We start from the raw sequence: 237,035 nt of genomic DNA on the forward strand, positions 1-237,035 counted from the left end.
GAGTCTGTAGTAGATTGAGCACAGCACCAGGATCAATGGAGGGGGGGCGGAGAGTAACATTGCCCATCATGGCAGCATAGGGAGTCTGTAGTAGATTGAGCACAGCACCAGGATTAATGGAGGGGAGCGGAGAGTAACATTGCCCAGCGTGGCAGCATTGGGAGTCTGCTGTAGATTGAGCACAGCACCAGGATCAATGGAGGGGGGAGCGGAGAGTAACATTGCCCATCATGGCAGCATAGGGAGTCTGTAGTAGATTGAGCACAGCACCAGGATTAATGGAGGGAGGGGAGAGTAACATTGCCCAGCATGGCAGCATAGGGAGTCTGCAGTAGATTGAGCACAGCACCAGGATCAATGAAGGGCGGGCGGAGAGTAACATTGCCCAGCGTGGCAGCATAGGGAGTCTGCAGTAGATTGAGCACAGCACCAGGATCAATAGAGGGGGGGGTGGAGAGTAACATTGCCCAGCATGGCAGCATAGGGAGTCTGCAGTAGATTGAGCACAGCGCCATGATCAATGGAGGGGGGGGGTGGAGAGTAACATTGCCCAGCATGGCAGCATAGGGAGTCTGCAGTAGATTGAGCACAGCACCAGGATCAATAGAGGGGGGGCAGAGAGTAACATTGCCCAGCATGGCAGCATAGGGAGTCTGCAGTAGATTGAGCACAGCACCAGGATCAATGGAGGGGGGGCGGAGAGTAACATTGTCCAGCATGGCAGCCTAGGGAGTCTGCAGTAGATTGAGCACAGCACCAGGATCAATAGAGGGGGGGCGGAGAGTAACATTGCCCAGCATGGCAGCATAGGGAGTCTGCAGTAGATTGAGCACAGCACCAGGATCAATAGAGGGGGGGGCGGAGAGTAACATTGCCCAGCATGGCAGCATAGGGAGTCTGCAGTAGATTGAGCACAGCGCCAGGATCAATGGAGGGGGGCGGAGAGTCACATTGCCCAGCATGGCAGCATAGGGAGTCTGCAGTAGATTGAGCACAGCGCCATGATCAATGGAGGGGGGGGTGGAGAGTAACATTGCCCAGCATGGCAGCATAGGGAGTCTGCAGTAGATTGAGCACAGCACCAGGATCAATAGAGGGGGGGCAGAGAGTAACATTGCCCAGCATGGCAGCATAGGGAGTCTGCAGTAGATTGAGCACAGCGCCATGATCAATGGAGGGGGGGGGGTGGAGAGTAACATTGCCCAGCATGGCAGCATAGGGAGTCTGCAGTAGATTGAGCACAGCACCAGGATCAATGGAGGGGGGGGCGGAGAGTAACATTGCCCAGCATGGCAGCCTAGGGAGTCTGCAGTAGATTGAGCACAGCACCAGGATCAATAGAGGGGGGGCGGAGAGTAACATTGCCCAGCATGGCAGCATAGGGAGTCTGCAGTAGATTGAGCACAGCACCAGGATCAATGGAGGGGTGAAGAGTAACATTGCCCAGCATGGCAGCATAGGGAGTCTGCAGTAGATTGAGCACAGCGCCAGGATCAATGGAGGGGGGCGGAGAGTCACATTGCCCAGCATGGCAGCATAGGGAGTCTGCAGTAGATTGAGCACAGCACCAGGATCAATGGAGGGGGGGTGGAGAGTAACATTGCCCAGCATGGCAGCATAGGGAGTCTGCAGTAGATTGAGCACAGCACCAGGATCAATGGAGGGAGGGGTGGAGAGTAACATTGCCCAGCATGGCAGCATAGGGAGTCTGCAGTAGATTGAGCACAGCACCATGATCAATGGAGGGGGGGGTGGAGAGTAACATTGCCCAGCATGGCAGCATAGGGAGTCTGCAGTAGATTGAGCACAGCACCAGGATCAATAGAGGGGGGGTGGAGAGTAACATTGCCCAGCATGGCAGCATAGGGAGTCTGCCGTAGATTGAGCACAGCACCAAATTTTGCGATTCCTTAAATGCAATGTATGAAGCTAAAAAAAATTGCAAATTGTCCCTAAGGAATCGCAAATTACCACAAACTTCAAGTTGGTGGTAATTTGCGAATTCCTTGAAAAATGCCCATTTTTGCATTTTTCAAAGTGCAATGTGACACACATACATGCCCTTAGGGCATGTATGTGCACCACATGTGCACCCATGCTTATTTCAGGGGAGCAACAGGGTGTCCTTTGGACACCCATGCCCCCTTGAAATAATTCTCAATTTGCGAAGCGCAAATTGCGAAGCGCAAATTGAGAATACATTCCCATTCCTTCCTATGGGCCTCCTGGCCCATAGAAATGAATGGGAAAGTATTCTTTAATTGCGAATTCGCAATTTGCGAATTCGCAATTGAGGAATATTAAGAAATTGCTAAAAAATTGTGATTTTTTTGATACATACTGTCGCAGGGATTTCTGCTCATATACAGAACTGTGCACAGAGGCTAGGAACCTTAGTGAATTAGGGTGTACCAAAACTCACCTTAGTGTCCAAAATCCCCTACCAGACTAGCAATCAGTGTCTCATTGGTTCTTACACCCCCCCCCAATGTTGAGACAACCCAGAGCATGGACTTAGAAACCCTCAAGTAACGTGGAACACATGAGCACTCTTTCGTCATACTATCATACTAGTCCAAAACAGTGAGTAAATGAGGACACGTGAGCGTTTGAAATGTTTATTTCTAATGCAGTGTTCTCAAGCACAGTATCTTAAATAATAAGAGCAAGCATATTATAAGCAACAAGATTATCAGCATAGTTACTATTCCATAGAATACAAACAGAGCAAGCATGTTAAATGCTAAAATGGGAATCAGGCTAAATAACACATTAGACCTACCCTCCCTTGCTAGGATAATATATTATATCTAAGAAGGTTTTTTTGGGTTTAGAAGGGCGGGCCCATACCTTTTCCCTCAGTAGAAATAGATCACATTGTTTTCTACACAAGTTCTCAGCATGCAAGATGTTCTTCGAATGTGTGTGCATGCTCTGTGCAGCGCATTATTAAACGTGAGGAAAAGAGAAGCGGGCACAGCTGCATGTATGTTATGGCTAGAACGTGAGCTGATCTACTAAATACCAGCTCCTGGGCTTAAGATAACCTTGAAGGCTTCGGCACTCACTGTGCAGACATAGCTGACTAAGCAAAGCTGATAATCTAGCAAGAACATGTTATTATTGTGTGAAGCAGAAACATTCTCGTAAACCACGAATAATTGTAATAACATGGGCCATGTGCAGAAGCAGCAAAAGGGAAAAATGGCGTTTAAACTCGTAATAAGCTCATGCTAACTTAACACAGTGTGCGGACCACAAGTACCCATATATCAATACCAATTTGCGATTCTGAAATAGCGATTTCTTTAAAATCGCTATTTCAGAATCGCAAATTGGTACCTTGATACATATGGCCCTAAGGGTATAGCCATTAAAGGATTACATTACCAGCTAGGACTACAAAACGAAGTGAGAGAGCTTTCTAAATAAACAAGATCATCCCACTTACAGAGTCATCAAGGTCCAAGGTAAGTCATCGGGCTATCAGGCAAGCCTTCCCCCACTACATGCTCCTCTCCTTACCAAAGTTAGAGCCAAGGCGGGTGACCCTGCCTGCCTCTTCCTGATGCTGATGGGTGCAGGCATTGTCCAGGCACAGCTGCGCATGTCCCGCACAATGGGGGGAGAGTTTAGGCTATATGCACGAAGGTCCGGCCTCCCCCTGAGAGCAGCTGCAAACGATTTGCACCCTGGGACTGGGAGTTGCACCAGGGTGATTTAGGACCAAACAGAAATTCGCCAGCCAGCCTCCAACCAACACAGCATCCCAAGCAGCATGGGGAGAGGCAGCGCTTATGCATGATGGTGACGCCTCCCCCTGAGAGCAGCTTTGAAAGATTTGGGGCATATTGCACCCTAGGACAGGGAGTCCCAGCAGGGTGATTTAGGGCCAAACAGGAGTCTGCCAGGCAGTCCTCGAACAACACAGCTCACTGAGTCAATTCTCTGACTGTATGACTTCAACCCCTTCCTGGAGTCCCACAACGCACAGGTTATTTCACATCGCTGTGCACCCTTCTCTAATTCTTCCAGGTTCTTTGTTGTGTTCATCAGCTGGGGTACCTTTGATTACAGTCTTGAGATACATCCATCTGCCTCACTCGCTCTATTTACTGCATTCCTGAGGGCTTGGCACAGGAAACTAATATCTAGGCCACCTTTCATAACCCTGGTCCTAAGAGTGGTATGTGAGGACTAAACGGCTTGTAAAATATCTTTTGTGGATGTTGAGGGTTTGTAATCATCCACACTAACACTTGTCTGGCTTGAGGTTCTCCTGGAAAGTCCAGGAGGGACATCATCGCCTTTAGTGAATATGTCTGTTTTGATCTGACGGAATGTGTGCCCCATTTATCCTTTTGCAGAATGTCTTTCACGCTTTCCATAATGTTTTCCAGATCTGATTTTTCAAGCTGTCCCATCAAAGAACTTGGGGGCATATCAGCAACATCCAGTGATAATTATCATTATGCGCACTTAGCATGAGCATAAAGCGGGTTTATATCTCAGAGAGCATTATCAACAATACTTATCTCCAATGCGATATAAATTCAAGCGATGGCGGCGAAATGTGCGATTATCGCTGGAAATCCAGCGATAGGCAATACTTTGCTGATAGGGCTGGGTGCCCCCTCACTTATATTGAACACACACATAAACGTGCATGCAGACACACATGCATGCACACAAATACATGCATGCACACACTCACACACACATGCAGGCACCCTCACATACACACACACACACATATACACAGGCACATACCTATTGGATGCACTACTGACAGCTGGATGGCAAGAATCCCTTCCACACCAGTCAGACATGGGACTGGCTGCAGCAATGGATGACACACACACACACACTCACTCACACACACACATGCACAGACACACACACATATATATATATACACACACCAGATAGGAACTATACTGTCTGTGCATACCTCTGCATGCACTCAGAACAAACGCAGCACTGACACCACCCCTGGTCCCTGTCCTGAAATACAGAACCAGTACAGCAAACTTATGAGCACTTCAAGCTCGTCTCACACATGAACAGATCTATCATACACTGAGGGCAATACACATGTGCCTCACACACATGCAGGTTAGATCTCAGTAGTGCAAGCTTCTCCCATACACAACTGATACCGCATAGATAACAGAGCACACTTACATCTAACCAGAACAAGTATAGGACGTCCCCCTCAAGCATTATCTCGCAGCTGTGAGGGAAAAAGGAGATACCCTAGACAAAATACTCTGGAGCAAGGGTGCCTGCGTTGGAGGAAGAATGTTTTTGTGCAGAAAGGGGCTTCTTTCTGAACACAAAAAAATAAATGGAATAATTGTTCTCCTTCTTTATGTGCTGCATGATGCAGCACATATGGAAAGAGTAAAAAAAAGGAGGAGACATAAAGTTAATTCTCCTCGTTGTGCCTCCCTGGGGAGGTGTAGGCGTTTCACACACTCCCCGGTTTGCAAGTCAGTGTAAATCTGGGAATGCATCAAAATCCATGGGTATTGCGTGAGAACACCCACCACAACTCCCATGAAACACATCTTTGATGCACAGTAAGGCAACGCAGCAACTTGTGCTGCTTTGCCTTACTCCATAACTACAAGTAATCTACCCTCTGAGTCCCCGATCGTGTGTATGGCCTTGTAGATATCGGTCTGCACTTAGCACCACTGATGCGTAAAATAAAAGTGATGCAAAGCCAGTGCAATGGGCCTGTAAATAAGCCCATCTGACGTCATGCATCTCCAAAGTACAGTCGTGGATGGAGATCACCACATTGAATCTCAACGCACAAAAAAACTGGATTTGTCACTCCCTCACCCCAAGCTATGAGCATCCCATGCCATAGAACTATCACCTGAACATCACTGGTATCTCTGCATAAAAGTCCCTGACTGTGTGTTTGTCCGCCACAGTCTAGTCACGCATCATGCGGGCTGTAAGTAGGCCCCTGGTGGGATTTTCAGGTCCACCAGCGGTGGGACTGGAGAGTAGGGGCACAGCTGGGCCAGCCCTAGCGAACTGTGCCCAACATTGTTGTGAGATTTGCAGTAGTGAGGATATTGGTCCTCTAGTGGGGCATGCTCCCATCACGAGCCGCAGTAGCCATCCACAATCAGGGTCTTCACCAGAGGGCCCCAGTTCCACTCTGTAGCTGTCCTCCAGCCAGCTGTTCAGCCATGGTGTGTGTTTGCTGCTCTGTGGCACAGCTCATGGTGATTGACCTGCAGTCCACCTTCCAGTGTCGGTGCTGAATAGTGTGCAGCTATGCCCGGAAATAATGCCACCCCATATTGATTACCACAGCAAGGTGTCTAGAGAACAAAACCAAGACCAGGGTTTCCGGGGCGGGATTTGCAAAATAATAAAGCAGTCTGGGCAGGATCATCATGTTTGTAAGTGATACTCATGCCATCAAAAGTGAGCCTCAGTGTGCGTCAGAATACCACCCTCGCTCGTCGGGATCTGAGCGCACCTCCAGGATTACCCTCCCGCTGTGCGTGTCCTTAAAGAAAACTCAGAACCCGACATCAGGGAACGTTCAGGGCTCCCACAATATCTTATTACGTGGATCCCCTAGGTGGAACTGTGGTAATCTCATGCATCCCCGGGTGGGGCTGCGGTGATCTATTTTATCCCCCAGGGTGGAACTATGGTGATCTCATGGAACCCCTCGGGTGGTACTGTAGTGATCTCATGGATCCCCTCATATGGGGCTGCAGTGATCTAATTGATCCCTCTGTGTGGGACTGCAGTGATCTCCTGGATCCCCATGGGTGGGACTGTGGATCCCCATTGTGGGACTGTGGTGATCTCATGGATCCCCTTGGGTGGGACTGTAGTGATCTCATGGATTCCCTCGTATGGGGCTGTAGTGATCTCATGGATCCCCCTGTGTGGGACTGCAGTGATCTCATGGATCCCCATGGATGGGACTGTGGATCCTCATGGTGGGACTGTGGTGATCTTGTGGATCCCAGCAAGTGGGACTGGGGTGATCTCATGGATCCCTCGTGTGGAGCTGCAGTGATCTTGTGGATCCCCTCAGGTAGTACTGGGGAGATCTTGTGGATGCCTGTGGGTGGGACTGTGGTGATCTTGTGGATCCCCTGGGGTGGGACTGCAGTGATCTATTGGATCCCCATGGGTGGGACTGTGGATCCTCATGGTGGGACTGTGGTGATCTTGTGGATCCCTGCAAGTGGGACTGTGGCGATCTCATGGATCCCTCGTGTGGGGCTGCAGTGATTTCATGGATCCCCGGGTGGGGCTGTGGTGATCTTGTGGATCCCTGCAGGTCGGACTGCAGTGATCTTGTGGATCCCTGCAGGTGGGACTGCGGTGAGCTCGTGGATCCCTGCAGGTGGGACTGCGGTGATTGAGTGGATCCCCACAGGTAAGACTGTGGTGATCTCATGGATCCCCGCAGGTGGGACTGTGGTGCTCTCCCTAACTAGGAAGACGCAGGACTTCTCCCAGCTGGTACATAAGCCCGCCGCTTCTCCCAGACATTTGGGCATCGAGACCCGTCAGGGCACCCACTTGGGCAGAGATGCAGAAGAATAGAATCATGTCGTCCATGTATAGCGAGATGTCATGTACCCTGTCATGAAGAATAGGAGCATGTTGCCCATGTATAGCGAGATGTCATGTTCCCCCTCATGAAGAATAGGAGCATGTCGCCCATGTATAGCGAGATGTCATGTTCCCCCTCATGAAGAATAGGAGCATGTCGCCCATGTATAGCGAGATGTCATGTTCCACATCATGAAGCCATATACATAGGCCCCTCCCCTGCTGCCAAACTGCGCCAGCAAACAGCTCTACGGCCAATGACAACAGCAGGATCTGGGCTATAGTGTCTCCATGTCCTGTCTGAGGTAGCAATCTTGCAAAGTTAATCCACTGATAGACCCACTGCCTTTGGGGCTGTATCTCCTGCAACACCCTGGACAGGCGCTGGATGTTCAGAGCGGTGTTGCAAAGCAGAATAAAGCCATTCTGATCCTCGTGGATCAAGATGTATATATGGGGTTGTAGGCGGGTAGCCAGGACTTTCCTAAGGATTTTGTAATCTAATGTGAGCATTGACAGGGGGCAATATGAAGAGGTGTCCACTGGGTCTTTCTCTGGCTTCAACAAAGCAATCAACAGTGCTTCTCAACAGGTTGGTGTTAGGGCACCCGTCTCCCACACCCCATTATATAGAGTCGCCTGTTGGGGTACCAGCGGTGAGCAGAACAAAAAGTAAAATTCCCCAGGCAGCCCATCCACCCCAGGGGACTTCCCTAATGCTAAATACTTAATTACTCCCCTGATCTCAGGCTCCGAAGTCAATTGGCCAAGGTCCCACTGGGCTGCATCTGAGAGGTGAGGCAGGGTCACCCCGGCCAGGATCCCCTTAATAATATTGTCCATGGCAAGGCCCGGGACCCACACAAGGTTGTGTAGTACAAAACAACCTCCCAGTTAATGTGGATTGAGTGTGTAGCAACATATCGTATGCTGTCCGGAGTGTGTATGTGACTGCTAACTAGTGCTCTGTAGAGATGTGACATGACAACATCCTCCCAAACATACCTTCCCCACATGTGATCTAGCTACATGTTCTTTGTAGAAGAAAATGTCCAGATGACATATTGTTGTCCTAATGAGATGCAACGAGTGAGACTCTCCCCCTTCCTCGCAGATCCCAAACCCACCACCTGCGGAGTGCCCCAGGGATCCTTCCTTAGCTCCACGCAGTTCAACATCTACATAGCCCTGCTAATCACCATCTGCAGAAGCTACGGAATAAACATCATCTCCAATGCCGACGACACCCAACTCATCCTCTCCCTCGCCAATGAACCCGACAAGGCCAGACACAACTTCCACGAAGGCATGAAAGCAGTCGCCGACTGGGTGAGAGACAGCTGCCTTCAACTCAACACAGACAAGACAGAAGTACTCATCATTGGTCCTCAACCAAACGCATGGAGCAACTCCTGGAAGCCTCCCACCCTCGGAAACCCACCTACCTCCGCCAACCAAGCCCGCAACCATGGAATCATCCTGGACCCCGACTTCAGAATGAACCATCAGATCAACTTAGTCACCTCCACCTGCTTCCGCACCCTCTGCCTCCTACGCAAGACCTTCAAATGGCTATCCCTCGAACATGGAAAGACCAACATACACGCCATCATCTCCATCAGACTGGACTATGGCAACACACTCTACACCGGAATCAACATAAAACTCACCAGCAAATTGCAAAACATCCAGAACACCACCGCCAGACTGATCCTCAACCTCCTATCACACTGCCATGTTTTGCAAAACTTGCATACACTGCACTGGCTCCCCACAGAGAAAAGAATCACTTTCAAGATCCTCACCAATGCACACAAAGTCCTCCACAACACCGGACCAGCCTATCTGAACCAGCAACTAAACCACCACGTACCCCACAGGGCCCTACAGTCAGCCCAGCTCTCTCTCTCGCAGAAGTACCCCGCATCAGGAAAACCAGAACAGGAGGACGCTCCTTCTCCTACCTCGCAGCCAAGGCTAGGAATACCCTACCCTTCCACATCAGACAAAGCACCTCTCTCCTCATCTTTACGAAGGAACCGAAGACTTGGCTTTTTTAATCCACCTCACCGTCACACGCTACACCCCCCCACGGCCCCCCCCCCACTGCACCCTGAGACCCCAACGGGAGAGTAGCTGCACTTCATAAACGTTGTTTGCTTGATTGATGCTCAAACTGAGGAGTTCTGGAAGACAGGTGGAGTCTAGCAGAGATGCAACCTCGTGGGCACGCATCCTCGTCTCTAGGTTATTAAACTCAGACTCTAGATTTTTGCACAACCCAGGTTGTATGGCCATACACCGGCCCCTAATCACCACCTTAAAGGCCTCCCCGAAGACTGCTATCAGCACTGAGTCCTGATTATGAGGGAAATAATTACTAATCACTTCCCATAGGGAGCCATGAAATACTGCGTCAGACCGAAATTTCGGTCAGAGTTGCCATGTAGGGATCAGGTCTGCCACCTCCCCAGTGCAAGCACAACATGAGCGGGTTATATATAAGTACGGCCCAGATATTCTGGCTGCGTAGCCTGGTCTGTGACTGCTGGAGATGCTGAGATCCCATCCAGTTGCGCATAGAAGGCATGCACTGGTGAGTGAAACAAATGCACCAGCTTCAGGCCATGGTGGAGCCACCAAACGTTCATGGACGGTGGCGGCTAGTTTCCAGATGGAGAAAAGGAAGAATTGGAAAAAGGAGGAATAGATAACAAAATATTAAGCAAATAGGGGCCTACAGATTCTCCTGTCTCCGTGGCCTTAGTCCACTAATCTAATACTGTCAATTTTAGTAACCATCACTACTCAAAGAGGGCGTGATTACATATTTTACTTACTGTAATCACAAACGGTTCTTTTCCGTAGGTTCTTTTCTTTTTTTATCAAATTTATACACTATACACCATTATACATACATATGTACACAAATATATCCAACAATATGAACACAAAACAAAACATCAATTTGTACAAAAAACAAATCACAAATAATTTCTTCTTCACCCAACAAAAATACTGCTTGGTGTCTTCCTCTAAAATCTAGAAGGTACACATAGAGGTAGTCAGACACAAGTGGTTCCAAGAGTAATTACACAGAACCTGAAAAAAATGTGTCAAATGGTCATAAATTCCAAAACATTTTAACATAAAGACTCCTCTGTAGGGAAAGTGTCGACGTGGTCGCGTTTCGGCCTTCCAACAAATCTGGCCTCCTCAGGACAGGGTGATAAAGGACCTAAAAGAATATATATAACACCATATATACTACATGTAAAATCAACTGTCAAGTTCTCTGTACCCCATACCACCTAAATCCAAATCCGTCACCATCCAAACCACACGTGCGTTTACCAGAACCAAAGCATATGTCAAGACCAATATCCAACAACTAGAAGAAGAAAAACACCCAAAGGATTTATCCCCAGACTATATAAAGGCAATAACGAGAAACAAGTAGTCATAGTCCCATCACCTCCACAATTACTGCATGCTTGGCAAGCCCAAGTGAAAAAGAAATAAAAAATCACATTTATTAGATCCACAGGAAACCCAAGCACTCCGTGAAAATATCATCACCCGGCAGTCAAACCGGCCAAAGTGAGGGAAATAATCAATTCACGTTCAAACACTTACTCCTGGAGCCAATCCAATGACACCCTACGCGGGGACTCACAGTAGTCAGAAACTCTGTCATAGACAAGGACACTCAGTAAGGACGGCAAGCTATTATTACGACAAGGCACATATACCACAAGTCACCCCACACTGCAGACCCTTATCCCCAAGTGCCATACCTTAACGAGAAACTATCTCCGTTTAGTTCCAAGTACGAAGCGGCCGGCGGGCGGAAAGGGAGGAGGGGGGCCCTCGCGCAAGAAATCACTGTCCACACTTCTTCAAGGAGCAAGAAAGGCCACTTTATTTTAAGACAGGTGCATAATACATTTCCTGAACACATTCATTATTTATTTATTTCATAAAATTCCAATCTACACATTATGCCTAAACATCCCTACCTAACAGAACCCGAAACTAACTCTTGACTAATACCCCCAGGATTACCCAACGAGCTACCCTTCAGGATGGCCAACCCGCTCCAGGCTGCCCACCCCACAAGCAAAAACCACCTCCTAAAAGAACAAAGACACCTGTCCTAACAGTGGCAAGGCCCGAAGACCAGAGCAGCGCCTAGAGCACCGCAAAGTAAAAACCGAACTAAAGGAATAAAGGGAGGGTGGGTGGGGCAAAAAGAACCTCCCTTCCCTTGCCTCCCGCTACGCACTACCCAACCGCCAGCCTGACTTCCCCTTAAGAACCCCCTAATCAACCCCACCTGCTCCCAGATTGCTCGCGCGAACGCACCAAGGGAAAGACCAGCTCGCGCCTGGCTCTCCCTGGGTCCCCCCTTGCGGGAATCCTGCTCCGCAGTCACAATATCCCTCAATCACCGGTTCTAAACAGAGGGACACACAAACACTGCTCAGTTCCAAGAATATATATGCACACACGAGATGCGAATAGAACTAAATACAGCGCGTGCATGGCACACATCCTAATTTAAAGACCACGTATTACCAAAACGCTGCCTCACCTTCACTCAATGTAGGTACAGTTCCTTGACCAAAACGGATAAATCAATTACCGGCTGCCCACTAGCTCTCCGATAAGATAGGCGGAGGCATCCCACGTGACCACAACGCACAACGTAAGGACACAGACAACAAAAGACTTATATATCACTATGGCCAACTCAAGCAACATTGCCAGAATAACCATATGCGCCAAAAAAACAATCAGATACCCGTCTAAAGGACACGAAAAGTGCAAAGCAACCATAAATCAACATACCTACTACACAGTGCTCATAGTCTATCAAACCTATAGGTGATGACCAGAAGAGGATTCGGGGATACAAAGGGGGCACAGAGATAGACGTACAATCTCAAGACAAATTACACAGTGTACATAGATAAACCCTACATTACAATACTCACAACATTATATTGAACAAAAAAATATCTGTACAACAAGTATATGCACATTCAAGTATATTCAACTACATTCACAGAATCACATAACATACTGTGTGGGGGAGACAAGGAGGGTTCAGCAATTCAAAACATCAAGTCTTAGTTGACACTGAGTTTATTACCTCATAAGCGCCCAGATTTCGTCCCGATCATTCAAGCCAGACCTCGCAGTTTCATATTTTTCAATCATACGTGCCTCAAGTTTATTCAGTGCCATTTGTACATTTACCTTACTTTGAGCTTTTACCACCAGCAGGAGTGACCGCTTGATGTCATTTTCATTGTGGTCACATTCCAAAAATGATGCACCAATGGAGCACCCTGTGTTTTGCATCTAATTCTTGACTGGTTTTGGATGATTCGCGTTTGAACATTCTGAGAAGTTTGTCCTATGTACGATTTATCGCACGGACTTGTGAGGCAATACACCACGTTTTTGGTGTTACAGTTTGAAAATCCAATTGGGTGTGTATGTGGCCATTTATTGTCACAGATTTCGAGTTGGTAGTCAGCGCACATACCACACATCCATTGCATTTAAAATGTCCCACTACTGGAGGCAGGCTCAACATACTTCTCAGATCCCCCTTCTCCGGGGGCATCCTAGTTGCTGTGACCAGATGTTGTCTGATATTTTTGCCTTTACGAAACGCGAACAAAGGTTGGGGGATATCAAACTGTTGGATCAATCTCCAGTTTTTTAGGATGATCTGCTTGATCTTATTGGCCTTAGGGTTGTATGTAAGGGCACACGTCAATCTATCCGTGTCTTGTTTTTCTTTAGGGCTCAACAGGGTCTCGCGTGGGGTAATCCACGCTCTTTTAAGCGCTGCTCTCACCAGCTTTTTATGGTACCCCCTATTACACAACTTGGTTTGGAATTTCTCGGCATTATCAACGTAGTCGGTTTTGTTGGTGCAGTTACGCCTAACCCTCAAGAACTGCCCATAGGGCAAGTTCTCCTTGAGGGCCCTGGGGTGTCCACTATCAAAATGAAGTAATGTATCTCGATCTGTGGGCTTAGAATAAAGGCACACCTCTAATTTCTCTTCTTTGGGAGCCACACAGAGATCAAGAAAGTTGATTGAAGAATTGCTATGGGTAATGGAGAATTTCCAATCGGCAGAACGTACATTAAGCCAATTGTGAAACAATAAAAGTTGTTCCTCAGTTCCCGACCATATCATAAAAATATCGTCGATGAATCGACTCCAACGCGCTATGTGAGATTTAAAGGGGGGCCACTCTCGGTGTGCTGTTTCCTGGGAAGGACGACGGGTGATTCCAGCGCTTTTCCAGCGCTTTGCTAGCGCTTTGTTAGACTCTGTGAGGGCTGCAAGGGGTGTGCTGAGGGGAAAAGGACTTTGATTACACCAGACGCCGAAGGACTGCAAGGACCAGCAGGTTCTCTGCTCCCCAGCTGCTGCCTCTTCCCTCGGCGTTCCCGCCCCCCCGCCTGGACATTATTAATACTTATCGCGGCCCCCGCTCCGTGGGTGCCACTCTCGGTGTGCTGTTTCCTGGGAAGGACGACGGGGGATTCCAGCGCTTTTCCAGCGCTTTGTTAGACTCTGTGAGGGCTGCGAGGGGTGTGCTGAGGGGAAAAGGACTTTGATTACACCAGACGCCGAGGGACTGCGAGGACCAGCAGGCTCTCTGCTCCCCAGCTGCTGCCTCTTCCCTCGGAGTTCCCGCCCCCCCGCCTGGACATTATTAATACTTATCGCGGCCCCCGCTCCGCTGGTGCCACTCTCGGTGTGCTGTTTCCTGGGAAGGACGACGGGGGATTACAGCGCTTTTCCAGCGCTTTGTTAGACTCTGTGAGGGCTGTGAGGGGTGTGCTGAGGGGAAAAGGACTTTGATTACACCAGACGCCGAGGGACTGCGAGGACCAGCAGGCTCTCTGCTCCCCAGCTGCTTCCTCTTCCCTCTGCGTTCCCGCCCCCCCCGCCTGAAAGGTTTAAATCTCGCCTCTAATACCGCGACGCGGGACGCGCGCGGGACATAGCCCGGGCAAAGGGCGGGCCCTCTAAGGCCCTCATAGGACCGAGGAGGACGGGACGGGCCACCCCCCTTGGCACCGCAACCAGAGGAAGTACATCGTCTGAACTATTCCCATATTACTTCCTGGTCAGTGTTTCTGTTTTCCTGAAAGCGATCCTATTGTTATTATATTACCAGGTTGCACTATGTCACGTAAGGGGATCAATAAGAAATCTTCTCAAATACTTGACCCAGGCCAGGGGACCCTGAACTTTACTGTGACCAATCGATCACTGCCCACTCTTCGTGAAGATGTGAACGAGTCGCGAGAATTGATAGACACCAGGCAATCTCCCCCATTGAACCCTGTTAGCTCACAGAATTTATCTTTTTGGGAGGAAATAAATTCTTTATGCGGCACTAAGTATGCCCCAGTGGCATCCCCTTTCCATGTAAAAGGCATTAGCATTTCTTCCCCAATTAGGAAACCATGTGATTTACTCCTACCATCTTTAATAGACAATACCCAAGGTGTTGCCTTGTTTCAGGGCCCTAATGACAAAAAGAAGCATGACGAGATTATTGAAAGTGGGAATCATCTAAACACACCAAAATCGTGCGATGGTCCTATATCGCCAGGCACCAACCCCCCCTTAATTACGGCGGAAGACGGGACTTATGTAGACCAAGCACTTTTACTGTCTCAGATAGAGTTATTACTTAATTCTATCGTATCACCTCTGATAGGTAAAATCAACGCCCTGGGTGATAGAATAACGGGCATTGAGAGAATTATTTTAGCCAATCTCAAATCACCTAATAATGACCCATCTAACGGGGGAAGACCCCTTCCGGCTATCTCCATAACAAAAGAGATAAATACTACAATTAATTCTCCATCCACCCTTAAGAAGGCAATACCCAATGGTTCTGATTTATCCACTATCACAAAAGTCCCCTTGCCTACTAACCTAAGTAAACACTCCCAAACTTCGCCACAGCTTCCTAAAAAAACCTGTTATACCCAAAGCTGCTCCTAAACCTGGGTTTAATAGGCATATTGCTGTCAGAGAGTATCCAAGTCCAAGTAGCGTAGCATCTATACACTTGCCCCCTGAAGCCGCCCCATTTGTTCTTGTTTTATCAGGAATACCGGCACCCTGCCGTGGGAAATTTGAAAGCCGTCAGGAACTTTTAAATAAGGTCATATTCTGGCTTTCCAAAAACAGACCACTCGCACACGATCAAGACGGAGGTATCATGAGTGTTAGAAGGGTAGGCTGGCTAGGGTCTCTAACTAAAGATATTAGTGGGGACCTGGTCCTAGTAAAATTTAGAAATAGGAACATTGTCCCCCTTCTACGATCCTACCCACCCCAAAAAGGAGACGGCCCTATATCCGTCTGGGATTTACACGACTTCTACCCAAAGTAAACTATCCATAAATGTTTCTTTTGTTGCCCTGTTGATAAATCAACTTTGCACTTTATATCCTTTCCATATATACGATTAAGGTTATTTCTAATGTATTGTAAATTTTAAATATGCAAATATGTATATTGTGGTTTTATGACAATTTATGTATTTTATATTAGTGTATACTTTTATGACTCCTTTATGGAATCGAATAAAGTTATTTGAAAAAAAAAAAGGGGGTGGTCCCCAGGAAGATGTAATTTTTCTCAAACATATTCATGACGAAATTCGCGATTTCTGGGGCAAAACAACAGCCCATGGCTACTCCTTTTATTTGCATAAATAACTCATTCTTAAATGCAAAAAAATTGTTCTTCAAACAAATTTTAGCCAGGGTTGCAATAAACTGTGTGGGTACTGCATGCGGTCTCGGTCTCCCATCCAACACTGTATCTAGAACAAAGAGGGCTTCCTCCTGCGGAATATTTGTATATAAGCTTTCAATATCGAAAGTGACCAACAACTGGTGGTCACAATCAAATATTGAATCTTCAATTTTGGCAATGAAATCCATAGAGTCCCTAATATAAGCTTCTGTGAGTGGAACAAAAGGTTTTAGGAACACGTCAATATATTTAGCAAGGGGTTCCAATAAGGAACCACAGGCTGCAATGATCGGGCGTCCAGGAGGGTGACTGGTGTCCTTATAGACTTTGGGTAAAACATAAATGTTTGGGAGCCTTTATGTCGTTGAATTTAAGTATTCGTATTTCTTCTTGCAGATATATCCCTCACTCAAGGCTTGAGTGGTTACGTGCAAGATTTGGACCTTCAGTCTAGGTGTAGGGTCTTCACTAATGGGACGATGTTCTCTATTTTGGGTTTGTTTTAAAATCACATTGTCATACTCATCTGTGTCCCATAGAGCAATGCCTCCCCCCTTATCCGCAGGTTTTATTACAGTAAGGGGGTTATTGGACAAGTCTCTTAGCGCTACCATTTCTTGTCTAGAGAAATTTGATTTGAAGAATGTTTTCCTACGACTGAAGTCATCAATTTCTTTCAATATTTGTTCTTCAAAATAAAGAATTTCATCCGGCATAGTCGCACTATCCAGGCAAAAGGTGGATTTTTTATGTCATCCACTGTTATTCAATTCAGTCACATCCTCTGCACCAGAAACAAATATTTTCAGTCTGATTTTCCGCAAAAATTGTAAGACTTCCGTCTTGGTATTCACCGGATCCTGTGCAACCAAAGGGAGAAAAAGGATAGACCCTTAAGCAGCACTCGTTCTTCCATACTAGTCAAGGGATGTTTAGAAAGATTGTAAATTGGGATCAATTCGTGACCGTCAAAAACAAGGTTGGTGGAGGGTCTAAGGGGAAAATTATTTAAAGACCAAAAGACAAACAAACCCTTTATTCACAGTATAACAACACAAAAGGACTGTCAATGGTCTGTACAACTTATGGGGGCAAAGAAAAATGTGACAGACTCTGTGTCTACCTGTAAAGTGTGTACAACAAAAAGGAAATGAATCCCATCAGCCCACCCATATGGCAGAGCTTCATCATCTGGGATAGAACCAAAGATGGTCCGGTTAGGGAGCAACACACCTGTTGGAATTATGTGCTTCTCCAAACCCAAGGAACCACCAGTGATGGATCATACCAAAAATCAAATCAGTTTGGAATGGTGTGGGATGTTAAATTGCAGTGAGAAAAAATGTGTGCAAAAAGAATCAAAAAGTGAGATGTAAAGTTGGCTAACATGATTTAAGGAAAACTTTATTAGGGAAAATCATGGTGTCAAAATTAAAATGAGTATGAGACAGTTTGACACAATAACTGTCTATTAAGGATGGTATTTGGTCAACATGTTTCAGCCATTGTAGGAAAGGTAAGCCTACCGGGCTTTCGTCAGGACCTCTTGAATACTACTGCAATTAAGCTTAACCTAAGCTTAGTGAAAAAAGCAAAACTTAACACAAATAAATGATACCAAACATCCTACCGTACATTGGATTTTCCAGACGCGGGATGTCTGTTTCATAAAATATTTAGGATTCTTTCCTAAAAAAGGAAGATACACAACAAGGGACAACAAATAGGTAGAACACAGACACACATTTTTTTATGTTTTTGCGCCAAATGTTTCTTTATGCCAATCGGTCATTCTCAAAAACGATAGAGATATGTTTTTTTATTTATTTTTACTCACCCAAAATTTTTTGGGAGAAAGCCTCACCTCTTCCTGGCCTCTGCTCAGGGTTGGAGGCCCCGCTCTAATTCGTGAAATAAAATAGTGGGTGTCTGGTTAGATCACATCCATACTAATGATTCACTGGCACAAAGTGCTAAAAACCTAGGCATTGTTTCTGAGTACATGACAGACAGCAACTACAAGGGCTGCCGTGAGAGTGAGACACAGTTAGTAACAGATCTCTGATTCTAACAATATATCAATGTAAGAGCAGTGAAAAAGGCTCTTCAAGGCTGGCTGATAGCGAACCTAGTTCATTTAGTAACAAGAATACATAAGGAGCTCATTAAACTCTGCTTTGTAATTGTAATCCAACAGTCTGTATGCTGATATCCAGAGCGCTCTCCTAAGAATGAAAATAGAGAAACGCTTCACTGTGTAAAGGTGGAAAATGAGCGCTCTCCTAAGTATGAAGTAGGAAACCGCTTCGCTTTAGAGAGCTGCATGAGCTTGGCTGGTATCGCTTCCTCACCTGTCCGTCGGTACCCCTGGACTGATCCTGAGCCGAGGGGGAGGTACCGACTGGATCAGGGAGGAAGTTAATATATGTTACATTGGCCAATGGGGATGCTCCATAGCTGTAAGGACCAGCGTTGAAACTGTGTTGTCAGCCAATGAAATCGTTTTTACTTGACTGGAACAGGGAGGAAGTTAATAAGTGTTAATAAGTGTTACATGGGCCAATGAGGATGCTCCATAGTTGTAGGACCAGAGTGGAAACTGCAGTATCAGCCAATGGAATCGTTTTTACTAAAACAGGAAATGGCAACTGCATTATCAGCCAATGGAATTGTTTTTACTTGCCTGGAAAAGGGAGGAAGTTAATATGTGTTCCATGGGCCAATGAGGATGCTCCACAGCTGTAGGACCAGAGTGGAAACTGCAGTATCAGCCAATGGAATCGTTTTTACTAGAACAGGAAGTGCCTGCTTCTCAAAGGAAGTGTGCCACGGTACTTGGACCAGCCCACACACAGGGTAGCTGTAGGACCACAATTCTGTATATTATTGTGGTTACCATTTATCTGTTGTATGTTCTATGTCTGTGTTAGACCCGGGACCCCGGCTGGCCAAGGCTCACGCCAAAGTCAGTCAGAGACCACCAGGTCTAAGGTCTGGGCAAGGGAGTTACACACCAAGATAACCCCTGCTCACCCTCTAGGTAACGTGGCGCGAGCAGCAAGGCTAATCTCCGAGGCGATGTGTAAAGTGTTTGCGCGCGCACCCAGCAACAACACCCAAGGCCCACCACAAAGGAAACCCCACACAAGGTTATATATAAAAATAGCCTTTGTATTATAGTAAAAACACATTAGATAACACACCCACTCTACAATGTGCCAACAGGCACGGGCAGAATTTACAAGGGATTATGTACAGGACAGGGCCACATGGACCACTGTCAGGGGTAGGCACTTGTTAGAAATAATAGTTGTAGGTATAACACTTAGCACATAAACATATAATGACTGTAGCGCTAAAATAGTAAATGTAGCACACAACCAGTAATTACTGGTAAAGGGAAAATACCTCCTACACAACCCTAAACACTGTAGGAAAATCATGCAGGGAACTAGGACCTTAATATCAGGACCTAAAGAAGGAAAACCATGACCTAAGCAGGTCACTTTTAGCAAAGGGAAGGAAACCTAAACAATCACCTAAGCAGGTCACATTTAGCAAAGGTAATAACATAAACAATCCTCTAAGCAGGTCACTTTTAGCAAAGGGGATAAAACATAAACACATTGCACATGAGGCATTAAAACACATTCAGAGGTGCAGGTAGAACATTTGCGCAGGAATCAAATAAACAAGTAAATCACAATGCGCAGGGTGCATGTAGCACAACACTACAATTGTCCCTCAGGCCAACTGGCCTCGCAAGGGCTGAAATGCCCTGAGTCCAAATTGTCAGGGAAGGCTGCGCAGGCAGCCAAGAACACAAATCCTAAACGTAGCAACTGTCCACTAAGTGCTGGACAGTTGTAAATCACAGATGGCCAACGTTGGAGCCTCGTGGGCTCAAGAACAATGGTGAGGGAACACAGCGTGGGAGCCACGGGGTTCTGACCAACTAACTGCCTGTGTCCCCCCAGAGCCTCTCTGGCTTACAAAACAAATATGGGCTGGGAGCCTCGTGGGCTCTAAGAACAAATGTGCGGCCGTGGAGCCTCCTGGGCTTAAAGAACAATGAGGCCGGGTCTGAGCCTCGCAGACTCGTAAATCAAATGTGGGTACTCGAGAGCTTCAGCGCTCTACAACATAAGGTGGGGCCTGGAGCTTGTAGGGCTCAAAAACAAATGTAAGCCGCCTGAGCCTCGTGGTCTCTGAATAGCGAAAAATGCCCTGGCTCCTTTGGACGGGCAGCGACAATCTGCCCCGATATGCCCCCTCTCCCTCCTGGCACTAGAGAGACTCGCAAAACAAGGTGGGCGCCTCGAGCCTCACTGGGCTCTAAACAAACAATGGCATCTCGAGCCTTGCAGGCTCGGGAATGATGAGGCCTCTGGAACCCTCGTGGCTCCAAGCAAGAAATGCCTCGTCGCTCGTTGGAGCGGCCCTCTGCCAACCGGGGCCGCTCTAAATATGAACAAAGGACCCTGTCCCCGTACTCACCGGGTCTGGGTCAGGCGGCGGCTCTGCTACTCCGGGGCTCTCCTCTTACTCTGGAGCCTCGGCAAGACGCGGCAGGCTGCTTCCTGTTTCCCCGGCCTGGCCCCGTCACGCTGCAATCCGCTTGACTTCCTCTGGGGCCGCCAATGGCAGCGCGGCCCTGGGGGTATGGAGGCGGGACTTCCGGGTCGCACTAGGCAGCGGCCCGGCAGCGGTTTCAATGCCCCTGGGCTGCGGCGATGATGCGGGGCTGAAGAGGGGTGGGTTCCCTCGATAAAATGTGAATATGCGGCGTGGGCAGCCGCGAAAGGAGAATAAAAGTGCTACCAAGCGCTATAAGCAAAGTCAAGCGCTCCCAGGCGCCGGGGGACAGAATAAAGCGCTCACAGCGCTATGGGCCAAATAAAGCGCTCTCAGGCGCTGGGCAAGGAATCACAGCGCTCCCCAGCGCTGCAGTACAAGAAAACAGCGCTCTCAGCGCTATAGGCACAGCAAAAGCTCCAGCAGGGTCTGGAGGCAGGCAGGGGGGCAAGGCTGGGCCCAGAGCCAGCTCACTGGGTCTCCAGGCAGGGAGACAGTCCAAGTGGCAGTACTCCTGGCCCCAGCAACAGCAGCAGCCCCCTCTGGCAGGATCCTGGAAGAGAACAAATTGTATGGGGACACGGCCCCTTCTTATACAGTAAATTCCTTTGTCTGTAGGAGCAGGGTGGGGGGAAACCAGTCGCAGCTGGTTTTGAAGTACCCTTGATAGCTCAACCACCCATTTCATTCACTGGCAGGGCTAGGGTCATCAGTCGCACTACAGGGGGTGGAGCCAGCAATGTGTGGGGAAAGTCCAGCCCCATCAGGGACCAGGTGCACTCCTCCCCAGCCATCAACATGCTAATCTCACACTCACCACCGGGCAGACCCATCCAGCCTTCCTGGAGCCAGGCTCACCAGCCAGCTCCAGCCAATCACACGCCAGGCATATTTTACATTAATATACCAAGTCCTAGAAGTGGCATTTCTACACAAGATACACTCATGCCACATACATCATTGCGAAGCATTCATTCTCATGAGTTCGCACATACCAAATTCGAGCTTGCACTCCCCACGCAATCGGAACTACCAGGGACACCGACATTCCCTATGCATTCCTATGGGAGGGCAGGCCAGCCTAACTACATGCACGCACTTTTCTCTGGGACACAGGGAAAAAGTGCGCAGAGACCAGAAAATCATCCCCACAGATCACAGATTAAAAGCAAAAAGATTAGGGGTGAACCTGCCAGAAGGGCCAAGTCCAACAGTCTGGTTCTGAAAACTCCTTGGTCTGGCACTGGTGGCAGTGGCGCCCTCCATTCTCCTCTGTAACCCCTCCCCCGGTGCCCTCTGCCTAAAAAGGAAGGGATCTTGGGTATTGGAAGTAGGTCTGGTATGGCTGGTATTTCCAGCTGTTTCCAGATGGGGCAGTCTATTAGTGGAGGGATGATCTGTTTATTGGTATGCATGCCACACAATTGAAATCACATTCCAGTATCCTTGAAGCTGGCAAGGATCTGCTTAAGTGCGGTGCCAAGGATTCCAGGAATGCGCTCTGATTGATACTGGGGGGCATAGATGCTGCCCAGATCCAAAGGTCTCTGCAGGGTTGCCAGCCAGCAGTACGCATGGCCCTTCATCGTCAGTGACCTGGGACTCGCAGTGGAAGTGGACCCCCGCAGAGATCCATATGAGTATCTCCCTGCGATAGAGTTTCCTGGAGGAATGCGATGTCCACCACCCTCGGCACCAAGTAATAATGCATCAGGGCCCATGTACGGCCAAGTGCATCCCATGACATTCCAGGTGAGGATCATGTCACAGAGGGTGTGCGTGGACATATGGTGTGTCTCCTGGGCATTTTAGTATCACCCAGCAGAAAGCCATGGGCCACAAACACGTTGAAGCGAGGCCCAAAATTATGCCAACTACATCTCTTCAAGTTTATGAGCCGGCGACACAATCCATGGGTGGGTGCACAGGAATGGCCATGGACCATTCGGTCTAAGCTTCCCTAAAGCAGAGCAATGCAAGGCAGAGTATTGGCCGGAATTACTTTTGGTTACAAACCAAAACAAATCACCATTTGAATTGGTTTGTGAAGACCAACCTGGATTTTGCTTCAGGTCTATGTTAGATGAGTGATGCAAACTCGATGCAAAATCTTTCTGGATCTGGGCGATAGCGTCTCCATGTCCTGTCTGAGATAGCAGGCTTGAAAAGTTAAAAATTTAACCAAATGCAAGGGAACCGTTTCCTGCTAGAGAAGAGGAACTGACTATGATGGTGACATAAACCCACAGAGAAGTTTTTCTTAGAAGAGTGACCAACTCTAACCACAGACCCGGGAGTCACAGCTGGTGAGAGGGGAGGAGGCATCCCTGCAGCAGAGAGCTGGAGGAGACTGGATAGAGGCCACGAGCAGGCACTCTCACTGCACACAGGAAAGGATCAGATTGTGGAAGGCTCAGGAGTCCTGTCTCTGCAGACAAGAGAGTACACAGCGTGAGAGAGACACTCTAAATGCACACTGGATTGTGAAAGGATCGTATTGAGAAAGACTCAGGAGTCCTCTGTCGAGACAAGGGAGTACACAGGGTGAGAGAGACACTCTTACTGAACACAGGAAAGGATCGGATTGTGAAAATCTCAGCAGTCCTGTCTCTGCAGACAGGAGAGTGAGAACACACGGCGGGTTCTGCACACTCAAGTCTTCTTGCAGCTCAAGTGTGAGCTCAGCTCGTGGTGTTTGAAGCACAATGGTGATTTCCCTGAAGAGCTGGAGGCCGGGTGGACGAGTTCATGGCGGCTGGGGCTGGATCCACACAGGTGAGGCAAAGGACAGGTGAGACACTATGACCGGTGCCTGCAGTTACGCAACACACAGGAGATCCCCAGGGTCACACATTGTGTCATTTAGAGACAGAGGACACTGACCTCATATCATTACTAATTAATTGCATTTTCGGTAGCTTCAGCATCTAAGATTGTGGAAAGCCATGTCTCCCATGAATGACGTAAGCATGACGTAGGCAGGGAGATAAAGAGGCAGGCGTGTTTCTGAATTGTTCGTTAATATGCTCTTTCATTGTTTGTTTAATGCACTTAAAATACCTTGAGAAGTCTTCCAAAAACGTAGTTGTGAATAAAAGAGGTGACGGAGTAACACCGGGTGAGTGTTCCTACAGTTAGAGCACCACAGTTACAAGATGTGCACTATTTGTGTTCACTATTGTTCCTAATTGTGAACTATTCGTGAGCGATTGTTATAAGGTGATCTAATGCCTCCTAATCTCCAGGGTGAGAGTTGTTTACTGTCCATGACCTCCATCCGGGGCCACGTGCCCTGGTATCTGGGAGACATTCATCTCTTTGCATGACCTTCATGCGACCTTGATCCACAAGGAGATGAACCGGGAGAAGGTGAAGAGTAGGGAGCCTGAAAGGTGGACAGAGCCCTCTACAGAAAAGGACCACCTTGTGGGACAGTGGTGGGTGGTCTTTGCGACCACCATGCTGCACTGAGGATTTCCCCCCACCATCCTAATTTGGCAGGCAGGGCCCGCCACCGCACGGCTGGCTGTAGCGGGCCTTCCGCCATCGTAATGACCCCCTATATTTTGACAAATGATATTAAACACTTCTATATTTTTTTTAATCAATATTACTTACCTAAAATAGATATTCTTGACCACCAGGATTTTTCTGTTGATATTCCTACCAACGATATTTTTCCCACGATATTTGAGCAATTCGATATTTCTTCCTCAATATTGTTTCTCTGCACCAGAACTCACACTCTTTCACATAGTCAACAGATTCTTGAAACTCTTGGCCAGCACTTAGGCCATAACTTCACCACATATTTGATAAGATTCACCAGAGAAACCTTCGGCCTCTGGTTCCTCTGTCTATCGGTCCTTGATGCAACTTCGATGATCTCCGCCTGGATGCCCTCATCGAGGACAGGAATCGCTTTATAAATCTACTGATTGATTAATTGATTGATTTATCTACCAAACGCCCCCCTTATCTTTTGGCCAACCTTCAGAATTCTTACTTTTGAAGGTATTCCTGAACGTGAGCCATGCCTTGCTATGATCTCTCTGACGTGTAAAGGGCCTGGTGAAATTGGAGAACCCCGCTTGTTCTCTTGTGTGGTTAGTATTTCTCACATTTGTGTCTTGAAAGTGTGTTTGCCATCTCTCTCATCGTCAGTTGTGCTGCTGAGAACCATCCTTTTTTCTCCTCCTCTTGTTTGATGCTCTTTTGATTGCAAGGTCCTAAATTACAGAATTCCCTTCCTTTTCACATACAAAGCTCCAGCGAGCAGTGGGCGTCCTTCCTTCAGATGTTTCTGCTGCGATTCTCACAGGAAGGGATTGAAAGTATTTGGACTGAACTCTACAACCAATGAGAATCCATGGATCAATAACATTTGGTGATAAACTCTCTACTGTAGCGGGAATTCCGTTCTCCTACAGAACTGTGCATAGAGACCTGGAACCTCGGTGAATTAGGACGCCCAAAACTCACCTCAGTACCCAAAATCCCCTTACCGAGCTAGCTACAGTGTCTCATTGGTCATAACAAACTCCCAATGCTTAGACAGACCAGAACATGAACTTAGAATACCTCAGGTATCGTGGAACACATGAACACTCTTTCGCTCTATAATCATTTCAAACCAGAACTTGGAGTAAAAGAGGACACGTGCATATTTGAACTATTTATTTACTAATGCTGAGTTCTCAAATTCAGTATCTTATATAATACAAGCAAACATATTATAAGAAACAAAGTTATCAGCATAGTTACTAGTCCATAGAAAGCGAACGGTGACAGCATACTAAAATGCTGTATTGAATAGGAATTAACAACAACTATTTCTCACCCTCCCTAACTAGCATAGGATATTATATCTATAAAGGTCTCTTTTGGGTTTTAGCAGGGCGGGCCCATACCTCAAAATCTCAGTGGCAGAGGATCACATCATCTTCCACCAGCTCTCTGCATGCGAAGCACCATCAAGTGTAATACATGTGTTTTCAGCAAAGCAATATATAACCCGCCTAGAGCCAGATTTTGGCAGCAGCATATGTGTTATGTCTATAGAGGTGCGAAGTTCAGACCTCACAACAACACTGTGTCGAGTTATCCTCGGAGCCTTCAGCACTCGCTGTGCAGACAGAGTTTCGAACAAACTGATATCAGAGCAATAACATATTATTTCTCAAGTAGATCACAAAGCTCTTCTGGGTTGAAAGCTAAAGCAACAATTATGTGTTGTGTGCAAAATGAAGCAGAAAGGTAAAATGGCGTTTAAACATTTATTAAGCTCATGCTAACTTAACACAGTATATAGAAAAGGATTAGCTATATGACACTACTTAAAACAGGTTAGTAGCAGTCATCCTCAAGCTAGCCTCAGAACCACGTTCATCAAAAGGGGTTGGCCACACTGTGATAGGTCTCGTTCTCGTCCAATGGGCAACAAGCCTGCGTAACCGGCATGTCCCCTCCTCCAATGAGAAGTACAAGCTGTGGGTGGGCGGAGAGATGATTTACTGTTCAATGCTCTTCACTTCTCCTTAAGTAACTAAGCTTTGATGGTCATGAAAGGTGACACAAGGACAACGCAAAGTCAACAGTAAGATTTGCAAAGCCACGCAAGGGAGATTTGTGGCACGTCACACAGCTTTGTAAAGAAATGCAACACAATGAAGGTACACGTGCTGCGTTTCACTGCATTTCTACTTGGGGGCATTATATGGGTGGAGTCTTGCCATGCGTCCACCCATGGATGATGGTACATTCCCAAATTTACAACGACGAGTAAACCAGGGAATGTGTGAACACTGGAGTGTATCGAGGAGAAGCATCTTTATTTCTCCTCATTATTTTCTCTTTCCACAGGAGCCGCATTCTGCAGCGCACATAGAAAGAGAACATGTCTCGATGCCTTCATTTTGTGCAGGAAGTTATAATTTCCTGCACAAAACCAATCATGTTTGTACTGCAGGCGCTATTGTGCAGCATGGGGCCTGCGTTGGCGCTAGGCAGCACACCGGGCACCAGTGCAAGGAGAGAGCTGGAATGATCCATGTTTTTGTAAATAGTGTGTATTTCTGCTCCCCCCCTTTCTTGCGGCGCAGAAACGTTACTTTCATCCCGGCAGCGCTTGAAAGTTTAGTGCCCTACATGTGATGAAAACCCACAGGCAGGTCACTCTGTTCTAGAGATCTTCAGATCTCCAAACCCTCAGATTTATTGATCCAGTCCCGTGTGGTGGCTTCGAGGAGGGAATTGATGAGATGCAGATCCCTGTTATTGCAAATATCTGCCATCAGGGCAGGTGGGGGAAGTGACGCGCCTTTCATAGTTAGGGTGACCAACCGTCCGTAAATTTCACGGACCGTCCGTAAATTGGACCTCAGGTCCGTTGTCCATGAGGATCCTTTTTACGGACGCCTTTTGTCCGTAATTTTGGCCTTGCAGGGAACAGAGCTGTTCCCTGTGAGCGGCCTCTGCTCCCCGATGGGGCGCCTCGCACTCCACCTCGGAGCACAAGAGCAGCCCCAACCCCAATTGTTATTCTGTATGAGGGTGATTGCCACATACCGAATGACAATGGGCCGTCTGAGGTGTTACTGCATGGTGGGCCTCCTCCTGCCTTGGTCTAGGGCAGCGTATTTTGTTAGATGATAGGAATGTGCAAACACGCAAATGTGGCTACAGAATCCAGTTCATTCAAAGAAGCTGGTGAAACAATTTAAAAGAAGAGGCTCGGGCTAGAGTGCTTTCAGTCTCATCATTTTCGAAAAGTACAGTTTAAATATTATTTTCAACAAAGCCATGGTTGCAGCATTTTTATTTTATGCATCTAACAGCCATTGACAAAGCCAATAGTTCTGGCTTGTTGTAGGTGAAACATTACTTGTTATTTATCTGGATACAATGACAGAAGAGGCAAAATACCAGTCTGGCGGCACACTATGCTAAACAAAGATTTTTAGCTGAGGTGTTTTAAGCCCGCTCTTAATTGTATAGAACACCCCCTTTTGAGAGACCCTCCCCCTTTTTTCATCCCACTTAAAGCCCTGGAAACAACACCATGTCACAGTCACCTCACGTCCTAGCACTGTACATCATGCATGACTCATGACTTCCACTTTTTCAGGTACCTATGTGCAGGGGCATAGTGAACCCTCCCCCACCCCACTCCACCCCTTGCTTTAGGAACTACAGGGAGGGTGACATTCTTGATGGGCCTCTTCTGTCTGGAACTCTGCAGACAAAGGCTCAGCTCATAATGAATATGAAAACGTGGGCGAGTGAGTAAGTGAAAGGATGGCTGGATGGATTGCTGAATGGATGATTGAAAGGGTGAATAGATGGATAATTAGCGAAAGGATGGATAGATGAGTGAAAGGGTGGATGATCGGTGAGTGAATGGGTGGATGGATGAGTGAAAGGTTGGATGAGTGATAGGGTCAATGGATGGATTCATGAGTGGATAAGTAGAAGGATGGGTGGATGGATGGATGGAAGAATGGATGGCTAAGTGAAAGGGTCAATGGAGAGAGAAAGGGAGGATGGGTGGATAGCTGAAAAGGTGAATGGGTGGAAGGATGAGTGCCTGGATGAGTGAATGAAAGGATAGCTGGATGGGTGAAAGGATAAATGGCTGGATGGAAGAGTGGATGGATTAGTGTACGGATGGATAGGGTGAAAAGGTGGGTGAATGGATGAGTGAAAGTGTGGATGGAGGGATGGATGAGTGAAATGATGGCTGGAAGGATACACAATGGATAGGTTTGCAAATGTATGAATATGTTAGGATATAAATGGGATTACTTATATACTATGTGTGACCTCCTTTGATGTGTCTGTAAAACCTACCTTTTGTCCCGAAATTTTGTCCTGAATTTTGACCCCCTGTCCTGAATTTTTGTCCTGAATTTTGACCCTTTGTCCTGAATTTTTACACTCACTGTCCTGAATTTGCACCCATGACAGTTGGCCACCCTATTCATAGTAGGTGTGGCCACCTCGGTGACCCTACAGCTGACTCCAGAGTCTCCCCCTTGTGTCTGTCCAGAAGTAAAGGTTGATCGGGTTAAACTCCTGAAGCCTTTGTAATGGACATTAGGGGTCGCGGGTCAGTGATGCTGCCAAGGTTTGTGGAGACTGGTCAAGGTTACTGAGTTAACAGTGAGTAGGGTAAAGAGACAAGAGCCTTGTTTACACCACACTCTGTAGACTGGTCAAGGTTACTGAGTTAACAGTGAGTAGGGTAAAGAGACAAGACCCTTGTTTACACCACACTCTTTGTGGGAGCAGGACATAGGCTGAGTTTACAGGAGCTTGACTAGATTTAGTATTATACGGTAACCCGGGAATAGGATTATGGAATTAACTGGGGGAATAATTATGTATATTTTCTCGAATGAATTGTGATAATTGCGTATTTATTTAAAACTAGCAGCCCGTCCCGACCTTGTCCGGGAGCAATCCCCGACCCCCGCCCGCCCCGACATTGTGCAGCAGCCCGGCCCCCCGCCAGCCCCGACAATGTCAAGCCGCCCGGGCCCCCGCCCGTCCCGTCCCCCACCTGCCCCGACTCCCGCCTGCCCGGAGCCTTAACTCACCCGCCGCTCCTCCCCCGCGCTCCTCATTTCACCGCACATTGTGCAGCAGCCCGGCCCCCCGCCCGCCCTGACATTGTCAAGCAGCCCGGGCCCCCGCCCGTCCCGTCCGCCGTCTGCCCCGACCCCCGCCTGCCCCGACCCCCGTCGCCCGGAGCCTTACCTCAGCCGCTGCTCCTCCCCGCGCTCCTCATTTCACCGCTCCGCTGCTCCTCGCCGCTTACCGCTCCTCCCGCCTGTCCGCCGGTCCTCACCACCATTCCGCCGTTCGTCACCGCTCCTCCCCCGCACCATGTCCGCCGCTCCTCCTCGCGTTCCATTACGCCGCTCCTCCCCGCGCTCCTGATGTCAGCACGCAGGTCGCGGCAGGCGCTACTTCGAAGGGACTACTTTTTTTTAATGTTAATTTTTTAAATAAAGCATATTTTTATACTTTATATAGCCTATGTCCATCTGCACACCCTGACAATTACAATGATGTATCGGGTGTGTGGATTGGCGCTGTGGTTCCCGAGTTTACCCGCCTCAAAGGTGCAAAGTTCTTCCTTTATAATAGTAGTATAGATAGATTTTGACATTTTTAAACTTGATAGCACTGTCTGTGCATTAGTTGTACCTTATTACTACCAGTTTAACACCCAAATATAGCAATAAGTTATAGATAGGTGACCAGTCAATGTTTGCGAAGGTCTTTCCACCGCGCGGCAACATGTCGCTGTGTTTTTTCTAACTTTTCAACTGAGCTAGAAACTTTTTTTGTTAAACTCTGCAGATTATGAGGCAGATGATGGATGGATTATGTGGCAAATGCGGCAAATATACAATTATGCGAAAAGCCCTGCAGCCCCACAGTCACATAACTCCAGTGGGCCTTCCTATAATTCATGAAAGGCAAAGGGGTGTAAGAAGGGGACTGCTCAGTGACCCAGATTCCCAGAGAGCGAGGCCACCTTGAATCTCCACACTGCTTTGCAGATTGCAACGACCTGCACTGTAGCATGCTTCTGATAAATGTGCGCACACTACTGTGGGTGCCTGGAGATTAATGTTGTCTGTTTGTGTGAGAGAAAACAATTGCATAATTTCAGTGACGCATCCCTTTTACGGGTAAAAAGCAATTCACAGCGGTCTCCAGCTGGCATGTCCTTGACCCTCCCTGAACATCCCAGCAGAGCCACAGAGGGATTATCTTTCTGCCATCTTTGGAGGGGGCGGGAAACGTGCGCCTTAAAAGGCAGATGTGGGCAGAGAGCGAGGAACAGGAGACCTTTTCTTTAGCTTTTACTTTATTTCACTTCTGAATTTAGACCCGGGCTCCGGACCGTGTGTCATCACATTCACGCACAAATTCTCCTTTAATAATGCTAATGCAGAGATTTCTCCAATCAAAGCTCGGCCGCTCTGATACCTGACGCCAGCGTGCCTGCTAATGTAGCAAATCCAGAGAGATTGAGTCGGACGCTGAGAGTAGCCCTGTCGATCTTGCTCGTCTCCCCTCCCTCCCTCTCTCCCGGTCTCCCTCTAGACCGCAGTGGTTCCCAAACTTTTTCGACCTGCGGCTCCCTTGACCTAATTGCCCATTGGCCACGGCTCCCCATCATATCACTTTTTCTTTTAAAGGTGCAGGGATGTAAGCCCTACCTTGGGAGTACTTCCAGTTTTCTCCCTGACATTGTGATGAAGCTGATGAAGGTATTATACATATATTTATAACAAAATAAAAATATTACAGTCATTTAATAAAAAACTTTTAATTGCCTGAGTATGTATGTGTGCTTGTCTGTGTGTGCACACACACCTATGCATTTGTGTGTGTGTGTGCATGAACATTTGATGTAAGTTCTCTTTCATTCTCTTCTGGGGATGACATAACCTCAGTGTCTCAAAGGTTGAACTAATATGGCAGAACCCCTGCAAATGAGTGATTTAGTTTAGAAACTGAAGGGCCCCACGTTGAAAGAGGAGAGCATGTGCTGAGCAAATTAGTGACTCGTCATCACTGTTCATGGCATACTCTTTTACAGAGTCTGAGGGTCACTGCATGGGTCAAATGGACATCAAAAGTCAAGATAACTATCCCATTTTTCCCCCCCGTCACGCGCAAGGCAGAGACTGATAACATTTACCACTGTAAGTTCCCAGTGCAAACAGCAAACAATTCTTAAAGTCTAAGGGTGAGCAGCGGGTCGGGCTTGTGCAGCGATGCCAGTAAGTGCCAAAGAAAGGCAAGCCAAGTGCTCCACCCGGCATTTTAATTTACATGTCATTGAGGAAGCGGCAGTGATTAGGGCTGGCTGCTCGGCTCTGGTGGATGACAGCTCTAAGAAGTAGTTTACGGCCTAACCCTCTTCTTAGAGCTGTTATCTGTCAGAACCGAGCAGCTGGCCCTAATCACTACCTACGGCAGTCTTCCTCAAACACATGTAAATTAAAATGCGGGCTGCAACACTTGACTTTCCTGGCTTTGGCACTTACAGGTCTCGCTGCACAGGCCCGGCCCACTGCTCGCCCTAAACATGCTTATGCAGCACGGCCAGCAAGAAAGTGCCAAAGCCAGGAAAGTCAAGTGTTGCTGCCCGCATTCTATTGTACAAGTCATTCATATTTTTCATTTCTACTGCTGACGAAGCGCATGGCTGACATACTTGTTTGTAAAGAAGAGGGTCTCGAGTTGCGGAGGAACCCAGGCAGCAATAGCGCTTGGCATCTCTGAATGTGCGTCGTAGTATGCCTGGCCCGCCTCAACTATGTGAAGCACGGATGTGGGTATGGCTGTTGTACTGTTTGGGCTAAAGCACGATTCCTGATTTTACAGGTGGCACTTTCAACTCCCCTATATGCTGCGCTGCAGCTGTGCCAAATCAAGCTGTCTGACGGTACCGGTAGAGCTTTTAATTCCCCCTGTAAATATTACATACTCGGTGCGATAAAATACATGATTTTTTTTTGGTTCACATTAACAACAGCAGATATTTTCCCTACATTTCAAAGACGTGCGCGGCGCCCCTCGCTGGTCCTAATGGCGCACCGGGGTGCCGCGGTTCACAGTTTGGGAACCGCGGCGAGGGAAGTCATATCAGGGATCATTAGCTGCGAGCATCCCAGCTGGGATCAGGGCTGAGAGCAATGTGTGGGGAAGGGGAGGCGGCACTCGGGGATGGAGCGCGCGGCGAGGAGATGGACGCGCTCGCAGCTCAGGCAGACTACCAGGTTAATGAAAGCATGAGGTGGCTTTTAGGCAGCAGCTGGCGGAAATGTGGACATGCTGGCAGGGGCACGAACGAGTGGTTCACCAGCGAGCCGGGCCTGCCGCTTCTGGAAACACAACGGCAGGTCACTCACGTTCCTGGACACCGCTCCTGACGTCAGCACGCAGGTGTAGCTCACGGTTAGCACTACGTCGCGGCCGGCGCTTGTTTTAGGGGACTACTTTGTTTTAAAACTTAAATTTTTTAATTTACGTTTTTTTTAATATTTTATACAGCCTATGTCCATCTACACACCCTGAGGATTACAACAATATATTGGGTGTGTGGATTGGCGCTGTGGTTCCCGAGTTTACCTTGCCAAAAGGTGTCTGTTCTCTCTTTATAATAGTAGTATAGATAAGTTGCATAGGACTTCAAGTGTAGAAGTTGTAGCTCTGCGCTGATATTGTGATGCTTTTGTGTAATCCATTCATCTAGTTACATTCGCCTTTGTCTCTCCGCACCCACTGGCATCCGTTGTTTTTGGGGTTCAGTCACAGCGCCTCTAATGTCGTTTCTCTTCTGTGTTTTCTTTCAGCCTGGGTGACGTCAGTCTGGGTGACATCATTGTTCCAGCGCACAGCGGCGCAGCTGTCAATCACTCCAGATGTGGTGACCGCGGCGGTGGGAGACACCGTCACCCTGTCTGTGCGGTACGAGGGGCCTTTACTGTACTGTAACTGGTACAGGAGAGAAGGTGGACATAGAGATTACTTCATCCTTGGTCTCTTTCGCACCAATGATCCGTCCTATGGTCCTGGCTCCACCGGCCGAGAGTCTCTGCTCCCGGACGGGTCTCTGCGGATCACAGATGTGCAGACGGATCACACCGGAAACTACACTGTGCTAATGTACATGGACCCGGGGGGGCGACAGGACGCCACAGCACAGCTCAGAGTGCACGGTAAGGTCGGCCACACCTGTCCTAGCACTGCCACCCAGGCCTGGTTCTAGGGTGGTGCGATGGGTGCCACCGCACCGGGCGCTGACTTGGGGTCGGGGCATCAATTTCCCAAGTATATTATCATTTTAAAAGCACCTACTGCTGCGGCGTTTCTGACCTCCAGCAATTTTAAGGCATTAATTAAAATGTCAAGGGAACTCCGGTGAAGTGTTGTCTCATCCTAAGGTAGTACAGAGGGTTAACATGCCTGCTGCTAAGAACATGTGCGATGCAAATAACAAAGTGCATATAATGTAAATAGGTCAGTGGGTTCCTGCTTTTTCAAGAGAGCTCCTTTTGTTACTTGTCTTTTATAAGTCAAAATTCTAATATAGAACATTGAGCTATTAACTGTCATCAAAGAGCTGCAAACTGCGAGGTATATGTTAGAGCCATATGCTTTTTTTGCCCAGTCTTTCATCATCCTAATCTTGCCCAAATGCTTCATTTGATTAGAAAACAATTCTTATTATTAAAGAGAACCCCTAACCATGATGTTATGTTTTACATTCTGAATTAGCGCCTTACCAGAATAAGGACTCTTAAACTCTATTGCCTACCAGTATCGATGTCATGCCACTCCTACACCACTCCTTGGGGTCCTGTCTGATGTAACATTTCCTATACACTGATTTACACACATATCATTGTCTCTGTGCAATGTGTGTGTGATGTAAAGTGCTCTGACACCTTACACTGGTATGAGAGGTGCTATAAATCGAAATGAATCTGAGAGTCAGTGATTACGGAGACTTGAGGGGGCACCGTTAAAGGGTGCTCGTGAAGGAATCCATGGCAGAGGTGCTCATTGGGGGGGTGCCAACAGACATTGACGCACAGGCCGCCACCAGTGTTAAGGCCGGCCCTGCTGCCACCTGTACACACTTGTCTTACTCCAGGAGTGCAGGTCTTGTGTGATCCTCGGACACTTGTCTCACTCCAGGTGCTCGGGGTCTTGTGTGACCCTCGGACACTTGTCTCACTCCAGGAGCTCGGGGTCTTGTGTGACTCTCGGACACTTGTCTTACTCCAGGAGCTCGGGGTCTTGTGTGATCCTCGGACACTTGTCTTACTCCAGGAGCTCGGGGTCTTGTGTGAACCTCGGACACTTGTCTTACTCCAGGAGCTCGTGGTCTTGTGTGACCCTCGGACACTTGTCTTACTCCAGGAGCTTGGGGTCTTGTGTGACCCTCGGACACTTGTCTTACTCCAAGAGCTCGGGGTCTTGTGTGACCCTCGGACACTTGTCTTACTCCAGGAGCTCAGGGTCTTGTGTGACCCTTGAACACTTGTCTTACTCCAGGAGCTCGGGGTCTTGTGTGACCCTCGGACACTTGTCTTACTCCAGGAGCTCGGGGTCTTGTGTGACCCTCGGACACTTGTCTTACTCCATGAGCTCGGGGTCTTGTGTGAACCTCAGACACTTGTCTTACTCCTGGAGCTCGGGGTCTTGTGTGACCCTCGGACACTTGTCTCACTCCTGGAGCTCGGGGTCTTGTGTGACCCATGGACACTTGTCTTACTCCAAGCGCTCGGGGTCTTGCGTGACCCTCGGACACTTGTCTCACTCCTGGAGCTCGGGGTCTTGTGTGACCCTCGGACACTTGTCTTACTCCAGGAGCTCGGGGTCTTGTGTGACCCTCGGACACTTGTCTTACTCCAGGAGCTTGGGGACTTGTGTGACCATTGGACACTTGACTTACTCCAGCAGCTCAGGGTCTTGTTTGACCCTCGGACACTTGTCTTACTCCAGGAGGTCGGGTCTTGTGTGATCCTCGGACACTTGTCTTACTCCAGGAGCTCAGGGTCTTGTGTGACCCTCGGACACTTGTCTTACTCCAGGAGCTCGGGGTCTTGTGTGTGACCCTCGGACACTTGCACTTCTCAGTCCACAGTGATTGTGTGCAGGGCCGGCCCTTGGGTGGTGCGGTTGGTGCCACTGCTCCAGGCGCTGACGTTTGAGGTGGGGGCATGTTTTCATGTGCAATACGTTTCACAAGCACCTGCTGCGACATCCCTGGCCTCCAGCAACTTTATGGCAACCATAAAAGTGTCCAGACGTCTCTGGCGATCGATGGACCTGCTGCAGAGATCGTTGTTTTGTTTAGTGCAAGTTGTGACTCCTCATAAAGTACCACAGAGGGTTAATGTACCTGCTGCAAAGCACGTGTGCCCTACGGATCACAAAGAGCATATAATGGAAATAGATCAGTGCGTTCCTCAGAACTGGTCACTCAACCCGCCTCGTGCCTGTCCCTCGATTGCTGCCCGCTGCCCGCTGTGCTTCTGGTGTGCCCCTGAGCTGCTGAGGTCGCCAAGGATCTGGTCGTGTACATCACTTTGTTTTACTTTTCGCCCTGTATTTGAATTGTTGTGCCTGTTTCGTTTTTGCCTTGCATCAATATTGTTGTGCCCCCTGATTGCGTCCGACACCACTGCCCGCTGCATTAATATTGTTGTGCCCCCTGATTGCTGCCGCCACCGCTGCCCGCTGTGCCTCCCTGGTTTCGTTTTCGGTTCTGGACTCCATTTGTTGTGCCTTGTGCCCCACCACCCCGCTCCCTGCCGCTGCTCAGCCCAATCCCCGCTCCTTCCCTCCCCACTCGCCACCCCGCTCCCGCCTCCCAGCTGCTCCTCCCTCCCACTAGCTGATTAGGTCTGCAAGCCACGAGACGGGGAGCTGTGACTCAACCTGACCTGGTCAGAGCCGGTCACTCCACCCGCCTCGTGTCTGTCCCTGGATTGCTGCCCGCTGCCCGCTGTGCTTCTGGTGTGCCCCTGAGCTGCTGAGGTCGCCAAGGATCTGGTCGTGTACATCACTTTGTTTTACTTTTCGCCCTGTATTTGAATTGTTGTGCCTGTTTCGTTTTTGCCCTGCATCAATATTGTTGTGCCCCCTGATTGCGTCCGACACTGCTGCCCGCTGCATTAATATTGTTGTGCCCCCTGATTGCTGCCGCCACCGCTGCCCGCTGTGCCTCCCTGGTTTCGTTTTCGGTTCTGGACTCCATTTGTTGTGCAGTGTGCCCCTCCACCCCGCTCCCTGCCGCTGCTCAGCCCAATCACTGCTCCTTCCCTCCCCACTCGCCACCCCGCTCCCGCCTCCCAGCTGCTCCTCCCTCGCTCCGCCCCCCCTCCACTCTCCACTTATGTCAGAGTGGCAAACGCGCAGCATTCGCGCGCAGCGGGCGCGCCAAAGGTAAGCCCGTCTGCGCCCGTCCGCGCCTGGACCGCACCCAGCGCCAGACCCCCTGGCCCCCGCAAAGGCCATCCCTCCCGCCGAACTTACGACGCCGCAACCCTCACTGCACTCAACACCGGCCGCCTCCACGACTGCCACCTAGCCGCCCCAGGACTTACTCATGGACCCTTCACCTGCCAATCCTGCAAGTTCTGCTGCATTAGGACCCACACTAGTACCACAAACGCCAAACAAAGCCCCAAGAACAACCACCTGAAATGCATCCTGATCAACACCCGCTCGGTCCACAGACATGCCATTGAACTATGGAACCTACTCGACACCACGTCGCCGTACGTCGCATTCCTCACGGAAACCTGGATGAACGCCTCTTCAGCACCCAACATCGCATTAGCCATCCCGGTCGGATACAAGATCATCCGAAGGGACCGCACCAACCAAAAAGGAGGAGGCATCGCCATCGTCCACAAGAACACCATCCGCATCTCGACCAACTCCGATGACACCCTCATAGCCCCCGAACACCTCCACTTCCAGATTCACACCGACCCCAGGACCACACTAAGAGGCACCCTCATTTACAGACCCCCAGGACCCCGCACACAATTCAGCGGAGACATTGCTGACTTTGTTAGCCCACACGCCCTCCCCTCCGATGACTACATTCTCCTAGGAGACCTCAACTTCCACCTGGAGAATAACAACGACAACAACACCACCACCCTGCTGGATAACCTCGCCAATCCTGGACTCAAACAACTGGTGAACACCCCCACCAACTACGCCAGTCACACACTCGACCCAATCTTCTCCTCCAGCAAACACATCTCCTTCAATCACACCACAGGACTCCACTGGACGGACCACAGCTGTGTCCACTTCAGCTTCAAAAAGACCACGACCCACCACCACCCGCAACAAGTTCCCCGCAGAAGCTGGAACAAAATTACCTCCGACCAGCTCACCAAATCTCTGAACCGAAACCCCCCCGCCTTATCAACGGACCCAAATCAAGCAGCCATCAACCTCGAACAGTGGATCACCCACTGCGCTAACGAACTAGCACCCTTGAAAATCAATCCCAACAAACCTGGAAGCAAAAAAGCCTCCTGGTGCAACGACGACCTCAAGAACTCCAAAAAGAACTGCCGCACCCTCGAGAGGCGAACCTTCTCCATTTTTCTATGAGACGCCGTCTTCATTCTTTGAAGTAAGGATCTACCGCTCTGTATAAACGCTTACAGCAGACCATGCCCGTCCTTTTAACTGACTGTAAAAGAACATGCCCGTCCCACATCCAACCCGATTCCCTTGCTTTTTCAGAAACTACTAGTCCCAGATGATTCGGCCCCCCTGGCAACCGACAACCCACAGCTCAGCTTCCTTACATCCCTCTGGAGGTAAGCCCATATCATGAAGGGGGTTCGGTGGTGTTAGATTCAAGAAGAAAATGACAGAAAGGGTGTTATACATGTAGCCACTAACCCAGGATGTTGTCTGTGATTTATTTTAATAGAATTACACGCTCCCTGAGATTTGACTGAAGCCATTGTCTAGAACAAGGTAGGGGGCTATTCTGTTTGGCGGGACGCCATCATAGTTTATTTGAATAATTACGTGTGATGTTAAGGATGTTGTTTGTATCCTCTTTCAGGTTATCTTCTGGTCCTGATGAGAACCGGACAAAAGGGTCCGGTTTGAAACGCGTCGACCTTGTCTTGTTTTGGTTTGACCTACGTTATAAGTCAGCTGTATTTTGTATAATTTTGGTGATAAAGATATAATTCAAATGTTTAGGGGCAGGTCAATATTGTTATTCATTTTTCAGGCTGCCACCTATCAAGCCTTTAATGTATAATGTAACAATTGTGCTAATACAATCATGTAGGTCCCATCACATTACAAATCTTTCCTTTGCACCACCAAGTGTGTTATTTGTGTATGTATGTAAGTTTGTGTGAAGAGGATTCAGTTTTGAGTGAGGGAGTGAATGTGAAAGAGGGTGTGTGTAGTGATTTTTATAGCACTGTGATCTGTTCATTCACGTCTGTTTTTGTTATATTCTTCATGTCTAATTGCACATATTTATAAATATTTTGTATGTTCTCTGGTCTAAAAAATTGAAAAATAAAAAGCAATTTTGATGGATTAACTCAATCACAAGACTAAAAATTTAAGTTTCTAGTCTGTTGTTCAATTGATTTAGTGTATCAGGTCTCAGTACTGGCACTTGTTTTGGTTGATTAGCACCCTCGAGAAAGCATGGCGAAGAAACCCAACCACAGACAACATGACCGCCCTCAAGAACGCCACCCGCAAACACCACCAGCTGATCCGCACCACCAAGAAATCAGCATTCAAGGATCGACTAGACAACAATGCCCACAACACTTCAGCATTGTCAAAAAGCTCACCAATCCCAGCGCCGGCAACAACGACATCACTCCCTCTCAAGACCTCTGTGACTCTCTAGCCTCGTTCTTCCACAGCAAAATTGCAGATATACACAACAGCTTTGGCGACCAGCCCGCTCCCCTTACCACTGAACCGAAGCCCCCCCACCACCACCCTCCGCGCCTGGACCCCAATCAGCACAGATGACACCATTCGCTTGATGAACTCCATCCACTCCGGATCGCCAACCGACCCATGCCCCCATCACATCTTCAACAAGGCCTACTCCATCATCGCTCCCCAACTCCGGGACATCATCAACTGCTCCTTCAACACAGCTACTTTCCCAGAAAGCTGGAAACATGCCGAGCTCAGCGCCCTCCTGAAAAAACCTACAGCAGACCCCACCGAACTTAAGAACTACCGCCCCATCTCGCTCCTCCCTTTCCCCGCCAAAGTCATAGAGAAGACCGTCAACAGTTAGCTCGCCGCCTTCCTTGAGTCTAACAGTTCCCTCGACCCCTCGCAGTCCGGCTTCCGAGCCAACCACAGCACCGAAACTGCCCTCATCGCTGCCACAGACGACATCCGGACACTGCTCGACAACGGGGAAACTGCGGCCCTCATCCTCCGGGACCTCTCCGCAGCGTTTGACACGGTCTGCCACCGCACACTGGTACAACACCTCAGGAACATCGGGATACAAGATAAGGCACTGGAGTGGATCATCACGTTCCTCGCAGGAAGAACCCAGAGAGTCCGCCTCCCCCTTTCAGATCAGAGGCCACCAAAGTCATCTGCAGCGTACCACAAGGATCATCGCTCAGCCCCACCCTCTTCAATGTCTACATGAGTCCCCTCGCATCCATCGCACGCCAACAGAACCTCAACATCATCTCCTACGCAGACGACACCCAGCTGATCCTCTCCCTCACCAAAGACCCAACCAACGCCAAAACAAACCTACACGAAGGGATGAAAGACGTAGCCGAATGGATGAAGAATAGCCGCCTAAAACTGAACTCTCCAGAAAAAGGGGGTGAAAAAGGGGGTGGTGGTGATGAACAGAGTGTCTGAATTAAGCAGACCTCACCACCCCTTGTTGTAAATATTTTTGTCCACCCTAAGCGTGGAAGGGTATTCTCAGATGTAAGACCCTTGCTCATTGCACCATCAGGATTCAAGCAAACCGGGCCGAAGACGGCTGTAATGCCAGAAACCGGTCCCCGGGAGCTTGTTTCCTTCCCAGTGTAAGAATTGGCTTCTGTAGTTTGGTTTGCCCTGTTCCCATCATGCACTGGGACAGGAACAGACTAATTTGCATACAGCCAGGTTCTGAAACTGGGATGGTGCAGTGAGCTAAAAAACGGTGTTGGATCTAGCCCTGATCTCTTGACTGGGTGAGAGCTTTCTGCTTAATTCAGAGACTCTGTCCCTCACCACCCCTTGTTGTAAATAAAACTGAACTCTGACAAGACGGAAGTACTCGTCCTAGGATCATCCCCCTCTGCCTGGGATGATTCATGGTGGCCCCCGGCCCTAGGCAGTGCACCCAAACCAATGGACCATGCTCGCAACTTGGGATTCATCCTAGACTCCTCCCTCTCGATGACCAGACAAGTCAACGCCGTCTCATCATCTTGCTTTAACATCCTACGCATGCTCCGAAAGATCTTTCGATGGATCCCCACCGAAACAAGGAAGACGGTCACCCAAGCACTTGTCACCAGCCGAATGGACTACGGAAACATCCTCTACGCCAGAACCACAGCCAAATTGCAGGAAAGACTTCAACGCATACAAAACGCATCCGCTCGACTCATCCTAAACATACCTCGCCACAACCACATATCCGGTCACCTAAGAGACCTGCACTGGCTCCCCGTCAACAAGAGAATCACGTTCCGTCTCCTCACCCACGCACACAAGGCCCTCCACGACCTAGGACCCAGATACCTCAACACTCGCCTGACCTTTTACACCCCCACCGCCAACTACGCTCGTCCAACCAAGCACTCACCGCGATTCCGCGCATCCGAAAAGTCACCACGGGAGGAAGATCCTTCTCCTACCTGGCAGCCAAGACCTGGAACTCCCTCCCCACCCACCTCCGTCTCACGCAGAACCACCTCTCCTTCAGAAAGCAACTGAAAACCTGGCTGTTTGATCAGTAACTAACCCTTCTCCCTTAAGCGCCTTGAGACCCTCTGGGTGAGTAGCGCGCTATACAAATTTCTGACTTGACTTGACTTGTGTCACAAATCCTTCGGGATCCGGCAGGAGCCTTGGAAATGCAGACCGGCAAGATGCTTCTTTGGTGCCTGTTTGAACAGGGGAGTCACTCCTTGACCCCAAGGGAGATCCTTCCGTCTTGTAGACGAAATAGAATGTCAAAGTTCCAGGATATATGTTGCAGAGTTTCGTCCAGGGTAATCTAAAGTCCTAGGGACTGGGTTCCTATATTTATACTAATGCAAAAACAACAATTGATGGACAGAATGCAGAACAATGTCATACATTCACCCCAGTACAGAGATCTGGGCCTAAAACCATCGTTTTTTTGCACTCCACACCACCCCAGTTCAGACATGGCCATATGCAAATCAGCCTTGACCCTGTGCCTCATGGGAACAGTCCAGCCCGAACTGCCAAGCCATGTCTTTCCTGGACCGGAATCAAGCATCCTAGGACCGGTTTCTGGCTATCAGCGGTCTTCAGCCAGGATAGCTTGACTCCACTAGTGTGGAGAGCATGGGACTCACGTCTGAGCATACCCATCCCACTCGGGGTGACAAATGCAAAAACAACAATTGATGGACAGAATGCAGAACAATGTCATACAGTCACCCCAGTACAGAGATCTGGGCCTAAATCCATCGATTTTTTGCACTCCACACCACCCCAGTTCAGACATGGCCATATTAAATCAGCCTTGACCCTGTGTCTCATGTTAACAGTCCAGCCCGAACTGCCAAGCCATGTCTTTCCTGGACCGGAATCAAGCATCCTAGGACCGGTTTCTGGCTATCAGCCGTCTTCAGCCAGGATAGCTTAACTCCAGTGGTGTGGAGAGCATGGGACTCACGTCTGAGCATACCCATCCCACTCGGGGTGACAAATGCAAAAACAACAATTGATGGACAGAATGCAGAACAATGTCATACATTCACCCCAGTACAGAGATCTGGGCCTAAATACATTGTTTCTTTGCACTCCACACCACCCCAGTTCAGACATGGCCATATGCAAATCAGCCTTGACCCTGTGCCTCATGGGAACAGTACAGCCCGAACTGCCAAGCCATGTCTTTCCTGGACCAGAATCATGCATCCTAGGACCGGTTTCTGGCTATCAGCCGTCTTCAGCCAGGATAGCTTGACTCCAGTGGTGTGGAGAGCATGGGACTCACGTCTGAGCATACCCATCCCACTCGGGGTGACAAATGCAAAAACAACAATTGATGGACAGAATGCAGAACAATGTCATACATTCACCCCAGTACAGAAATCTGGGCCTAAATCCATCGTTTTTTTGCACTCCACATCACCCCAGTTCAGACATGGCCATATGCAAATCAGCCTTGACCCTGTGCCTCATGGGAACAGTCCAGCCCGCCCATCTCCACCCCCTTTTGCACCACTTTTTTGCCATAAGTTGGCAGGGTATGCTCAGCCGTGAGTCCCTTGCTCAATTTGCCACTGGATTCAAGCAAGCCGGGCTGAAGACAGCTGAAATGCCAGAAACCGGTCCTCGGAAGCTTGTTTCCGGTCCAGGGAAGGCATGGCTTGGCAGTTCGGGCTGGACTGTTCCCATGAGGCACAGGGTCAGACTGATTTACATATGGCCATGTCTGAACTGGGGTGGCAGGGTAGGCTAAAGAAGGTGATGGATTAAACCCAGATCTGTTGACTGGGTGTGAGTGTTTGATTGGTTCAGATGCTCCGTCCATCACCACCCCCTTTTGCACCCCTATATTTATACTAAACTTAGGGGTTGGACTAATTCTAAGGTCCCACCTATGGGAGGACCTGGGGAGGGGTTGGTTACACCCCTTCCCCTTTGTGTAGTTTTGCGCCAGAGCTGGGGCTGAGTGCCCCAGCAACCGGTTTGAACTAGGGTATGCACAGGGACACCTTGTGTGCCCCAGGCACTGTCTGAAAAGCACTCACTGAAAGCACCCACCCTGCCCCAATACACTGAAGTCTATCTCGGGAGATGGTTACACCTCCCTGGACAGGAAACCTATTCTCCAGGCCCCCTCTGATGGACCTTCGTCCAGCAGCAGGAGGTCAGACTCGTGTCTGTGGCAGCAGCATCCATTTTGTGATGCTTGGGCTCTTTTAAACTATTACCGGTCAGGTAAGTGTGTACATGTCTATTTATAGAAGGGTGGAATTCTACCCTCGCTGCCAGGACTGGTGGGGTGGGGGGGAAGTAGGATTCCAAAGCGTTTAACACCAAACACAACATGTTTTGATGCAGCAGGTTATAATGCACTTAAGAGTATATGGTATAGCTGTATGACAGAACAGCTATAAGGAAGTGATTCCGAAAGCTGCAGAGGGGCTCAGCTTATGCTTGGGCACCCTCTCACACAAAACCAAGCACTCTGCCTTCAGGATTGTCAAGGCCTGCCATAGGAGTGAATTATAGGTTTATATGTGTCTGTATGTAAAGGTTGATATAGGTAACCTACATCTTAGTAAGGGGTACAAGCACCACCTTACACAGGCTGCAGTAGCAGACCTGTGGTGCCATTTTGGAAGGCTTCCCAGGGGTGGCATAATACATGCTTCAGCCCCTGGTAGGCCTCTGGGGTACCTATGCCTTTGGTACCTAAGGTACCATATACTAGGGACTCATAAGGGTAACCCAGTAACTAATCTGAAGTGTACCTAATGTACATTCAATCAATTTAAAGAGGAAGCAGCTAGGCTGGGGTCCTGGTTAGCAGGGCCCCAGCCAGACTAAAGTCGATAAATCAGTGAAGCACAGCAAAAAGTGGGGATGACCATAGTAAGCAGACCCTACTCTCCTACACAACCACCCCAAACACAGGGACATTAAACTAACCTTGAACAGTTGAGTCTTCGTGTTCTAAGTGGGAATATCTGGAGAGTCCATCTGCATTGGCATGGTTACTCCCAGGTCTATGTTCCACTGTATAGTCCATCCCCTGTAGGGAAATGGACCACCTCAAAGGTTTGGGGTTTTCAACCTTCATTGGTTTTAGCCATAAGAGTGGCTTATGGTCAGCCTGAACAGTGAAGTGAGTGCCAAACATGTATGGCCTCAGCTTCTTCAGAGCCCAAACCACAGCAAAGGCCTCCATCTCAATAGCTGACCAAGGTTTCTCTCTAGGGGTCAGCCTTCTGTTAATAAAAGCTACTGGCTAGTCCTGACCTTCATCATTCAATTGTGACAGCGCAGCACCTACCCCCAACTCATATGCATCTGTTTGGACAATGAATTCTCTGGAGTAGTTAGGACTTTGCAGAACTGGTGCAGTGCATATGGCCTGCTTAAGGTAATCAAATGCCCTCTGACAGCTGACTGTCCACGGAACTTTCTTAGGCATTCTTTTAGAAGTTAAGTCATTCAGGCGTGTCACAATGGATTGATACCCCTTGACAAATCTTCTATAGTACTCAGTCAGGCCCAAGAAAGCTCTGACCTGAGTCTGGGTAGTGGGAGCAACCCAGTCTTTGATGGTCTGGATTTTGCTCTGCAATGGTTGAACTTGGCCTCCACCTACAAGGTGGTCCAAGTACACAACCTGACTCTGCCCAATCTGGCACTTAGTGGCCTTGATAGTTAGCCCTGCCTTTTGCAGGGCCTCCAAAACATTTCTCAGGTGGACAAGGTGATCCTCCCAGGTGGAGCTAAAGACAGCAATACCATCTAGATGTGCTGCACTATATTCTTCCAGGCCTGTTTAAGACTTTGTTCACCAACCTTTTAAATGTGGCAGGTGCATTCTTCAGACCAAAGGGCATTACCACAAATTGATAATGTCAACAAGGGGTTGAGAATGCTATTTTTGGCTTTGCATCATCAGCTAGTCTGATCTGCCAGTAGCCAGCTGTTAGATCAAATGTACTCAGAAATTTGGCTAAGGCTAACATATCTATGAGTTTATCTACTCTGGGAATTGGATGGCATCATTCCTAGTGACTGCATTGAGACCCCTGTAGTCTACACATAATCTCATCTCTCGCTTACCACCCTGGGTGTGAGGTTTTGGTACCAAGACTACTGGACTAGACCAAGAGCTTCAGTCCTGATACAGTCCCTTACATGATCAGGTTGCCTGTAAATCTTATTTTTAACAGGCAGACTGTCCCCAGTGTCCACTTCATGAGTGTCACAGGTAGTCTGACTTGGAGTCAGAGAAAACATATTACTAAACTGATTTAGAACTTGTCTGCAATCAGCTTGCTGCTGGTCAGTGAGGCTGCCAGCAAGGCTACTCCATCTACTGATCCATCATCAGGGTTCTGAGAGAGCAGGTCTGGGAGAGGGTCACTCTCTTCCTCCTGTCTTTCATCAGTAGCCATGAGCAAGCCCATGTCTTCCCTGTCAACAAATAGTTTCAATCTGTTGACATGAAGCACCCTTCGGGGGCTCCTGGGAGTTCCAAGATCTACCAAATAGGTAACCTCTCTGTTCTGTTCAACAATAGTGATGGGTCCACTCCACTTGTCTTGGAGAGCTGCTGGGGCCACAGGCTCCAACACCCACACTTTCTGTCCTGCCTGATAAACAGTCAGTACAGCCTTTTGGTCATGCCAGGCTTTCTGTAATTCCTGGCTAGCTTCAAGGTTTTTAGTTACCTTTTTTCATGTACTCAGCAATCCTGGAGCGGAGACCAAGTACATAGTCCACAATATCCTGTTTAGGGGGTTTGAGCGGTAACTCCCATCCATCCTTCACCAGACATAATGGTCCTCTGACAGGGTGTCCAAACAGAATTTCAAATGGGCTGTAGCCAACCCCCTTCTGAGAAACCTTCCTGGTTGCAGACAAAAGGCAGGGTAGCAGGATATCCCATCTCCACCAGAGCTTTTCTAGGAGACCCTTAATCATAACCTTTAAGGTGTTGTTGAATCTTTCAACTAAACCACTGTACTGTGGGTGATAGGGTGTGGTGAATTTATAGTTCACTCCACACTCCTTCCACATTGCCATCAAGTAGCTGGCCATAAAGTTTGCATCTCTGTCAAATACTACCTCCTTAGGGAACCCTGCTCTTGAGAACACCCCCAAGAGGGCTCTTGCTACAAAAGGTGCTGTAGTGGTCCTAAGGGGAATAGCTTCTGGGTACCTAGTGGCATGGTCCACCACCACTAGGATAAAGCTATGCCAAGATGCTGTCTGACGATCCATTGGTCCAACAATGTCAATCCCCACTCTTTCAAAGGGAACCCCCCACCACAGGTAGTGGTATAAGGGGGGCCTATATAGTGCCACCTGCCTTACCACTGACTTGACAGGTTACACAGGAGCAACAAAACTCCTTTGTGTCTTCAGACGTGTGGGCCCAGTGAAAGTGAGGAACAATTCTGTCCCAAGTCTTGTTCTGGCCCAGGGGTCCTGCTAAAGGAATATCATGGGCTTGACCCTTCCAGGTAGGTCGCGCCCCCCTCCGCACAGCACCGCCTGTGCCTCCCTGCCCAGCTGCAGCTGCTGAGGAAGTTCGAGGCCCCCCTCCACCCGCAGGCTACCACCTGCGCCTCATCCCTGGTGGCCACTGGTAGGCCGTAGGTTTGCTCATCCTCCATTGTATTGCCTGTATTTTCTTTCATTGCTCCTGTTGTAGTGACTGCATTTTCATTGTTGTGTCTGTGACTGCTGTTGTCTGTCTCCCTCGCTGCCTGTACATGGTCTGTGCCTGTTCTCTCCCTCTGTTCCCCTTGCTGCCCCTGTGTCTCTCTGCCTGGTTTCCTTTCTGCTCCCCTCATTGCCCGGTTTTTCCTTCTGCTCCTCCTGTGGCCCCCGTGTCTCTCCACCCATTTTTGCCTTCTGTGGTTTAGCTGCCCCTGCATTTCTGTGACCTTTCGGTCTTCTGTGCCACTCGTTTCCCCCCGTTTTTTGGGACCTTTCTGCCCTTCTTGTGAGTTTTTTGCCTTCTGTGCCACTCGTTTCCCTCTATATTCTTGTGACCTTTTTGCCCTTTATGTAACCTTTCTGCCCTCTGTGCCACTCATTTCCCCCTCAATTGTTGTGCCCTTTTGCCTTCTGTTTCCTTCTTCGCCCCTCAATGCCCCCGCTGCTGTGTCCCCTGCGGCTCCGCCCCCCTGACTGCTCATTCGCTACCCTCGCCTCCCGCCTCCAAGCTGCTCCTCACTCCCACCTCCCCATACATGCCGGCTGCTGCGCGGTCACACCACTGGTGCGCGGCAAGCCCATCTGCATCCGTCCACACCTGTACCGCGCCTAGCGCCAGAACACCTGGCCCCTGCACCCGTCACGACGACCGCCGTCACTACGACGCCAGCACTCTGCACGCTCTCAACCCCGGACGGACCCACAACTGCTTCAAGGCCGCCCCGAAACGCACACACGGTCCCTTCACCTGCCTGAACTGCAGCTACAAAAGCCACAGAGCCTACGAACCACCCGCCAAGAAAGACCTCAACCACCTCCGATGCATACTACTCAACACCCGCTCCGCACGCAAACACGCTGTCGAGCTCTGGGACCTGCTCATGCTCAACACAACCTCCCCGGACGTCGCCTTCCTGACAGAGACCTGGTTGAACAACTCCTCCGCCCCGACATCGCCATAGCCATCCCAGACGGCTACAAAATCACCCGCAGAGACCACACCAACGGAGTCGCAGGAGGAATTGCCATCGTCCACAGGAACAGCATCACGGTCTCGACTAGCACCTATGACACGCTCAGCACCGCCGAACACATGCATTTCCAGATCCACACAGACCCCAGCTCCACCCTCAGAGGTACCCTCATCTACCGCCCCCCCGGACCCCTCTCCCAGTTCAGCGACTCCATCGCCGACTTCATCAGCACGCATGCCCTGACCTCCACCGATTACATCCTCCTCGGAGACCTGAACTCTCACCTTGAGAACAACAACGACTACAACTCCACACCCCTGATGGATAACCTCGCCAACCTCGGACTGAAACAACTCGTCACAACACCCACCCACTCTGCCGGCCACACGCTCGACCCCGTCTTCTCTTCAAGACCACACGTCTTTGTCAGCCACACCACCGAACTCCTCTGGACCGACCACCGCTGCATCCACTTCACCTTCCAGAAACCCACCACACATCACTGCACCCATTAGATCCCCGCCACCGCTGGAGCAAAATCACCGAAGACCAACTACATGCAAACCTCATTCTCAGCCCACCCACCGAACCCTCCAACACTGACGTCGCTGCCCACAACCTCAGATGCTGGATCGAGGACTGCGCCAACACACTCGCCACGCTGAAGAAACCCCCCCACAGAGGCACCAGTAAGAGGGCCAGCTGGTTCCCCTCAGAACTTCTAGATTCCAAGCAAGCCTGCCGTAAACTAGAGAAGAAATGGTACAGTTAACAAACTCCGGACAGCCACGCAGCACACAAGGACGCCGTCTGCAACCACCACCACCTCATCAGGGCTGCCAAGAAGACCTCCTTCAAAGACCGCCTCGACAAAAACGCAGGTGACAGGGAGGAGCTCTGGTCCAACACCAACGACATCCCGCCGCCGCAAGCCCTGTGCGGCTCCCTCGCCACCTTCTTCCACCGCAAGATAGCAGACATCCACGACAGCTTCAACACCCAGACAGCCCCAACAGACAGCAACACAACAGACCCTCTGCACACCATCGACCACGTCCCCTTGCTAGCCTGGACCAGCATGAGCGTCGATGACACCATCAAGACCAGGAGCACAATCCACTCCGGCTCTCCGTCAGACCCATTCCCGCACCACGTCTTCAACAAAGCAAGCAGCGCCATCACACTCCACCTACGCAATGTCATCAATCTCTCCCTTGAGACCGCGACCTTCCCAGAGAGCTGGAAACATGCTGAGATCAACTCCCTACTCAAAAAACCCAAGGCAGACCCAAGAGTCCTCAAGTTCTTCCAACCAATCTGTCTGCTCCCCTTCCCGGCCAAGGTCATCATGAAAATCGTTAACAGACAGCTAACCTGATACCTCAAAGAGAACAGAATCCTGGACCCTTCGCAGTCAGGGTTCCGCAGCAACCACAGCACTGAGACCGCCCTCATTGCCGCCACCGACGACATCACAACGGGGAGACTGCAGCACTCATCCTCCTAGACCTCTCTGCCGCCTTCGACACCGTCTGCCACCACACTCTACGTGCACGCCTCCACGCCGCAGGGATCCAAGACAAGGCTCTGGAATGGACCACCTACTTCCTCTCCGGCAGAACCTAGAGCTTCCGCCTTCCCCCGTTCCGTTGCCTCCAAGATCATCTGCGGCGTACCCAAGGATCTTCCCTCAGCCCAACACTGTTCAACATTTACATGGCCCCGCTCGCACATGTCGCCCGACAACATGACCTCAACATTATCTCCTATGCCGTTGACACTCATCTGATCCTCTCCCTCACCAAAGAACCCATCACCGCCAAAGCCAACCTCCATAAAGGAATGAAGGCCATCTCCGACTGGATGAAGATCAGCTTATCTGAAGCTGAACTCGGACAAGACGGTGGTCCTCATCCTCGGCTCCAACCCTTAACTTCAGAGGTATAACCAACCTCCTGCTGTACCGGGCTTAGGGTCTCTACTCTCTGAGTACAGGAGTCCATCATTCCAATAAATCCTATGGGTGCCACTAGCATTCCCATCAGCCTCAGCAGCAGCTTGCTGTCTGAGTGGTTCAAGAGAAGGGTAGCTCAGCTGCTCATGACTCAGATCTGCCCTGGAAGGGCCCCCTGTCCCCAAGAACTCGATCTGATCAGGCTCAAGCTCCTCTGGGACAGTTCCTTCTTCAGGCTCACAATCATCTCCCTCAAGAGACTGATCATCACTCCTTTTTTAGGAAGGCACCTGGTCCATTATTCCATAATCCAGGGCCTGTCCAGTGGTAGACTTTTTGACCCCTGACCTAGTCACTGCAAGGACATGTGCTGAGATTCCTAACATTTCTGCATGTGTCCTAAACTCCACTTCAGACCAGGCTGCAGTCTCTAGGTCATTTCCATCGAAGCATTCAACAGGGAGGTCTGTACTTACCACAACCTTCTCGAGGCCAGTTACCCCTCCCCAGGAGACATTAACAACTGCCAGGGCATGGGTGGTCCTGACATTACTGGCATTGATTACTTGGTAAGTCTCACCAAGTATGACTTGTCCAGGGTCCACACAGTTTGGAGTCACCATGTTGACACTTGCCCCGGTGTCCCTATAGGCTTCTGCCTCTTTCTCATTTACCAAAGGCCGTTTTATGTACTTCCCCAGGTTACTGGGACTCACAGAGGAGGACATATCCATGCCTCCATCACAGACTAACACAGCCTGAGTTGGAACTCTGACTAGGCCAGAGCCCATCTCAGATCCCAGGGTCAACCCTACTACACCCTTTTGCTGAGAACCACCAATTGAAGCTGAACTAGGGGGAACAGTTGCCTTAGGGGCACTGGTGGCTGGAGCTGCATCCTTCTTGGTGCAGTCACTTGTCCAATGGCTACACTGCTTACAGATTTTGCACCATGGTTTCTTTTGGCCTTTGTTTTTCTTGGAAGATTGGGGATTCCCACCATTAGAAGCTTTTTGGGGAACTTGTGAAGACTTCTGGTCTTTACCCTTCTCCCCACCTTTTTGATCTTGCTTCTTTTGGTCACCACCTTGGTACTGTACCTTCTTCTTCACCCTGGTTCTGACCCATTTGTCTGCCTTCTTTCCCAATTGTTGGGGAGAGGTCAGATCAGAGTTTACCAGGTGCTGATGCGACAGCTGATTTTGACAGTTATTAAGGATCTGCTCCCTCATAAATCATTATCAGATTATACAATCCTGCATAGTCACACACTTTACTGCCCAATAACCAGCCCTCCAGATCCTTAGTAGCACAATCAACAAAGTCAACCCAGTCCTGAGTCTGTGTTGTTTGAGTATCTCTGAGCTGTATTCTATACTGCTCAGTGGTTAGGCCAAGCCCATCTATTAGAGCACTCTTCAGGACTTTGTAATCATCAGCATCCTCTTCTCTGACAGTGAGGAGATTGTCTCTACCTTTATCTGCAAAGTAGAGCAACAATATTGCTTCCCACTGCTCCTGGGCAACCTTCTGTACTTTGCAGGCCCTCTCCAGTGCAGTTATCCATTTGTGGATGTCATCCCCATTCTGATAGGAAGGGACAATCTTGTTAAGGTTTCTATGGTCATAAGACCTTTCCCTACCACTGGGGAAGGTGCTACCACCATGGGGCTCTAGCCCCATCTTTTTACTAACTTTTTAAAGCTCTAGGGACTCCCTTTCTAAGGCTACTTTCTGTCTCCTTATTCTCAGTTGAGCTTCTTCAAGCCTCAGCTACCTCTCTCTCTTCTCTGAGGAGGTGTCCCTCCTGTGAGAAGAGACAGAAGCCCTGATTGATGTACCAGAATGATCAGATTCCACTGATTGGATTTGAGCTGTCCCACGTCGATGTCGACTGCTGCAAAGTCAGTATCCGGATTGGACCCAACAAGCCTTGGCAACAGCAACCCACGCAGAAAGCAAATATTGGCTTTGGAACAGACCAGCAAGGTCTGAGGGACTCACCCTTTGGAGGGGAGTCAGGGCACATCTGGAGCAACCAGGGAAGCCCAAGAAACAAAAGAGTTGCCTTTGGAGGGACCCACCAGTCGATTGACCAGGGATTGCAAAGCGGCCTCAAGCAGAAATGCTAGAAGCAGGCCCACTGAACACTTGTGGAGTGTAGGCCCACAATCTTCGGTGCAGATGGTGCTCAGGGCTTGGACTACGAGTAGCCCAATGCACAACTTCGGGAAATCTCGGAAAATAGGTGCACTCACAAATATGCATTGTGCCTAGGAGTTTCAGTCCCACGTCTCTTGTGACGGCTGCGTGTCTCAGCTTTGCTGTGATCTCGTGTCGGCCTCAGAGATGTCTGGTAGTCCATGTTCTGTGTCGCAAATCCTTCAGGATCTGGCAGGAGCCTTGGAAATGCAGACCGGCAAGTTGCTTCTTTGGTGCCTGTTTGAACAGGGGAATCACTCCTCGACCCCAAGGGAGATCCTTCCATCTTCTAGTCAAAATGGAATGTCGAAGTTCCAGGATATATGGTGCAGAGTTTCGACCAGGGTAATCTAAAGTCCTAGGGACTGGGTTCCCATACTTATACTAAGTTTAGGGGTTGGACTAACTCTAACGTCCCACCAATGGGAGGACCTGGGGAGGGGGTGGTTAAGCCACTTCTCCTTTTTCCAGTTCCGCAACTGGTTTGAACTGGGGTATGCACAGGGACACCTTGTGTGCCCCGGGCACTGTCTGAAAAGCATTCACTGAGTGCACTCACCCTGCCCCAATACACTAAAGCCTGTCTGGGGTGGTGGTTACACCTCCCTGGACAGTAAACCTATTTTCCAGGCCTACCCTGCCGGAGTTTCGTCCAGGAGCAGGAGGTCAGACTCGTGTCTGTGGCAGTAGCATCCATTTTGTGATGCTGGGGCTCTTTTAAACTATTACCGGTCAGGTATGTGTGTAAGTGTCTTCTCCCTCTAGAAGTGTGGAATTCAACCCCCGCCGCCAGGACTGGCGGGGGGTAGGATTCAAAAGGGTTTGACACCAAACACGACATGTTTTCATTCAGCCATTCCAAAGTTAGCATTTACTGCGAGGTTATAATGCACTTAAGAGAATATGGGACGGCTGTATCACAGAACAGCTATAAGGAAGTGATTCAAAAAGTGGCAGAGGGGCTCAGCTTATGCTAGGGCACCCTCTCACACAAAACCAAGCACTCTGCCTTCAGGATTGTCAAGGACTGCTATAGGAGTGACTTATAGGTTAATATGTGTCTGTATTTAAAGGTAGATATAGGTAACCTATATCTTAGTAAGGGGTGCAAGCACCACCTTACCCAGGCTGCAGTAGAAGACCTGTGGTGCCATTTTGGAAGGTTTCCCAGGGGTGGCATAATACATGCTTCAGCCCCTGGTAGGCCTCTGGGGTACCTATGCCCTTGGTACCTAAGGTACCATATAGTAGAGACTCACAAGGGCAATCCAGTAACCAATCTGGAGTGTACATAATGTACATGCAATCAATTTAGAGAGGAAGCAGCTAGGCTGGGGTCCTGGCTAGCAGGGCCCCAGCCAGACTAAAGTCGATAAATAAGTGAAGCACAGCAAAAAGAGGGGGAAACTGTAGTGTAGTTCCTAGTTTCCCACTAGGCCCTGCGCATTGGAATAACATAAACAGTAGTATCGACGTGGAACTGCAGATATTCCAGGCCTCCACTGAATATGCTAAACTTAATTGGGTTGTGTTACCAACTAGCTCAGAGGTCACTGGAAACTTTCTTCTCTGCATAGGGAGTGATCAGCTTCCTTGGCACAGACAAGAAGGGATTCAGTTTTCCAACAACCGTGCAACATGACAACTTTGCTCCTCAGATCAAGAGTCGATCTCTAGGGTCGTGTGAAACAATAGACATGTATTTCACTCAGTCAGTCTAGTGCAGTTTACTTTCACGAGATGTAGAGAATAGAGAGACGGGCGTTTGTCAATAAAGGGTTAACATTTATTGAACAGTCTTTCTTCTCATACAAGAGAAATGTATTGCCACAATTGCAATAACTGTTATTATAAAAAGTACGTACAGTAAGATAAGTATTGCGAAATAGAACTGTAAAAGCATTGATATGGTTTCTTAGCCATACAATGGTTAAAAGTAATAAAACATATATACAGTCATATATACATTAGGCTAACATACTCAACTGGTGCTTCTAACTAAGCCTACCCCAGTGTGCCTGACCTAAGCCTAACACGTGAAAAGGGGAGTAAGTGAGTAGCTTAAGTTAAGTTGGTTTTGCCAAGGTTTGTTTCAAGAATTCTCGTCTAAGGGTTTAGTCAACACCATACCTCTGAATAGAATGATGGAGGATTGGTATCTCCTTCAGGGGTCTCTCTCGATATCCCAGTCACCCGCGAGGGTAAACCGGAAGCGCCGGGACTGGATTTCTCTGCACGAGAAAGGCAGCGGCTCTCTTCAGCGCGTCGAGGAAGGAGGGGGGACAGCGTCCGCGGGCAGCTGGAATCGGCTGGATGTCTTCACAGAGGACGGCTGTTCAGCTCCTTAAGCGTACTGCACCATAGTTCGCGCTGTAGCGGCGATAATGGTAATCAACAGCTTCACCACCACAGGATAGCAGGCTGCAGCGACAGAGTGCTAGATTTACCAACACAGGGTCATGCAGGCAGCCAGCATCAGCAACAGTAGCTTGTAGCTCACAGCTCACAGCTCACATTGCTTAAGGCAACGTTGGTAATATTTATACCTGACAGGTGCCGGGTTTGACGCAAGTTTGCTGGACATAAGACGTCAATTAAAGATGTCACTAGGAAGTGACAGTTATCAGTTGCTCATTAGAGTTCCATTACTAATCAAAACATAGCAAGCGGGGATTTCCAGGTTTGCTAAGTTTTTATCTTGTTGAAGAACTCGGAGTGTTATCTAGGAATATCAGATAGAGACTGCTGCTCTGTCATTGCACTAATTGGTCGCAAAGGAAGTAGCAGAGAGTCATGCTGGAATGTGGCTCTGTTCGTGTGAGGCCAGAGATGACTTTTCAGAAAATCGCACTTGAACGGTTATGCCAATATAGGGAATGAATGGATTTATAGCCGAATAGGGGCATAAGGTCACAGTATCGATCAGGAACCTAGATAAGCACGCAACACCCACTCCACGGGTTAATGTCCATCAAAATTACTAAAACTAAGCAATTAGATGCATGTGTAACATTGCCCACCCCAAAATACATAAATGCATTCGAAATAGGCGTACTTGTAATACATGGAATTTAAGGTACTGTACGTTTTTTTAAAGCATAGTAATCATTCAAAATATTATTGCATATGAAATCAATGAACGATTATGCATAGAGAATTACACATGAAGTATCTCTGACAGAAGAAATGCGAGATAAATCATCACATAAAAATGCATTGTAATAACATGTGTGCTAGAGGCTGGTGTTATGTTGTTATGTCTCTAGATGTGTTTAGAAATAGAAGTGTGAAGCTTCTTTTCTCTAAGAATAGTTTTTACGTTAAGCAAAGAATTGTTCGTGCCAAAAAAGGTCAATATTAGAAAAATTGTCCAATTCAAAAAAAAAATAGATTACCAAAGCTCCTGGCAGTTTTTGTTGATCAAAACTGAAGGCCGAATTCAGAGTTCATGGGAACGCTGTGTGTCGGAAAGCTTCTAAAAGTTATTGTTTCTCTGTGGGTGAGAACATCGTATCAGACAGGCTCGCAAAGAATTGGTCTACAAATTCAGGTGATAGTTCAACCAAATTAGATAGCGCTGTAACTTGGCAGGTGTGAGAATGATTGCTGTCATCGAAGGCAGGACCAGCAATGCTCACAGCACGTTGTACCTGGATGATGTTGCTTTTGTCACTCGCTCCACTGTTACCACTTGGCTGTAGTACAGGAGTCTCCACAAATGCCGTCATCAGGATTGGTAGCCGCTGGGGACAACACAATGCGTGAGCCGTTATTGGACTGAGCAAAGTATCGACGTCCATTGGTACTGCTGATGGAAGTGAAAGACAGATGTCCAACACGCATTCATCGCCGCAAAGCATACACCGCAGCACAGGTAAAATGCAATTTTGCCATATCGGTCTGAATGAAAGGAACCAGGTCATGTTTAGATCTCTCAGCCTGACCAATCCGAGGACGTCAGTTATCCTGTCCCTGTAGCGCATTGCTAGGATTGTCTCTTCCATTCCCATGGGAGCTATGTCTGAGCCGAGGCTTGCCATAACGTAGCAGGAGGGTCAAAAATAGAATCCCTGCAACGAGTCCCAAAAATAGTGGTATGCCGCCAAAAATGGAGTGCACAAAATTAGGAAAGATTCCCAAAATTGCCCGGAAGGGTGTTAGCAGTCCCGTAAAGACTGTCTTAAATATGCCTGGGATGCTTGTTGCACTAGACATGTTAAGGAGTTGGCTGAACATTTCTACGAAATGCACGGGGCAATTTGTTGATAAAAGGTCATGGACTTCAGTAGCCGTCCTTGCGACTAGAAGATCATACGTCTCTTTAGATGACGTTATAGGCACTGTTGTCTGTAAAAGCACAGATTTCATTTTGCTTAATGTATCAATTCATATAGAATAGAGATTCAGACGAGGCCAGAGGGGAGTCACTATGTCTGGAGGCCCGCTCGGGAACAATGCTTGCATACAGCATTTGACCATGGACGTAACTTGTACTAGATAACTTGTCCCTGGCGCGAGGCCACAACACCTGTGATCCATTCTAAGAATGTAACTCCCGTTTGCGAGTTGCATAAAGAAGGGCTCTATCTGAGTTGCAGGTGTGACTAGCTGGTGGCATGAAAGGTTGTTTGAATTCCCATCACATGCTCCGTGTAAATTAATACCCTGACACAAAAGTATACCGCTTAGTGAATGTTTACAGTTCTCACCACTAAGAAATACATTTTTGTCTCTGTCACTATAGCAAGAATGAGTGTATGGTAATTTCCATTCGGATTTTACATATCCTTTACCCAATTGTTCATACTGGCCAGCAGGTATGTACTCAAGGCACTTTTTAAATCGGAAAGTTGTTATCGGAATTGTGATAATTCCGTGTATTATCCATTCAATGACAGGACTCTCTGACATTGTCAATGGTAATCTCTCGAGTCTTTCGATGCTCAGGATTGTATAGTCTGCTCCTTTCTGTGCCAAACTGATCTGTTTATCAGTAAGGTTAAAACTGGAAAATAATGACGTTGTGTTGATTAAACGCCAAGGCACATAGCCTGAACGAAGGTTTTGCAGCGTCCAGCCTAGTTCTATAATAGAGCGTAATTGAGACTGGCCATGTTGTAACATTAGCAAATCTCTGTCTATCACATCAAAGGCAGAGGATACAATATTGTCCAACGAATATATTCTGGAAGACAGAGTCGTTAACCCATTGTCTACCACAGAAAGTGATTTCTCCAAATTAATACGATCAATTTCTCGTATTTTTTCAGCAGTTTCAATTTGCTTTACTTTCCAAGCCTCGTTGTAAGCAGCATAGATACTGGTCGCTATGAAACGCTTTTGACGCTGTTTGCGTGGTCCAAGAATGAAGTCGCGCAAATCAGCACCATCTTTTAGTAAAGACAAGTGTTGCTTAATTTCAGCCAGTGTGGATGAAGTTAGCCATTCTAGGCAGAGTTTCCCTACACTGTATGTTGTTATAATCCCTGGATGTTGTCTCTGGGAGTATCTAGGGTCTAATCTGGTCATTTTTAAACCCTGTGTTTTATTCAGGAATCTATTTTGACAGCTATTTGTGTCTGTAGGCCAGATTAACCACTTTTTCCAATCAGGATGTGTTCTGTTGAAATGTAAAATTTGTGACACGTCTAATTCAATATCTGCGGTTACATTTTCAGGTATTGGCTTTGGTATAGACGGTGTTTTAAGGTCTTTGTTCTTAGCTAGGCCAAGACAAGATGTTTGGTGTATTGTGTCATTTAAAAACAACATTTGTTCTGGTAGCATGCAGGTTCTAAATAGTGCTTCTATGCCTTGCACCTGCCAATCTTTTGTACCCCAAATTGTTTTCGTTTCAATATTATTTTTCCAATAATCAAAACCAAATGTCATCATTTTGTCATAAAATGCTTCTGAATATATCAATTTAGAATTTGTCAGCATTGTTTTCATTCCTGTTTTATCTAACAGTTTATAATAAAACGTTTCTGCATCACTTGTATTAAACCCTGAAAAATATTTGAATTTCTCAAAAAATGCTTTAGAACTGCTTTTAGGTGGTGTAGAACAATGTTCCCATTGATTATACATAAAAACATTTCTAGGCTGTGCAGATTTATGCAAGTAATGATCCCCATAGTGGGTGTAACAGAATAATTGCTCATAACTAGATGAACCTTGTAAATAATCATGATCTGTGAATCTAGCTGACATTACTAAATCAGACATCATGTCATTAATACTGTTAAAGTCCCAATCATCAGAGAATGTACTAGGAGTCACAAAGTCACTTAAGGAAACCTTTAGTTGATGAGGATACTTCAGGATTTCGACCGGACCATAGATCTCATAGTCTGTTTTCTCCCATACTACCCCACCAGGTATTGGAATTGCTGTGACATTTACTGTTGACAGTTCTCTTTTCTTCACGTGGGATGATCTGTGTGGTTTCAGGACTAGGTTGATGTTCTGACTTGCTGTGTCCATTCAATTGTAATGAACTTTCCTAAAATTAAAACTAAAATTAGGCATAGTAGGAGTATGAATACCCCTGAGATAATCCAATGCTCAATCAACGGTGAATCCAGATATAGTTCTTTGATTTGTTGAAGGAGTCCTGTTGAATTTTCTTTAGAATACTTTTTTGTTTCTGGCATCACTTCGGGGTCGTTTAAATCTTCAGAGAAGTTGTTGAAGTTGATGAAATAACCAGAGGCAGTTCTGTCAATTGATGGGATTGTTCTTTCAATCTGTCTCTCGGTAGCACTTTCTGATGCCACATCATTGTAGACTGGTGCTGTTTCTTGACGAACTGTTTCAATCTGTGTTTCAAGAGGCACGAGTTCCATGGCATTATTGCATAGTCCTTCATTGTGCACTGCAGGCTGATCGAATGTGATGAGTCTTTCAGTTTGAACCTCTTGGATTGTTGCAAGTTTGGGTATTCTGTTGTTTCTTGGGAGTCCACTGGGCCTACTGTTGATTATAGGCCACATGCTTGTGGTTTTACCAGATCGATAGACACAACTCTGTTCTCCTTTTTACCAGGAAGGGGTGGTAGCACAACTGATCTTGTTCCGGTGACTGCTAAGACAGGTACTGCTTTTCTGTAAGAAGGCCCAAATTCCTTCTTAACCGCGATCTTTTCTCTGACTAGATCCCCAATCTTTGGAATCCAGACAGGCCTTGCTGGGGCTGTTGCGGGTGGTGCCTCGTCAGTGGTACTTGGCTGTTGCTTTAACTTTATGTTGCTTAATGATTTTCTTGTTTCATTCAGTTCCTGTAAAACAGCCAAACGATCATTTACATCAAAGTGCTTTGTTTCTTCTTGTACCACTGACATCTGACTATCGAGGTCCTGAACGCGCATTCTAATTCCGAACAATAGTTCGTATGGGCTGAAACCTTTTAGAGAATTTCTTGGCATGTTGTTAAGACTAGTCTGGACACTTATTAAATGTTTGACTCACCCAGCGCCTGAACCTAATACCTTCGCTGTTATAGATTGCTTTATGTCACGGTTTTTTCTTTCTACCACACTATTCCCTTCGGGATGCGACGGACAAGAATACCGCAACCCAATTCCCATGCTGGCCATGGCCTCCTTATAAGCTCGAGAGCTGAAAGCAGGACCCTGGTCAGAATGGAACGTGGTAATTGCGTATGTGCCGATAAAGACTCGCAAATCTTTTATAACAGTTCTAGGCGTCAGCCGAGTGCTGGAGGACTCATTTTTAAAGTGCTTTTCGTCTTAACTAATTAATAGGACGCAGGTTGGGGTGCAGGCAGCGTTACGCTTTTTCTGACTGGTAGCCGGTAGCAAGGTTCGCTACTGCGATCCCTATTGCAGTTTTCACAGTTGTTTGCATATATTTGGTGTTCTACACTTATTCCCGGCCACCAGAAAACTGATTGCAATTCAGTCAGTAACTCCTTAATTGTTTGGTGTCTCAGACCCAAACCCATATGTGCGTCTGCTATTAAAAATATTCTCCTGTTCATGTTTGGAATTACTCTATCCCCCACTCCAGGGATTCGAGCAAAAGGAACGGAGTTTGCATCGATTATGTATGCATAATTGAGTGGATAGTTTACGGGTAGTGCTGCACAGTCGCCTTTTACGGTCGTTTTTACTGCCAGCATGGTTTCCCCGTCTATGTATTTATCTGTACGCTTTTTTGTGGCTACGGAAGCCGGTTTAGTTGCTTCCGCGGTGGCTGTTTTAGCCAATGAATTCCCTGCAACGTGAACGCCATCACGTTGAAGACTCTGTGCGTGAATCACGTGAGTCTTTTGTAGTTCTTTGTATAAAAGAGCTACCTCGTTCCAGAGCTTTTTATGCTTTATTGTGGCACCTGTGTCATCTTTGTAGTCGTTTTCGATCCAACTCTGCAGTTTGTTATTGTAAGAATTGACGCAAAAATGAGAATCGCACACTATAAGTGTGGAGAATTCGCGTTCTGCATTTTCTAGCGCCATCTTAAATGCTACTAATTCAGCTCGTTGAGCCGAGCAATCTCCTAGAGATTGTGTTTTAGTGACCAATGGTCTAAATTTTCCTTTGTGCCAGCGACCTTTAACAATCGCGCACGCAGCACTGTAAGCTTGCTTACCCCCAACTGCGGGTTGTGCTGATCCGTCAGTATATATAATACTTCCGTATTCTTCGAGAGGCAGGATTTCAATTGGCAGAGGACATTCGTATTCATATTGTAAAAATTCCTGTGTTTTTAAGTTAGGATCAAATTCGTAAACTACGTCTGTTGCAGCAAGAGAATTAACCCACTGAATCCATCTCGGATGCAAAGCTTTAGCATTAGGAATGCTTGCTTTAGTTACCGCTTCTAAAGCCGGTATGGGTGTTACGATTATTATTCGTTTACCTTGTGCTAGGGGCCTTTCTTTCGCTACAGCAGTCTGAACCGCAGTTAGAATTTTCTCCGTTGAACTGAATTTTATTTCAGCCTTTGTGTACCAATGTGATTTGTAAGCTATTGGTACCTTTTCTCCCTCATTAGAGGTTAGGTATGTGAATCCGCATCTTCCTGGGATGACTGGGATTACAAGATCGATCGTGTTGTCACGTGTATCTAATTTTGTTTTTGCTAACATGTCTGTTTGCAGTGATCTCAAAATTTCTGTGTGTTTTTGAGTCCAATTGATTTGTTTAAAATCAGGTTTAATTAGTTCGTAGAGAGGTTTAACCCTCTCTGCGTAATTTAGGATGTAAGTTCTTCCGAAATTCAGAAAACCTAGAATGGATTGTAAATTCTTCAGCGTTTTTGGAGCTTGGAGTACAGCGCACTTCTCTAAGAAGTTGTCCGCTAGGCTTTTCCCTTCACTTGATAATTCGTACCCCAAAAATAGTACTGTCAGATGGGCAATTCGGGACTTTTTAAAGTTGAATTTGTAACCCTCTGCTGCGAACCCAAGTATAATGGTGTTCACTCTTTTCAAGTGAGTATCCAAGTCGTCATCTGTGAGATAAATATCATCTACGTAAGATAATGCTTCATCATCATAGATTTGTAGTAACTCTGTTACCCTAGCTGAGAATAGTCCTGGGCTGTTCTTGAACCCCTGTGGGAGTCGACAGAATTTTTTCTGCGACCCAAATGCGGAGAAAGCGGTCAAATATCTGCTTTCTGGTGCAATGTTTTGACAAAAGAAACCGTTAGATATGTCTAATGTCGTTTTATATTTTTTCCTAACTATGTTATTCATTAGGGCTGCACTATGCGAGTTTTGTACTGCAAAAGTTTTGCAACATGTATTTAGATGTCTGTAGTCCAAAACTAGACGATATGAATTGTCTGGTTTGGAGACAGGAAACAAAGGATTGTTCATTTGAGAGGTGCATGTTTCAATCACCCCCTGGTATTCAAGTTGATCTAAGATCTCCCTGACTTGTTTTTTAGCTTCTTGCTTTATGGGATACTGCCGTTGGGCAGTTGGTTCACTTTTTAGTTGGATTTTGTGAGGAGGAGAGTCCTCATCCCATCCTACATGATTTTTATATAATGCAGGTGCCTGGGCTACTGCCCATTTCCGTGCATATGTATATTTTTTATGAATCGGTATGTGATTCGAGAAGGCAGGCATAATTACTTCTTCGCCACGAGGGCACTCCCTGACAAACTCCGGGGGCCAATCTTTTTCAGCTAACAGAATATCATAGCCTTTTGAGAGCTTATCCCAAAACAGACCCTTAATTTTCCTAGTCTTATCACCCTCCATACGCAATGTTATTTCGTATATTTTATGGGGCTCGCTAAGTCTGGTGTCGGCAGTTTCAACCTGAATGTATTCATTCGTGTCCACTGTCTCCAGATGACTCATCAAGTTCTTGCGCGCTATACTGATTTCTGCTGCACTGTCCAACATTGTCAATGCCCACTCCCCGTTTTTCAACTGTGTCCTCAGTATTCTCGGCATGGTTGATTACTCTAATACTGGCTACCTTCTTTTTAGGAAATTGAGATTTCTTATTTTGAGCAGGTTCCTTGTCTTTGGACTTGGTGTGCTCTCCTGGGTCTGACCGTCCTCTTCTTTCCGAATTCTGTGGAAAAGATCGAGAGGGACGTGTATCAATACTTTGATATCTATCAGGTTTTTTCAGATTATCCCTATTTCTAAGGTTATATCTTTTCTCAGAGGGCTCCCTCTGGGGAGACTGGCGTTCTCGAGTCGGAGTTCTTTCCCTCCGTCGAGGAGACCTTCCTCTGGTCTGGAAAACTTTTTCCTTGGGAGTGGATTGTTTATTTCCATCCCAGCTCTTTTTAGGAGTGTTTAAATTATTTTTAATAAATAATTTTTCAGGATTTTCGAGCAGTTGGGGCTTAACTGGTTTTCCACCCAAGCTGTCTCTACCTAATTCTTCATAGCATTTTTCTATGATTTTTGCAAGCTCAACAGGATCTTTTATATCTGTTTCCCTCAACTTCTGGCGAATCGCCACAGATGCTGCTTCTCCCTTTATGTTGGCTAATAATATAGCCGTGACCTGCTTGAAGTCTTTCAGTAATTTCATACCTAGATTTAAAGCGGGCACTGGACCGAATTCATTTTGAATCTGTTTTAGCACTTCTGGTATTACCGCCATAGACGGCACACCGTGTGTTTTTGTGTAAATGGAAGCAAAGACTGTACCCCAAGTGTGGTGCGATTCCCATCGGAAGGCAGATGGTCAAGATTCTGTGTTTCTCTATAGGAGTAGTATCAGGAAATACTGCCTCTATTTGAGTGATTTTCTGTGCTAACCAGAAAGGAATTTGTTCCCGTTTTACGGGTGTTTTACCAAGACATGACTGTATGTTCTGTGGTGTAATTTTATTTGTGTTTCCCTGATGAGGGGTCAGCTGGTGTGAATTAACAGCTGGCTGGACTGTTGCAGTCCGCATTACATATTGGACTAATTGCCTATGTCTTTTTATTAATGTGTTTAGCTGTACTAACAGCTCTTCTCTTGACATTCTTGCAATGTCAGGATGTGGTGTGTAGCTGGCTAGAACCGGCCACGTTGCTCCTGGTCTACCTAGAGGACCGAGCCTAGTTATGTGATTATTGTGTTTTAGGGCGCCATTAAACCAGAGCAGGTGCTCTTGAAATTTAAGTGGGATTTCAATCTCCTCGAAAGGAGCGTACTCTCCCGGAGGTTCCTCTATTTTGTAATAGTGAAACTCTTGTGTTGCAGCGTTTGCCGCTGGAAAGTTTATCCATGAATAGAATACCTCTGTCTGCCGATACTCGTGAGCCTCTATCACGAAAATTACTGTACCACCCTGAGGTGTCAGTCCGTTTTCTATAAGTTTTAACGTTATAGATCTTCTTAAGTGAACCGGGATGATAATAGCATCCGGGTCTGCTTGTTCGGGACCTTGCTGAGTCGCATCTACTGCGGCCCCAGAGGTTCCGTTTTCTACTGACATTTTAAAAAATGCAGGTTTGCAGAGTAGGTCTCCAAGGAGACAAAGATTAGGTGCACAATATTTTGGAACACTGTATCCTTCAACGTTGAATAAACCGGAGCTTTACATAGGAATCTCTTCCTACTAAGGTCGGGCGGATTTTAACCTTTCACCCACTCCAGACGTCTATTGGAGTATTTACGGGAGAAAGGGGTCTGTGAAATATGCACGACTGAGTTACTCTATAAGTCTTACGTTAGTTTATCGCCTTACCAAACGTTGGGCGCCATGTAGTGTAGTTCCTAGTTTCCCACTAGGCCCTGCACATTGGAATAACATAAACAGTAGTATCGACGTGGAACTGCAGATATTCCAGGCCTCCACTGACTATGCTAAACTTAATTGGGTTGTGTTACCAACTAGCTCAGAGGTCACTGGAAACTTTCTTCTCTGCATAGGGAGTGATCAGCTTCCTTGGCACAGACAAGAAGGGATTCAGTTTTCCAACAACCGTGCAACATGACAACTTTGCTCCTCAGATCAAGAGTCGATCTCTAGGGTCGTGTGAAACAATAGACATGTATTTCACTCAGTCAGTCTAGTGCAGTTTACTTTCACGAGATGTAGAGAATAGAGAGACGGGCGTATGTCAATATGGGTTAACATTTATTGAACAGTCTTTCTTCTCATACAAGAGAAATGTATTGCCACAATTGCAATAACTGTTATTATAAAAAGTACGTACAGTAAGATAAGTATTGCGAAATAGAACTGTAAAAGCATTGATATGGTTTCTTAGCCATACAATGGTTAAAAGTAATAAAACATATATACAGTCATATATACATTAGGCTAACATACTCAACTGGTGCTTCTAACTAAGCCTACCCCAGTGTGCCTGACCTAAGCCTAACACGTGTAAAGGGGAGTAAGTGAGTAGCTTAAGTTAAGTTGGTTTTGCCAAGGTTTGTTTCAAGAATTCTCGTCTAAGGGTTTAGTCAACACCATACCTCTGAATAGAATGATGGAGGATTGGTATCTCCTTCAGGGGTCTCTCTCGATATCCCAGTCACCCGCGAGGGTAAACCGGAAGCGCCGGGACTGGATTTCTCTGCACGAGAAAGGCAGCGGCTCTCTTCAGCGCGTCGAGGAAGGAGGGGGGACAGCGTCCGCGGGCAGCTGGAATCGGCTGGATGTCTTCGCAGAGGACGGCTGTTCAGCTCCTTAAGCGTACTGCACCATAGTTCGCGCTGTAGCGGCGATAATGGTAATCAGCAGCTTCACCACCACAGGATAGCAGGCTGCAGCGACAGAGTGCTAGATTTACCAACACAGGGTCATGCAGGCAGCCAGCATCAGCAACAGTAGCTTGTAGCTCACAGCTCACAGCTCACAGCTCACATTGCTTAAGGCAACGTTGGTAATATTTATACCTGACAGGTGCCGGGTTTGACGCAAGTTTGCTGGACATAAGACGTCAATTAAAGATGTCACTAGGAAGTGACAGTTATCAGTTGCTCATTAGAGTTCCATTACTAATCAAAACATAGCAAGCGGGGATTTCCAGGTTTGCTAAGTTTTTATCTTGTTGAAGAACTCGGAGTGTTATCTAGGAATATCAGATAGTGACTGCTGCTCTGTCATTGCACTAATTGGTCGCAAAGGAAGTAGCAGAGAGTCATGCTGGAATGTGGCTCTGTTCGTGTGAGGCCAGAGATGACTTTTCAGAAAATCGCACTTGAACGGTTATGCCAATATAGGGAATAAATGGATTTATAGCCTAATAGGGGCATAAGGTCACAGTATCGATCAGGAACCTAGATAAGCACGCAACAAAACCATAGTAAGCAGATCCTACTCTCCTACAGAATGTATAGTGCCTGTCCTACACTACACTGCGTAAAGGGCCAGAAGAGAAGAGTTTTTTCCAGTGACCATGTGTGTTTGTAACTTTGCCACCACGCCGAAAGGCACCGGGGCCCCTTGAGTGAGCTGTCCATCATAGTGTGTAAAAGGCAGGAAGATGTTTATTTTTATTTATTTATTTATTTGCATGTTTTTATGGCGCTGCGAATCGACTCCCGAAGGAGTATCTCCGCGCCTTTGGCAGCAACTAAAGAGCAGCAACTCGTCATGATCTAATTCAGAGCCCTAAACCAGCTAATGATTGAAAAAGGAAAGTTTTGAGTTTCTTCCTAAAAGGGAGATGTTCCCTGCATACCCTGATTTCCTTAGGGAGTTGGTTCCACAACTTCGGGCCGGCTACAGAAAGGGCCCTACCCCCCTTTCTAGCTTTCATGGCCCTAGGAACACATAACAATTCCTGATCTCCTGATCTCAAAGATCTGGATGGAACATAAGGGATGAATTTTTCCGCGAGGTAGCCAGGACCATTACCCATAAGGCATTTATGGATGACACAGCAGATCTTAAACATCACCCTCTGCCTTACCGGAAGCCAATGCAGTTTGGCCAACAATGGTTTTGAGGGAGTACGAGGCGGGGCGTTTAAAACTAGTCGCGCAGCAGTGTTTTGCACAACTTGTAATCTATCCAAAATACCCTCATTAGCACCCAGCAACAGACCATTGCAGTAGTCCAGCCTACTTAACACTAGTGACTGGACCAACGTTCTCCTGGTGAAATCTGGTAGCAGAGGGAATACTTTCCTGAGAAGACCAATTACATGAAAACATGAACCCACTACTTGATTGGTTTGTTGTGTTAGGGTGAGCTCATGATCCAGTTTCACTCCTAGATCTTTAACCACCGTTTTCGGCTCAGGGACGGGGCCAAGATCTTGAGGCCACCAGTCAGGAGTCCAAAGACGTTTGGCCTCTCCGAAGAGCATCACCTTGGTCTTGGAGACATTGCACTGCAAAAAGTTGGCTGCCATCCAGCGTGCTACCTCCTTCATCCCCCGGGCAAAGGAGTCACGCACCTCGGGAGTCATGATTTTAAAAGGGAAGAGGAGTTGTGTATCATCTGCGTATGATACTGGAATGAACCCGTGGGATCTCATGATGTTAGCTAGGGGTGCCACGTAGATATTAAATAACGTAGGGCTCAAACACGAGCCCTGTGGCACCCCCTTTGAGATCACCACCTCCTCTGATTGGTATGGTCCCAAAATGACTCTCTGGGTGCGTTCACTGAGGAAACTCCTTAGCCAGGCCAGAGCCTTGCCTTCCAGACCGATGTCAACTAGTCTGGAGGTCATGATTTCATGTGACACAGTGTCAAACGCTGCTGACAAATCCAGAAGCACCAGGACGACGGAGTAACCCTTGTCCTGTAACATCTGGAGATTGTCAGCGACGGACAGCAAGGCGGTCTCCGTACTGTGCCTTGGCCTGAAACCCGACTGAGAGGGGTCGAGTCCACCCGTTTGTTCAATAAATTTTGACAAATACTGATTCACATATCTCTCAGCAAGCTTCCCTATAAAAGGGAGAAGAGAGATCGGCCTCAGATTTGACAAATCCGACCAGGGGATTGAATTATTTTTACGGAGAGGTCTGACCTGAGCCTGTTTCCAGGCTGAAGGGACTTCCCCCGTACACAAAGATAAATTGACTATATGTCGCATTCCAACCCCCAGATCATCAAACAGAAGTGGCATAACACGTGCTGGAATGATATCTGTTGGGCACCCACTTTTTGTTTGCCTAACAAGAGCAGTCAGCTCTTCAATGGAGATGGGTGGGAAAACGGCAAGCTTTTTGGCCTCATTATCTGTGGTCATAGTGTGCAGCCGGACTCCACAGTCCGTTGCAACTGGATAGTTGGAAATGGAATTGGACGCAAGTATTTTATTATATATGGCGTCAATTTTCCTGACAAAGAACTGTGAAATATTGTCACAAAGTTCTTGGGATTCAATCCCCTCAGTGTCACAGGCAGTAGGTTTAGTGAACGTCTGTAGGATGTTATACAGGGTTTTTGCGTTAGAACCCGCAGCAGATAATTGAACTGCTATATGTTGTTTCCTAGCAGCGCGGATTGCTTTATGGTAGATTTTAGATGACCTCATAAAGTCCTGCTTATCATCTGCATTGTTGCAAAGCGCTAGTATGTGTGCGGCGGGGCTTCGATGTGAGTTCACAATAAGTCTCCTATTGCGGGCGTCTCGCCCTGTGCCCCGTACAAGCTTGCAACACATGTGGCGGCAGTCAACGTGCAAGTCACCCCCATCAGGCTCTGAGGTAGCAAGCACAATGGATGCGGAAACAGTCCATGGAGGAGTATTGAATAGGTGCAGTAAAGAGAGCAATCTGTGGCTGCCATAGTGCACGTATGTGTTTCAACAGAGGTTCTTTACACTTTCACCAAATCCACCAAAGGCCTCATCAATGTAATCCAGGAGTGGGCCTAGGATCCCGTCTCCAGAGGTGGTGGCTGGTTCAGCACCAGCTTGCGAGACCAGCTGCCACAATGCAGATGAGGCTTCAAAGTCACGCGTGGTTATCGCCCACAGCCAGCTTGTCCAGTGCCGTGCCTCCAAGAAGGCCCAGCGGTGTCACTGCCAGCAGCGTCAGGAGGCTGCTCCCACTCTCTGCTGCATGTTTGTGGACACTGCAGCCAGGCGGAACAGCCACTCCAGATGACATCTCCAAGTTGCGCCGCTCCATGAATCACGGTCTTCTCTGTCCCCACCACACCACAGGGTTAGGGTCTCAGCAAAGATCTCTTCAAAGCATGCAATGTAATTTTCTCTGTATGTAGCTTGGATAGGCGGATGTAGAGGGCTGCAACTGGCTCTCCACCCTAATGTAGTCAGATTTGTCGGGTGTGGTGTTGGAGCCCCCTCAGAGTGCGTCTGCTATGTTTGGCCATTAGCCACCCCCTCACAACTGGAGTATAATTAAGAATGTTTCACATTATTACAACATTTTTCTCCAATTTGAATAAACAACAGTCTGTATTTTGTCAATATATTTACCATGTAACAGCTTTGAATTATTTGGCACTGTAGTTTGCGGTGATGAATTTTCCTGCTCCTGAAAATGGTGAATATTCACATGCCTTTTGTTTAAGGTTAGAGACTGATCAGAGCAGCAAATGAGGAGAAAGAACCTGCTGGACATAGGAACCTCACAGGGATTGCGCTCAAGAAATTCATGGATGCAAAGACCTCCATCAAGCATCACAGCTAATGTATGATGGTAGAGATGGGGAGAAAGCACACCTGCCCAGCCTCGACCGAGCTCACAATTTTTTGGGGCTGATTAATGCGTTACCGAATTTGAGCTTTATCTCTGGCATATGTTTACAGAGCTTGCATACCTGTAATCCCTCGACATGCGATTCCAGTAGCCCCCCCTGTCCCTGCATGGTGTCAGGGCTTGTCCAAGCAATAGAAGCTGCCACTTGGAGTAATGTATTCTCTGTATATGGGCACGGTCCATGGCCCCTGGACCCGGCCGGGCACGGATGGATGCAGACGGGCTTGCCTTTGGCACGCCAGCGGCACGTCTGCTGTGAGCCCACTTTACAGCTGACATTTGAGGCGTCAGAGTTCTGAACACTCGACCCCTGACCTCTGGCGCCACACACAACTCTATGGGAGAGTTGGTTAACGCTACCTCTCTACCACGCTTTCTAATAATGCTCAATGATTTCCAGGCAGTTTGGCTAGGGCGCGGAGCTTACTGCGGGAATTGGTCTCCTCCCAGGTACATGCCACAAAACAATAAGTAGGATCCCCCCCAAACACAATAAGGCACGAAAATTTAAATTAATTACATGATTATGCAAGGGCACTTACAATGTCTAAGAATGGACTTAGATACTGTAGGGGTACAGGGCTCTTGCACCTGTACCCTCACTACTGGTATAGTGCACCGAGCTAGATGGGTGACTGATCTATGCCAGGGCAGTGGGTTGTAGGCATGGCACACAGGGATGTGTGTCATGTCGACTCTTCACTTTGCTCTGCACCAAAACACACAGTCTGCAAAGGCAGTGTGTGAGTGTAAAGGTAACAGGCCTCTAAGGGTGGCACAATTAATGCTGCAGCCCTATGGGCCTTCCCTGGCCACAGTGCCCTGGGTACCTGTGGTAGCATTTACCAGGGACTGACCTGGGGCCAGAAAGTGCGAATTGGGTTTGGTCTTCAAAGCAGTTTTAGGGAAAGAACATAGGCCCTGGGCAACTGATTGGCAGGAGCCCAGGGCACACTTAGTAAAGTACATGAGCAGTTCAGCAAAAAGTGGGGGGAACCGTACAGAAAGAGGGCACTTTCTCACACAATCCCCCCAAATGAAAGAGGATGAGACTGTGAGAACTGGGGTCACCAATTCCACAGGGGTAGCTTGGCGCAGGCACCCGAAATCTAGGTGTAAAGTAGTATTGCAGCACACACTCACACACTCACACTGAGACAGGGAACGCACACAATAACCTCTTTTCCTCTCTCTCCTTCTCCATCTTAGCAAGCTCCCATCTCAATTGCCTCTCCTCCCTCCTGTCCTTATACTCCTCTGGCGATGCACTCCTCCTAGACATACTACTGCCTGCCCCGGAACGTCTTCCTGTCAACACATTCTCACTAACATCAATGTTCAGTAGGTCTAGCTCTTCTGGGGCGCCTGCCTCCTCTTGCGTGCCCAGCTCCTCCTGTCCCCTATACAATCTCTCCTCCGGGTGGGCCATTACCCAAGCCCTCAAGGCTTTCCGAACCTCCTCTCTCTTGGCGCTTCGCCCGACAGACACCCCCATCCTGACAGAAGTCCCTCAGCTGTGCCACCGTATACACTTCAAGGTTGGCCAGTTCAAACTCCATTTTGACAGGTGAGGAGCCAGACAATTTAAAGGAAAGACACTAGAACGTAGGGAACATGTTAAACAGGAATCTGCGCAATCACTTAGACAGAGGAGGTCAATTCATTAGGCTTGCATACACAACAGGTTTCCAATTGCGGCGCACACTGAATCATTGGAGGGTGCTGCACAACTACAGGTCCTTATGCATGGGGGGTACGCACCGTACCCGGGGGGGGCCGTTCCGTACCTGTTTCGGCGCGAACTCTGCTTTTACGGCTGTTTTCAGCTCACGTAGAAAAATGATCATACGGTGCGTCCCCAACACGTATCGTACTTGCTGGGTCGTAAAAACCAGCCGCGAACCGTACAGATGTCGCGTACAGCGGGTTCCGAGGGAGAATCGTACGGAGATTAGAGTCGTACAGTCTCTGTACAACTCGTACGGAGTACGGCTCCTGGTATGAATCTTCTTTCAATAACCATATGCAATAATACTCTTTTAGAAATTAATCAACATTTTATTAGAGAAGCAGACATAAAACCATTCCTTCAGGGCACAGGCTATACGTCAGTACAGAAGAACAAGTACGTAATTCACTCCTTCAGAACTCAGTTAACATTTCATTATGCAGGCTTCAATATCAACGTGGGACCTCAGCAGGATCAATAAAGCAGTGTTTCAGGACCATTAGGCATAAGAACCTCTGCTGGCATGGCACACCGATATTATGAACTCAGCTCCTGCTTAAAGGCAGTCTATACAGAACAGCCCCCTAGCCAGGTGTTAACTTTTTGCACAACACCAGGTGCTCAGTTCGGGCTGTCACCCAGTTCAGAAAGTCTCATTAGTGCAACTAGGAGCAACTAGGACCAATGGGGCCCAACTACAGTTTCCAAAAGGGGAGGGGCAGTCACGGGCCCTCCGCCCTCCCCCCAGGGGTATTACCTTTGTCTTCGGCCCTCCAGGGGCCCTTGCGGCGTGCGGCGAAGTCTGGGCCCGCAGGGGGGGCTCACGCGCTCCGGGAAGCCCCCTGAGGTAGTGCGGCCCCGTCCGGTCTGTTACGGGCTCTCCCACTCCAGGGAGCCGCCTTCCGCCTCTCTCCGGTCTCGGGCCTTCTTAGGCTTCCGGGGCCCAGGATCAATCCGGCAATGCTCAGGTCAGGGCGCTCCCGCGGCAGCCAATTGGAGTGCGACCTGCGGGGGCGCGGTTGTGGGGCACCAATGGGAGCGCATCTGGCAGGGGGGCACGGCTGGTGACGTAGCCGGCTCCCCGGCCACGTGACGCCTCCCTCGCCAGCTTCCAAGGCCTAGCGCGGCCTTTCTCGATATCACGGCAGCCCTCCCCAGGCTCCGGGGGCCGCTGCGGGAACTCCTTACTCCGGAGGCCGATTGGCGGCGGTGATCTCAGCCCACAGGCGCACTCCAGGCCAGCGCCTCTGTGGGGATTGGACTCCGGGTCCGCAGCAGTGATTTGGCAAAGAGCGTTCCCGGGCACGGAGCTCGGGGGCACGGGCGCCGAGATAACGCCGAAGGCAGGCGGTTCTTTACAGGGCCCACAGGGGAGCCCCAGGCTGTAGCGGTGAGTCGGGGAATGCAGCGCGATTCGGCCACAGCGCCTAGTCTAGCACAACGTGGGGGCACAGCAGCAGTTCTGGCAATAGCGCTTAGTGAACACAGCGGTTCAGGTCAACAACAGTCTCTAGAGCAACAGCGCTCTGAGGGGCACAGCGGGAGAGCGCTTTGGGGGAATAGCAGGTCAGACAGTTCAGCAAGATAGATGAGGCAGGACAGCACAGGGGGAGGCACAGGTCGAGCAGGGGTTGCTTGGATGATGCAGCACTGGTACATGGTTGATCCCCCATCAGTCCTCTCTGTAGGCAGGTGTTCTCTTGCGGCGCTGGGTGGTTCTTGCGCCCTTCCTAGGCAGTTTCCTGGGGATAGGTAGTATGGGGGGTTGAGTTGGTGGGCCAGAGTCAGGATGGTTCCCTTAGCTCACTGTAGGTGGTTCCCCCATGCTGGGCCAGATCCGTGGGTTTGGTAGAGTCCCTCACTCAACTTAGAGGGCAGTGCCTAGGCCCAGTCACTTCCAGTGGTGTAGGTTCCTCCCCTAGGCCCTACCACCTAAACTCCTGCAGAGGTTCCCGCAGGTTCAGTGATGCCCCAACCGACAAACAAGTTTCCCTCCTTTACCTAAATACCCCTAGATCAGGTGACCACTCTCTAAGGTGGCAAAGTAAAACCCCTCCCCTATTATGGATGGTTCCAGGAGCTTCCACAGTCTGGGCTATGGGCAGAAACGGTGGGATGGCATTACTACTGTATCTTAATGTCCCAGCCAGCTCCTGGCTACTAGTATGGGTTTAAAAAGCCACTCTGCAGTAGCAGGGGCCTGTGGCAGACATGTTGGTAGCAGAGAGCACCTGCACCTTAGCACTGATTGGCAGTGGTAAGGCGCCCAAAGACCTAAGTCCAACTAAAAAGATGGTGGAAAAAACAAGGCACGGGTGAAAAAAAACAGGGTAAGACCACCCTAGGGCTGACAGGTCTAACATGCGCTCCCCTTAGCCAAAAATGGGGAGAGCTACCCAGCCTCTAGGGAGTTCTCGTCACTAAGGCAGAAAAACCGGGAGAGACCATCAGCATTTGCATGGTCAACTCCGGGCCGATGTTCCACCCGAAAGTCCGTACCCCGGAGGGAAATCGACCACCTTAGCAACTTTGGATTTTTGCCTCTCATTTGCATGAGCCAGCGAAGAGGTCAGCGGTTGGTCTGAATGAGGAAGTGAGAACCAAATAGGTATGGCCTCAACTTCTTCAGGGCCCAGACCACAGCGAAGGCTTCCCGCTCTATTGTACTCCACCGTTGTTCCCTGGGGAGTAGCCTTCGGGAAATAAAGGCCGCAGGTTGGTCTTGGCCGTCGTTGTTCAATTGAGAGAGCACAGCTCCTATGCCAAGCTCAGAGGAGTCTGTCTGCATGATGAACTTCTTTGAGAAATCTGGTGTTGCAAGCACTGGAGCGGTGCACATCGCGTGCTTCAAGGTGTCAAAGGCCTCTTGACAGGCAGCCGTCCAGATGACTTTTCGTGGTTGCTTTTTGGACGTCAATTCAGTCAGGGGAGCTACGATGGTACCATACCCCTTGACAAACCGGCGGTAATTTCCAGTGAGGCTGAGGAAAGCTCAGACCTCTTTTTGGGCTATGGGGGCTCCCAGGCCATGATGGTCTCAATTTTGGCCTGGAGGGGTTACACCTTACCCCCGCCCACCAGGTGTGCAAATTAACAACAATGACAAAATCTTTGCAACTCACAGATTCCTTACATTGGACACAACAACAGCACACTAACTGTAATTCTACCCATGTAGTCTACATGATATGGTGCCCCTGCGAAAAAAAGTATACAGGGATGACTTGCAGAAAAAAAAACGAGAATTGGAGTACACAAAAGCAACATCAAACTAAAGAAAAACACCACGAAATTGTGTTCCCATTTCATTGAATATGGTCACAAAGTTGAAGACCTAAGATGGACAGTAATAGAAATGCTCCATGACAAAACTACCAATGTTGAAAAGGTACTGTTCGAAAAGGAGCAAAGATGGGTGAATCGGCTACGCACACTCTTGACAGGATTAAATGATAACATACCATGGCATCAGTTTGCGTAGGATACACTGTGTCCTTAAAGCATGTAAGTGGTTTTCTGACTTACTATGAGTGTCCTCACGTGAACATAGGAATGAGAAACCTGTGAGATAATGTACAAACTCTGGAAATCTGAGAGAATCTGTATTGGGACCTAACTATGTACGTATATATAGTTTTTGAGCACTATGCACTGACATCCACCTTGTATAATAGTGCATCTCTGAGTGTAACATGTGTCGTAGATGTAAAAGGCGATTAACATTTTCCCTTTAATTTGATTTTCACACTACACAAACAATTTCACAGTATAGCACATTAGAGAATAATGGCACTGCCGCCCGTGTAGGACTCTAAGACTTGCTCATAATCAACACAATGTGCAGGGTTTAGATTATAATTAACATCAATAACGCTGAGAAATGATGAATACTACAATTTAGCGTGAAATAAAGTTAAACTCCAAAAAAACACTCGTAGTCCCCTTTCTATCACCACCATTAGAAAAGGAACAGGAAACGGGTCCCCGACATCCAGGGGCAGAGCCAGCACAAGATGTGGAGACTTTCCGACATGCGGGTGAGAATGGCGGCAGTAGTTATGAGAAAACGATCTTTGGCTCCATATGAGCGGTAAGATAAATGCTGACACCTTTTCTTTTTCTAGCTTAGGACCTGAGAGTCCTGACGCTCCCTGTTGATGTCCGCTGAATTCTGACTAAAGGTAAACTGTACGCTTTTCCATTAGTCTTTCGCAAGCGTCTAGAATGTAGTGAATATAACTATGTTAAGCGATGGCTGTGCTAAGCACATTAGTTCTGTGCTAGGAACAAATTAAAAACCTGACAAGCGATTGAAAAGCTGTGTACAAAATGTGCCAACATCAATACGAGAGTACTCATAGAGGGTCGCAATATCAATCACCCTTAGCCGCCATAAATTTTGCGAATACCGCCAACACAGCTACATTCAAATACACTGTGATATTAATCATTATTGATACCACGCCTTGAAGTCGCAGCACATAGAGAATTGTTGGATAATAATATCAAATCTAACTATAAGACGTTTCATTACAATATTCTTATCGCCCCAAAGTGTAGCTAAACACGGTGGTATCCACTGGGACTGCTCTGATGAATGAAGTGCACATTATTAGCACATTTTTCTTAAGATATCTCAAATTGAGACCTATATAAAGTGCTGAATCTGTACCCTCATATTTGTATATTTGTTTCTTTCATTTCAGGTAACTTGACCTATTTAGAAACAGAGTGTTAAGAATTAACACCACTGAGTACTTCACAAGTCGTGTAAGTAACGGATTTGATTTTATATTGTTTGCCCTGACGAATGCTCAGTAGACCCGGCTGGGCGAAATGGGGCAGAAACATGTCAACTCGAGCTAAAGTGATATAAAGAGATCCAGTAACACGATCTGCAATTATACCCACTCATTTGTTTTAATAACAAAACCTCACCATACGTCAATTAAAGTCTTTTGAGGCGAAGTCTTGTTTTTTAGATACAATCCTCCCTCTCTTTTTTGGGGTGCCCATATATCTCTGGACACTACTACCTGTACCAGAGGTTGGCATATAGCACAAATTTGGACACCCAATGATAATATCATAACGCATATGTGGGGCGGAGAAACAATATACACCGCACAGTTAACATAGCGTTTATGAGGGTGATTCAATTTAACCTATGGTTACGTAGTAACAAGTGTCCATTCTCTCACTTGGTTATGTGTCCCAGGTAAACGACAGATCCCTGTCCAATCTGGCACTTGCTTGCCTTGATGGTGAGGCCAGCATGTTGCAGAGCCTGTTGCACCTCCTGGAGATGCTGCAGATGGTCCTCCCAGCTGCTGCTGAAGACAGCTATGCCGTCCAGGTAGGCAGCTGAGAAGGACTCTAGGCCAGAAAACACCTGGTTAACCAACCACTGGAAAGTGGCTGGAGCATTCTTGAACCTGAAGGGCATCCCCCGAAATTGAAAGTGGCCCTCAGGGTGGAGAACGCTGTTTTCTCTTTCGCTCCGTCCGCCATGGCAATCTGCCAGCATCCTGACGTCAAATCGATGGTACTGAGATACCGGGCTGCTCCCAGCCGGTCAATCAGATCATCTGCTGAGGGATCGGGTGAGCATTCGTTTTGGTCACAGATTTCAGACCATGGTAATCCACACAGAACTGAAGTTCTGGTGTGATGCCCGGTGAGGCCGCTTTCGGCACCAACACTACCGGACTAGCCCAAGGGCTGCTGGAAGGCTCAATCACCCCAGCTCCAACATTTTGGCCACCTCACCCTGGATGCTGCTCTTGATATTGTCGGACAGCCGGTAAGACTTGGTTTCCATGGGTGGGCTATCCCCTTTGTCCACGTCATGGGTACACAGATGCGTGATTCCAGGCGTGAGGGAGAACAACGAGGCATACTGCTCCAACACCTGGCGGCAGTCCCTCTGTTGCTCCGGGGTCAAGGACGGGGAGAGGACCACTCCCTCCACTGATCCATCCTTCTCTTGGGCTGCCAGAAGGTTGGGAAGAGGCTTCCTCTCTTCCTCCTCTCTCCTATCCGTCACCATGAGGAGAGCATGCTCAGATCGCTCATGGTGTAGCTTCAGGTGGTTGATGTGGAACACCAGATGGGGTTGTTGGGGGTCTTCAGATGGACAACATAGGTGGTCTGGCCTCGTCTCTCCACGATCTCGTAGGGCCCACTCCACCGCTCCTGGAGGGCGCTAAGCTCTCCGGGCTCCATGACCCACACCTTTAGTCCAGCATCCAACTACACCGTCCGAGCGTTGCGGTCGTACTACTCCTTCATGACGGCTTGACTAGCCTCCAGGTTGTCTGAGGCTTCCTTCCACAGCTTGGCCATCTGGCTGCGGAATGCCAGCATGTAGCTGACCACGTCACGGGAAAGCTTCTTCAAAGTCTTCTTCCACCCCTCCTTCACAAGGCTGAGGGGCCCCCTAACAGGGTGGCCATATAGTAGCTCAAAGGGGCTGAACTCGACTCCCTTCTGCGGCACCTCGCGGTATGAAAATAGCAGGCAAGGGAGGAGGACGTCTCACTTCCGCCTCAAGTCCTCTGGCAGGCTCCAGATCATCCCCTTCAGGGTCTTGTTAAAGCGCTCTATGAGCCCGTTAGTCTGGGGGTGGTAAGGAGTGGAGAACCGGTAGGTCACTCCGCACTCCTTCCACATGGCCTGCATGTAGGCCGACATGAAATTCGTGCCCCTATCTGACATCACGACCTTGGGGAATCCCACACGGGTAAAAATCCCCATCAAGGCCCGCGCCACCACAGGTGCAGTGGTGGTCTTCAGAGGTATAGCCTCTGGGTACCGGGAGGCATTGTCCACCAACACCAAAATTAACCGGTGTCCCGAAGAAGTCAGAGGGTCCATTGGCCCAACGATATCAATCCCGACCCGCTCAAAAGGGGTCCCGATAACCGGGAGAGGTTCCAAAGGAACCTTCAGCTTAGTCCCAGTCTTGCCACTTGCCTGGCAAGTCTTACAGGTCTTGCAAAAGGTGTCAGACGCAACTCACATCCTGGGCCAATAGAAATGCGGGACCAACCGTGCAAAAGTTTTGTCCTGACCCAGGTGTCCAGCTAGCCAGCTAGATCCCCCTTGTAGTGTCCAACCTCCCCACACTCGTAGCACCGGACAGTTCTTGGCTGCTGACTCTTGTCAGGGTAAGTGGGCTTTGGGAATCCAGATTGAGGTGGGGAACCTACTCCTTTCCCAGGCTGTCTATTTTATGGGCCTCAAGAGAACTCCTTTCATCTATCTCCCCCTCTCACTTCTAGGAAAAACCCTGTGCCCCTTTCGGGCCATCGCCCCCGGGTCCCTTGTGGGACACCCAAGTGCTAACCTAGGTATCCGACTCGTCCTCAAGTTCGCGAGGATCGGTCATCTTGCGGTCCACCAGATGTTGGCGCAGCTCCAGAAAACATTTATCTAGAAGGTGCTCTCTTAAAAACAAGTTGTACAGCCCTTCATAGTCGTTCACTTCGCTGCCAGGCACCCAACCATCTAAAGCCTTCCGGGCATATTCAAAGAAAACAACCCTGTTCTGTGTATGCAGGTTATGGCTGCTGCGGAACCTCTGGTGATACCTATCTGGGGTGAGGCCAAATTTCTTAAGTACAGCCTCCTTCATGACAGGGTAGTTGACTTGGTCCGCTTTCTTTAGCGGACCAACTCCGCTAAAGTGTGTCAGCGGAGTGTGTCCCTTACTACGGGAGGTATGTATCGATACAGGCCACCCCCCAGTAGCTCTCAGACACCCCATGGGCTACCAAGGACACCTCATACGCCTCCAACCACTTGTCAATGTCATCCCACACACAGTAACTGGCTATCACCTCCTTTGGTAGATAGAACTTAGGCTCTCGGGGAACCTCTGGTACACTGCCACCATTCAGATTACCTTGCGCACCTATCTGCATTGCTCGCAGCTCCAACTCTTTTAAGCTAAGCTTGTGCGCAAGCCTTCTCTCCTCCATAGCTAACCTCGTTTCCTCTCTCTCCGTCTCCATCTTAGCAAGCTCCCATCTGAACTGCCTCTCCCCTCCTCCTGTCCTTATACTCCTCTGGCGATGCACTCCTACTAGACACACTACTGCCTGCCCCGAAATGTCTTCCTGGCAACACATTCTCACTAACATCAATGTTCAGTAGGTCTAGCTCTTCTGGTGCGCCCGCCTCCTCTTGTGTGCCCAGCTCCTCCTGTCCTCCATACCCTCTCCCCTCCGGGTGGGCCATTACCCAAGCCCTCAAGGCTTTCTGAATCTCCTCTCTCTTGGCGCTTCGCCCAACAGACACCTCCATCCCCTGACAGAAGTCCCTCAGCTGTGCCACCGTATACACTTCAAGGTTGGCCAGCTCAAACTCCATTTTGACAGGTGGGGAGCCAGACAATTTAAAGGAAAGACACTAGAACGTAGGTAACAGGTAAAACAGGAATCTGCACAATCACTTAGACAGTGGGGGTCAATTCATTAGGCTTGCATACACAACAGGTGTCCAATTGCGGCGCACACTGAATCATTGGAGGGTGCTGCACAACTACAGGTCCTTATCCCACCGCTGCCACAAATGTGAGAACTGGGGTCATCAATTCCACAGGGGTAGCTTGGCGCGAGCGGGCAGACACCCGAAAGCTAGGTGTAAAGTAGCAGTGCAGCACACAGTCACACTGAGACAGGGAACACACACAACAAATGACACCACACCAGCTAGTCTTTTAAAATCAATAGGCTTTTGTCTAGATTGAACTCATTGTTGGTAGGTAATTCATTGCAATCAAGTTAGCATAACCTCATCAGGCAACATTTCATTGTATAGGCATCAGTAAAATCACTTCTTTGAAACTCAGGTAATACTTCTTTCAATAACCATATGAAATTAATCAATATTTCATTAGAGAAGCAGACATAAAACCATTCCTTCAGGGCACAGGCTATACCTCAGTACAAAAGAACAGGTATGTAATTCACTCCTTCCGAACTCAGTTAACATTTCATTATGCAGGCTTCAATATCAACGTGGGACCTCAGCAGGATCAATAAAGCAGTGTTTCAGAACTATTAGGCATAAGAACCTCTGCTGGCATGGCACATCAATAATATGAAGTCAGCTCCTGTTTAAAGGCAGTCTATATAGAACAGCCCCCTAGCCAGGGGTTAACTTTTTGCACAACCAGGTGCTCAATTCGGGCTGTCGCCCACTTCAGAAAGTCTCATTAGTGCAACTGGGTCAACGGGGCCCAACTACAGTTTCCTAAAGGGGAGGGGTGGTCACGGGCCCGCCGCCCTCCCCCCAGGGGTATTACCTTTGTCTTCGGCCCTCCAGGGGCCCTTGCAGCGTGCGGCGAAGTCTGGGCCCACGGGGGGTGGGGGGGCTCACGCGCTCCAGGGATCCCCCTTCCGCCTCTCTCCGGTCTCGGACCCGGGCCTCCTTAGGCTTCCGGGGCCCAGGACCAATCCGGCGAGGCTCGGGTCAGGGCACGCCCGCGGCCACCAATTGCCGGGCGGCCTGTGAAGACGCGGTTGAGAGGCGCCAATGGGAGCGTGTCTGGCAGGGCGGTGCCGCTTGTGACGTAGCCGGCTCCCCGGCCACGTGATGACTCCCTTGCCGGCTTCCAAGTCCTAGCGTGGCCTTGGTCGATATCGCGGAGGCCCTCCCCAGGCTCTGGGTGCCGCTGTGGGAACTCCTTACTCTGGATGCCAGGCGGCGGCGGTGATCTCGGATCACAGGCGCACTCCAGGCCAGCGCCTCTGTGGGGATTGGACGCCGTGTCCACAGAGGTGATTTGGCAGAGAGCGCTCCCAGGCACGGAGCTCGGGGGCACGGGGGCCGCGATAACGCGGAAGGCAGGCGGTTCTTGACAGGGCCACAGAGGAGCCCAGGGCTACAGCGGTGAGTCAGGGAATGCAGGGCCCTTCGGCCACAGCACCTAGTCTAGCACAACGTGGGGGCACAGCAGCAGTTCTGGCAATAGCGCTTTGTGAATACAGTGCTTCGGGGGCAACAACAGTCTCTAGAGCAGGGGTCTCCAAACCGGTCCTGGAGGGCCGGATCCATTCCAGATTTTTTGGATATCCCCATTGAGATACATGTAGTAATTTTAAAAATCTGGCATGGATCCGGCCCTCCAGGACTGGTTTGGAGACCACTGCTCTAGAGGCACAGCGCTCGGAGGGACACAGCGGGAGAGCGCTTTGGGGGAATAGCAGTTCAGACAGTTCAGCAAGATAGATTATGCAGGACAGCACAGGGGGAGGCACAGGTCGAGCAGGGGCGCTTGGATGATGCAACGCTGGTACCTGGTTGATCCCCCAGCAGTCCTCTCTGTTGGCAGGTGTTCTCTTGCGGCGCAGGGTGGTTCTTGCACCCTTCCTAGGCAGTTTCCTGGGGGTAGGTAGTAAGGGGGGTTGAGTTTTGAGCCAGAGTCAGGATGTGTCCCTTAGCTCACTGTAGGTGGTTCCCTGGGTTCCCCCCACGCTGGGCCAGATCAGTGGGTTTGGTATAGTCCCTCACTCAACTTAGAAGGCAGTGCCTAAGCCCAGTCACTTCCAGTGGTGTAGGTTCCTCCCCTAGGCCTAAACTCCTGCAGAGGTTTCCCCAGGTCCAGTGATGCCCCAACTGGCAAACAGGTTTCTCCCCTTTCCCTAAATACCCCTCGGTCAGGTGACCACTCTCCAAGGCGGCAAAGTCTAACCCCTCCCCTATTCTGGAAGGTTCCATGAGTTTCCACAGTCTGGGCTATGGGCAGAAAAGACGGGATGGCATTGCTACTGTATCTTAATCTCCCAGCAAGCTACTGGCTACTAGTATGGGTTTAAAAAGGCCACTCCGCAGTAGAAGGGCCTGTGGCAGCCATGTTGGTAGGAGAGAGCGCCTGCACCTTAGCACTGATTGGCAGTGGTAAGGCGCCCAGAGACCTAGGTCCAACGAAAAAGATGGTGGAAAAAACAAGGCAAGGGCAAAAAAAAACGGGGTAAGACCACCCTAGGGCTGACAGGTCTAACAGAGACTAACCTTTCCATAGAAAGTCTTCATTTTCTAAGTGAATGAACATGGAAAGTACCTCTGCATTGGCATGGGCAGTCTGGTCTGTGTTCCACTCCAAAGTCCATTTCCTGTGGGGAGATGGACCACGTCTACAGTTTAGGATTTTCACCTTTCATCTGCAGTAGTCATTTGAGAGGTCTGCATTAGCTAGTTGAAAGATCTGTGATCAGTTTGAACTAGGAAGTGAGTACCAAACGAATATGGCCTCAACTTCTTCAGGGACCAAACCACAGCAAATGCTTCCCTTTCAATGGCACTCCAACGCTGCTCCCTGGGGAGAAGCCTTCTGATTTTATGAGCAACAGGTTGATCTTGGTCTTCATCATTGGACTGGGATAGGACCGCTCCTACCCCTAGCTCAAAGGCATCAGTCTGCACTATGAACTGCTTTGTATAGTCTGGAGGTTTGAGAGTTGGTGCTTAGCTTTTTGACAGCTAACTGTCCAGTTTACTTGTTGGGCATCTTCTTGGAGGTATGTTTGGGGACTAGAACCACTGGGCTGGCCATGGGGCTCTCAGAAAGTTCAATAATCCCTAACTCCAGCATCTTGCCGACTTCAGCTCTGATGCTTTCCTTGACTTGATCAGACTGACGATAGATTTGGTTTTTGACAGGTGAACTGTCACCAGTGTCCACATCATGGGTACACCAGTTTGTCTGACCAGAGGTCAAGGAAAAGAGCTTAGCATACTGCTGCAAGGCTTGCTTGCAATCAGTCTGCTGTTGGGAAGTGAGGGTGTCTGAGAAGACAACTCCATCCACTAACCCATCTTTTATCTGCAGGTGGGAATTTAACCCAAGAATAGAACACCTCTGTTCTATATTCTTCGTGTGCCTCTACCACAAAGGTAACATCCCCACCATCTAGTGTGAGACCATTTTGTAGAAGCTTCTGAGTGACTGTATATCTGCATATCTGCAGTTATCAGGGATGTTTTGTGCCATGTATGCAAAAATAAAGCACAGATAAGGCCATCACAGTGGGAATTAGATCCTTTCAAGCTTGAATTACCAACAGTCAATACATAGGATATACCTACTCAGCTAAGGAGGATATTCCCTACCACCACGGACATCTCTGGTTAGAAGGAGTGTAGGGATCTCTGAGAAGGCACAAGTGAACTACTCAGATGATCCATACAAAATAAGGACCCCACCAACATTGGCAGCACCATGTCATGTAGGTTTCATTAATCAGTAGGAACTCCGAATTTGTGGACGACATGAATTTTGGGATGGTGAAAGACTGATTCTGTGCCCCTGAAGGATATGCTGTCCCATAGATCAGCAAGCTCACAGCGTCACCATAAGCCTTCCTAACCAAGACAGAGAGTGAACAGTTCTGGCAACTACTGAACATGACAACTCTGTTCCATCAGGAACTGTGTTGAAAAATCTAGAACCTTTCTCTCACATACTCGTGCTCTCTTGTGCTCAGAGAAATATGCAACAAATACATAGAGATGCATTTTCAATGTTTATTGAATCAACTTGATTCGTATATAGAATATCTGTCAATCAATCAATCGATCAATCCATCAATAAATCAGTATTTGTTTATCATGACTACACACCACTAGGGTCTCAAGGCGCTGGGAGATTCAGGTCTTGAGGGCTCTCCTGAACTAGGTCAGCGACGGGTGTAGGCTGAGGTAGAGAGGCAGTGTTTCTAGGTCTTGGCGGTGAGGTAGGAGTAGGATCTTTATCTGGTCCTGGCTTTGTGGATCTGAGGGATGGTGGTCAGGGCCAGTTCGGTGGAGTGAAGGTGTCCAGCGGGTACGTAGAATGAGAGGCAGTGGTTCAGGTATGCTGGTCTTGCGTCATGGAGGGCCTTGAAGGCAGGCCTGTGTGAAGAGCTTGAACCTGATGTTTTTGTTGGCTGGGAGCCAATGGTGTTCTCTCAAGTGTTCAAAGATGTGGCTGCGGTAGGGGATGTGGAGGACCAGTCTGGCTGCGGTGTTCTGAAAGTTCTGTAGTTTCCTGAGGGGTTTCTGGGGGACGCCAGTGTAGAGTGTTTTGCTTTAGTCTAGTCTACTTCTGATGAGTGTGTAGGTGACCATTGTTTTGACTTCGGTGGGCAACCATCTGAAGGTCTTTAGAAGTAGGCAAATAGAGTGGAACCATGATCAGGAGACAGTGCAGATCTGGTGGTTCATCGTGAGTGAGGAGTCCAATATGATGCTTAGGTTACGTGCGCGATCCGTGGGTTTGGGGGCTATTCCTAATGCAGCGGGCCAGCAGGAGTCTTCCCACGCAGAGGTGTTGGGCCCCAGGATGAGGACTTCATTCTTGTTCGAGTTGATCTTGAGGCAGCTGTCTCTCATCCATTTAGTGACAGCCTTCATCCTATCGCGGAAGTTTTTCTGGTGATTGTGGGCTTGTTGGTGAGGGGGTGGATCATCTAGATGCTGTCAGCATAGGAGACAATGTTGAGTCCGTGGTTCCTAGCTATGGCTGCGAGCGGGCCATATAAATGTTGAAGAGGCCCGGGGAGACCCTACAGCCAATGTCTGTGAGTTCTGATAGGAACGGTGGTATTGCGACTCGCTGTGTTCCTCGGGTGAGTGAGAAGCAGATCCAGCTCAGAGCTTTGTCATGGATGCCGGCGTCATGAAGTCTCGTGCTTAGGGTGCGGTGGGAGACTGTGTCAAAGGCAGCTGAGAGATCGAGGAGGATGAGGACTGCTGTCTTTTCCCGGTCGAGGAGGGAGCGGATGTCATTGGTGGCAGCGAGTTATTGCAGCAACGAGTGCTGCAATGATCAATAGACAGAAGCAGATGAAAGTTATAAGAAGTATCAGGACAGTGAACAATACAAAAAGTCCCACTATCATACTGAAACAACGTATATATGCAGGCATGTGTAATATTATAACATTCTGGCATACTCCTACAATGCAAACCCTAACCTATGTGTCTAGGGTGTATGTGCCAAGAATCCATTTACTGGATAATCCAACCCCATTACTAGGTGGGCAAGAATGTAGGACCCATCTTGGTCACAAGCTGGACACCCCTCACAGAGATGCTAGCTAGCTGCTGTGCAAAAACATCAGCCTGTAGAGACCTCTAGATGTCAGAAGAAGTGTCTCCTCTGACTATAATCGGAAACAGAACTTTTTTTAAATAAAAAAAGGCATCTGTGCCTTGGGCTGAGAGTGTGATCAGGCTGCCATTGTTTATGTGCTACAGATAGTTTTGTCGCCATATGGATGAACATAGCAAAACACATTTGTAAAACTTATGAGTAGGCCTCGTATATAGTGCCAAGGTGACTCGTCTAAGCAAGGGTGATGTTTCCAGGAAACTAACCCAAAGTGTTGCAAATGTGTGCCAAAAGTCAATGTGACAAGTGAAGTCCTTTTAGGTGGCACACTGTCATTGTTCCTTCTGGCAGCTTCTTTGCCTCTATTCCGAGGTCTATAATGTGGCACAGGTGCAGATGCACAGGGATTCTCTCATTTGCATGTGGGCACCCTCAGGTGATAGTGCGATATATGTGCCAGCGCTATCCGTATTACAGAAAGGGCTGTACAAGCGTATGCGCCCCTTTTTGTAATACCAAAGAGCTCCGCGGAGTGCAAAGCAGGTGAACATGCCTGTTGGGCTCCCAGTATGACTACAGTTATTCACTATCATGTTTGAGAAGTCGAGAGTGCTGGTTCCACGACTGATGAGTGACAATGTCTTTCAGTTTAAACATGTCACTATCTTGACTCGTGGAAGTGACGATTTGTTCCAATGAAATGGCAGCTGGTGTGCTCGATTTCACAATGAAATGTATGTAGGCTTCAGTTGTTTTGAGAAATAGTCAGTTGGTTTTTGATCTTTTCCTGGACAATGCACCATTGTGTAGTTGTACTGTTGTAATCTTAGACCTCAATGTTCAATGCAAGGAGGCATCTTTGCTTTTGGGTTACCAAAGATGGGCACAGTGTCCTGCAGGCCTCAGTCAGACCCACTAGTGCAAGGGGTTCGCCCTTCTCTTCATGAAGTCCTCAGACCAATTGAAAGAAGTTGGCACAGAAACTGGAAATAGAAAACGTAACATTTATTACACCTCATGAGGTGGTGCTACAGTTCAAACAGTACCCTTCGGCATTGTAAGAAGTAGCACCATAAGCTAAGAATGCATGGTTTATTTATACCCGCACAGGGGCTCAAAAGAAGGTGGTACAAAGCACAAGAGCACATTTTATGTACATATAAGGTAATATCGAGAGGCACAATCGATCAGTGGGAGGAGCTAACAGTCTTGGAGGCTTGACAAACACATTCCAATCTAGAGCTAATCACTACCAGATGTGAACCCTAACGGTCAGCGGCAAAGTAGGGGAGGCTGATAATACCCTGTTGCTGGGCAGATTCAAACACCATGAACAGGAAGAAAGGACAAAGCACATGGTCGACATGAGGCAGCATGTAGCTGACAAAATGGCTGCCGTAAATACAAAATGGAGTCCGCTAAATGTCAAGATAACGGCTACAACTAAGATGTCTTTCGCTAATGCTCAATCTAATCGCTGTTAAATTACAACAGATGACCCTTTTAGCATTAGCTAAAGACATATGCTCTTTTGGGATAATCTAAACATTCATCCTGTATATCTATTCGCATCATATCAGCTACCTCTTTATCTAACATATGTTGTGCTTTCACAGTATTTTTCTTGGATGGTATACAAGCAGTTATGCACATAGAACATAGCATTGGGCCACAATGGATACACATACAGGTGAAACTCACTGCAATTGCAATACAGAGAATAGTCAGTAATTTCCAACCCCAAGCAGAAACTAGAGCCCAAAACCATCCAGCAAAAGTCCAGGTGTCGTTCTTAGTATGAATATCTGTAGCTTTCTTATGTAGTTTAAAAATTGCATCATACACTGAGGGCGAATTATCAGGAATGAAAACACAACAACTACTACTGATAACTTTGCATGTACCACCTCTATCGGCTAACATAACATCTAAGACCATCCTATTCTGGAGCGCTACAATTCTGGCAACTTGTAACTCTTCAGTAATATTTCCAAGAGCTATAGCAGTTTCATTAGTGACAGCTTCCACAACTCTAGTCAATCGTCGCACTTTCCTGCTATTTAATGCAGCGCCCACAAAAGAAAACAGGCCCAAATTAAAATCAACATATTGCTGCAGACTAGTGTCTGTTTGGTCCACATCATCAATTCTTATTGTCCTCTTATCCCCTTATCTCCCCTAAACATCCTCTTAGTTGTGGGGTTCCGCAGGGCTCCTCCCTGAGCCCCACTCTTTTTAATGCCTATATGGAGCCCCTAGAGAGGATAGTCCATCCCTTCGGTGTGCGTATTGTTACCTATGCAGATGACACCCAACTGGTGGTCTCCCTTGACCACTCAGCGGGATCATCTTCCACCTTAGGTCCCTGTCTGGTGGCTGTTGCTAGATGGATGCAATCCTCATACCTCAAGCTTAATGGGGAGAAAACAGATATTATGCTGTTGGGCAACCCCTCACCATCTGCCCTAGCATCCATCTGGCCTCCATCTCTTGGCCCGCCTCCTCCTCCCAAACCCCAGATTAAGAGCCTGGGAATCTGGCTGGACAAAGCGCTTGATTTTTCAGCCCAAGCCACTAAAACCGCCTCCACTTGCATCGGGATGATGAAAATGCTCCGTAAGGTACTTCCCCTGCTCCCATTCCAGGCCAGGAGGATCATGGTCCAGGCCCTGATCGTCTCTCGCCTGGATTATGGGAATGCCCTTTATATGGGAGCTCCAGCAGCAGTGACCCATAAGCTTCAAGTCACACAAATCTGTGCTGCCCTTCTATTGTACAACCTCCCCCGCTGGCAGTCAGCTAAGAAAGCTCTGAAAGAGCTTCATTGGCTCCCAGTAGTGGCCAGAGTGCAGTTCAAGGCCATGTGCATTGTGCACAAATCTTTCTACCGCACTGGCCCGGCAATTCTGCACCCTATAGCTGCACCCTATGCACCGTCCAGAGCCTTACGCTCTAGCTCTCTGCAACTTGTAACCGCCACCAAAATTAACAAAGCCCGTTGGGGTGGTCGTTCCTTTTCTCATACCGCAGCCAGGCTTTGGAACTCCCTCCCCCTCTCCCTTCGAGAAACCAATAACCACATGTCCTTCAGAAAGGCTTTAAAAATGCACTTGTTTGCAAAAATGTGCTGATCTACCCTGAGCTCGCCACCAGCATTCAGTCTAAAGCGCTGCGAGGCCTCCGGGTAGTTACGCGCTATATAAGTGTAATTTTAATTTAATTTCATTTCATTTCTTATAACGATTTATTGAAATATTCCTAAACAGTTTAAAATCTCGGTGGTATGAAGCAGGTGCTAAGAAAACAGGAGGCAATAAAAAAGAAACATAACATGCACCTGACCACCCAACTGGTAGTCGATGATATCCATGACTTCCACACACTAGATATGTGTTATGCGAAGCCAAAAACAAACTATTATTTATTCCATCTATATTTAATACAGTAACACAATCACTAATTCCAACTGGGATTCGTCCAGTACTTTATTATTAACGAATTTTATATAGCGCCTGGTTACCCTTGGGCATCCCCGCGCTGATCCAGAAGGAAACACTGCCACTATAGACACCAGACCTAAACAATGAATAGATAAGTTTTTAAAAGTTTACGGAACCGAAGAAGGCTCGTTTCCGAGCGTAAGTGCAACGGGAGAGAATTCCACAGGGTGGCCACATTTATGGAGAATCTTCTGCCCCCGGTTCTTGCCTTCCTCACCCTCACGACCTGCAGCAGGTGTTGATGGTCAGACCGAAGGGAGCGGGAGGCCTTGTAGGGCTGAACCATATCCCCTAGGATAGGTGGGCCTTTCCCCTGCAGAATTTTGTGGGCCATGCAAAGTGACTTAAATTTCACCCTCTCTCTGACAGGGAGCCAGTGTAGCGCCCTCAACGCAGGGCGGGCAGATTGAGGCCTAGGGAGGCCCGTCAGGAGCCTGGCGGCCGCATTCTGCACTTGTTGCAGTTTGTTCAGGGTGGATTCTGGAGCACCCAGGAACAACGCGTTGCTGAAGTCCAGCCGCGAGATGATAAGCCCCTGAATGAGTAACCTCCTGGAGGCCACTGGAAGGAGAGGTAAGATCTTCCGGGCTGATCGAAGCAGGCCAAAACACACGCCAGCGGTCTTTTTTGCGTGTGTTTTAAAGGAGAGGTCCTGCTCGAGCCACACCCCCAGGCTCTTGATCTCCTGCTCGGGGGTGGGTACTGGTCCCAGGCAATTGGGCCAGCTGCTGGGAGATAAAGATGGAGAGGAGTTCCCCAGCAGCATCAGTTCCGTTTTGGAGCCGTTAAGCTTGAGAGCTGAGCTGCACATCCACGTGAAGATCTTATCCAGACACGTGTGCAGCCGGTCGGGATGGTGAGCCGACTGGGAAAGGCCTACTACCAGGTGGGTATTATCATCACATAAGTCTGCTTTAGTCCTTGTAACAGTAATTACAGATTGGTTGCTTGTGGTAAAGTCTCTCGTGTGGGTGCAAACATATGGCGTAGAAGCATTGTCCGGTCGGTATTCTGCCCATTCCCATATAGTTCCATTTGCTTGAGGATACCCATGTTTGTCCTGATAACACTCCTTATTCAAACGGAAAAGAAGTCCACCTACTGTAGGTTTTCCAGTTGCAAACAAAAGAGTGTACCAGGCTCGGCAAGAAACATTATGCGAGAAAGGAAGTGGAATAAAAGGTGTTCCTCCTTTCTTTTGATGCGCTGGAAGCATACCTCATATCCAACAATTAGTGGTGTTCGTTGCATTATGTGTATGGTGAAGCATCTGGACAAATGTGTTATTAAGATAAGATTCTCGATGCTTCTGCTCATGATATGGAAGAGTGAAATGCTGGTGTTCTTCTGGGACTGGAGTAGTAGTAACCACAAAAAACTCATGAGCAGGAACCAACATTTCAACAGACCAGGTGATTACTGCTATAATTGTCAGAACAGCAAAAACACCTATAACTCATAATATCTTTTTCTTATTTTTCATCATAGCAACAAAATCAACTTTCTCTAAAAACAGAACAAAACACAATCGTAGGAGCTCTTCTCCCATGGGTAGACGTTGTTTTCTTCACCGCAGATCAAGAAAGGTGTCACTAAACCACGCAGGGTTGATCCCCCTACCTTGTCATATCGGCATTCCGTTTCCACTACCCAGGGCGGTTGCTCAACCTGTCTCTCTCAAAACTGTACTCTTTCCTTGGTCTCAAGTTGTATCGCCCTGCTCCAGGAATCGTCTGGTCCGGGAAGAACTCCGCAGATTCGTCAGGTGATACAGCAGGGCTTTTCTCCGTGGTCAAGATCTCTCGATGATCAGTCAGCACAGCAGGTTCCACCAAGGTCGACGATACCTTCTGACAATGGATACTATGCACCCAGTTTTTCTTGTAGGTGACTCGAACCGCTGTTCTTGTGGCAAGGAGCACCTGTTCTGGTCCACGCCATCTCGGCTCCAAGCTGCTTGACCTCTCGAACGCTTTAATCATCACAAGGTCGCAAGGACGGAGTTCATGGCCTTCACCTGTAGATCTGTCAGGAAGTGCTTCTCGAACCTGTTGATGAATAGAAACCAAACTGTTGGTTAACTGTGCCAAATAGTAATTCATCAAGACACAAGGTACATCATACACAGAACTCAGTTTTGGAACTCCCCAAATATTCATGGGTCGTCCAATACCACTTCATATGGGGTAAGACCCGTTCTAGAATGTGGTACTGATCTGAAGGACAACAATGCCAATGGCAACGCATCTGGTCAGGTCAAGTGTGTAGAAGCTTGAATTTTCGTAATTTTCATCTTCAGAGTAGCATTATACCTTTCCACCAATCCTGCTGATTTTGGATGGAACACTGTATGGAACTTCTGTTTAATTCCTAATCCCTTCAAGACATACTTGATAACTTCCCCAACAAAATGAGGTCCGTTATCATTCCATAGGAATCTGCAAACACCAAACCTCGGGATGAATTCCTTCAATAGCACCTTAGCAGTAGTAATAGCAGTATTGTCCTTTGTGGGGTACGCCTCAATCCATTTACTGAAGGCACAGACCACCATTAGGACATACTTTAAATTATTACAACGCTCAAGCTGGATGTAATCCATTTGCAAGACTTCAAAATGTGCAGTTGGTGTAGCAAAACCTCCAGATGGAACTTGCGTTCCTTTTGAAGGATTATATTGCAAACAGATCAAGCAAGACTGTACTACTCTCTTAGCTGTGCTAGCAATTTCTGGATGCTCCCAAACTTGCTGTAGGAAGGTGGCTACCTGACTATGGTTACCCCAGATTTTTTGCCTTGTGTTTAGCTGGTTTTCGACTTAGTTGGCCTGGTTCCCTGCTAATCAGGGCCCCAGGCTATCTGCTCTCTCTGTAAAATGGATTCCATGTACCCTAGGTGCATAACTAGATTGGCTTGGGTCACCTTATCAGCCCCTGTACAGAGCACTATAGGTGCCCAGGGCATAGGTGCATCCAAGGCCTACCAGGGGCTGCAGCATATCTTTTGCCACCCCTGGCTGGCTATCTAAAATTGACACAACTGGCTGATCACTCAGCTGGGGCAAGGTGGTGTAATCACCCCTTGCTTAGATATAGTATGCCTATATCTAAACCTATCTGGACACATATAGACCTGTGAGCCACTCCTATGGCAGGCCTTAACAATCCTGAAGGCAGAGTGCGTGGTTTAATGTGAGATGGTGCTCTAGCATGAGCTAAGCCTGTCTGCAGCTGTCGGGACCAATTCCCTTAGCTGTTCCAGGATAATGCCAAACCATATACTATTAAGTGCATTATAATCCTCGCGGTTATATGTTAACTTTGGTTTGGCTTTATCAAAACATGTCGTGTAAGGTGTCATACGAATTGGAATACTACCCCCTCGCCAGTCCTGGTGACGGGGGTAGCATTCCACCCCTCTAGAGGGGACGACATGTTACTTTTGCTAAAACGCGGTTGATTTTTAAAAGAGCCTCAGATCCACAAAATGGATGCTTCTGCCACAGACACATGTCTGACCTCCTGCTGCTGACCGAAACTCAGCAGAGGAGGCCTGGACAAAGGCTTTCCTGTCACAGGGAGGTGTGACACCACCCCAGACAGGAGATAGTGGATTGTAGCAGGGAGGTTTGAAAGAAACCAGACAGTGCCTGGGGAGCACAAGTCTTCCCCTTGCATAATCCGGTCAAACCGGTTCTGGGGCAGCCCAGCCCCAGCTCCAGTGAGACCTGGACAAAGGAAAGGGGGTGTAACCACCCCCCTTCCTGGTCCCACCCATAGGGGCGGGACCTAGCAGGAGATCCACCCCTCAGATTGGAATAAGAGTGGGAGCAGTGCCAATGCAACTCAGATCATCCTGAAATCAACTTTAAACTAAGAAGACGACTGGACTTCGACTTTCTGATGAATAGAAGACTGAAGAGCATCTCCCTTGTGGCCTAGGAAGGGCCACCCTGTGAACACAGGCACCACCCAGCACCTCGACGTCTGCTTTGCCGCCGCCTCCCGCCGGAGCCCGAGTGCAGAGCCTGACAAGACCCAGCTTCCCAGACTTCTCCCAGCCCGATCCACAGTCCCTGCAAAGAAGGGACCCGTGGAGGCACCGAGAGACGTGGGAGCGGCCATCTTGTAAGACCCCCGAGACGCTGACTGCGCAGCACCCGAGGCACCCTCGACTATGTGCTTTAGGGTTTGAGAAGCCCCACAACCGAGCACCATTTGCACCAAAGATCAGCCCTCCAGCATCTCCACGATCTGCGTGGGGTCCTTTTGTTTTGTGCCACTCGACTCGCCATCCCGTCCGCTTGTCACGTGGTCAGCGGCCATCTTGGCGACGAAACCTACAATTTACACTGTGGGTCTGGTTGCTCCAGACCTGCCCTCGCTCCTGTAGAAAGGAGTACCCGCTCTGACCTTGCTGGTCCGAGTAATAAGCCTTTTTTACTTTCCCCGTGGCTTGCATTAGCCAAGGCTTGTTTGCTTCAATCAAGTTGCCGACACCGCCATCAGCTAGAGCCTTCGAGGGTCAGCTTGTGATCGACTCCTGGACGTCCTTGACCTCTTCGTGTCCACGTGGCTGCAGAGAGAAGCAACCCCTGATCACCTGTTTGCACCCGACTTTGCCTGGTTCCAATCTGGTTCCACGGTGGTCACTGGTCAGTGACTTTGAACATTGTCCCCTCTGCTTTCAGGTCTTCACCACTTCAGATCCACCCTTGGATCGCACCGGACACTTCTGCTTCACATCGCCTGCAGCTGCAACAGCTTCAAGCACCAAGAGCCTGCGTGTCAAAACCCGACGCCACTTCGAACCTGTGCACCCACCGCCTGTGGGTGAGGTAACATTGCAACGCCGGTGTTCCCACACTGGTACACACCTCTAGGGTCTGTGTCTAACTCTAAAGTTTTGTTCCTCTAGGTTCAGCGGAAGTATCTTTTAATTCACTTTATCTAACTTTTACGCACCATTGACATTGCATTGGTGCGAGCCGCACTTTCCGTGCTGCACCCGTCTCCTGTGGGCTACTCCCGACTTCAGCATTGCTAGTCCTGACTGCTCCCAGTGAATCTCTAGGCCCTAGGCCTAACCACTGTTCGATTGGTATCTCTTATACCACTTTTTTAGTATATGGTTTAAGTGGCCTCCGGCCCTTATCCAAAATTGTGCAACTTTGTATGCTATACTGTGCTTTTGATTTAACGCTTGTGCCCCTTTCCTCATAAAGAGTACTGGGGAGTAATTTAGAAATAAATACATATATTTTTATAATATATACTTGTGTGGTGTCCTTTCATTTGATTACAGGATTGTATGTGGTAAAACAGCTCGCTTAACACGACCTCTTAAGTTAAGCCTTTAAGGCTGCTTAGTCCATGCTACCACTAGGATAGCTTGTCTCACAAGGTTGACTTACAACCTGACATCTTTGGGGTTTGTTTGGACTGATACCAAGTGGTTCCAGAATTGGAAACACTACATATCAGGCCAACTTCTCACATTGGTGTGCAGCGGTGCGGATTTGAGCTTGCTGTTTGTTTTACCATTGCAATCTTTACATCAAATTGAAAGATCACATCAAGTACCTCTAGGTACATATAAATCAAAAGCTTAGCATATTAAGTTCTACTGAACTTAGTAGTTGTAGATTAAAGGGATTAGCACACCCTGATTACAACTCACTAGCAAGGTACAGTAGGAAAACACTTAGTGTAGGTAAGTGCATCATTTACACCTCACTAGCAGTCATGTCTGATACAGGTAGAGCCTCAGGCTCTGCTCCTGTAATAGTTGATCCTATAGGGACAACATCCAGATATGACAACCTTAGCCACAAAGACCTGAGTGCCTTGTGCACAGCCAGGGGGCTAAAAAAGGGCAGAGGCCCTACCATTCCTTCCCTAGTAGCTCTCCTAGAAAAGGATGACTTAGATAAGGTGAGTCAGGCTCCCTTAGAATCAGGTGAAGGGATACACTCCCCTGAGAATGAGAATCTTCCAGAAGATGAAGAAGAGGAGGAGGAAGAGGAAGAGGAAGGCTCAGATGTAGAAGAGCCTGAAGATCAGGACCAGAGGGTGACCCAGGTACAGGTTGCCAGGCTTAACCAGGCCAACCTAGACCTACATGAGAATGGAGGGGGCCAGCACCTCCCCAGATCTCATAACTTAATTCTCCCAGGCAACAGAAGGGTGAGATCCCCATCAGGGGACTCTCATGTTTCTAGTGCCTCAAGAGAATCTCAAAGAGGGATGACTCCCTCCCAGAGGAAAGAGCATAGGGCCAGAATGAGGGCTGTCCAACTCCAGATAGAGAGGGAAGAGGTAGCCTTGGCTCAAGCTAAACTTGCTTTAGCAAGAGAAAGAAAATTGTGTGGCTTAGATGCCACTGGTGGCAGCAAAATTCCTAAAGAGAAACCCAGGTCCTATGATAGTAGAAACCTGACAAAGATTGTGCCCCCCTACAAGGAAGGGGATGACATCCACAAATGGATGACTGCTCTGGAGAGAGCCTGCATGGTACAGCAGGTTCCTGAGGAACAGTGGGCAGCAATCTTATGGTACTCCTTTTCAGAGAAAGGGAGAGATAGGCTCCTCACTGTCAGACATGAGGATGCCAGCAATTACAAAGTCCTGAAGAGTGTTCTAATAGATGGGTTTGGCTTAACCACTGAACAGTACAGGTTAAAGTTCAGAGATACCCAGAAGACACAGACTCAGGACTGGACTGATTTTGTTGATTGTGCAACTAAGGCTCTGGAGGGTTGGCTAAATGGCAGCAAAGTACATGACTTCACAGGATTGTATAATTTGATTATGAGGGAGCAGATCCTTAGTAATTGTCAGAACCAGCTCTTACACCAGCACCTGGTGGACTCAGATTTGACCTCTCCCCAAGAATTGGGAAAGAGGGCAGATAAATGGGTCAGAACCAGGATCAGGCCTAAGAATCAGGACAATAACCAGAAGAAGGAGTCTACCAAGCCTCAAGATAAGGGTGGGTATAAAAGTAAAGAAAACACTTCCCCCACGCCCCAAAACTCCAAGAATGGGGGTGGGTCCCAAGACACTTCTTCAACAGAGAAAAAGCCTTATTGTCATGCCTGTAAACAGGTTGGGCATTACAAAACAGACAACTGTTGTCCCAAGAATGGCAATAAAGAGAACATACCTCCAAAGCCAGCTCCAACACCTCCTGTTACTGTCAGCAGTAATCCCCCAGGAAGTGGGAGCACACCCAGGAATCTGGGTGGGTTTACTTTTGGAGCCCAGGGGGACCCTGGCCTATCCCGGTCCCCATCCCCAAATGATCTTGTTTATGAGACTGGCATGGGGTTTGCCAACTTCTCTGTTTGCCCAAATACCTTGAGCAAATATAGACAAGAACCCATCATCAATGGTTTGAAAGTTGAAGCCTTTAGAGTCACAGGGGCTAGCATCACCATGGTGGCTGACTGTATAGTCCCCTCTAAGCAACTTTTACCAGGTGCCACATACCAGGTAACAAACATTGATGGTATCCAAACAAATCATCCCATGGCAGTAGTAAGTCTCAGCTGGGGAGGTGTCACTGGCCCAAAGAGAGTGGCAGTGTCACCAAACTTGCCTGTAGACTGCCTACTGGGCAATGATTTAGAAATCTCAGCCTGGGCTGAGGTTGAAGAGGAAATCCATTCTAGAATGATAAACTCTAATGGAAAGGTTAGTGGGGCTGTACTTGCTATAGCCCCAATCCAAGATGTCCTTCCTGAAAAGGTTGGTAGGGCTGAGCAACTCTCTGCCCCATCTTTAACAGAAGCTCTTCCCAAACAGAATAGCAAAGCTGTTATGATAACAGCAGAAACCCAAACTGAGTCTCCTCCTGAAAAGGTTGGTGGGGCTGTGATGGCCACAGCCCAAACTCAAACAGATATGTGTGTTGTGAAGCCTGAAATGATGGATCACTCCACCCAAACTGAGAGCATGGAGGAGGAAGAGAAATCTCCCCCTCACCAGACATTTGGACAGGATCAGCCTCCTCAGGGAACTGATCTTACCCCTGATGAAGGAACTGCCCCAGAGGTTGTTAGGCCTGGCCTGACAGAGCCTCTGATGGCAGTGGACCCTTCTCAGGTGGGACCCAGTCTGGAGCAGGTAACCTGCCCCTCTCTACCTTGCCTTAGTCAGCCCAGGGCTGCAGAGGACAAGAAGGACAGTGCGACCCAGAGGGCCCCCTGTCAAATAAAGCACCCCCATCAACAGATTAGGGGCACCAAAACTAGTAGCCCTAGTAAGGTGAAAACTTTAAAAACTCCTGAGGGAGCCCCCTTAAAAACAGTTAGGGACCTCCCACAGATGGATTCTGTTGGGCACAGCCAAACCTGGGACCCAAAGGGCCCAAACCTGAACTGTCCCTCCAGCAAGCCACACAGAGGGACCCAGCCTCCAGCTTTAGGTAGCCAGAGGTTGACCCTGAGAGCTCAGTGCAACTCAGTTGAAGAAAGAAAGGCACACATGGTGGAAGATAATTGGAGGAAGTTGAGCCCAAAATTAGTGGGGCCTCACTTCAATGCTCCATATCCAAACCAGCCTTTAACTTTGCATAAACACACCCAAGGTAGTGATTCCCTATGGTGGAGACCCTCTAATACCCCTAGGGTGAGGGACTGCTTAGTGGACCATGAGACAGGGGGTACCCATGCCAGTGCAGGTACTTCCTTATATGGCCACTCAGGCAATATAGGCTTACCTGGCCAAGGATAGCCTTATCTCCTTTCGTTTGGGGGGGGGGGGGGTTATGTAGGAAGGTGGCTACCTGACTATGGTTACCCCAGATTTTTTGCCTTGTGTTTAGCTGGTTTTCGACTTAGTTGGCCTGGTTCCCTGCTAATCAGGGCCCCAGGCTATCTGCTCTCTCTGTAAAATGGATTCCATGTACCCTAGGTGCATAACTAGATTGGCTTGGGTCACCTTATCAGCCCCTGTACAGAGCACTATAGGTGCCCAGGGCATAGGTGCATCCAAGGCCTACCAGGGGCTGCAGCATATCTTTTGCCACCCCTGGCTGGCTATCTAAAATTGACACAACTGGCTGATCACTCAGCTGGGGCAAGGTGGTGTAATCACCCCTTGCTTAGATATAGTATGCCTATATCTAAACCTATCTGGACACATATAGACCTGTGAGCCACTCCTATGGCAGGCCTTAACAATCCTGAAGGCAGAGTGTGTGGTTTAATGTGAGATGGTGCTCTAGCATGAGCTAAGCCTGTCTGCAGCTGTCGGGACCAATTCCCTTAGCTGTTCCAGGATAATGCCAAACCATATACTATTAAGTGCATTATAATCCTCGCGGTTATATGTTAACTTTGGTTTGGCTTTATCAAAACATGTCGTGTAAGGTGTCATACGAATTGGAATACTACCCCCTCGCCAGTCCTGGCGACGGGGGTAGCATTCCACCCCTCTAGAGGGGACGACATGTTACTTTTGCTAAAACGCGGTTGATTTTTAAAAGAGCCTCAGATCCACAAAATGGATGCTTCTGCCACAGACACATGTCTGACCTCCTGCTGCTGACCGAAACTCAGCAGAGGAGGCCTGGACAAAGGCTTTCCTGTCACAGGGAGGTGTGACACCACCCCAGACAGGAGATAGTGGATTGTAGCAGGGAGGTTTGAAAGAAACCAGACAGTGCCTGGGGAGCACAAGGCTTCCCCTTGCATAATCCGGTCAAACCGGTTCTGGGGCAGCCCAGCCCCAGCTCCAGTGAGACCTGGACAATGGAAAGGGGGTGTAACCACCCCCCTTCCTGGTCCCACCCATAGGGGAGGGACCTAGCAGGAGATCCACCCCTCAGATTGGAATAAGAGTGGGAGCAGTGCCAATGCAACTCAGATCATCCTGAAATCAACTTTAAACTAAGAAGACGACTGGACTTCGACTTTCTGATGAATAGAAGACTGAAGAGCATCTCCCTTGTGGCCTAGGAAGGGCCACCCTGTGAACACAGGCACCACCCAGCACCTCAACGTCTGCTTTGCCACCGCCTCCCGCCGGAGCCCGAGTGCAGAGCCTGACAAGACCCAGCTTCCCAGACTTCTCTCAGCCCGATCCACAGTCCCTGCAAAGAAGGGACCCGTGGAGGCACCGAGAGACGTGGGAGCGGCCATCTTGAAAGACCCCCGAGACGCTGACTGCGCAGCACCCGAGGCACCCTCGACTATGTGCTTTGGGGTTTGAGAAGCCTCACAACCGAGCAGCATTTGCACCAAAGATCAGCCCTCCAGCATCTCCACGATCTGCGTGGGGTCCTTTTGTTTTGTGCCACTCGACTCGCCATTCCGTCCGCTTGTCACGTGGTCAGCGGCCATGTTGGCGACGAAACCTACGATTTACACTGTGGGTCTGGTTGCTCCAGACCTGCCCTCACTCCTGTAGAAAGGAGTACCCGCTCTGACCTTGCTGGTCCGAGTAATAAGCCTTTTTCACTTTCCCCGTGACTTGCATTAGCCAAGGCTTGTTTGCTTCAATCAAGTTGCCGACACCGCCATCAGCTAGAGCCTTTGAGGGTCAGCTTGTGATCGACTCCTGGACATCCTTGACCTCTTCGTGTCCACGTGGCTGCAGAGAGAAGCAACCCCTGATCACCTGTTTGCACCCGACTTTGCCTGGTTCCAATCTGGTTCCACGGTGGTCACTGGTCAGTGACTTTGAACATTGTCCCCTCTGCTTTCAGGTCTTCACCACTTCAGATCCACCCTTGGATCGCACCGGACACTTCTGCTTCACATCGCCTGCAGCTGCAACAGCTTCAAGCACCAAGAGCCTGCGTGTCAAAACCCGACGCCACTTCGACCCTGTGCACCCACCGCCTGTGGGTGAGGTAACATTGCAACGCCGGTGTTCCCACACTGGTACACACCTCTAGGGTCTGTGTCTAACTCTAAAGTTTTGTTCCTCTAGGTTCAGCGGAAGTATCTTTTAATTCACTTTATCTAACTTTTACGCACCATTGACATTGCATTGGTGCGAGCCGCACTTTCCGTGCTGCACCCGTCTCCTGTGGGCTACTCCCGACTTCAGCATTGCTAGTCCTGACTGCTCCCAGTGAATCTCTAGGCCCTAGGCCTAACCACTGTTCGATTGGTATCTCTTATACCACTTTTTTAGTATATGGTTTAAGTGGCCACCGGCCCTTATCCAAAATTGTGCAACTTTGTATGCTATACTGTGCTTTTGATTTAACGCTTGTGCCCCTTTCCTCATAAAGAGTACTGGGGAGTAATTTAGAAATAAATACATATATTTTTATAATATATACTTGTGTGGTGTCCTTTCATTTGATTACAGGATTGTATGTGGTAAAACAGCTCGCTTAACACGACCTCTTAAGTTAAGCCTTTAAGGCTGCTTAGTCCATGCTACCAATAGGATAGCTTGTCTCACAAGGTTGACTTACAACCTGACATCTTTGGGGTTTGTTTGGACTGATACCAAGTGGTTCCAGAATTGGAAACACTACATATCAGGCCAACTTCTCACACTTGCGCAAGCATTTTCGTTATTGCTGAAGCTCCAACATGTGCTAGCCCATGTGCCATCTGAACCATAGGTTGTACAAAAGCTATAGGAAGCTTCCATCTATCCATCTGCCTATTCCGCCAACATCCTTCATCATCTAACTCTCCTTCTTTAGACCATTGTTCACGTTCTTTGTCAGAGGCTATCCTCTGTATCTCTCGTACTTCTTGCCTAGCATCATGCCATCTCTCAGCTTGTGACTTCACTACATACATGGGAGTAGTACTTCTTTGCATTGCAGTTTCACGTGCCACGTGATCTGCAAAGGCATTACCTTGTCCAATCTTATCTGTCACTTTCTTGTGCGCACTACACTTCACTATGGCTACTTTCTTTGGGCATGTCAATGCAATCAAAAGATTATGCACTACTTCTCCGTACATTATTTGCATTCTGTGAGATGTAAGAAAGCCTCCTTCCTTCCAGAGTAGGCCAAAATCATGCGCTAATCCAAAAGCATAGCGGCGATCTGTGTAAATGTTCACACACAAATCAGTATTAAGCTCACATGCTCGTATCAAAGCTATCAATTCAGCTGCTTGAGCGGATTTCTGTGGTATGCGAGCTGTCTCCACTATTGTTTCAAGCGTTGGGATTGCATATGCAGCTGAGGTGGTACCATCTGGTAATTTCCAACAAGACCTGTCAACCCACAATTCACCATCCACATCTGGAAGGGGCGTATCTTGCAAATCAATGCGACCCTTTATCTGTTCCTCAGTCAGGAATATACAATCATGCGTTTCTTGTGAATGAGGTTGAGTCACTGGATACGGCAACAAAGTAGCTGAGTTCAAAGTTGCACATCTCTTCAATGTAATGTGAGGAGCTAGCAATGTCAGTTCATATCCTGTCAGACAAGCACTAGTTAAGTGCTGCGTCTTTGTTTGATTCAAAAGGGCCTCAACCGCATGAGGTACCAACACTAACATCTTACGTGACAAAACTATTCGCTCACTCTGTCGAATTTACACAGCTGTAGCTGCAACTGAGTGAAAACACCCACGTAATGCTCTAGCAACAGGATCAAGAACTGCTGAAAAATAAGGACGTTGCTTATCGCCATGTAACTGGACTAAAACTGACAATGCACATCCATCTTTCTCGTGCACGTAAAGTGCAAAAAGCTTCGTATAATCTGGTGTACCTAACACTGGTGCTGAACAAAGGGCTTGTCGTAACTGTCGAAAAGCATTTTCACATTCATATGTCCATGGAAGGGGTACAGGAGTGTCTTTCATCAAAAGTGCTCACAAAGGCTTAACAATATGTGAAAACCCCAAAATCCATTGCCTGCAAAAGGAAGTAAGACCAAGAAATGCACATACTCCTTTCTGTGTAGTAGGTACTGCTGTGTCTAAAATTGCTTGTATACGATCTGATGTCAATGCACGTCCCTCCTTAGACAAAGGTGACCTAATTAGGGTACCTTTGGTCTACAATATTGCAGCTTCTTTCTCGACACTTTATGGTGATGGGAAGCAAGAAAAGAAAGCAAAGACAGAGTACACTTTTCCCATTGCTCTGGGGTGTCGGCTGCCAGCAAGATGTCATCGACATATTGTATGAGAGCCACACCTTCGGGCAACACGAAATAATCAAGTTCTCTTTTTTTAATGCTTGACTGTAAATACTCGGACTCTCAGTATAGCCTTGAGGAACTCTACAAAATCTATATGATCGAATATTCAAAGTGAAACCGAACAAGTATCGGCTGTCAGGATGAATAGGGATCGAAAAGAAAGCATTCTTCAAGTCTATTACAGAAAACATAGTAGCAGTCGGGGGAACCAAAGTAAGAAGTGTTGTGATGTCAGAAACCACAGGGTACAGCGGTACAACAATCTTATTTACCTCCCTCAAGTCTATGATGAATCTGTAAACTCGAGTGTCAGTGTCTCTTTTCAGAATGAAAAGAATCGGGCTGTTGCAAACATTAAATGGGACTTCCTCAACAACCCCAACGTGAATAAGATCATGTACAATTCGTATGAGTGCTTCTACACCCGCCTGTGAAATCCTATATTGAGGCAAGCGAGGTAACACAGCTCCCTCCTTGACACTAATATGTACTGGTGGGATAACCATTTGAGCCACATCAGTGTCTGAGGTAGCCCACAAAGCTTTAGGAAGTGAAGCCAATGCAATATCCTCTTTAACAAGACAAACTCTTTCAGGCTTGGAATGATTATCATTCAAAATGACACGCACTCCTTCAGGAGAACATCGTATTGTGGCTCTGAAATACTTCAGCATATCAAGACCCACAATATTATCTGGTGTGTTTGGGGAAAGCAAAAACCGACATGGAGTACTAAATTTATCGACATTGAATGCAAGTGGTTGTGGTAATGGGCTAAGGGAAGGTGTTCCATCGAAACCTATCGAAGTAAAAGTTACGCCAGACAGGGAGGCCCTCGGAACCAATTGTTTAGACAAAGCGCTACAAGTAGCTCCTGTATTAACCAGAAACCGATCATTAGAACCCAAAACATGTGCTGTAACATAAGGACCCGTCTGATCTACTGGAACGTCAACTGATTCCTTACCCCATCCTAGGCAATCCTATGCATGAGTAGAATCGTAAAGGTCAGGCTGGACATAATCAGACATTTGATATTGATTTCGTCTATCAAAAGCATTTGGTCCATTTTGTGCTCGTACATTATATCAAATCGAGCACGATCATTCGTATTTCCCCTAGGCCCTGAAAACCCTGAACGATTTCTCATTTGTCCCCACCCTCGTGAATTCTGTTGGGCACACAACACTGGGCAATCAGCCATCCAATGACCAAACTGCTTACAATACGAACATTGATTGATAGACAGATTCATACGAGTATAGGGGGTATTGAAAGATCCACGTCCGCCTCTATCATAACCTCTATCATAGCCTCTATCATAGCCTCTAGAGGGCGGACCATATACTTGGGCTAACATGACTTTCGTTTTCAGATCTTTAGATTTCTTTTCTTCGTTACCTTTTGCTTCTAATTCTTGACGCTCATAATATTGAGCTATCGTCAAAACAGATGCTGGAGAAGATGTAGTCCAGGAACTTTCGCTGGCTTTTAAACGGCTAGCTATCCCTGCCAACAGATTCGTAACATATTTATCGACAAACAGATGTCTGCCTGTATCATCCGTCAAAGACTGACCGCTGAAATCATGAAAAGTTTCCTCAAAACGTGTAAAGAAATCAGAAACCGATTTGTCTACCTTTTGTTTACACAATGCTAAAACAGTCCAATCTATCTTTTTAGGGGGAATAACTGTTTTAAGCTTAGTTAAAATTGCTGCGGGGAGATCTAGTATTAACCAATGTGGCTTTTTAGCGGGCTCCCTATCCACATCCAATTGTTCTAAATCCTTCCATTCGGCACCAAGAATAGCCCGATCATCGATTTTACGAACATTCCGCCACATATCCGGCGGTAAGATTGAGCCGAAAAATAAATCTATATCACATAGGGTCATAGTACAAGAATTTATAGCGCCTTCAACTTCCTCATAGAAAGCGGCTGGATTTTTACGCGGATCGGGTAATGCTACTTTAAGCGCCATTACATCTGCTCTATTCCAAGGAGTGTACACCCAATTATAAACAAAATATCCTTTAGCATTAACAGAATTTTTATCATCATCGTCACCCGTTCCTTTAAGGGGAACATACAAGGGAGCGGCTTCCCGCATAGGCCTCATATCGACTGGTATTATCTTAACTGTTCCGAAGATAGGAGACTGCGACACTCCGGACGGATTGGACTGCGCAGCTGCGTCTGCAAGCCTTTTCTGCTCCTTCAAGTGAACCGCATCAGTTCGTAACTTAACCAACCGTCTAATCGTGTCAGGCACCTGAGAGAAAAGAAAAAGACCATCACGCATGGATTTACAATCAGCTGCTACATCATCAGGTTCTAGTATTGGAGAGAATTTTCGAAAAAATTCTAGAACTTCTGCAGCAAATGTCACAGTAAAATATATCTGCTCCTTTTCCGACCATCCCTGTATACTTGCTAAAAGATCGGAAGCAGGATCAGTACTACGTAATGCTTTACGAGCAGCTTGTCTGACCTCGGACGCACGCTCAGCAGACAACATAGATCGAGTGTCCCGCGCTTTTTGTTGCTCTGTGTCAGAATCCTCGTCGCCTTCGACCGGAGCGGACGGAATGGCATACGGAGGTGGAGGTCGATCTAATAACAAAAAATCATCTTGCGGTTTATTAAGGACAGGATAGAGAGGCTGTCAGACAGGATATTGGCCAGATACCTGCAACCTGTGTTCTTTCTCCTCTCTCTCTTTCAACTCTTTCACTTCTTTCTTTCTCAACTCCAGCGCTTTCTCATACACATTCTTTCGCTGTTCTTTCTCAATCAACGCTTGCTCATTCTTCTCTTGTTGACGTACTTCTTTCTCCTACATACGCACGCATTCAAACATATCACGTCTAGACCTTCGCTCAAACATACATCGCTCCACATACTCAACCTTCCGTGCATCAAATGACCCTTTCAGTGGCCATCGTAATTCAGGATCCTTTTTGGTATATTTATGCCAAAACATGCTGTACATTATGGCAGAAACACCAAATTTTACATACATATCTCTATTAGGCGTCCCCTCTGGGGGAGCCGGCTGCGATTCCTCAAGTCGTAGACTGGTACCATTACAAAAGCAACACAACTTTTGAAGTGCGCTAAAAACAGGCATGCCAGAAATAATGCAAAATATGCAGTATTATACACAAAGTAGCACTTAAAGTACCTTTAGTACGTTGCGCCGTTCAAATTCAAATAATTGAAGAAAAATCTTCACATTGCCTGCCTATATGGGTTGCAACACATATATATACCAAATTCCAAATACAAATTAGACTAGTCTTTTCCAAATACAAATATGCCACAGTAAGTGTTCTTAAAACTACCTTACCATACAAGGGCATTCAAAACCCATAGTAGGTGCCGCAAAACGGCTCTTACCAATCATAGGGTGTCCAGATTCCAACTGCCAAGTTCTAAATTCGACCAAACGGTCACTGCACGGCGAACCAACAGAAGAGATCTCAGTCGAAGACAGGCGCCGCCTGGATGGTCGGATCGGAAAGAAGGGAAGAAACGCCTTGGGTGCCAAGACTCGGTTCTCTTCTGGCACCGATCGCGTCCTAAGCGAGGTTCCAAACCTTCGTCACGACCAATCCTTTGGGCATCCAAGTCGTCGATGAGCCCCACGTGTCGGGCGCCAATTTGTCGTGCAGGCCTCAGCCAGACACGCTAGTGCAAGGGGTTCGCCCTTCTCTGCACGAAGTCCTCAGACCAATTGAAAGAAGTTGGCACAGAAACTGGAAATAAAAAACGTAACATTTATTACACCTCATGAGGTGGTGCTACGGTTCAAACAGTACCCTTCGGCATTGCAAGAAGTAGCACCACGAGCTAAGAATGCATGGTTTATTTATACCCGCACAGGGGCTCAAAAGAGGGCGGTACAAAGCACAAGAGCACATTTTATGTACATATAAGGCAATATCGAGAGGCACAATCGATCAGTGGGAGGAGCTAACAGTCTTGGGGGCTTGACAAACACATTCCATTCTAGAGCTAATCACTACCAGATGTGAACCCTAACGGTCAGCGGCAAAGTAGGGGACGCTAATAATAGCCTGTTGCTGGGCAGATTCAAAAGCCATGAACAGGAAGATAGGACAAAGCACATGGTCGACACGAGGCAGCATGTAGCAGACAAAATGTTTGCCGTGAATACAAAATGGAGTCCACTAAATGTCAAGATAACGGCTAGAACTAAGATGTCTTTCGCTAATGCTCAATCTAATCGCTGTTAAATTACAACAACAGATGTGAAAGGATTTCCATATAGGAATATGTTGAAATGTTCGCAAGACCACACACTACTAAACTTTCTTTCTCAGGTTGTGAATAGGTAGGTTCAGTTTGGGACAAACCTATGCTTGAATATGCTACACTATGCCTTCAAGCATGTTGCTGACTGCTTTGCTGTGCAAAGATGGCACCTAACCCAACTGTGCTAGAGTCAATAGCCTCTGTTTAAAGCTTTGCATCAAAGTATGCAATTTCAGTGCCGTTCTCTATTCCTTGTTTGAATTTCTTCGCTCACATTCTCATTACCAATGAAATGAAACACTCTTTTTCGTCAAGTCTCTTAAGGGAGCCCTTACAGTGGCAAGTGGCCATGCCAAGGTATGAATGTAAAATGAAAATGTGTTGTAGGGAACTGGCAGTTGACAGTGCTTGCAGTCTAGCTGGATCGCCCCCATCGGAAAGGATATGGCCAAAGAATTTTAACTTGTTTTACGGCACTCACATTTATCGGCATTCAAAGATAAACCTGCATCAGCTAGTAAACGACATACTTGCGTGAGAGTTTTGTCACGTTCCTTATGTGTAGCTCCGAAAACCAATATGTCATCACTATAATTGAAAGCATTCATGACAGGATGTATGATACATGGCTTGGTTCACTGACATAATTTAGATTGGACATAATAGCGACACCAAAATATTGAAGTACAAAATATCGTCTCCCTATCAACAACAGGTAAGTATAAAAATATTGAAGACAAAATATAGTTTGTGAAAATATAGAATGTAAAAATATCGAATTTGTAAAATATGTTAAAAGCAACATTAACTTAATTAAATTATCAATATAATTGAGTAAAACATACTTAAAATTATTTAAAAGATGGTAAAAATAATAAATATTATAAGTAACCTCTTAAAAAAATGTACATCACTGTTGGATAGAGGGAGGGTAAAATTTACTATTCCCTCGCTAGCGAGTGGAACAGTAGAGAGAGCGTTAGATAGCGGGATGGTAAAAATTACTATTCCCACTCCAGAGAGTGCGTGTCTGAACCTCAAATGATGTGCAAACAGTTATGGGTACTTGGTCACAAAAAAGCTCTAGCCAGAAGAAGAAAAGATGGGCAAGAGGCAGCAGCTGGTCGGTCCTACAACATTCCCGGAATTCCAAGATGGTCGCCGATCTGGCGAAACAAGGTCGCGGTCTAGTTGTTGCCCCCTTTTCAGCGCACCGGTGTCCTGAGGTGATTAGAAGTGCGCGCTGAGTAAACATTGCGCACTTCACCAGAGATTTTCAGCCGAGTGCACCGGTATTTTGAAGCTCCGTTTTCAAGTGGCAAAAAAACCTTAGTTTTTGCATCGGGTCTGCCCGGTACTTCGTCCGCAACTCCCGTCGGGAGTAGGACTTCCTTAGTAAATACTTACCGCATCAGAAATTGAAGACGTCCTGTTGCCGCGTTTCTTGAGCCCGTTGAACCAGGAGGAGTAAGGAGTATTCCTCGGAGGAGGAGCCAGAAAATTCAGCAGTTCCTGAAAAGAGAAGAGAACACAGAGCTAAGTGCCATAGTTTAAAAGTAGCTATTGGTTCTTAATACTTAGTTCATTAGTTCTTCGACATACTTACCTTGACTGAGAATATTCGAGTATTGTGGGTACTAGTAGGAAGAAAGAGAGAAAGATATTAGTTACTCAATAAGACTGTGAGGAGACACTGTACATAGACGTTGAAAGATAACAAAGAGAAAGAAGAAAAAACTAAAGAAGGAGAGTTACGAGAGAGTGAATCAGTAAGAGAAGTAAGTAGTCCTTCCTTCAATAGTAATATACAGAGAGAGTAGGGGAAAAGTGCAGAGAGTCATATAAATGTTGTTTTGTAAGTTTAGTATCTACTGAGTCACGCAGAAAAGGCAGAGAAGAAGAATTAGAACAAGCAACAGAAGAGGAGCTACGTTCCTGGGCACAAGGGGTATGTAAGGTAGAATTGGAAATCAGAGTAGAGATAGAACAGAGTAGGACAGGAGTTAAACATATTGTGTTTTTTCTATTATAGGTTCTCATATAAAAGGTAGTCCTCAGGTCGGACAGAAGTTAACCGAGAATAGAAAAACGAGAGAACCAGCTGCAGAACCAGTCTCTTCTTGTTTATTATTTTATCCATTTTCCCCCTTCCCCCTGGGAGGTGTTCTATGGTCCGGGTTAATTTAAGTTGTCTGGATCCCTGGGGTATCTTTCGGAGGGAGTCGCAACCTAGCGTCTCTGTTCCTGTGCAAGTTCTAAGGTGAGCCCTGACAGAGTGAAGTGCCCACGTTGTGTGCTTGCACCCGAGCAGAAATGGCTGAAGGAATAAACCTGCAGACCTTAGGAACGGTTCTAGATACAATTCAGAAAGAGTTAGTAGCAGTTAGGGAAGAAAATCAAAGTCTTAGACAGGAGGTAGTAAACTCCCGAAAAGAAACCGCAGAGTTAGCCCAGAGGTTGCGACAACCGTTTAGTCCAGATAGAGAGACCTTAGACTCCTCAATGGAAAGTACTAATTATTATTATTATTATTATTAAAATTTTGTATAGCGCGCAGTTACCCTTGGGCATCCCAGCGCTTATCCAGACACCATCAGATAATAAAAACGGCCAGTTTAGTGCAATAGGATGACGACACAAGTAATTCATTCCTTGTCACCTGTTATTCCGTTAGTGCCCCCAGAGCGATTTGGTGAAGACCCACAAAAGGCACAAATCTTTATTAACCAGTGCTCCCTACACTTTAAGTGTCGCCCTTCAATTTTTCCAGATGCGCAGTCAAAAGTAGCCTTTGTCCTGTCACACTTGAACGGTGATGCAGCGTCGTGGTCCATGCCTTTGGTCACCAGAGATGATCCTTTATTACATAATTATGAAGAGTTTAAACAAGAATTTCTGAGAACATTTGACCGAAGAAGAATCTCGTAGGCAGTTGATAACGAACTGCTGAATTTACGACAGGGAAACAGAGACCTAGTGGCATATCTAGCCCAGTTCAACAAGTTAGTTCTGGAGACGGATTGGCCGGAGAGCAAGAGGGCAGCGGTCTTTTATCGTGGCTTAAGAGAAGAACTTAAGGATGTACTAGCTCAGATACCAAATCGGCCTACGGAAATTTCAGCATTGGGGGATTTGGTGTTACAGATCGATTTCCGCCAAGGTGAAAGGAAAGGCGAGAAAAGGGAGGAATTTAAACCAATCGTCCCCAGATTTGACAGAGTTCGATCTGAAGGCAGTAAAAGCACAGAAGGACAACCCAACCCTGAAACCATGCAGATAGGAATGATAAGAGGTCCTTTAATAAGAGAAGAAAAAGAGAAAAGGAGAACCGGTAACTTATGCATGTATTGTGGTTCGAGTGGACATTTTGTTAGATGTTGTCCGAAAAAACCAAAGACCTCATTCAAACCGAAGGAAAACTCACAGCACCACCTGTAGAGGGAATTGAACGGGTGGATGCAGATCAAAAATCAACTCCAACCGAGCATCAAGTAGCCAATACCCTACAGTCATCAGCCCCACATTTAATATTGTCAATAGTTGTAAAATTCAGGGATATAACACTGACTGAATTTTCCGTAATGATAGACTCAAAGGCTACTGGGAAATTTTGTGATTTACGATTCACAGCTAAAGTGGGTTTACATGCAATTAAAAAGTCCAAAAAAGAATCAGTTAGGGCAGTGGATGGAACAAATCTTTCCTCCGGACCCATCGTGAGCCACACAGAACTATTGCAACTAAACTCTAACGATGGGCACGAAGAAGTACTCCAATTCAACTTAATTGATGCACCCCAGTTTCAACTAATATTAGGTTTACCATGGCTTACAGAGCACAACCCAACCATTGATTGGAGTTCCAGAACGATCGTAATGAATTCTGACTACTGTAAACAGAACTGTTTTGGATCAAGAGAAAAGAACCCGGTGTGTAATACAGCTCATTCTTTATGCACAACTGGAATATCGGTGTGTATGATCCATTCTCAAGAAATACCCGAAGAGTATCAAGATTTTGAAGATGTTTTTAATGAAACCGAGGCTGAACAACTTCCTCCACATCGAGTATATGATTGTAAAATTGACCTAGAACCTGGATCTAATTTACCTTGCAGTAAAGTATACGCCTTAACTGATTCACCGGAAGTAATTGCGACAGTAGGAACTGGAAGACCTATTGCCGGGTGATGATATCACAGAAATTTTTGACAAGTCTATGATGGAGGATTACGTTTCTACTCCTCTAGTGCAATTTTGCCATCAACAGGAAGAATTAATGTTGCATCCCTGTTGTATGTAAATTGAAACCGCCTTTTAATAATTTGAACACAGAAGTTATTGTGAGCACACGAAAAATAAATGTGATTCCTCCGCTCAGAATTTTAAGTACAGACTTTTGACGCTCACTGAATTGTTTTGTCCTGATGATGACCGAAACCTCTGACTGCGGTTGAAACGCCGTCGACGTATATGTGGCTTATAAATTTTAGAGGACACATAACCACTGTATATGTTGTACACCTTCCTTTGTAACGTAATTATTGTTTGCCACTTGTTTGGTTTTCTTTTGTATGTTATGTATTGTTTTATAAACCAGCAATTATCTTTTTGAGCGCACTATTTATAATAAATTTGTGATATTTTTCTAAATTATTTGTTGCAAGTTTTGATTTATATCTCCCTTTTCCTGACCCCTTTTCCTTCTCTCTTTTTCCTTTCTTCCTTTTGCAAAAGTAGAATTTGATTGCAATTGATTTTTCTTAATTGTGATTTGTTATTTGTCTCCTGAACTGTTGTTTGGAATACTTATTAACTGAGAAAGAACATCGTCACCTGAGGGAATATCTAGACAAGTACTTGGCCAATGGCTTCATTCGGCCCTCACAATCTCCGGTATGTTCGCCCTTATTTTTCGTGCCAAAGAAAGAGGGAGAATTCAGACTCTACATCGACTATCGCACAATTAACAGGGTCAGTAAGAAAAATCGCTACCCACTACCTCTCATTTCGGTTCTGTTGGATCAAGTGAAGGGAGCGCAGATTTATACGAAACTAGACCTGAGGGGAGCCTACCATCTAGTTCGGATGCAAGAGGGCGATGAGTGGAAGACTGCCTTTAGGACCAAGTTTGGATTATTCGAGTATCAATTTATGCCATATGGTCTGTGCAATGCTCCAGCTGCTTTCCAGCATTTTATTAACGACATCCTCAGTGAATACATCTCCGTGAATACATAGACCAATGTGCGATTGTGTACATTGATGACATTTTGATTTACTCATCTGACACAAGTAAACATCAAGAACAAGTAAGAGGAGTTCTGCAAAAATTAAGAGAGAACAAATTGTTTGTGAAATTGGACAAATGTGCTTTCAGTGTTTCTCAGTTGGAGTTTTTGGGATTTGTACCTTCCCCAACTGGAATTAACATGGACGAGGAGCGAAAAATGAAGGCTGTAGTCGATTGGACATCCCCTACAAGTGTTAAGGAGGTTCAAAGCTTTATCGGATTCGCAAACTTCTATAGAAGGTTCATAAGTGAATTCTCACAGAAGATTCTTCCACTTACCCGGTTGCTAAGGAAGGGAATTCATTTTGAATGGTCCAAGGAATCTGAAGAGGCTTTTGAATCATTGAAGTGAGATTTTACCACCGCACCAATCCTTCTGCATGCAGATCCTACGGAACCCTTTTACGTAGAGACAGATGCGTCAGATCAGGCAGTGGGGGGAGTGTTGTTCCAACGACATAAGTTAACCGGTCAACTGCATCCAGTAGCCTACAGGTCGAGGAAGCTAACGCCTGCAGAAATAAACTACAGGATAACAGAAACAGAATTGTTGGCGATAAAGGAGGATGCCTTTAAGGAATGGCAGCATCATCTCATGGAAGCTCGACACCAATTAACAGTTTTCACCAATCATCGAAATTTAAAATTCTTGAAATCTGCTAGGACCTTAACACTGAGACAACTTTGATGGTCCCTGTATTTCTCTGATTACGACTTTGTAATTACTCATCCACCAGGAGCACAAAATGGAAAAGCAGACGCTTTATCTAGAATTGGCACTGAAGGTCAGAAGAATAAAATGGACGGTCAGACTATAATTCCAAGTGAAAAAATTGTTAGTGCCACAACTTCGACTAGCCTAAAAGAACAAATAATCGAAAGTATGAGTCTAGAAACGATGCAAGAGTGGTTCCAGGAAGAAACCGACAGAGAACTCAGGTATCAATTGCCTTACCACAAGGGGGCTTTGTATTTGCCAACCCCAGAACTACGAGTTCAGGCTATGTTCGAGTGCCACGATCACATGTTAACTGGACACAAAGGAGAAGCTAAAACAGAAGAACTAGTCAAAAGGCAATATTGGTGGCCCCACATGACTGGGGATATTGAGAAGTATGTCAAGACTTGCGAAATCTGCGCTCAGGGAGAATCGGAACGGCAAGCTCCCAAGGGGTTGTTACAGCCATTATCCACACCACCCTACCCATGGCACACAGTCACACTAGATCTCATCGTAGATTTGCCTCTTAGTCAGGGTTTCAACACAATCTTAGTGGTAGTGGATTCATTTTCCAAGATGGCACATTTTCTAGCTCTAAAAGGGGTTCCCACTGCTAAACAATTAGCTGCTCACTTTAGTACGCAAATAGTGAGGTTACATGGAGTCCCAAAGATTGTGATCTCAGACCGAGGGTCGCAATTTGTATCTCACTTTTGGAAGGCCTTCATGAAAGGGTTGGGAATTGAAGCCAAATGTTCAACTAGCTATCACCCAGAAACAGATGGGCAGACAGAAAGGGTAAATCAGGAACTAGAGCAGTACTTGAGATTGTTCATCCTAAAACAGGATTGGGAGTGGTCGGATTACTTGTGGGCGGCAGAATTTGCATATAATAATGACGAAAATGTCTCCACAGGCTATTCGCCATTCTATCTAAACTATGGTCGACATCCGAACACAACCTTGAATCTGGTGGATTGTTCAGTCCCAGCTGTCAAGGATGTAGTTACTCACTTAGACCAGGTTCACCAAGTAGCTATTAAGAATTTGGAATTAGCTAAAAAGAAGTACAAGGTTTACGTAGATAGAAAGAGACGAGAGGGTCCTCTTTTGGAGATTGGAGATAAGGTTTGGCTAAGTACAAAGAATCTTAGGCTGAAGGGTAACAGAAAATTTCAACCTAGATTTATAGGGCCATACCTAATTGAAGAAAAAAGATCTCCAGTTACTTATTGATTGAAATTACCCTCTGCATTGAAAATTCCCCCAGTCTTTCACATCTTATTGTTAAAGAAAGCATCACTAGATTTGCGAAAGTACTCTCCCCCGAAGCCAGTTCACTTAGAGTCTGGAATTGAATTTGAAGTCAAGGAAATTTTGGATTCAAAAAGAGTAAAAGGAAAGTTGTATTACTTGATAGACTGGAAAGGGTATGGTCCTGAAGAGCGGTCTTGGGAGCTAGAGTTGGATGTCCATGCTCCAAGATTGATTAAGTCCTTTCATCAACGATTCCCTACAAGGCCAAGATTGAGAGGACCTCCTTTGTTGGGGGGTACTGTCAGAACCTCAAATGATGTGCAAACAGTTATGGGTACTTGGTCACAAAGAAGCTCTAGCCAGAAGAAGAATAGGTGGGCAAGAGGTAGCAGCTTGTGGGTCCTACAGCAATCCTGGAATTCCAAGATGGCCGCCGATCTCGAAAACGAGGTCGCGGTCTAGTTGGTGCCCCTTTTTCAGCGCACCGGTGTCCTGAGGTGATTAGAAGCATGCGCTGAGTAAACGCTGCGCACTTCACCAGAGATTTTCAGCCGAGTGCAACCGTATTTTGAAGCTCCGTTTTCAAGTGGCAAAAAAACCTTAGTTTTTGCGTCGGGTCCGCCCGGTACTTCGTCCGCAACTCCCGTCGGGAATAGGACTTCCTTAGTAAATACTTTCCGCGTCAGAAATTGAAGACGTCCTGTTGCCGCGTTTCTTGAGCCCGTTAAACCAGGAGGAGTAAGGAGTATTCCTCGGAGGAGGAGCCCAAAAATTCACCAGTTCCTGAAAAGAGAAGAGAACACAGAGCTAACTGGCATAGTTTAAAAGTGGCTATGGGTTCTTAATACTTAGCCCATTTGTTCTTGGACATACTTACCTTGACTGAGAATGTTTGAGTATTGTGGGTACTAGTAGGAAGAAAGAGAGAAAGATATTAGTTACTCAATAAGACTGTGAGGAGACACTGTACATAGACGTTGAAAGATAACAAGGAGAAATAAGAAACAACTAAAGAAGGAGAGTTATAAGAGAGTGAATCAGTAAGAGAAGTGAGTAGTCCTTCCTTCAATAGTAGTATACAGAGAGAGTAATATAAATGTTGTTTTGTAGGTCTAGTATCTACTGAGTCACGCAGAAAAGGGAGAGAAGAAGAATTAGAACAAGCAATAGAAGAGGAGCTAAGTTCTTGGACACAAGGGGTATGTAAGGTAGAATCGGAAATCAGAGTAGAGATAGAACAGAGTAGGACAGGAGTTAAACATATTGGGGCCGATTCCGATTCAGGAAAAACCGCTCCGAATAGCCGTTCAGAGCATTTTTCCCATACGAATCGTACCCTGCAATGACCCCCGTACATTCGGCGAAGTAAGAATTCGTACCAGGAGCCGTACTCCGTACGAGTCCTACAGAGACCATACGACTCTAATCTCTGTACGATTCTCCCTCGGAACCCGCTGTACGCGACATCTGTATGGTTCGCGGCTGGTTTTTACGACCCAGCAAGTACGATACGTGTTGTGTACGCACCGTACGATCATTTTCCTACATGAGCTGAAAACAGCCGTAAAAGCAGAGTTTGTGCCGAAACAGGTATGGAACGGCCCCCCCGGGTATGGAGCGTACCCCCCATGATCGCAGGGGTACGCACCGTACCCCTGCGATCATGGGGTGTACGAGCCGTACCCCACGTACGATGGGTCTATGAGCCGTACCCCATATACGATGGGTGTACGAGCCGTACCCCATGTCCGATGGATGTACGAGCCGTACCCCATGTACGATGGGTGTACGAGCCGTACCCCATGTACGATGGGTGTACGAGCCGTACCCCATGTACGATGGGTGTACGAGCCATACCCCATGTACGATGGGTGTACAAGCCGTACCCCATGTACGATGGGTACACCCATCATACATGGGGTACAGCTTGTACACCCATCGTACATGGGGTACAGCTCATACACCCATCGTACATGAGGTACGGCTCCTACACCCATCGTACATGGGGTACGGCTCCTAAACCCCATGATTGCAGGGGTACGGTGCGTACCCCTGCGATCATGGGGGGTACGGACCGCACGGTGTGTATGTGTTTGTGTGCTTTTCCGTAAGACTCGCCCTTACCTGACGTGGACCGTACGAATCGCGTCCTCATACCCCAGTCCAGATCATACTCGTCGGGTCGCACGGCATAAGTACAAGTTGTACAGCATGTGTACGAGTCATACGGTTCACTGTTTCAGCCTTGCAATACGTACGGATCGCGACGATTCGGACGGATTCACGGAATACGGATCATACTACGCGACTCGGACGGACGGGTACGATTCGTACGGAGAGGGCTCCGGATACAAATCATACGGACGTTTTTTTTCCCGAATGGGAATCGACCCCATTGTGTTTTTTCTATTATAGGTTCTCATAGAAACGGTAGTCTGCAGGTCGGACAGAAGTTAACCGAGAATAGAAAAAGTAGAGAACCAGCTCCAGGACCAGTCTCTTCTTGTTTATTATTTTATCCATTTTCCCCCTTTCCCCTGGGAGGTGTTATAGGGTCCGGGTTAATTTAAGTTGTCCGGATCCCTGGGGTATCTTTCGGAGGGAGTCGGAACCTAGCGTCTCTGTTCCTGTGCAAGTTCTAAGGTGAGCCCTGACAGTGCGACAGTAGGAAAAGTGTTGGATAGTGTAGGGGTAAAAATTACTATTGTGACTCCAGTGAGTGCAATAGTAGGGAAACCGTTGGGTAGCGTAGGGGTAAAAATTACTATTCCCACTCCAGTGAGTGCAACTGTAGGGAAAGTGTTGGATAGCGGGAGGGTAAAAATTACTATTCCCTCTCCAGTTAGTGCAATAGTGGGGAAAGCGTTGGATAGCACAGGGGTATAAATTACTATTCCCACTCCAGTGAGAGCAACAGTAGGGCAAGCGTTGGATAGCGCAGAGGTAAAAATTACTATTCCCACTCCAGAGCGTGCAACAGTAGGGAAAGCGTTGGATAGCGTACGGGTAAAAATTACTATTCAAACTCCAGTGAGTGCAATTGTAGGGAAAGTAATGATTTAATATTTCAATAAAAATAAATTAATAATCAATACCAATAACACATTATTTTAAATTAATTACAAAATATTTAATAATTAATTATTATGAATACCAAAAAATATTATGTATTACCTATTAATAATTAATTAACAACCAATTAATTTTCAATACCAAACATGTAATAAGTAATAAAAAATTACCAATTAATAATTAACAATAAATTAATTATCAAGACCCAAAAATAATTTCAATAATTACTTCATTACAATTCAATTACTTCCCACCCAATTTACCCTATAGACCCACAACCCACTGAGAATAATACATTAATAAAATTAACATAATTATCAATTAATACAAAATAATTACTAATTAATAAAAATGTAATACCAATTAATAATTAATTAGCAATACATGAATTATCGATTCCAATAAATAAAAATAAATATTTAATTTATAACAATCATAAAACTTCCCACCCTATTGCCCTATAAACCCACAATCCACTCCAAATAATACATTAATATAATTATCATAATTATCAATTATTCAATGAACAACAATTAATTACCAATTATCAAAAAATAATTACCAATTAATAATTAATTATCAATACATTAATTATCAATACCAATAAATAAAAATACATATTTACCTAAATACAATTAAATTACTTCCCACCCTATTCCCCTATAAACCCACAACCCGCTACAGAACTAAAGCGCAAAATTAAATTATAAATAATTAATCATTCTTAAAAATTTATATTTAATGTACTATAATTAAATTACTTTCCACCCTAATCCCCTATAAACCCACAACCCACTAGGGAAGTAAAATACTCAAAAATTATTTTACATACATTTCTTAACTTTAAAAAATAATTAAACATACATTACAAAAATAATATACACTTTTAACACATATACTAACATACAAAACAATTAAAAATGTATATTATTAAAAATTTGATATATTTAATGCCTATATTATGTACTTCGATATTTTGACTGTCGATATTACTTACCTGCATGTCAATATTATAAACCACTATATTATGTCCATTCGATATTATGTCCATTCTATGTTTTGATTCGATATTCTGTCCATTAAATAAAAACAAATTCGATATTGTATCTAGTTACCACATCGAATGACGTCTTGGAAGAGCTCTGCAGCAGATGACACCAAAATGTAGTCTTTTATATCAGAACAGACCGATATGTGTAGAAAAGTTTGTAATGTATTTGCAATTCTCCTTGCGTTCCAGCTGATGATATCCCTTATTTAAATCAGGCTAGTTAAGACCGTCACACCATTTAATTGTGTTATTGTGTCAGCGATGTGCTGACCTGGATTACCTACCTTTAAGTTAAAGCGACAAGGAGGAGCCCAGTTTGCATTCCTGGCCCCTAAGTTATGGAATTCTATCCCTCTAGAAACTAGGTCCTGCACTGATCTTTTGAAATTCAGGAAATTGCTTAAAACCTGGCTGTACAGACAGGCGTACAATTGACCTGTTTAACGTTCCGGCTCCTTCTAGATTTAGCGCCAAGAAACCAATCGGTGAACGAGCGCTTTACAAAATATTATTAACATAACATAACATAACGTTGCCTTAATCATTAAATACGTCAAGGCAGATCCCTACAGCTCCTTCACTGTCTCTTTTGGGCTTTACCGTTATGAGAGAAACCCATGGCGTCGGACCAGTGGAATACTCAATGATATCATGTATGAGTATTGACTCAAGTTCTTTTTTCAACTGCCTTCTGCAAATGAAATGCAATCGTCTGTGTCCCTGAGCAATAGGACAGTAAGCCTCCTCTATATGTAACTGAACTTTCATAGTCTTGTGTTTTCCTAACCAATTATATAACAAAGGGAACCAACTGATATACTATTTCTTGATGAGCATTCATGGAAGTACATGAATGGGAGCCTGCACTTGTGTATTCTTGTGTTTTGTCATAGTTTCAAATTAACCTTAACTTTCCTGGGGTGTTGATGCAGCCATGCATATATTTTAGTTTTCAATTGCATAAGCTGGGGAAATGAAGCTAATTCATTGTATTTGTCCTTAGGCATAATGTTTATCCATGCCACTGTCGATGATGAAAGGTATCAAACATCCATTTATCTTTAGAGTGATCTTTGGACAATGTTTGAAAGACTTGGGTGCTTTTTCATGTCGACTTTGATTTGTACGTTTCTTGAAATGTGACTAGTACCACACCTGCATTTTTCTCTGAGGTAAACATTAACATCACACAGCCATCATCTTCACTGTGACTTGATAGTGATATTGAAGAACTTTTCAACAATGATTTAGATGACAATCAACTTCGTTTGGTGTTAATTTTCCTCAGCGGGTGTGCTGCTTGGCTTTGTGGATGTGCTTCGAATGTCATTTGTGGAACGTTCGGGTGGCCATTTTGTATTTACACCATGCTGCTCAAATATGAATTTACCTTGAAAAAACTAAAGAGAAGAGGTGTTTGGCAAACCAGGAACAGTTGGTTTAATTAAGCATTTCGACCAGGAGCACAGTTACTGAAGCGGTCTGCGGATTGTTCCAAAGTACAATCAATCTGAGCTCGTCTGTATACCATTATTGGGTATCATAGAAATGCTTCTGGTGATCCTTGTTTGTTAAAAGATTGCGGGCCTTGTCTGTGGAGTCATAAATAAGTCCTCTTATAACAAATGTAGGTGGACTTCAACCTGCATGGACACAATGTGGGCCAGTAGGTAATATGTCCTGATGTTCGGCATATGGGGCACTTCATCACTGCTTGTACTGTGTATGCTGTGTCCTGATTTGCTTCGTATTCCTAACTTCATGTGGCATCTACCTTTATGGTGTTTTGGGAATGTGTGCACCCTTCTTGCCATGTGTGCTTTATTGGGGCTAATTTCCCTGGACACTTTGGTGTTGCTGCGCTTATCTGGATGAGGGACCTGAGTTTCCTGTTCGCATGTTTGTCTGCCTGCAAAATGCCACCCCTCCTGTGACCTGTTAATTAGCAACCTCAGGCCTATTTTGCAGAGCATGCCCAACCACGTATTTGTGAGTCGGGGTTGATGGAGAGTTGGTAATAGGTGAATTTGATATTAGTGATGAGATTTTGTTTGCTTATGAAAGTGTACCATTATACTATTATCATTGAGTTCCAGTTTGGCTTTGTTCTTGGGGGCCTCTTGTTTCCTATGGGATGTGGCTCAGATAATATACCCCTTACAGTTGCCTTTCTAGCGGCCCAAAGTTTATTAGGGGAGTCAAATGACTCTTTATTATGTTCCAAAAAGACCTTGAGTTGGGAGCGTAGTTGAGTGCTGTCGTCAGGCAATTTGCAGTGAGACAGGCTCCTTCTCCATTGACTTGGAGGTGGTCTCAATACACCCAGATCAAGCTAGATCTGATTGTGATTGTGATCTGAAACCCCGTTGGTATGGCGGTGCCAAGTACCTGAGCTACAAGGGTGGGGATAATAGGAAGTGGAAATATAATCCCAATGTGTGTGCTGGAATAATCTCCAGGGGTCCACCATGGAGATATCTGATATCATATCCCCAAGTAGCCCCCTTTGCGAGCCATTCTGAGAACAAGGATGGAAAGACATCTTCATGGAAGGATTCTGGACTAAGTTCGAGTCACCTCCCAGTAGTGCTTTCGTTTTTGGTTACAGAATAACCACCAGCCCACCATTGCTTGGAGGCCCTTTCTCCTTCATGCCCGGCTTAATAAAACCCACCTTCACACTATTTATCCGCCCGCCAGTCAAATATCACATCATCTTTCTGTAAATAAGCTGCAGCATGAACATAATGAATTATCTTCATTAGAAAGTTACTTGACTATTTTTTGTCCCGAATAAGGCTTGATCTTAATTGGTAAATTAATCAGTTAACACATTGTTTAGAGTTTGACGGCCATTTAACATCACCTCTAATGCATTTAAATATATAACTTCCCACTAAGCTAATAAAGGGGTTTAAAACCATAGCTGTATTTCAGTGACCTTCCAAAACTCAAAAAAGAAAAGTGACTCTATCAGTTTGTTAAATTTATTTATTTATTTATTTTGAAAGTTTTATAGAGCGTGAACAAGATCCTTACGGATATCAGAGCGCTTTACAAACAGAGTGTGAAAATGCATACAAATGAATAATAATTAAACAAAAGCATTTGAGAAAAGGTGTAGATGGTTACAAAATAAAGAAAAAACAATGTAAGGTGGCAAGGATGCAAGGCAGTGAATATACATACAAAAAAACAACAATATAAATAGTGTCAGGAGGAAAAGTATTGAGTTACCATATTACAATAGTCAAAGTTCAGGTAAATTTGGCTAAAAGGAGAGCTTTTACTTCTTTTTTGAAGGATGCCGTGGATGAGATAAGTCTGAGTTCTGGAGGGAGGGCATTCCATATCCTGGGCGCCATTCCTGAGAAGGAGCGTTTATACGTTTTTTTCTTGTGGAATCTCCTAGGTTTCAAGAGAAGATTGACTGCGCTTCTTGTCTCTCTTAATCCACCAGAGATTGTCAGTTTCTGCGCGAGATAACTGGGTGAATTGTGGTGTAAAGCTTTGTGGGTCATACAGGCGATTTTCAGATATATTCTGGCTTCGTAGGGCAGCCATTTTAAAGCTTTTAGATCGGGAGTGATGTGTGACCTTTTTTTAGAGCCTGTGATAAGTCTGGCTGCAGCATTGATAGAGGCTTTTAATGGTGCGATTGTTGATAGAGGGAGACCACAGAGGGCAGCACTTCCATATTCCACCCGTGGGATGACCAAGGCTTGGACTGCAGTTTTGAAGTCCTTGGGAGGGAGGAAAGGTTTCAATTTCCACAATGTGTTGATGTGAAAATTAGCTCCCTCCGTTGCATTGCTGATGTGATGATGCATGTTGAGATTGCCGTCGAGGGTTATGCCTAAAGATTTCGCAGAGTCCACAATAGTAGGTTGAATGTTGAGAGCAGTGAGATGGTTAAGCCAGGCCTGAGTGATGGGGATTTTGGTGGGAGGAGCTATTAGGAGGAATTCTGTTTTTAGCGCGTTAAGTTTGAGGTGATTCTCTGCTAGCCAGGTCTGTGTGTTTCTAAGCGTTGTGTTGAGTATTTTGATGTCATCGAGGGTGTGTATTTTGAGGTAGAGTTGGGTGTCATCAGCATACATGTGGAATTGAACATTAGATGCTTGGAGTAGTGCGGTAAGTGGTTCCATGACTAGATTGAACAGAGTAGGGGAGAGGGAGGATCCTTGAGGGACACCAAGTGTTACAGGGACTGGAGTGGAAAAAGTATTGTTGATCTTGAATTTTTGGGTCCTGTTGTGCAGAAAGGAGGTGAACCAATTGAGAACTGACCCAGAAATACCCATTCTGAGATTCAACAGATCAAGTAAATTCTCATGTTTGACCGTATCGAAGGCTGAGGAGAGATCGAGTAGTATGAGGAGGCAGGAACCATTCTGATCAAGAATTTGAAGTGCATCATCAATAATGTGGGTCATGGCAGATTCAGTACTGTGGCCTGCTCGGAAACCTGATTGAAATGGGTTGAGGAGGTGAAAGTGGTCGATGTGATTAGTCAGTTGAAGGTGTACGCATTTTTCTAGAAGTTTGGCTAGAGTAGGGATATTGGTGATAGGGCGATAGTTGTTAAGTTCGGAGGGGTCAGGTGTGGGTTTCTTTAAAATGGGAGAAACCTGTCCCACTTTGAGGGAGTCCGGGATGCATCCTTGTTGGAGTGAGCTATTAATGATTTTGGTCCATAGGGGGAGAAGTAATGGGATAAAGTCCTGTACGGCGTTTGCGGATAGAGGGTCAGTGAGGTGATTGGAAGGCTTCAGTGTGCTAAGAATCTTGGCAATTTTTTCTTCCGAGTACATTTCAAAGGATGACCACGAAGCATTGTTTTTTAATTCAGTGGGCGTTTTACTGTGAGGGTTAGAGTAGAGATTTAGATCAGTGAGGAGGTCATTCCTGATGTTTTCTGTCTTTAAGTTAAAGAAGGAAGAGAATTCTTCACAGGATGGCAGTGCATTAGAGGTGTTTGAGAGGGATTGAGGGACATCTCTGGATTGAGTTTTTATTAACTCGAACAGTTTTTTTGGTCGGTTTTTTGCTTGATCAAGATGGAGGCTAAAGTAAGTAGTTTTCGAACGTTTGATTTTTCTGAAGTACGCGTTTCTTTTTTTCTTAAGTATTTTGAGGTGCAAAGCTGACGGAACAGATCTCCAGTTACGTTCTGCCAGTCTCATCGCACGTCTATCATCATTAAGAGTCCTGTCAAACCATTGTTTAGAGATTTTTGAGGAGACATTCTTTAATTGAAGGGGGGCAGCTGTGTTGATAATTGAGGACATTGAGTTGAGGTAGTGGTCGGTAAGAGCCTGTACGTCAACAACGCCAATGGGGGGTAAGAGAAGATTGTGGTTGAGAGAGGGTAGTGAGTTGGGGTTGAGTTTCCTCATATCTCTCTTCCAGACCTTAGGTCTGGTGGCTTGAGCGGGAATGAGCTTCATTTTTTCGATAATGAAGAAAGTGATAATGAAGTGGTCAGACCAGTCACAGGGTAGGATTGACTCGAGTTGGAAAGAGTCAGCTTTGGAGATGATAAGATCCAGGATAGAGCATTTTTCGTGGGTGGGGCTGTTGCAAATTTGTGTGAGGTCCAGGTCGATGAGGAAGTTTTTGAGACAGTTGACCACAGAATCGTTGTGGTCGTTCCAATGAAGGTTGAAATCCCCAAGGAAGATCTGTGTATGTTGACATCCATTGTTTGTTGTGATCAGATCCATGAGGTGTTCAGTAAAGGTGAGGTTGTCTCCTGGAGGGTGGTAGATAATATGTAGGGAGCAAGCAGGGTTAGCTTTGCTGAGGATATCAAGACAAAGGTGTTCACAGGAGGAGAATACAGCTGAACTGGCTCTACTGATTGCAAGATTGCTGCAGTGAATACATGCAAGTCCACCCCCAGTTTTGCCACCCCTGTCTAGCCTAATGATGTGGTAATTAGGGGGAACTAGAATGTCAATGAGTGGTGACGAGGAGTCTGTTAACCAGGTTTCGGTGAGTATGATCAAGTCTAGGTCATGTGCGATAATGAGGTCTGCAATGTCTGAGGCATGTCTGGGGGCCGATCTACAGTTCAGGAGAGAGCATTTAAGCTGAGGAGTGAGGAGAGAGGAAGAGGGTTCGGTGTTGAGTGTGACTATTTTTAGATTATCATCAACAATACCTCTATTGTTCAGTTTGGAGGACTTGTGGGGATTAAGAGGAATAGTAGGGATGGAAAGATGTGTGGGGTCTGTGTGGGTCAAGGGTGAGAGATCATATGAGTGTAGGAGAGAGCGAATGTCGTACGCTGAGAATGGGTTGACGCTGCGAAGAGGACGGGTGGTAGAATTACGTGAGGGGATGGATGTCCAATAAGGAGGATTCTGTTTGCAAGGAATTCGAGGTTGGGTGAAGTGCTTGTACGGTAAGGGGTTACTAGGGGGTAAAGGATGCGTGGGTTGTTTCGAGAATAAATCTTTGAGGGAATGGAGATCGTCTTTGATCTGAAGGAGAGTTGTCATAATCTTATCCAAGGTGAAGATTGGAACAGTAGAGGTGTTGGAGTTGGAGTGAGAAATGGGTTGGGGGGTAGGACTCGGTTAGGATAGAGATCAGGTGAATGCAAAGGGGGGGAAGGGGGGTGGGTTATGCATGGAATGTAGTGCACAGTGAAGGCGAAGGTGAAGGGGATGTGGGAATGGTTAATGAAGGGAGGTGAGGTCTGATGGTAGGAAAATTGGGAAGAGAATGGTCACAACTTGGAGTAAGTGGTGGAACAACTACTGAGATGGATGCGTGTGGGGATACAGAGGGAGGGGAATGGTTTCTGTTTGGAGCTAGAGGGGGAACGACTACTGTGCAGGGTTCTTGGGGGGGTTCAATGGGTGGGGAATGGTCTCGGTTTTGAGCCAGAGGAGGGACGTCTACTGTACAGGGAGCGTGAGGGGATGCAGTATAGGGTAGAGGGAGGACTAAGGTGTTGTTATGGGATGGGGAGGCGGTAGGGGGAGGGATGATGGAGGGGGAAGAGGGACAGGGAGTGTAGGGGACTGTGGGCATAGTGGGAAGGCTGAGAGATTGTGCTGGAGGTGAATTAGTAGATAAGGTAGAGCAGGTTGGAGGCGTGAGAGGGTTAGGGGGAGAGTATGGAGGGGTGCTGGAGGGTGAGAAAGAGAGGTTGAGGGAAGAGTAAGAACTGGCGCTCAAGGATGGCAGGGGTGTAGGGGATAGGAGGGGGGTAGGGGATGTGAGAGTGTCAAGGAGGGTAGGAGTAGTGGTGACCGGGTGCTGGGCATGAGGGGAAAATGAGTAAGTTGGGTAAATTGGGAGGGGGTGGGAGGGTTTGAAACATAATCTTTTATAGTGGAGAAGATGTTATCAAATAGATTTAGACTGTGTTCTGTGGATTGAATGAGAATAGTTCCGTTGTTGTAGATTGTGAAGGTGGCTGTGGCGTGGAAGAATTGTGATGGAGCAGTGTAGATCATAAGACCGTGTGCGGATTTCCTCGTCGAGGAGATCGAGAATAAGGCTAGGAAAGCTTTCCTCCATTGGGCTCTACGTCTAGTGAAGAAAAATATGTCAGTGGTTGTGATTTCATTATGTGGTGTGAAGTAAGGGTCAGCAAAGGGCGTTTCTGGGTGAGATTTAAGAAAGTTGTGTTTAAAACGTTTGGCCGATTTTTTGTTGAGTTTGGAAGGGTAGATGATTTTGTAGGTGTGAGTGCCTGTAGGTTCCATAATGAGGGCAGAGATCCCGGGAAAGCGGGGAAAAGACCTGAGTAATAGGGCTGAGTAGAGCAGTGGACGTGCTGAGAGAGAGGGGAGGCCTAAATCAGAATTTGAAGAGTAAGGGAGAGAGGTAAGAGATATAGTAAATAGAGGGGAAAGGGTACCAGGAGCAAGAATGGACGAATCCTAAGTAAGAAAACACAAAGGCCTATATGTAGTCTTAATAGAGTGTCAGCATAAAACAGGTGGGTCACAGAATAGTCCAAATTCTATGAGCAGGATCGAAGAGGGATTGAGGTCAGGATATATAATTACGATAACGCATATGAAAAACAGAAAAATCCTATCTCAGGATAAATGTGAGTGCAGTCCTTTTTCAGTGCCCATAGACCAAGAGAGCATGAGACCAAGTTAGTGCAGTCCCTTTTCTGGGTTCATAGGTCATGAGAGCACCAGAATAGTCCTGTTTCTATGAGCATGTCCTAAAGAGGGATTTTGGGATTGTGGTCCTACTTCAATTGCAACATATTGGTAGGAAGGTCCTCTTTCTATTATTATAGGGCAGTCCTGATTCTGTGGAGATTAGACAACAGAGGAAATTGTGGAAAAGAGATCGTAATTCAGTAGGTTGTAAATTAATAATCTCTGAAAGAGAAGATCTGTTGCAGGGGATGGCTTTCTTCGTTTAGATAAATACCAACAAGCGGCTATTTTGTAGAATAGGACGATGAAGAGAGAAGAGTAGCCCAAAAAAGAAAACAAAAACGTAATGAAGTGAGGCAGCAATGCAGAAAATAAGATAATAAATAAATGAGTTAAAAATGCCAGTAGACCAGCATATGAGTCACCGTGGATTTAGAGAGTAGACATCAGAGTGTAGACATCAAAGAGATAGACCCAGGGGCTGGCGCTCCAGCGCGAGATAGACCCCACAGCCCCCAAGAGCTACCTTCGCCACTCACCCGGGTCTTGATCGTGGAAGCAGAAGTTGTAATGATGAGATGCAGGAGCCTCCACGGTCTTAGGCGCAGCGCGGCATTTGGAAGAACAACACGTCTCCCCAGGAGACTCCGATGCTTCATACAACGTGTTGCAGGAGCCAACAGGGGCTTTAAACACCACACGCCGCTAGGATGTAAGGCACGTTTCCCTAGCAACCCCCGGTGCCTCCTTCGGTGCAAAGCAGGAGTTTCCGAGGACTTTGACACTGTGTGTCGCCAGGACGTATTGCACGTGTCCCTCAGCAGCCTCAATTCCTTTCCTCGACGCTCCAGGGCAGGCAAGAGTCACTCATGCAGGAGGATCCCCACTATCCATTATAGAAACCCAGCCAAGTAATTAAAGTGCCTTTGTGCAATCCCTTCGAACAAGCTGTACTAGATACGGACGCATATCATATTTAATAATTATCAGCCTGATTGGGCCGTTTTGCGAGGCTCAAATAGCGAATCATAAGAAATCGCTATTTGAGACTCGCAAAACGGTATTCATGTAGGAATCGCAATAGTAATTGCGATTCCCACTGATTCCTTATTTGCGATTAGCTAATTGCTAATCGCAAATAAGGAATAACTCCCCATGCATTCCTATGGGCCAAAAGGCCCATAGGAATGCATGGGGAGTCATTCCTCATTTGCGATTAGCAATTAGCTAATCGCAAATGAGATTGCGAGTACAAGGGTGCCAGGGGTGTCAAAAGGACACCCTGTAGCACCCCTGCATGGAAATGAACACAGGTGTTGCACACACACATGTCCAAAGGACATGTGTGTGTGTAACGTGCAACTCAGAAAAATGCATTTAAATGCATTTTTCTGAGTTTTCGCAATATAATGCGAGGTTTGACCTCGCGGTAAATTGCGGCCCGAAATTGCGATTTCTCAAATGTAAAATGGATGATGAATTACATTTAAGGAATCTCAAATAGAGATTCCTTAAATGTAAATCCTCGCAAATATGCGAATTAGCAAATAGCGATTTTTGCATTTGGGATGTTGAATCCCAAATGCAAAAATCGCATACGCAACTGGCCAGATTCTCAGAATCTGGCCCTTTGCGAGCCGATTCGGCCTTGATGAATAAGGCTGTTAATCTATAAAGTGCCTCTGTGTCTCTACTCAACATTTAACAGCGTTTTATTATGATCTTATGCAAGGAAACCTATGTTTCAGAACAAATTTCTGAAACTATCCACAGGAGGAATCGTTGCTAAATTCAAATAAATATCAGTAAAAAGTTTCAAATGTCTACGTGCCTGCGTTCTTACAAATGTTTTATTTTTTTTAAAGGAGCAAGTTAAGATTATAATTATTTGACTAATTTTGGGATGATCGGCCATCTTTAATATCTAGTTGTAATGCGCTTCACTAATTACAAACAGTAAGCTTTTACTTTAACTAACACCCATCTTACAACGATGCCATAGCAATACAACAACAACGTTAATAATATAACCCTTTATTATTCCTGTATCCTAGGCAAAACATCAACCTGGGTCAGTTTCTTCTCAGCTATAAGGATGAACTTAACAAAATGGGTTGTTAAAGCGGTGGTATGCCCTCAGAGGCACAATGTAATTGCTTGGCGGTACTTTCTCACTCATATTTCCTTACTAATGAGTTTTAACAGTGTTTGCCTCTCTTGTCTCAATCTAGGGTAAATACTTACAATATAGCCTTATAGCCCGCCGTAGAGAGCTATACGGCTATTAAAGGCCCTCTCCAGCGTTAAAGGCCCCGAGCCGAAGGCGAGGGCCTTTAACAAGGGAGAGGGACTTTAATAGCGGTATAGCCCATCTACGAAGGGCTATAAGGCTATTAGAACATTCTGTCACTAGAGGGCAGAATGTTCTAACAAAAAAACAAAGCCTTTTGGAAGCGTGAGGGGATTGGAATACCCTCAGGCTCCCTGAAGCCTTTGTTCAGCCAGAGCTGTGAACAAAGAAACATTGGAATGTTGGAGCTCCGGGCTTATACCAGCCATTATAAGCCCAGAGCACTCCATTGTTTTCAATGGAGCTCCAACATTCCAATGTTCTAATATGCAATATTGTTTCATTGACAAACACGTAATCTGGAAGTCTGTGTTTGTCTATTTTGTACCCATCTCGGAGTCCCATCCTTTGTTGGACAGCGACCAAATCTTAACATAAGATATCTATCCGTTAAAACCGGTTTTAAATGGGAGGTTAAATAGGGTTGGGGCTCGGTTTTATGATACCAGTAAATAACCGACCAAACATGCTTTTTTTTAAATCACCTCCTTATCGAATAAAAGCAGTAAAAAATAGTTGACCGATTTAGCATCTGCTTCAAAACAATGTTGTTTATATCCAAGTGTTCCAAAGACTGGAACTTAAAAGTGTTCAGTCTCTCCGTTAAATAGGATCTCCAACCACTAGCATAGTCTTTATTTATTATTTCGTGCCAGCACAAGTAGACAAGAGAGTCGGATTCTGATAGATAAAAAACGAAAATAGACATGTTACGAATGTGGATTGTCTCACCAGAGTTTGGCTTATTAGGCCAACCTCTAATCTGTCATTGAGATTGTTTGAGGGAGGAGAGCAGTAAGTTGAAACCTAAAGTCACTCGGCAACAATCCAGGACAAGTTTTCTTATGATGAAAGTTTGCCTTGGGGACAATTTGAACAAGTGGATGAACAAGTATGTTTAAAAAACAACATTCATTTCCCAGGTGAGCAGATAATTACATCTTCTTGCGGAAGCTGGTGCTGCCACAATAGATGATTTGTGATGAGACCCATTGTGACCCCCTTGTGTGCCAAACCATACACCTGAACTGTGAAGACTCCTTATGTATGATTACTTGTCAATAAAGGTCTTCAGTATGTCATTGACACAACTGCTGCAGATGTTAATCAGATGTTAGTTATCCACTGCAGTTTGCTTAGCGCCATGATGCTCCCTTGGGAGCGAACGTATGCGCTTTATAAATACACATAAATAGCAAATATCAAATATAGACTAGAACCTTTAGTTGGGCCAAAATGACTGATGAAGGTATGTTTTTTGTGCAACAGGGACATTGCTTCCAAGGATAAGAAATTAGAGGACCTGGTGATGCACTTCACAATTAAGTGCTCAAAGGATTAATAGATTGAATTTCTGATTGCTTTGTAGCGCCTGAAGCTGGTGGAAATAACATCCGGACCTCCAGCCCAATGATCGTCTCAATTCCCGAGAGAGGTAGGTCAAAGTGTAGTTTGGTGTGAATTTCTTGTGTAACAAGGGTTGTGTGTTGCAGATTATAGGTGATTATCATGGGTGGAGCATGAACTTCATGTCTCCTTTGGGAATTTACAAGCACTGAGCTGGACCTGCTAGTATGGGGAGCAGCACCCCAACCCCCAAAATGTAGGCTCTCTGGAATTCAGATCACCCCAAATTTTACCTTTAGCGGTTCCGCTTCAATCCTCGATCTATCAATAAAGAACCCCATCCTCATTATCAGACCTAACATTAGTTCAGCTGAGTATAAACAATTAACTAGGAGTTCTAGATTAGGAATAAGTCATGGGTATTATTAAAAAGTCTCAAAATCAAGGGGTACAGAGTATTGCAAAATTTCTGACTAGTCTGACTTTGACCCTGCTAATCAGGACCACTGTCCATGTGCTATCTCTAGGTTCCGCCTACAATTGGATTACGTCCTTTCTTTAAGGTCAAACCCAAGCAGTTCGACTTGCCCCTTTTACTGCTCCTAAGATCGCGACCACGTGCGGGGTCCCACAGGCTCATCCCTATCTCCACACTTGTTTAATCTTTACCTCCTGCCCCTGATCCACTCTCTAAAAGACGGGAAGGTGACTACCTTCAACTACGCTGACGATCTTTAGCTTGTCTTCACCTTGGATAACTCTCCAGACTCTGTCCATGATTTTCAAGCCACCATGCTCCACGTCCAGCGCTGGATGGACACTGACCATCTTAAACTTAACCCAGCAAGACTGAACTTGTCTTGCCAGGGAAGAGCGATATTTCCTGGGGCCCACACTACTGGCCAGTGGAATTAGGCCCCCCCTCCCCCACTCCCTCCCCCTCCGTGAAAAGCCTTGGAGTCACCATAAATGCAGATCTGTCGCTTAGAGGACAATTAGGGGCAGTGGTCTCTACCTGTTTTTTCCAACTGCGCAAAATCAGGAAGATTGCCCACCTGCTGACCCACTCGGCCCTCAAACAGTTTGTGATAGCCCTGGTACTCGCTCGTCTCGACTTCTCCAATTTTATCTACCTCGGCCTACCACTGTTTTTACTCAATCGCACCCAAATGGTACAGAGCCAGGCTGCAAGACTAATCCATAAAAAACCTTGCTATCCAAACTTCACTAGCTACCTACTGCTCAATGCGCAGCTTTCAAGACGGGGTGCACAATTTTCAAGGCCATGCACGGCAGGAGCCCCAAATTCATCAGCTGCATGATGGTAAGGCATGTCCCACTCCGCAATTTGTGGTCAGCTCATCTTCAGCTACTTACTACCCCTGCCTTTAATCTCAAATGCCAGGGAGGGTGCAGGTTCTCCTGTCTTGCCCCTAAATTCTGGAACGCCCTACCACTAGTGATCCGGATGTGTGACAACCTGTTGGGGTTCAGAAAGGCGCTTAATACCTGGCTGTTTAAACAAGCCCACGCATAATCCGCTTCCGTCTTGACACTGCCCAAGATCAGCGCCATGAATCCTTCTGGTGACTGTGCGCTTTAGACATTTCTGCTAACACAACATAACATCTCCCCTAAATTAGTTATGGTGAGTACTTAGGTACATCCCAGATTGGTCACTGGTGTGTCCTCATAAGTTCCTAGTATATGGTACCGACGTACGCAGGGCATAGGTACCCCAGGGGTCCCCATGGGCTGAAACATGTATTATACCACCCATGAGAGACCACTCAAACTGTGACTACAGGCCTGCCATTGCAGCCTGTGTAAGCTGGTGCTAGCACCACTTACGGCAGATATAGTTTTCCCTATATCTAAGGTCACTGCACTTAAAACCTATAAATCTTCCCTAAAGCAGGCGTTTCAAGCCTGAAGGTAGGGTGCTCGGTTCTAAGTATGAGGATGCCCCTGCATGAGCGCAACACCACTACAACCTTCGGAGTCCATTCTTCCGGGTTGTAAGTGCATCAGCTATTACGATATATAAAGGGGCAATGCGTCATTACGTGATGACCATCTCTAAACTGGCTGTAATGAACCTTGTCATGTTTGGTATCAAACATGTTGGAATCATACCTCCCACACCGTTAACAGTGTAGGAGGTATGATTCCATGCACTGTAAAGCTCCTCCGTGAGGCCCTCAGTGATCCTGGTACCAGTCTTCTAGACCCAGACAGCGACTGGAGACATGTTTCTGCCCTTCTGCTGCTGAGCCAAGCTTGAGCAGGGGAAGGCAGAACAATAGATATCCTGTCACATGGAGGTGTGACCACCTCCCAGATGGGGTTTAGTGTATTGGGGCTGGATGGTGAAGCTTGCCAGCACCACAGAGACTGCTCAAAGAGCACACTTGGTGCCCTCCTTGCATACTCCAGTTCAAACCAGTTCAGTGAGCCGTTGGCTCCCACTCTGGCATGAAACTGGACAAAGGGCATGGGAGTACCCTCCCCACTGTCCAGCCCCTTCTCTGGGAGGGACGCCTGAATCATCCCAAACATTTCCTTAGGGTACTTAAGGGCTTACCTGTAGGTGGGTCCCTAGATTTGTCATGGGACAAGATTCAGATCTGACACCACTTTTGCTTCAACCGTCTGGGCACTCTGGACATCCATGGACTTTGCTCTGGACACCAAGACGGCAACTGGGAGGACTACTGCTGCTCCTGGCCTCATAGTCCTGCTCGTCTGCTGCAAAGTCTGTGCCTGTGATTCAAACAGGATCCTCCCAAGGCCTTTGGACATCCAAGACACCTGAAGGAATCTCCCATGAAGTGAAGGAGTCACTTCCCTGCATCTGCAGGCACGGAAACAGAGCTGACCAGTCTGCTGATTCTGGGCTCCCACAGACTCTGACAGGCTCAGCAACACAGGTAGTAGTTCTTTCACTCCCTTGAGGCCTGCACTATCTTCTCACTGAGTTTGAGGTCAATATCCCTCGTCGTAACCTCAGGAACCGATCCCATGTGCACCACGTCAACTTGCCATTGCAAAAGCAAGTTGGCTCTCTTCCTCAGAGATCTTCGGGCTCCAAGTAACCTCAACCTCAATCATCTCCAGTGACCAAGATATTACTCCTCACCACATTTCTTGCACTGTGGACCTGCATCTTTGGCAAACTGATTGAGGTCTTCTTTCAACTCCAGTGCCTCGAGCCTGCGGGTCCTCTTGAGGGTCTTCTTTGACTTCAGTGGGATCACCTGATTGCTCCGAGCCTACTCTGACTCCCCTGGTTGTGGTGAGTTACTTGGACCTTGCTGATCCTGAAACTGCACCCTTTTTGCTTGCCACATTGTTTGCAGTTGGCGCTCCAGACGGACACTGACCCCTCAACTTTTGACATATGACGGGGGTCAGCTTGTGAACAGCTCCTGGTCTTCCACAGCATTGCCTGGTCCACAAAGTTGCAGCTCCATGGTCACCATCAAATCTCCTGCAACACCTGACATCGGTGGGCATTTGACTTTCATACCTGCTGGTCACTACTGAGTGGCATAGACTTAATCGCCTCTGCTTGCAGGTACGGCTCATCTCAATTCCACCTTTGGGTTCCACCGGACACTTTCACCATCTTCGCCAGCTGCATCTTCCTGAAGTCCTCTATTGAGTTCGACACCAGTTTCTGACACCATTTCACACCTATGCAGCCGGCTTCCCTGGTGTAGATATACTGGCTCCTAGGGTATCCACTGGTGGGGTGGCTCTACAATCTTCTGTCTTCCACAGGGTTTCATCAAGGTCCACTGGGAAAGGTCCTTCTTCTTTGAAAATGCAACTGCGACTTACCCATTTACTTGAATTGAGCACGCAGTTGTGTTCCCATTCTGCACATGGCCTCTGTGGGGTTCCTGGTTACTTACCTTGGGTGGTTCTTGGGTCCCCAGCACTTATATGTCTTCTGAGTATAGTCTTTACTTGAGTCGTGGATCGCATCCCACTATTTTAGTATATGGTTTGGTCTCCCTCTGGCAACCACTGTGTATTCATGCTACTAACATGTTTTATTTGCACAGTATTGTGTACATTGTAAATATCTCTTAGACTTGCGGGCTGCCTTCGATTTGGTCCCAAGGAGCAAGCTTTGGGCAGTTTTGAACGGGATAGGGGTCCCACCTGAGTTGCTCACTCTGATAATGCGACTCCATGAGTGTAACTTTGCCAAAGTCCAATGGGGGCTGAACGGGGAATCCACTGTTGACTTTCCGGTCGAGCGGGGAGTACGGCAGGGATGTGCAATGGCACCCCTGCTCTTCTCCCTATTCATCATTGGAATTGTGGATAGAATGTTGGACGCAAGTGTGGATGCACCTTCGCTAGCTGGCATCAGGGTCCCGATCCTGATGTTCGCTGACGACACCCTAATTGTGTCCAAAACCCCAGCTGGACTGCAGCGTGCTCTAAATATATTCGACACTTTTTGTAGGGAGCATGGCCTTGAAGTTAATGCTGGCAAAACTAAGCTGATGGTTTTCTCCCAAAGGCGTAGACCCCAACCAAGGGTATCTCTGAACAACATCGAGCTCGAGGTAGTAAAGGTTTTTACCTATCTTGGGGTTGAGATATCGAGTAAGCCAGGTTGGTCTCGCCATATAGAAAAGGCGGTATTGAGACACCAGCAGATTGCAGGGGCGCTTCGGTTAGAGCAAGTAAAATCAAAAACTAGGCCTATAAAACCGGTCCTTTCGGTCTATGATGCCAAAGCTCTAGGGTCAGCCCTGTATGGGGCAGAAGTATGGGGTTTTGAGAGGTTCCCTACTTTACAAATATCAGAAAATAGGTTTATGAGGGGAATTACGGGTCTCCCCCAGAGCGTGCCATTAATCCCGCTTGGACTTGATCTAGGGAGGAGATCGGTTATTGACAAAGCTCGATTAAGGCCTATCCTTTATTGGAGACGGCTTTTGACAACCCCAGAGATCCGACACTATGCTGATGGGTTTTTAGCCTTAATTAAATCAGATACTTTCCATAAAATATCATGGTTGAAGACACTCAGGGTTGTTCTTGGTGAACTTGGTCTCCCTAATCTTTGGGACAATCCCTCTGGGGAAGTATTCCCAAGCAAAAACCATTTACTGGGATTATATAGAAGAAAGACTCTGGAGGAGTGCACAAGCCGAAACAATGGGGGGTAGATTTCTGGAAATTAAAACGAGACCTGTATTAGAACAATACTGGGACAGTATTACTGTCCCGATAGACAGGAAGTTATTTTTCCACTTAAGGTCGGGCTCCCTCCCCTTGAGATCATTGACGGGTAGATGGAGGAGTTCGAATACCACATGCTGCCCGGTGTGTGGTGCATTTAACGAAAGCATAGCCCACTTTTTATTTTTGTGTGAAGCCTATGCAATCCCAAGGAGAGTATGGCTGGCCCGAGTTTGTAGAAATCTTGGGGTATCTAGCGGTGTTGAGGGGTTAAGAATTATTTGTACCTCCACTGACATGCCCATTGTGCTGGGAACAGCAAAGTACTTGGGGTGGGCATGGTCCATTAGGCGGAAGGCTTTATCCCCCAACATGAATTGAAATTTTTATAGCAGTTTTTATTACTTTTCTTGTTAAAGCTTGCACAACTGTTCAAAATGTATTTTTATGTATGAAATATGGATTTTTACTATTATGTATTTTTAAATGTATGTCTGTGCTTTTATGAGTCTATAACTTGAATAAAGCTTTACAACAACGAATATCTCCGGGTAGGAGATATTTGTATGGGCTAGAGAATGTCTTATAATAAATACCAATTATTATAAATACACTTTGTTGTTCTTTTCCATTTAATACACACAAATAAGATTATGTTCTAGTAAAACAAGCCACTTCACACTCCTTCTGGATTATGCCTGTAGGCTGCTCTCCACAACTACCACTTAGAGAGCTTTCAAGGTTGTCTAAGACCACTAACATCACCAAGAGTGTTGTCTTAATTTTACATAAGTGAGCACCATATACTAAGCCAGCCTCCTACAATGCCAAATTTGAGCCCTTTTCTTCCATCATCCTAAGGAGTCTAAAGGTACCCAGGGTTTATAGATTCCCCTGGAGGGGACTGAAAAATTAGGCAAAACACAGCTACGTTTTTTTTGTGGGAAAAAGTGCTGCAGAAGACAGCATCCGTTATTTTTTTCTAGCAAAGGCTTTGTGTTGCTGAAATCACCATCTTTCCATTATAGATAATGGGGTAACCCAAAAAGTCAACACTGACCTGGGTGCAATACGGGAATGAAAAAATGGTCTGTGACCGATTTATCTTGAATTGAATTCAATTATACACAGTCTGTGTTGTGTAGAGCACTACAACACTCAATATCCCAATGAACTTTCTCACGCATGCACTCAATTCCTATATATGAATATATGTATAGAGAAACCACACAAGAAATAGCGCCAAAACAGATCAAATTACTTCAAACAAAAACATTTATTAGTTGACTCGGCAAAGAATTTCTATTCAACAAATATAGGTTGCGCGCAAGAAGGGAGAAAAAGTAAGGGAGTGGTGTTGGTGGGTGGTGAGAGTGCAAATTACAGGAATCAGGATAGATACAATTAGATGATTTTAGAATCACTGGTAATCAAAACCAGACAATGAAGACCTGTAGAATGTATAATGTTCATTTACATGCAATCTGTAAATTTACAATGTGCAATTAATGCATCTTTCAAAGGAATGTCGGATAGGAAGCAGGTACAGGTCTTGTCAAGTTGAGGTCGTCGACTTTTCGACTCGGCTGATGCAAGTAGGGAGATTTAAGCCTCAGCTGCGAGTCTTCTTCAGGACTGGATATGGCAACCTATTCCCAGTGCCAGGCCTGGCTGCTCAGGTATGTAGTCCAACAACAAACACAATGGCCCAATTACGCCAAGGGTACAGGAATCAAGGGTGCGCAGAAACTAAAGCACCATATTTTGCATCCGTTAATGATGAGTGTGATGTCAATCACTTCCCTTAATTTTGGGAGACCTCCAGACAATCCATGTTGCTCCTAGCATACGCGGGCAAGGCAGCAGGAATAGGCAGCATTTTGTACACAGTTGGCATTTTACCTTTACCTCTTTGTCATAATTTTTGTGCTTTCAACCTCTTTCCAGTTAGTGGTAGAAATGGGTGTAAAACCAATAATGGATCCTGGAAAGATATACATTTCTGAAAAGAAGACACAATTTTGAATTTAGCAGGGGGTTATTTGTGAAGTCCTTCAAGGTTTTCCCATAGAAGGTAACAGTTGAAATAAAAAATATTGAAATTGAGTTGAAAAAAACATCCCTTTGAGCCTACATTTTCACCTGTTACTTCTTCTAACTTTGCAATGTTTGTGAAAGCACTATACTGTTACGTCTGCAGTACCCTTCTGGTTGTGGGGATATATCGGGCTTGTAGGTTCACCGAGAACCTGAGGTACTCAGAGCTGATAACTGTGCTTCACCTTGAAATGGTTTTTCATTGTGTACCTGGTATAGAGCAATTCATTTGAAAAAATATAAAGAGTAAAAAATATATATCAAGGAAACCTATGAATTTCCGGAATGGGAACAACATATGGAGTTTAGAAGCAGTGGTTATTTGCACATCTCTGAATTTGTGGGTAGCCATATTAGCATGTGAATTAGAGGGTATTTTTCAAAATGTCTTCTTTTTACACGCTGTCTTACCTCTGGAAGGCAGCAATGCATAGAAAGACAACTGGTAAAAACAATTGTTCTACTATGCTGTATTCCCCTAAGTCACCTTATAAAAGCAGTACCTCACTTGTGTGGGTAGGCCAAGTGCCCACAACAGGAAATGGGTCAAAACGCAACATGGACACATCAGATTTTTCCACTGTAAACTGATCCTTTTTTTGAAATGTGCCTAGCTGTGGATTTTGAGCCTTACCTCAGCCGGCACCTGGAGAAGACTACAAAACCTGTAAAAAAATTTAACGAGACACCCAGGGGAATCCAGGATGGGGTGACGTATGTGGCTTTTAACAGGTTCTGGTACCCTGAATCTCTTGCAAACCTCAAACTTTGTAAAAAAAACAACACATTTGCCTCACATTTCTGTGATGGAAAGTTCTGGAATCTGCGTGGATCCACAAACCCCCATGCACCCAGTATTTCCAAAGTCTTCTGATAAAAATGGTACCTCAATTTTGTGGGTAGACCTAGTGCTCGTGACAGGAAACAGCCCAAAACGCCATGTTGACACATCACATTTTCACACAGAAAACTGACCCTTTTTTGCAAAGTACCTAGCTTTGAATTTTGAACCCTAGCTCTGTTGCCACCTGAGGAAACTTAGCAGACATGTGCATTTTTAAAAACTAGGCACCCAGTGGAATCCAGTTTAGGGTGACTTGTTCAGCTTTCACCCGGTTCTTTCACCCAGAATCCCTTGCATACATCAAACTTTGTGAAAAAAACACATTTTCCTCATATTTCTGTGATGAAAAGTTATGGATTCTGCAAGGATTCATAGACTCACACACACTCAGCATTCCTCCAAGCCTTTTGATAATGTTGGGCGGTGGGGCTAATAGCCAATCTGTGCTGCAGAGAGGGCAGAAAGACTGTGCCAAAATTTGAGAGGGGTGGGGGCATTATAATGCTCATTTAGGGCAGCCCCCACCCTCAAGTCTGCAAACAAAAAAAACCCTGGTGCCTAGTGAGCTTTCTGCCTCCCCCTGGGGGGCATATCTGGGGCTGTTGCCCACATTTTCACACAGAGGGGTAGAAAGACTGCAATATTTTGGATTGGAGGGGGAATTATACTGCCCATTTAGGGCAGCCGCTTCCCCTACATTTGCACAGAAAAAAATCTCTTGTCTAGTGTGCTTTCTGGCCCTCCGGGTGGGCAGATTGGGGGCTATTGTCCCACCTGCACCCCAGGGGGGCAAAACACTGTGTCAATAATTGTGAGGGGTATGGGGCATTATAATGCCAATTTAGGGCCGCTCCCACCCTAAATTTGCTTGCCAAAAAAAATCCCTAGTGTCTACTGTGCTTTCTGTCCCCCCAACAGGGCCTATTATGAGCTATTACTCCCATCTCTGCTCCTTGGGGGGGGGGGGGCAGAAATATTGTGCCAATATTTCAGAGGGGTGTTGGCATTATAATAGACATTCAGGGCAGCCCCCATCTCTAACTATGCACACCAAAAAACCATGGGGGGCAGAAAGACAGATCATTGCCAAATTTAAATGAGATGAGCAAATGCCCTTGCCCAAGGGGCTGCTTTTCCGCCTCTGGTGTCTAGTGGGTGGATCCCTGCCTGGGGATTGCCAAGAGGGGATCTACTAGGGAAGGGTACCATTGGAAATGGGAGATTGTCCCCTTTCCAATGCACCTCTACCACCTGCCTAGGTGCTTGGGGGCCGAGAAAGCCCCAGGAGCACGTAGGCAGGTAAAGTGATATGAGTCGATCGGCTCATTTCACTTGCAGTTTCAGTATAATGACGTAGGTGCACCTTGCACGACGATTGTCACTTCACTGAAACAAACAAAATGCCTCAGGCAGCTGGGGAAGTTCTTCCCCAACTCCCAAGACTGCTGTGCCGAGTACGTAATGGTTATGTACTTGGCACAGCAGCACTGCAGCCGAGGTCATAACCAGCAGAGGACGTAACCATTATGTCCTCAGCATGCTAGGGGTTAATAACCAAAGTCTGAAAATTCAGCCTGGATAGCTAGAGATAACTCATTTTAGGCAAATCAGAACACAGTAAGTAATAATACACTACATAGCACTAACCTAATTTTAATAAATCCTGCAGCCGCTTCTACGCTGTTGCTGTCTGGAAATAGACTCCACAATGTGAAACTTTATTTGAACAATGATCCATACACCAGAGAATTTATGCCAGGCCATATTGGAAATACAGCTGGGTACTTGATACAAGTATCTCTAACCCATCCCCTGGATTGAGGTCGTAGCACTATATAGTCTATGTTTCATCTATTGCCACATTCACCTGACGGGAGACAGATTCCAGCATAACAGTCAGACTTTTGCAGCAATCTAAGATGATGATAATTTGATGGATGGAATGCTGAATAAATCAAACATTTGCCCAAGTCAAGAGATCTGAGTTAAAGCCATCATTCTTTTGCTCACCATGCCACCCCAGTTTAGACCCAGCCAATGCAAAACAGTCTTGACCGTGCTCCTCATGGGACCAGTCCAGCCTGAACTGCAAAGCCGGGTTTTCTCTGGACCGGAAACAAAAAATCCTCTGAACGATTTTGGGGTATTATCATTCATCAGGCAGTCTAGCGTAAATCCAGTATCAAGACTGATTTTCATTTGGCTGTGTTTAAACTAGAATGGCACGGGAAGCAAAAAGACAATGGATTTAGACCCATATTTCTATGCTGAGGTGAATGTCTGACATAGTTCAACATTCTGTCCATCAATTGTTCTTTTGCCTTTGTCACCCCGAGTGGGACGGGGATGACCGGACGTGGGTCCTGTGCTCTCCATGCCAATCTTTAACAAGGATTTAACACACAACTGTGACTGGGGTGAATGTTTGATTTGTTCAGCATTCGGTCCATCATCAGTTTTTTTGCGTTTGTGCTCTAAGTGAGAAGGGTATGACCATACGTGGGTCCAATGTGCGCTACACCTCTGGATTCAAACTAGCCTGGCTGATGACGGGTGATATTCTTAAAGCTGTGCAAGGATGCTTGCTTCTGGTCCAGCGAAGGAACTTGCCTGGCAGTTTAGGCTTGTCTGTTACCATGAAGAGTAGGGGCAAGATGATTTGCATATGACTGGATCCAAACTGGAACGGCGCTGTGCACAAAAAAATGATGGATTTAACCTAGATCCGTGATTGGGATGAATGTATGATTTGTTCAGCATTCCGTCTGTCTGCTGTTCTTTCTGCATTTGTCACCCTAACTGGAAAGGGTATTGCCAAGCGTGGATCCGGTGCTCTTTATGCCACTGGATTCAAGCTAGCCTGGCTGATGGTTCCTCAAAACCGTTCCAGGATTTTTGATGCTAGCCCAGGTAGGACCTGGCCGGGCAGTTCGGGCTGTACTGTTCCCATGGGTAACAGGGTCAAGACTGATTTGCAAATCGCTGGGTCCAAACTGAAATGGTGTGTTCAGCAAATAAATTATGGATTTAATCCAGATCTGTAACTGGGGGTGAATTTTTTTTTTTTTTTTGCAGAGTTTTATACAGCGGGAACCAGACCCGAACCGAATCTGGTATCAGAGCGCTTTACATAGCACCAGTTACGTTACATGAGGACACACATTCATTTTTATGCACGGGGAGATTACGTGATTTGCCCAGAATTACAGGAGGTTTTGGTGTCGTTACTGACACTCGAACCCAGATCCCGAGGTCCGAGGTCGAGCGCCCTAGCCGTTGAGATTGAGGATTGAGGTCATGGAACTTGATAGTCTATGTTTCTTCATATCAGTAAGCCCAGGCTGCAAACTCTGCTCCACCAGCGGAGTTTGAAAAGTTTTGCCAACTCTACACTCTGTTGGATATGCAGAGTTCAGGCAAAACTCTGACTCCGTGTCAGTGCAGAGTTAGCCCCTGTGCCATGGCACAAACCAAAAAAAAAAAATTTGCCTGCTCACTGGCATCTCCGGGCTGCCCTCCTATTTCCCGTGGTCTCTCCTTCTCACTGCAAACCCCTACGTTGAATGTCTTTTGTGAATTGCGTATTCGCAAGACCGGCAATGAGGATGGCGGAATGGAGGAGGGACATTGGCGAGGAGGAAGGCAGGCCGAGATGCCAGAGAGCAAGTGTTTTTTTTTCCTTTTTTCAAATTGGGAGTGGGATTTGGGAAGGTGGAGCAGAGCAGAGTGCTACAGAGCTTTTTTTAACTCCGTGGAATTCCGCAGAGTGCCAATCCATTTACTCCGCCCATCCTTACATATCAGCCAGACTTTTTTTTTTTTAAAAACAAACCTTTATTGCGAAAAGAATGGTACAATACGTTCGGCAATTGGTCAGCGTGCTCTTCTTAGTGTAATCAGACCAACAAGTAATAAGCCAAGTCAAACCCTTCCTCCCCTTCAACTCCCTGCCCTCCCGCCTACCCCAGAACATCCCCCCTTCCCTCTCAGCACACTCATGAGAACAAAGTTTGTCAGATTGGCCGTGCTTACAATCAATGTTCAGTAGTCCACCCGTCAAGCGAGCCCAAGTCTCGGAGTACTCGGCTATAAGTTTGGTATGTTGCTTTACAGCATATCAACCCTTCCATTTTCCCTACTGCCGCGTCCCCTCCTTCCACCCTCCCACATCCCTATGTCTATGTATTGTTTTTTTTTAAAGCGCCTATCTCACCCGTAGGTCTCATACCATGCGCGGAACACACTGCATTCAGTCCCTCTGCATGCCACTCTCAGTCTCTTCCTCACCACTCTCCTGCCTTAGTAAGTAAGCAGTCAGTGGGCCCCATAGGTCCCGTGGTCGAGACTTCATCGGTAATTGCTCCGCATACACATGTAAGTATTCCTGCCAAGTGGACATGTCGCAAAGCCAGTCTTTAAACTTAGGAGCTCTTCCCCTGCCCCATCTGCAAGCCACCTGTCGTCGTGCAAGAAGGATTCCTATGGCGAGGAATTGTTTGTGTGGTGTTTGCATGTTCCCCGTCAAACCCAATAGGGCACTCAGAGGAGTCAGTGCAAGTGGTTTGGCCAACATGCTAGATAACCCCTTGAATACCTCCTCCCAGAAGGAAGCTACTTGGGGGCATCGCCAGGCTAAATGCGTGAAGTCTGCTCTCTCCAGTCCGCATCGGAGGCATCTGTCATCTTACCTAAGGTGAATCCTATACAGCCGTGCCGGGGTACGATAAAGTCTGTGCAGGAACTTATAGTGCACTAATCGGAGTCTACAGCTGCTGGATAAGGCTTCCGTCTGGAGACAGGCCTCCTCTCACTGCTCATCAGTCAAAGGGCTGTCTAGGTCCGCATCCCACTCCCGGCGGACACGAACAGGGAGAGTGAGGGGCGCGCTGCGCACTCTTTTATACAACAGGGAAGTGACATGTGTTGGGGCCGCAGTCTGCAACATTAAATGTAATGAAGTAAATGTCTCCGGTTCCTGCGGGAACTCCGGAGTAAGAGCTCTGACGCTCTGTCTCAGGTGTGTGTATAGGAACATATCCCTGAAGGAATGCGTATGTTCACCGAAGAATTGCTCTTTCGTGCGAAATTTCCCTCCCACATACAGGTCCCACCATGTTTCCAACTTTAGTCTTTGTAGCATACGTTGGCAAATCTTTTCACCTGGCACCGGTAGCAGTGGCTCAGGGGCACTCTAGGAGAATACATTAGGTGGGATTGGTGTCAGTACAACGCGTTATTTTACAACGTATTCCGTTACAACGCGATTTTTACAACGCAAAAACCATTACAATGCATGCCATTACAACGCATGGCATTACATAGCAGATACTTTTACAACGCATGCCATTACATCGTAAGTATAGGTAAGTATATCTTTTTTTTAAAAAATGTAATAAAGTTAATTAAATTAATTTAAATTAATAAAAATAATATAACATTTTTAAAACAGTAATTAATTTAATTATAGTAATTTAATTAATATTAAAATTGATATTAATTTAATGTATTTAAAATAATATAATTAATGAAATATAAAAAATTTATAAATAGTAAATAATATAATGTAATTAATTACAATAAATATAATTATAATTTAATTAAATTATAAATAATACATAATATAATTATATTTAATATAATTAAAAGAATTTAATTAATTAAACATTTTTAAATAATATAATTTAATTATAATCGTTTATTAATACAATTAAATTAATAATTGTAAATATTGTTATTAATTTAATTAAATTAAATAAAATTAATTTAATTAATTTAATTTATATAAAGTCGTAATACCCCTGTACCCCAAAAAACAAACCCAGCCCTAAAACCTAAAAACACCCCTGTACCCCAAAACCCAAACCCTGCCCTAAAACCTAAAAACACCCCTGTACCCCAAAACCCAAACCCTGCCCTAAAACCTAAAAACACCCCTGTACCCCAAAACCCAAACCCTACCCTAAAACCTAAAAACACCCCTGTACCCCAAAACCCAAACCCTGCCCTAAAACCTAAAAACACCCCTGTACCCCAAAACCCAAACACTGCCCTAAAACCTAAAAACACCCCTGTACCCCAAAACCCAAACCCTGCCCTAAAACCTAAAAACACCCCTGTACCCCAAAACCCAAACACTGCCCTAAAACCTAAAAACACCCCTGTACCCCAAAACCCAAACCCTGCCCTAAAACCTAAAAACACCCCTGTACCCCAAAACCCAAACCCTGCCCTAAAACCTAAAAACACCCCTGTACCCCAAAACCCAAACCCTGCCCTAAAACCTAAAAACACCCCTGTACCCCAAAACCCAAACACTGCCCTAAAACCTAAAAACACCCCTGTACCCCAAAACCCAAACCCTGCCCTAAAACCTAAAAACACCCCTGTACCCCAAAACCCAAACCCTACCCTAAAACCTAAAAACACCCCTGTACCCCAAAACCCAAACCCTGCCCTAAAACCTAAAAACACCCCTGTACCCCAAAACCCAAACCCTGCCCTAAAACCTAAAAACACCCCTGTATCCCAAAACCCAAACACTGCCCTAAAACCTAAAAATACCCAAACACCCCAAAACATATACATCAGTACCCCAAAACATATACTCCTATACTCATACTTATTTTAAAAAATACTTAAATTAATATATTTAATTTATAATATTTAAAAACGAAATAAATATTTTTTTATAATTAATAATAATTAAATCAATAATAACATATTAAATAAAAAAAAAAAAAAAAATACTTACCAATACTTTCGATGTAATGGTATGCGTTGTAATACCATCTGCTATGTAATGCCATGCGTTGTAATGGCATGCATTGTAATGGTATTTGCGATGTAATAGCTGCGTTGTAACAGCATTACGTTGTAAAAGATGCGTTGTAGCAGTAACACACCCATTAGGTGAATACCCTCAGTTCCATGCTCAGACTGTGCAGTCCATAGTGGATGGATCTTCGCATCGTTCCTTAGATGGTGTATACACATACACGGATGGTGGAACAGGGGCCATGTAGCCATCTTGCACTGCAAGGTGAGGCATATACGGGGGAGGGTGAAACCAGTATACCACAAAATGTGCCTGCACGCTATAATAGTATTGCTCAAAGTTAGGGACGTTGAATCCTCCCGCCCGGTATGGCAGCATAAGGGTAGTTAGTTTCAGCCGTGCTTGCATACCCCCCCAGATGAGGCGCACTAACTGTGAATTAAGCGTATGAAAAACAAATGCTCCAGGGTAGTAAGTAATGTTTATGAATAAATATAGGAATTTTGGAAGTATGCTCATTTTAATCAGGGATATCCTCCCCGCCATTGAGAGAGGTAATGTGATCCACCTGGAGACGCTATCCGTGACTTTGTCCATGAATTGCCCATAATTGAGCCTCAAAAGAGCTTCCTGATCCCTAGTCACATGGATGCCCAAGTATTTGAAGTCATCCATCTCCCACAACAGGGGGTAATCCAAGGCGTGAGGCTGAGTGCAATCGGTTAAGGGGAAGACTGCCGATTTATTCCAATTAATTTGTACCCCACGCACCGCGCCAAATATAGTAATTTCCCTCAATACTTGGTTTAAATTATCCTGTGGCTTGTGAACATATAGCGTAATATCATCCGCATATAGCGACACTAACAGCTGTCTGGATGGGTATATGAGGCTCCTATGATTGTGGTGCTGTCTCAACTTTGCAGCTAGGGGTTCTATCGCTAGGGCGAATAAGACCGGGGAGAGTGGGCAACCCTGCCTCATACTCCTGCGGACCAGGAAGCTCTCAGATCTAGAACAATTTAGGAGTACCCTGGCACACGGCTGAGTATATAATAACTGAATCCAATTAACAAAGGACAAGGGCATTCTCATATGATGAAGAACTCCTATCAAGTAGTCCTACTCGACGGAGTCGAACGCCTTGGTGGCATCCAAGAAGACAGCCACCGCCGCACTTTTGGGGTCAATGTCCTGTAGAACCGCCAGGAGGGTACGGAGATTATGGGCTGTAGCCCGGTGGGGTACGATGCCCGCCTGGTCAGGTAAGACTAGCTTTTGTAAAAGCAAGTTAAGCTGCGTCGCCAGCACCTTGGCAAGGATTTTGGTATCACTATTGAGGAGCGATAGCGGGCGGTATGAGTTGAGAAGCAACAGGATCTTGCCCGGCTTCAGCAGTGACATTATGTGTGCTTTCCGCATAGTGGCAGGTAAGCGACCCTCCTCTAGGGCTGTATAAAAAACAGCTTTAAGTATAGGTGCCAGGGTAGTCACGAAGGCTTTATAAAAGTCTATATGAAGGCCGTCAGATCCCGGCGCCTTCTCCGACTGCATGGACATAATAGCGTCAGTTATCTCGTCTACCTCCAGGTCCATTGCCAGGACCTACGTTGCGTGTCCCCCAGCCACGCCAAAGCAATGTCTTCCAGGTAGTTATTAAGGTCTACTGGTGTACCTCTCTGTGACGTATAGAGTTTTGAGCAGAACCCCACCAAAATGCCCATTTGGTTCGGGAGGCTCCGCCTCACGCATCCCTGCTCATCTTGCAATTCCGTGATGTAGTTTTGAAACCTGGGGGCCCGGATCGCTCCGGCTAGTGCTTTACCAGGCCTATCCCCCTCGCCATACACCCGGGCCACGCATTGTTTCCCCCAGAATTTGCACTCCCTGTTCGCTGCTGTCTCGTATTCTGATTCTTTCTCTCGCAGTTTGGCACGCATTTCCCCGGTGTCTCCCCCAGTACTTATGTCCCTCTCCATTGCTTTCAGTTCCCTTTCTAGCTTTTGTAGATCTAGTCTAAGGTCCCGAAGTATGCCGGCACCCTTTGAGATGAACCATCCACGCACTGTCACCTTAAATGCCTCCCACACTGTTGTGAGGCTCTCTACCAAGTCAGTGTTCCGGACAAAAAAATCCTGAATGTCTAGCTCCATTTCTGTTTTGAATACGGCGTCCTGCAAGTGTGGATTCAGTCGCCAACCCAGAAAGGGGGAAAGGTCTATCGGAGGATTAAGCTTCACCAGAACAGGGGAGTGGTCCGAGTATGTGCGGGCTAGGTGCATTGCTTTGCTAATCCAGTGCGCCATTCCCAGTGCCACCAAGACATAATCTAGTCTAGCCCACGTGTTATGCACTGCTGAGTGATGCGTCCCTTCTCTCTTGGTGGGGTGCAGGTAACGCCAGACATCCAATAAGTAATCTGACTGTAGGGCGTCCTGTAGCGCTCGATGTGTGGTGGTTTAGTGTGCTGCTACAGTATGGGAGCAGTCATGTTTGGGGTCTGCTACTGTGTTAAAATCTCCTTCCCATATGACATAGGAGATCCCCAGCGTGTTAAGCTTGCCTCTGAGCGCGAGAAGGGGACGTGCGTCATCTATGTTAGGTCCATAATAGTTTGCAATCACGACTGCTTTAGAATTCAGTCTCCCCCACAATAAACAGTATCTCCCTTCAGGGTCAAAATCAGTTCCTCCCTGCACAAATCTCACACCCTTCTTAATAAGGATGGCGACCCCTCTAGAGTAGGTGGAGTAGGAATCAAAGCAGCAGTGAGAGGCCCAGCGTGTAGGAAACGGAGGTGACCCACCATGTGGGAGATGTGTGTCCTGTAGTAATGCGACATGGAAGTGATGGTGATCTAAGTATCCCAGTACCTGCCTCCGCTTTCTTGGGTCATTCAACCCCCTTACATTCCAGGACACAAAATTCAAGTCGTTATGAGTGCAGCCGCTATTAGCCATCATTCGTACCCAATCCGATCATCTTGTTGCAAAAAAACCTTTCTACTTTGCCCAAACCCCACGTGTGCCTGAGTCCTCCCGCCCCTCCCCCCACCCACACCGGCACCCCCAACTTGCCAGGAATGGCCCTCCTTCCCCCCAATCGTCCAACCCACCACAATCAGCCGCGCAACATTCAACATTCTTCCTCCTCTGAGGTCCTCCCCGCCCGTCCTCCCCAACCCTCCCACGCCGGCTGCCCCAACTCGCCAGGAGCAAACTCCCCACCCCCCACACCCTGTTACTCCAGCAAAAGCCATGGATACTCCCCAAGAGCTCAACATAGAAACAAAAAACGTAAGAGGAATGCCCTCAATTGGGGACTGCTGTGTGGCCACCGACATGCCCACTCTACCTCCTTTTCTCACCCATCCCCAACCACCTGTGCCCCAGGGGTCGGTTTGACGGGACAGAGGTGAGTGCATGGGCGGTAAAGGATATACACATAGTACAAACTGTAGTTATACATCACCAACGCGCAAAGCGTCTATTAAGGTGGTATCAGCAGCATTGCTTGGCGTCAAAATCCATGCAGCAGTCTCTCGTCAGCCCGGTTCTGACAGTGGCGAGTGAGATCTGGATCGCCTTCTCTCTGCCTCCTCTCGCGAAGCCGACCGTCGATCCCGTTTCAGAAATTCCTCTGCTTGTTGTTGAGTGCTGAAGATGTGTGGTATCCCGTGATGATGGATCGGCAGCCTCACGGGATACAACATGGCGTATTGGATGCCTTGTGTTTGCAATTTCTTCTTCACGGATGTGAACTTGCGGTGTGCCTCCAGTACGTTTTGGGTTCGGGATAGAATGACAGGGTGGTATTCTCGTACCACACTTCGCCTTTCTCACGTGCCCGGTGTAACACTGTGTCTCTATCGCGGTAGTTCAAGAACCGCATGATTATCGGGCGTGGTGGGGCCCCAGGAGGGGGACGGGCCGCCAGCGATCTGTGTGCCCGCTCGACCACCATGTGGCCAGAGAAGGAGTCCTTCCCAAACAGTTCAGCCAGTAAGCGCTCCATGAAGTCCTCCAGTCTCCCAGTATTGGAGATTCTGCCAGGCCTAGCATACGTACATTATTTCGTCGAGAGCGGGCCTCCAACTCCTCGTTCTTGTCGGCGATGACCTTTAGTATTTTATTCATTTGCTGCATGTACTGTTGCCTGGTCTCCGCACCATCCTCCAAGTCCGACACTCGATGTTCCACCTCCTTCAGTCTTTCGTCATGTATATCTAATTTCGCCACTACTGCTTCCAGCCTGTTACTCATGGCGTCCATCTTCGAGTCGATGGAAGTAAGGCTCTGCTGCATCCCCACCAATTGCGTTTTCCACCCCTCATCTCTGGTGGATCTCCCTCTTCACTCTCTCTAGAGTTGGAGCGAGATGCTTTGCGGGCCTCAAATGTCAGCTTCGCTTGTCTGGGTTCCGTCCTGCCTATAGTTGCTCCGGCAGAGTAGTCAGAGTCACGGCCTACCACTCAGTGTAATCTCCAAGATGCCCCCGTCTGCTCCCCTCTCAGTCTCCGCCTCCATAGCTTCCTGACCAGCTGGGTTGTATTCTCAAGTAGGTCTTCGCAGGTACAGGGCAGCTAACCCCACGCGGCAAGGGAAAGGAGTCAAAGGCGGATGGACCTCGGGAAATGTTGTCTTGTCCGGCCTATGAGTGTTCCGCAGCATCCCGGATCCTTCATAACTGGTATATGTCACTCTATTCTTTAATAAATGCGCTCTTCCATTCCGTGCGGATACTGGTGGACTGTGGCCTGCAAAGTAGTACTGGGAACCTTCCCCCTCTGTTGTTCCGCTTGCCGCCTGTGCCGCCAAACCTGTGCCAAATGTCTCAACAGACGTTGTTGATGTGCCGCGCCCCAGCGTACCGCAGAACGCGACCCCCCCTCTGACCTTATGTCCACCTTCTTCGCCATGATCCGGACCTGCCCCTCCTTGTTGGCAGAGACAGCACCTCCGTGCCTCTGTCTAGGGGAGGTGTCTATGGCTGCCTCGTCCTTCCCTTAGTGTGCTGCAGCAGTGATCAGGCGCTACTCCATTTGCGGGCCCTGCACCGCGTTGATGACTACCTCTCACCTCTAACTCCAAGTATGGTCCTCGCTGCCTCCCAATGCATTAGATGGCCCCAGTCTACATGCACACGTAAAATGGCTGCTCCAGACTCACTGCTCAGTGCCAGACGTCACCTTTCACTGAGCTGTAGTAACTCATCCCCACTCAGGCCGTCAATCCTCGCGGTCGTAGGGGCGCTTCTGTTGCTTATGCTTTTGGGGCCATGGACTGCATCTGCTTATCAGCACTATCTGTGTCCCTCTCAGGTCGGAGAACTGCTGTGTAAAATGGCGGCCCGGGTCTCTCCACCAAGTGTGTTCTGCCCCCAGCTCAGTATGCCGGGCTTTTGTACACCCACCGGCCACCTAGCGATAGTGAGCCTCTGATGTTCTCCTCTCCTGCGACGTCGGTGGCAACCGATGCAGGTCCTCACCTTAATCGGGCCCGCGACCCGCCGCCGGACCCCCCCAGCTATACCCTGGTGCAGGGGACGCAGTTCTGTCCGCCACCTGGGGTTGTGCGCTCCCCGCTCTCACCTCGTTGTGTATTTAGAATTGCTCTGGTATGGAGCGATCGCCGGGGTAAGTCCCGTAGTTTCTCTGAGGCTGGGCTCCGTGGAACGGCCTAGTCATCCGCGTGATTGGTCCTGCCGGCCAAGGGGACCAGACTGCATGTGTCTCGCTCAGCCTCTGGTTTCTGCCGCTCGTCGCTCTGCGATCACGCAACCCTCGGCCACCAAATTTGGGCTGCTTCGACGGATCCCTTCAGCTGCGTGATAGTGATGTCGAAGGAGCAATTTTAGTGACAAGGATGGGGTTTATGAATATAAAACCGCCCGTGGCTACGGGAGCCTCACGTCTGTGCGGCCATTGCGGTCTGGCGCCACCTAGCGACCCTCAGCCAGACCTTTGCCGTACTCTAAGATGATGATAATTTAATTGGGCAAGTATTTCTCATGTTCATAAAAATATGAGTAAGGCTTTTGGACCAATTCAGGCACAGCACAGATATTTGCCAGCTTATTCTTGAAAGTACCATTTGTCCTTTCCCGTAGTGCAGAAGATTGAGGCTGATAACTAGAATGGAACTTTATAACTTCTTTCATTTTCTTGACATATGATTTCCAAAGCCTCATTTCTAAATGTGTCTCATAGTGTGTTTTACTAGAATTTGAAAGGCTAAATCTAGGAATTAGGTCCTTCAATAAAGATTTGGAAACTGTAAAGCTATCTGATCTCCAGGTGAGGCATGCTTCAACCCACTGAGAGAACATGCAGACAACTACTAAGCTGTGTTCAATTTCATTGTAATTTAGCATCTCAATCTGATCTGCTTGAAGTCTTATAAATGGGCCTTCTGAATTGCCAATACGGCTCATCAATACCTTGGTAATTTTCCCCTGATTATTTATTCAAACAGCATAAACAAACCTCTTTCACTACTTTTTTAATATTCAGACTACACTATTTCTTTCAACATGAGACCTATTGTGGACATATTTGAACATTAGCTACTGCATAGACTTTGGCAAGATGTATTTTCTCTGAGCATTTAAATTCATATAATTTTAATATTTCTTAAAACCCAATTTTTCACATTTTTCATCATTATCTGGACCATCTTCTTGACGGTCTCTCAGTTCACTTAATGAAGTATGGAGGAGCTTCTAAAGAAACAACGTTTTCAGCATTTTGAATTTTATTTATTTTCAACTCTTCATCCTCACCCTCCGGGACAACTATCTCTTCTTGCAATGCACAATCATTTGCAATCTGGTTAGCATATTTATTGCTAAGTATAAATATATCTTTCCAGCCTTACGTCCAACACTCCCGATGACTGCAATGTCCTTTGGCTTTAGTATTTCCTTCAACAAATCCACAAAAAGGTCAGTGACCACTGCGCCCTTGGCCTGGTCGCCCCCACCTGCTCCTCCTCACCTGCTGCTACCTGCTGCCTGTGCCTCGCACTGCACCTCGCCCCAGCCGCCGCAGGACCGCCGCTGAGCCGCACCAGCCACCGCAGGGCCGCCCCAGCGCCGCCCCAGCCACCCCAGGGCCGCCGCCGAGCCCCCAGGCTTTCCTTTTCCCGCCGGACTCCCGCGAAACCCCGCCCCCCCCGCCCGCCGATTGGTTGCCGCGCTACCCGCCTCCCCGCAGACCCTCCCTCCCGGCTCTCCTCTTATGACGCCCCCAGAGCGACCGCGCAGCGGACGCGCGCAGCGGGAGCACCGATTGAGCGCCGAAGGTGCGCCAAAGGTAAGCCCGTCTGCGCCCGTCCGTGCCTGGACCGCGCCCAGTGCCAGGACCCCTGGCCCTCGAGGACCCCAGCCCACCCGCCGGACGTACACCGCCGCCACCCTCAACGCGCTCAACACCGGCCGAGTGCCGGGTGCTACCGAGCCACCCCGAGACGCACCCACGGACCCTTCAGCTGCCACGCCTGCAAGTTCACCTGCATCCGGACCTGCCTCGCACCAGCACCCGCCAAGCCGAACACCAGCAGCAACCACCTCAAGTGCATCCTGCTCAACACCCGCTCCGTCCACAGACACGCCATCGAACTCTGGAACCTCCTCGACACCACAGCTCCTGACGTTGCCTTCCTCACGGAAACCTGGATGAACGACTCCTCAGCGCCCGACATCGCCATCGCCATCCCAGAGGGCTACAAGATCACCCGGAGGGACCGCACCGCCAACCAGATGGGAGGAGGCATCGCCATCATCCACAGGGACACCATCCGCATCACAACCAACACCGACGACACCCTGACCACCGCCGAACACCTACACTTCCAGATCCACACCGACCCGAAGACCACCCTCAGAGGCACCCTGATCTACCGACCCCCGGGACCACGCACACAATTCAGCGAGGACATCGCCGACTTCGTCAGCCCGCATGCCCTCCCCTCCGCTGACTACATCCTCCTGGGGGACCTCAACTTCCACCTGTAGAACAACAGCGACCGCAACACCATCACCCTGCTCGACAACCTCGCCAACCTCGGACTCAAGCAGATGGTGTCCACCCCCACCCACCTCGCCAGACACACACTCGACGCCGTCTTCTCTTCCAGCAAAGACATCGCCTTCAGCCACGCCACAGGACTCCACTGGACGGACCACAGCTGCGTCCACTTCACCTTCAGAAGAACGACGATCCACCACCACCAGCAACAGGTTGCCCGAAGAAGCTGGAACAAGATCACAGCCGACCAGCTCGCCGCTTCCCTGAGCCAGCACCCTCCCGCCAGCTCAGCGAACCCCAGCCAGGCCGCCGACAACCTCACGAAGTGGATCAGCAACTGTGAGGACGAACTCGCCCCACTGAGGACCCCGCTCAGCAGACCCGGCAGCAAGAAAGCCCCATGGTTTACCGACGAACTCAAGAGCTCCAAGAAGAACTGCCGAGCCCTCGAGAAAGTCTGGAGAAGGGAACCAAAACCGGACAACATGACCACCCTCAAGCTTGCCACCCGGAAGCACCACCAACTGATCCGCGCCACCAAGAAAACTGCATTCAAGGACCGGCTGGACAACAACGCACACAACTGCAAGGAACTCTTCAACATCGTGAAAGAGCTCTCCAACCCCAACGCCGGAAACAACGACATCACCCCATCGCAAGACCTCTGCAACTCCCTCGCCTCCTACTTCCACAACAAGATCGCGGACATACACAACAGCTTCAGCATCCAACCGACGCACGCCACGACCGCAGCAACGCCCCCCACCACCACCCTCCGCGCCTGGACTCCGATCAGCACCGAAGACACCGTCCGCATGATGAACTCCATCCACTCCGGATCTCCGACCGACCCCTGCCCTCACCACTTCTTCAACAAGGCCGACGCTGTCATCGCACCCCACCTGCGGGACATCATCAACACCTCCTTCGACACCGCCACCTTCCCGGAGAGCTGGAAGCACGCCAAACTCAGCGCTCTACTAAAGAAACCAACAGCGGACCCCACCGAACTCAAGAATTACAGCCCCATCTCGCTCCTCCCGTTTCCAGCCAAAGTCATCGAGAAGACCGTCAACAAACAGCTGGCCGCCTTCCTCGAGACGAATGGATCCCTCGACCCCTCACAGTCTGGCTTCTGAGCCAACCACAGCACCGAGACCGCCCTCATCGCTGCCACCGATGACATCCGAGCCCTGATGGACAATGGAGAAACAGCGGCCCTCATCCTCCTAGACCTCTCCGCGGCATTCGACCCTGTCTGCCACCGCACCCTAGTGCAGTGCCTCAGCAACGTCGGAATCCAGGAGAAGGCACTGGAATGGATCATCTCCTTCCTCGATGGAAGAACACAGAGAGTCCGTCTACCACCGTACAAGTCAGAGGCCACCGAAGTCATCTACGGCGTCCCTCAAGGATCCTCGCTGAGCCCCAACCTCTTCAACGTCTACATGAGCCCCCTCGCGGCCATCGCACGCCAACACAACCTCAACATTATCTCCTACGCCGACGACACCGAGCTGATCCTCTCCCTGACCAACGACCCCGCCGCCGCCAGAGCCAACCTTCACGAAGGGATGAAAGATGTAGCTGAGTGGATGACGACCAGCCGCCTGAAACTGAACTCAGACAAGACAGAAGTCCTCATCCTGGGCTCCTCGCCCTCCGCCTGGGACGACTCCTGGTGGCCCCTCGCCCTGGGCACCGCACCCAAACCGACAGACCACGCACGCAACCTGGGCTTCATCCTGGACTCCTCCCTCTCCATGACCAGACAAGTCAACGCCGTCTCCTCGTCGTGCTTCAACATCCTGCGCATGCTACGGTAGATCTTCCGGTGGATCCCCACCGAGACCAGGAAGACGGTCACCCAGGCCCTCGTCACCAGCCGACTGGACTAAGGCAACGCCCTCTACGCCGGAACCACCGCCAAGCTCCAGAAGAGACTCCAGCGGATCCAGAACACCTCAGCCAGACTCATCCTCGACATCCCACGAAACAGCCACATCTCCGGACATCTGAGAGACCTGCATTGGCTCCCCGTCAACAAAAGAATCACCTTCCGTCTCCTCACCCACGCACACAAAGCCCTACACGATCAAGGCCCGAGCTACCTCAACAACCGCATCAACTTCTACGCTCCCAAACGCCACCTCCGATCAGCCAGTCACGCCCTCGCCGCCGTCCCCCGCATCCGAAGAACGACAACAGGAGGAAGGTCCTTCTCCTACCTGGCCGTCAAGACCTGGAACTCCCTCCCGACCGACCTGCGCCTGACCCAAAACCACCTCTCCTTCAGGAAGAAGCTCAAGACCTGGCTGTTCGAGCAGTAGCAGCATACCCCCCCCCCCCCCCCCAAGCGCCTTGAGACCCTCCGGGTAAGTAGTGCGCTCTATAAATGTCTTTGATTGATTGATTGAGTGATGGTGGTGGTCTGTCGTATTATCCGGTCAGACCTTACAGAACCCAATGGGGTGTGCACATTAAGATGTGATATTTATATATGGTCACCTGGTATTAACCTTTGAACAAAAACTGACCAGTACTAGTATTCCTAGAATTTCATGCAGAACTGATCCATTTTACACGTATGCTTTGATGTGACATTGCTGAACAGAAATACATTAACCTTGATGAAGTCCTCTCAGAGGACGAAACGTGTTGGCTAAGCAGTTTCTTTGATGTATTGAAGAATAATAAAGAGAATTGTTTTGAGACTTCATAGTGTGGCTCCCATGTTATTTTGATATTGGAGAAGAACACATTGATATTGACACCATTGAACTATGTGTATTGATGAAAGAAGGCGAGAAGAAGCAAAGAGAAGAAACTCTACAATCCAATTGTTGGATTCTTGAGATAATCGCTTTTGTGTGTTTTTTATACAAACAAGCCCCAGTTAGGGCACAAATGTTTGGCCACTAAGCCGGCTATGTTCCAGGAAATCATCTTAGTGTGGGAGGGCTGATAAGAGATAGCATCACCCAAGTCATATGGCTCAGAGACTGAGGGTGATAGCGTGGTGGCCCATCACAGGAGGGGGGACGGTATATACTCCAGAAGAGATACTGTCAAAACCTTTTTTGTTAAAATAACTTTTTTTACTATTTTTCATGTTGGAAATGTTCAGTATATAATGCTCAAAGAACAAAATATGCATACAGGAGAGAAAAAAGAAAAAGAAAGAAAGAAAAAACATAGATAAATAATGCTTAGGCCTGACCCTGATGGTCATCTGAAGAAAAGAACATCAATCAAATTTCAATTTGATCAATCACAGCTGAGACCTGCCTAAATTTTGTCGAGTTTCCTCAGTAAGGAAGGATCTCAAGCTTCGTCAAGAGCCAACTCTAACTCATAGAATTGTCTCAAAAGAGCCCAACATTTCACTGCCTTGGGGGGGCATCAGAGACCCAAACCCAAGCAACATATAACCAGGCACAGACTATTATTACTGTTGTAGGGCATTTGATATCACCATCATCCTCAAACTTAACACCCATCAAAATCTATTTAGGGGATAATGAAACCTGGAGGCCTCGACAGCGCAACATTAATTTGTTTACATGAGTCCAAAAGTCCTGTCGGGCAGGACATACAGTGTACCATATCTGCAGAAATCTGCCTACATTTTGTGCAACTAGTTTTATCAATAGTAACAATATGAGAGAGAGGGAAAGGGACACCCTCAGTCCCCCGGGCTATCTCAGTAGAACAACAAGAGAGTGTCTGGAAAACAAGGTAGATTAGCACATGATTAGAGATCAGTTCATTCCTATAGAGTTCGCATTGGAAATCGTTAGGGATTTATTGGAAGCCCTCACTCACCACCCTGGGTGGTGACATGCTTCATCATCGGGCCAACCAGGAGAAGCCGAGTGCCTCCCTGGTGTGCTACAACGCCAGATTACTGCGGAACTGGATTTTTTGTGACAGTGATGTGAAAATTGTGGTATTAAAATTGTCAAAGAGCTGTACCAGAAATGTTTTTTTATTCAATGGACAGTCTGACAAGGTTAAAATATGTGTAGGGAAATGTGCCAATTAATGTATTGGTTATTTCCACTTAGAGTGGGGTCGACATGTTTCAGCCCTTATGTGTAAGAGTTACTGGGATTTCTTCAGGACCATGTTATGTGTACCTCGGAGGTGTGGGCGCGCTAAGGTCCACCCTACCAGAGGACGTGAAAGTTAAAATCGGTCGTGTAAAATAGTGCAGAAAAACAAACGAACCACCAAGTAATGGGAATTACCTCTGATTTAGAGGAACCTATGTAGTTTGTGTGAAAAACGATCCACTCCCCATAGGTCTCGGAAGGTGGGTCGGGCGACGTGATCCATGAGGTCCGGTAGCAGGGAACGCTAGGTGCCAAGCGGGTGCAGGGCGTTGCGGGCGGTGTGACATTGTCGCCCCACCCACCTCCCGAGACCTATGGGGGGTGGATTGTTTTTCACACAAACTACACACGTGGAGCACATAGTTAGCCTGTAATCCGGTAAATGAGCAGAAGCTATTTACGTACACCTGTCCAATATTCGGAACCCCATATCCCACCCAGGCCTTTCCGATTAGATCTTGAAACAGTACTAGGAAAGCAGGATTATACAACAGCAGCGTTTCTTGATTTAAAAAGGCAATTGAATATTTATTACAGATTTCCTGCCAGATACGAATAGCATCCTTCCCAACCTTAAAGCAAACCCTCTTGAAGTAATTTGGGTCCCGCAGCCGGTATACAAAAGGCTTATATTCATCCCCCAGGGCTAGCTGATAAGCAGAAAGACACTTGGTCAGGGTCTGCCAGGATTAATAAACTGCACAAGCGCCCGGCGAACGCAGCCCAAAAATACAACTTACAATCTGGGAATTTAATGATATGGGAACTTTATAAGTTTAGTCATCTTGCCTGCCTGTAACCCCAAATTAAACTTCCAATGGTGACTTCGCGGTGCCTAAAAAATGAAACCGGGACCCTAAAAGGAATTGCTCTAAAAAGATGAAGACATTTCAGAAGAATATTCATTTTAACTATATTGCATCGTCCAATAATGGTACTGTCAAAAGTATGCACCAGTGGAAGAGGGCAGAGCCCAACACAAATAGAAAATGGACTATACACCAGTGGAAGACCTCTAAGCTCAGTAATTTAAAATGGACTATGCACCAGCAGAAGAGCGCTAAGCCCAATAATGGACAAAGGACTATGCACCGGTGGAAGAGCGCTAAGTCCAGTAATGAACAATGGACTATGCACCAGTGGAAGAGACCTAAGACAAGTAATGGAAAATGGACTATGCACCAGTGGAATAGCACTAAGCCCAGTAATGAACAATGGACTATGCACCAGTGGAAGAGCGCTAAGGCCAGTAATGGACAATGGACTATGCACCAGTGGAAGAGCGCTAAACCCAGTAATGAACAATGGACTATGCAACAGTGGAAGAGCACTGAGCCCAGTAATGAACAATGGATTATGCACCAGTGGAAGAGCGCCACGCCCAGTAATGGATAATGGACTATACACCCACAGAAGAGAGCTAAGCCCAGTAATGGACTATACACCAGTGGAATAGCACTAAGCCCAGTAATGAACAATGGACTATGCACCAGTGGAAGAGCGCTAAACCCAGTAATGGACAATGGACTATGCACCAGTGAAGGAGCGCAAAACTCAGTAATGGACAATGAACTATGCACTAGTGGAAGAGCGCCATGCCCAGTAATGGGCAATGGACTATGCACCAGACCAAGAGCACTGAGCCCAGTAATGGACAATGAACTGTGCACCAATGGAAGAGCACCAAGCCCAGTAATAGACAATGGACTATGCACCAGTGGAAGAGCGCTATTCCCAGTAATGGACAATGGACTAGGCACCAGTGGAAGAGTGGTAAGCCCAGTAATCGACAATGGACTATGCACCAGTGTAAGAGGGCTACACCCAGGGGTGATGGGTGACATTTGAAAGTGGTGGGGCACAAACTGATTTGCATACAGCACCCGAGCGAGCGCAGCGAGCCCGAACCCCAAAAGGGTGGTTTGGGGGAAAATTTTGAAAAAAGAAGAAAAACTGGCATTTTCAAGCAAATTTGAGAAAGCAGGAAGGTTAATAAAGAAATTGTGAAAGTGCAGGTATTACAGTAATAGATGGCATAACATAGGTAGCTGCTTATTCAGTATAACCACAGAGCTTCATACATTCCGTCCTATTACAGACTCCGATATTGGCATTAAAAGTACCCTCCAGCTTATCAGCTTCAGCAAGGTTTCCAACAGCATAGCACCCACCCCTTTGCTACACACAGATTACAGGTTCAGCCACATGATGAAAATAGCAACTCATTCAGTGTGATAATTAAGGGAGCAGAGCGCATGGAAAACATATTTAGTGATGGGCTGAGCAAAACACAACAAACAAATTCACTTCTTTCATCTCCTTTATTTAAAACCATTTACAGGGCGCAGGTGTTTTAAACCTTGTGAAATTTGGTGAAAGCATACTTAGAAATCTGTATTTATGTATTGTAATTGTAGACTGGACCAAAAAACGAGTGAAGGGGCTCCACCAAAGCAGCTCTCCCTTAATTATTTACATATAAATTTCATGCGGTCTGACAAGTCTGCCAAAGCTGCAGCAGATGAGCTGGGGCGTTTACTCCTGGCCTGGGTGCTGGGGCGTTTACTCCTGGCCTGGGTGCTGGGGCGTTTACTCCTGGCCTGGGTAATGCTGCAGAGCTGCAAACTAAGGCGCTACCAGGTAACCAAGACTCAAGCGCCACCACAGCATCAATCTGTGCAACCATTCAACAACAACTGGTTCAAATATATTGTAACACCTTTTAGGGATGCCTCAGCCAGCAGTCTTTTGTTGGCTGTCTGTCTACCCTGTTACGCTCTTACTTCATGCAGTGCCATAGTCAGTGATATTTTTATTTTTAAGGTCCCCGGCCTCAGCTTATCTGTTTATAAAGCGCCTCCAAGAAGGGAGGATAGCAGGTGCGTCTGTGTAATCGCGCGCACTTTACCCCCATGACATAATGAGGTTCCGATATTAATGGGCATCTGCGAAGCATTCATCTGCTGCAATACAATGACACCACTGGCCTTGTAAAGCCAAGGAGGACTACATACATTAAATGACAATATTTTGACAGAACAAACCAGTGACTGACAAATGGCAAAGGAACACAATAAAGGCGGATGACAAATACGGCTACGACTGTTTCATTATTAACTGTCCAACAGTGGAGATAACTAGCGCGGGAGCAGTACAATTTAAAATTCAGAAGGACTTAAGAAACAAATCCCTGCATGACTAATACCGCCGCTCATCTTTTCGAGGTCACTAAATATAGCATCACTGCAACACGAAAAGAACAAAAAAGTCCCAAGACCTAGGGCCCAGATGTACAAAACTGTCACGGAACCGGGACCCAGCGCTGGACTCACAGAGAGAGAAGAGGAAAGCGCCTTTATCCTGCTCTTTCCCTAGCGCCGGTGAACAATCACCGGGTGCTGGGAAACCTTGCTGAGAAGGCACAGAGCTGGCCCGCAGAGCAGAAGAGGCACCTCAGAGCCAAACCCGGGCCGCATGGGGTAGCAAGCACATGACATCACATTTACAACAATGCCGTGTTTCGCAGCACGCACCCACCTTGCTGGTGTGACCGGTCCGTGTGGACCACTGGACCTTCGTCTGAGTCGGACGTCTGCTGGCCTGGGCTCTGGCTGCTGGGCTGGCTCTAATCTGCACTACACGTGGCTGGCGACAACACTAAAGTTCTGTTCGAAGAATAGAAACAGAAACAGTAAGAACGGCCAATCACTGCTGGCTTCATGCTGAAGTCACGCAGTGATTGGCCAGATATATGCAGTGCTCTGCACTCTGCCCCCAACCATGTGCGGCATCCAATAATGGATGTTGTGCAGTGGACCAGCCAATCCTGGCGCTGCATGCAGCACCAGGATTGGCTAGGGGGGCACAACATGTTCTCGCCCTGGCAGCCTTGTAAAACCCGGGCCGGCTGAAGCAGCACCCCCCGGCCCCTTCGGACCCTCTTTCAATTGAAGAACTGTATGTCGCGCATCGACGCATGCTCGGGCAAGTCACAGCCCGCTGATCCTCATGCGCAGCACAGTGCTGCTGGCCTGCTGCAGACTGACAGACTGTCACTCAACTGCAGCAGACCAGCAGCCCCGCCCTGGCTGCCCCCACCCCCTGCGCACTCCGTCCGGACCGCACCGCATCCGCATACCTAATTACCCACCTGTCCCCGAGTCCCGCGCTGCGCTGTGGTTCTAATTGTGAAGTCAGAATGTGTTAATAGCTTGCAAGTTGCCACAGTGCGTCCAGGCTTAGGGGGGCTACGCCTTTACGACCCAATGGACGCACTGCGGCTGCCTACTCCATGTATTGGACAATGAACTATGCACCAGTGGAAGAGAGCCAAGACAAGTAATGGACAATGGACTATGCACCAGTGGAAGAGAGCTAAACCCAGTATTGGCCAATGAACTATGCACCAATGGAAGAGCACCAAGCCCAGTAATGGACAATGGACTATGCACCAGTGGAAGAAAGCTAAGACAAGTAATGGACAATGGACTATGCACAAGTGGAAGAGCGCTGAGCTCAGTAATGGACAATGGACAATGCACCAGTGGAAGAGCGCTAAGCCCAATAATGGACAATGAACTATGCACCAGTGGAAGAGAGCTAAGCCCAATAATGGACAATAGATTATGCACCAGTGGAAGAGCGCTAAGCTCAATAATGGACAATAGACTATGTACCAGTGGAAGAGCGCTGAGCCCAGTAAAGGATAATGGACTATGCACCAGTGGAAGAGCGCTGAGCCCAGTAATGGATAATGTACTATGCACCAGTGGAAGAGCGCCATGCCCAGTAATGGATAATGGACTATACACCAACAGAAGAGAGCTAAGCCCAGTAATGGACTATACACCAGTGAAAGAGATTTAAGCCCAGGAATGGACAGTGCACCAGCAGAAGAGAACTAAGCACAGTAATGGACAATGGACTATGCACCAGTGAAAGAGCTCTAAGCCCAGTAATGGACAATGGACTATTCACCAGTGAAAGAGCTCTAAGCCCAGTAATGGATAATGGACTATGCACCAGTGGAAGAGTGCTAAGCCCAGTAATGGACAATAAACTATTCACCATTGAAAGAGCTCTAATGCCAGTAATGGTGTTGTATCGTGTCTCAGCAAGGCCTAGTTATGCCGCTAACAACTCTTAAACCCTTAGAATAGAAGTTGGCCCGGAAACTGGAATAGAAAAGACAAGTTTATTAAGACCTCATGAGGTGGAACTACATTCAGACAATACCCTTCGGCAATGCATGAAGTAGCACCCCGAACGGAAGGCACATAGTCCTTTTATACCTGCACAGGGGCTCAGAAAATAGGCGGCACAGACAGAAGAAGAAGTTATGTACATATAAGGGCATTTTCAGTGCACATTCAACAAGTGGGAGGGGCTAACGGTTTGACCAGTTTGGGGTAAACACATCTCGACAGTGATTTATTAGAAACAGATGGGGCTCAGCAGAGCATGCACGTATTTGATAGAAAGCTAAATATAGCTTGTTGCTAGACAGAATATATAAGCAGCTAGCAGAGAGATATGACAAAGCACATGATAAGCACGAGGTAATGTAAGGCATACAAAATGGCTGACAGTAATACAAAATGGCTTCCAAAAACGAGCAAGATAGCATTTAAAAACAAATTGGCTTCAGCAAATGCTAACCTAATCGTTGTCAATTTACGACAGAGGGCAATGGACTATGCACCAGCGGAAGAGCGCTAAGCCCAGTAAAGAAGAATTGACTATGCACCAGTGGAAGAGGGCTAAGCCCACAAATACACAATAGACTATGCACCAGTGGAAGAGCGCTAAGCCGAGTAATGGACAATGGACTATGGACCAGTGGAAGAGTGCTAAGCCCAATAATGGGCAATGGACAATGCACCAGCAGAAGAGCGATAAGCCCAGTGAAAAAGTGCCGAGCCCAGCAATATACAATTGACTATGCACCAGTGGAAGAGCGCAGAGTCCAGTAATGGACAATGGAACTATGCACCAGTGGAAGAGCGCTAAGCCCAATAAAGGGCAATGGACTATGCACCAGCAGAAGAGCGCTAAGCCCAGTAATGTACAATGGACTATGCACCAGTGAAAAAGTGCCGAGCCCAGCAATATACAGTTGACTATGCACCAGTGGAAGAGCGCAGAGTCCAGTAATGGACAATAGAAGTATGCACCAGTGAAAGAGTGCTTCGCCCAGTAATTTGACAATGGACTGTGAACCAGTGGAAGAGAGCTAAGACAAGTAATGAACAATGGACTATGCCCCAGTGGAAGAGCGCTAAGCCCGGTAGTGGACAATGGACTATGCACCAGTGGAAGAGAGCTAAGACAAGTAATGGACAATGGACTATGCACCAGGAAAGTTTATTCACAATTCATGCCTATTTAGGAAATTTACAATGGCATGATTTAGTCGTCATGTGCAAAGCTGCATAGGGAAAGATGCGCATATAGAACGGGTTGGGAGGGGGCAAGTAAAAGGAGTGAGCAGAAAACATCATCCATATTAAATACAATGTACATATTATCAAAATGTGCCAACAAAATTACATTAGTAAACACACTGCTATACATTATATTAAAGTAACTTCATGTGCGTTCATGTTAGATTATTATTACCAGATTGTACCCATTATTAAATTCATTGTTCAGAAGCATTTTCCATAATAATGCAAATCCTAACACTATTTCAACAATCACATTTTGACAAATTATATACTGCTGTTGAGGAGTGACGATAACCAGCTCAGAACCTTTAATCCAAAGCACTGGTGTGTTTGAGGAGTCTCTTAGACCTTTGCTCTCTACTCCTTTTGTTATTCCTTTTTTTCTACATTCTTCCTGCACCTGCCAAGAGCCGGAGGAGCCTGACACTCACAGGTTGTCTCTCTTCTTCAGGGGATCCTCCTGCTTCAGACGCCTCCTGTTCTTGCTGGTGGGTCACCCTGGTGGTGGCTTCAGGGATGCTCCTCGGTGCTGTCGTCGCTGTCCTTGGTGTGGTTCTCTTCTATGAGAGATGTGCAAAGAAAGCAAATGGTAAGAGTCTTTTCAAAGTCCCATTTCAAAGTATAAAGCAGTGAAAAAGCAGGTGCGATATAATGTGTTCTCTTATTTCAGGTGCGACCCGTGGTGGCAGCTCCAGAGCCATCTATGAACCTGCAGTAAACTATGGGAATGTGGAGACAGGAAACGGAGCACAGGCTGCAGTGAGTGCATTATATTAAATCTATAAATCTATATGTACAGCCTGTAACCAAGAGACCACTCACAAACTGCAAAGAGAAACACATATTCTTACCATAAAGATGTATGTACATGTAACAGACATGTAGCCAAGCACAGGCTGCAGCAGTGGTCAAAGTGGGAGAAAATAAGTAGGGGAACTGTGGGCGGAGAATCAGAGGGCGGAAATAACCTGTGGATTGGGTCAGTGGGCGCAGTCAAAGGTATAGCAGAAACAGCAAAATATCCCAATTTTTAATATTTGTATCCCATTTCACTAACTGATTACAGCTTATTACGTTATTTAATGTAACCAATGGAAACATGTTTATTTAGGGTTTATTATGAGTTATTTACATTAAAATACATTCACAAAGATGAATACGTTTCCAATCACGAAATCTCCCAAATACCCCTAAAAGTGAAATCACAGCCATTTGTCTCTCAGCCATGGCTTCTCTGTCATCAGCACTTCTCCTCCCTTTTTCCACAAGAGCAGTTCAAGCATACATAGCAAAATATTCTAGTTTGCAAGTTTTTTCCACATAAATATGGCAGTGCCGGATTTGCCACATAATACATCATCTGCTGCATAAGTTGCCGATTTTAACTAATAAATTGATTATAGCTGAATAGGATCAAAAGTTACTAAAAAATGTGACTTGTGCTGCTGTGAAGTGGAGGGTCCTTTGCAAAGTTGACTGTTTACCTTTCTCACCGCTACAGTTGTATGTGCCACTGATACTAATAACGAAAAGTCTTTGCAGAGACTGTTAGCATGTGTAAAAATGTCAAAATAATAAAATATCAGAACATTTACAGCAACACTAATACCCGTGTAAGGTGTCAGAGCACTTTACATCACACGTAACAATCAATTATACGTGTGTAAATCACTGTGTATGAAATGTTACATAAGACAAAGGACTACAAGGTGTAGGAGTCACTTGGCAACCATACTAGTAGGCAGCATAGTTTAATAGTGATCGGTCTGGAAAAACACAAACTCAGAATTTAAAATGTAATGCCATGGTTGGGGGATCGTTTTAATAACCAGAATAGATTTTTACCCAAATGAGCCCTCTTTTGCAACATTAGGATAATCAAAGACTGGGGAGAAAAACCGAACGCTCTAATTTATACCTTGCAGTTTGCCTGCAGCTCTTACAAGACAGTTAAGAGATCACTGTTCTATGTTAGGATTTTTACTTATTAACTGCAAGTAACAATAGGGTCTCTCTGACAGAAGCAGTAACCCACTGACCTATTTACATTATGTGCACTTTGTGATCTGCATGGTACAGCTTCTTAGCAGCAGGCACATTAACCCTATGTGCTTCCTTTCCATGACACAAAACTTCCAATAGGCAAAACACCATCTCTCTCGACTAGAACATGAATCACTGAAGTTATCATGACATTTTTATTGTCGCTGAAATTTTTTGGAGGCCAGGAAGGAGGCAGCAAGTGCTTTTAAAACCATATTATACTTACAAACACGACGCCCCCACCCGAAGTTAGCACCCGGTGCGGTCGCACTGACCTAGAGCCTCCCTGCTCAAGGGTCCCGTGACCTCAGTGACAGAACTACTGCCACTCTAGGGCAGAGGTCTTCAAACATTTGTAGGTTGAGCCCCCCCAGCTGAATTTTTTTAGACGTTGGACCCCCACTCCCCTCCCCCCCTCCCCCCCCCCCACCACCTGACAAAAATTTCTGGACTCGACCGCCACACGCACATTCCGGGCATATTCAGAGAATTACATTCAATACAATAAGTGTTTAGTAAACTGCAGGTTTGTGAGTGGGGGGGTGAAATGACTTGTGTACAGGGGTGAGTAAGGCCACCACATGAATTTGGGTGCGCATGTTAGTGCAGAGTGGAACAAATGAATGTATGGTTAGTGGTGGGCTTATTGGAGTGAGATTGAAAAGTGAGGGGGACAGGTGATTGAAGTGTCACGAGTGCAGATTGAGTAGTGTGCTAGTGTGACTGCAGGGTTAGGTACAGGGTAAACAGCGCAAGTGCATTGTGAGCGCATTGTGATCGCCGTGAGTGCCAATTGCTGGATTACAGAGCACATTACAATTAAGGATATTAACTCGTAACTCTCCATTCTTCGGTTTTGACAAGCTGGTAGATATTTCCATGGTCTGATATTCAAAGAGGTGTTCACCTCGAAGGCTAAGAAAGAGAAACAAAGCAGGAATGTCTGGAAGCACTTGGTGAGGTCTCACTGATAGAAGCTGGTTAGATAGTTGGGAATCTCCTGAGAGTTGTCACTGATGGCCTTCAATGTGGAAAGGAAGACGGATGAACTCAAGGTCAAGCCCCAACAGCTGATTATCAATATTTTGATCCAAAACTTCCTGCTGCATCTCAGACAGAAGGGTAAACATTTCTATTAGATTCTGGTACAGATTTATAATTGAACTGTGTTTAGTGGTGAAAAGGAAGTTATAAAACTGAATGAGTCTGAAATTCAAAGTCAGCTAGTGTTTAAGCATGCAGCAGCGTGTTACACTTCCTTGGTATCACATGTCAACATTGGGACATGATATATAATTTGAATTTATATCTATTGGCAGAATACATGATAATTCAGGCTGACATGAGTTCATCTGCTTCATTATTACATTGTTCCTCTTCACAAGATAAGACTCTGTATTTCAGGGGCTTTTAAAGCTTTAGGAATGTTTCTACAGACTATCACTAAGCTAGGGTGTGATTGCATCAGAGGTTTCAATAATGGTCTCGGCAGGTGAGCACTGTAAATCTAACTGTAGACTTGGGTCGCTGGTAGGTGAAATAATTCACAGTAATCCTGAGTAGCACATCCTGCCATGCTGTACTGTATTGCAGCTTCACCGGGTATGGAGCCTGAACCAGAGAAGCTGACGCAGGTGGTATGCTCCCTGGTGCACTGAACTTCTCCAGGTGATGTGCAGGCGTCCAAGGACTGGTCAGTGAAGCAATCTTTACATTTTTATCCATTGGGGTCTCGTCTACAGCAGGCCCTTCCATATCTTCTGTGTTGCAGAAGTCGGAGTCACAGCATATTCAACTAACCCAGTATAACATCAACAAGTTTCGAAGGTAGAACTCTCTTCCACAGACAACTTGTTCAAGAGCATCCAGACAGTCCTTGAATGCAGTTAGAACAATATTACTCTCAACTGTGATGCTCAGGCCCTTAGACGCAGTGACTGACATCAGGAGAGCATTGTTTGAAGATACCTGAGCATTAAGCTGGTGCTTGTAGCAAAACACAGCTCGCACAGAAGGCAATCGGGCACCGAGCAGCAGCACACAGATTCGTTCGACTCTCCCAGGAGGGAGTTGATTCACAGAGCTGACAGCTTCAGTTGCAGTGTGAGACAAGGGGTCTCCTCTGCTAAAATCGAAAGCGTGTCTGTTTGTTTGCTTTCGGTTTTAGCAGTCGAGATTCCTTGCCTCGCACTGCTGTGAAAGCAGTCAGCTCTGTGAATTAACCCCCTCCTGGGAGAGTTAACAATACAAAAGAACGGGCACCTCGTGCCCCGTCGATCTCCCCTCCCCCATGAAGACTTGCACGGACAGAGGGAACAAAGGTCAGATTCAAGTGGAGTGCGCGCCCCCCCTGGAATGGTGTCGCGCCCCCCAGGGCGGCGCGCCCCACAGATTGAAGAACACTGCTCTAGGGTGTGCTGCTTCTAAGGCCTGCCAGCAAGACTGGAGGTGAACGTCATGGATTGTGGTGGACAGGCCTTCAAAGGTTAACCCATGCTTGCCACCACTAGGGACACCTGCTGGTGCTAAGACACCAGGGCTTCTAAGATCTTGCAGGCCTTCTAACGCCTAGCATAGGAATGTGCTCCCTCAGGGAGAGTGGTCTGGTGACCTGTCCATGAAGGCTGAACCTGGTTCGCCAGTTCCAAATTCAGCAGCGCTGGCCATAGTGCCACATCCTCTCCCCCAATTAACACCATACTGCCCCACTGAGAGAAACGTGCACTGCACTGACCCGCTATAAACACCTAGGGCCTCATTTATGAAAAGTGACGCATCGCTGCTTGAAAACAGCGATGCAACACTTTTCATTGCGCCCTCCTTGCGACACCAATGATGCGTCATATTTACAGTATGACGCATCATGTCGCAAGGAGTTACAGATACGTCAGTATTTCTGACGTATCTGTATGGCGCAAAAGTGACGCATTGCTGGAGTGTGTCACAAAAGTGACGCAACTCCAGCAATGTGTCCTTTCACATGGGGGCAAACCCCATGTGAGAGGGCTAACGTCAGTCTTACGCCTGCTGTGAGGCAGGCGTAAGAAATTGACACATTTGCTTCCTAGAAGTGGCGCAGTGAAATCTTATAGATTTCACTGCGTCACTTCCATGACCCTTTCTTGCGTCAATACGCCTCCCTTGCATACAATATACCTGGCGCAGGTATAATGTGGCGCAGGGGTTTACAAAGTGACGCATCTACCTAGATGAGTCACTTTGAAAATATGGCGCAACAAGGCGCATTTTTTACGCCACTGTTGCGTCACAAAAAGTGACGCACCGGCGGCGTAAAAGTGACGCACAGCCTCATAAATGAGGCCCCTAGATGTGATTCAATTCTAATTAGGCACTAGACAAGAGCAATATGCTGCCTAAAAACAAATTAACAACATCCTAGAAAAAGCAAACACTCATAGGGAAGGCAAGATTCAGTAAAGCATGTGAATGTAATCAGGAACAACATGGTTACCTTTTTCCTTTTACACGAATTATTCAGAAATTAGTGAGTGCTTTTGCCTGAAAAGTTAAGGCCATGACTTCAGGGCCTAAAAGGTACACGTTTCAATGATTATTGCTCATATCCTTACAAAACGTAAGCTGTATGGTTTAAAAAGACCACATTCGTGAACACACTGCGCTGTACACATTTCGTTTTCCAATTCACCCATCAAGCAGGTATTTCAGTCCCTCCAGGAATAGTGCACTTTCCCACCCAGGGAAAACAATGTTGTTCAAAGAGAAAACAAAACAAAAGTAGCGCTTCACTGACAAACACTGTAAAGTGGCGCTAGTGTGTTTAGGTGTGAATGAATCAATCTGGCCCCCTTGCAACCATTCTGCCTTGCTTTAGTTAGTTAGGGTCATATTGAGAAGAGCTTTATCTCCGCTTCTTTGGCTTAAGAAAAGCCAAAAAAGCAGAGATGTTCCCTGCAAAAGGGCGATAACCTCGCTATCTCTGGAATTTTTATCGCCCTGGAGTAACGCGTTGTTTATAACGCGCTACCAGGGCGATAAATTCCTGAGATAGCCTGCGATAATATAATTATCGCTAAGCACGGCCAGCGATATTTATCGCTGGCGGTTGTTAATATGCCCCTTAGATATTTATTTTTCATATTTTGAATGTTTTATTTCTCTCCACCCCCGAGGCTGCACTTAGAAATTTAAAAATGTCAGAAAAACAAACGCTTTTCCAGCAAAAGTGTTTTTCTTTTTTGTATTCATTTCACAGGGGAGAAAATAAAGGCAGGAGGAAAGAGAGGGTAATACCAGTTTCTTGAAGTCACCGTTTTCAGTAAATGAGGAGGAGAGAGACAGAAAGAGAGGGAAGAAGGGGAACAAAGGGGGGGCAGCTGCCAGCGGCAGGAGAACTCGAACTGTCCTTGTCTAGTTTGTGCACAAAGGAAAGACAGAGGGGCATATTACCAAGGCAGGCAAAATGAAATGATCGTTTTCGGCCGTAAAGCAGCGATAATTTCATCGCCCTATTAGCAAGCTGTCACTAACATCCGTTAGCGACAGGTTTTAGGTGATAGCGAGCGGTTTGGGGCCCACTTTGCATGTCAGCGATATTTATCGCTAATGAAATGCAAAGTGGGCGTATCCAACCTGTTAGCGACTGAAAGCAGTCACTAACATCGCTTTTGCCTATTATCAATGCAGGCGCAGCGATTAAAATATTCACGCTAAGCGCTAATATCGCCAAATCCTAACCCCTGCTCAGACCACTTCTTAGCCTGTATATCCAATGGGAGGTGGATATTCAGGTTAAGTCCCTATAAGCGATAATGCCTGAATATCGCTGAATTTCCAGCGATATTCAGGCATTTAACCGCTATCGCCTGATATTTTATCACTTTGGAGATAAACGTTGCTAATAGCCCGTTATCTCTGCGATAAAGTCCGGCGATGCGCGTCAATTTTTTTTTGCTAAGCCTATTTAGCAATAAATACCGCTAGTTGTTAATAATATGCCCCAGAGTCCTTTTCCTTCTCTGCCCGTTACGCTCGTCCTCAAAAGCAGAGCTTTAACTATCTGCCTTGGCGATTTCTGTCATCCTGGAAGCATGTTTAAAACAAGCATTTGCAATACAATAGGTCTCGCATTAGGAAAGTTCGAGCTATTGGTATTGTAAATGACAAATTTTGTATTTATGTGTTGGTTTTGAAAATAGCTAATTAGTTTTAACTTTCGCAAATGTGACACCTATAGCATTTGTAATGCAATATGTGTTGTATTTACGTGACTTAGATGTATTGATATTACAAATAACAATGGCTTTTAATTTTTTTTAATAATTAATACTTAAATAAAAGTAATTGTAATTTATAATGGCAATGGCTTAAACTTTTGTAAATAACTTTTGTGAAGATTATGTTCAGTGTATTTTATTGTGACGAAAATCCAAGAACAGAAGTGAAATATTAACATCTTTTTGTGACATTTGTAATCAAGCTTGAAACATTGAGAAAACATATTTGAGCCCGTTGTTGTTGAATGGTTGCAGAGATTGATGCTGTGGTGGCGCTGAGTGATGTTGTGGTGACGACGAGTGATGCGGTGGCGTTCTGTGATGCTGTGGTAGTACATAGTGATGTTGTTGTGCCCCTGAGTGATGCTGTGTTGGTGCTGAGTGATGCTGTTGTGATGCGATAGCGAGATAGATAGATAGATAGATAGATAGATGGATAGATAGATAGATAGATAGATAGAGTGAGGGAGGTCGATCGATAGATAGATAGATAGAGTGAGGGAGCGCGATAGATAGATCGAGTGAGGGAGTGCGATAGATAGAGTGAGTGAGGGAGATAGATAGATAGATAGATAGATAGATAGATAGATAGATAGATAGATAGATAGATAGATAGATAGAGTGAGGGAGGGCGATAGATAGATAGAGTGAGGGAGGGTGATAGATAGATAGATAGATAGAGTGAGGGAGGGCGGTAGATAGATAGAGTGAGAGAGGGCGCAAGATAGATAGAGTGAGGGAGGGCGATAGATAGATAGAGTGATGGCGATAAAGTGAGTGAGGGTGATAGAGTGAGTGAGGGCGATAGAGTGAGTGAGGGTGAAAGAGTGAGTGAGGGCGGTAGAGTGAGGGCGGTAGAGTGAGGGAGTTAGAGTGGTAGAGTGAGGACGGTAGAGTGGTAGAGTGAGGGCAGTAGAGTGAGGGCGGTAGAGTGGTAGAGTGAGGGCGGTAGAGTGAGGGTGGTAGAGTGGTAGAGTGAGGGTGGTAGAGTGAGAGCGGTAGAGTGGTAGAGTGAGGGCGGTAGAGTGGTAGAGTGAGGCCGGTAGAGTGGTAGAGTGAGGGCGGTAGAGTGGTAGAGTGAGGGCGGTAGAGCGGTGGAGTGAGGGCGGTAGAGTGAGGGCAGTAGAGTGGTAGAGAGAGGGCAGTAGAGTGTGTGCGGTAGAGTGGTAGAGTGAGGGCGGTACAGCGGTAGAGAGGTAGTGTGAGGAGGTAGAGTGGTAGAGTGAGGGCGGTAGAGTGGTAGAGTGAGGGCAGTACAGTGGTAAAGTGAAGGCAGTAGAGTGGTAGAGTGAGGGCATTAGAGTGGTAGAGTGATGGCGGTAGAGTGAGGGTGGTAGAGTGGTAGAGTGAGGGCGGTAGAGTGAGAGCGGTAGAGTGGTAGAGTGAGGGCGGTAGAGTGGTAGAGTGAGGCCGGTAGAGTGGTAGAGTGAGGGCGGTAGAGTGGTAGAGTGAGGGCGGTAGAGCGGTGGAGTGAGGGCGGTAGAATGAGGGCAGTAGAGTGGTAGAGTGAGGGCAGTAGGGTGTGGGCGGTAGAGTGGTAGAGTGAGGACGGTAGAGCGATAGAGAGGTAGTGTGAGGAGGTAGAGTGGTAGAGTGAGGGCGGTAGAGTGGTAGAGTGAGGGCAGTACAGTGGTAAAGTGAAGGCAGTAGAGTGGTAGAGTGAGGGCATTAGAGTGGCAGAGTGAGGGCAGTAGAGTGGTAGTGTGAGGGCGGTAGAGTGACGTCGGTAGAGTGATGGAGTGAGGGCGGTAGAGTGATTGCGATTGAGCGGTAGAGTGGGGGCGGTAGAGTAGTAGAGTGAGTGCGGTAGAGTGAGAGCGGTAGAGTGGTAGAGTGAGGGCGGTAGAGTGAGGTCGAGTAGAGTAGAGTGACCTGACCTGGTCAGACCCGGTCGCTCCTCCCGCCGCGTGGCCCACCCCGAGTGTGCCCGGCCACTCCTGCCGCCGCCGCCGCTGCCAGCGAAGTATTGCCCCTGTTTACTTTGGCCCCCTGCCCTTGACTGCCCTTACCTGTGCCTCGTTCGTTTTCTTTGTGCCTGCATTCTTTTTGTCCTTGACTGCCCTTATCTGTGCCTCGTTCGTTTTCTATCTGCCTACATTCGTTTTGCCCCTGACTGCCCTTATCTGTGCCTCATTCGTTTTCTTTGTGCCTTCATTCGTTTTTTCACCCATTTGTTTAGTAGCGTTTTTGGTATCGTCGCTCCCCTGTTTGGCCAGTCCTGTGTGACTTGCTGCCTCTGTGTGCCCAGTTGTTTCCCTGCCCCACCCCGCTCCCTGCCGCTGCTCCCCGCGGCCCCACCCCCTCCAGCATCACTGCACCGCTCCCCCCACACTCGCCATCCCGCTCCCGTCTCTCAGCTGCTCCTCCCTCCCACTAGAGTACTTAAGGCGTGGCTCACGGGGCTGGGAGCTGTGACCTGACCTGACCTGGTCTGACCCGGTCGCTCCTCCTGCTGCGTGGCTCACCCTGAGTGTGCCCGGCCCCTCCTGCCGCCGCCGACGCTGCCAGCGAAGTATTGCCCCTGTTTGCTTTGGCCCCCTGCCCTTGACTGCCCTTCTCTGTGCCTCGTTCCTTTTTGTTTGTGCCTGCATTCGTTTTGCCCTTGACTGCCCTTATCTGTGCCTCGTTCGTTTTCTTTGTGCCTGCATTCGTTTTGCCCCTGACTCCCCTTAGCTGTGCCTCATTCGTTTTCTTTATGCCTGCATTCGTTTTTTCACCAATTTGTTTAGTAGCGTTTTTGGTATTGTCTCTCCCCTGTTTGGCCAGTCCTGCGCGACTTGCTGCCTCTGTGTGCCCAGTTGTTTCCCTGCCCCACCCCGCTCCCTGCCGCTGCTCCCCGGTGGCCCCACCCCCTCCAGCATCACCGCACCGCTCCCCCCCACTCGACACCCCGCTCCCGCCTCCCAGCTGCTCCTCCCTCGCCCCGCCCCCACTCTCCATTTATGGCAGAGTGCATGCGTACGCGCAGCGGGCGCACCGATTGTGCGCCGAAGGCGCGCCAAAAGTAAGCCCGTCTGCGCCCGTCCGTGCCTGGACCGCACCCAGCGCCAGAACCCCTGGCCCCCGCAGAAGCCAGCCCACCTCCCAGACCTACGACGCAGCCACCCTCAACGCACTCAACACCAGACGGATCCCGAGCTGCCATCGAGCCACCCCAGGACGCACCCACGGACCCTTCACCTGCCAATCCTGCAAGTTCTCCTGCAACCGGACCTGCACCCGCCAATCCGAGCACCAGCAGCAACCACCTGAAGTGCATCCTGCTCAATACCCGCTCCGTTCACAGACACGCCGTGGAACTCTGGAACCTCCTCGACTCCACATCCTCAGACGTCGCCTTCCTCACGGAAACATGGATGTACGCCTCCTCAGCGCCTGACATCGCCTTCGCCATCCCAGATGGATACAAGATCACCCGGATGGACCGCATCAACCAGACCGGAGGAGGCATCGCCATCGTCCACAAGAACACCATCCGCATCACGACCAACTCCGACGACACCCTCACAACCGCTGAACACCTGCACTTCCAGATACACACCGACCCCAAGACCACCCTCAGAGGCACCCTCATCTAGAGACCCCCGGGACCTCACACACAATTCAGCGAAGACATCGCCGACTTCATCAGCCCGCACGCCCTCCCCTCCGCTGACTGCATCCTCCTAGGAGACCTCAACTTCCACCTAGAGAACAACAACGACAGCAACACCACCACCCTGCTGGACAACCTCGCCAACCTCGGACTCAAGCAACTGGTGACCATCCCCACCCACTACGCCGGCCACACGCTTGACCCCGTCTTCTCCTCCAGCAAGGACATCTCCTTCAGTCATACCACGGACTCCACTGGGCAGACCACAGCTGCGTCCACTTCAGCTTCAGAAGGACCACCACTCACCACCACCCGCAACAGGTTCCCCGCAGAAGCTGGAACAAGATCACAACCAACCAGCTCACCACATCCCTCAGCCAGAACCCTCCCACCAGCTCAGCGAACCCCAACCAAGCCGCCAACAACCTCACAAAGTGGATCACCAACTGCGCAGACGACCTCGCCCCACTGAAGACCCCCCCATCAGACCCGGCGGCAAGAAAGCATCCTGGTTCACCGACGAACTCAAGAGCTCTAAAAAGAACTGCCGGGCCCTCGAAAAAGCCTGGCGCAGAGACCCGAATACAGACAACATGACCACCCTCAAGCACGCCACCCGAAAACACCACCAGCTGATCCACACCACCAAGAAAACTGCATTCAAGGAACGACTAGACAACAACGCCCACAACAGCAAGGAACTCTTCAACATCGTCAAAGAGCTCTCGAACCCTAGCGCCGGAAACAACGACATCACCCCCTGGTAAGACCTCTGCATCTCGCTCGCCTCGTTCTTCCACAGCAAGAGCGCAGATATACACAACAGCTTCAGCACACTGCCGACGCACTCTACGACCGTACCAACGCCCCACACCATCACCTTCCGCGCCTGGACCCCAGTCAACACCGAAGACACCATCGGCACGATGAACTCCATCCACTCTGGATCACCAACCGACCCCTGCCCTCACCACGTCTTCAACAAGGCCGACTCCATCATCGCACCCCATCTCTGGGACATCATCAACGTCTCCTTCGACACCGCCACCTTTCCAGAGAGCTGGAAGCACGCCGAACTCAGCGCCCTACTGAAGAAACCATCAGCGGACCCCACCGACCTCAAAAACTACCGCCCCATCTCGCTCCTTCCTTTTCCTGCCAAAGTCATCGAAAAGATCAATCAATCAATCAATGACACTTATAGAAAGCGGCGGTGGCGGGAAGGGAGAGCGGAGGGCGGCGAGGTAGGCGGACAAACAGGAAGGAAACGTATAACACAGGCACAACAATCCTAATAAAAACAGGCACAAATGGGGGTAAAAACAGGGCAAAAAACACAAACTAGCAGCAGTTCAGGAGAGCCGGCAGGCGATCCCGGACCACGCCGGAGGGGGCGTGGTCAGCGGCAGCGAGGCAGAAGTGGCAGGGCAAAGGGGCACACGCAGCAGCTGGTGGCCGTGCGGCGCGGGGGTGTCCCACAAGTGGGTCACACTCACCTGCGTCGCACGGTCGCCATTTAAGGCCAAGTGCGCGGGTGGGCGGAGCAGCTGGGAGGCGGGAGCGGGGAGGGTACAGAAGAGAAAAAGGGGCGGGGAAAGCGGCGGTGGCGGGAAGGGAGAGCGGAGGGCGGCGAGGTAGGTGGACAAACAGGAAGGAAACGTATAACACAGGCACAACAATCCTAATAAAAACAGGCACAAATGGGGGTAAAAACAGGGCAAAAAACACAAACTAGCAGCAGTTCAGGAGAGCCGGCAGGCGATCCCGGACCACGCCGGAGGGGGCGTGGTCAGCGGCAGCGAGGCAGAAGTGGCAGGGCAAAGGGGCACACGCAGCAGCTGGTGGCCGTGCGGCGCGGGGGTGTCCCACAAGACCGTCAACAAACAGCTGGCCGCCTTCCTCGAGACGAATGGAACCCTCGACCACTCGCAGTCCGGCTTCCGGGCCAACCACAGCACCGAGACCGCCCTCATTGCAGCCACCGACGACATCCGAGCCCTGCTCGACAATGGGGAAACAGCGCCCTCATCCTCCTGGACCTCTCTGCAGCGTTCGACACGGTCTGCCACCACACCCTAGTGCAGCGCCTCAACAACATCGGAATCCAGGAGAAGACACTGGAGTGGATCATCCCCTTCCTCGCCGGAAGAACACAGAGAGTCCGCCTCCCCCCGTTCAGATCCGAGGCCACCAAAGTCATCTGTGGCGTACCTCAAGGATCATCGCTCAGCCCCACGCTGTTCAACATCTACATGAGCCCCCTCGCGGCCATCGCACAGCAACACAACCTCAACATCATCTCCTACGCCGACGACACCCAGCTGACCCTCTCCCTCACCAACAACCCCGCCACCGCCAGGACCAACCTACACGAAGGGATGAAAGACGTAGCCGAGTGGATGATGAACAGCCGCCTAAAACTGAACTCAGATAAGACGGAAGTCCTCATCCTGGGATCATCACCCTCCACCTGGGACGACTCCTGGTGGCCCCCCGCCCTGGGCAGTGCACCCAAACCAACGGACCACGAACGCAACCTGGGCTTCATCCTGGACTCCTCCCTCTCGATGACAAGACAAGTCAACGCCGTCTCCTCGTCATGCTTCAACATCCTACGCATGCTACGTAAGATCTTCCGGTGGATCCCCACCGAAACCAGGCAGACGGACACCCAGGCCCTCGTCACCAGCCGACTGGACTACGGTAACTCCCTCTACGCCGGAACTACAGCCAAACTTCAGAAAAGACTCCAGCGCATTCAGAACACCTCAGCACGACTCATTCTGGACATCCCCCGACACAGCCACATTTCCAGACACCTGAGAAACCTGCACTGGCTCCCCGTCAGCAAGAGAATCATGTTCTGACTCCTCACCCAGGCACACAAAGCTCTCCACAACCAAGGCCCCAGATACCTCAACTGCTGCCTGACCTTCTACACTCCCACCCGCCAGCTACGATCGACCAGCCACGCCCTCGCCGCCGTTCCCCGCATCCGAAGAGCCACAACGGGAGGAAGATCCTTCTCCTACCTGGCTGCCAAGACGTGGAACTCCCTCCCCATCCACCTCCGCCTGACCCAAGACCACCTCTCCTTCAGGAAGAAACTCAAGACCTGGCTGTTCGAGCAGTAGCGGACCCCCCTCCCCCAAGTGCCTTGAGACCCTCCGGGTGAGCAGCGCGCTATACAAATGCTGTGATTGATTGATTGAGGGCGGTAGAGTGGTAGAGCGAGGGCGGTAGAGTGAGGGCGAAAGAGTGGTAGATTTAACAGCAGTGACACTTTTGCAAAGTTTCAGAGGGGCTGGGGCCATGCAGTGGTGGTAAACAGAGCTCCGGTGGGGCAAGGCGATACAAGTGAAGAGCTTAGAACTGGGGTGCGATGTCGGGCACCGGTTGAAGCTGAGCAGCAAAAGATATGACAAAAAAATGCATGTGCCACGAGCGCAGGAAGGGGGCTGGGCAACCATGCCAGCATTCCGATTCACCAGCAGATGGTCCTGTTTATGACCTGTGGAACGCGTGAAGTGGCTGGTGGCAAATACAATCAAAGCGGCCGCGGTCGCTTTGATGTTCTTGTCTTGTCTTGCTTTGTGGGAGGGGTAGGGCAAACGGATTCCTGTGCATGCGCGTGGCTCACATGAACTGTAAGCGATCCGCAGTGTGTAGACTTTTTATGTCTCCTTACTATAAATCTCACCTACCATCTCTTCGGGATGGAATAGATGAGACCTAAAAAAATTGGGGGAAACAGAATCTATGAAGTTAAAGAAGTAGGGGCACGCTGTGCCCTGCCGATCCCGCCCACTTTGACGACTGGGCTGCAGTGAGTGCATTTTAATAAATCTATAAATATATATGTACATCCTGAAACCAAGAGACCACTCACAAACTGCAAAGAGCAACACATATTATTACCATAGACATGTATGTACAAATAACAGACATAACCGAGCACAGCCTGCAGTGAGGGTGTTATAATAAATCTATGAAAGCATATATATAGCCTGTGACCACGAGACCTCTCACAAACTGCAATGAGTAACACATTTATTACCATAAACAGGTATTTACAGCTAACAGGCTTGTAGTAGAGCACAACCAAGAGACCACTCACAAACTGCAATGAGTAACACATTTACTACCATAAACAGGTATTTACAGCTAACAGGCTCGTAGTAGAGCACAACCAAGAGACCACTCACAAACTGCAATGAGTAACACATTTATTACCATAAACAGGTATGTACAGATAACAAACATGGAGCCGAGCACAGACTGAAGGGAGTGCATTATAATAAATCTATAAATATATATGTACAGCCTGGACATGCAAAGAGTAATAGTAGTGGCGGCTCACACAGGTAACGCTGTGGGGCGGAGAGGCGAGGCGGGCGTGGCTGGGTCGGGAGGCTGTGGAGTTTGACAACGCTGACTCTATTTATTTGCACTCCACTGTCCAGTCGTATTTCAAACTCCACTACCCCCCAAACCGGCACTGCCCGGCCCGCCTCTCCGCCCAACAGCATTAGCTGTGCGAGCTGCCACTAAGTTAAAGATATTATTACCATAGACAGGTATGTACAGATAACAGGCATGTAACCAAGTACAGATTGAAATGAGTATCCACTCACAAACTGAAAAGAGTAGCACATAATATTACCATAGACAGGTGTGTACAGACAGTAGACAAGTAAGCAAGCACAGACTGCAGTGACTGCATTAGAATACATATTTAAATACATATGCACAGAATGTAACCAAGAGACCACTCACAAACTGCAAAGAGTAACAGATTATTACTATAGGCAGGTATGTAAAGAGAACTGACTTGTATCCGAGCAAAGACTGCAGTTAGTGCATGATAATAAATCTATTAATACATATGTACAGACTGTAACCAAGAGACCACTCACAAACTGGAAAGGTCCCTGTGTCCGATCCAAGCTCCATTGTTTTCAGCCTGAGCATTTGGATTTGACCCAGTTAAGGGCAACCAGGTAGCCCGGGTTGGCGCTATCTGCTTCTAAGCACTACAGAACTTTTTATTCTTCAAAAGTTCATAGACTTCTGATTATTGGATTTTTGTCTTTTTGGTCTTGTTTCACTTATCATACTATTGGCTGTTTTTCTAAACTGGTGTGGAGTACTTATGTGGTGATGTCACCAATTTACTGTTTGTGGTGTGTACAAATACTGTACACATTGCCTCTTAGTTAAGCCTGACTGCTCTGTGTAAAGTTACCAGAGGGTGAGCACAAGTTAATTTAGAGTGTGTCACTGACTTACCCGGTCTAGGAGTGTGGTTCCTGCTTGGACAGAGTGCAGACCTCTGCCATCCAGAAACCCAATTTCTAACATCCACTATGGCCCATGTTTTGCCGCTCCTGCTTGCCTCTCCCGCCTGCCCTCCGTGGTATTTTCTGAGCTGCTCCGGACCCTCCCTCTTGCCCTCTGAGTTCAGCTTGTTGAACCTACCCCAGTGACCTGCCCTCCATGGTCAGTGTGCTGCTCTTGTCCCAATCCACCTTCACTCTTTGGTTTGTTTTGCTGCCTCTACCTCACATTGCTACCCTCCGAGGTCAGCATACTACCCTGTCTTTGGTCCATGTGATGCCCCTCCGACTCCAGCAGGCCCTCCAGGGTCCATGTACTCCCACAGTCCCTCGACCAGGCCTGCTTTTTCTGTATGCTCTCTCACATCTTGCCAGGCACGTCTGCTTTGTGTTAATAATTTCAGTGTTCAGTGGTTGGTTTCAAAAAGGGGGAGGCGAGAGGACACTGTTAACCACTCAAGATAGTGGAAGGTCCAGTAGCAGCTTAGTGTCCGTACTGAGTACTAGAGATTCAAATCAAAAAGGGGGGTTGCTGCACTGTTCTTGGAGAAAGAAGAAGGGGTGGGGAGAGTTTTTCCTGGCGTGACCAAGGGTGATTAATGGTACCCTGGGGCATCCATTATGTTGGATGTATTTGCCTCACACACCCCGAAGAGTGTCATGCTTCATCATCGGCGGTTGCTCCTCGTCGGGGAGGCGGTGCAATCCCCGACGGGCACACCTCAGAGAGGGGCTCTTTGGCGGAGATCTTTTTTCCAACTGCCTTTTGGTGAAGTGGGGGTATGTGGGCAGGATGGTGTGTTCCTGTGATCAGGTGGTTAAAATGTAACAAGGGGTACCGGAATCGACTTTATTCTGGGGGTCCCCTGGCTACAGTTAAAAGGTGGGGCTAGTTTCCTAGGTGTCAACTAATTATGTTGTGTGAACCTAGAAGAGACTAGAAGTGCATGTGGTCAACATGTTTCTCGCTAATGGTATCTTAACCGCGATTCTTCAGGACCAAAGTGAAAACAACAACATGCTAGTATCATATGTGTTGTATTGTTACCTTAGTGGATCCTCCTATGCCTACTGGTCATATGTAAGAGGCCGCATGAGTGATCGGCGGGGCAGGACTACAGAGCTGCGCCCTAAAGGTGTGGCTTAAATCTTCCGAGTCCGCGTGTTGTGACCTACCCATGCCCGCCGAGCTCGAGTAGATTTGATTTGAGTGTTCAGTGGTTACCATGGTACCAGCAGCGGGTACCGCAGGACCTGCATCCCAAGTTTTTTTAATTTTTTTATTTAACTGGATAGGGTGTCACTTTGTAATCATTCCTCACATGGCCAAGGTGTTCAGAGTGTGCCTACACTGCACCCTAAGAGGCTATATTAAATTATTTTTCAGGACTCGGTGATGAGTCCCTGAGGTTTGTAATGTCTGCCACATCAGTTTGTTTCTTGACCAGTAAATCAAATCCCAGGGAATATTTTAACAAGTCTTGGTCTGACTGTACCATAAAGGCACAAGTTGGCAAAAGTTTTCTGGCCAATCAGAAGGCCTCACTTTAAAAAATGACAGTCCCTGCGGGACCTACTGTCAATGTGTTTCACCAAAACTCATCTTGCACTTGAATTTTCTGAAAGAATTTTAGACAACAATACATGAAAGATGGATGAACAGAATTGCACTAAATTTGGCAGTAAGCTAGATCTTTACTCACAAAGCTTGCCTTTTGTGATTTAGTGTAAATCCATTCAGCAGTTTATGAGAAATTAAGGTTAAAAAAATCTGAAAATCTAGAAGAGTGGTCCCACTGGAGTCCTGCAGTACCTCTGGGGTATGGCAATAAAAAAAGAAAGAATGCTCTAATGGGCTCAAGACCTTATTTTCCTGTCCTCCTTCTATGCTGCGCCTACTCTCCAGAGCAATATGAATGTTGCAGCCGCCATTGCAGACACAAGTACACTCCCTGGTGCCCTGAATTTGTTAGAGTAAATAGTACATAACAGGGCAGGGTAGGAGCACCCGACTTCGGGGCATATTATCAAGTGAATGTTTGCCAGTCTAGCAGCGCTTTTCTGTGATGAAGTAGCAATTTTTTTATTGCATTATTTACAAGGACTCACTAACATGCTTCAGCGCCAAGTTCTTGAGATAGCAGCTGTTTTTTGCCGCTTTGCATGTCGCTAATGACATGTGATGGAGCAGAGGAGAAACAAAAATGTTTGTACCCCTTATATAATATTGTTCCCTCATAACTTTAATACTATTAATTGTGTGAAGCATGTAAACTAACTAACAAAGTGCACATTTTATAGAACTCTACACGTGGGAAACTAACTGCTGTTTGCAAAAATCTAATTTACTAATGAAAAATGAGTCTAACTAATATAGAACTGTGATGACGTAATTAAATGGTTGGGCATGTACTTTTGAGTTTTAGATGTCCTAGTAGTGATAAACTCCTACATTCATTTTCCCACTACTGGGAGGCCTACCCCTTCCATAGGATAACATTGAGGATTCCTTATTACATTTAATATGCTATAATTTCCGATTGTGAGCAGGTGGCTACATCAGGTTTGGTGTCTTTGGAATTGCACTGGAAACCCTTATTTAATGACAAACTCTGTTTTTTATTACAGTTTTGAAAATGCCACTTTTTCTTTCCTTAGTCCTTTGTGACTGCAAGTCTGTCTTGGGTCACATGACTGAGTGTAAATGACAGTTAGACTTTGGGAATTCCTCCCAGACAGTCAGACAATAGAGGGATTTGATGTGCCTTAATAGGCAATCTGCTGGCAGGGTGAGAGGGTGGAGCTGGTCACATTCCCACTCTGCCCTCACACAAATAACCTATCACCTTCACATTGTCACTGCAGTCAGCTTGGAGCCAGGGTAGGGGAGTAAGAAAATTTAATGGACTTCGATTTAACTTTCTAGAAGCATCTCCCACCTTCCAGAGTAAGGGCACCATTGTATAAAAGTAGGACCTCAGTCATCAAATCTTCAGTACACTTCTAGACCTATGTATGTTCTGCCACGAATTAAGACTGCTGGGGAGCTGAAGGGAATGCCACTCTGCTGACCTGCATCAGCCTTGCTGAATTTCTGCCTTCCCGCCATGCTGCCCTTTTGTCTGGGATGGAAGAACTGGACCTGCAACCTCATCTTGAACCCAGGGCTACCAGAGTGACTCCAGGGGCTAATCTGCTGGCCTCCTGATATTTTACCCAGGGGTCTAGTCAAGGTTCGGGCTCCATGCGACTGTGAACGGGTCCGCTCACACCGAGACCTCACTGCTCACACTGCGATTAAGCGCAAAGCTTCATCCTCTGACCATTCATGCTACAGCATCAACCGCCAACCCAAAGCTCAAGCAACGCCCTTTCACAACACCTGGTCTGCTCTTTGCTCTACTCTTGCAGCTTCCCACAATGCTCTCCCTGCTCCTCGCAGTCCCCTTTGCTGCGAACAGGACTCTTGGCACAGATTTGAGAAGGTAGCATTTCTGTGGGAATAATCTGATGACTGCAGCTGACTTGCGCTCCATCGTGGTCAACCTGAACTTGTGACTTAGACCCAGTGTGACCGGACATCCATAAAAGTAATTTTGTGATTTTTGGCGCTATGTTCACTAAAACCATTAAAAAAATCATAACTCCAGTTCTACTGATTGCATTTTTGTCGCTTTGGTTTCAAACAATCTATAAATATTTACTCTATTTATCCAAGTTGGATAGGGAATGTTCTTGTCTTGTATTATCACTTTATTACTCTTCATATGCTGCATAAATACTTTACACATTACCTCTAAGTTAAGCCTAAGTGCTTTTTGTGCCAAGCTACCCAGGGTTAAACACTGGTTAATTTAGTGACTCTTTGTTGCTCACTCCCCAGTCAATCAACAGCCCAATTTCTCACACTATGTAACTGGCCCCTCAGGGGCATGTGATCATGCAGGCAACTTTGGCTGAATTACAATGTGTGAGATGCTTGAGTACCCATGGAGTGCGCATCCCTTAGTCAATTTGCGTAGGTCTTTTGTATACCTACAAATATTGCAATGTCTGCATGGAAATTTTGGACCACTGGATGAAGATTCCCTGTTGTGATGAACATATTTGTACTGATTAATTTTATAGCTCATGTGTGAACCAATTCATCTTTCAAAGATTCACCATATCTGATGAAAACATTGGTCTCTCAAAGTTCAGTGTCCCATAGGTTAGAATTCTTCAATGTTTTTTAACAATTGTATGTATTGCATTATAACCAATACCATAGGTTGTTAGACAGATGAGGCGATCAATCACTGGTTTCTGAAATGTGTGTGACAAAAAGTCTCTAGTGCTGTTGCCCTTCTTATTATTCCAGTGGGGTACCATTTCTCCTGCAGGTCTTTGGTTAACATACCCACACAGCATGTGTAGTCTTGTTTTTCAGTACAGTTACCCCTTAGCCCTCAAGAATTGTCCAACTGGGAGATAATCATGAAGGGATTTAGGATGAAAGCGAATCTATTGTACCTTAAGAGTTTTTTACAATTAGTAGGTTTTTAAAACACTTCACACTTAAGAGTCTTTAGTAGTTCTTATCTTCAGATCTGAGAAAGAGATATTGGTTTTGTTTCTACTCATAGTGAACCTAAATAACCTATCCCATGTTTGATCCAATCAGAACAGGCAAGAGGTTCTTCTTCATTACCAGGTCAGATAATGAAAATATCATCAATGTAACGTCTATTCCAAGATGAAGGGTTAGAAAGTTTGAAGATGAGTGCTTCCTCAAAGCTGCCCATCGATGCACCCTGCATCTGTAAATAAAAGTTATCTCCAAACTTAAAGTAATTCCTGGTAAGGGTCATGTGCACAATTTAGAACAAACGTAACTGGGTTTTTGAAGCCATTCATATTGGGACAGGAGCTCACCGAGGACCTTAAGGGATTCCTCTTGAGGAATACTTGAATAAAGCGCATTAACTTCCAAAGTCATCAGACGGTGTGTGTGAGGGTTAAAAGATGTACCCTGCAAGAAGTTAAGTCTGTTTTTCATATCTTTTACATAAGAAGTCATAGTTGTGACTAGAGGTCATACAAAATGGTGAGCAAACTCGGATAAAGTCTTCAAGGCAGACCCTTTCTAATGCTACCAGTGTTGAGTTACACCTTCTGCCATTGGACACTGAGAAAGCCTTCCATCCCTTCGAGGTACGTAAATTGAGTACCAATAAATTAAGTAATGTTGTTGTGTTTTTTAATAAACTGGCTCTCTAGATACTACACCAAAATGAGGCATAGTGTGCATAGAATCCAAGTGTCCCCAGAGGTAGGCAGAGGTTAAAGTTAGATAGGACCCTACTCTCTGTTCGTGGTAGAGTGGCCGAACAGTACGGCAATATCAGAGGACAGGGTGAAGCATTTGATGTACACACTCAGTCAGCAAATGAACTCACACACTCCAGAACTGAACTCTAGGCCAATTGTTTTTGTTTAAAAAATATACTGTTGATTTATTTAAGAACCAAGCAAGCCTGGCACAGGTAAGCATAAATACTTTGTAGCAATACGTTGCTTATTGTAGAACAGTTTAAAAATGCAATAGAAATTGGACTTGTTTTGATTTACAGGGAATGCAGAAAGTTGTAACACTTAGCAAATGCAGTACATTGAAATTAATAGGCTTTTGTTAGTAAATTACAGGTAAGTTACTTTTTACGTTACTTTTCTAACTCAGTGCTGGATACCTAGATTCCGCACTTGGACATTTCCTGCAAAAAGGTAAGAAAATACGTTTTGGTTATTTGTGCGATTTTTAAAGAATATTTTTAGTTTGCAAAACTCCAAATTGTCAATGTTATCCTATGGAGGAAAAACAGGTTATCAGTTTGCAGGTACGTAATCAACTGTGGGAGTTAAGGTTCTGGGGTTAGACTCAGGGGTCTCCCAGAGTCAGTGATGCACTGTTGTTGCACCTTCAGCGGCACCATGGCAGCCGGGTGCAGAGTGTTGAAGCCAAATGTTATCCTATGGAGGATAGGGGGTGTCCGGTTGGTTGCTGCTGGCTAGCAGGCCACAGGGTTGTGGGAGCAAATATCCTAGGGTTTAGCTCAGGGCAAATAGGGGACCAAATTAGCACCAAAGGTGCACCCTCAGCTGCACTAAGGCGGCCGGGTGCAGTGTGCTGGTTTGAGGTCGGGTGCCCTGTTGTTTCTAATGGAGAACATTTGGTACAAAGAAACACTGCAGGATCTGGGACAAGGATATTCTGGGTGTGACCACCACTTCGGGGGGTGGGGTAACTTGGGTTGTTGAGCGCTGGTTAGGCACCGTCGGTTTGGGCATACAAGGCTGTGGGGCGTCAGGTGCAGTGGTGCCTTGGAACGTCGGAACGTCTTACCCTCTCTGGTCACGGTAGAGGAGATCCTCTGGATTGAGGCAGCAGACGTCATCTGGAGGCTTGAGGCAGGTCAGGGGTCACCGGATCTCAGGTCAGGATCTGTGGGGTGAACTCCTTGTGGTGTTTTTCCACTCGAGCTCGGGACAGATTCGGCACGTGCAGAGTGGGCTAGATTTGCTGTATCTGTTCGGAGCCAGAAGTTGCAGTTTGAACAAGTCTGGTGTTCACAGGAGATTCAGTCTTTGAAGTGAAGGCAGGCAGGTCTTCTGGGGTTTTTGAGGTTGCTGGCTGCAGGACACACCCGGATTTCTCAGGAGCAGGTTCGAGGGGAGAAAGGCCTGTAGGGCTGGGGCCAAGTCAGTGGGCTTCGTCCTCCTGATAGCTCTGAACGGCACTTCGGTCCCTCTTCCTATCTTCTTTTCTTGTTGTTTCTGGATATAAGTAAGCAAGGTTCAGGTACCCCTAAATACTCGAATTATAGGTGTTACAGATAGGTAAAGGGCAGGGACCAATGGGTCCTTTCCCTGGGGCGAGTACATCCCCTATTCTGCCACTCTCCAGTGTTTGGCTGGGTCCCCCCATCCTCAAGCTGGAAGGGACTCGAGGTTGTGCTTCTCCTCGCCTCCCCCACCTGAGGGGTGGAGTTGGCAGAGGTAGGCACACACCTCTTCCTCACTTGTTTTCCCGCCGGTCCTCCCACCCAAAGTGGAGGATATGTTGACTCTTCATTTTGTTCTGCACCAAGACACGCTGCCTGCAAAGGCAGTGTGTGAGCGTCAGGGTACAGGTCCTCTAAGGGTGACACAATAAGTCCTGCAGCTCTTAGAGGCCTTCTTTTGTCAGAGTGCCCTTGGTACCTGTGGTACCATTTCCCAGGGGCTGACATGTAGCCAGAGATGCCAATTGGGGTTTAGGCTTCAATGCAGTTTTAGGGAAGGAACATAGGCCCTGGGTACGTGATTAGCAGGAGCCCAGGGCACACTCAGTCAAAGAACATCAGCAATTCAGCAAAAAGTGGGGGCATACCATGCAAGAAAGAGGGCACTTTCTCACAATGTTACATTTCTATAATTTATTATTTGCACAAATTACCCTGGGAAGGGTATCGAGGCAGGAATTCTAGGAACCAAGCAGAACCTAACACAGTTAGAATAGGTTGGTCTTCAGTAATTTGTTGAATTGGAGATGATCCTTGTAACTTCTCATTTGAAGAGGCAGCTTATTCCATTAACAAGGTGCTAGGAAAAAAATACGACCTGCCCCCTGACCAGGACTTTCTGACCTTAGGAACCATGAGCAAAGATTAATTCTGTTTTTCACAGGTAACCATTGTAAAGCATGTGGGTGGGAACTGCTCTAGAGGGAGGATTGCAGATGAGACGGGCGGCAGAGTTCTGCACCACCTGAAGTTTAGATAGCAACAACTCATTTACTGAGGCCAAGGGTGCATTACCATAATCCAGACAGCTGATGACCAACTCCTGGACTAAAGTTTACCATGCTCTGAGTGGTAATAAAGGAAAGTCCCTTCTCAGCAAACTCATCATGCGGCAGCATGAGCCTACAGTGGACACCATCTGATCTTTCATGGTGAGAGGTTGATCGATCCAGACCTCCAAGTTTATGACTACAAGTTTAGATGAAGGGGACATACCAAGTTCTGTAGACCACCAATCAGAATTCCAGAGCTGTTGAGCCTCACAAACTGCATAATGTTTTTGCAGCATTTAGCTGGAGACAGTTTTTGGTCATCTAGGTGGCAATAACCTTCATCCCGGCAGAGAGAGAGTATTTAGTTTTGGCCAGATTTTTATCTAGGGAAATTAGAAGCTGTGCATCGTCCACATATGATATAAACTCAAACCCAAAGGCTCTGACAATATTGGCAAGGAGGGCAACATTGATGTTAAAAAGTGTAGGGCAAAAACGTGAGCCCTGGGGAACCCCCCATCCAATGTCATGGGACAAGATTTATAGGAGCCTGGAATACCGGTTTGGGTCCTGTCGGAAAGGAAATCTGAAAGCCACTGTACCGCTCCTCCATGGATACCTATCTCATGAAGACTCCAGAGTTACTTGGGATGACATGCCATTTCAAACGCTGGAGACAAGTCCACAGCACCAGCATTGATGGTATATTAGCATCGAGAGAGCATTTGATATGGTCAGTGACTACTCCCTGAGCTGTCTCGGTGCTATGTGATGCTCTGAAGCCGGACTGTGATGAGTCTAGAATACTATTTACCTCCTTTTATTTTATAAATAGTTTATTCATATGCTTCTCTAATATTGTCTCATTCAAAGGGAGGAGTAAGATGGGTTGGTAACTGGCAGGATTGGTCAATGCCAAATTGGCTTTCTTTTCTGGGTCTGACCTGAGCTCAGTGGCATTATAAAACATGGGGGGGCTCCCATGCAAGATATGCTGAATGGACCCTCACACTCATATCAGCAGGGGCTGAGGACCTCCCCCCAGTATGAGTAAGCCTGGCCCTGGCGTCTGCGGTGGCTGCAGGGGCATTTGTTAAGCCTCTGCCTGAGCTACCTTTCAGTCCGATGAAATAGTCCGGTATTAATAGATAGATTGAACAGGGAACAAATTGAAGGTGCAAGCAGATTGGCAAGGTCAGCTGGCCAGTGTTCTGGCTTCCACTGATCGAGTCTATTATTAGAAATAACTATCTCAGTTTTATCAGCGTTTAATTTGAGATAGTTATGACTTAACCAGTCTTTAATGAAGAGCATTGTACGTTGGAAGGAATCCGTAGACTCCTCCGTCTCGTCAATTGGAAAGGTCGGCTGCATGTCGTCAGCGTAATTGTACACCTTCACTCCCCTGGATTGCAGAGCATGACTCAAGGGGCTGATGTGAATGGTAAACAGGTGGGGGAAAGAGATGAACCTTGAGGGACACCACACGTGTTCTTAACACAGGCCGAGGCAATAGGAGCCGCCTAACAGATTTGTAGAGTGCTTCGTCTATAGACAGGTGTTCCGAGGGCTCTACCATTTTGTTGAGTTAGTTGAGTTCATTGAGTTGGATGGTCAGAGGTCCAGTGCTTGTCTGCAAGAGCACTTTAACAGGAAGGTACATTTCTGTGATTCAATGTTGTGCATTTTACCATGTGAAATGTTTCAATGCATTGTATTTGGATGGCTCTAAGATGCATGTTGACCTGGTCTTGGGGGCGTTGCTGTTGAGTTGAAGCATCTTGAAAGAATATGGCTTTGTTGGGGTCTGTCAATATTGTTCAGATTCAGAAAGGGAATTGTAATCATTGTAGGAAGGATGTTCCATAATGAATATTGTTCAGTGGAAGATCCTTTTCGGTGTCCAGAGTTAGCTGATGTGTGTATGTCTAGTTCATACTGCTTTGGTGGTTTTGTGGTGTTTGGTATTTGTGTTGTAGAACATGATTAGCTGAACTACATGGCAGACCTAACGCACCTTGGCAGCTGTAGAGGAAGGTAGGATGAGGAGTCCATAGTGATTAGACCAAGACAGGAGAGTGTTCACTCATACACGAACGAGGAAGTGGGTGTCATATGAGCGTGGACATGCGTGTAATGAAGGAATATGGAGTTGTCTGGGAATAAAATTGGAAGATATTCTAGTAGTGTGATAATATCTCCAAAAAATAGGATGCAAGACATCTTTTACATGTTTCCAGTATATTTCCTCACCTTCTAGTGTTAATTCAATTGTAGCATTCAGATTTATTAGAACACTGCTTCCTTTATGAATTGGGAATTCTGGGCTTCTGTAATTGTGTTTTTAATCTGTTAACGCAGTAATTTCACCTGCTGCTAAAAATGCAACATGGTTTGCTTTGAGTCAACAGAATCCCTGGTTGTGCAGGAATCATCTCACACATTCAGGGTGAGTCTGGACGGAACCAAAATGAGATGTTTGTGGGTCTTTAACTAAGATCAGGTTGAGTTTCTACTTTGTGCTCGCCTGTCGTGCCAGCCAGTTGACCAAAGGTGTGGTATGGCTGCTCTCTCTTCATCTAATCACCTGTTGACCAGGGGTGTGGTATGGCTGCTCTTGCGTCATCTAGTCGCCTGGTGACCAGAGGTGGGGTATGGCTGCTCTCTCTTCATCTAGTCACCTAGTGACCAGAGGTGGGGTATGGCTGCTCTCTCTTCATCTAGTCACCTGGTGACCAGAGGTGGGGTATGGCTGGTCTCTCTTCATCTAGTCACCTGGTGACCAGAGGTGGGGTATGGCTGCTCTCTCTTCATCTAGTCACCAGGTGACCGGGGGTGGTGTATGGCTGCTCTCCCTCTATATCTAGCCACCTGGTGACCAGAGGTGTGGTATGGCTGCTCTCACGTCATCTAGTCACCTGGTGACCAGAGGTGGGCATGGCTGCTCTCTCTTCATCTAGTCACCTGGTAATCAGGGGTGAAGTATGGCTGCTCTCTGTTTATCTAGTCATCTGGTGACCAGAGGTGGGGTATGGCTGCTCTCTCTTCATCTAGTCACCTGGTGACCGGGGATGGGGTATGGCTGCTCCCTCTTCATCTAGTCACCTGGTGACCAGGGGTGGGGTATGGCTGCTATCGCTTCATCTAGTCACCTGGTGACCAGGGGTGGGGTATGGCTGCTCTCTCTTTATCTAGTTACCAGGTGACCAGGATTGGGGCATGGCTGCTCTCTCTTCATCTAGTCACCTGGTGACCAGGGGTGGGGTATGGCTGCTCTTGCGTCATCTAGTCACCTGGTGACCAGGGGTGGGGTATGGCTGCTCTCCCTCTATATCTAGCCACCTGGTGACCAGAGGTGTGGTATGGCTGCTCTCATGTCATCTAGTCACCTGGTGACCAGGGGTGGGGTATGGCTGCTCTCTCTTCATCTAGTCACCAGGTGACCGGGGGTGGTGTATGGCTGCTCTCCCTCTATATCTAGCCACCTGGTGACCAGAGGTGTGGTATGGCTGCTCTCACGTCATCTAGTCACCTGGTGACCAGAGGTGGGGCATGGCTGCTCTCTCTTCATCTAGTCACCTGGTAATCAGGGGTGAAGTATGGCTGCTCTCTGTTTATCTAGTCATCTGGTGACCAGAGGTGGGGTATGGCTGCTCTCTCTTCATCTAGTCACCTGGTGACCGGGGATGGGGTATGGCTGCTCCCTCTTCATCTAGTCACCTGGTGACCAGGGGTGGGGTATGGCTGCTATCGCTTCATCTAGTCACCTGGTGACCAGGGGTGGGGTATGGCTGCTCTCTCTTTATCTAGTTACCAGGTGACCAGGATTGGGGCATGGCTGCTCTCTCTTCATCTAGTCACCTGGTGACCAGGGGTGGGGTATGGCTGCTCTTGCGTCATCTAGTCACCTGGTGACCAGGGGTGGGGTATGGCTGCTCTCCCTCTATATCTAGCCACCTGGTGACCAGAGGTGTGGTATGGCTGCTCTTGCGTCATCTAGTCACCTGGTGACCAGGGGTGGGGTATGGCTGCTCTCCCTCTATATCTAGCCACCTGGTGACCAGAGGTGTGGTATGGCTGCTCTCATGTCATCTAGTCATCTGGTAATCAGGGGTGAAGTATGGCTGCTCTCTGTTTATCTAGTCATCTGGTGACCAGAGGTGGGGTATGGCTGCTCTCTCTTCATCTAGTCACCTGGTGACCGGGGATGGGGTATGGCTGCTCCCTCTTCATCTAGTCACCTGGTGACCAGGGTATGGTATGGCTGCTATCTCTTCATCTAGTCACCTGGTGACCAGGGGTGGGGTATGGCTGCTCTCTCTTCATCTTGTCATCTGGTGACCAGGGATGGGGTATGGCTGCTCTCTCTTCATCTAGTCACCTGGTGACCAGAATTGGGGAATGGCTGGTCTCTCTTCATCTAGTCACCTGATAACCAGAGGTGGGGTATGGCTTCTCTGTCTTCATCTAGTCACCTGGTGACCAATTCTCATCTTTTTTTCACAGGAGCAGTCCCCTGATGCAGACCGCACTTACGTGGTAAGGCAAATGTAAAGCATCTCCTAGCAGAGAATGGTGTTTCTGATTAGATAAATGTTATTTTTTGACACTTCCTAAACTAGGTCACGTCTGTAAGTGTATCGCAATCCAGTGGGAGGTTAATAAGGCCTGGGTTTTCGATTATTCTGTCATGGCCATCTCAGCTTACAAAACACAATCTTATGAACTGATATGCTGGGGTAGTCTCCTTATAGATTGTATAATAGTTTTAGCACATGTCATTTCATGGTTGTAAAGATGTGCATGTGGCTACAATGTATTTTAATTAACTCTCCAAAGGCCCTTTGGTGCTGTGGGAATAAAAAGAGGGACTCTTAATAGGAAGAGCTAAATATTACCAGGCCTGAATTAGGATATTTGGAAACTAATCAATAAATGGCACCAAGTGTGCGCTCAGAGGTGAGATATTCCACAAGATGACAACCTTAACTGAGAAGCATCCAGTCCTACAGTTGGATCTCTGCTGTGGGGGAGTAGACTGTTGACTGTACACTTAGAGGTGTTGTGTTCTATGAGACAACCTTCCCTGAGAGGTATCTTACCTTACCGTCGGATCCCTTCTGTAAGCGGGTAGAATGTGGGCTGCACCAGTTGTACATGTAGAGGTGAGGTGTTCCACAAGATGGCACCTTCACTTAGAAGTATCCCACCTCAAAGTCAGATCGCTTCTATAGGGTAGTTGGATCACTTGGTCCTGATTGGGGTAGAAGCCCCTGATCAAGGGCCCTAGGAGAATCCAGTCCACTGTTCATCTACTTATTGAATTCACACCTATTCAGTGACATGTGATATACAAGATTTCTTTCATTGTCTGCAAGAATACAATACCAAAATATATAAGAGAAATGATATAACAAATACAAAAGAGGAAACAAACAAAATAAATTCCACAGAACAAAAGTTAGAGTAAGACTGCCCATCTCAATACAATCCATCAACATATCTTCTGAAGGTGTCCTAATACCTATCTTTTGCTTGCAGGCATTAAAGCATGGAGATCAGGCAACATATGGCCAACTGCAAAGGTAAGCAATGGGAAACGTCACATTCTTCTCCTCACTGCAATATCTGTACTATCTTCAGCCACATAGAAAAGCCATAAAAAAGCCCAGCATCACATGAATAGAAAGAATGACTGAGGCGATAAACCACTCTGGGAGAGTGGGGGGTAGATATATTATTTTTAGCACCGCACAACAGAGCAGCTAAAGTATGAATTTAAAATGGCCTGCTACTGCTGTCCTCCTCTGCACCGACGCTCTTAAAGTCTGCCTAGTGAACCGCTCAACCTTTGCACTATGGTGCACAGATGTGTGCATGCTCTTTTGCATAAGATGTGTACTGGAAGCCACCCTTCCAGGAAAACATTCTGGCCTAGATTTACTGACAGTTGAGGCAGCAAGGCAAGTTGTTAAGCTGTGTAATGTGAACAGGAGAGAGCTGAACTGCACCAGAAAAGGCCCTATAACTGCTGAGACCTGGCATACAACATTCTCTGTCCTATCATGTGTGGGCTTAGGGAGACTGGATTTGGGGATAGGTTTACAGACTGAGCAGCAATGGCTATCACATCCTCTGACAATGTTCTGTACATATGTCCTAAGGACTTCACTTGGGGGCAACCTCTGACTGTAATGTTCGTCTTTACATCTGTGGCTGTAACTGAGGGGGAAGCATGAGGCAGACCAGAAGCAGTCTCCAACAATAAGGACACTGCAACCTGCTTCCTAATGTATCCACTGAGGGGCAGAGTAAGGATGTACAAAGACTATAAGTTAATGGTTCAACCTCAGTGGATCAGCACAGAGTAAGGCTCAGCACCAGCCTCACACTGATGACAGATCTCCCTGATGCGTTCCCCGGTGGGCAGTGTGCGTATGAGTATAATAAAATGTGGGCACTTGTGGCTTTCACTAGTAGACGGTAGTCTGGCTAGCAAGTTCACAACACTGTTTACAGAGGTCTGTGATTTATAGTACTGTTTGGGCGGGGTGCAAATTTACTTTTAGTTATAACTAAAACTTTTGAATTTCTTATGTTTGTGTAGTTTAACTTTATTTTGTATAGGAATGGAACATTAAGTTATATTAAAATATGTTTTAAATAATAAATTAAGGAGCGGGTCCTCATGCCTGCTCCCCCTGTAACCGTACTCCAGTCCAGCTTGTCCGCAGTCCACTACTTCCTTGTAGATCTGCTGCCCTCCACTTTCCCTCTGCTTGAACCTCCTCTGCTTGTTTCCTGCCTTCTATTTTGAATTGTCTCCTCTGTTTTGCTTTTTTCTGCTTGTTTTTCTGCCCTATGCTTTTTTCTACCTTCTGTTTTGCCTTTTGCTGCTCTCTTTTGGCTTTTTCTGCTAGCTTTCCTGCCCTCTGTTTTTCTATACTCTGTTATGTCTTTTTCAGCTCTGTTTGCCTTTTTCTGCTAATTTCTTCCCTCTTTGCGCCGTTTCCCTCCTTTTGCCATTTCCCTCCTCCTGTGGCCCAGAGCTCCGCCCTCCCCCAGGACCTACTTAATGGAGGCTGCAGTGTGGCTACACAGCGGGTAAAAGTGATGCCTGTCTGCACCTGTCCTGAGTGCCTGGATCACACCCAGCACCAGGAGCCCTAGCCATCCTGCCACCCTCCACTACAGTGCTGAGGAGCTCTTGGACCTAGACATCACACACCAAAACAACAACTGCTACACCGCCTCCCTGCGAGCAACCAAAGGTCTCTTCACCTGCCACCCTTGCTGCTTCTCCTGCAATACAGGATCTCCAGTCCACACAAGAGCCTGCACCACACATCCCCTAAAGGCCATGCACAACACAAACCTCTCCAATGCATCTTGCTCAACGCCCGATCACTCTGCAACCAGGCCACGGACATCTCCTCAAACCCTGACATCACAACCACAGCATCTGACGGCTACACCAAGACTGCAGTAACAAACACAGCGGAGGCATTGCAATCATCTTAAAGGAAACCATCCGATGCATAAGTGAGACCACACACCTCTCATGGAACACCTCAACTTCCAACTACAGACCAATGCCCAGACAATGATAAAATGCACCCCGGAACCTTGACCAGCTTTCTGCAATGCCTTCTCCAACCTCATCGCCCCCCTAGCCATCGACTCCTTCCACTGTGTCCTAATTTGTGACCATAATTTCTACATCGATGATCCCAACAACACTAACTCCACCACCCTCCAGTAGAAGCTGAACAACACCAGCCTCACCCAACTGGTCAGTGTGATTCCCTAAATGTGATGCATCAAGCCTTTCCGAAATGCAAACTGTGCATTTAGGAAATGCTAATTAGCATCAACATCAATTTTTCAAAGTGACATGTGGCGCACACACATGCCATTAGAGCATGTGTGTGCACCACATGTGCACAATTACCTTTTTGGGGGGGTGCATCAGGTGGGCCTTAGGCCCCCTGGCACCCTTGCAATTGCATTCGCAATTTGCGAATGCATTCCCATGCATTCATTCCCATTCATTCATTCACAATTTGCGATTCGCTATTAGGTAATTGTAGGAAAGCAGGATCTGCTGTTTATGGTTACCCCCACTTTTTGCTTGATGTGATGCTGTTTTTAACTCGTCTGACTGGGATCCTGCTAATCAGGACCAAAGTCTAACCACTATCTCTTTAAACTGTTGAGTTATGTACTTAGGTGCACCCCAGATTGGATACTGGGGTACCATTGTCAGTCCCTAGTATATGGTGCCCAGTTACCCAGGGCATAGGTACCCCAGAGGTCTCCTATGGGCTGCAGCATTCATTATGCCACCCATGAGCGACCATTCAAAACGGAACTACAGGTCTGCAATTGCAGCCTGTGTGAGTTGGTGCATGCACCACTTACGAAAGATATAGGTTTACTATATCTAAGGGTCACTGCACTCAAAACCTATAAGTCAACCCATAGCAGACCTTTAGAATCCTGAGGGTAGGGTGCTTGGTTCTAATTGAGAGGGTGCTCTTGCCTGACACCCCTGCAGCCTACGGAGTCCATTCTCTCGGATTATAAATGAAGCCGCCATGTACTATATAGAGGGGCACCGCATAATCACGCAATGACCATCTAAAAAACGGCTGCAACTAATCCTATCATGTTTGGTATGGTGTAGGAGGTATGATTACAGGCCCTGGAAGAGCCCTCCGTTAGGCTCTCAGTGTTCCCGGTACCAGACTCCTAGTTCTGGACAGCACAGAATGGTTACTGCCGACCAGAGACACACGTCTGCCCTCTTGCTGCTGAGCCAGGCTTGAGTAGGGGAAGGCAGAACAATAGACATCCTGTCACAAGGAGGTGTGACGACCTCCCAGACAGGATTTAGTGTATTAGGGCTGGGTGGGAGAGCTTGCCAGCACCTGAAAGTCTGCATGAGGGGCACATTTAGTGATCCTGTGCATAGTCCAGTTCAAGTCAGTCATGGGAGCCGTTGGCTCCTGCTCTGGAGCGAAACTGAACAAAGGGCATTTGAGTAACCTCCCCCTGTCCAGAACCTCCTCTGGGTGGGTCCCCTGAATCTTTCTAACCCTTTTCCTTGGGTGCTTAAGGGCTTACCTGGGTGCAGGTCCCTGGATTCATAGTGGGATAAGATTGAGAACTGAAACCACTGCACTTCTATCGTCTCGGCACTCTGGACTTTGCTAGACTTCGTCTGGGCCTGACTTCCTCTCCCTTCCAGTCTGCTGCATCGTCTGGGCCTGTGCACCGTACAGTAACTTTCTAAGGCCTGTGAAGCAAAAAGGACAATCAAAGTAATCCCCCTTGGAGTGAAGGAGCCGCTCCCCTGCATGTGTAGGTACAGCAACTATGTCAACAGGTCTGCAGATCCCGAGCCCCTCTGGACTCCGAGAGCTCTGCAACACACGTGGTGGTTTTCCTCAGCTCCTGAAGCCTGATCTACCCTCTTACCAAGTTTGAGGCCAGTATTTCTTGTGAGGGTTGCAATAACCGAACCCCTGGGTACAACGTCCCCTCTGCAGTTGCAAAGGCTTGTTGACATCTTTGCACAAAGAACTTTGGGCTCCAAGTAGCCCCGACCTCGAGCACCTCCATTAACCAGAATCTTCAGCCACACCACAATATGTGCACCATGATCTGCCTCTTTTGGTGAGCTGTTTGAGGTCCTCTCACGACTCCTGTGCCTTTGGCCCGTGGGTTAATTTGAGAGTCACTTTTGTTTTCTTTGGGCTTCACTGATTACTCGGGCCTGCCTTGAGTCCTCTGCTTGTGGTGAGTCTCCTGGACCTTGCTGGACCCATCTGTGCCCTTTCTTGACTTCCTGTATATGTTGCATTTGCCAAGGCTTGTGGTGAAATCCTTTGTGGGACAGCTCGTATCCAGGTCCTGGTTGTCCTCATCATCGCCTGGTCCTCGCAGCTGCAGAGCCAAGGTCACTGTCATCCTTCCTGAAGCAACAGTCTTCTAAGTCTCCTGGTCACCCCAAGTGAGACAGACACTGTGTCCTCTGCTTTCAGGTATTTCTCTTCAATAATCCACGTTTCTACTCCTCCAGACTCTTTCTCCTCTTCCAGCAGAAGCACTTTCCTGTAGTCCTCCACTGAGTTTGACGGGGGTTTCCGACACCACTTCACACCTATGCACCCGGTTTTCCATCGGATAGGTAACTCGGGTATTCATTTATTTATTTATTGGATTTGTAAGGCGCTCAGCTACCCAAAAAGGGTTTCCCGGGGACATGGCGGACAGGGAGCAAAACAAACATGAGGCGGTCAGATTGAATTATTGATCAAAAAGCCAGGTCTTAAGATTTCTGCGAAAGTGGGTATAGTCAGTTTCTTGACGAATGTTAGAAGGCAGAGAATTCCAGAGGGAAGGGCCTGGGTAGGAAAAAGATCTCCGCCCCATTCTGGAGAGTTTGACCCTGGGTACAACAAAGTTGCTCATGTTACTGGAGCGTAAGTGAAGGAACATAGGGACGAACAAGGGTTTGGAGGTATTGAGGGGCAGTACCTGCCTTGATTTTGAACATATAGCTCAGGGTTTTGAACTTAATACGGTTCTCCAACCAGAGCCAATGTGTAAGTCACGAAGGTGTCTAGAACTAGGGGAGGTCCTGGGGATTCAGCATAAGAGTCTAGCTGCAGAATTCTGGACCAGCTGAAGTCTGCGGGTCACGGCCTTGTTTGAGCCAAGGTAAAGAATGTTGCCGTAATCGAGCCGCGATGTAATGAGGGCATGGACCACGGTTTTTTGTGTGGAGACTGGAGGCATCCATAGGATTTTTCTCAGCCATTTCAGAATGGTGAATCATCGCGCTGTAACTTTAACAGCTTGTTGGTTCATGGACAGTGAGTCGTCAATGATGATGCCCAGGTTCCGAACATGGCTAGTTGGTTTGGGAAGGTTGCCCATCTCAGTCGGCCAGTGAGAAGCGCACCAAAGGTCTCTCTGCTTGCCCAAGATGAGACCCTCAGTCTTCTCTCCATTCAGTTTCAGGTAATTTTGGGTCATCCAGTTGGAAATACTCCTGAGGCCTTGTTTGAGACAGGATGGCGCCAGGGCGTTGGAGTTAGAGAGGGAAAAATAATCTGGGAATCGTCCGCATAAGTGAAGAGAGTTAGACCAGCCTGGTCCGTCCGCGATGTCTGCCAAAGGTCTGACGTACAAGTTGAAGAGAAGTGGGCTAAGGATTGAGCCCTGAGGTACCCCATGAGGTGAGGTGTGGATTTTGGAGAGCTGTAGCTGAGACGATTTGAAAAGTGCTGTTGTTCAAAAAGGAGATAATCCAGTCCAGAGCAGAGCCGCAAATACCAGACGATTTTAATGTGTGAATTAGCAGTTCATGAGATGTTGTATCAAAGCCGCATTAAGGTCCAGCAAAATAAGTGCGACTGTCTGTCCTGCATCGAGGTATTGACGTAACCTCTCAGTGACTCCTAGTAGTGCTGTCTCTGTGGAGAAACCAGCACGAAAACCTGAATGAGAAGGCTGGAGAGTGTTGTTGGTTTCAGTGAACTGTGAGAGAAGAGAATGGACTAGTTGTTCCAAGATTTTGAAGAAAATAGGCAGGAGAGAGATGGGTCTGTAATTGGTCAGAACTTCAGGATCAGCCGCTGTTTTTTTCAGAAGGGGAGTAACCATTGCATGTTTCCAGTGTGCTGGAACCCTGGATTCTAGCAATGAAGCATTTAAAGTATTAAGAATCACCTGCAAGTGGTGGGTATCCAATTGTTTCAAGATGTGGATAGGGAGTGGATCTTTGGGCGAGACAGATTTGACTTTGTCTCAGATAATTTTGAGTTCATCAATGTTTAGGAGTGGCCAACAGTCTAAATGAGTTGTAGGAAAAGAGTGCTTAAGGGTGACCTCGTGCAGTGGGGGAGTGGTGGAGTCTGGAGAGGGTGAGACCAATGTTGAAGTTGCAGTTTGGGCAAGATTGTCACACTGTTGATCATTTAGGGCTAGATGCAGGAAGGCCATTACCGGTCTGTAACGGCCGAAATCGGCCGTTACCGACCACTAATAGGCTTTTCCTATGTAGGTGGCAAATTTACCGATTCGGTAAATACCGAATTGGTATTTACCGAATCATCATTTACCGATTCCGTAGTTACCGAATCGGTAAATGAAATGTAGGAAGCACTTTGAAGAGTGCTTCTGTGCTTACAGGATTCGTTATTTACCACCAACTATTAGTTGGTGGTAAATAACGAATACCTCTGTAAATGCAAATCTGTGCATTTACACCTGTGCCATGTGACAGACATACATGCCCTTACGGCATGTATGTGTGCCACATGTAGACACAAACACTATTCAGGGTTGCAACAGGGTGTCAAAGTGACACCCTGCCACCATTGACTCTTTCCCTATTTTACCGAATCAGTAATTACTGATTCGGTAATTGACATTCATTCCTATGGGCCTCCAGGCCCATAGGAATGAATGGCAATTACCGATTCAGTAATTACTGAATCTTAACGATTCAGTAATTTTTACCGATTTTTTATCTACATAGCATTTACCGATTCGAAAATACCGAATCTGTAAAATTCTGTATTTTCGAATCAGTAAATTTAAATTACCTACATCGAGCCCCAAGTGTTAGAGGGTTAGCAACAGTTTTAGAGCCTGCCAATTCTTTCACCACTCCAAAAAGACTTTTTGAGCGATTGGTGGATTCTGTGATGGTTTTAGAAATAAAGGTGGCTTTAGCCGTGTTGCATAAATTGTGGTATTTATTTTTAGCCTTGCTATAACTGAGTTTCAGGTCAGGTGCATTGCTTCTTCGCCATTTCCGTTCTAAAGCTTGGCATTTGGATTTTTCCGCTTTGAGGGAGTCATTGAACCATGGTGCTGGGGAACAATGGTTGATAGGTTTTTTATGATAGAGAGGAAGACAGAGATCTATGGCATTGGAAAGCCAATTCTGAGTCTTTAAAGCAAGAGCGCCAGCTTGTTGGTCGGCCGAGGGGACATCAGAACATAAGGCGTTATTTAAAGCAGTTAGGTCAAGTTTTTTCCAGTTCCTTTTAGAGGTCGTCCGAGGAGAAAAGGGAGGAGTGGCGGAGGTAGGCAGAGTGAGGCTAAAATTGGAAAGAAAGTGGTCCGACGAGCAAATGGGGATTGCAGGATTGCAAGTAATTTCGGAAAGACTGGAGAAGATTGGGTCCAACAGATGGCCTGCTTTGTGTTGGGGCAAGAGTTAAGTAGGCTGATGTTTGGGGCAGCTAAATCGTCAATGAAATTACAGCATGTTGTGTTGGAGAGGTCCTCTAGGTGTAAATTTAGGTCCTTAATGAGAGAAAAAATGTTGGAGCTCAAGATTAGAGGGGTGATGTGGCTGGGGAAGGTGGTGGCCCATGGTGTCGGATTCCCAGGAGGGCGATAAACAAGCAAACCTGAAAGCGTAAAGTTTGGATTGAGTGCTAATTTGAAAAGGGGGGCTTCGCAATTAGGGATTCTAATGGGTCAAATCTGCATTGCAGCCTGTTATTAAAAATAATGGCGATGCCAGCTCCTGTTTTCAGTGCTCTATCTTTCTGAGTAATGGCATAGTTGGATGGAAGAGCTGCAGCTAGATTAGGTCCGGCGCTCTCATGCAGCCAAGCCTATGTGAGAAATAGAGCATCTGGCTTTTCATCGCAGAGAAGGTTAAAAATGTCTAGTTTGTGGTTAGGGAGTGAGCGACAGTTTAAACTGAGGAACGAAAAGTTCTCACTGAGGGGAGCAGTGGGAGGGATTTGTGCGTTGTAGTTAATAGTGGAGGGGGCGAAGGCTGAAAATTAAGAAAGGAAAAGTTACAATTGTAGCACGTTTCGTTACCTGCGTGCTTGGCTGAAAGTATTTGACATCCTTTTAGAATGGGGGGGGGGCAGAGCGCCAGAATCTGATCTGGTGAAAGAACAGCTCTGCCTGGGGCTAATTGACCAGGGGTCGTGGCCCCTGGTCCCGTTCGTGCACGGACAGGCGCAGACGGGCTTGCCTTTGGCGTGCCTTCGGCGCGCCAGCTGCGCGCGTCCGCTGCGCGGGTTGCCTGTCGTCTGTTTTAAGTAGTGGACGGGCTCTAGGTCACGTGACCATCGGGGCTCTGCCTCTACTTGTTTCACCAGTAGCGCCTAAGCAGGGAGGACCATGGTATCCACCGGTAGGGTGGCTCTCCAACCTTCCGTCTTCCACAGCGCTTCTTCAGGGTGCACTTGGAAGGGTCTCTAATCTTTAAAAATCCAACTGTGACTTGCATATAGACGTGTATGTAGCACACATAGTGGCACCACACTGCACACAGACCCCGTGGGGTCCCTATTCGTTCACCTTGGGTGGTTACTTGGAGTCCCAGCAAATCTACATCCTCTCGACATTCTTCTGACTCAAATTGTGGTTCTTATGTCACTTTCTTAGTATATGGTTTTGGCGCATCCCTGCATATTAGCAGGGATGCGCCACTTACTGTGCGCCATGCCTCCGCCAACATTGGTGCGCCGCATTTACAATGTGGCGCACCAATGGACAAAAACGTGACGCATCTGTGCCGTAAAGGCGGCGCATTGCTGGAGTTGCATTGCAAGCGCTACGCAGCTCCAGCAAGGCTCTAGGGGGGCCCTATTCTTACAATGCTGCGTCAATCCTTACGCTGGCTTCAAGCAGGCGCAGGGTTTTGACGCAGCATGGGCTCAAAAGTGACTGAGTGAAATCTTGTAGATTTCACTCAGCCACTTTTGGGAGGCATTCTTGTGCCGGAATGCCCCCCACCCCCCCCAGCGCAGGAACGCCTCCTTCTGGCGCAGGGCTTTACAACGTGACGCATCTCCCAGATGCGTCACGTTGTAAGTACCCCGCACCATGGCGCATCTTTTGCGCCCCCGCTGCGTCACAAAAGTGACGCAACAGCAGCGTAAAAGGGGCACAAGGGGCTAGTAAATCTGCCCCTACGTGTTTAAAGGGAAGCTGGGCCTTCCTATCACAATATGGTTCATTTATTGCTAAAGAACATGTGCACCCTGTAATGTTGTTCTAAGCTCACGACTAACCCAACCCTAGTCTGAGAAGTGTCTTCATGCTCTCTTTTGTTTCTTCCTCACAGGCCCCAGAACTGAATTCCACGTGTGTGCACCTGATCCTCTCTGATGAACGGAATACTTTGTACTATGCATCACCCCCTGATACACTGCATTCCTTCTATGGCTGATTCTATGCATAACCCTCTCTGATACATTGAATTGATCCTACGGCTGATACTATGCGTGACCCTCTCTGATACGTTGAATAGATCCTACGGATGATACTATGCGTGACCCTCTCTGATACGTTGAATAGATCCTACGGCTGATACTATGTACCACCCTCTCTGATATGTTGACTACCCCTACTGTGTATTTCTTAAAGGTAGTATGCTGCCTTTGCTTGAACCGGCTTGTTTTTGTGATGCACATGTATTTTAGAAATAGGCTGCACATGTTTTATTATTCAGTTCTTCTGCTGGGATTTGAAAGAACATTTCCTACAAGGTTGATATAAACTGTGCTTTATTTGCTCTGTGCTTGGATAAATCTTATCATATAAATCTAAATTTAATATTTTAAAAACAGAGTGGACACATTCAGACAAAGCAAAGTCCCTGACACGTGAATTAGCTCTACTGCCTGAGATGTAATAAAACTTCCTATGTATGCTGGTGATGGGGTCCCCACAAGTCCAGCGATCTCTAATATATCACTGTGCTTCTATAGTGAGGGTAGGTTTAGGCACCACTGTCTCCCAATATTCCAGGCCTTTTCATTGAGTACAGTTTGTTAATTATGCTAATCACATTTTTTACTTTTGATTGCAGAGCAGCTATTGCAAAAATACTCTCAATAAAGATTGTAAGCTTTATTCGTGTCTCTTTTCTGTGCATTGTGGATACATATGCGTGAGCTAACCAAAGGTGATTGCCTTCCACCGGATGCCTGAAAGGGTCTAGAGCCTGTGTTCTGGGTTGCCAACATACCTGTTACTCTGTAAAGGTTGGGAGGGCAGGTGCGGCACTATGAGCTAGTCTTGATTTGGGCTCAGAGGTACTGATGTGGGATGGTGACTCACTTCTGACATACTGATGTTCTGTGGCCCCAGGCATAGTTCTGTTTCTAATCAGAATCCCTGCAACAACCCTGTCTGATACAATGAACAGATTCTACTTGTATTGCACCGGTTTTATCTCAGCACGACTAATAGTTTGAAGCTTTGTTTCGTATCACGTTGGATCTTCAATATTGAACTTGTTTCACCGACACTCAAATCTCTCACTACTTCTGCCAATCCTTCCTACTAAATAAGTGAACTGCCCCCTCTGTCACACCCCTGAGATAGCTCCCTCCAGGCTGCCTCCCACAGGATGGACTGGCAGGCATCAAGAGCTTGCTTATAAGCCCTCCTACATCCTGAAGGATAGTTATTGTGAACAGACTAAGAACTCCCAGAGCAATAAAATCAAAAGCTTGGAGGATCTCCCTTCCTCCAGCATCTATATCCAGGCAAGTGGGAAACTCCCGCGCACACTTAGCAAAGAGAGAGGCTCTATGGGCCTCATTTATGAAAAGTGACGCATCGCTGCGTGAAAACAGCGATGCGTCACTTTTCACTGCGCCCTCCTTGCGACACCAATAATGCGTCATATTTACAGTATGACGCATCATGGCGCAAGGAGTTACAGATACGTCAGTATTTCTAAAGTATCTGTATGGCGCAAAAGTGACGCATTGCTGGAGTGTGCCACAAAAGTGACGCAACTCCAGCAATGTATCATTTCACATGGGGCAAGCCCCGTGTGAAAGGGCCTGCGTCAGTCTTACGCCTGCTGTGAGGCAGGCGTAAGATTTTGACGCATTGGCGTCCTAGAAGTGGCGCAGTGAATCTCATAGATTTCACTGCGTCACTTCCATGACCCTTTCTGGCATCAATACGCCCCCCTTGCATACATTATACCTGGCGCAGGTATAATGTGGCGCAGGGGTTTACAAAGTGACGCATCTACCTAGATGCGTCACTTTGTAAATATGGCGCAACAAGGTGCATTTTTTACGCCACTGATGCGTCACAAAAAGTGACGCACCGGCGGCGTAAAAGTGACGCACGGCCTCATAAATGAGGCCCTAAATCTTTTACCCTGGCAAAAAGGTACCAATCGACACCTCCTTTTACAGTGTCCATGGGGCCGGGGGAAAATCAAAACATAGGGACCCGGGATTGTGATCACTAAAGGGGCTTTGAATAATATTAAAAGTAAAAGTAAGCAAAAATAAAGGAGCTGAAACAAAAATAAAATCAATGATAGACATACAACTCCTCCCCTTGACCGTAGGAACAATTGTGGATTTTGGGAAATGTACTAACTTGGCCAGAGTAAATACCAGATTAGGTGAGTCCAGGAAAGCGCCAGGCTTGAGACCCTCCTTAGAGAGGACAAAGTCACAGAGAAGACAAATAAAGTCCCCTGCGAGCAAGATTAGTTCCCTCCCAGTTACCCTCTCCCACAGTGTCTTAAGAGCCAAATCAAGCCGGTGGACACAAGTGCCCATAACAAGTCTCCCCCCCCAAAGCAGCATAGAAATGAAGTAAAAGGAATAGAGGGGAATCCAGGAATGACATCAACCTCTGCATCATCTGGGCCTCCCAGCAGAGGGCACAGATATATTCACTCTCAACTGCAACAGATGTGATCAGTCCCCCGAGCCCCCCCTGCCACCGAGGGCTCTGCAGGTGTAAAGCAGGAAGAGTGACCTTCTAGGAATGAACAAGGTGCTTGGAGGTAGACAATTTGACAGCTATTTACCAACTGTAGTCATCGAGGGTTAGTAAACTTAGCAGAAAAGTCCTTCAATATTCCAAGACAGGAGAGTCCAACCTATCGAGGGTTGTAGAGTGGCTGCTGGAGACGTAGGCAGGGCCGGGGGCAACGAAGGAGGTCATGAGAGCTGTGTCAAGTGCATGACTCCAGAGCACTCGGAAGAGCAAATCTAGTTGTAGCACCAGAGAGGGGAGTGCCTAGAAGGCAGCCAAGCGCTCAGTGGGGGAGCCCCGCCCACGGGAACCTGAGGTGACCACCCCTTTCATGCCTTCAGGCCTATAGAAATATCCCAAGGGGAGGGCAACTATACCAAGTGGGTCACATATCTTCAGTGGGTAGGGCTGGCAGTAGATCTGCCACAATACGGGATTGTTAAAATGAACCCCCACACAATCCACTGACCATAGTGACCTGCCTGAGTCCACCCAACTCACTCTAGGGCCACAATGACAGATTCCACCGCCCCAGCCTCGATGAGTTTGCAACTTTAGCCAGTGCACCAGCGCGTCTTTGAGCTCGATGAAGGTTTCACCAAAGAGGGTGGGGTGGAGAGTAACATTGCCCAGCATGGCAGCATAGGGAGTCTGCAGTAGATTGAGCACAGCACCAGGATCAATGGAGGGGGGGGGGGCGGAGAGTAACATTGCCCAGCATGGCAGCATAGGGAGTCTGCAGTAGATTGAGCACAGCACCAGGATCAATGGAGGGGGGGGGGCGGAGAGTAACATTGCCCAGCATGGCAGCATAGGGAGTCTGCAGTAGATTGAGCACAGCACCAGGATCAATGGAGGGGGGCGGAGAGTAACATTGCCCAGCATGGCAGCATAGGGAGTCTGCAGTAGATTGAGCACAGCACCAGGATCAATGGAGGGGGGGGGCGGAGAGTAACATTGCCCAGCATGGCAGCATAGGGAGTCTGCAGTAGATTGAGCACAGCACCAGGATCAATGGAGGGGGGCGGAGAGTAACATTGCCCAGCATGGCAGCATAGGGAGTCAGCAGTAGATTGAGCACAGCACCAGGATCAATAGAGGGGGGGGGGGGAGAGTAGCATTTCCCAGCATGGCAGCATAGGGAGTCTGCAGTAGATTGAGCACAGCACCAGGATTAATGGAGGTGGGGCGGGTACGTGACCTGTCCAGTTTACTTGAGACCGCACAGGAAGGACGGGCTACTATACTACGGAAGCCTCCGTCAAGCTCTCCAACCCAAGAACATTCCAAGAGGAACCATCACACCGGGCTCACCTCTGATGCTGGGGTCTGTGACAGGATGGATAAGGTTGGTGGACCTCTGCTCTACCATAGGTAGGCTCTGCTCCTGTGCGACCCCCTCCCCAAACTTATATGAGTCAGAATCTCCCACATCCTGCCAGGAAGGGGGAGAGCATCGCCAGAATGGGGTCACAATACTTAATTAGAAATGCATTAAGCTCAGTTAGTAACTACTTACTGGGGATGGGCCTCCCTCTACACAGATGGGGTAAGGGTCAGTTTGAGCTGACTCATTAAATTTAAAATGATTCCGAGTTGTGACGCAACCCCTTCTCTTTCCCTTGTGACTAGGGCTAGCCACCAGAGATGAAGTGGTGGGGGGCTGAGTGTGACCCTGCGCAAACACCCCCTGGCCTTCCCCCTGATCGTCCTGATCACACAAACCATGGGGCGACCCAGGAACCCAGCTAGAGGCAGGCGAACAAGGAATGGGTATGGAGAGGCTATCGCTGGATAAAGACAGCCTTGATTCAGCCAGCTCTATTTCTTTAGATACTAACCCCACCGCCTGATTTAGGGATCCCTCTGTAGTGTTAACACGAGTGCAGCTGGCGGGGGAGCAATTAGGTTGAAGACCCTATTTTTATTCCATGTTTGTAGCACCCTTAAGCACCATTGAGACCCCCTGGTTTCACACACAAATGAAGGATAACCCTTCTCAGCTGTACTCCAGCAGTACAAAACAAACACCCACAACAGTGGCCCAGGTGCAATACTAGTAAGTCACTAGGGGCCATATGTATCAAGCAAATTTGCATTCGCAAACGCCGAAATTCGCATGCGAATTTGCTAAATGGGATGTCTGAAGGAAGATCTGGTGCAAAATAAGGAATCGCCAAATTTGCGATTCCTTAAATGTAATGTATGAAGCTAAAAAAAAATTGCAAATTATCCCTAAGGAATCGCAAATTACCACTAACTTCAAGTTGGTGGTACTTTGGGAATGCCCCTTTTTGCATTTTTCAAAGTGCCATGTGATGCACATATATGCCCTTAGGGCAAGTATGTGCACCACATGTGCACCCATGATTATTTCAGGGTTGCAACAGGGTGTCCTTTGGACACCCCTGCACCCTTGAAATAATTCTCAATTTGCGATTAGCAAATTGCGAATCGCAAATTGAGAATACATTCCTATTCCTTCCTATGGGCCTCCTGGCCCATAGAAAAGAATGGGAAAGTATTCCTTAATTGCGAATTCGCAATTTGCAAATTCTCATTTAAGGAATATTAAGAAATCGCTAAAAAAATGTGGTTTTTTGATACATACTGTCGCAGGGATTTCTGCTCATATACAGAACTGTGCACAGAGGCTAGGAACCTTAGTGAATTAGGGTGTACCAAAACTCACCTTAGTGTCCAAAATCCCCTACCAGACCAGCAATCAGTGTCTCATTGGTACTTCCTTTCTCCCAATGATTAGACAACCCAGAACATGGACCTAGAAACCCTCCAGTAACGTGGAACACATGAGCACTCTTTCGTCATACAATCATACTAGTCCAAAACAGGGAGTAAATGAGGACACGTGAGCGTTTGAAATGTTTATTTCTAATGCAGTGTTCTCAAGCGCAGTATCTTAAATAATACGAGCAGGCATATTATAAGCAACAAGATTATCAGCATAGTTACTATTCCATAGAATACAAACGGAGCAAGCATGTTAAATGCTAAAATGGGAATCAGGCTAAATAACACATTAGACCTACCCTCCCTTGCTAGGATATTATATTATATCTAAGAAGGTCTCTTTGGGTTTATAAGAGCGGGCCCATACCTTTCCCCTCAGTAGAAATAGATCACATCGTTTTCTACACGAGTTCTCAGCATGCAAGATGTTCTTCGAATGTGTGTGCATGCTCTGTGCAGCGCATTATTAAACGTGAGGAAAACAGAAGCGGGCACAGCTGCATGTATGTTATGGCTAGAACGTGAGCTGATCCACTAAATAACAGCTCCTGGGCTTAAGATAACCTTGAAGGCTTCGGCACTCGCTGTGCAGACATAGCTGACTAAGCAAAGCTGATATTCTAGCAAGAACATGATATTATTGTGTGAAGCAGAAACATTGTCGTAAACCACGAATAATTGTAATAACATGGGCCGTGTGCAGAAGCAGCAAAAGGGAAAAATGGTGTTTAAACTCGTAATAAGCTCATGCTAACTTAACACAGTGTGCGGACCACCAGTACCCATATATCAATACCAATTTGCGATTCTGAAATAGCGATTTCTTAAAAATCGCTATTTCAGAATCGCAAATTTGAACCTTGATACATATGGCCCTAAGGTTATAGCCATCAAAGGATTACATTAACAGCTAGGACTACAAAACGAGGTGAGAGAGCTTTCTAAATAAACAAGATCATCCCACTTACAGAGCCATCAAGGTCCAAGGTAAGTCATCGGGCTATCAGGCAAGCCCTCCCCCATGACATGCTCCTCTCCTTACCAAATTTAGAGCAAAGGCGGATGACCCTGCCTGCCTCTTCCTGATGCGGATGGGTTTGCCCAGGCACAGCTGCGCATGTCCCGCACAATGGGGGGAGAGTTTACGCTATATGCACGAAGGTCCTGCCTCCCCCTGAGAGCCGCTGCAAAAGATTTTGGGCACGTTGCACCCTGGGACTGAGAGTTGCACTAGGGTGAATTAGGATCAAACAGAAATTCGCCAGACAGCCCCCAACCAACACAGCATCCCAAGCAGCAAGGGGAGAGGCAGCACTTATGCATGATGGTGACGCCTCCCCTTGAGATCAGCGTTGAAAGATTATGGACATATTGCACGCTAGGACGGGGAGTCCCAGCAGGGTGATTTAGGGCCAAACAGGAGTCTGCCAGGCAGTCCTCGAACAACACAGCTCACTGAGTCAATTCTCTGACTGTATGACTTCAACCCCTTCCTGGAGTCCCACAACGCACAGGTTATTTCACATCATTGCTCACCCTTCTCTAATTCTTCCAGGTTCTTTGTTAGTTCATCAGCTGGGGTACCTTCGATTATAGGGCTTTAGGCCTTTTAGGCTTGAGATACATCCATCTGCCTCACTCGCTCTATCTCCTGCTTGGCACAGGAAACTAATATCTAGGCCACCTTCCATCATCTTGTCCAAAGAGTGGTATGTGAGGACTAAGCAGCTTGTAAAATATCTTTTGTGGATGTTGAGGGTTTGTAATCATCCACACTAACACTTGTCTGGCTTGAGGTTCTCCTGGAAAGTCAAGGGTAGGACATCATCGCCTTTAGTAAATATGTCTGTTTTGGTCTGACGGAAGGTGTGCCCCATTTATCCTTTTGCATGATGTCTTTCACGCTTTCCATAATGTTTTCCAGATCAGATTTTTCCACCTGTCCCATCAAAGAACTTGGTGGCATATCAGCAACAGCCAGTGATAATTATTGTTATGCGCACTTAGCGTGAGCATAATTATCGCCGGCTATAGTGGGTTTATATCTCAGAGATAGCGCATTATCAACAATGCTTATCTCCAATGCGATATAAATTCAAGCGATGGCGGCGAAATGTGCGATTATCGCTGGAAATCCAGCGATAATCGCACCGCGATAGACAATACCTTGCTGATAGGGCTGGGTGCTCTCAGCCCTACAATCCACCTCTCATTGGATATAATGGGTTAGTGAGTTTCAAAGCAGGCGTAAACAAAGCAGCGATAAGTGCCGTTAGCGATATATTTATTGCCTCTAGGTAGGTTTGCAGCCAGCTAGCTGAAAGGAGAAATGTCTGTTAGTGACATTTCTCACGTTATTTTGGTGAGGAATGGCCACTATGCATCTCATTGGCGTTGAGATACTGGGCGTTCACGAAACAGGCACTGACGCATGGATTCACGTGATAGCATGACCTTGCTGATTGTGCGATAGAATTATCGCCACTTTTCACCCGAAAACAGACGCTAAAGCGGCAATAATTTTATCGCGGTGCCTTGATGATATGCCCCCAAGTGTAGCCCTATCTCAGGTCGTCTCCTGGCCAATGAATATCCACGAAGCCTTGCCATTCTTCCCAAGTGTCATGTGTGTGCTTCGTGAGGTACTCTCTGCTACTTCTTCAGTCTCTCAAGCCACAGTGGATCCTGTCACTGTCCTTGTTGCCCCTGAAGGCTCTCCTGAATTCAGTGAAGGGGTATTTAGCCCTTTCGCGAACATTCAAACTTGAAATCTCCTTGCACACTGCCAGTCCTCTGCCATAGACTGCAAAGGGCAGCAGGGAAATTTGCTGATTTTATGAGAAGCAGAGGCCTAAAAGTAAATGTCTCTAAAACATATACCTTGTCCTGTGGAACCGGGATCAGAAGGACACCATGCCCGATCTTCCTGGATGGGAGAAAAGTCGAGAGTACTGATAGGTTTTCCTACCTAGGTATTAATTTTGACAGAAGGGGCTCATGGCAGGCAGCTGCAGCAGCCAGGTATCTAGCATTTCCCAGGGCCACAAGTGCGCTGACAAACTTTGCGAAAAAATTGGGAGGGAGACCGGTGGGTGAACTCTTACAGATCTCCAAATCAAAATGAGTATCCACCAGTACCTATGGAGCAGGCCTTTGGGGGATTGAGCGTACAGAAAACATTCAACTCCGTGAGAATCAACTCATCCGTTACCAATTAGCAGCCCCCAAATGCACAGCCACATATGTTGCTCATAATGAACTAGGCCTCCCATATATTTCCGACACCATAGAATCTTCCCCCATATTACTGTGGAACAATGTATGGGTAAAACCTGAGACGAGCCTGAATAGAGATGTCATTAAAGATTGTCTCAGGCTAGATGGTGCGGCCAACATTAAATGGTTTAAGTATGTAAAAGAAATGCTCAAAGATATCGGCCACCCAGAATATTTTTTAAACCCGGCGAGTATGGAGGTGGTGTCTAGAACTACTCTGAAAAGGATGATTCTAGAGCACTTAGACATAAAAGATGGCTCTCAGAAAAGGGTAAACGTACAGTCATAGAAAACCAACTAAACACCATTGTGGGCGGGGTTCAGCAGTATTTACTTTTAGAACCATCACCCTTTGCCCGTATGCTTCTGACTCGTTTGCCTAGGGACACTTTTTTTAGACTAATCACTTATCCGCTGTGTAATGATTGGACATGGGAAGGAGTAATCTGCCCGTGTGATGACACCTCATACCAGTCCGACATTCACTGCCTACTATTCTGCAGATTTTATTTGATTCCGAGGGAAAGGTTCCTGAAACCCCTACTAAAGGCCTGGGGTTTACAAGCTAAAATTATTAGAAAACGCATATGTCTTCAAAGTCGTATCTTCTTATTTGAAACTTGTTATAAGGTTCAGGAACTCAATGTAATAAATGTGGCAATCTCTATTTATTTATTTATTTATATTAGATTACCTCTGGAAAACTTGTATATAGAGTACTAGCAGCCCGTCCCGACGTTGTCTGGGTATGAATTGCTTCCGGCCAGTAGTATATTGTTTTGATAGCATTTCTTATCTATGACAGGCCTGTGAAACGCTTCGATTCACAGTGCACTGCTGATGCACTTAAGAGTGCGCCTTCAGTAGTGTGTGAACTCGAGTTTCCCTACTTTATTTTTCCTTGCATTATTATATAGTGTTTAATCATCAACATGGCATGATCACAATTTACATTACAGAAGAACACATTCATTTGTGGTAGGCACGGGGAGACAAAGCGATTTGCCTGGAATCATAGGATGTTGAGCTGATGCCGAGATTCGAACGTAGCTCCCCAGCTCTAAAGTTCGCAATTCTAGAACTTGAGGCGGGAGGTGTGTCTAAAAGTGTATGTCGGTGCTGGCCCTCAATGAGAGAGACCTGTGCATTTTTCAAATGGGTGGTGAAAAAATATGAGTATGTTGCAGGAGATGTGGGCCGCCGTGACACCAATGTACTTACCAGGAGAGGGTAAACACCCAATATTCCGCAACTTTCTTTCCGCATACCATCACTCCGCATACTTTCATTACGAAAGTACCATGACTCCGCAATGCCATTATAATGCATGTCATTACATTTTATATGCTTTTACCTTGCATACAATTACAACAAAATTCGTTGTAAATGTATGCAAGGTAAAAGCATACATCCTACGATATCTTATTACGTGGATCCCCTAGGTGGGACTGCGGTGATCTATTTTATCCCCCTGGGTGCAACTTTGGGGATCTCATGGAACCCCTTGGGTGGGACTGTAGTGATCTCATGGATCCCCTCGTATGGGGCAGCAGAGATCTAATGGATCCCCCTGTGTGGGACTGCAGTGATCTCATGGATCCCCATGGGTGGGACTGTGGATCCCCATGGTGGGACTGTGGTGATCTTGTGGATCCCTGCAAGTGGGACTGGGGCGATCTCATGGATCCCTTATGTGGGGGTGCAGTGATCTTGTGGATCCCCTCAGGTGGGACTGGGGAGATCTTGTGGATCCCTGCAGGTGGGACTGCGGTGATCTCATGGATCCCTGCAGGTGGGACTGCGGTGAGCTCATGGATCCCTGAAGGTGGGACTGTGGTGATCTCATGGATCCCTGCGGGTAAGACTGTGGTTATCTTGTGGATCCCTGCAGGTGGGACTGCAGTGATCTCATGGATCCCTGCAGGTGGGACTGCGGTGATCTCATGGATCCCTGCAGGTGGGACTGCGGTGAGCTCGTGGATCCCTGAAGGTGGGACTGCAGTGATCTCATGGATCCTTGCGGGTAAGACTGTGGTGATCTCATGGATCCCTGCGGGTAAAACTGTGGTGATCTCATGGATCCCCGTGGGTGGGACTGTGGTGATCTCATGGATCCCTCATGTGGGGCTGCAGTGATCTCATGGACCCCCGGGTGGGACTGTGGTGTGTGGTGAACTCATGGATCCCTGCAAGTGGGACTGGGGCGATCTCATGGATCCCTTGTGTGGGGGTGCAGTGATCTTGTGGATCCCCTCAGGTGGGTCTGGGGAGATCTTGTGGATGCCTGTGGGTGGGACTGCAGTGATCTCATGGATCCCTGCAGGTGGGACTGCGGTGATCGAGTGGATCCCTGCAGGTGGGACTGCGGTGAGCTCATGGATCCCTGCAGGTGGGACTGCGGTGATCAAGTGGATCCCCGTGGGTAAGACTGTGGTGATCTCCCTAACTGGGAAGACGCAGGACTTCTCCCAGCTGGTACATAAGCCCGTCGCTTCTCCCAGACATTTGAGCATAGCGACCCGTCAGGGCACCCCCTTGGGCAGACATGCAGAAGAATAGGAGCATGTCGCCCATGCATAGCGAGATGTCATGCTCCCCCTCATAAAGAACAGGAGCATGTCGCCCATGTATAGTGAGATGTCATGCTCCCCCTCATGAAGAACAGGAGCATGTCGCCCATGTATAGCGAGATGTCATGCTCCCCCTCATGAAGAATAGGAGCATGTCGCCCATGTATAGTGAGATGTCATGCTCCCCCTCATGAAGAACAGGAGCATGTCGCCCATGTATAGTGAGATGTCATGCTCCCCCTCATGAAGAATAGGAGCATGTCGCCCATGTATAGTGAGATGTCATGCTCCCCCTCATGAAGAATAGGAGCATGTCGCCCATGTATAGCGAGATGTCATGCTCCCCCTCATGAAGAATAGGAGCATGTCGCCCATGTATAGTGAGATGTCATGTTCCCCCTCATGAAGAATAGGAGCATGTCGCCCATGTATAGCGAGATGTCATGCTCCCCCTCATGAAGAATAGGAGCATGTCGCCCATGTATAGTGAGATGTCATGTTCCCCCTCATGAAGAATAGGAGCATGTCGTCCATGTATAGTGAGATGTCAAGCTCCACGTCATGAAGAACAGGAGCATGTCGCCCATGTATAGCGAGATGTCATGCTCCCCCTCATGAAGAATAGGAGCATGTCGCCCATGTATAGCGAGATGTCATGTTCCCCGTCATGAAGAATAGGAGCATGTCGCCCATGTATAGCGAGATGTCATGCTCCCCCTCATGAAGAATAGGAGCATGTCGCCCATGTATAGCGAGATGTCATGTTCCCCGTCATGAAGAATAGGAGCATGTCACCCATGCATAGCGAGATGTCATGCTCCCCCTCATGAAGAACAGGAGCATGTCGCCCATGCATAGCGAGATGTCATGTTCCCCGTCATGAAGAATAGGAGCATGTCGCCCATGTATAGCGAGATGTCATGCTCCCCCTCATGAAGAACAGGAGCATGTCGCCCATGTATAGCGAGATGTCATGCTCCCCCTCATGAAGAACAGGAGCATGTCGCCCATGTATAGCGAGATGTCATGTTCCCCCTCATGAAGAATAGGAGCATGTCACCCATGTATAGCGAGATGTCATGTTCCACGTCATGAAGAATAGGAGCATGTCGCACATGTATAGCGAGATGTCATGTTCCCCCTCATGAAGAATAGGAGCATGTCACCCATGTATAGCGAGATGTCATGTTCCACGTCATGAAGAATAGGAGCATGTCGCCCATGTATAGCGAGATGTCATGTTCCCCGTCATGAAGCCATATACATAGGCCCCTCCCTTGCTGCCAACCTCCAGCAAACATCTCTACGGCCAATGCAAACAGCAGGATCTGGGCTACAGTGTCTCCATGTCCTGACTGAGGTAGCAGGCTTGCAAAGTTAAAACATATCAAAGACATGGCAGCCATTTCCTGCTAGAGAAGAGGAACTGACTTTTATTGTGAAATAAACCTACGCTGAAGTTTGCTGCAGAAGAGTGACAAACTCTGACCACAGACCCAGGATCTCTGACTTTGTGAATCTCGATGGGGTACAAGATGTTTGCCCTGTTTTTACCAGTCTCGGGCTCCCTTATATAGCAGCAGTGTTACCCATTTGGCTCACTCTGGGCCCATGTTCATGCAGGTCATATTTTTTGGCATATTTCTCCACTGTAAGATATCAAAGGCTTTACGCAAACCCACTGATAGACCCACTGCCTTTGGGGCTGTATCTCCTGCAACACTCTGTCCAGGCGCTGGATGTTCAGAGAGCTGCTGCGAAGCAGAATACCGCCATTCTGATCCTCGTGGATCAAGAAGTATATATGGGGTTGTAGGCGAGTAGCGAGGACTTTGCTAAGGCTTTTGTAATCTAATGTGAGCATTGACAGGGGTCAATATGAAGAGGTGTCCACTGGGTCTTTCTTGGGCTTCAATAAAGCCATCAACAGTGCTTCTCAACAGGTTGGTGTTAGTGCACCCGCCTCCCACACCGCATTATATAGAGTCTCCTGTTAGGGTACCAGCGGTGAGCAGAGCAAAAAGTAAAATCCCCAAGGCCGCCCATCCCCCCGAGGGAACATCAATAATGCTAAATACTTAATGACTCCCCTGATCTCAGGCTCCAAAGTCAATTGGCCAAGGTCCCACTGGGCTGCATCTGAGAGGTGAGGCAGGGTCACCCCAGCCAGGAACCCCTTAATCATATTGTCCATCGCAAGGACCGGGCCCCACACAAAGTTGTGTAGTAGCGCACAACCTCCCGGTTAATGTTGGATTGAGTATGTAGCAACATATCGTCTGCTGTCCGGAGTGTGTTTTTGACTGCTAACTAGCGCTCTGTGGAGTCGAGTCATGACAACATCCTCCCAAACATGCCTTCCCCGCATGTGATCTAGCTACATGTTCTTTGTAGAAGAAAATGTCCAGATGACATATTGTTGTCCTAATGAGATGCAACGAGTGAGACTCACCCCCTTCCTCGCAGATCCCAACCCACCACCTACGGAATGGCCCAGGGATCCACCCTCAGCTCCACGCTGTTCCACATCTACATGGCCCCGCTAGTCACCATCGTCAGAGGCTACAGAATAAACATCATCTCTTACGCCAATGACTTCACACTCATACTCTCCCTCTCCAATGAACACGACAAGGCCAGACACAACTTCCACGAAGGCATGAAAGCAGTCGCCGACTGGGTGAGAGACAGCTGCCTTCAACTCAACACACACAAGACAGAAGTACTCATCATTGGTCCTCAACCAAACGCATGGAGCAACTCCTGGAAGCCTCCCACCCTCGGAAACCCACCTATCCCCGCCAACCAAGCCCGCAACCTCAGAATCATTCTAGACCCTGACCTCAGCATGAACCATCAGATCAACTTAGTCACCTCCACCTGCTTCCGCACCCTCTGCCTCCTACGCAAGACCTTCAAATGGCTATCCCTCAAACATAGAAAGACCGACACACACGCCCTCATCTCCAGCAGACTGGACTACGGCAACGCACTCTACACCGGAATCAACAAAAAACTCACCAGCAAATTGCAAAACATCCAGAACACCACGGCCAGACTGATCCTCAACGTCCAATGACACTGCCATGTTTTGCAACACTTACATACACTGCACTGGCTCCCCACAGAGAAAAGAATCACTTTCAAGATCCTCACCCATGTACACAAAGTCCTCCACATCACCGGTCCAGCCTATCTGAACCAGCGACTAAACCACCCCGTACCCCACAGGGCCCTACAGTCAGCCCAGCTCTCTCTCACAGAAGTCCCCCGCATCAGGAAAACCAGAACAGGAGAAGACTCCTTCTCCTACCTCATAGCCAATGCCTGGAATACCCTACCCTTCCACATCAGACAAAGCACCTCCCTCCCCAGCTTCACGAAGGAACTGAAGACTTGGCTTTTTTAATCACCTCACCGCCACACGCTACACTCCCCCCAGCACCCTGATACCCTAACGGGTGAGTAGCTGCGCTTCATAAACGTTGTTTGATTGATTGATGCTCACACTGAGGAGTTCTGGAAGACAGGTGGAGTCTAGCAGAGATGCAACCTCTCGGGCTTGCATCCTTGTCTCTAGGTTATTAAACTCAGACTCTAGATTTTTGCACACCCCAGGTTGTATGGCCATACACAGGCCCTAATCACCACCTTAAAGGCCTCCCCGAAGACTGCTATCAGCACTGAGTCCTGATTATGAGGGAAATAATTACTAATCGCTTCCCATAGGGAGCCATGAAATACCGCGTCAGACAGAAATTCCGGTCAGAGTTGCCATGTAGGGATCGGGTCTGCCACCTCCCCAGTGCAAGCACAACATGAGCGGGTTATATATAAGTACGGCCCAGATATTCTGGCTGCCTAGCCTGCTCTGTGGCTGTTGGGAGATGCTGAGATCCCATCCAGTTGCACATAGAAGGCATGCACTGGTGAGTAAAACAAATGCACCAGCTTCAGGCCCTGGTGGAGCCACCAAACGCTCATGGATGGTGGTGGCTAGTTTCCAGACGGAGAAAAGGAAGAATTGGAAAAAGGAGGAATAGATAACAAAATATTAAGCAAGTAGGGGACTACAGATTCTCCTATCTCCGTGGCCTTAGTCCACTAATCTAATACTGTCAATTTTAGTAACCATCACTACTCAAAGAGGGCGTGAGAGAAGTGAAACTCTGAACTCGACGGCACACTTACAGGAAAGAGTGCGGTACGCGTCACTGCGCACGGGGGCTCGAAGCACCCCGCGCCCACGGTGGAGAAACCCACCTCGACACATTACGTGAAGTGATTGATTCTTGAGAGCCAGCCATCTGTGGTCTCTGTCGGCACCGCTACGGCTCGTGGTGGTGCTTTGGCGGGGACCCCGGGGGCACTGTTGATGTTCGGCAAAGCAAACGGGTGAAGCCCCCCGGAAGCTGCCCAACTATTGGAAGAGCAAGTGTGGTGACTAGCCTAGCCTAGCCGAGCGGAGCGGAGCAAGAACGGTGATACTGCCTGACGTTTTGGGTACTGTTCGGCTGAGCAGGTACAAGACCGAGGCGGTAACCGGGAGTTTTGCTAAACGCGGTAAGGACGCTGCAACACAAGGACTGTTGCTGTACGGGTTTGGGAGGTGTGCGTACAGTACATAAAGTGGAGAAAACAATTGGGCAATCGCTTTTTGATTTGAGGCTTGCCAATACTGGTGTCTGGGAGCCTTTTCAAGTAAAACCAAGCAACCCTTTACTTGACAGCGCCTGATTTGCAAGAGCGGACTGTGGACAAAGAGCAGACCCGAGTAGGACGCCAATTACCGCCACCAGCCGCGCCGCCGCCTCGGGACTGCATATCCCGACAGCCTCAGCGGCGGCGCGTTCCCCGACGCGTCATACGCGCCGGGAGGGGCACCATAAAGCTGTTAGCCCTCGGTGGAGCGGGGGGAGCCTTTCCAAGTAAAACAAAGCAACCCTTTACCTGACAGCGCCTGATTTGCAAGAGCGGACTGTGGACAAAGAGCGGACCTGAGTAGGACGCCAATTACCGCCACCAGCCGCGCCGCCGCCTCGGGACTGCATATCCCGACAGCCTCAGCGGCGGCGCGTTCCCCGACGCGTCATACGTGCCGGGAGGGGCACCATAAAGCTGTTAGCCCTCGGTGGAGCGGGGGGAGCCTTTCCAAGTAAAACCAAGCAACCCTTTACCTGACAGCGCCTGATTTGCAAGAGCGGACTGTGGACAAAGAGCGGACCGAAGTAGGACGCCAATTACCGCCACCAGCCGCGCCGCCGCCTCGGGACTCCCCTACGATTTAGGATCATGGCTAAATCGGGAACTGAAGCCCAATCAACTGCAGAAGGAAGCTCTATCCTGGGACCTTTGGACAAATTCTTTTTCAAAGCAACTGGCGAATTAGATAGAGATCTGGCTCTGGTAGAGCGTCGCATTGCACGGCGACAATCCATAGAGAAACTCAAAAACATTATTTTAGATCCGGCCCTGACGCTTACCCCTGAGCCCCTCCCACTTAACTCGACCCTAAAAAACACAGACGATGATCTAATGAACACTGATAACGTCCCATCAGTGTTCCAATCCTATTTTCCTCCAAACTATGGATCATCTGCCCCATCCCCTTTAAAATCTGCAAATAACACAATCACTGCACCCTCTGACCTTATTGACTTGGTCACCCCAAATTTGCCAAAGATTGCAGAGTTTGTTGCGCCTGACATAATAGAAATTCCTTCTTCTATGGGCACACAAAAGTTAACCATGTTTCAACCTTTACCCGTTGCACTAAAGTTAGATAAAGCTTCACATTCCAAAAATCATTCCAAAAAGAAACAGGTCATTATTCGATCTCCACCTAAAAAACGACGAAAAAGAGCCCCAACGAAAAGCATTCTTAAAACTCAAACATCGGCTAAAGACCTACTAACCAAAGAACTACTACAAATTGTAGAGGGAACAGCCACATTACCGCGGGAAACACTTACTTCCTGTGTCCCTCCTACAATCAAAGACTTTGTGGACGCCATGGAACATCTCGTCAAGGCACTACTAATACCAATACTCGAGAGAGTGAAAAGAATAGCCACCCAAGTGGACACTCTCTCAGAAACCCTGACCCAAAACCAAGTAGGTAAGTGGGCCCTAGATGCTGATTCGAGTTTAAAAACTGGAGACAAAACCAATCACGAAGCAAAACCCACAATGCCCACTGTAAAGCCCACTACATCGATAGTTGGGCAAAAAAAGTCCAACAAAGAAAAAATGACCAAAGTTCAAAATCTTACGAAGCAAATCACCGCTTCAAATCAGCAAAAAACCCAACCATCAGACCTAATAAAGAAGACAGCAACCATCCATAATCCAGTTCCCCCTCCAAAAGCGTCTTCCAACACCCAGCCACACTCGACACAAATTAACTCCCTCATAGCTTCGGCAAAAATGGGCAATGTACAACCCACTCCAGAAAGAATTAAGCCCGCCGTCCAACATGAAAATAGTGTACGTAAAAGAAATGTCGACTTACCCCCTGCTGCATCACAGAACGTTATTGTTCTAACGGGGGTTGCACCATTATCCGCTACAGGAGGATATGAAAATCATCACAGCCTAAAATAAGGTGATCTTTTGGCTCAGAGAAAATAGACCCTTACCCCCTCACTTAAATGGCGACATAATAATGGTAAGAAGAACTAACTGGGTCGGAATCCGTCCTAAAGACATAGAAGGAGATGTAGTAATCGTTACCTTTAAAGATCCAAGGGTCATTACACACATCACAGATTGGTTTTCTGGCTTCAACAGGGGACCAATTTCGCCAAAACCCCTGGCTTACTTTTACCCTGAAGCTTTAATGCCTTCAAAGCCACATCGATCCAAACCTTACTATGACAAACCCTCATCTGCGCATTATAGAAAATACCACCAAAGGCATGGAGTAAGAGACCAGACATTCCTCCCTTTTAATGATTACATGCAATTGCCGATACCACGACATAACCCCGAGGGTTATGCCCAACCTTCACCATTCTTTAATCCGACCTGGAACTTACCTTGTCACAACTACTATGAGTCGCTCTACGGGCTTGACGACGTAGAATGACTCTCTCAAGATAAGGAAGTAAACCATGATAGCGGGAGAGTTGATAGTACAACTAATCATCCCCATGCCATTCAGGACGATCCAGTTAATGGGCCTAATAAAAACCCCCCAGCTAGCGGGGCGAGAAATAGAGAAAAAACTATCGAAAGGGGCAAAGCTAGAAGAGTATCTTGTCTGGCCTTAAATGCAAATGATAACTCACCCTCGACCCATAAGGCAGACAGGAATAAAACCTCCAACTTGCATTTTCTCTCATGGAACTTGGCGGGACTCTCCTCAAAAACTACTTTACCGGACTGGATAAAGGTGGTTAATCAGTATTCCATCCTGTGTTTTCAGGAAACCTGGGTGATCTCTCCTATTCACCTTCAAGGCTTTCAGACATTCCACTCACCGGCTTCCGTGAGCAAACAGGGTAGACATAAAGGGGGATTATGCACTTATATTAGTGTAGCAGTTGGTCATAGGATCAGAAAAACATTACTTAGAGATTCTTTCCAGCTAATTGTTATGGATATCGCCCCGTCCCTGCTATTGTTAATTGTCAACTTTTACAACAACCTGACTGTAGAACAATTGGAGAAAGCCATGGATAACTTACAACAAGCCCTGCAAACGATTAAAGAAACCTCGGGCGGAGAGTGTGCAATAGTTTTTGCTGGCGACCTAAATTGTCATATCTGCCCAAACATAATAAGAGATGATTGTGACATCTTTGAGACATATGATTCAGACTCTAATAATGCTACTTTTAACCACTTTCAGCATACAAAATCAGGGGATCTCTTTAACAATTTTGTGACCTCATTTAACTTACATTTTGCAAATGAGCTTCTTCACACCCCATGTCCTCCCAAATCAACCTTTCATGGCAGAGGCATGAATACCATCATAGACTTTATACTATTCTCAAAAACTCATGCTCCGTTAATACGAGACTGGAACACCCTCGACCACCCATATAGTGACCATTATCCTTTGTCCATGACCATCGAGCTACCGGCGCCAACCATGAGTCAAAATTCACATAAGGTTATTTATGAACAACCAATTATAATGGGAGCTAAAAACGGATACTGTGTTAAATGGAATAAAATCAATCCAAACAATCTTCTCAAAAACTTAGTCACCAAGAGGAGGGATTAGATTTATATCTGTCTTTCTAATAAGGACAACCCCAATGATATCTGTAAAGCTTTCATCAAAATTCAGGCCACCTTGAAAGAACTATTGACGCGACAGTTCAAACCAGGTCCTATTGTACGTAAAATGTTCTATGGCTCTGAAATACCTAAAGAACTTGCTGCGTATCATACCCAAACCCCAATCAGAAATACGCCAGGCTAGAACTCAATATCGCCTAGCCATAAAAAATAGAAAAAGGGCACTGAAACTGGAAGCATGGCAGAACTTGGTGACAACATCGGAAATGGGGGACATGTCAGCTTTTTGGAGACTCATCAATTCCCCCTTGCCATGGGTAACAATGCCCGAGAGGAACTTGGACATGGCAATAAATGGTGAGACGTGGGCGGCGCACTTCCAGAAGTTATATACCAAACCCATATGCTCCAACAATGCTAAATCAGAAGGCATCTCATCACCAATCTTAAATCCATCTCGGGAGAGTCCTTGCAAAATTCTTTTTTCACTCGAGGAGGTAGAACTGGCCATCAAAGAAAGTCCCGCTGGGAAGGCACCTGGACCGGATGCCATCCCTGCAGATGTGTATAAGGCAGAAATAGAATTCTGGGCACCCCTACTGACTTCTGTCTTAAACTCTATAAATACCGTTGATCTTCTTCCATCATGGGGGGAGGCAATAGTTATACCAATTTTCAAAAAAGGAGATAGACACTCGCCATCGTGCTACCGGCCCATATCCCTCCTCGATACCTTAATGAAAATCGTCGGACGTATAATCCTGAAAAGATTAACTACTTGGATGGAGGGAAAAAATATACTTTCGAAATTACAATATGGTTTCCGGTCAGGCAGAGGTACAATTGAACAGGTCCTCAACCTACACCTAATCAAGTCCAAATATATTGATACCAAAAAGCGCAGTCTGTACATTACGTACATAGATCTAACTTCAGCATTCGACTGCGTCCTGCATGACCAACTATGGGACATTTTAAATCATTTCGGGATAGATCCATCAATCCTCCTTTTCATCAAGGCTCTGTACAGAGAAGCCGGAGCCAGAGTCAGATTTGGACTGAGGGGAGAGTGCTCGCCGCGTTTTAACATCAATAGAGGGGTCAGACAGGGGTGCATTTTGGCTCCCCTGCTTTTCTCCCTTTATATAAATGTGATTGGCGAGCATCTCAAAAACATCGAATGTGACTTCCCCAAAGTTGGAGGCCAATCGATCCCAATTCTGCTATACGCAGACAACGCAGCAATTCTCTCCCAGACTAGAATGGGCCTACAAAAAGCAGTTTCAGCTTTCACAGAATTTATGAATAATAGGGGCCTTAAAGTGAACATAGGAAAATCCTATACCATGCTATGTAACAAAAGGCACAAAAAAAACCCATGCCCCATCTTTATTGAGGGCCAAAGACTGGAGACAGTGGAGGCATTCACTTACTTGGGTATCTGTTTACATAAAAAACTATCATGGAAAGCGGCAATAGAGAAGAGGAAACTTGCTTTTGTGAGAGCCATTGGCGGGCTTCGAGATTTTGCAGGAAAAATAGGGGGAAGGCCGGTAAAACAACTATTAACTATATACAAAGCAAAATGTGCCTCTACTGCTACCTATGGGGCTGGCCTCTGGGGAATAGACAAAAACATCTCACCGATACAAATCGTGGAAAATCAATTTGTAAGGTATCTTTTGGCCACCTCAAAAGCAACCTCTGTGTACACGATGCACATTGAACTGGACTTACCGTATATATCAGATATTATAAAATCTGAACCTCCTCTTCTCTGGCACAAAATTTGGACTACCCCCGAGACTGCTTTTAATAGAGAGGTGATACAAGACATTTTAAATTTGGAGGGGGCTAAACATTCCAACCAATCTAACTGGCTGGTCTATGTCAAAAAGTTCTTTTTTGAAATTGGGCGCCCAGAGTGGTTCACAGATCCTTTGTCATTGGAAAACATCCCAAGAAAAATCCTAAGAAAGACTTTAATGGCCCACCTGGAATCAGTCAGATGGAATAAACAAAAGCACTATAACACTATTCTAGCGTATCAAAGGGTGACACCACACAAGGGCCTACAATTATATCTATCTACAGACTTCTCGTGTTACTCAAGGATGCTACTCACCAGATTCAGACTGGGTTCTTTCTTTCGATTTGTAACATTTCCAACATGTAATGATTGGTCTCGGATTCTCTGTTCCTGCCCTTGTGATAACATATCACAACAATCCAATATCCATACCATTCTTTTTTGTAAATACTATGGGACATTGAGAAAAGCCCTATTATTACCCCTATTCAAGAGATGGAATGTCAGGTCGTGTAAAATTGCCTTCGAATGTTTACAGGAACTTGAAGATAGGGAGGTGATAACTAAAATGGAACCGTTTTTAAAATTATTGATCAAATTTAGGAAAACTTTAGATTGAGTTGGGATATAACAATTTTTGCTGTTTTTAATTGTCGTTTTTTAATTGCAGTTTTTAAATAGTTCGCTTACCAGTGTTTTTTAACCTCCCACTGAGTATTGGATGACTTTTTAACTGATAATATTTTTTGTCATTTCATTATAATGTTTTTTAAATTCTGTATAATAATGTATGCTTACATGATATTTCATTTGAATATCGAATAAAGCTTATTTTGAACCTTTGAACATATTTTACTTACTGTAATCACAAACGGTTATTTTCCGTAGGTTCTTTTCTTTTTTTAACAAATTTATACACTATACACCATTATACATACATATGTACACAAATATATACACCAATATGAACACAAAACAAAACATCAATTTGTACAAAAAACAAATCACAAATAATTTCTTCTTCACCCAACAAAGTAGTAAAGGTCCCGCTTGCTAAAAACACCTGGGCGCGGAATTGGAACCGTGTCGACCTCCCTCTGTTATCATCTTCCCTCCTGAACTCTTCACCTAACCTGGGGGGTTATCTTCCTCATCTCAAGCCACCTCCATTAACACCTGGCTTGCTGGAGGCTGTGACTCGGTAGCCCCCCTACGTCGTATTTCAACTAGACGGCCTAAGGAGTCAAATCGGTGGTTCAGTGAAGATCTGAAGGCAAAAAAGCTGACCCTTCGGCAGGCTGAGAGGCAATGGAGAAGGGACTTTTGTCCTTTACTGAAAACCCACTACACCACACTATTAGGTGACTATAAAAGAATTATGTATAAGGAAACCCGTGCACTGCTGTTGATATGGTTCTCCAAACTGTCTGTTTTTGAGGTAATAGGTGCTCTAAGGTGTCGCCCAACACCCAGGGCGATATTGGTACAATCGTGAAAAAAGTGTGATCAAAGGAACTTTGATAACATCCCTTAGGCACTCAAGCGGGTGTAATCCTCCAAAAGATTCACTGAGAATTCGGTATTTTCAACTGAGTTTATTTCTCATTTTTCAAGATTTTGATAACTTTCAATTCAAAAGATATATCCATTGCCATGATGCATATTAATATTCACATTCCATATTAATATTCTTGCTCCAATGCATTTCGGGCTACCAGCCCTTCATCGGGGAGCCTACACAAGAAAAGACGAACGTATCTATCAGATATTGGCGACTGATTGTCAAGTGTATTTAGTAAGAGAAAATGATAGTAGTAATAGTCCCTTAATTCAGAGTATTCACCAAGTGACAAACAAAGATTACGTGTGAAATGTAACAAAGTGCGCGCTGCTTAACCTTAGAGTTACCAATGGATAGTACGAAAGAGTTTGACAGAGCGTTAAAACAATGTAGTTCACCGATGTCTTAATGTGCTAAATAGTAAACCCAGTTACTCGAGATAGAAAGCGTGCTGCGCCAGCAATGCGAGAAGTTCTAAAACGGCATGGAAACTTACTTATGGCGAGGTTCACAGCGTTTCGAAAAAACGCCGACCGCAGACCGGCATGGTAATCCGGAAATGCGGTGGTGATGTTTATAAACAGTCGTGAGTGGTTAGTTCAGAAGCACGTGATCGCGAGTAGAGAAAATGAAAAGAGGACTGGAAAGTAAACAAGTGTTAATGTGTGGAACAATAAAGTACACGATGGGGCTGTGGTTAAGGATGCATAACAAAGGTTAACGTGGTGAAACAGGTTGGTTGACAAACGTCCATATTAAAAAAACCACACAATGGAGATGGGATCAGAACAGATGCACCCTCGTGGTGCAGTTATACAGTTATGATGTTACAGATAACATGAAAATTCGGTCCGTTCATTTAAGCCAAAAGGCTTGATCGAGTTTAATTTGTAAATCCAGAAATTTTCTCTCTGTAGTAGTACCCTGTTGTTGTCTCTTCCTTCCAATTTCTGAACAATTTCCAGTGCCATGAATTTCAGTTGGGCTATGGTATGGTTGGAATCCAAAAAATGTGACGCTATGGAAGATTTAAGGTTTTTTGTTCGAATGTTCGATTTGTGTTCATTGACGCGGGTTTTCAACTTGCGTTCCGTTTTGCCCACGTACACCTTTCCACATGGGCATTTGAGTAGGTAAATTAAGTTGGTAGAGTCACATGTGGCCGTGACTTTTAGGTTAATGTTGTAGCCTTTCATGGGATGTGATAATTTGTTGCCTGTGATTACGTTATGACAGTTATTGCAGTTGTTGCATGCTCTAGTGCCTTTGTGGATCATAGGTTGTTCTGTAGGGTATTTGAGAACCTGGGTGAAATTCTCCTACTTAATATGGACGTTTGTCAACCAACCTGTTTCACCACGTTAACCTTTGTTATGCATCCTTAACCACAGCCCCATCATGTACTTTATTGTTCCACACATTAACACTTGTTTACTTTCCAGTCCTCTTTTCATTTTCTCTACTCGCGATCACGTGCTTCTGAACTAACCACTCACGACTGTTTATAAACATCACCACCGCATTTCCGGATTACCATGCCGGTCTGCGGTCGGCGTTTTTTCGAAACGCTGTGAACCTTGCCATAAGTAAGTTTCCATGCCGTTTTAGAACTTCTCGCATTGCTGGCGCAGCACGCTTTCTATCTCGAGTAACTGGGTTTACTATTTAGCACATTAAGACATCGGTGAACTACATTGTTTTAACGCTCTGTCAAACTCTTTCGTACTATCCATTGGTAACTCTAAGGTTAAGCAGCGCGCACTTTGTTACATTTCACACGTAATCTTTGTTTGTCACTTGGTGAATACTCTGAATTAAGGGACTATTACTACTATCATTTTCTCTTACTAAATACACTTGACAATCAGTCGCCAATATCTGATAGATACGTTCGTCTTTTCTTGTGTAGGCTCCCCGATGAAGGGCTGGTAGCCCGAAATGCATTGGAGCAAGAATATTAATATGGAATGTGAATATTAATATGCATCATGGCAATGGATATATCTTTTGAATTGAAAGTTATCAAAATCTTGAAAAATGAGAAATAAACTCAGTTGAAAATACCGAATTCTCAGTGAATCTTTTGGAGGATTACACCCGCTTGAGTGCCTAAGGGATGTTATCAAAGTTCCTTTGATCACACTTTTTTCACGATTGTGACTATAAAAGAGCCATACTAGGCGCCAAAACTGCCTACTTCTCAGCAAAAAATTTGGTGGCGGAGAATAAACCCAGGGAGATTTTCACAATTATTCACGACCTGGCCTTCTCTGACAGGGCTACACTTAAACCTCCCCCTACCCAGTCCTTATGTGACTCTTTGAATTCTTATTTTTTGGAAATAATTATTAACATCAAAGCCAATATTCCACTCCCCTCCCTTACTTTTGTTGAACCCCTTCCCCCGACTCCCCAGTGCTGCATTTCTTCGATCCCCCCTCTCACTGAAGAAGTGTTCTTGGCAATACTTCCTAAAGTAAAGTCAGGCTCCCCGGCGGACATTTGCCCGGCCCGTATTCTCCAACAGATTTACTCTGTCTGCACTAAGCCCCCGATTACTTTTCTTAACAGTTCCCTCGCCCAGGGGGTTGTGATCCCAGCACTTAAATCTGCCACAATAGTGCCTATCCTAAAGAAGCCTGGTGCGGATCCTTCCGCCTCAGTTAATTATCGCCCTATTTCACTGTTGCCCTATTTGGGCAAGGTGCTTGAGCGCCACGTAACATCGGTACTCAGCGCCCATGTAGAAGTGAATGGTGGCCTAGCGTCTCGCCAGGCAGGCTTCCGGCCTAGGCACTCTACCGAGTCCGTCGTGGTGTCGGTCCTGGACAACCTCAGGGAGGGCATGGACCAAAACAAACATCAGGCCCTGGTGCTCCTCGATCTCTCCGCCGCTTTTGACACGGTGGACCATTCCATCTTGCTTTCACGTGTCAGAGCAGCGGGAATCGGGGGCTCGGCCTTGGTCTGGCTATCGCCCTTCCTGAGGGACCGCACCCAGGCGGTCCAGTTGGGGGATTTCTCGGCCACCCCACTTAAAGTCACATGTGGTGTTCCCCAAGGTTCTTCTCTCTCTCCTCTTTTGTTCAATCTTTATATCTATCCCCTAATCTTTGCGCTCCAGCAGCTGGAGGTCACCGTTTATAACTATGCGGACGACCTCTAGCTCATCTTTAATCTATCTTCTTCTTCCCATTCTATTTCCAATTTTCAGACTATTATGATTTTTATTAGGGACTGAATGAACCACAACCATCTGAAGTTGAACCCGGATAAAACTGAGTTGGTTCTCACGGGTGGTTCTTCCAGTCCCTGGAACTCTTTATTTTGGCCTTCTTCCTTTGGTCCCCCTCCCACTCCCTCTCCCTCAGTCAAGACCCTAGGCATCAAAATTAACAATTATCTTACCCTCCACTCACAAATTAGCTCTGTTGTTTCTTCCTGCTTTCTTACTCTCCGCACTATTCGCGCTGTTTCTCGCTTCTTTTCTCCCCTGGCACTTAAACTGATCATGTCCGCCTTGGTGATGTCCCGGCTGGATTACGCTAATGCCCTTTACAACGGCATTCCGGCGTACAGCCTACGGAAGCTCCAACTGGTCCAAAACCAGGCGGCCCGATTAGTGTATGGCCTTTCCCGCTCTCACCACTCAACCCCTTTATTGAAGGCGCTCCACTGGCTGCCTGTCAGGGAGCGATCCCTTTTCAAAACAGGTTGTATGGTCTTCCAGGTGCACCAGGGCTCAGCTCCCGCCTTCATTGCCTCTTTGATAAGGGAGTATATCCCCGCTAGAGAGCTTTGTTCATCATCTCAATCACTTCTGCAGGTACCCCGCTACAAGCGCAAAAAGTGAGGAGGGGCCAACTTCTCTTTTTTGGCACCCTCTTTTTGGAACTCCCTCCCCGACCACCTACGGTTGGCCAAGCACTACCCTCTTTTCCGTAAAGACCTCAAAACTTTCTTATTCAATCAGGCCTTCTCTCTGTAAATTGTCCTCATATTTTTCTTTATTTGCACCAGCACCTACTGCCTCTCCTCTGCTATTTTAGCCTCCATAGCGCCAAGAAACCGCATGGTGAATGTAGCGCTTTCCCAGTATTTTAAATTCAAATTCAATTCAAATTCAACAAAAATACTGCTTGGTGTCCTCCTCTAAAATCTAGAAGGTACACATAGAGGTAGTCAGACACAAGTGGTTCCAAGAGTAATTACACAGAACCTGACAAAATGTGTCAAATGGTCATAAATTCCAAAACATTTTAACATAAAGACTCCTCTGTAGGGAAAGTGTCGACACGGTCGCGTTTCAGCCTTCCAACAAATCTGGCCTGCTCAAGACAGGGTGATAAAGGACCTAAAAGAATATATATAACACCATATATAATACATGTAAAATCAACTGTCAAGTTCTCTGTGCCCCATACCACCTGAATCCAAATCCGTCACCATCCAAACCACACGTGCGTTTACCAGTACCAGAGCATATGTCAAGACCAATATCCAACAACTAGAAGAAGACAAGCATTTGCAATGCAATAGGTCTCGCATTAGGAAAGTTTGAGCTATTGGTCTTGTAAATGACAATTCTTTTATTTATGTGTTGGTTTTGAAAATAGCAAAATTAATAGCTTTATTATTTACAATGCCAATAGTTATAACTTTCTCAAATGTGACACCTGTAACCTGGGGTTGCGCTGAGTGATGCTGTGGTGGTGCTGAGTGGTGCTGTTGTGGTGCTGAGTGATGCTGTGGTGGTGCTGAGTGATGCTGTGGTGGTGCTGAGTGGTGCTGTGGTGGTGCTGAGTGGTGCCGTGGTGGTGCTGTGGTGGTGCTGAGTGGTGCTGTGGTGGTGCTGAGTGGTGCTGTGGTGATGCTGAGTGGTGCTGTGGTGGTGCCGAGTGGTGCTGTGGTGGTGCCGAGTGGTGCTGTGGTGGTGCTGAGTGGTGCTGTGGTGGTGCTGAGTGGTGCTGTGGTGGTGCTGAGTGATAATGTGGTGGTGCTGAGTGATAATATGGTGGTGCTGAGTGATGCTGGGGTAGCGCTGAGTGGTGCTGTGGTGGTGCTGTGGGATGCTGGGGTGGCACTGAGTGATGCTGTGGTGGTGCTGAGTGGTGCTGTGGTGGTGCTGAGTGGTGCTGTGGTGGTGCTGAGTGATAATGTGGTGGTGCTGAGTAATAATGTGGTGGTGCTGAGTGATAATGTGGTGGTGCTGAGTGATGCTGGGGAAGCGCTGAGTGGTGCTGTTGTGGTGCTTTGTGATGCTGGGGTGGCTCTGAGTGATGCTGTGGTGGTGCTGAGTGGTGCTGAGTGGTGCTGTGGTGGTGCTGAGTGATGCTGTGGTGGTGCTGAGTGATGCTGGGGTGGCGCCTAGTGATGCTGTGGTGGCACTGAGTGATGCTGGAGTGGTGCTGAGTGATGCTGGGGTGGTGCTGAGTGATGCTGGAGTGGTGCTGAGTGATGCTGTGGTAGTACTGAGTGGTGCTGTGGTGGTGCTGAGTGATGCTGGTGTAGCGCTGAGTGGTGCTGAGTGGTGGCGCTGAGAGGTGCTGTGGTGGTGCTGAGTGGTGGTGCTGAGTGATGCTGTGGTGCCCCTGAGAATGTGGTAGCATAACATGCTCTTAGCATTGCTGTGGGAAGGGGGAGGGGAAATGCGAGACACGGCCTCCAAGACAGGATGTGGCATAACGGCTAGAGCATTCGCTTTTGAAGCTGGGGAACAGAGTTTGAGTCTCGGCTGGAGGGTCAAGATCCTGTGAATCTGGGCAAATCACTTAATTTCTCCATGCATAACGAGCTAATGGGTGCTCTATATATTTTAATCATGTCACCAGGCCCCTCTGGTGCACTTATTGGGTGTTACCTCAGTTGTCTCTTGTGCATGTTGTGTTTTAATCCTGGCTTAGTTTGTAATTGCGAGTGACATGTAGTTGCAATGATACAGTATGAATTATATTATAAATAAATGGCCTTCCTTCTCACATTGCATCATTCGGACATGTTGGAGTAGAGATGCAGCACAGCTCCACATTTTCTTACAATCCTAATTGCAGGAGTATTTTAAAGGTATTGACTCCTCGTCGATTCAAAAGAATGGATCATGTTGGCAAAGATGCAAAATGTGGTTCAAAAACATTTTAAAAACGGCAGATGTTTTGGAAATTGAGAAACAAGATGTCACTGACATCATGTCAGTTTAATATATTTTGGCAAACATCTTTATTCTCCATCTTGTTCTGGTGTACATGTATCAACCTTCTCCTTGCTCAGAGGGTGTATGGATCTGGGGGATATTTGTTTCTTAGCTCAGTGGCCTAATGCACCTGATGCAGCGAGAGGCCTGGCACCACCCTGTAATTAGTTTGGACACAAGCAGGGCTCACTCAGCAGCTCATCTTTCCAAGGTGCTTACGATGAGTACCTGGTGGCAGCAACGATGCTTCGAGAGAGATCTTCTAAACAGTAGATTTTTAAATTGTTCCTTACTTCCCTTCGGTAAACTGTTTACTATAGTCATGGGATTTCGATTAAAGATGATTTCTACTTTCAGAGATTTCTTGTCGTTGTTTCAGTTCGGCGCTCTAGGCCTGTGCTATCATGGCAATTGTTTCCCAGTGCACCTAGTTCTAGACATTTCCTTCAAGTGCACTGTGAGTGTTTTGGATTTATGAATCAGCGGAGATAATGGTTGTATAGCTAAAGTGTGTGTTCCTAGAGTGTAGTGTGTTAAAACCTGAACTTCACTTTCTTGCTGCGTTGTGTATCGCGAGTGTTTTTTTAAATGTCTTTATTTTTTTTTAAAGACATGTGTACATGCCTGCATTTATGCGATTGCTTCGGCTACCAGACTTGTGAAATGCTGCTGATCTTTTTAAATGACCTGATGCTGGGAGCCTTTGATGTGCTCTACAAAGAATGAAATAAAGTGCTTTTTAAAAGTTCTTCGCCCTCTACATCAGGAGAGTACTCCTCCTAACTGGAGAGAGAGCCTGCGCCCTTCCTACCAGAAGCCATCCCTCCTCTTCTACAATGAATGCCCCTAGCTCGCGCTGGTGTTCACGGTAGAGGGGTGCCGCGAGGGGAATGGGGGGGGGGGGGGGTGATGGGTAAGAACCAGTGTACAGTGAGGCCATGGAGAGCTGCGCGGGAAAGTGGCGCCGGGCTATAGTGTGATCCGGTTAAAAACTGAGGCAATCCTCAAGTTTGTAACAAACAATGAGCCTGCATTAGGAATGCTGAGAAGCCCCAATCGGCGCTCTTTATCTTTGCCTTGGAAGAATCTCATTCTGTGAGCCTGGTTGTTGTCTTGCTTTGTGTCAGCGAAGCTTACCTCATTCTGCTGACGCCTCCGTGGAGCGTCACACACGTTCAAGTCCTTCCAGAGCTCTCCTCTAGGAGCTCGCTAGCACCCTCCATTCTGAGGAGAGACTGCGGGTCTTCTTTAACCTCTCGTGTCTGTGGGCAGTGATCGTGCTGGGCATTTTGCTGGCTACCTCTTATGGCGGTCATAAATACACAAACAATGCATAAGGGCATCCATAATAGGACTTTCCAGGCAGGCGGAACCGACACAGCCCCTTCATACGAGCATGTTTCCCAAGTCTCTGAAAAGTGTTCCCGTCAGCAGTGGGCCTGCACTGAAGCGGGACACAGTTCCCACATAAAACAAGCATCCCCGCTGCCCAGCCAGAAAAGTAGTCTGCATGGCAACTCGCAGCTCACCCCAACCTGGTAAAGTAACAGTTTCCACCGTGGCTGGGGTCCTTGAAGGACTGCCTTGGGCTAGCCAGAAATGAATGTTTTTAGCATAGCATCAGCAGACTCTGAGTAACAAAAGTGCTTCAAACACACGAGCCAACGTTAGAACCAAGCTGTATTTTATTTATTAACTTAATCCAAATGTTCTTGTAACATGAGGGTTGTGGCGTAGTTTCCAGAAGGCAGTCAGAATTATAGCTCTGAGGCGTGGAATGCAGGGGAGAGAGGCGGGCTCTACTTCTATAGGCAGGAGCCTGCGAAGTTCCGGCAGATTCCCCGCCTCTGTAGCAGGGTAGCGGTGACGTAGGTCGTCCGGAGCGGGGCACCTTGGAGGCAGAGGGAGCCCACAAGCAACCAGGGATTCCGGGAGAAGAAAGCAGGGATTCCAGGAGTGATGCGGTTCTTGGTAGAGAGCAGGAAATGCTTAACGGTGCGAGGAAGCAAGAAGAGCCTGGTGAGTGGGCGGGGTGGGGCGCGCGTGTGGGTGTAACAGTGTGTGTGTGCGCGTTTGTAGCTGTGCGTGTGTATGCATATGTGTGGCTGTGTGTCTGTTAGCTGTGCGTGTGTATATGTGTGTAGGTGTGTCCTGATTCATTGTGCCTGTGTGAGTGTATGTGTGTGTGCGCGCTTGCGTGAGTGTGGCTGTGTGTGAATGAGAGAGGCTGTGAATCGGAGGCAGGGGATGTGCACGGCGCCGTGCGCACCCTTGAGGACAAATCTGAGACAGCAGAGGCGCGTGGCCGAACGCTGTCTCAGATTCCCGGAAAGTGAAAACAATAGGTCTTTCGCTGACGCGAGACCTAAAAAACACTCAAAGGATTTATCCCCAGAATATATAAAGGCAATAACGAGAAACAAGTAGTCATAGTCCCATCACCTCCACAATTACTGCATGCTGGCAAGCCCAAGTGAAAAAGAAAGAAATAAATCACATTTATTAGATCCACAGGAGACCCAAGCACTCCGTGAAAATATCATCACCCGGCAGTCAAACCGGCCAAAGTGAGGAAAATAAACAAATCAAGATCAAACTCTTACTCCTGGAGCCAATCCAATGACACCCCACGTGGGGACTCACAGTAGTCAGAAAATCTGTCATAGACAAGGACACTCAGTAAGGGCGGCAAGCTATTAATACGACAAGGCACATATACCACAAGTCACCCCACACTGCAGACCCTTATCTCCAAGTGTCATACCTTAACGAGAAACTAGCTCCGTTTAGTTCCAAGTACAAAAAGGCCAGCGGGCGGAAAGGGAGGAAGGGGGCCCTTGCGGGAATCCTGCTCCGCAGTCACAATATCCCTCAATCACCGGTTCTAAACAGAGGAACACACAAACACTGCTCAGTTCCAAGAATATATATACACACACACGAGATGCGAATAGAACTAAATACAGCGCGTGCATTGCACACATCCTAATTTAAAGACCACGTATTACCAAAACGCTGCCTCACCTTCACTCAATGTCGGTCCAGTTCCTTAACCCAAACGGATGGGCGCCAGCACAGTAAATCACATACCGGCAAGTACGTGGCTGCCCACTAGCTCTCCGATAAGATAGGCGGAGGCATCCCACGTGACCACAATGCACAACGTAGGGACACGGACAACAAAAGACTATATATCACTATCGTCAACTCAAGCAACATTGCCAGAATAACCATTAACGTTCCCTTTTTAAGACCGGCTACATGGCTTTACGAAACGCGAACAAAGGTTGGGGGATATCAAACTGTTGGATCAATCTCCAGTTTTTTAGGATGATCTGCTTGATCTTATTGGCCTTAGGGTTGTATGTAAGGACACACGTCATCCTATCCGTGTCTTGTTTTTCTTTAGGGCTCAACAGGGTCTTGCGTGGGTGATCCACGCTCTTTTAAGCGCTGCTCTCACTAGCTTTATAGGGTACCCCCTATTACACAACTTGGTTTGGAATTTCTCGGCATTATCAACGTAGTCGGTTTTGTTGGTGCAGTTACGCCTAATCCTCAAGAACTGCCCATAGGGCAAGTTCTCCTTGAGGGCCCTGGGGTGTCCACTATAAAAATGAAGTAATGTATTTCGATCTGTGGGCTTAGAATAAAGGCACACCTCTAATTTCTCTTCTTTGTGAGCCACACAGAGATCAAGAAAGTTGATTGGAGAATTGCTATGGGTAATGGAGAATTTCAAATCGGCAGAACGTACATTAAGCCAATTGTGAAACAATAAAAGTTGTTCCTCAGTTCCCGACCATATCATAAAAATATCGTCGATGAATCGACTCCAAAGCGCTACGTGAGATTTAAAGGGGGTGGTCCCCAGGAAGATATAATTTTTCTCAAACATATCCATGACTAAATTCGCGATTTCTGGGGCAAAACAACAGCCCATGGCTACTCCTTGTATTTGCATAAATAACTCATTCTTAAATGCAAAAAAATTGTTCTTCAAACAAATTTTAGCCAGGGTTGCGATAAACTGTATGGGTACTGCATGCGGTCTGGGTCTCCCATCCAACACTATATCTAGAACAAAGAGGGCTTCCTCCTGCGGAATATTCGTATATAAGCTTTCAATATCGAAAGTGACCAACAACTGGTGGTCACAATCAAATATTGAATCTTCAATTTTAGCAATGAAATCCATAGAGTCCCTAATATAAGCTTCTGTGAGGGGAAGAAAAGGTTTTAGGAACACGCCAATATATTTAGCAAGGGGTTCCAATAAGGAACCACAGGCTGCAATGATCGGGCGTCCAGGAGGGTGACTGGTGTCCTTATGGACTTTGGGTAAAACGTAAATGTTTTGGATCTTTTGTGTCGTTGAATTTAAGTATTCGTATTCCTTCTTGCAGATACATCCCTCATTCAAGGCTTGAGTTGTTACGTCCAAGATTTGGGCCTTCAGTCTAGGTGTAGGGTCTTCACTAATGGGACGATAATGTTATCTATTTTGGGTTTGTTTCAAAATCACATTGTCATACTCATCTGTGTCCCATAGAACAATGCCTCCCCCCTTATCCGCAGGTTTTATTACAGTAAGGGGGTAATTGGACAAGTCTCTTAGCGCTACCATTTATTGTCTAGAGAAATTAGATTTGAAGAATGTTTTCCTGCGACTGAAGTCATCAATTTCTTTCAATATTTGTTCTTCAAAATAAAGAATTTCATCCGTCATAGTCGCACTATCCGGGAAAAAGGTGGATTTTCTATGTAATCCACTGTTATTCAATTCAGTCATATCCTCTGCACCAGAAAAAAAAAATTCAGTCTGATTTTCCGCAAAAATTCTAAGACTTCCGTCTTAGTATTCACCGGATCCTGAGCAACCAAAGGGACAAAGGATAGACCCTTAAGCAGCACTCGTTCTTCCATACTAGTCAAGGGATGTTTAGAAAGATTGTAAATTGGGATCAATTCGTGACCACCATTCTGTATATTATTGTGGTCACCATTTATCTGTTGTATGTTCTGTGTCTGGTTCTGAAAACTCCTTGGTCTGGCACTGGTGGCGGCGGCGCCCTTCATTCTCCTCTGTAACTCCTCCCCCGGTGTCCTCTGCCTAAAAAAGGAAGGGATCTTGGGTATTGGAAGTAGGTCGGGTATAGCTGATATTTCCAGATGTTTCCAGATGGGGCAGTCTATTAGTGGAGGGATGATCTGTTTATTGATATGCATGCCACACAATTGAAATCACATCCCAGTATCCTTGAAGCTGGCAAGGATCTACTGAAGTGTGGTGCCAAGGATTCCAGGAATGCGGTCTGATTGATATTGGGGGGCATGGATGCTGCCCAGCTCCAAAGGTCTCTGCAAGGGTGCCAGCAAGCAGTAGGCATGGCCCTTCATCGTCAGTGAGCTGGGTCTCGCAGAGGAAGTGGACCCCCGCAGAGATCCATATGAGTATCTCCCTGCGATAGAGTTTCCTGGAGGAATGCGATGTCCACCCTCCTCTGCACCAAGTAATAATGCATCAGGTGTCATTTACGGCCAAGTGCATCCCCATGACATTCCAGGTGAGGATCATGTCACAGAGGGTTTGCGTGGACATATGGTGTGTCTCCTGGGCATTTTAGTATGACCCAGCAGAAAGCCATGGGCCATAAACACATCGGAGCGAGGCCCAAAATTATGCCAACTACATCTCTGCAAGTCTTTGTAGATATGAGCCTGCGACACAATCCATGGGTGGATGCACAGGAATGGCCATGGACCATTCATGGAATGCTTCCCTAAAGCAGAGTAATGCAAGGCAGAGCATTGGGTAGCATTACTTTTGGTTACAAACCAAAACAA

At 47.2% G+C, this 237,035-nt stretch overlaps 1 protein-coding gene and 1 long non-coding RNA gene across 2 annotated transcripts; one reads left to right on the forward strand and one right to left on the reverse strand.

The window, feature by feature from the left end:
• Positions 1–10,474: 10,474 nt before the first annotated feature.
• LOC147706633 (uncharacterized) lies at positions 10,475–11,480 on the reverse strand. Its single transcript, XR_015297681.1, has 3 exons — positions 11,403–11,480; positions 11,242–11,295; positions 10,475–10,843 (listed from the first exon to the last, which is right to left on the reverse strand). It is a non-coding gene; the product is annotated as an uncharacterized LOC147706633 (long non-coding RNA).
• Positions 11,481–23,320: 11,840 nt separating this feature from the next.
• On the forward strand, positions 23,321–202,896 carry LOC147706634 (cell adhesion molecule CEACAM7-like). Its single transcript, XM_086933121.1, has 8 exons — positions 23,321–23,773; positions 33,379–33,744; positions 129,463–129,528; positions 163,400–163,537; positions 163,619–163,707; positions 191,497–191,529; positions 192,532–192,575; positions 202,106–202,896. The coding sequence occupies exons 1-8, from the start codon at positions 23,704–23,706 to the stop codon at positions 202,116–202,118; spliced, it is 819 nt and encodes a 272-aa protein (XP_086789247.1). The 5' UTR covers positions 23,321–23,703; the 3' UTR covers positions 202,119–202,896.
• The last annotated feature ends 34,139 nt before the right edge of the window (positions 202,897–237,035 follow it).

The sequence above is a fragment of the Lissotriton vulgaris genome, chromosome 7 (genome assembly GCF_964263255.1).
Source record: "Lissotriton vulgaris chromosome 7, aLisVul1.2, whole genome shotgun sequence".
In the NCBI taxonomy this organism is placed as follows: Eukaryota; Metazoa; Chordata; class Amphibia; order Caudata; family Salamandridae; genus Lissotriton; species Lissotriton vulgaris.

What these genes read in the sequence shown, in the direction of transcription:
- LOC147706634 (XM_086933121.1), top strand. Translation starts at nt 23,704, where the DNA reads ATGGTGATTTCCCTGAAGAGCTGGAGGCCGGGTGGACGAGTTCATGGC. An exon ending in CGTCTCAATTCCCGAGAGAG is followed by an intron (nt 129,529 to 163,399) that starts GTAGGTCAAAGT and finishes TCTCTTCTTCAG; the next exon opens with GGGATCCTCCTGCTTCAGAC. An exon ending in ATGCAGACCGCACTTACGTG is followed by an intron (nt 191,530 to 192,531) that starts GTAAGGCAAATG and finishes TTTTGCTTGCAG; the next exon opens with GCATTAAAGCATGGAGATCA.